Here is a 288,358-nt window from a genome sequence, read left to right as displayed (position 1 = left end):
CACCTCCACAGCGACCTCCCTCCCCAGCCCCTCCCCGCACCCGGAAGCCAAGCAAGGAGGCGGCGTACAAGGAGCTGTGCTTGCATCTCAGCATCATGGCGGGCTGCATCGCCATCATCGCCGTCATCCTGGTGAGCGAATCCACCGATTCCCTCGCTTTCCCCCTTGTTTAGTCACCGTTTGCGCCGCCCACCACTTCCTTGCGGGCTCGTGCTCACCGCGTCGGCCGCCCCTCGCGTGGCCGTGTGCCACCCACGCCCTGCGTCGCTGAGGCTGCACCCTGCTCGCGCCCTCACGCGCGTGTGCTCGGGCTTGTCCGCGACCCGACCCTGCCGCCACGACCGCGCCTGCAGGTGCCGTCGTGCCATCGCTGCTGCTCGCCCGCCGTAGCCCGTCCGCTCACGCCCATGGGCGCCCTCGCCCCGGCCCCTCCCCTGCATCCTGCGCCCGACCTAGCCACGCCCCTACAGCCACCCGTGTGCAACAGCCCCTTCCCCTGGCCGCGCCTACTACTCTTTAGATGATTGCTTTTGCTCTCTGTAGCCTGCTGCTTGCTAGCACTGTCGCCGCTGCTGCTAGCCAAGGCCGAAGCCCCGACAGCGCCCCCAACCCCAATTGCTTGTAATTTTATGGTTACGTGTGTACAAAAGGTGATCCATTGTTCATTATTATTTTTAAGTCTTAGAACGCTGATTTGCAAATTGATAATTGCTGGAACTTAACTAATCATGACATGTTAATATGGAATTCGACCCAACACGCATCTTCGTGACATGTCATGTTTCTGTATTGTCAGTTTTGTTACTCCTTGCAAAGGTCAAAATTGCTCACATGCGTATTGATATTGTAGCAGGTCATGTATTTTTAAGAAAGAAATCAAGTCAGATTATATACGTACAATTATTATGCACATACATATGGTGACATCTCATTATATTCTTATGCTTCCACTTATATCCCTTCGGAACCATTCATTGAGAATTTTGTAATGGCTCCTTTGGGGTGTTGATACACTATTGCGCAAGTTCTATTGTATGTGAGTTCCTTTTGTTGCTGCAAAGCATTGATACAATATGTCATTTGCAGGGAGCTCGCTCTGCATCCGAGTCTCAGTCATCCCGCACAGCAAGGAGCCGGACCAAGGGAGCAAGCAGCGCTGCTGGTTCCTTGAGACATGTGCATGTGTGGAGTAATTTTGCTTAGAGTATTTAACAAGATTGTCACATCCCTGGTCCTGATATGCACTAGGCTAGACCTCATGTGAGCATCATGTTTTAATTCAAATGAAATTTGAATTGAGGAATTTTCAAAGCCTCAGAAACCTTCTAAAAATGATCAACATTAAAATCTCCTCAAAGAAGTCCAAGAAAATGTTCCTCTTAGTCTCTGAAAATATTGCAAAGAGGTAAAACTCAAAACAATATTTTTGGTATCTCAGAGTTAATTATTTTGGGCCTTTGAATTAAATAAATAGCTATTTGCATTGGATATATATTTGATATATAAATAATATATGTCCAATAATTACTGGAACATTTTATGTGGTTTGGTATATTTTAACTCTAGCCACATAACTATTTGCAGGATTTTATAAAATGGTTTAGTATTTTACTAAACTAAAACAACACAGAACAAAATAGATAAATAAAAACAGAAATAGAAAGAGAGAGAAGGACTACCTGGCGCTCACCTGGTAGCCCACCTGGCCTAGCAGCACGGCCCAGCCCATCTCCACTTCCCCTCCTGTCGTCTTCCTCTTGCCAGTGGGAGCAGCTGCGTGCTCGCACGCGCGCGGCCGAGGAGGCCAGCTCCTCCCTGCCTGGCTGCCTCCTCCTCCCCCGGGACGTCTCCCGCAGCGCCACGCCACCCCCTGGACCCCTCTCACTCCCTCCCGTGCTTCTTCCCCCCCCCCTCCTCTGCTCTCTGCCGCGCCACACCCGAGCGCACCCGACGCCGCCGTTCGCTGCCACCACGGCCACCGGCCACCCCACGCCTCACCGACGCGCCCAGAAACTCTGCCACTTCGTCCTCTACCTCCTCAACGAGCCACGAGGCCCCGGACGTGCCGCAACACCGCCCTCGATGTCTTCTTCAACCTCGGGACCGCCGGCCATCTTTGTCAAATTCGTCGGCTCCGGACCGTCCCCGACCTCGCCGAGCGTCCCCTCGTCATCGCCGTGAGCCACTGACCTTCTCCCCTAACTCAGCATGCTCTCCTCCGTGCCGTAGCGCCGTACCCCACGAGCACCGAAGCCACCGTCCGCCATTGCTGCTGCACGCATAGCCTCCGTGCTTCCCTGGCCTCACTGTGCTGCTCTTAGTGCTCCCCATGTCTAGCAGGTGCTGCCCAGCCTCTCCATTTGCTCACTGATGCACCGTAGCGACGCGCCCGAGCACCACCGAACACCATCGCCGCCAAAGCTCGTCGCCGGCATGAGTTCCGGCGACCCCACGACCTCCCACTTGGTCCTCTGGATGCGCGAGAGCAAGGGCCATCCCCTGGTGCCCTCAGCGCGCCAAGCTGACGCCTCTAGCGTAAGTCTAGCGTGCCCCCGCCGTGTCCTGTGGTCGCCGCTGGCTGGTCTCCGGTGGCTGACGTGGCACCATTAGTTTAGGTGCTAATCGCGTTTAGTCAGTGTCGCGTGTCGATGACATATGGGCCCCACGCCCTTATCTAACCACGGTTTAACCCCTGTTTAGTTTAAGTTAACCACAGTGGCCCCACGCGTCGGAGTTGACCTAGCTGATCTGGCCGTTGACCGGTCCCACCTGTCAGTGAGTGAAACAGCCCTGTGTCACTGACGTGTGGCCCCCACACGTCAGGTTTGACCAGCAGCAGCGTCTGTTGACCTGCTGACGTCACGGTGATGCACTGCTGACGTAGTAAATGTTTCTGGAATTTAGATAATTCTTAAATGATTTATTATTTTCAGGAAATGTCCTAAACTTCTAAAAATCATAGAAAATTAACCGTAACTCCAAATTAAATAATTTATATATGAAAAATTATCAGAAAAATTCAAGGAATCCATCTGTATCATTTTCATGCATGTTAGAACAACTTATAGCTGCTGTATAGCACAAATAAATTAAATGGCATTTGAATAATCACATATGGAGTTTGAATTTGAATCTTGTATTCAAACCAACTTCATTTAATCTGTTGCTAGTTGCATTAGCTCAAAACACATTCATATTGCCATGTCATAGCATGCATCATTTTGTGCATTGCATTGATTGTGTTCTTCTTTGTTGCCGGTATCTTTTCCCTCCCGGTAGACGATGTTCCGACGTTGTGATCGTTGACACTGATGAAGACTCAATGTTATCTTCAGAATTGCCAGGCAAGCAAAACCCCCTTGTTCATTCCGATAAAATCCCACTCTCTCGCTCCTGCTCTCTTTTACTGCATTAGGACAACACCGATTCATCTGTTACCTGCTGCGGTAGCTGAACCCCTTTATCCTTTGCATGACCTGTCATTGCCACAGTAAATAGATGAAACCCACTAGCATGAGTAGGAGTTGTTTGAGCCCTGTTGTGCCTACTCATTCATGCTTGTTTGTCATGCCTGCTACTGCTTAGAGTTGAGTCAGGTCTGATTCATCGGGGATGAATCAGAGGTGTGTGAACATGTCCTACTGTTAAGAGCTAAGTGTGTGAACACGATTTGGTAAAGGTAGCGGTGAGAGGCCATGTAGGAGTACATGGTGGGTTGTCTCATTGCAGCCGTCCTCAGGAACTGAGTTCTGTGTTTGTGATCCATGACTCAGCTACTACCATGCATTGGGCCCGAAACCAATGGACCCTCTCGGCTTCTTAATCACCCTTGTCCTCTGTCCAGGAGTTGCAAGTAGTTTCTGGTGTTTTTAGTATGCTGGAGGCCGTGCGCAGCGCTGACCGGAGGGGTGGGCTGTGATGCGGTAGGCACGTGGTCGGGTAAACCGGGCGCCCGTTTGGTGTCACGGAACCCTGTTCACATCGTTTGGGGCTGTGAGCGAAACTCCGGCCGGATCTCCTCATGGATGGAACCCGAATAGGTGATAAACCTGGACTAGAGACTTGAGTGTTTAGGCAGGCCGTGGCCGACACCCACGTCGGGCTTCCGCTTGAAGGTTGCCGAGTACATGTCGTGTAAACGGCGGTAAGTGGCGAGAGCGTGTGTGAAGAAGTACACCCCTGCAGGGTTAATATGATTTATTCGAATAGCCGTGTCCACGGAAAAGGACTTCTGGGTTGCTTATATCAGTTCATAGACAAGTGAAAGTGGATACTCTAAAATACGCAAGATAAGCGTGAGTGCTATGGACGGCGTTCTCGTAGGGAGACGGGAGCGGATCCATAGTGGTGTATTGATATGGTGAATATGTGGACTCGTGTGCGCCACCTCAAAAGAGTTACTTGCAGTCGTAGTTCAGGATAGCCACCGAGTCAAAGCTGGCTTGCTGCAGTTAAACCCCACCATCCCCTTTGTCGATAATGATGCGTATGTAGATAGTTCTGATGTAAGTCTTGCTGGGTACATTTGTACTCACGTTTGCCTATTTTATGTTTTTGCAGAGAGACTTCAGTCTCACTAGTAGTTCCGCTTGGACTTCGATGTTTAGCTTGTTACCTTAGCTACGATCTTGTGCCCTCGGCAGTATCTGGTAGATAGTCAGGCTTCTCAGCCTTTTTCATTTATAGTTGTCTGTACTCAGACATGATAGCTTCCGCTTGTGCTTTGACTTGTATGCTCTGAATGTTGGGTCGTGAGACCCCTGTTTGTAATATCTCGCTCCTCGGAGCCTATTGGATAAATACTTGAGTCGTAGAGTCATGTTGTGATGCCATGTTGTGTTTGCACATATCGAGCATATTGTGTGTATGTTATTGAAATGCTTGGTATGTGTGGGATCTGACTATCTAGTTGTTTATCCTTAGTAGCCTCTCTTACCGGGAAATGTCTCCTAGTGTTTCCACCGAGCCATGGTAGCTTGCTACTGCTCCGGAACACTTAGGCTGGCCGGCATGTGTCCTTCTTCGTTCCTGTGTCTGTCCCTTCGGGGAAATGTCACGCGATGAATACCGGAGTCCTGTTAGCCTGCTACAACCCGGTTCACCGGAGTCCTGCTAGCCCAGTGCTACAGCCTGGATTCACTCGCTGATGACCGACACGTTCGATGCTGGGTCATGGATGCCTGTCCCTGTAAGTCTGTGCCACTTTGGGTTTACGACTAGCCATGTCAGCCCGGGCTCCTTATCATATGGATGCTAGCGACACTGTCATATACGTGTGCCAAAAGGCGCAAACGGTCCCGGGCTAAGATAAGGCGACACCCGTGGGAATACCGTGCGTGAGGCCGCAAAGTGATATGAGGTGTTACATGCTAGATCGATGTGGCATTGAGTCGGGGTCCTGACAGCGTTGGTATCAGAGCTTGACTGCCTGTAGGATTACCAAGCCAAACTGGTCGATGTTGAGTCTAGAAATTCTTTAGTTATATGTAGGGGAATTGATTGTGGGAAGGAATGTAAGGCTCTTTTTACTCCTTATACCTCATGGCCTTCTGATCTGAATCATCATCTTCTCTTCTACGGGGATTAAGAACTAGGCTATCTCTTCTTTCTATTAGGATCACGTGTTACTAATCAGTGGACTTATAAGATTGTTGGATTTAAGTCTCAGTTCAGTTCCTACTACTTTCGTATGTTAATTGTTGATCTCGAAACCTTGATATTGTGCTTCTGAGTGGTTATGCCACCATTTTTGTGAATGTCTCAAATCTTTTCTGAGCATTTACAGCCGTTATGCTGTCCGAGTCATCCCAGGTTTCTAAGTAGTCTGATGCAATTGCAAATCCTATCTTCCCGTTTCAATGTTCCCATGGGCCAGATTAACCACACTAATCAGTGAGTTGAGGTACTTCGTTACCTTGACATATATGTTGGAGATATTATTATGACCCTAGGTGTCTTAGGGGATCATCTAGTAATTTAGCCATGATTTGTGTTCCCAGTGTGATGATTCTGGCCATCATTCTCGAAAGCATCCCGTGATGCTACTTAGTAATAGGTATTCTGTTCCTGGGTTCTTGAACCCGAGATTCACTCTACCTACTTCATGTTGATAGTAATTGCTAGTGCCTTTAGGATATTAGTAACCTTTGCGATAGTCCTTGAAGTCCGTGGTATCTTCTTCTTCCAAATACCATGAACTACCTATGGCAGAAGTTCCTCGTTGAACTGAAATATCACAGCAGGATTATTCTTGATGAGTTCTCCATTATATATTGTGGCTCTGCTAGTTCTACCTTTCTGCATGGGTTATCCGGAAGAAATATGTTGAACTTCGTTCGACATGCTAATCCATGCATCCACAACTCAGAAAATTATATGTTCCTTTGAGTTGTCCCTCTTTAGTTGTCTACCGACCTTCGTCTATCAATTGATATCAAGGGTATGCATGCATTCGTTTATCGATGCCTATTACCCTTGTGGTCCGTCAAGCCATTCTGTCCTGAATGACTTGGAGAAACAAACTCCAGTACCTCATCCATATCTAGGATTGGGTCAAAGTAGTTGTATTCCGCAGATCAAATGCCAATCCAGCTTTTGGTTCTGTTCTACCTTGGAGTATTACCCCCCTTATGTCAGAATGTTCATGAGAACTGCACCAACTCTCATGAATTTTGACGTAGTGATACTTCTCACCATCATTAGTCATTCCTCGGCCCTCGTGTTGATGCAACCGGAATACCGACAAATGAATTGTGATGTGTGAAATCAATACTCCCAGCAACCTCGTTGCTTGGTAGTTAAAGGGTAATAATTTCATTCTTAGCGTGTTGGTTTTTGAATCATCCTTCTAAGACTGATCGTGCTACCTAGTCCTTATTTCGATGCACCCTTCGATTGATGAGTTAGGATCTTGTCAAGTCCTCACTCATTTGATCATATCATCTTGCCCTCAAAAGCGAGATTGTTCTCGAGCTTAGTAACATACCGGTGGTTCGTGATTTTCCGAATATCTTCTCGGAAGTATTACCAGGTTGTTCCCTGACTGTTATGTTGAGCTCGTGATCAAGTTGGTTTCTTGTGAACCACCTTCTCTCCAAGAATCAGTGTTAGATATCCCTGAGCTAGTTGGTTAAGCTAGACAACAACTTGGAGAATTGGAAGATAAAAGCTTGCCTAACTTAGTTCGTTCCAAAGGAATATTCTTGTGTAGTGTGTGTTGAAGAAAGATGATATCTTCATCGATTGGTCCCTGTGATTAGTTGCTGGACCTATTGTCTTATCAATCCTTTGATTTGAGTGTGGGCTATCGTCAAATCAAATCAGTACCAACGATGCTCGTAATGTTGTCTTATTCGTGGTTGATTCCTCGAGCATACACCATTACATCTTTGGTCTGACCAATGCTATCACTTGTTCACTTAACTATGGAATTCCTTTTAAAAGGAAACCCAGATGAATTGTTGTTGTGCCCATTGACAACATCCTTGTCTTCTCCATAATTTTGCTGAACATTAAGCTAGTGTTGGAAACTTTTGAAAGCATTTGTTCATGCTAGCTCATGAAGCATATGTTCGGATGTAAGAAGTGACTTCCTCTAGTTCATGTGCATTTGATGCAAGTTGCCACCGTGGACTCGAGAAAGTCAATGTTGCTTCCTCTGGAATCATCACAAGTCAGTCATGCACACGTGCGAAGAATTCTGTGGTTTGAAGACTTGCAACCTTCAATCTATATGTATCCCTAGCACACCAAGGCACTGATTGATTTGTTCAAGGCGAAGGAGTTCCTTCATAAGAGCTAATCCGGACATATGTAAGGACTTCGATACCCTCGTTGATGGTTCCCCCTCCTGAACTCGGTAGTGTTTTATTATAAGACTACTTTGTGGTCATGCTTGTCTTGGACAACGTGTTCACATGTTTGTAGCAGAACCAGCTCATGTTTTGGAGCTTGCTATCGTAGTTCATCTCCCGAGAATCCCGCAACGTCATCTCGTCGATTTGTGTTGCAAACTTCCGTTTTTCTTCCTAGACTCGATGAGTCTGGAATATCCTGACACCAACCAGATCTGAATCTCAGGCAGATATGATGGTTTGGAACATTTTCCAAGAACTATAATATCGATCCTTGGAAACCGGTAAAGTGGATGTCGTGGCCAACACACCTAGCCGGAAGACCTGTTATTATAATATCTTGATTGAGGAAGTTGGCCACCTCCCCATAAGGATTTCGTAGGATTTACCTCCCTAGTTGCTCCTTATGGATTCTTGTGCTCCCGAAGTCCGACCTTTACTTGATGTTCTAGATATCAAACCATATCTATGAATGGGTTACACTAGCACATCAAGAAGAACATTAGAAGCGGAGTGCTAAATGTCTCTCGGTCGATCATCCAGATTTTATTTCCTTGGCCCCGCCAAGGGTGAAATCTGAGAAGGTGTTATCTTCCTTTGCATCTGCATCCTCCATCACCATTCATCATGGTAGTAAGTTGTGTTACCGGATCCTTGACACGGATATTGGTAAAACCTTGATGAATGTGGAAATGCTCAAGTTCTTGAGAGCACGCACAAGCGCTAACTGGGTTTGCTCTCAGTTTCCTCGGCAATGCTATGACCTATTCAAACAGTGAATTCACTCTCTATTGTTGGGTTCTTCCCGAGTTACCAGAATCATTCCCAGCATTTGCATTCTGTTCCCAGCTTGCACCGCCATTATGCCATTCTACCATGGGTCTCTTCCATTTCCGGTGATAAGCAAATTCATCCATTACGTTGTCCTCAACAAGGTAATCCACATCATCCAAGTCCGAGTATGCCATTCTACCGACCCCCTCCAAACGATCGCTTGAGAATTGCCTTAGGCTGGTATAAAGGTTTTCAATGATCTCTGAATCAAAGGTAATTCTTTTTGCCACTTAAGGGGATATATCTACGAGTCACCTTCCCTAAGGTGCATCGTTATGGTATCATGGCAATTCAACTCCTCGCTACGTTGACAACCGATTACCACCTTAAGTGTGGAATCGTTGTCTACCTAGTGAACCTTCGTCATCTGTTCCACTCCATTCCTCTAGAGGTGTGCTTCGTCTCTCAGCTCGAGAGATGTTGCTATGTCCCATTCCGTGAGTTAATCCTGAGTTGTTCGTTCTTTGAGAAGATTAATTCTTCTACAGTTTTCCTTCCCTTTTCTTGTCATGTTAGTTGGAGTTCTCAGAGCAAGACTTCGAGAAAATGATGGTGATCGAATCAACGTTCCTATGAAGTGCAACCTGGATCGTGGAGATTGTACTAGTCGCGTTCCCCCTTCACCCTACCCTATGCTTGAATCTCGGGACGAGATTTTTGTTTAGTGGGGGTGAGTTGTCACATCCCTGGTCCTGTTATGCACTAGGCTAGACCTCATGTGAGCATCATGTTTTAATTCAAATGGAATTTGAATTGAGGAATTTTCAAAGCCTCAGAAACCTTCTAAAAATGATCAACATTAAAATCTCCTCAAAGAAGTCCAAGAAAATGTTCCTCTTAGTCTCTGAAAATATTGCAAAGAGGTAAAACTCAAAACAATATTTTTGGTATCTCAGAGTTAATTATTTTGGGCCTTTGAATTAAATAAATAGCTATTTGCATTGGATATATATTTGATATATAAATAATATATGTCCAATAATTACTGGAACATTTTATGTGGTTTGGTATATTTTAACTCTAGCCACATAACTATTTGCAGGATTTTATAAAATGGTTTAGTATTTTACTAAACTAAAACAACACAAAACAAAATAGATAAATAAAAACAGAAATAGAAAGAGAGAGAAGGACTACCTGGCGCTCACCTGGTAGCCCACCTGGCCCAGCAGCATGGCCCAGCCCATCTCCACTTCCCCTCCTGTCGTCTTCCTCTTGCCAGTGGGAGCAGCTGCGTGCTCGCACGCGCGCGGCCGAGGAGGCCAGCTCCTCCCTGCCTGGCTGCCTCCTCCTCCCCCGGGACGTCTCCCGCAGCGCCACGCCACCCCCTGGACCCCTCTCACTCCCTCCCGTGCTTCTTCCCCCCCCCCCTCCTCTGCTCTCTGCCGCGCCACACCCGAGCGCACCCGACGCCGCCGTTCGCTGCCACCACGGCCACCGGCCACCCCACGCCTCACCGACGCGCCCAGAAACTCTGCCACTTTGTCCTCTACCTCCTCAACGAGCCACAAGGCCCCAGACGTGCCGCAACACCGCCCTCGATGTCTTCTTCAACCTCGGGACCGTCGGCCATCTTCGTCAAATTCGTCGGCTCCGGTCCGTCCCCGACCTCGCCGAGCGTCCCCTCGTCATCGCCGTGAGCCACTGACCTTCTCCCCTAACTCAGCATGCTCTCCTCCGTGCCGTAGCGCCGTTCCCCACGAGCACCGAAGCCACCGTCCGCCATTGCTGCTGTGTCACACCCTAGCTAGTCATGCATAAGAGTGTTGCATCATGTTTACTCTTTCATCGGAAACTTGAAATGGGGATCTGTGAAACCCTCAGAATCATTTTGAAAATGATCCAAATAAAAATTTATCCAAAAGGGTCCAAGAAAATGCTCATGTGGCTCTCTCAAAATATTGGACAGAGATAAAAATCAAACCAATATTTTTAAGAGCTCATAGGTATTTATTTTGGGCATTTGGAATTAATGCATAAATATTTGCTTTGGAAATATATTAATTATATATATTAATATATGTCCAAATATTATGCCATTATAAAGGAGCTCTGAAATAATATATCTAGCCCCTGCAAAAATTGGCATAAGTTAAATAAATGATTTAATATATTATTTAAATCAAAACAAATGTCAGAAATTAGAAAACAGAAAAAAATAAAAGGGAGAAGCTTACCTGGGCTCCTCCCTGTGCAGCCCAGCCAGCTGGCCGGCCCAGCCAGCAGGCGGCCCAGCCCACCTCCCTCCTCTGTCGTCTTCGTCCCGACAGAGGGAGGGGAGTGTGGCCGGCGCGCGCGCGCGCGACCGCGCCACGCCACCTCTCTCCCTGCCTGCCTGCCCTCCCCTCCTCGCTCGTTGCCCCGGACGACGCCACGCCTCTCCCCCTGCTCTCTCTCACTCTCCCCGGCTCTCCCCTCCTCTCCCTCGCTCTCTCTCTCACACGGCCGAACACCACCGTCGCCGCCGTTTGCCATAGCAACCGCCTCCGGCCACCCCTCGCTTCCCCGACTAGCTCAGAAGCTCCGCCACAACCCCCTCTTCCTCCCCACCGCTCCACGGGCCTCCGGAAGCCCTGCATCACCACCACGTCGCCGTTCCCCTCCTCGGGCTCCGACCACCGTCGCCGTCGATTCGCCGTCTCCAGCGCGTCCCAGAGCCCGCTTCGACGCCCACTGCAACCGCGGTGAGCTACGCCACCGTTTCCCCCTCTCCTCCCCCTCGTTCCCTCACCGTAGCCTCCTCCCCACCATGGCCGAACCTCCGCCGTCGCCGAGCTCGCCGTCGACGCAGCTCCGGTGACCATTTGGTCACCCCGGCGAGTCCAACGAGTTCGTAAGACCCCGTAGAGCATCCCTAGCGCCTCGCTTCGCTCGCCTTCGAGCTCCAACCCCGTTCCCGTGCACGACCGAACCCCGGTGGCCGCCAAAGTCGTCGCCGGCGCCAACTCCGGCCACCCCGACCCCAACGGACTCCGCCAAGAGCTGCGGTTTGTCCTCAGCTCCACTCCGGTGGTCTCCGCGGCCCATTTGGTGGCCGAAATGGCCAAAACCACTCCCGCCGCCGCGTCGGGCTCGCCGGCGGCTAAACGCCGGCGTCGCTGGCTTTGACTTTGACCACGGGTGGGCCCTGGTTGACTCCCCTGAGTCAATGACAGGTGGGCCCAGCCCTGTAGCTAATTAGGATTAGCGCTAACCACTGTTAGTTAACCCCCTGACACTGACCAGTGGGCCCCAGCGCCACTAATTAGTAATTAGGATTAATTTAACCCTGTTTAACCCCCCCTGTCACTGACGTGTGGGCCCCACACGTCAGGTTTGACTTCAGCCAGCCGCAGTTGACCACTGACGTCATGCTGACGTCATGCTGGCGCAATAATTGTATTTCTGGATTTAATTTAAATCAGGAAATTCCAGAATATTATTTAAACTTCAAAAATTCATAACTTTTATTCTGTAACTCCAAATTGGACAAATTATATATGAAAAATGATCAGAAAAATCCAATCTATCCATCTGTACTATTTTCATGCATGATCAAACAAATTAAATTGATGTTTTAAGCAGAACAAGGAAAAGCACTTTAAAAGGCCATATTTGAATTTGAAATTTGAATCCTTGATTCAAATTTGCTCAAACCCTTCTGGTTTTAGTTGCATTAGCCCAACACACTCATATTGCCATGTTTCATGCATGCATCATATTGTTGCACATTGTTTGGTGATGGTTGTGTATCGGTGTCCTTTGTGACAGGTTCTGCCTCCGAGGAGTACCGTGATTACCCTAACGAAGAACCGTATCAGTGCATCGAACCATCAGGCAAGCAACCAACCATTTGATCATATCGATACAATCCCATGTTCTCGCTCCTGCTCTTTTTTACTGCATTAAGACAACGCGTTTCAAACTGCTGTGTGCTACGGTAGTTGAACCCATTTCCTCTGCATGACCTGTCATTGCCACAGTAACTAGATGAAACCCACTAGCATGTGTAGGAGTTGATTGAGCCCTATGTATGTGTTGTTCCTACCTTGCTATGCCTGCTATGCTTAGAGTCGTGTCAGGTCTGGTTCATCTGGGTGATGGGCTAGAGTGAAATGATTATGTCGGTAATGAGAGTGGTGTGGTGAACACGATTTGGTAAAGGTATCGATGAGAGGCCATGTAGGAGTACATGGTGGGTTGTTTCATTGAAGCCGACCTTAAGCACTGAGATCTGTATGTGTGATTTAAGAATCAGCTACTACCATGCATTGGGCCCAAAACCAATGGACCCTCTCGGCTTCTTATTCACCCTAGTTCTCCGTCCAGGAGTTGCAAGTAGTTTCTGGTGTTTGTAGCCTACTGGAGGCCGTGGACAGCGCTGACCGTAGGGGTGGGCTGTGATGCGGTAGGTACGTGGCACGGTGTACCGAATACCCGTTAGGTATCTCGGGAACCCTGTTCACATCGTTCGGGGCCGTATGGGAAACCTCGGCCGGACTCCCTGCGGATGGAACCTGGATAGGCGATAAACCTGGACTGGAGGCTTAGGTGATTAGGTAGGTCGTGGCCGACACCCACGTTGGGCTTCCGCTTGAAGGTTGCCGAGTACATGTCGTGTAAACGACGGTAAGTGGTGAGAGCGTGTATGAAGGAGTACACCCCTGCAGGGTTATCATGATCTATTCGAATAGCCGCGTCCGCGGTAAAGGACTACTTGGTTGCCTATACAGTTCATAGACAAGTAAATGGAAACTACTAAAAGCCTCAAGATAAGAGTGAGTGCCGAGGATGGCTCTTCCGTAGGAAGACGGAGGTGGATCCTCGGTGGTGTATTGAAGTGGTGAGTAGTGGACTCGTGTGCGCAAAACCATTTCAAGTTGGAGTATCGTAGGATAGCCTAGCCAAGAGTCAAAGCTGGCTTGCTGCAATAACTCCACCAACCCTTCTTGATAACATGCATGTATGTAGGATCTGATGTAAGACTTGCTGAGTACCTTTGTACTCATGTTGCTATAATCTACATTTTTACAGAAGACGCTGCAACCCCTTCTGATGGGTTCTATGTAGACGTTGACATCAACGAGTAGGCTAAAGACCCAGGTGGTGACCCTGAGCTTGTGAAGGACCACGTAGTATAGTTAGGCTTTCCAAGCCTCTTTTATTTTACTGGTTGTCTGTACTCAGACAAGTTACTTCCGCTGCTGGTTTGTATGACTGTATGACTTGTATGTTGGGTCGTGAGACCCGTATCTTTGTGTATGTTATGTATGGCTCCCTGAGCCTTAAATAAAGTACTTGTGTTGTAGAGTCATGTTGTGATGCTTCGTTGTATTTGCACATATCGAGCATATTGTGTGTATGATTGAAATGCTTGGTATGTGTGGGATATGACTATCTAGTTGTTTATCTTTAGTAGCCTCTCTTACCGGGAAATGTCTCCTAGTGTTACCACTTAGCCATGGTAGCTTGCTACTGCTCTGGAACACTTAGGCTGGCCGGCATGTGTCCTTCTTCGTTCCTGTGTCTGTCCCTTCGGGGAAATGTCACGCTTTGAGTACCGGAGTCCTGTTAGCCCGCTACAGCCCGGTTTACCGGAGTCCTGCTAGCCCAGTGCTACAGCCCGGACCCACTTGCTGATGACCGACACGTTCGAAGCTGGGTCATGGATGCCTGTCCCTGTAAGTCTGTGCCACTTTGGGTTTACGACTAGTCATGTCAGCCCGGGCTCTTTATCATATGGATGCTAGCGACACTATCATATATGTGAGCCAAAAGGCGCAAACGGTCCCGGGCAAAGGTAAGGCGACACCCGTGGGGATACCGTGCGTGAGGCCGCAAAGTGATATGAGGTGTTACCGGCTAGATCGATGTGACATCGAGTCGGGGTCCTGACAGCGTTGGCATCAGAGCCGGACTGCCTGTAGGTTCTCCAAGCCAAACTGGTCGATGTTGAGTCTAGAAATTCTTTAGTTATATGTAGGGGAATTGTTTGTGGGATGGAACGTAAGGCTCTTTTTACTCCTTTATCTTATGGCATTCTGATCTGAGTCAGTCCATTCTTCTACCGGGGGATAAGGAATTAGGATCTGTTCTCTCTATCAGGATCACGTGTTACTAATCAGTAGTACCTTATAAGTTTGATGGATACAAGCCTAGTTCAGTTCTACTACCACATTATGTTGCTAGAATGGATTCAGAACTTGGATATGATGATGATGAGTGTGTATGTAACCCTTTGTCAAATGTCTCAAAATCCTTCTTGAGCATTTACATCTGTTATGCTGCCGAAATTTTGCTAGAAATTCTAATGCCCTTGCATTATGATTGTGCTTTCAGATGGCCACTCGCGACCTCAATCAAGTGGTTCGCCTGACTCGATGCCTAGATGTACCCGGCCATACTGCTAAGTTGGTCAGGGTAATGACTGAGGCTGGATACCGCTGGTATCCTGAGTACACGGTCGAAGAGCAATTCCGAGATTTTAATCAAAGCCAGTATCTCTGCACTGTCAGGATATTTCCATCTTATCCTGGATCCACCGAGCCCCTTCACTGCTCTTATGGACTCGGGGTTACTATTGAGATGGCTGTGCAGGACGCCGCCTACTCTATGATGACCATTATGCGAGTCAGATCTGGACTATTTCGGGACTCTGATTTCCGGTATATGCCAGGATCACTTCCGGGAGCACAAGGGTATCTCCAGGCTATCTATGCTGACCCCACTCAGGAGGATTCACGGACTCGCACCACTGCTGAGATGCTCGAGGATAAGGATCGTGAAAATCGGGCCTTGAGGTTAGAGCTCTTCAATACCCGTGCTGACCACTGGGCCACTTTGACTCGGTTCGCACCGGCAGTGCAAGCTGGATATTCAGATATGCGCGATCTCTATCCTGTGAGATCTGCTCTGCCAGACGTGATGGTTTGGCGTGATGTAGGAGGCATCACCCCACCTCGCGGTCCCCGCAGGCCACCGTCTGTTGGTCCAAGGCCTCATCCTAGCCCCTATGGTCCACAAACTCCGCAAGATCGTCTGTTTCCGGATGATCATGTTGAGCTTCCAGGCTATGGAGGTGACTTCTACGAAGACTACTACGGATCGGTCTGAGTTAGTGGTAGTATCACTAGTTCGCACTAGCTGTGTCGTCTATCGTCCCGCGTGACTCGTGGGATATGACCTAGTATGTACTCTTTCCGGAGGTGTAGAAAAATAATGTATAGGAGCTTGGAATGCCTCCGATGAGATGTAATCCTCTTCTCACCATAATAGTACTTTGTTTGGTCTTGTACTAAACCCTGTATGGTGTGTATGACGATGGAATAAAGAAGCAGTTTCTGTATTTACCATGTCATACGGATGATCATCTTGCATTTCGAGTTATTCCTTACATTTTTATCCTATGTCGGAATCTTATCATCCTGACTAAATCATTGTCTTGTTTACCTAGGATGGTCAACACGCGCGCTAACCCTGCTTCTCAAGAGCAGGCCGAAGGCAGTGAAGGCAGGAATGAAAATCTGCCTCATCCTCCTTCCCTAGCCGAGGTTATGATGGAAGCTGAGAGAAACAAGCGGGAGACCAACCGTTTGTTGGAGCGTATTGAACAGAACACAGCACACCATCAGAGGACTAACGTGGTGTCACTCAGTGATTTTATCAAATTACATCCACCCACGTTCCACCACTCCGTCGAGCCTCTCGACGCTGATGACTGGCTTCGCAGTATCTCTCACAAGCTGCGTTCCACGCTGGTAGCGGAGGCTGACAAGGTCACCTTTGCTGCATATCATCTTGAAGGCCCCGCCAGTCTATGGTGGGAGAATTATGGAGCTATGCGCCCAGCGGGCCATGTCACTACTTGGGCTGAATTCAGCGAGGCTTTCCGTGAACATCACATTCCGGAGGGTCTCATGGACCGTAAACATGAGGAATTTTGCAGTTTCACCCAAGGCCGACTTTCTGTGGATGCTTATAGCAGGGAGTTTGGTAACCTCGCACGATATGCAACCGAGGAAGTTTCTACTGACGCCAAGAAGCAAGCAAGGTTCCGTAAGGGCCTTAGTCCTGAGCTTCGCCGCGACCTCCGTCTGCATGAGTGCACATCTTTTCAGAAACTTGTCAACAAAGCCATCAGTGCTGAAACTGGTCAGACTGACTATGACGCAACACGCAAGCATGGCCGTGACATGGGTTCCTCATCCGGTGCTGGTCCTCAGAAGCGCCGCGTGTGGGTACCCAACACCGCCCTGCCACCCAGGTTCACACCGAGGACTTCTTTCCAGGCGCCTCGCCCTGTTCAACAGTCTGCACCGGCCAAGCCCTATGGGGGTCCAATCAATAATGCTCCTCCACGTACCAGTTCCGTGACTTGTTTCAAGTGTGGGGAATCTGGCCACTATATGCGTGAGTGTCCCCAGACTAACCCCAACCAATCTGCTAAAGCTGTTGGCCGTGGCAAGCCGACAGGAAAAATATTCCACGCCAAGCCGGTCACCGCTTCACGTGGCCATGTCAACTGTATCTCTGCCGAAGAAGCTCAAGAGGATCCCAACGTCGTTCTTGGTACGCTTCTTGTCAATTGCCACCCGGCATCTGTTCTTTTCGATATAGGAGCCTCTCATTCTTTTATATCTGAAAATTATGCTCGTTTGCATAATGTCGCATTCGGTGATATGCCAACCTCTATGGTAATTCAAACTCCGGGATCCAAATGGAAAACTTCTAGAGTAAGCCATGGAAATGAAATCCAAGTCGACAGACTTGTTTTCCTTGCCTCCTTGATAGCCCTTAAATCTTCAGATATTAATATCATTCTGGGTATGGACTGGATGTCAGCTCATCATGCCCAAATTGATTGCTTCTCTAGGACTGTTCAACTCACCCATCCTTCGGGGAAGATAGTCAATGTCTTGACCCGAATAGCCAAGCGACAATTATATTCTCTTAACGCCAGCCCTTTGCCAGACCTTGAGGATGTTCCGGTAGTCCGTGACTTCCCGGATGTCTTTCCAGAGGAATTGCCAGGTGTTCCACCTGACAGGGATGTTGAGTTTGTAATAGACCTCATTCCAGGAACCGTTCCGATTGCTAGAAGACCTTATAAGATGGCACCCCTAGAACTAGCCGAGCTTAAGAAACAACTCGATGAGTCCTTGAAAAAGGGTTTCATCCAACCTAGTTCATCTCCGTGGGCTTGCCCCGTTCTCTTCGTCAAGAAGAAGGATGGTACGGACCGGATGGTTGTAGATTACCGACCTGTCAATTTGGTCACGATCAAGAACAAATATCCGCTTCCCAGGATCAACGACCTGTATGATCAGCTCGCTGGATCCTCAGTCTTCTCCAAGATGGATTTGAGGTTGGGCTACCATCAAATCAAAATCAGAAATGGGGACATTCCTAAAACGGCCTTTGTTACTCGTTATGGCCAATACGAGTACACCGTCATGTCCTTCGGTTTAACCAACGCTCCAGCCACCTTTTCTCGGTTAATGAACTCAATCTTCATGGAGTATTTGGATAAATTCGTCGTGGTTTACCTCGATGATATACTCATCTACTCCAAGAACGAGGAAGAACATGCCGAACATCTAAGGCTAGTGTTGAAGAAACTACGAGAGCATCGCCTTTATGCCAAATTTTCTAAATGTGAATTCTGGTTATCAGAAGTGACCTATTTGGGTCATGTAATATCTGGTAAAGGTATTGCTGTTAACCCTGAGCGAGTTCAAGCCGTCCTTAATTGGACTCCACCTGAATCGGTCAAGCAAGTTCGGAGTTTTCTGGGCTTAGCGAGCTATTGTCGTCGCTTTGTCGAGAACTTCTCCAAAGTTGCCAAACCTCTAACCGAACTCCTCAAGAAAGATAAGAAGTTCGAGTGGACTCCACAATGTGAGCACAACTTTCAGGAACTGAAAAGACGCCTGACCTCTGCTCCCGTACTGGTACCGCCAGACTTCTCCAAAGACTTTGTTATCTACTGCGACGCCTCGCGACAAGGACTAGGTTGCATCCTTATGCAAGATCGACATGTAATTGCCTACGCTTCACGGCAATTGCACCCACATGAGGAGAATTATCCTACTCATGATCTAGAGCTTGCAGCCGTAGTCTATGCACTTAAGACCTGGCGACATTACCTCCTCGGTAACCGTTGCGAAATATTCACTGATCACCAAAGTCTGAAGTACATTTTCACCCAACCGGATTTGAATCTCAGGCAAAGACGTTGGGTGGAGTTGATCACAGACTTCGATTTAGGAATAACCTACACCCCAGGGAAAGCCAACGTCATGGCTGATGCGCTAAGTCGTAAATCTTATTGTAACCACCTAATGTTACAACAAAGTCAACCGCTTCTCCATGAGGAATTTCGGAAGCTTAACCTTCACATTGTACCTCAAGGTTTTCTCTCCACCTTGGTGGCAAAACCTACCCTTACGGATCAGATTATCAAAGCACAGAAGGTAGATCCGGGAATCTCCCGCATCAAGAGAAACGTTCAGAAAGGAATTGCGAATTGCTTCTCCATTAATGATCAAGGGGTCGTATACTTCGGGAATCGACTAGTGGTTCCCAAAGTGCGAAACCTGAGGCGTTTGATCCTTAAGGAAGCTCATGAATCTCCCCTCACCATTCATCCCGGTAGCACCAAGATGTATCAGGACTTACGCCAGAGGTTCTGGTGGACTAGGGTGAAGAGAGAAATTGCTCAGTATATTGCTAATTGCGACGTTTGTCGTCGTGTAAAAGCAGAGCATCAACGGCCTGCTGGCACCCTTCAACCCTTAGCTATTCCTGAATTGAAATGGGATAAAATTGGTATGGATTTCATTACCGGTTTTCCCAGGACCAGGAGAGGGAATAATGCTATCTTCGTCGTTGTCGATCGTCTTTCCAAAGTAGCCCATTTCCTACCTGTTCGTGAGAGTATAACCGCTAGTCAGCTGGCAGACTTATACATCTCCCGAATAGTGTCCCTCCATGGTGTTCCTTTGGAAATCAACTCGGATCGAGGAAGTCTTTTCACCTCTCGATTTTGGGAAAGTTTCCAAAATGCTATGGGAACCCGTCTCTCCTTTAGCACCACCTTCCACCCTCAGTCGAGTGGTCAAGTGGAACACGTCAACCAGATTCTAGAAGACATGCTTCGAGCCTCTGTTATCTCATTCGGAATGGATTGGGAGAAGTGCCTTCCATTTGCCGAATTCGCTTATAACAACAGCTATCAATCTAGCTTGGGTAAAGCCCCTTTTGAAGTTCTCTATGGACGACGGTGTCGAACACCCCTTAACTGGTCAGAGACCGGGGAAAGACAATTCTTTGGCCCCGACATGATTCAGGAAGCAGAAGAACAAGTTCGCATCGTTCGTGAAAAGTTGAAAACAGCCCAATCTCGTCAAAAGAGTCAATATGACCGGAAACATAAGGCTATGACTTTCGAGGTTGACAAGAAGGCTTATCTTCGGGTCACCCCTCTGAAGGGAACCCATCGTTTCGGTATCAAAGGCAAATTGGCTCCTCGTTACATTGGACCTTTTCGCATTCTTGCCAAACAAGGAGAAGTTGCCTACCAGTTGGAACTACCTCCGCATCTCTCCAGAGTCCACGATGTCTTCCACGTTTCTCAACTCAGGCGTTGCTTCTCGGATCCTATCCGTGAAGTGGACCATGAAACACTTGATCTCCAAGATAATCTTACATATCGAGAGTACCCCATCCGTATCCTCGATCAGGCCGAGCGTACCACTCGACGTCATAACATCAAGTTTCTCAAAGTACAATGGTCGCACCATTCCGAGGATGAAGCAACTTGGGAAAGGGAAGATCGTCTTCGACTTGAGTATCCCACCTTCTTCCCGGAGGAACCCAAATCTCGGGACGAGATTCTTTTGAGTGGGGGTGAGTTGTCACACCCTAGCTAGTCATGCATTAGAGTGTTGCATCATGTTTACTCTTTCATCAGAAACTTGAAATGGGGATCTGTGAAACCCTCAGAATCATTTTGAAAATGATCCAAATAAAAATTTCTCCAAAAGGGTCCAAGAAAATGCTCATGTGGCTCTCTGAAAATATTGGACAGAGATAAAAATCAAACCAATATTTTTAAGAGCTCATAGGTATTTATTTTGGGCATTTGGAATTAATGCATAAATATTTGCTTTGGAAATATATTAATTATATATATTAATATATGTCCAAATATTATGCCATTATAAAGGAGCTCTGAAATAATATATCTAGCCCCTGCAAAAATTGGCATAAGTTAAATAAATGATTTAATATATTATTTAAATCAAAACAAATGTCAGAAATTAGAAAACAGAAAAAAATAAAAGGGAGAAGCTTACCTGGGCTCCTCCCTGTGCAGCCCAGCCAGCTGGCCGGCCCAGCCAGCAGGCGGCCCAGCCCACCTCCCTCCTCTGTCGTCTTCGTCCCGACAGAGGGAGGGGAGTGTGGCCGGCGCGCGCGCGCGCCACCGCGCCACGCCACCTCTCTCCCTGCCTGCCTGCCCTCCCCTCCTCGCTCGTTGCCCCGGATGATGCCACGCCTCTCCCCCTGCTCTCTCTCACTCTCCCCCGGCTCTCCCCTCCTCTCCCTCGCTCTCTCTCTCACACAGCCGAACACCACCGTCGCCGCCGTTCGCCATAGCAACCGCCTCCGGCCACCCCTCGCTTCCCCGACTAGCTCAGAAGCTCCGCCACAACCCCCTCTTCCTCCCCACCGCTCCACGGGCCTCCGGAAGCCCTGCATCGCCACCACGTCGCCGTTCCCCTCCTCGGGCTCCGACCACCGTCGCCGTCGATTCGCCGTCTCCAGCGCGTCCCCGAGCCCGCTTCGACACCCACTGCAACCGCGGTGAGCTACGCCACCGTTTCCCCCTCTCCTCCCCCTCGTTCCCTCACCGTAGCCTCCTCCCCACCATGGCCGAACCTCCGCCGTCGCCGAGCTCGCCGTCGACGCAGCTCCGGTGACCATTTGGTCACCCCGGCGAGTCCAACGAGTTCGTAAGACCCCGTAGAGCATCCCTAGCGCCTCGCTTTGCTCGCCTTCGAGCTCCAACCCCGTTCCCGTGCACGACCGAACCCCGGTGGCTGCCAAAGTCGTCGCCGGCGCCAACTCCGGCCACCCCGACCCCAACGGACTCCGCCAAGAGCTGCGGTTTGTCCTCAGCTCCACTCCGGTGGTCTCCGCGGCCCATTTGGTGGCCGAAATGGCCAAAACCACTCCCGCCGCCACGTCGGGCTCGCCGGCGGCTAAACGCCGGCGTCGCTGGCTTTGACTTTGACCACGGGTGGGCCTTGGTTGACTCCCCTGAGTCAATGACAGGTGGGCCCAGCCCTGTAGCTAATTAGGATTAGTGCTAACCACTGTTAGTTAACCCCCTGACACTGACCAGTGGGCCCCAGTGCCACTAATTAGTAATTAGGATTAATTTAACCCTGTTTAACCCCCCCTGTCACTGACGTGTGGGCCCCACACGTCAGGTTTGACTTCAGCCAGCCGCAGTTGACCACTGACGTCATGCTGACGTCATGCTGGCGCAATAATTGTATTTCTGGATTTAATTTAAATCAGGAAATTCCAGAATATTATTTAAACTTCAAAAATTCATAACTTTTATTCTGTAACTCCAAATTGGACAAATTATATATGAAAAATGATCAGAAAAATCCAATCTATCCATCTATACTATTTTCATGCATGATCAAACAAATTAAATTGATGTTTTAAGCAGAACAACGAAAAGCACTTTAAAAGGCCATATTTGAATTTGAAATTTGAATCCTTGATTCAAATTTGCTCAAACCCTTCTGGTTTTAGTTGCATTAGCCCAACACACTCATATTGCCATGTTTCATGCATGCATCATATTGTTGCACATTGTTTGGTGATGGTTGTGTATCGGTGTCCTTTGCGACAGGTTCTGCCTCCGAGGAGTACCGTGATTACCCTAACGAAGAACCGTATCAGTGCATCGAACCATCAGGCAAGCAACCAACCATTTGATCATATCGATACAATCCCATGTTCTCGCTCCTGCTCTTTTTTACTGCATTAAGACAACGCGTTTCAAACTGCTGTGTGCTACGGTAGTTGAACCCATTTCCTCTGCATGACCTGTCATTGCCACAGTAACTAGATGAAACCCACTAGCATGTGTAGGAGTTGATTGAGCCCTATGTATGTGTTGTTCCTACCTTGCTATGCCTGCTATGCTTAGAGTTGTGTCAGGTCTGGTTCATCTGGGTGATGGGCTAGAGTGAAATGATTATGTCGGTAATGAGAGTGGTGTGGTGAACACGATTTGGTAAAGGTATCGATGAGAGGCCATGTAGGAGTACATGGTGGGTTGTTTCATTGAAGCCGACCTTAAGCACTGAGATCTGTATGTGTGATTTAAGAATCAGCTACTACCATGCATTGGGCCCGAAACCAATGGACCCTCTCGGCTTCTTATTCACCCTAGTTCTCCGTCCAGGAGTTGCAAGTAGTTTCTGGTGTTTGTAGCCTACTGGAGGCCGTGGACAGCGCTGACCGTAGGGGTGGGCTGTGATGCGGTAGGTACGTGGCACGGTGTACCGAATACCCATTAGGTATCTCGGGAACCCTGTTCACATCGTTCGGGGCCGTATGGGAAACCTCGGCCGGACTCCCTGCGGATGGAACCTGGATAGGCGATAAACCTGGACTGGAGGCTTAGGTGATTAGGTAGGTCGTGGCCGACACCCACGTTGGGCTTCCGCTTGAAGGTTGCCGAGTACATGTCGTGTAAACGACGGTAAGTGGTGAGAGCGTGTATGAAGGAGTACACCCCTGCAGGGTTATCATGATCTATTCGAATAGCCGCGTCCACGGTAAAGGACTACTTGGTTGCCTATACAGTTCATAGACAAGTAAATGGAAACTACTAAAAGCCTCAAGATAAGAGTGAGTGCCGAGGATGGCTCTTCCGTAGGAAGACGGAGGTGGATCCTCGGTGGTGTATTGAAGTGGTGAGTAGTGGACTCGTGTGCGCAAAACCATTTCAAGTTGGAGTATCGTAGGATAGCCTAGCCAAGAGTCAAAGCTGGCTTGCTGCAATAACTCCACCAACCCTTCTTGATAACATGCATGTATGTAGGATCTGATGTAAGACTTGCTGAGTACCTTTGTACTCATGTTGCTATAATCTACATTTTTATAGAAGACGCTGCAACCCCTTCTGATGGGTTCTATGTAGACGTTGACATCAACGAGTAGGCTAAAGACCCAGGTGGTGACCCTGAGCTTGTGAAGGACCACGTAGTATAGTTAGGCTTTCCAAGCCTCTTTTATTTTACTAGTTGTCTGTACTCAGACAAGTTACTTCCGCTGCTGGTTTGTATGACTGTATGACTTGTATGTTGGGTCGTGAGACCCGTATCTTTGTGTATGTTATGTATGGCTCCCTGAGCCTTAAATAAAGTACTTGTGTTGTAGAGTCATGTTGTGATGCTTCGTTGTATTTGCACATATCGAGCATATTGTGTGTATGATTGAAATGCTTGGTATGTGTGGGATCTGACTATCTAGTTGTTTATCTTTAGTAGCCTCTCTTACCGGGAAATGTCTCCTAGTGTTACCGCTGAGCCATGGTAGCTTGCTACTGCTCTGGAACACTTAGGCTGGCCGGCATGTGTCCTTCTTCGTTCCTGTGTCTGTCCCTTCGGGGAAATGTCACGCTTTGAGTACCGGAGTCCTGTTAGCCCGCTACAGCCCGGTTTACCGGAGTCCTGCTAGCCCAGTGCTACAGCCCGGACCCACTTGCTGATGACCGACACGTTCGAAGCTGGGTCATGGATGCCTGTCCCTGTAAGTCTGTGCCACTTTGGGTTTACGACTAGTCATGTCAGCCCGGGCTCTTTATCATATGGATGCTAGCGACACTATCATATACGTGAGCCAAAAGGCGCAAACGGTCCCGGGCAAAGGTAAGGCGACACCCGTGGGGATACCGTGCGTGAGGCGGCAAAGTGATATGAGGTGTTACCGGCTAGATCGATGTGACATCGAGTCGGGGTCCTGACATGCTGCACGCATAGCCTCCGTGCTTCCCTGGCCTCACTGTGCTGCTCTTACTGCTCCCCATGTCTAGCAGGTGCTGCCCAGCCTCTCCATTTGCTCACTGATGCACCGTAGCGACGCGCCCGAGCACCACCGAACACCATCGCCGCCAAAGCTCGTCGCCGGCATGAGTTCCGGCGACCCCACGACCTCCCACTTGGTCCTCTGGATGTGCGAGAGCAAGGGCCATCCCCTGGTGCCCTCAGCGCGCCAAGCTGACGCCTCTAGTGTAAGTCCGGCATGCCCCCGCCGTGTCCTGTGGTTGCCGCCGGCTGGTCTCCGGTGGCTGATGTGGCACCATTAGTTTAGGTGCTAATCGCGTTTAGTCAGTGTCGCGTGTCGATGGCATATGGGCCCCACGCCCTTATCTAACCACGGTTTAACCCCTGTTTAGTTTATGTTAACCACAGTGGCCCCACGCATCGGAGTTGACCTAGCTGATGTGGCCGTTGACCGGTCCCACCTGTCAGTGAGTGAAACAGCCCTGTGTCACTGACGTGTGGCCCCCACACGTCAGGTTTGACCAGCAGCAGCGTCTGTTGACCTGCTGACATCACGGTGATGCACTGCTGACGCAGTAAATGTTTCTGGAATTTAGATAATTCTTAAATGATTTATTATTTTCAGGAAATGTCCTAAACTTCTAAAAATCATAGAAAATTAACCGTAACTCCAAATTAAATAATTTATATATGAAAAATTATCAGAAAAATTCAAGGAATCCATCTGTATCATTTTCATGCATGTTAGAGCAACTTATAGCTGCTGTATAGCACAAATCAATTAAATGGCATTTGAATAATCACATATGGTGTTTGAATTTGAATCTTGTATTCAAACCAACTTCATTTAATCTGTTGCTAGTTGCATTAGCTCAAAACACATTCATATTGCCATGTCATAGCATGCATCATTTTGTGCATTGCATTGATTGTGTTCTTCTTTGTTGCCGGTATCTGTTCCCTCCCAGTAGACGATGTTCCGACGTTGTGATCGTTGACACTGATGAAGACTCAATGTTATCTTCAGAAGTGCCAGGCAAGCAAAACCCCCTTGTTCATTTCGATAAAATCCCACTCTCTCGCTCCTGCTCTCTTTTACTGCATTAGGACAACACCGATTCATCTGTTACTTGCTGCGGTAGCTGAACCCCTTTATCCTTTGCATGACCTGTCATTGCCACAGTAAATAGATGAAACCCACTAGCATGAGTAGGAGTTGTTCGAGCCCTGTTGTGCCTACTCATTCATGCTTGTTTGTCATGCCTGCTACTGCTTAGAGTTGAGTCAGGTCTGATTCATCGGGGATGAATCAGAGGTGTGTGAACATGTCCTACTATTAAGAGCTAAGTGTGTGAACACGATTTGGTAAAGGTAGCGGTGAGAGGCCATGTAGGAGTACATGGTGGGTTGTCTCATTGCAGCCATCCTCAGGAACTGAGTTCTGTGTTTGTGATCCATGATTCAGCTACTACCATGCATTGGGCCCGAAACCAATGGACCCTCTCGGCTTCTTAATCACCCTTGTCCTCTGTCCAGGAGTTGCAAGTAGTTTCTGGTGTTTGTAGTATGCTGGAGGCCGTGCGCAGCGCTGACCGGAGGGGTGGGCTGTGATGCGGTAGGCACGTGGCCGGGTAAACCGGGCGCCCGTTTGGTGTCATGGAACCCTGTTCACATCGTTTGGGGCTGTGAGCGAAACTCCGGCCGGATCTCCTCATGGATGGAACCCGAATAGGTGATAAACCTGGACTAGAGACTTGAGTGTTTAGGCAGGCCGTGGCCGACACCCACGTCGGGCTTCCGCTTGAAGGTTGCCGAGTACATGTCGTGTAAACGGCGGTAAGTGGTGAGAGCGTGTGTGAAGAAGTACACCCCTGCAGGGTTAATATGATCTATTCGAATAGCCGTGTCCATGGAAAAGGACTTCTGGGTTGCTTATATCAGTTCATAGACAAGTGAAAGTGGATACTCTAAAATACGCAAGATAAGCGTGAGTGCTATGGACGGCGTTCTCGCAGGGAGACGGGAGCGGATCCATAGTGGTGTATTGATATGGTGAATATGTGGACTCGTGTGCGCCACCTCAAAAGAGTTACTTGCAGTCGTAGTTCAGGATAGCCACCGAGTCAAAGCTGGCTTGCTGCAGTTAAACCCCACCATCCCCTTTGTTGATAATGATGCATATGTAGATAGTTCTGATGTAAGTCTTGCTGGGTACATTTGTACTCACGTTTGCCTATTTTATGTTTTTGCAGAGAGACTTCAGTCTCACTAGTAGTTCCGCTTGGACTTCGACGTTTAGCTTGTTACCTCAGCTACGATCTTGTGCCCTCGGCAGTATCTGGTAGATAGTCAGGCTTCTCAGCCTTTTTCATTTATAGTTGTCTGTACTCAGACATGATAGCTTCCGCTTGTGCTTTGACTTGTATGCTCTGAATGTTGGGTCGTGAGACCCCTGTTTGTAATATCTCGCTCCTCGGAGCCTATTGGATAAATACTTGAGTCGTAGAGTCATGTTGTGATGCCATGTTGTGTTTGCACATATCGAGCATATTGTGTGTATGTTATTGAAATGCTTGGTATGTGTGGGATCTGACTATCTAGTTGTTTATCCTTAGTAGCCTCTCTTACCGGGAAATGTCTCCTAGTGTTTCCACCGAGCCATGGTAGCTTTCTACTGCTCCGGAACACTTAGGCTGGCCGGCATGTGTCCTTCTTCGTTCCTGTGTCTGTCCCTTCGGGGAAATGTCACGCGATGAATACCGGAGTCCTGTTAGCCTGCTACAGCCCGGTTCACCGGAGTCCTGCTAGCCCAGTGCTATAGCCTGGATTCACTCGCTGATGACCGACACGTTCGATGCTGGGTCATGGATGCCTGTCCCTGTAAGTCTGTGCCACTTTGGGTTTACGACTAGCCATGTCAGCCCGGGCTCCTTATCATATGGATGCTAGCGACACTGTCATATACGTGTGCCAAAAGGCGCAAACGGTCCCGGGCTAAGGTAAGGCGACACCCGTGGGAATACCGTGCGTGAGGCCGCAAAGTGATATGAGGTGTTACATGCTAGATCGATGTGGCATTGAGTCGGGGTCCTGACAAAGATTGAACTGTACATGTGTGGAGTAATTTTGCTTGGAGTATTTAACAAGATTCAATAAGACTTAACTTACTTTTCTAGTTAATTAAATGGACATCTTGGATTAGTTAGAAAATCATGAATTACTTGCAGAAATCCATAGAAGTATTGTACTCCAGTGTGCATTACTTACATAAACTTGCTTGCAAGCTTATTTTCTGACTTGTATATTCTGAAATTGAAAAAGCTTAGTGAACTTATGTTAAGTTTCAGTAATATTCAGTGGAGTATTTACTGTAAATTTTGCACATCACAGTAATTTAACTTGCTGTTCACTGCTGTAGCATTAGGAGTAGTTTTACTACAGTACTGCTTGAACAGGGTGAATGGAGGGTGAGGAAGTTTTAATGCAAAGTAGGATTGCACATGGAGTAGTTAGTAGTAGTAGATGTTGATGATCATAGTCAGGAGTAGTTTTGCCTTTGGTGATCATCCAAAAATGTGATGTACTATTGTACTTTGATTGAAAATGGAATGGTGTGATCCTGCATAACATACTTTGAGTGAATGTTGAGTACTGTATGCATGTGTGTAGTAGATATTTTATTGACTAGATATATACGTGTAGACGATTGATTACTGGTTTTAGCCCCAAGCCATCTTGTCTTGCTGTTTTCTGGAATGGTTGCTGGCCTAAAAATTAACTGGTCTGTAATTTGGTTGCTGCCTAAAGACGTTAAGATTGCTGTGTGGTGGGGGGCTTCGTGTGCTTTTTCTGTTTTGAGGCGAATGGTGATGTAGTTAAAATGTTGGGATTCTTAAGGCAGGCCTCCAGTTCTGCCTACGTTTGTGCTTGAGTTGGAACCAACACTTGCTCATAATATAAACACAACTGTGTGCACAGTTTAGCTAATTATACTAGGGGTGATTAAGAGTGCACTGCACTGGAATGGATTATTGGCTGTGATACTTTTTTTGTATTAATCTACAAACACGTGTACAGTGCATTGTTGCTAGTTTGCTTAGATATGTTCTGTTCTCATCTTGGATGAGCAGTGTTTTCTGGGACAATATATGTACCAGTTTATGTTCTTCTGCACTTGAAACATCAACATGTATTTTTCCTTGTTTTCTGGAATAATTGGTAAACTTCATATTATGCAAACCTGTTGCATTGCGCACAATCAAAGCTTGTTACTACATCAGTTGCTTTCTCCAAGTGTCTTGGTCTTGGATTTTATCTCGATATGCACAACACTCCTATATTTTTGGATAATGTTCTGGATAATGAACTGAGTTACCCTCCAATTTGGACGACCCATTTAGTTGAAACTAGTTTCTGCACCATATGCTATCTAGCTGTTGGGTGCTAATTCTAGTTACTTTATATGAAGCAACAGTTATCTTGCAGCCATCTAATATGCAATTCTAATAATATTTCATATCCTGATTTTTAAGTTGTATATGTCATTCATGCATGAATTCCTTTCTTATGTACCAGCTCCTTAATCATGTTTTTTGTTTTTTGGGTTGCTATCTTGGGATAGAATCCCTTCTCCTGTCTCATTGTGATTCCTGCCTTTGGTTTGATTTGTTTTGTTTTTTGTGCAGGTTGCTTAGATATGTTTTGGACGAGTTGTTGCTGCTCCTGCAGGTGGATGACGAGGCCTCATGGCTGCTCCCTACTCCTCCAACCACATGACTTGGTGTGGTGAGCTCATGTCATGTCATCTCATCTCATCTCACGTGCACAACAAACTTTGGATTGTTCTGGACATGTCTTGGTTCATTATTTGAACTATGACATTGTTTGAGGCTGGCTTGAGCAGAGGAAAAGCTGTTCCTTTTTTGATGATCATGGTGATACTGCTGTCATGTTGCTTCTTGTAGTGAGTAGTATACACATGGACCTGATAAAATGGTCCATGATATGATGGAATTAGTAGCATTTGTGTGGGTTTACACTGTTGTGCCTAAACTACTATGGTTGCCAAGCCAGCATCCATTGCATCAATCCTCATGAATTAGTGGACAATGTACACATAAACTCTATGGAACAATAACGATAGTGATCCAGCACAATAGTTTACTTAATTCCTTTGCTGATGTTTAAACTGATAATTATGATGCATTGGTCCATATGGCCTTGTTTTTTAATGCATATATATGATTTAGTTGACAGGCCTTGATCTCAACCTATGAAGTTTAACAAACTGGTCTATATTACTGAGGATGTATAATGTAGAAGTATAGAAACCATAAATTCAAGCTTCTGCTGTAGCATGCTCAATATATACTGTTAGAGAAAAGTGTGTTCTACAAAAGGTTGAAACAGCATGGTCTCGGTCATTTGTAGGAAGTAGAAACACTAAGGCTGACATCTTCTGCACCTCACTGTTTTACTTGTTTTTTCCAATTTAATTTTGTGGATAGTAAATTTGCAATTGTAAGCCCTTTGTAAAAAAATGCATTTTACGTTTCCATGCCCTGTAGTGATGAAGCATGTGTCTCTGATATTCTGCATGACTGAAAGGCTGATATCTTGTATAAATTTGGCTTTTGTAGGTAATCCTTTTCCCTGCCACGTTCAGCTGCATCACTCTGATGCCCATGAAGGGTGATAGGAACCATCTTCCTGCCGCCATGAAGGGCCACTTGAAGCTGTCAAAAGACACCTGTAGAGTTTGTTATACTGTGATCGCATTTGTATGTGTTGATGTAACAGATTGTTGCTTCTTGTTGATGTAACAGATTGTTGCTTCTTGTTGATGTAACAGATTGATCGCATTTGTATATTAGAATCGGCTTGTTACACCTGTTTTCTGTCTATTTTGATTTAAATACTGGTTGTTTAATTATTGGCATATTGAAATATGAGGAACATGGCCATGACAACAAAGTTCCACAAACCAGAATCGGACATTTGGGACCTGCTTATCAGAACCTGACAATTGGGACCCATTTGAAAAAGGAAAAAAAGGGCCACAACCCAGAAATAAAAAGGCCGAATTATAGGGCCTGGCCCGTGTAGCTTACCCAAATTGCAAGAAAAAAACAATAAATGGGCTGAATTAATGGGCTCGGCCCATGTAGAAAACCGAATTGGACCGGGCTGAATCTTGTGCCACATCAGCTTGCCACACTGGATGCCTACGTGGCCTGGGGAGGTTGCTAGTGACCAAAACAAAACGTCATAGGATCAACGACCTTTTGTTAAAGGTCGCTATAGTCAGTTTACGACGCCCAGCTTTTGACCTTATGTTTTTGGTCACAAAAAGGTCATAAATGGAAATTTGTGACCATTCAGTGACCAATAGTGGTGGTCATAAGTTGACATATTTCTTGTAGTGTTAAGACATGCTAGGGCACCCATCTTTGCGAGCTCGATTCACTCACCACAATGCATTGCATGACAAGATAAGCATAATATAAGAAGGAAGACATGTTCTTGAAGCTAACAATGGCAAGAAAAAGTTTATAGCATGCATGGATCAACTACAACATCCATGGCAAAATTGATTAACATGTAAACAATCTGCCAGGAACATTATATAGCAAAAGTAGAGCAAGATTAAGACATGCTAGGGCACTCCATCAATGCAACCAGGGGCATGGATGGATAGAGCATAACCATGTGTACAAATCATCCTTACTAAAGATACTCAAAACAAGCATTGATCTCACTGTAGCATAATGGATACATGGCATAAAAATAACAGCACAGCAAGGACTTTGCAAAATCCTAAGTCCCTGAAATCAACAATATCAAGAAGGCTACTTTGCATGCTTGTGCTAGTCACCACAAACATCACAAAAATACATGGAAAGCACTCCTATAAAGATGGCATGGCATAGACCAAAACAAATGTAGAGCTCATGTTCATATGAAGCACACCAAATGTGACAAAAATGACAAATCATCATACTTTGATAAGAAACAACACCTAACAATTTATAGCACTCTTGCATCAATGATTTGGGCATCAAGATGGACTCAAACAAGCATGTCATAATGGAACAAAATGAAGAGCACATCATGATGAACATTTTGATATATTGCACGCACAAAACGGAGCAGCACACATGAAGTTATGGCATAATGAGCATGGTTTGAAAATGTGAGGGGAAAAGGACTTGGCAATGAAAACAACCTCCGGATGGATCTAGGGTTGACTGGCACGTAGATCGAGGACTCGCCGGAATGGCACCGGAGGAGCCGCCGGAGAGGAGGGAGACGATGTGGTGCCAAGATACGCCCGGATCGTCGCCGGATTTGGTCGGGGAAGAGGAGGAGGCGGTGGGGCGCGCCGTTGCCGCGGAGGTCAGCGCGGTTCGGAGGAGCCGCAGGCGGCGGCGGGCGGACGCACGGGCCGGGGAGGGCCCGCCCCGGGCTCGGTGGGCCGGCGCGGGGGGCGGCGATGTGGGCGCGGGCGACGTGGCGGCCCCGGATTTGCCGCGGGCGGCGGTGGGTTTAACACCCCGAATGTAATTTACCTTATATGTACTCCAACTCTTGCTATTTCCGGCGCTAAGTTATTTTATTTTCCTCGGGTTCGGGTTTTTGTCTCCGTGTGTAGTTGCCTTTGTCATGCATCTCATATCATGTCATCATGTGCATTGCATTTGCATACGTGTTCGTCTCATGCATCCGAGCATTTTCCCCGTTGTCCGTTTAGCATTCCGGCGCTCCTATGTCCTCCGGTGGTCCTTTCTACCTCTTTTCATGTGTGGGCGTTAAAAATTTCCGGATTGGACCGAGACTTGTCATGCGGTCGTGGTTTACTACCGGTAGACCGCCTGTCAAGTTTTGTGTCATTTGGACTTCGTTTGATACTCCAGTGGTTAACCGAGGAACCGAGAAGGCCTCGTTTGTGTTGCAGCCCAACACCTCTCCAAAGTGCCTCAAAACCCACCTAAACCCTCTCCATAGTCTCGGTCGTTCGATCATAATCGTGTGGCCGCAAACCGTGATCAATTTGAAGCCTCCTAGCTCCTCCTATGTATAAATAGGTCCTCCCACTCCAAATCCCAGGTCATTTCAACCCTAAACCTAGTCTCCTTCCACCTCCAACCGCCGGACGCGTCCGACCAGGCCGGACACGTCCGTCCTGCTCCCCCCGTCCAACCACCGCTCGCCACATGTCCCGTGGGAGCCCCACATCGCCGCCCGACCGCGCCGGCCCCCGCAGCCCGCTCCGCGCCCGCCGACGCCCGCTTCCCCGGCTCACCCGCGCACCGCCCAGCCGACTCCGCCCCACCGCCGCACTGTTCGCCGCGCCGCCCCGCTCCGCCTCGACACCGGCGGCCGCCGACTCGCCGTACCGCCGACTGAGGCACGCCGCCCGGAGTTCCCCTCGTTGCCCCGCCACCTCCTTTCGCCGGCGCCGCCCGGATCTGGCCGGCTCCACGCACCCCGGCCTCCTCCGGTCACTTCTCTAGCGGAGATCCGGCGAGACCCGCCGCCGCCTCAAAGTACGTGCCCGATCTGGATCCGGTGCTACAGTAAACCCTAGGGGTTGACCTCATTTTCCCCCTAAGTCTGCATTATTTTTAGCATTGTTCATCTCGTCGTAACTCCGCATCCGTAGCTCCGATTTGCGTGTGTAGCATATCAAAATGTTCGACTCAGAGAGTACATCATTTCACCTCATTGCATCATTTTCATTTGGGCTCATATTGATGCCCGAAATGCTGTTGGAAGAGGGCTATGTGATATAATTGTCAGATCTGTTTCATCAAATAGCTATTTGTCATTTTTGCCATGATTAATGTGTGCATGATATGCTCCTGAGCTCTACATGAGTTTTGTTATATGCCATGCCCTCTTTACAGAGGTACTTACCATGTATTTTTGTGATATGTGTGGTGACTAGCACAAGCTTGCAAAGTAGTGCATTCGTTAATGCTGATTTCAGGGACTTAGAATTTCTCTAAGTCCTTGTCCTGATTTTGTCATTATGCCATATGTTCATGTTGTTTCCTAGTGATCCGTGCCTCTTTTGAGGATGATCAGTAAGGATGGTTTGGAACATTGTGGTGCTCTATCCATCCATGTCTTTTTTTGCATTTATGGAGCACCCTAGCTTGAGTCAATCGAGCTCTACTTTTGCTATTTCTTGAATCCTGGCAGATTGTTGACTTGTTAGCGATTTTGCCAAGGATGTTGCTAGTGATCCGTGCATGCTATGTGGTTGTTCTTGCCATGTCTAGCTTCTATTATATGTATTCTTGATGGGTGTATGCTTAGTTTGTCATGCCTTGCTCTGTAGTGAGTGCATCGAGCTCGTGAACATGCCTACTCGTTAACAGATTTGCATGCTCCAGTTTTTCACTAAGTCTGTAATATGATTATGTTTTTGCCATGTTCACATGCTTGGAATTGTATTTTCTGATCCCTTTTGGCTCAAGGTCACTAAGGGACTTTTTTAAGTGCTTTGAGTAGCTTCGTGTCATGCCTTGTTTTGACATGTTAAGTTCATGTAGCATATAGTTTTCATGCTCTAAATTGTGCTACCTGATGTTAAATTCCAGACTTGTGTTAATTTCACTGTCTGAAACCTGTTATCAATTGCACTTTTGCCATGCTTGTTTGAACCTGTTAATGGATGAATTGGCCGTAGCTCAGTGTTCATCATTTGTCAAGCATCATGAGTGGATCCCTGCCATGTATTTTGTTGTCATGTTTGAGTGTTGTAGCATAATTATCTTGATGCATTTAGATGCCTACTTGCTGATTATCGCATACCGGTGCCATATTTGTTTTGCTTGCCATTTCCAAACCGTGCATCCGATTCCGGTGATCTTTGTATCGATTTTAACCGAAATCACCTCACCTTTCCAGTGGCACTCTTGGATTTTCAAATTCAGGCCAGGTTCAATCATTCCTTGTCAAATCTTGCATATGCATAACATACCGCATCCCGCATAGCATACCATGTTTGCATCATGTTGTTCGAGCTTTGCACGTGGTTGATTGTGTTCCTTTTGATTGTTTTTCTGGTTTGGGTAGAGCCGGGAGACGAGTTCGCTAATGAGGAGCCCGTTGAGTTTGCTTATGAGGACCAAGTCAACTCTGACAACTTTGCAGGCAAGATGATCATACCCTCGAAATCACTTCTATCTTTGCTTGCTAGATGCTCGCTCTTTTGCTATGCCTATGCTACGATACCTACTGCTTGCTTATCATGCCTCCCAAATTGCCATGTCAAGCCTCTAACCCACCATGTCCTAGCAAACCGTTGACTGGCTATGTTACCGCTTTGCTCAGCCCCTCTTATAGCGTTGCCAGTTGCAGGTGAAGATTGGAGATCGTTCCTTGTTGGAACATTGTTTATTGTTGGGATTATCACCATATTATATTGTTATCTTAATGCATCTATATACTTGGTAAAGGGTGGAAGGCTCGGCCTTTTGCCTAGTGTTTTGTTCCACTCTTGCTGCCCTAGTTTCCGTCATATCGGTGTTATGTTCCCGGATTTTGCGTTCCTTACGCGATTGGGTGATAATGGGAACCCCTTGACAGTTTGCCTTGAATAAAACTCCTCCAGCAATGCCCAACCTTGGTTTTACCATTTGCCACCTAGCCTCTTTTTCCCTTGGGTTTCTGGAGCCCGAGGGTCATCTTATTTAAACCCCCCCGGGCCAGTGGTCCTCTCAGTGTTGGTCCACCTCGTCAGCCGCCGGTGGCCACCAGGGGCAACTCTGGGTTGGCCTACCGGAAGTTTGGACAATCTGAGTGTGCCCTAAGAACGAGATATGTGCAACTCCTATCGGGATTTGTCGGCACACTCAGGCGGTGTTGCTGGACTTGTTTTACCATTGTCAAGGATGTCTTATAGAACTGGGATGTCGAGTCTGATCGGAATGTCTCGGGAGAAGGAATATCCTTCGTTGACCGTGAGAGCTTGTGATGGGCTAAGTTGGGACTCCCCTGCAGGGATTTGAACTTTCGAAAGTCGTGCCCGCGGTTATGGGCAGATTGGAATTTGTTAATGTCCGGTTGTAGATAACATGAAACTTAACTTAATTAAAATGAATCAACCGCGTGTGTAACTGTGATGGTCTCTTCTCGGAGGAGTCCGGGAAGAGAACACGGTATTGGAGTAATGTTTGACGTAGGTTGTTCTAGGATCACTTCTTGATAATAGTTCTTCATTCGTGCTTTGCCTTCTCTTCTCACTCTCTTTTGCGAACTGGTTAGCCACCATATATGCTATTCGCTTGCTGCAACTCCACATATTACCTTGCCTTACCTATAAGATTAAATAGTCTTGATCACGAGGGTGCGATATTGCTGAGTCCCCGTGACTCACAGTTTACTTCCAAAACAGATGCAGCGACCGATGATTCCGTTCCAGATGATGCGCTTGAGCTCAAGTAGGAGTTTGACGAAGACTCTTGCCGTTACTAAGTGTCTTTCTCAGATGATCAGTAGAGGTGCCCAGTTGGGGCGATCGGGGACCATGTCGCTTGTTGGGGTTGATCTTTAATTTTGGTACAGTAGTCGGACCATGAGTGTATTGGATGATTGTAAAGTTATTCATGTATTTGTGTGACGTGGCGAGTGTAAGCCAACTATGTACCTTTTCCCCTATTATCTATTTACATGGGTTGTTGTGAAGATTACCTTACTTGCGACATTGCTTTCAATGCGGTTATGTCTCTAAGTTGTGCTTCGACACGTAGGAGAAATAGCCGTATCGAGGGCGTTACAAGTTGGTAATCAGAGCCTTCCCCGACCTTAGGAGCCCCCCTTCTTGATCGAATAGCTGGCGTTGTTGAGTCTAGAAAAATGTTTTGAGTCATTTAGGAATTATATATCGGATATTTAGGACTTCTTTTAACTCCCCAGTCCCTTCATCGCTCTGGCAAGGCATCCTGACATAGAGTTTTGACTCTTCTCTTCTCAAATTCCACTAAACTTTTTTTTAGGATCACGCGGGTATCTTGGAATTGTTCCGATGGTTTTGTGACGAGAACATTGTTCTTGGTGCCTCCTGTCATTTAGGGGTTGTCGAAGTGTCTCGGGGAGTTGAGCTCCGAGGTGTTGTCATCACAATTCTATCGTGACAGTTCTGGAATACCTGAGTTTAGGTTCACCAACATCGAAAATCTATTTTATGCAGTTGTTGGTGAGATAACCTCAACGCCACCCAGTACTGGGGCGGGAGTTCGGGAGTATTGCCATAACTTGTATAACGGATAATTTTCGAAGGTTCAGGTAGATGATTTCCGAAGTTTTTTTCAGTTATGTGTTGAAGGATGGATATAGCTGGATGTAGGATTTGCTAGAATTGGGTGAGATATTATGCTTCCCCTATATCCCCAACACCTGATTGCATAACCGGAAAGGTTCGGGAGTTTCATAGGTGGGAATTCTTGTAGCTCTAGTTCTTCTTCCACGGATATTTGGTTTGAGATTGGGTGATCCTTACCGAGTATTCGTTATTGTTCCGTACCTTGTTGTCTTTTCTTCTACCTCAATTCTAAGTGGCTTCTCAATTTATGGATATGTGACAATTTCAAGTGGAATGCATTCGTTCATTTTGTTCGGATGTGAAGACTATATGTTGCAATTTCAACCCGTTTGATTCAGCTTCAATATTTGTTTGTCAATGTGCTAATGGATGTAAACCTCTTCAGGATGGCTCGTCCAACGCGCACGACTCTGAATCCTGATCCGCTACAACCACCTCCACCTCCGGAGGCATGGCAAGATGTGATGGCCGCTACCAATGCAAACACGCAGCTGATCATGCAACTTCTTCAACAGCGCAACCAAGCGAACCAGGGCCAAGGCAACAATCAGAATCACTTTGCTACACTCAACCAGTTCCTTGCTAACCAGCAAAAGACCTTCAGCAATTGTGTTGAGGCCTAAGGACTTTGTCAAGTTCGCTTCCTTCCAACTCAAATACCAAGCTGCAGAATGGTTTCAGCAGTACAAAGATTCCAGAGGAGGCCGTGTGATTACCTGGGATGAATTCCGTCAAGACTTCAAAGCTCATCATATTCCACAGAGCGTGGTTGAAAGCAAGCGTGAGGAATTCCGCAACCTGAAGCAAGGCTCTATGTCTGTCTACGAGTACAACAAGATGTTTCAGAAGCTCGCCCGTTTTGCTAAGCAAGATGTCCCTGACGAGAAGAGCATGATATACTAGTTCAGGGGTGGTCTCAGAGAAGAAATCTAGCTAGCTCTTGTCCTCTTTGAGCCCAAGAGGTTCAATGAGTTTTACAACATGGCAATGAAGCAAGAGACTGCTCAACTGAAGTGCGATGCTTCCAAGAAGCGAGTCAGAGATGCTACTCCTTCTTCCTCAACTCAAGTGGCTAAGCAGCAGAAGTATTGGCTTCCTCCTCCTCCGTTCCGTCAGCCTTATCAGCAGAAGAGCAAAGGTGGCAGTGGATCTTCCCACCCACCCAAACCTGGCTTTCAGAACAAGACTTCGTCTCAAGCTCCAAGATCGAGTGCTCCGTATCACCGTCCGCTTTCAGAGGTAACGTGCAACAAGTGCCAACAGAAGGTTCACTATGCCAACAAATGCTTCAATCAGAGGCGTCTCCCTCCTGCTTCTCCTGTGATATCGGCAAGTACAGCTGTGGTCAAGCATAACCCCAAGCACGCCAAGGTCAACTTGATGAATGCAGCTCAGGCAGAGGACTTGTCAGATGTCATCATGGGTAACCTTCCTTTTAACGATGTTCCTGCAAAAGTACTTTTTGACACTGGTGCATCGCATTGTTTCATCTCGAGAACTTTTGCATCTAAGCATGAGTTTTCTTCTCAAGTTTTGCATAAACCGTTAGCAGTTGTCTCACCCGGTAAATGTTTGCTTGCAAACTACGAGATTCCGGATATTTCTATCATGATGGGTGACTTCAAGTTTCTGGCTTCTCCAATGGTCCTTGGTAACTCGGATATTGATCTTATTCTTGGAATGGATTGGCTTTCTAAGCACAAGGCTCAGCTTGATTGTGCTGCCAGGCAGATTCAATTGGCTCATTTGTCTGAGGATGTAATTGTCTTTGCCACTCGGGATAATACAATCCGTCTTTTTTCTCTCAATGAGAAGGGTGAACTGGATGCCATCTCTCAAATTCTAGTCGTTTGCGAATATCAAGACGTCTTTCTAGAAGAGCTTCCAGGAATGCCTCCGCACTGGCCAGTTGAATTCGTCATTGATCTTGAGCCTGGCACGGAACCTGTTTGCAAACGTCCTTACAAGCTTGGACCTGAAGAGTTGAAGGAGCTAAAGAAGCAACTCGATATTCAAGAGTGAATGGGGATCATCCGACCTAGTTCTTCTCCGTGGGGTTGTGGAGTTCTTTTTGTGAAGAAGAAGGATGGAACGGACCAACTTTGTGTTGACTACCGTCCATTGAACAAGAAGACTATCAAGAACAAGTACCCACTTCCCAACATCAATGAACTGTTCGAACAACTCAAAGGTGCTCAAGTATTCTCCGAGCTTGATCTCCGTATGGGCTATCACCAGATTCGAATCCGTGAGCAAGATATCCCCAAGACGGCGTTCAGAACAAGCTATGGTTCATATGAATACACTGTCATGTCTTTTGGCCTCGTCAACGCTCCTCCGACTTTCTCTCGCATGATGAACTTCATCTTCAACGCCTACACAAATGACTTTGTCTTGGTCTACCTCGATGACATTCTGGTCTTTTCGAAGAACAAGGAAGATCATGTCAAGCACTTGCGTTTGGTGCTCGATAAGCTCAGAGAGCATCAGTTCTACGTCAAGTTCTCAAAGTGCGAGTTTTGGCTCGATGAGGTTCTCTATCTTGGGCATATCATCTCTGCCAAGGGCATAGCGGTGAATCCTGAGAAGGTGTCTGCAATTGTGAATTGGGAACCACCTCAGAACGTGAAGCAACTCCGCAGCTTCAAAGATCGCGAAGCCTCTTTCAAACCTTCTCCAGAAACACGTCAAGTATGTTTGGTCTCCTGAATGTGACAACACTTTCAACACTTTGAAAGAGAAATTAGTCACTGCTCAAGTTCTGACTCCTCCTGATGAATCGGAACCGTTCGGGGTCTTCTGTGATGCCTCTCTTCAAGGTCTTGGTGCAGTGTTGATGCAAGAGAAGAAAGTTGTGGCTTATACCTCTCGCCAGTTGAAGCCCAACGAGAAGAACTACCCCACTCATGACCTCAAGTTGGCGGCAGTTGTGCATGCTCTTTTGACTTGGAGACATCTCTTATTTGGAAGAAAAGTGGACATCTTCACTGACCACAAGAGTCTTAAATACATCTTCACTTAGCCTAATCTCAACCTCAGGCAGACTCGTTGGGTCGAAATGATTCAAGAGTATAATCCGAGTATTGAGTATACTCCAGGCAAGGCCAATGTGATTGCAGACGCTTTGAGCAGGAAGGCTTACTGCAACAGTCTGATTCTCAAGCCTTACCAACCCGAGCTTTGTGAAGCTTTCCGCAAACTCAATCTGCAAGTTGTTCCTCAAGGGATCCTCGCCAACCTTCAAGTCTCTCCTACTTTGGAAGATCAGATCCATGAGGCTCAACTTCTTGATGCTATGGTGAAGAAGGTGAAGATTGGGATTGCCAAGAGTCAACCCAAGTACAAGTGCTATCGCCTTGATGACAAGGATACTCTCTTCTTCGAGGATCACATTGTTGTCCCTAAAGGTGACCTTCGTAAAGTCATTATGAACGAGGCTCACAATTCACTCCTCTCCATCCACCCTAGGAGTACGAAGATGTACCAGGACCTCAAGCAGGCTTATTGGTGGACTCGAATGAAGCACGAGATTGCTAAGTTCATGAATGAATGTGATGTCTGCTGAAGAGTGAAGGCATAACACCAATGACCAGCTGGTCTCCTCCAACCTCTTGCCATTCCAGAATGGAAGTTTGACCACATTGAGATGGACTTCGTGACTGGGTTTCCAATGTCCAAGAGTGGCAATGATGCTATATTCGTTGTCATCGACAAACTCACTAAAGTGGCTCACTTTCTGCCTATCAAAGAGTCTATCACTGTAGCTCAATTGGCGGAGCTGTATACCTCTCGGATTGTCTCTCTGCACGACATTCCACAGTTGATTTCTTTAGACTGTGGCAGCATCTTTACCTCCAAGTTTTGGGATTCTTTTCAGAAGGCCATGGGCACACCTTTTCATCCTCAAACTAGCAGTCAAGTCAAGCGTGTCAATCAGATTCTCGAAGATATGCTCAGGGCTTGCGTTATCTCTTTCGGTATGAAGTGGGAAGATTGTCTTCCATATGCCGAGTTTTCCTACATCAACAGTTTTCAAGCAAGTTCGGGCAAGGCCCCATTCGAAATTCTCTATGGAAGGAAGTGTCGTACTCCTCTTAAGTGAACGTCAACTTCTTGGTAATGACTTGATCACATAGGCAGAGGAAATGTGAAAAGTCATTTGTGATAACCTCAAAGCAGCACAATCGCGCCAGAAGAGCTACTATGATAGTAAGCATCGTGATTTGGCTTTCGAGATCGGAGACCATGTTTACCTCACCGTCTCTCCAATGAAAGGTACTCGTCGCTTCGGTATCAAAGGGAAGCTTTCCCCTTGATACGTGGGTCCTTTCAAGATCGTCAGCAAGAGAGGCGATCTCACCTATCAACTCGAGCTTCCAACTTTGCAAATGTGGACGACATGTTCCATGTCTCTCAGCTCCGCACGTGCTTCAAGACTCCTGACCGCACCGTCAACTTCAAAGACATTGATCTCCAAGAAGACCTCTCCTATCGTGAGCACCCAGTTGCTATTCTTGAAGAGACTGAATGCAAGACTCGCAATAAGTCAATCAAATTCCTCAAAGTCAAGTGGTCACACCGTTCCGACCGTGAAGCCACCTGGGAACGCGAGGACCACCTCCGTTCTGAGTACCCGACGTTTTTCCAGTCCTAGATCTCAGGACGAGATCTTTTCGTGGTGGTGGAGTGTTGTAACACCCCGGATGTAATTTACCTTATATGTACTCCAACTCTTGCCATTTCCGGTGCTAAGTTATTTTATTTTCCTCGGGTTTGGGTTTTTGTCTCCGTGTGTAGTTGCCTTTGTCATGCATCTCATATTATGTCATCATGTGCATTGCATTTGCACACATCTTCGTCTCATGCATCCGAGCATTTTCCCCGTTGTCCGTTTTTCCTTCCGGCGCTCCTATGTCCTCCGGTGGTCCTTTCTACCTCTTTTCATGTGTGGGCGTTAAACATTTCCGGATTGGACCAAGACTTGTCATGCGGCCTTGGTTTACTACCAGTAGACCGCCTATCAAGTTTCGTGTCATTTGGACTTCATTTGATACTCCAGTGGTTAACCGAGGAACCGGGAAGGCCTCGTGTGTGTTGCAGCCCAACACCTCTCCATAGGCACAGAATCCCTGCTGCCTTTATAAGGGGATAAGGACTGCCTTTCGCAGCCATGCTTTCTCCTTCTCGATCCATTACCCCTCGCCCGAGCCCCAGTGCCCGAGTGTTCATCTGCTCCACCCACAAAGGCCTTCCAAAAATGTCCAGATCCGGAGCAGGAGGCAAGTGGATGGCCTCTACCGTCCAGGAGAAGCATATCAAAAAGCTTTGGGAGCCCGGGTATCTGGCCAAAAAATTGGCCTGTGTCTCCCGACGGCGGGACAGATCGTTCCCACCCCGGAACCACAAGAGAGGGTTGTATTCCTCCCTCATTTTGTTCGTGGGCTAGGGTTTCCCCTCCACCCATTTGTTCGCAGCATCATGTATTACTACAGGATCGATTTTCATGATCTATCCCCCAATTCCTTCCACAACATCTCGGCATTCATCATCGTGTGCGAGGCATTTCTCCGCATCTCGCCACACTTCGGCTTGTAGCTGAAGATCTTCAATGTGAAGCCCAAGGTGGTGAGCGGCGAGCAAGCCGAGTGTAGAGGCGCTATGGTGAGCAAGATGCCCAACATTACATGGCCAACATGTGCTTTCAATGATTCCATCAAAGAGTGGCAACAGGAGTGGTTTTACATCACTGAGTCGTGCGGCACGGAATGGGCCGCTGCTCCAGAGTTTCGATCCGAAGCCCCTCTGCGGCTTACGTCCTAGCCCAAGAAGGGCATGGACTGCTCTTCATCCGACAAACTGTCTATGCTCCAGATGCGAGTTAAAGATATGGAAGACAAGAACATCGAACTTGTCAATGTAGTCCAGGTGATGTTAGTTCGCCGGATCCTGCCTTGTCAGCACCGGACTTGCAATCTATGGGAATTTGATCCGGCCAAGCATCAAACCCTGCGAAAGCTCTATGGATCTTCACACAAAGACATCTGGAAGGTGCTTTTCAAGTTTGGCAAATCATGGCCGGACTCGATCGAGGACCGGGGGTATCAACTGTCCCACCCTACAAGCTCGGTTAGTTTTTACGCGTTTTATCCGCATGACCCAAGGGAAATGCTTAATGTGTTTTCCTCAACTCCCCTAGGGTTGGACAAAGAATGCGGGATGGATCCACTGTCCGGCCCTGTTGCCCGAAGAACCGGCCGGCCCACTTCTAATGAAGATGCTGGCCCTGGCGTCGTACAATGCACCGAAGAAGAAGACCGATAAGGATGTGAAAAAGACCCGGGACGACCTTCGTCGCCACGACACTTTGGGCACAATACCCGAAGGCTCCAACGTCCGTTCTGCCTCCGAATAGGATGAGGAGGAGGAGGAAGACAAATACCCGGTGGGGGAAGAAAGAAGAGGGCGGCCTCCATACACTTGGAGGTCGAGTCGCCTAAAAGGGAAAAGCTCCTCTTCAAGAAGAGCCCACTGTCGCCGCCGATAGCAGCCCTGCATGGGATCCCAGGGCCCATCCCCTGGTGAACTCGTGAGTGTAAAACCCAAACACGTTTATGCATCCAGACTCGTCATGGCATAATATTTTAACCTGAGCTATATATTTTTTGTAGTCCGGCTAGGTCCCGCACCAAACGATCCTCATCAGAGGATTTGTTGAGTTCAGATGCTATGGAGAGCAGGACGCCCCCAAAGGCCCCTTCCCCCATATATGTGAATAATAATGAGGCTTCGTCCAACAAAGACCCTGGCCAAGAAGGGGGGAAGGGATCGTGAAAGTGGTGCCTGGAGGTCAAACTTCTGGGGCCGGAGATATGGGGGTCGACGGCGGGAGCCATCTTGAATTCGGCTTCCAGCTGGACGCAATTCCGGAGACAAATACTACTCCAGAATCAAGCAGGTGCCCTCCCTCGGCTGGAGGAGGCGTGCCTGTTCCATCGGCAATCTCTGTCCAACCAGAGGTGTCGGATGTTTTGTTGGCGGCGCCGAAGAGCGCCTCCATCGTCGATGAGCACCGTGCCCTGATGGGTGCGGTGATTAAGAAGATTCAGTCTGCTAAGAGTGGACTGAATGAAGCCTGTATCAGCTTTATAAAAAGGCTTTGAGGTATGTCTTCTAAGGTTTCAGAGAGTGTCAGAGTATGGATAGTAGCCCCTGATACACTGTTCGGTGCAAGGAAGGACCGGACAGAGGATCAATTTTATTTTCGCAGGAAGACTCATTTGATGACATTTATCTCTCTTCTTTTATAAGAAGACGTCTGCGGCGGCTGCTGCCTCTCATGCTGCGGAGGTCTCCAGACTGAATCAAAGTCTGGATCGGGCCGAAGAAGAACTTGGTCGGTTGAAAAGGCAGTTGGAAGATAAACAAGGTATGCGCCAGCCTTGTTCGCGTTTATTGCGAACAAATTCTCACTATGCTTAAAGATGTTTCATTATTTGCGCCAGGGGCGGTGACCGAAGTCAAGGTTCTAAGGAAGGTTGTTGCCGAGGCTGAGGAAAAAGCAGCCGCAGAGCAGGCTCTTCGTGAGAAGCATGAGGCCAGGGTTATTGAAGCTGACCAGGAGCTTCAAAAGTGCGTGAAGAAATGCGAGACCTTGGAGTAGACTTTAACGGAGAAAGAATCCGAACTCGCCAGGGCTCATCAGGCCGCACGTGATGCCCAGGGGGAAACCTAAGGCGCTCTGCTGGAGATCCAAGAGGCGAGGACGGTCACGGTGGTTAAGGCTTTTTTCATGTAAAGCAAGTATATGAAGAGAAAATCATGTTTCTAATTTTGAGTTCGGATTTCTCCAAGGGTATTTGCGGGACTGCCCCGCAACATATCAGATGCCGCCCAATTCTACCGAGCCGAAGAAGGGAACGCTGCGAATAAGCTCTTCTGGTCACAGTATCCGGCACTGAATTATCCGGTGCCTTTTGTCGACCAACTGAAACAGCTGATCGAACTGCATAAGGCAGCCGAACTAGCCATGAAGGATTTATTTATCCGGCTACGGCCTGCCGAGCCGATTCCAGGCAGCTACTTCGGGCTCGTGAAGTGGCTTGTGAGTGCCTGCCCTTGACTTGACGTCATCAAGCGGTCGCTCTCCATAGAAGGTGCACGAATGGCGTTCGCCCGCACAAATGTCCACTGGGGGAAGATGGATGCTAAAAAGTTGATGACCGATGGACCGCCAGAGGGGAAGGAGCATCGCAAGCCCGAATTATATTATGAAAGTGTCCTAAAAGGATCCTGCCTAGCGGCAGAGCAATGCACCAAGGATGTTATATTTCCATGAATACAATCATGTTGTCCTTTGTAATGTTGAACAAGGTCATTTCTATCATTTATTGCCTATTACATAAAAGTTTATCCTCCCGCGCGGCCGTTTTATATATATGAATCTTGAGAGTTGGCCGGTCATCGGCTTCTGCCCCCATGTAGGATGTACTGGGGTGTTCGGGATAAACCTGATAACTCTTTATCCCAGTTGTGTCCTTCGATGGAGGTGTTCAGCACAACGAACCAGGCAATCGGACTATAGGGCTTTATCGCTCTCATTAGCCATAGGAGCTTTCGAAAAGTAAGGCAGGTGCAGCCCCTGGTGTTCGGAAGACCGCACGAGGGGCTATATAAGCACCTGATCGAAAGAAAACCGATCCATCGCACGCTTCATTGGGTATGGCATTATGCGGAAAAAATCCTTCAAGATTTTACAACCTCTCGAACAGCTGACCAGCTCTCGCCGCATCATGACAGTCAGTTTTCGGCTTCCTCTACTGAGGTGCTCGTCCGGAAGAACAGGGACATAATCGCAGTAGTTCTCCTAGTGCTACCTTAGCCAATATAGCGGAACATAAGGTACCAAAACATGGGAGCCGGGCAAACCCAATAATGCTATAAGTTCGGGGTGCCAAACTTCCATGAAGGTATTCGGACTTGATTGTCGTATTATGGGTAAAACAAAGCCCCTGGCATATTTGTCGCGGTGTGCAGATGCCACTTTACAAAAGAATTTCAACAAGAAATAATAGTAGATCCACATGTATAAATCCACATGTATTGTATAAATCCACATGTTGTATTTGAGTAGTACGTCGATGCATGTGAGTACATGTAATGTGATGGAAAAGAAATATGACTGTGGAACCTGCTTAGACCAGGGGGGAAGAAGCTGTGTGCGGATCCGGAGTATAGTTGGATGGTCATCGCGGGGAATATATAAGGATTCTCTTATGCGTTTGAGCTGCTTCCATATTGCCAGTCCTGGTCTGCGCAAAGTTGAACCTGCAAATAAAATGTAAGAATTGCTTGTGCACCACAAAGCGGTTGAGCCGCGGTATGTGGCCTATCCTGGCCCTCGCCGGAGTGTTTAATGGAGCTCTGGACGAGCCGGGCTATCCTGCCACGAAGTAGTTCGAAGTCCTTTGGCGGTGTCCAAGGATCAGGCCGTTGACTCGAGGTTCAGTTGGAAGGTGCCACTTGTAGCTTCTGCAGTTAAGGCAGTGGTATACTCCTCGGTGCCAAGGGAAAGTTCGGCCTTTCCATTAACCGTGATGACGTTGCATGGACCGGGCATCTTGAGCTTACGGTAGGCATAATGTGGCACTATGTTGAATCGAGCCAACGCGGTTCGTCCGAGAAGTGCCTGATAATCACTACAAAAAGGGGACGATATCGAACATTAACTCTTCGGCACGGTAATTGTCTGGTGTTCCGAAGGCTACCTCCAGGGCGATGGAACCTGCACGGCTAGCCTCCACACCTGGTATAATACCTCTGAGGGTGGTTGTCGTGGTCTTCATCACCGAATGATCGATGCCCATCTTGCTCACTGTGTCCTGGTAAAGCAAGTTTAGACTGCTACCTCCGTCCATAAGGACTCATGTGAGGTGGAACCCGTCAATTGTTGGGTCGAGGACTAGTGCTGCTGGATTGCCTTGAGTGGTGTTAACCGGACGATCTATGTGGTTGAAGGTGATCGGCCCCAGTTTATATTGTGGGACGACTGGTTCCGTTAAGTCGACATCCCTGAGGGTGCGCATTCGATCCTGGTTGGGAGTGTAGGTTCCGTTTACCATGTTCACTATTTGGATTTGCGGGGGAGGTTTCTTCTGCCCTCCTGTACTCGGCGAGTTGGGCTCCTCGTCTCCATCGTCGCTTTGAGACCCCTTATCTTTGTTTTTGGCACCTGACCTGCCGGCTTGTTTGAAGACCCAGCATTCTCTATTAGTATGATTGGCTGGTGTTTCTGGGGTGCCATGAATTTGGCATGGGCGGTCCAACATGCAGTTCAGGCTAGAAGGACCCGGATTGTCATCTTTTAGTGGCCCATTTCGCTGCTGGACTTAGAGCCCCTAAATCTGGCATTGACTGTCGTATCTTCGGTGTTTTCACCCTTTTTGCGGCACTTGTGTTTGTTGCGTCAGGGTTTGCCGTTGCTATCTTCGGCTTCTGATGTGCCAGGGTTGTTTATTGTGTCGTTCCAATGGGCCAACCAGCTATCTTCGCCCGCGTAAAAGCGGGTCATGAGTGTCGTGAGGGCTGCCATGGATTTTGGCTTTTCTTGGCCGAGATGTCGGGCTAGCCACTCGTCACGGATGTTATGTTTAAAGGCCGCTAGGGCTTCGGCATCCGGACAGTCGACAATTTGGTTCTTTTTAGTTAGGAACCGAGTCCAGAATTTCCTGGCTGACTCTCTAGGTTATTGTGTTATGTGACTTAAGTCGTCAGCATCCGGTGGTCGCACATAAGTGCACTAGAAGTTGTCCAGGAATGCGTCTGCCAGGTTCTCCCAACTTCCAATGGAGTTTGCGGGCAAGCTATTCAGCCAATGCTGAGCCGGCACCTTGAGCTTTAGCGGGAGATACTTGATGGCGTGTAGATCATCCCCATGGGCCATGTGAATGTGCATGAAGAAATCCTCTATCCATACCGCAGGGTCTGTAGTGCCGTCATATGATTCAATATCACAGGTTTAAACCCTTGTGGGAATTCATGGTCCATTACTTCATCAGTGAAGCATACGGGGTGTGCGGCGCCTCTGTGCCAGGCTATATCACGACGTTGTTCATACGAGTCTTGTCTCCTGTGTTCGGCCCGGCCGGATTTGCTTTTAGTATATCCGATGTGACGGTTGTCGTCATGCGTTGGGGCGCGCCCTCGTGATCCGTAGATCAATCTTGCATGTCCTCCCTTGTTTTCAAATACGTCTCGCAGGTCCTGTGTGTTACCCCGGGCCTTGGAATTTTTGTATAACTGGCGACGGGGTGCGGGCTGGACTTCGGCTTGATATACCGCTTTGTCTCGGCCACGAGGTGGTCGGTCAGCCGCATCATACATTGGGAGCGTAGGCTTTAATGCTTCCTCCTTAAGTTGGGGTAGCGGCCTGCGTTTTGGATAACTTTTGGTTGGGCGATCGAGGTTGTATTCCTCGGTCGTCAGGACCTCAGCCCATCTATCCGCTAGCAGATCTTGGTCAGCTTGAAGTTGCTGTTTCTTTTTCTTCAGGTTTTTTGTTGTGGCTATAAGCCGACGCTTGAAGCGCTCCTGTTCGGCAGGATCCTCGGGCATGCTAAATTCGTCGTCGCCGGGGCTCACCTCACCTTTAGAGAGAGGCATGTAATTGTCATCCTCTGATTCTCCGTCTGCTGCATGTTCCTTGGGGCTGTCTTGCCCATCCTCCCGCTCGAGGCCTGGCTAGATGGGATTGTCTTCGTCTTCGGCGCTATCTGTGTGTGTGAGAGAGAGAGGAGCATCCATAACACAACAACCATCTCTCTCTATTCGTCCGTCCCTCGCACGACCGCATGTAACACATGCATCAACGCACACATTTTGACACCCTCACCCGGCCCCTGCACACCTCAAGGCTCGCACATCGTTCTCTATCTCGCACGCACAATCTCTTCGTGAAAACCCTATTTAGCATGTAGCTTTCCGTCACATACACACACATTTCTCTCCATAGGTTTGATTTCTCTCAATATCTGACATACATACATACACACCGCACACACACTCCCCCTCCCCGAGCACACAATTCATCCCCATCAAAGGTTATATGGCGACCACTCTCGCTTGTGCTTCTTTGCACCCCAGCATGAAGAACACCTCAATCTTCAAAGAGGGCATCGAGGAGACCAAAGACGGTGACCACACTGCACTAGAGAATGCAGGGCCATTTGGAAGCAGGATGATGTGACAACGGTTGACTGACTCCTCCCCCCTCTCCCACACAAAATTACCAATGCCTCTCTCTCCCGCACAAAATTATCAATCCCTCTCTCTTTCCCGCACAAAAATAGAAATCTCTCAACCCACGAGATCCTTCCCCTCTTGTCCATGTTTTTCCAGCTCTCTCATTAAAACAGTTTTCTCTTCTCCTTCCATATGTACAGAATTTGGATGCGCACACATCTCACCTATATTACATGTCTCCATCTTTCTCACAGACCTAACTTCTTCCTCTCTCTCTTTCTCTCTCTCTCTCTCGCTCTCTCTCTCTCTCTTGCTAGGTTTGTCTCCTACTCTCTTGTCCACATACACACAATCTTTCCTGCCCTATCTGCTCCATCTTCGCAAGCTCTCTCTACATGTTTATTCACACATTGGGATGTGTTCATAATGTTGTTTTTTATAATGGATGATGTACAGTTATGGTTGTTTTTGTTGCGTCCTAAAAATTAATAACTATGAAATGCATTTAGATTCTAATTTGACTGGGATTATGTGAGTTTGAGCATATTGTGAAGTACTATAGACCTCGTATACATCTTAGAATTTAACAATGATTGTAACTATTGAATTTTACAGACCATTACATTCGAAGTCCGTAGCCTAATATATATATTTCACAGTTACAACAAATGATTAATTCACTACAAACTAAGAAAACATATGTGTACTCCCTCTGTTTTTATTTAAGTTCGCTATTAGCATTGGTCAAAGTCAAATTTTTTAATCTCTCAGAAAGTTTATAACAAAAAATATTAATATATAAAATAACAAATAAATACCATTAGATTCATTATCTAATGTACTTTCACAGAGTACATATTTGTTATGGTAAATGTTTATATTTTTCTATAAACTTGGTCAAACTTTAGGAAGTTTGACTTTGGTTAAACCTAATATGCACAGTTAATAAACTTTAGGTAGTAGTTACTAGTACTACTTGCTAGTTGCTTAGCCCAATCACCCAACACGCCACACGGGGAGTTCAGTGTCACAAAATTTTGAGGTCGGCGGGAAAATCTCCCGCGACCCTGATTCGAGCAGTGCGAACTTACCATCATAGCCTTCGGAATAGGCCTATGGATAACGCTTGGTAGGGGGCTGTTCTCGTAACTTCAGGTTCACCCTACCTAGCCAACCCCACCCCGGCACCCAGAGTAGTACACCTGAATGCTCCCCAATTTCTATCCCCACAGCCAACTAGACTTCTCCATGACACTGCAGCCTTCGTGCTCCTCCCCTTCTACATCGGCGCACTCGTCCACCACAGCACATTTGCCTCATCGACGACCTCGTACGCCGCCCTGGATCCAGTCCCCCGTCATCTTCGTACACGGAGCCTCTTCCCCGACACCGTCTTCCTTGGTCTCGGATATGCTTCTCGGAAGCCGACGCCAAGCACAGAAGCACCACCGTCGTGGAGAATGAACTGACTCCCGTTGCTGACCATGATGCACAAAGGCCGCTGAGGGAGTCCTGGACTAAGGGTTCCTCGGGAGACTCTACCCGTGTCCATATGGGAATCTCCTTGGCGTGGAAGGCAAGCTTTGCGATCAACTATGAAGATTCCTTTCTCTGTAACCTACCTTGTGTAACCCTAGATCCCTCCCGTGTCTATATAAACCGGATGGCTAGGTCCGTAGATACCCCGAATCCTCATAATCATAGCAAGAATAGACTTTTAGGGTTTAGTCATTACGATCTCGTGGTAGATCAACTCTTCTAATACTCATATTCATCAAGATCAATCAAGCAGGACGTAGGGTATTACCTCCATCGAGAGGGCCCGAACTTGGGTAAAACATTGTGTCCCCCGTCTCCTGTTACCATCGATCCTAGACTCACAGTTTGGGACCCCCTACCCGAGATCCGCCAGTTTTGAGACCGACATTGGTGCTTTCATTGAGAGTTCCAATGTGACGTCGACGACAAGGTCAATGGCTCGCCTTGTTCTCAAGGACAATATCACCGCCGGAGGAGCACTAGCCCCGAGCCAACCCCCCCCCCCCCCCGGCTGTGCGGCTTTACCATGACCGCCCGTTCGGTTGTTGAGCCCACGATGACCTCTCGGGTCATCGAAAATCCCCTTCGTATCGACTTCGAACACTCCAAGCAGATGGACCCAGCAGATCTTTCGTCTTTAAACGAGCTCCTAGATCATATCGTCGCCCTGGGGGTCGCCACAGACTACGATCGAATTGGGCTTAAACCCAATTAGAGATAAATCAAATCTCCACCGATCACCCACCAGATGGCGATAGTTGAGGAGCGAGAAGACAACTCTTCATCCATACTAAGGACGGACTATGTCCGGATCTCCGACTTTGAAGAGCCGAACACCCACCTGCGAGGAGATGCATCCTGCCCTCCGAACATAGAATCAGACAACGGGCCTAAGAAATCACTAGATATCCTAGAGCCCGATCTGTTTAGTCGAGAAGTCCTTCTGACTCCGGATCCAAAATTGGGTCAGGGTTAAGATTTAAAACCACCCACTCACCCAAATATAAGCGCTCTCATGAGCCTACAACAGCACCCTCAGGAAACGGTCCACCACTTCTGGGCTAGATTCCTTCTTGTCAGAAACAAGATTAAAGATTGCCGCGATGAGGTAGCGATCTCAGCGTTCCACATCAATTGCATGGATGAAGGAATCCTCAACGCCATCAACCGCCGTCGCATACTACAGTTTGTTAACTTGGCAACTACCGTACATAAGTACTGCGCAATGGAAAGCGGCTGGAAAACTCAGGCAGCCCGTTGGGAACCATTGGTCCCCACTCAATCCAGCATTCAGGCAAAAAGGGCGCACCCTAGTAACTCGGCCGGTCCAATAGTAAAGAAATATAAGTCCACTACGAGGCACGGAACCGTTCTAGAAGGATGGCTCGATGGGCCATGCAAAATACACGCAACACTGGATAACATACCAACACATAGCCTTACATCATGTTGGATACTCGGCAAGTGGCCAAGAGCGGCGAGGATATCCTCACCAAGAATACCCCAGAACAACACCCCCAGAAGACGACGACCCCAAAGTACTGACGGTCTTCGAAACATTCGCCTCAAACAATAGGCGTAAAAGGGCACTCCACAAACGCGTCGAAGTCTGTCAAATAGGAGCAATAAACCCTTGGAACGACATGGCTATAACTTTCAATGCCGGTGACGAACCAAAATACAGGACAGTCCGAGCACCAGCCACCTTGGTCCTCAATCCAATCGTGGATGGCTTTCGGCTCACCAAGGATCTCATGGACGGCGGCAGCGGACTAAACCTCATCTATGAAGATACACTCCACAAAATGGAAATAGACAGGAGTCGCATCAAGCAAAGCAGCACGACCTTCCGAGGAATCATTCCCAGTCGGGAGGCACGGTGTGCGGGAAAAATAACACTCAATGTGGTATTCACCGCGCCAGAGAATTACCGGTCAGAAGAAATACGCTTCCAAGTGGCCTCTTTCAATAGCGGATATCATGCCCTCTTGGGGCGAGATGCATTTACACACTTCCAAGCTGAACCTCATTATGGGTACATTAAGCTTAAGATGCTCGGGCCCAACAATATAATCACTCTCGCAAGTGATCCAGACATAGCACTCCGCGCCGAAAATAAAACTGCATCCCTGGCTCTTGAGGCATTATCTGTAGCCCTCACGGGAGAAGAATTAACTACACTGCGCTCCACGGTCGACAGAGACGATGCAATCTTAGACCAATGCCCCAAATCCACATCTTTCAAGCTAGCAGAAGAAATAGTCAAATTCCAAGTCCATCCAACTGACCCCAAGAAGACATCATCTATTGGGGCACAGCTAGACCCAATGGTGGACGTCGCGCTATGGGATTTTCTTCGCGAAAATTGGGATATATTCGCCTGGCACCCTTCTAACATGCCAGGAATGCCACACGAGTTGGCCGAACACAACCTCAACATATTAAAGGGATACAAACCAGTCAAATAAACACTGCCGCGCTTTTCCAAACCCAAACGCCAAGCCATGGGAGAGGAGCTAGCCAAGCTAATCGAGGCTGGATTCATTAGAGAAATAAAACATCCGGACTAGCTGGCAAACCTGTTGGTGGTACCAAAGAAGGATAAATCCTGGTGCCTGTGCGTCGATTTTAAAGACCTCAATAAAGCTTGCCCTAAGGATCCCTTCCCCCTCCCCCGCATCGATCAAGTCATTGATGCTACCACAGGACACGACTCACTGTGTTTCCTCGACGCATATTTCGGATACCATCAAATCAAAATGAAGGAGTCCGATCAAGCTGCAATAGCATTCATCACCCCATATGGGCCATTATGCTTCAACACCATGCCCTTCGGGCTCAAGAATGTTGGCGCCACCTACCAACGCATGATCCAAACATGCCTGGAGAAATAGATCGGAAGGACAATTGAAGCCTATGTTGATGATGTCGTAATCAAGACAAGGCATGTCGAAACACTAATAGACGACCTACGTCTCACATTTGATAACCTCCGCGCATATGACATTAAGCTCAATCAGGAAAAGTGTTTTTTTGGCATCCCCGCAGGAAACCTGCTAGGCTTCATCATTTCCAATAGAGGATTTGAAGCAAATCCATCCAAAATCCGAGCTCTGTCACAATTGGCTACGCCAACAAACCTTAAGCAAGTACAAAAACTCGCGGGTTGCGTGGTAGATTTGAGCCGCTTTATCTCCAGATTGAGAGAAAAGGCACTGCCACTCTATCGCCTGCTACGCTGAACCGATCACTTCGAGTGGACGGACGCAGCAACAGCCAGAATGGAAGAAATAAAAACCCTTCTAGCGAGCATCCCAATCCTAGCCGCGCCAAACATCGGTGAACCCATGTTGCTATACATATTGGCAACACATCAAGTGGTGAGCGCCATGCTCGTCGTTGAACGGGAACAGGATAAACACAAATTCCCGCTTCTGAAGTTAGTATACTATGTATCAAATGTCCATACACCATGCCAATCCCAGTACCTCACTATCAAAAGATAGCATACGCGGTCTTCATGGCATCCCGAAAGCTACGGCACTACTTCCAAGAGTGTTCGATCATGGTGGCTTCCGAAGTACCACTCAACGACATAATAAACAGCCACGATCCCACGGGCTGGATTGCCAAATGGGCCATTGAGCTCCTTAAATTTGACAGTACATACAAACCACGCCAAGCTATTAAATCCCAAGTACTGGATGACTTCGTCGCCTAATGGACAGAGGCCGAATTCCCTAAAGAGTACAGCACATATTCCATTTGGGTTTTGTATTTCCATGGCTCCAAAATGCTAGCAGGGCTAGGAGCGGGCGTCGTTTTAATGTCCCCCACTTGAGATGTCATTCAGTACATACTCCAAATACTATGCACAGACTCCAACAATGCAGCCGAATACGACGCCTTATTGCATGGTCTCCGGATGGGTGTCTCCATGGGCATACTGCGCCTGGAAGTGTGCGAGGACTCAAACCTTGCAATATCTCAAATAAATGCAGATTTTGATGCCAAAGATCCGAAGATGGCAGCTTATCGTAATGCCATCCTAAAAATGTCGGCTCGGTTCGAGGGGCTCGAGTTTGATCAGGTGGCCCGAGAAAGTAATCAAGCGGCGGATGTTCTTGCTCGTATCGGCGCCAAGAGCGACCCCGTCCCACCTAATATCTTCCTGGAATGGCTTTTTAATCCACCAGTGGTGTGGCAAGGGGAGAGCAGCACCGCTAGTCCGGATCCGAACACAACCCCATATTCTGAACACACCGATATCATCGGAGGCTCAGCCACCAAAATAAAAACGTCGGCCCATCTCATTATGGCAGTCATTGCCCCATGGACTGAACCCTTCTTGGCCTACCTTAATAGGAAGGAACTTCCTGAGGACCAGAATGAGGCCCGCCACATTGTCCGGCATTCGAAGGCCTACAAGGTTCACGACGGAGAGCTCTATAAGAAAAGCGCTACCGAAGTCCTTGAAAGATGTATCTCCGACAAGGAGGGGCGGCAGCTCTTGGCTGAGATTCACGTTGGTCTTGGCGGGCACCACGACGTAGCTCGGGCCCTTGTTAGCAAGTCCTACCGTACAGGGTTTTATTGGCCGACAGCCCGAGCAGATGCACAGGACCTTGTCCAACATTGCGTCGGATGCCAACTTTTCGCCAACCAAAGCCATATGCCCCCCACCGCCCTACAAACAATCCCCACCACTCGGCCTTTTGCGGTCTAGGGACTAGATATGGTCCGACCCCTTAAAGGAGGAAGCCATAAGAAAAAAAATATTTGCTGGTCATGGTGGATATGTTCACTAAGTGTATAGAGGCCAAACCAATTAAAACGGCCGAGTCCGAGCCAGTGATAGAATTCATATCCGGTGTCGTACACCGTTATGGTGTTCCACACAGCAGCATCACGGATAACGGCTCCAACTTCACAGCCGATGAATTAAAACTTGGTGCGCTAATCTGGGCATCAAGCTTGATTATGCCTCTGTCTATCATCCGCAGACAAACGGTCAAGTCGAACGAGCCAATGGTCTTATTATGAGCGGCATCAATCCTAGACTAGTGCGGTTTTTGAAAGAATCATACAAGCACTGGGTTGAGGATCTAGACTCCCTACTCTAGGGGCTGCGGACCACGCCCAATTGCACTACCGGATACACACCATTCTGCATGGTGTATGGAGCAGAGGCAGTGTTACCCTGCGACATTATTCATGACTCACCTCGAGTGCGCATGTACGAAGAGAGAGAGGCCAAGCTGGATCGGCAAGACAGCTTAGATGTGCTGGAGGAAGAGCGCAACGTCACTAAAGCCCGTTCCGCATTTTATCAACAGTAGGCTCACAGTATCAAAGCAGAGAAGTGCGGGCCAAGACTTACAACGTTGGCGAACTTGTTCTACGCCTACCGGAGAAGAAAAAGGACAAACTCAAGGCCAAGTGGGAGGGTCCCTTCATCATCGACGAAGTTCTCACCGGAGGAGGGTACCGCATGCGTATGCGTCAGACAATCGCCTAGAGCAGAACCCCTGGAACGTGGCCAGACTCCGAAGGTTCTACGCCTAGAGCCGAACTCTTTGTTCGTCCCCTTCTCCCTATTGCCTCCTTCACCTTTTCTCTCTTTTCTTATTTTTTTATTTTTTAGTCTTAAAACTTTCGTGTGGTTAGACCGCGCGCCCCTGACGCACACATCTTCAAATATGTACGTCTATTATACCTGGGGGCTTCTCATACAGAAGCTTGCTATTATTCTCCGAGCATCAAGCTCATTACATATGCGTTTTCCTATATGTACCTTTGCTTTGCCATTATATGCATCGATATGACTTAAGTTTTGGCCAAGCTGGGTTGCCTAGCTCCTGTGCTTATGCCCTAAGTTCCCGTTAGTTCGGCTAGGGAATAAAGGGAGCACCTCTGCGATTGTTACTGTCGGGTTATCCGGATGTGTACCTCAGACTGGGTGAAGCCGAAAGCTAGCGTTCTTTAGGGAATATTTGGTCGGTGGATTAAAGATGATTTTTCGCATTTGTTGGTGTCAAAACTGGCGGATCTCGGGTAGGGCGTCCCGAACTGTGCGTCTAAGGCGGATGGTAACAAGAGGCAGGGGACACGATGTTTTACCCAGGTTCGGGCCCTCTTGATGGAGGTAAACCCTACGTCCTGCTTGATTTATTCTTGATGATATGGGTATTATAAGAGTTGATCTACCACGAGATCGGAGAGGCTAACCCCTAGAAGCTAGCCTATGGTATGATTGTATGTTGTCCTACAGACTAAAACCCTCCGGTTTATATAGACACCGGAAAGGGCTAGGGTTACACAAGGTCGGTTACAAAGGAGGAGATATACATATCCGTATTGCCTGGCTTGCCTTCCACGCCAAGTAGAGTCCCATTCGGACAAGAGATGAAGTCTTCAATCTTGTATCTTCATAGTCCAACAGTCCGGCAAAAGGATATAGTCCGGCTGTTCGGAGACCCCCTAATCAATGACGATGCGTGCGGCGCGCAGTATTGTCTTCGGCATTGCAAGGCGGGTTCCTCCTCTGAATACACGACGGAAGAGTTTGAATACAAGGATAGTGTCCGACCCTGCAAAATAAGTTCCACATACCACCATAGAGAGAATAATATTTCCACAAATCCAATTTGCTGAATTGTTTTGGGAACACGACATTATGTCATGGCCCGGTGATTATTTGAACCGTTTCCTTTAACTAGCCCCGCACATAACGGAGGCAGTTTTTTGACACGTCTTGTCAAAGCAGAGATCGTGTCCCCTTATCACGGGATTTTCATCAATACGGGCATGGGTAACCCAACCGCGCCATCGATTACGGTGCTTGGGGGATAAGCGAGTTTTACCAGGCTACTGGGGATGCATAGTTTCGTCCGCCCATATAAAGGGATAAGGATTCACCTTTTCATCCATGCCTTCTTCCTCCTTTGCTCATCCATTTTCGCACACTCGAGCTCCAGCGCCCAAGTCCACACTTCCCACCTCAACCCTCTCCAACCATGTCCGGAGCGGGAGGCAGGTGGATGGTCTCCTCTGTTACGGAGGGACACATCAAGAAGCTGAGGAGAGCCGGATACTTGTCCGATGACATCGCGAACCGGCTCCCAGATGAGGGGCAACTCATCCCCACCCCCAGGCCTCATGAGAGGGTAGTGTTCCTTACCCATTTCCTCTGTGGACTGGGATTCCCTATCCACCCATTCGTCCGGGGGCTCATGTTCTACTACGGCCTGGATTTCCACGATCTGGCCCCGAACTTCATCCTCAATATGTCGGTGTTCATCGTTGTGTGCGAGGCCTTCCTCTGCATCCAGCTCCACTTTGGCTTATGGCTAAAGACCTGGCTCCAGGGCTCCTTCGTGGAGACCATAGAGGGGTGGTAATCGGGGTGGTTCTATATCACCGAGCCGCGTGACCCCGAATGGGCAGCGGCCCCCAAGTTCTGATCTGGCATGCCCACGCAGCTCACCTCCTGGCAAGAGAAGGGCCTGTCCTCGGGTAGTTCGGTAGAGCTGATCGGACTCCAAACATGTATCCAAAACATGGTGAGCAAGAAGCTCAAACTCGTCAACGTAGTCCAGGTCATGCTCATCCGCCGGATCCTCCCGTGTCAATGACAGGCATTCAACTTGTGGGAGTTCGACCTGGCCCAGCACCAAACTCTGAACAGGCTCTTTGACACAACACACGAGGATGCCTGGAAGGTGCTATTCAAGGGCGCCGAGGTCCCTCCCTCTCTCACCAAGGACCGCGGGCTAAGCGCGAAGCGCCGAGTGCATTTGGTGAGTTCGATACATCCACTGGGATATTTTATTTCCCCTAGCTTAATTATGCGCGGGTTCTGATCTCCATGCCTTTGACAGGACTAGGTGGAGTCGTCGGGGCAGATTAACTGTCCGGCCCCTCTGCCCTAAGACACTGCGGACGCTCTCCTTACGGAGATGCGGACTCCAGCCCCTTATAAGGTGCTAGAGAAGACCAAGAAGGCCATGGGAACCCGAAAGAGTTGTCGACGCCAGGCGTCATTGGACTCATCGTCCGAAAACTCTGCGACACACTCCTCCCCTGAAGACGAGGAGGAAGAAGAAGATGCTCCCCCTTCAGTTGGGGAGACAAGAAAAGGAAGGCCGCCCCAACTGGGGAGGCCAAAGGGTCCAAGAAGGGAAGGACTCTCCTTCCGGATTGTTCCAACACCGCCGTCGAAGGTGAAGACGAGTGGCTGCTCAGGGCCAAGCCCCTGGCGAAGTCATAAGTATTCGGATACCAGAGTAACTCATAGCATTCCTTTGTCGCACTGCTTCCCCTAACACCGAATATGATTATGCAAGCCGCCACGAGCCCGTATCGATGTATCGTCGGACGGCTCCCTGGGCTTGCCGGATATGGATAGCGATCCACTTCCGACCGCCACCTCCCCTTGCCCTGCGGACAACGCCGAGGTATTGTCTCAAGAGGCACCGGGTCAAGGGGAGACTGTCCCGGAGGCGCCTCAAGGCAACCTTACAGACTCCGGGAGCAGAGGGAACAAGGACCCTGAGGGCTCCGAGTTTGGCCCTCAGCCAAACACCATGCCAGAACCTCCAATTGTTTCGGACTCGGGCAGGCGGCCTCCTTACAAGAGGGGCAAGACGCCTGTTTCGGTGACCTCTATCCATCTAGAGGCGCCGGAAAATCTGCTGGGAGCGCTTAGCAGCACTTCCATCGACGAGGAGCACCGTACTATTATGAGTGTAGTGGTCCTGAATGTTCAGTCCGCCAAGAGCAGATTGACTGAAGCCTGTGCCAGCCTTCTAACAGGCTTTGAGGTAAGTGTTTAAAATATAGGAAACTATTACCGCATAGACAGTAGCCCCTGATGCTCTGTTCGGTGTTCACAAAGAAAAGCCGAACAGAGGATCAAACAATATCGCAGGAGTCTAATATAAGTATGTCAATATGTGTATGCAGGCTTCACTGCTGGCATCTACCGCACTCACTGCGGAGGTCGCCGCACTGAAGCAGGACCTTAAAGGGTCCAAGGACGAGCTCGGCCATGCCAAGAGGCACCTCGAGGAGAACAAATGTAAGTAGTACCTCGTCTATGGATATGTATAAAAAGAATGCGATTGCAAAATGACAGGATCATCATGAATTTGCCAGGGGCCACGACCGAAGTGGCAACCCTAAAGAAACCGCTGTCCGAGGCCGAAGATAAATCGGCCAAGGAGTGCACCGAGCGGGAAAGGCAAGAGGCTCGTGTGGGCGAGGTGCAACAAGAGCTCCAGGCTCTCGTGACGAAGCACAAGGCGTTGGAGCTTGACTCGAAGACGCGAGAGTCTGAGCTTGCCGCGGCCCTTGAGAGCACAAAGAGTGCCAAGGCCGAAGCCCAAAAGGCCCTCAACGAGATTGACGCGATGAAGAAAATAGCGGCGGGTAAGGCATTCTATATGCAAAGCAAGCATGTGAGAGTAAATTACCTATTACTTACCCGAATCCGGAGCTCTCCAGGAGCATTCGCAGATTTGCCCTACAGCGTGTCGGATGCCGCACAGTTTTACCAGGCCGAGGAGGGAAGCTCAATGGAGAAGCTGTTCTGGTCTCAGTATACTAGGACCGAACACCTGATGCCTCTGAGCGACCAGCTAAAGCAGCTAGTCGAGCTACACAAGGCGGCCGAACAGGCCATGAAGGGCCTTATAGTCCGACTATGGCCTGGCGACGCCCTTCCGAATAGCTACTTCGGCCTGGTGAGGCGGCTTGTGGATGCCTGCCCACGGCTGGAAGTCGTCAAGCGGTCCGTCTGCATCGAAGGTGCATGCCGGGCTTTCGCCCGTGTGAAGGTGCAATGGGCCAAGCTAGACACCATGAAGATGATCAAGGAAGGACCGCCGCAGGGCAAGGAGAATCGCACCCCCTAAATTTATTATGAGGGTGTCCTAAAGGGTGCCTATCTTGTAGCGGACGAATGTCCAAAGGATGTAATATTTGAGTAAACTTGCTCGTGTGATCCTGTATGATTAAAACTTGTTTCATATGCGCTATGCAACGCTTGTTTGAATTTCAAATATTACCTTCTGTTTGGCTATTTATCCAATCTGAGAGATGGCTAGTCCTCGGCTTCTACCCCCATGCCGCGAGTGCTGGGGTGTTTGGGATAAACCTGAGCACTCTTGTTCCCATTTGTGGGTCCTTTGAGGGAGGTGCTCAGCACAGCGAACAAGGCAACCGGACTAATAATGCTTTATCACTCTCACTTAGCCATAGAATTCTATAATTTTAAATTTCGGCGAAGCTCCTGGTATTTGGAAGGCCGAATTCGGGGCACGATACACTCATTTAAGCCGTACAGGACTGGCTCCTCGCTCTAAGCGGCATAAGTCTTTAGGGACTCGAAACCTCGCCGAACAGCGACTAGTCTCTTGCCTTATCATGACAGTCAGTTTTAGCTTTCTCTACTGAGGTGCTTAGCCCAGCAGAACCGGGGCACAATCACAGTAGTTCTCCTAGTGCTACATCAGCCGATAGAGCGGAACGTAAGGTACCAAAACAAAGGAGCCGGGCAAACCCAACATTTGATAAAAGACATGATTCGGAGCTGATGCATATAATGCTATAAGTTCAGGATGCCGCACTTGTGAAAGTGTTCGTACTTCTCACACCATATTGTGGGGTACTTAAGCCCCCGGTGTATTGGAAGTACCAAAGTGTACGGTTGCAAGGCGTCATTAATGAACACACATATATATATATATATATAAAGAAGAATGCAATAATAGTCTTAATGCTATGCATTGTTTATTCAAAAACGTGCGTTAAAGCAGAATGATACAGGCAGTGCGATAAGCAAAAAGTAGGACTATGTCCCTTCCAAGGGCAAGCTGAGGAATATTATTAAATCAAATATTTCACTCGTTATCATAATCCACCTGGGGGTTCCATGGTGTGACGTAGCTTTCTGCCTCCTTGGTTGCTGCATCATGTGTTCGGCAATCATGCTGCCGGACAGGGTTTCCAGAGATTAAAGTCCTGAAAGAGAAAAATAACAAAGCGGGAAGCCCCTAGTGAAGTTTAAGCCGCGTATTGGGGCGTGCCGTAGTTGTTCCCCCCTCCCCGCATGTGCCCATTGTAATTTTAATGCATAATTAGGTACGCATGGCACGAATTTCGCTGTTTGGCTTGGGTCGGGGTGGGGGGCGCATTGCTACGCGAGCTCAGATCGTGCCAAGCGGTCTAGTTGACGATTACTCCGAGCGCGCTTGAAAGTGTCCGGGTCTTGAAACGCCGAACTGGTGGATTGCCTTGAGAGGCTGCTTTGCACTTCTGTTGCGAGGGCCGCAGTGTGCTCCTCCGTGCGGAGAGAGCGCTCTGTGTTTCCATTAACAGTGATGACCCCCCGAGGTCTTGGCATCTTGAGCTTGAGGTATGCATAATGCGGTACCACATTGAGTCTCGCAAATGCGGTTCGCCCGAGTAATGCATGATAGCCACTGCGGAACGGGACTATATCGAAGATTAATTCTTCGCTTCAGAAGTTATTCGGGGATCCGAAGACCACTTCCAGTGTAATTGAGCCTGTGCAATGGGCCTCCAAACCTGGAATGACGCCTTTAAAGGTCGTTTTTGTGGGTTTGATACTTGAGGGGTCTATACCCATTTTGGGCACTGTGTCCTGGTAAAGCAGGTTTAGGCTGCTGCCGCCATCCGTAAGGACTCGAGTGAGGTGAAATCCATCAATGATTGGGTCTAGGACCAGTGCGGCAAATCCGCCATGATGGATACTAGTGGGGTGGTCCCTGCGATCGAAGGTGATCGAACAGGAGGACCATGGGTTGAACTTTGGGGCGACTGGCTCCAACGCATATACGTCCCTAAGCGCACGCTTCCGCTCCCTCTTGGGGATGTGGGTTGCATATACCATGTTCACCGTCCGCACTTGTGGGGGGAACCTCTTCTGTCCTCCGGTGTTCGGCTGCCGGGGCTCTTCCTCGTCATCGTTATGTGGCCCTTTATCTTTGTTTTTGGCAATTAAATTGCCAGCCTGCTTGAACACCCAACAATCCCTGTTGATGTGGTTGGCTGGCTTGTCTGGGGTGCCATGTATTTGACACGAACGATCGAGTATACGGTCCAAACTGGACGGCCCCGGAGTGCTTCGTTTGAATGGCTTTTTCCGCTGACCGGGTTTAGAGCCTTTGAATCCGGCATTGACTGTCGTATCCTCAGTATTATCGCTGTTAATGCGGCGCTTATGTTTGTTGCGACGTGACCTATTAGTGTCGTCCTTAGTACCATGGTTCTTTGATATGTTATTACTACGAGCCAGCCAGCTGTCTTCTCCCGCACAAAAGTGGGTCATGAGTGTCGTGAGGGCTACGATAGGTTTCGGGTTTTCCTGACCAAGGTGCCGGGCTAGCCACTCGTCGCGGATGTTGTGTTTAAAAGCTGCTAAGGCCTCTGCATCCGGACAGTCGACGATTTGATTTTTCTTTGTTAGGAACCTTGTCTAGAATTGCCTGGCTGATTCTTCTGGCCGCTGAATTATGTGGCTCAAGTCATCGGCATCTGGTGGTCACACATAAGTGCCCTGAAAGTTGTCGAGGAATGCGGCTTCCAGATCTACCCAACAGCCAATGGACTCTGCTGGCAAGCTATTGAGCCAATGCCGAGATGGTCCTTTGAGTTTGAGTGGGAGGTATTTAATGGGGTGTAGATCATCACCGCGTGCCATGTGGATATGAAGGAGGAAATCCTCGATCCATACCGCAGGATCTGTTGTGCCATCGTATGATTCTATATTTACGGGTCTGATACCCTCTGGGATTTGATGATCCGTGACTTCGTCTGTGAAGCATAAGGGGTGTTCAGCGCCTCTGTACTGGGCTATATCGCGACGCAGCTCCAATGAGTCTTGCCCGTTGTGTTCGGCCTTGCCGGATTTACTTTTACTATATCCGGTGTGACATTTATCATCTCTCATAGTGGCGCGCCCTCGTGATCCATAGATCGACCTTGTGTGTTTTGCTTTGTCCACCAATACGTCTCGCAGGTCTGGCGTATTTCCCCGTGCTTTTTTATTTGAATGGTGTCGGGGTGCGGGCTGAACTTTTGGCTAGAATGTCTCCCTATCGCGGCCACGAGGTGGCCGATCAGCCGCGTCATACGCTTCTTCCTCCAGTCGGGGTAGCAACCTGTATTTTGGGTAACTCTTGGAGGGGCGCTCGAGTTTATATTCCTCGGCCGCGAGGACTTCAGTCCATCTGTCAGCTAGCAGATCTTGATCAGCTTAAAGCTACTAATGCTTTTTCTTAAGGCTATTTGCCGTGGCTATAAGCCGGCGCTTGAAGCGCTCTTGTTCGACGGGATCCTCTGGCACGGCGAATTCGTCATCGCCGAGGTTTGCCTCTTCTTCGGAGGGGGGCATATAATTATCATCCTCCGCCTCTCCATCTGCCGATCTCTCAGGAGGGCTGGCTCCTCCATCCTCCTGCCCTAAATCTTGCTGGAGGGGATTGTTATTTTCTTCGGCACTATCCAGAGTGTTATTATCTCCTGTTCCGGTATCACCACTTTTTCTTTGGCGGGACTTAGAGCGGCGCCGCTGACGTCGGCGCTTGGGTTGCTTCTTGGAGGGGTCATCCTCCGCTGTCTCGTCGCCATTGCCTTCTTTGGGTGTGTCCACCATGTATATATCGTATGATGAGGTGGTTGTCCAGTGCCCTGTGGGCAGCGGTTCCTCTTCGTCTCCCGCATCGTCGTCCATACTGTCGATGTCTTCGGAGTCAAAGTCGAGCATGTCGGTTAAGTCATCGACAGTGGCTACTAAGTGGGTGCTGGGTCGGCCACGAATTTCTTCGTTGTCCGCATCCCAATCCTGCCGGACATATTTCGACCAGGATCCTCCTGACAAGGAGAGAGACCTTAATGAGTTCAGTATGTCGCCAAAGGGTGAGTGCTAAAAAATATCCGCGGAGCTAAACTCCATGATCGGCGCCCAATCCGATTCGCTAGGAACGGGCGCAGGCGGTTCGGAGTCCGTGGCCGGAGAAGGATCCGGCAGTTTGACAACACGGCTCTCGTGCAGGGTAAGGTCGATGTTCAGCTTGATCGCCAATGAGGATAAGGCTTCCATGGTGGGGTCCATCCACCCATCCATGGAAGGGGCAACTGGCTCCGAATTGAGGGTCAGAGCGGCTGCCGATGCGATGTCCTGAACATTGTCTAATGGTAGAGCTAAATCATACTCATCGTGACCGCGTGACGCACAAGGCAGAGGCTTGAATCTGTCGAAGATCAAGTCCCCGCGGATATCGGCCGTGTAGTTTAATCTTCCAAACCTGACCTGGTGGCCAGGGGCGTAACTTTCGATCTGCTCCAGATGGCCAAGCGAGTGGGCCCGGAGTGCGAAGCCGCCGAACACAAAGATCTGTCCGGGGAGAAAAGTCTCACCCTGGACTGCATCGCTATCGATGATCGTAGGAGCTATCAATCCTAACGGAGACGACACAGAGGAACTCTTAGTGAAAGCACCAATGTCAGTGTCAAAACCGGCGGATCTCGGGTAGGGGGTCCCGAATTGTGCGTCTAAGGTGGATGGTAACAGGAGGCAGGGGACACAATGTTTTACCCAGGTTCGGGCCCTCTTGATGGAGGTAAAACCCTACATCCTGCTTGATTTATTCTTGATGATATGGGTATTACAAGAGTTGATCTACCACGAGATCGAAGAGGCTAAACCCTAGAAGCTAGCCTATCGTATGATTGTATGTTGTCCTACGGACTAAAACCCTCCGGTTTATATAGACACCGGAAAGGGCTAGGGTTACACATGGTTGGTTACAAAGGAGGAGATATACATATCCGTATTGCCTAGCTTGCCTTCCATGCCAAGTAGAGTCCCATCTGGACATGAGACGATGTCTTCAATCTTGTATCTTCATAGTCCAACAGTCCGTCCAAAGGATATAGTCCGTCTGTCCGGAGACCCCGTAATCCAGGACTCCCTCAGCATTCACTCCATTGTGAACCCCCAGAAGTCACGCACATTAACGCATGTACACCCAGGGAAAAGAACCCCTAACGGAATATTATCTCTAGAAGATGTTTCTTACAACTTTAATGTAATATAACATAACAAGCCGGATACAACTTGTCTGTTCAAGCAACTATGACCCCTACGCCTGGTTTTCATGCATACCCCGGTCTATTGGGTCGCACAGGTATTCGGAAACACTCTGCACCTTTGGGTCCATGACAATCGTTTTACAATTCAGCTAGAATTTACATATGCCAAGGAAAGTACATAGTCACTTAGACTCATAAATTTCCTCCTCTATACCATTGTGGCACCCCGATCCGCATGGAGCAGGGGGCCTTCGTACGTCAGCCCAGGATAACACCTGACGCACGATAGGTCCATAATACATCATTCCAGGTACAATAATATTCATCAAATACATGTGCATAAGCTTACATCATTGATGAATACAATCATCTGGCATATCCATACGGCTATTAAATGGCAGTGGAAGTCTATTAAAAATGGCGACGGAAGTCTTGATTTGGCAGCATAACAACTCTGGCTGGGCTCCACAACTCACAGGACTAGCAAGGTTACGGCCTAGCACGACAGATCAAGCGGACAACTCGGGTACGACCTACAAAACTGGCATGACACAACAGATCAGTACATTGAATGTACTTGCAAGGCAACCAAATACATAGGATCCAAACAAGGAGAAGACAAAGCGAGAACCAAGCTTATGCAACAACCTATCTCATCTCAATTACTAATCATGGTATGATAAAAATCAACTAAGCATGAACAAAATAAATCATAGCATCTACTAACATGGCAATAACATAGCATATCAGATCATGCTTCTAACATGGCAAAGGCAAAAGATAGCATATCATCTCAATCATGGCATAATTTAATGTATCAATCCAAGCATGGCATAGCATTATGAAATTATGCTGAAAATAAACTACCAATAATATCCAATTGTGTCACACCCTAGCTAGTCATGCATCAGAGTGTGTGCATCATGTTTAAAATTCCATTTAATTTGAAATGGGGATTTGTGAAACCCTCAGAATCATTTTTGAATATGACCCAAATAAAAATTTCTCCAAAAGGGTCCAAGAAAATGCTCATGTTGCCCTCTAAAAATATTGGACAGAGATAAAAATCAAATCAATATTTTTAAGAGCTCATAGGTATTTATTTTGGGCATTTGGAATTAATGCATAAATATTTGCATTGGAAATATATTAGTTATATATATTAATATATGTCCAAAAATTATGCCACCTGTTGGGGAGCTCTGGAATAATATATCTAGCCCCTGCAAAAATTGGCATAAGGTAAATAAATGATTTAATATTTTATTTAAATCAAAACAAATGTCAGAAATTAGAAAAACAAAAATAAATAAAAGGAGGAGCTTACCTGGGCTCCTCCCTGTCCGGCCCAGCCAGCTCGCCGGCCCAGCCAGCAGGCGGCCCAGCCCGCCTCCCTCCTCTGTCGTCTTCATCCTCGACAGAGGGAGGGGAGTGTGCCCGGCGCGCGCGTGCGCCACCGCGCCACGCCACCAGCTCGCCTGCCTGCCTGCCCCTCCCCTCCTCGTCTGGATGGCCTGGAACGACGCCACGCCCTCCCCCTGCTCTCTCTCACTCTCCCTCGGTTCTTCCCCTCCTCTCCCTCGCTCTCCCTCTCCCGTGTCCGAACGCCACCATCGCCGCCGTTCGCCATAGCAGCCGCCACCGGCCACCCCTCGCCCCTCCGCTGAGCTCAGGAGCTCCGCCGCGACCCCCTCTTCCTCCCCACCAAGCCAAGCCCCTCGGGAAGCTCTGCATCGCCTCCACGCCATCGTCTTCGTCCTCGACCGCCGCCGATGGTCGCCGTCGATTCGCCGCCGTTCGTTCTTCCCCGAGCTCGCTGACCCTCCCTGCATGATCCCCGTGAGCCCCTGCTTCGTTTCCCCCTAACCCCATGTTCGATTTCAAGCTCTAGCCGCCCCTCTACCGGAGCCGAGACGCTCCGCCGCACGGGCTCGTCGCCGGCGAAGCCCCGGTGACCATTTGGTCACGGGCGTGCACCCGTTGTGCTTGCCGCGACCCGTAGAGCCCCTCCAGCGCCTCAGCTCCCTCGCCTGCGAGCAGCAGCGCCGATCCCGACCGCACCCGAACTCCGGCCGCCGCTCACGAGCTCGCCATCGTCGGTACCGGCCACCACAGGCACGGCCACCACCACCGTTCGACGCGCGGGAGCAAGGGCTCTCCAACGAGCCCAAGCACGGCCTCGCCCGTGCCCTGTAGCGCGTTTCCGTATCGCGCCGCCGTCTCGGGCCTCGCCGGCGTCATGTCGCCGGTGGGTTTGACCTGTTTGACCTGGGGTTTGACCCCCCCAGAGTCACTGACGCGTGGGCCCCGTCGGCCAGGTGGTTAGATTAGTGCTAATCACCGCTTAATTAACCCCCCTGACACTGACAGTGGGCCCCAGCGCCACTAATTCTTAATTAGGATTAATCTAACCTCTGTTAACCCCCCTGTCACTGACATGTGGACCCCACACGTCAGGTTTGACCCCAGCCAGCCGCAGTTGACCGCTGACGTCATGCTGACGTCATGCTGGCGCAATATATATATTTCTGGATTTAAATTAAATCAGGAAATTCCAGAATATTACTTAAACTTCAAAAATTCATAACTTTTATTCTGTAACTCCAAATTAGACAAATTATATATGAAAAACGATCAGAAAAATCCAATCTATCCATCTGTACTACTTTCATGCATGACTAAACAAGTTAACTTGATGTTTAATGCAGAACAAGGAAAAACACTTTAAAAGGCCATGGTTGAGTTTGAAATTTGAATCCTTGATTCAAATTTGTTCAAACCCTTCTGGTTTTAGTTGCATTAGCCCAACACACTCATATTGCCATGTTCATGCATGCATCATATTGTTGCACATTGTTTGGTGATGGTTGTGTATCGGTGTCCTTTGCGACAGGTTTTGCCTCCGAGGAGTACCGTGATTACCCTAACGAAGAATCGTATCAGTGCATCGAACCATCAGGCAAGCAACCAACCATTTGATCATATCGATACAATCCCATGTTCTCGCTCCTGCTCTCTTTTACTGCATTAAGACAACGCGTTTCAAACTGCTGTGTGCTACGGTAGTTGAACCCATTTCCTCTGCATGACCTGTCATTGCCACAGTAACTAGATGAAACCGACTAGCATGTGTAGGAGTTGATTGAGCCATATGTATGTGTTGTTCCTACCTTGCTATGCCTGCTATGCTTAGAGTCGTGTCAGGTCTGGTTCATCTGGGTGATGGGCTAGAGTGAAATGTTTATGTTGGTAATGAGAGTGGTGTGGTGAACACGATTTGGTAAAGGTATCGATGAGAGGCCATGTAGGAATACATGGTGGGTTGTTTCATTGAAGCCGACCTTAAGCACTGAGATCTGTATGTGTGATTTAAGAATCAGCTACTACCATGCATTGGGCCCGAAACCAATGGACCCTCTCGGCTTCTTATTCACCCTAGTTCTCCGTCCAGGAGTTGCAAGTAGTTTCTGGTGTTTGTAGCCTACTGGAGGTCGTGGACAGCGCTGACCATAGGGGTGGGCTGTGATGCGGTAGGTACGTGGCCGGGTGTACCGAATACCCGTTAGGTATCTCGGGAACCCTGTTCACATCGTTCGGGGCCGTATGGGAAACCTCGGCCGGACTCCCTGCGGATGGAACCTGGATAGGCGATAAACCTGGACTGGAGGCTTAGGTGATTAGGTAGGTCGTGGCCGACACCCACGTTGGGCTTCCGCTTGAAGGTTGCCGAGTACATGTCGTGTAAACGGCGGTAAGTGGTGAGAGCGTGTATGAAGAAGTACACCCCTGCAGGGTTATCATAACCTATTCGAATAGCCGCGTCCGCGGTAAAGGACTACTTGGTTGCCTATACAGTTCATAGACAAGTAAATGGAAACTACTAAAAGCCTCAAGATAAGTGTGAGTGCCGAGGATGGCTCTTCCGTAGGAAGACGGAGGTGGATCCTCGGTAGTGTATTGAAGTGGTGAGTAGTGGACTCGTGTGCACAAAATCATTTCAAGTTGGAGTATCGTAGGATAGTCTAGCCAAGAGTCAAAGCTGGCTTGCTGCAATAACTCCACCAACCCTTCTTGATAATATGCATGTATGTAGGATCTGATGTAAGTCTTGCTGAGTACCTTTGTACTCATGTTGCTATAATTTACATTTTTTTCACAGAAGACGCTGCAACCCCTTCTGATGGGTTCTATGTAGACGTTGACATCAACGAGTAGGCTAAAGGCCCAGGTGGTGACCCTGAGCTTGTGAAGGACCACGTAGTATAGTTAGGCTTTCCAAGCCTCTTTTATTTTACTAGTTGTCTGTACTCAGACAAGTTACTTCCGCTGCTGGTTTGTATGACTGTATGACTTGAATGTTGGGTCGTGAGACCCGTACCTTTGTGTATGTTATGTATGGCTCTCTGAGCCTTAAATAAAGTACTTGTGTCGTAGAGTCATGTTGTGATGCTTCGTTGTATTTGCACATATCGAGCATATTGTGTGTATGATTGAAATGCTTGGTATGTGTGGGATCTGACTACCTAGTTGTTTATCTTTAGTAGCCTCTCTTACCGGGAAATGTCTCCTAGTGTTACCGCTGAGCCATGGTAGCTTGCTACTGCTCTAGAACACTTAGGCTGGCCGGCATGTGTCCTTCTTCGTTCCTGTGTCTGTCCCTTCGGGGAAATGTCACGCTTTGAGTACCGGAGTCCTGTTAGCCCGCTACAGCCCGGTTTACCGGAGTCCAGCTAGCCCAGTGCTACAGCCCGGACCCACTTGCTGATGACCGACACGTTCGAAGTTGGGTCATGGATGCCTGTCCCTGTAAGTCTGTGCCACTTTGGGTTTATGACTAGTCATGTCAGCCCGGGCTCCTTATCATATGGATGCTAGCGACACTATCATATACGTGAGCCAAAAGGCGCAAACGGTCCCGGGCAAAGGTAAGGCGACACCCGTGGGGATACCGTGCGTGAGGCCGCAAAGTGATATGAGGTGTTACCGGCTAGATCGATGTGACATTGAGTCGGGGTCCTGACAGCGTTGGCATCAGAGCCGGACTGCCTGTAAGTTCTCCAAGCCAAACTGGTCGATGTTGATTCTAGAAATTCTTTAGTTATATGTAGGGGAATTGTTTGTGGGTTGGAACGTAAGGCTCTTTTACTCCTTTATTTTATGACATTCTGATCTGAGTCAGTCCATTCTTCCACCGGGGGTTAAGGAATTAGGATCTATGCTCTCTATTAGGTTCACGTGTTACTAATCAGTAGTACCTTATAGGTTTGATGGATACAAGCCTAGTTCAATCCTATTACCACATTATGTTGCTAGGATGGATTCAGAACTTGATATGATGATGTTGAGTGTGTACGAAATCCTTTGTCAAATGTCTCAAAATCCTTCTTGAGCATTTACAGCTGTTATGCTGCCGAAATTTTGCTAGAAATTCTAATGCCTTTGCATTATGATTGTGCTTTCAGATGGCCACTCGCGACCTCAATCAAGTGGTTCGCCTGACTCGATGCCTAGATGTACCCGGCCATACTGCCAAGTTGGTCAGGGTAATGACTGAGGCTGGATACCGCTGGTATCCTGAGTACACGGTCGAAGAGCAATTTCGGGACTTCAATCAAAGCCAGTATCTCTGCACTGTCAGGATATTTCCATCTTATCCTGGATCCACCGAGCCCCTTCACTGCTCCTATGACTCGGGGTTACTATTGAGATGGATGTGCAGGACGCCGCCTACTCTATGATGACCATCATGCGAGTCAGGTCTGGTCTATTTCGGGACTCTGATTTCCGGTATATGCCAGGATCACTTTCGGGAGCACAAGGGTATCTCCAGGCTATCTATGCTGACCCCACTCAGGAGGATTCACGGACTCGCACCACTGCTGAGATGCTCGAGGATAAGGACCGTGAAAATCGGGCCTTAAGGTTAGAGCTCTTCAATACCCGTGCTGACCACTGGGCTACTTTGACTCGGTTCGCACCGGCGGTGCAAGCTGGATTCTCAGATATGCGCGATCTCTATCCTGTGAGATCTGCTCTGCCAGACGTGATGGTTTGGCGTGATGTAGGAGGCATCACCCCACCTCGCGGTCCCCGCAGGCCACCGTTTGTTGGTCCACGACCTCATCCTAGCCCCTATGGTCCACAAGCTCCGCGAGATCGTATGTTTCCGGATGAACATGTTGAGCTTCCAGGCTATGGAGGTGACTTTTACGAGGACTACTACGGATCGGTCTGAGTTAGTGGTAGTATCCCTAGTTCGCACTAGCTGTGTCGTCTATCGTCCCGCGTGACTCGTGGGATATGACCTAGTTGTACTCCTTCCGGAGGTGTAGAAAAATAATGTATAGGAGCTTGGGATGCCTTCGATGAGATGTAATCCTCTTTCACCGTAATAGTACTTTGTTTGGTCTTGTACTAAACCCTGTATGGTGTGTATGACGATGGAAATTTCTACCCCTGGTTCTAGATGGCAGACCTCTAGGGTAAGTTATGGAAATGAAATCCAAGTCGACAGACTTGTTTTTCTCGCATCTTTGATAGCCCTTAAATCTTCAGATATTAATATCATTTTGGGTATGGACTGGATGTCAGCTCATCAAGCCAAAATTGATTGCTTCTCTAGGACTGTTCAACTCACCCATCCTTCGGGGAAGATAGTCAATGTCTTGACCCGAATAGCCAAGCGACAATTATATTCTCTTAACGCCAGCCCTTTGCCAGACCTTGAGGACGTTCCGGTAGTCCGTGACTTCCCGGATGTCTTTCCAGAGGAATTGCCAGGTGTTCCACCTGACAGGGATGTTGAGTTCGTAATAGACCTCATTCCAGGAACCGTTCCGATTGCTAGAAGACCTTATAAGATGGCACCCCTAGAACTAGCCGAGCTTAAGAAACAACTCGATGAATCCTTGAAAAAGGGTTTCATCCGACCTAGCTCATCTCCGTGGGCTTGCCCCGTCCTATTCGTCAAGAAGAAGGATGGTACGGACCGGATGGTTGTAGATTACCGACCTGTCAATTTGGTCACAATCAAGAACAAATATCCACTTCCCAGGATCAACGACCTGTACGATCAGCTCGCTGGATCCTCAGTCTTCTCCAAGATGGATTTGAGGTTGGGCTACCATCAAATAAAAATCAAAAACGGGGACATTCCTAAAACGGCCTATGTATGTGTTGTTCCTACCTTGCTATGCCTGCTATGCTTAGAGTCGTGTCAGGTCTGGTCCATCTGGGTGATGGGCTAGAGTGAAATGATTATGTCGGTAATGAGAGTGGTGTGGTGAACACGATTTGGTAAAGGTATCGATGAGAGGCCATGTAGGAGTACATGGTGGGTTGTTTCATTGAAGCCGACCTTAAGCACTGAGATCTGTATGTGTGATTTAAGAATCAGCTACTACCATGCATTGGGCCCGAAACCAATGGACCCTCTCGGCTTCTTATTCACCCTAGTTCTCCGTCCAGGAGTTGCAAGTAGTTTCTGGTGTTTGTAGCCTACTGGAGGCCATGTACAGCGCTGACCGTAGGGGTGGGCTGTGATGCGGTAGGTACGTGGCACGGTGTACCGAATACCCGTTAGGTATCTCGGGAACCCTGTTCACATCGTTCGGGGCCGTATGGGAAACCTCGGCCGGACTCCCTGCGGATGGAACCTGGATAGGCGATAAACCTGGACTGGAGGCTTAGGTGATTAGGTAGGTCGTGGCCGACACCCACGTTGGGCTTCCGCTTGAAGGTTGCCGAGTACATGTCGTGTAAACGGCGGTAAGTGGTGAGAGCGTGTATGAAGAAGTACACCCCTGCAGGGTTATCATAACCTATTCGAATAGCCGCGTCCGCGGTAAAGGACTACTTGGTTGCCTATACAGTTCATAGACAAGTAAATGGAAACTACTAAAAGCCTCAAGATAAGTGTGAGTGCCGAGGATGGCTCTTCCGTAGGAAGACGGAGGTGGATCCTCGGTAGTGTATTGAAGTGGTGAGTAGTGGACTCGTGTGCACAAAATCATTTCAAGTTGGAGTATCGTAGGATAGTCTAGCCAAGAGTCAAAGCTGGCTTGCTGCAATAACTCCACCAACCCTTCTTGATAATATGCATGTATGTAGGATCTGATGTAAGTCTTGCTGAGTACCTTTGTACTCATGTTGCTATAATTTACATTTTTTTCACAGAAGACGCTGCAACCCCTTCTGATGGGTTCTATGTAGACGTTGACATCAACGAGTAGGCTAAAGGCCCAGGTGGTGACCCTGAGCTTGTGAAGGACCACGTAGTATAGTTAGGCTTTCCAAGCCTCTTTTATTTTACTAGTTGTCTGTACTCAGACAAGTTACTTCCGCTGCTGGTTTGTATGACTGTATGACTTGAATGTTGGGTCGTGAGACCCGTACCTTTGTGTATGTTATGTATGGCTCTCTGAGCCTTAAATAAAGTACTTGTGTCGTAGAGTCATGTTGTGATGCTTCGTTGTATTTGCACATATCGAGCATATTGTGTGTATGATTGAAATGCTTGGTATGTGTGGGATCTGACTACCTAGTTGTTTATCTTTAGTAGCCTCTCTTACCGGGAAATGTCTCCTAGTGTTACCGCTGAGCCATGGTAGCTTGCTACTGCTCTAGAACACTTAGGCTGGCCGGCATGTGTCCTTCTTCGTTCCTGTGTCTGTCCCTTCGGGGAAATGTCACGCTTTGAGTACCGGAGTCCTGTTAGCCCGCTACAGCCCGGTTTACCGGAGTCCAGCTAGCCCAGTGCTACAGCCCGGACCCACTTGCTGATGACCGACACGTTCGAAGTTGGGTCATGGATGCCTGTCCCTGTAAGTCTGTGCCACTTTGGGTTTATGACTAGTCATGTCAGCCCGGGCTCCTTATCATATGGATGCTAGCGACACTATCATATACGTGAGCCAAAAGGCGCAAACGGTCCCGGGCAAAGGTAAGGCGACACCCGTGGGGATACCGTGCGTGAGGCCGCAAAGTGATATGAGGTGTTACCGGCTAGATCGATGTGACATTGAGTCGGGGTCCTGACAGCGTTGGCATCAGAGCCGGACTGCCTGTAAGTTCTCCAAGCCAAACTGGTCGATGTTGATTCTAGAAATTCTTTAGTTATATGTAGGGGAATTGTTTGTGGGTTGGAACGTAAGGCTCTTTTACTCCTTTATTTTATGACATTCTGATCTGAGTCAGTCCATTCTTCCACCGGGGGTTAAGGAATTAGGATCTATGCTCTCTATTAGGTTCACGTGTTACTAATCAGTAGTACCTTATAGGTTTGATGGATACAAGCCTAGTTCAATCCTATTACCACATTATGTTGCTAGGATGGATTCAGAACTTGATATGATGATGTTGAGTGTGTACGAAATCCTTTGTCAAATGTCTCAAAATCCTTCTTGAGCATTTACAGCTGTTATGCTGCCGAAATTTTGCTAGAAATTCTAATGCCTTTGCATTATGATTGTGCTTTCAGATGGCCACTCGCGACCTCAATCAAGTGGTTCGCCTGACTCGATGCCTAGATGTACCCGGCCATACTGCCAAGTTGGTCAGGGTAATGACTGAGGCTGGATACCGCTGGTATCCTGAGTACACGGTCGAAGAGCAATTTCGGGACTTCAATCAAAGCCAGTATCTCTGCACTGTCAGGATATTTCCATCTTATCCTGGATCCACCGAGCCCCTTCACTGCTCCTATGACTCGGGGTTACTATTGAGATGGATGTGCAGGACGCCGCCTACTCTATGATGACCATCATGCGAGTCAGGTCTGGTCTATTTCGGGACTCTGATTTCCGGTATATGCCAGGATCACTTTCGGGAGCACAAGGGTATCTCCAGGCTATCTATGCTGACCCCACTCAGGAGGATTCACGGACTCGCACCACTGCTGAGATGCTCGAGGATAAGGACCGTGAAAATCGGGCCTTAAGGTTAGAGCTCTTCAATACCCGTGCTGACCACTGGGCCACATTGACTCGGTTCGCACCGGCGGTGCAAGCTGGATATTCAGATATGCACGATCTCTATCCTGTGAGATCTGCTCTGCCAGACGTGATGGGTTGGCGTGATGTAGGAGGCATCACCCCACCTCGCGGTCCCCGCAGGCCACCCTCTGTTGGTCCACGACCTCATCCTAGCCCCTATGGTCCACAAGCTCCGCGAGATCGTCTGTTTCCGGATGATCATGTTGAGCTTCCAGGCTATGGAGGTGACTTCTATGAGGACTACTACGGATCGGTCTGAGTTGGTGGTAGTATCACTAGTTCGCACTAGCTGTGTCGTCTATCGTCCCGCGTGACTCGTGGGATATGACCTAGTTGTACTCTTTCCGGAGGTGTAGAAAAATAATGTATAGGAGCTTGGAATGCCTCCGATGAGATGTAATCCTCTTTTCACCGTAATAGTACTTTGTTTGGTCTTGTACTAAACCCTGTATGGTGTGTATGACGATGGAATAAAGAAGCAGTTTCTGTATTTACCATGTCATACGGATGATCATCTTGCATTTCGAGTTATTCCTTACATTTTATATCCTATGTCAGAATTTTATCATCCTGACTAAATCATTGTCTTGTTTACCTAGGATGGTCAACACGCGCACTAACCCTGCTCCTCAAGAGCAGGCCGAAGGCAGTGAAGTCAGGGATGCAAATCTGCCTCATCCTCCTTCCCTAGCCGAGGTTATGATGGAAGCTAAGAGAAACAAGCGGGAGACCAACCGTTTGTTGGAGCGTATTGAACAGAACACAGCACACCATCAGAGGACTAACGTGGTGTCACTCAATGATTTTATCAAATTACATCCACCCACGTTCCACCACTCCGTCGAGCCTCTCGACGCTGATGACTGGCTTCGCAGTATCTCTCACAAACTGCGTTCCGCGCTGGTAGCGGAGGCTGACAAGGTCACCTTTGCTGCATATCATCTTGAAGGCCCCGCCAGTCTATGGTGGGAGAATTATGGAGCTATGCGCCCAGCGGGCCATGTCACTACTTGGGCTGAATTCAGCGAGGCTTTCCGTGAACATCACATTCCGGAGGGTCTCATGGACCGTAAACGTGAGGAATTTTGCAGTTTCACTCAGGGCCGACTTTCTGTGGATGCTTACAGCAGGGAGTTTGGTAACCTCGCACGATATGCAACTGAGGAAGTGTCTACTGATGCCAAGAAGCAAGCAAGGTTCCGTAAGGGACTTAGTCCTGAGCTTCGCCGTGACCTCCGTCTGCATGAGTGCACATCTTTTCAGAAACTTGTTAACAAAGCTATTAGTGCTGAAACTGGTCAGACTGACTATGACGCAACACGCAAGCATGGCCGTGACAAGGGTTCCTCATCCGGTGCTGGTCCTCAGAAGCGCCGCGTGTGGGTGCCCAACACCGCCCTGCCACCCAGGTTCACACCGAGGCCATCTTTCCAGGCGCCTCGCCCTGTTCAACAGTCTGTTCCAGCCAAGCCCTATGGGGGTCCAACTAACAATGCTCCTCCACGTACCAGTTCCGTGACTTGTTTCAAGTGTGGGGAATCTGACCACTATATGCGTGAGGTCCCCAGACCAACCCCAACCAGTCTGCTAAAGCTGTTGGCCGTGGCAAGCCGACAGGAAAAGTATTCCACGCCAAGCCGGTCACCGCCTCACGTGGCCATGTCAACTATATCTCTGCCGAAGAAGCTCAAGAGGATCCCAACGTCGTTCTCGGTACGCTCCTTGTTAATTGCCACCCGACATCTGTTCTTTTCGATACAGGAGCCTCTCATTCATTTATATCCGAGAACTATGCTCGTTTGCATAACACTGCATTCTGTGACATGCCATCCACTATGGAAATTTCTACTCCCGGGTCTAGATGGCAGACCTCTAGGGTAAGTTATGGAAATGAAATCCAAGTCGACAGACTTGTTTTTCTTGCATCTTTGATAGCTCTCAAATCTTCAGATATTAATATCATTTTGGGTATGGACTGGATGTCAGCTCATCATGCCAAAATTGATTGCTTCTCTAGGACTGTTCAACTCACTCATCCTTCGGGGAAGATAGTCAATGTCTTGACCCGATTAGCCAAGCGACAGTTATATTCTCTTAACGCCAGCCCTTTGCCAGACCTTGAGGACGTTCCGGTAGTCCGTAACTTCCCGGATGTCTTCCTAGAGGAATTGCTAGGTGTTCCACCTGACAGGGATGTTGAGTTCGTAATAGACCTCATCCCAGGAACCGTTCCGATTGCTAGAAGACCTTATAAGATGGCACCACTAGAACTAGCCGAGCTTAAGAAACAACTCGATGAGTCCTTGAAAAAGGGTTTCATCCGCCCTAGTTCATCTCCGTGGGCTTGCCCCGTCCTATTCGTCAAGAAGAAGGATGGTACGGACCGGATGGTTGTAGATTACCGACCTGTCAATTTGGTCACAATCAAGAACAAATATCCGCTCCCCAGGATCAACGACCTGTATGATCAGCTCGCTGGATCCTCAGTCTTCTCCAAGATGGATTTGAGGTTGGGCTACCATCAAATCAAAATCAGAAACGGGGACATTCCTAAAACGGCCTTTGTTACTCGTTATGGCCAATACGAGTACACCGTCATGTCCTTCGGTTTAACCAACGCTCCAGCCACCTTTTCTCGGTTAATGAACTCAATCTTCATGGAGTATTTGGATAAATTCGTCGTGGTCTACCTCGATGATATACTCATCTACTCCAAGAACGAGGAAGAACATGCCGAACATCTAAGGCTAGTGTTGAAGAAACTTCGAGAGCATCGCCTTTATGCCAAATTTTCTAAATGTGAATTCTGGTTGTCAGAAGTGACCTATCTGGGTCATGTAATATCTGGTAAAGGTATTGCTGTTAACCCTGAGTGAGTTCAAGCCGTCCTTAATTGGACTCCACCTGAATCGGTCAAGCAAGTTCGGAGTTTTCTGGGCTTAGCGAGCTTTTGTCGTCGCTTTGTCGAGAACTTCTCCAAAGTTGCCAAACCTCTAACCGAACTCCTCAAGAAAGATAAGAAGTTCGAATGGACTCCACAATGTGAGCACAGCTTTTAGGAACTGAAAAGACGCCTGACCTCTGCTCCCGTACTGGTACCGCCAGACTTCTCCAAGGACTTTGTTATCTACTGCGACGCCTCGCGACAAGGACTAGGTTGCATTCTCATGCAAGATCGACACGTAATTGCCTACGCTTCACGGCAATTGCACCCGCATGAGGAGAATTATCCTACTCATGACCTAGAGCTTGCAGCCGTAGTCTATGCACTTAAGACCTGGCGACATTACCTCCTCGGTAACCGTTGCGAAATATTCACTGATCACCAAAGTCTGAAGTACATTTTCACCCAACCGGATCTGAATCTCAGGCAAAGACGTTGGGTTGAGTTGATCACAGACTTCGACTTAGGAATAACCTACACCCCAGGGAAAGCCAACGTCATGGCTGATGCGCTAAGTCGTAAATCTTATTGTAACAACCTGATGTTACAACAAAGTCAACCACTTCTCCATGAGGAATTTACGAAGCTTAACCTTCACATTGTTCCTCAAGGTTTTCTTTCCACCTTGGTGACAAAACCTACCCTTACGGATCAGATTATCAAAGCACAGAAGGTAGATCCGGGAATTTCCCGCATAAAGAGAAACATCCAGAAAGGAATTGCGAATTGCTTCTCCACTAATGATCAAGGGGTCGTATACTTCGGGAATCGACTAGTGGTTCCCAAAGTGCGAAACCTGAGGCGATTGATCCTTAAGGAAGCTCATGAATCTCCTCTCACCATTCATCCCGGTAGTACTAAGATGTATCAGGACCTACGCCAGAGGTTCTGGTGGACTAGGATGAAGAGAGAAATTGCTCAGTATATTGCTAATTGCGACGTCTACCGTCGTGTAAAAGCAGAGCATCAACGGCCTGCTGGCACCCTTCAACCCTTAGCTATTCCTGAATGGAAATGGGATAAAATTGGTATGGATTTCATTACCGGTTTTCCCAGGACCAAGAGAGGGAATAATGCTATTTTCGTCGTTGTCGATCGTCTTTCCAAAGTAGCCCATTTCTTACCTGTTCGTGAGAGTATAACCGCTAGTCAGCTGGCTGACTTATACATCTCCCGAATAGTGTCCCTCCATGGTGTTCCTTTGGAAATTAACTCGGATCGAGGAAGTCTTTTCACCTCTCGATTTTGGGAAAGTTTCCAAAATGCTATGGGAACCCGTCTCTCCTTTAGCACCGCTTTCCACCCTCAGTCGAGTGGTCAAGTGGAACGCGTCAACCAGATTCTAGAAGACATGCTTCGAGCCTCTGTTATCTCATTCGGAATGGACTGGGAGAAGTGCCTTCCATTTGCCGAATTCGCTTACAACAACAGCTATCAGTCTAGCTTGGGTAAAGCCCCTTTTGAAGTTCTCTATGGACGACGGTGTCGAACACCCCTTAACTGGTCAGAGACCAGGGAAAGACAATTCTTTGGCCCGGACATGATTCAGGAAGCAGAAGAACAAGTTCGTATCGTTCGTGAAAAGTTGAAAACAGCCCAATCTCGTCAAAAGAGTCAATATGACCGAAATATAAGGCTATGACTTTCGAGGTTGACGAGAAGGCTTATCTTCGGGTCACCCCTCTGAAGGGAACCCATCGTTTCGGTATCAAAGGCAAATTGGCTCCTCGTTACATTGGACCTTTTCGCATTCTCGCCAAACGAGGAGAAGTTGCCTACCAGTTGGAACTACCTCCGCACCTCTCCAGAGTCCACGATGTCTTCCACGTTTCTCAACTCAGGCGTTGCTTCTCGGATCCTATCCGTGGAGTGGACCACGAAACGCTTGATCTCCAAGATAATCTTACATATCTAGAGTACCCCATTCGTATCCTCGATCAGGCCGAACGTACCACCCGACGTCATAATATCAAGTTTCTCAAAGTTCAATGGTCGCACCATTCTGAGGATGAAGCAACTTGGGAAAGGGAGGATCGTCTTCGACTTGAGTATCCCGCCTTCTTCCCGGAGGAACCCAAATCTCGGGACGAGATTCTTTTGAGTGGGGGTGAGTTGTCACACCCTAGCTAGTCATGCATCAGAGTGTGTGCATCATGTTTAAAATTCCATTTAATTTGAAATGGGGATTTGTGAAACCCTCAGAATCATTTTTGAATATGACCCAAATAAAAATTTCTCCAAAAGGGTCCAAGAAAATGCTCATGTTGCTCTCTGAAAATATTGGACAGAGATAAAAATCAAATCAATATTTTTAAGAGATCATAGGTATTTATTTTGGGCATTTGGAATTAATGCATAAATATTTGCATTGGAAATATATTAGTTATATATATTAATATATGTCCAAAAATTATGCCACCTGTTGGGGAGCTCTGGAATAATATATCTAGCCCCTGCAAAAATTGGCATAAGGTAAATAAATGATTTAATATTTTATTTAAATCAAAACAAATGTCAGAAATTAGAAAAACAAAAATAAATAAAAGGAGGAGCTTACCTGGGCTCCTCCCTGTCCGGCCCAGCCAGCTCGCCGGCCCAGCCAGCAGGCGGCCCAGCCCGCCTCCCTCCTCTGTCGTCTTCATCCTCGACAGAGGGAGGGGAGTGTGCCCGGCGCGCGCGCGCGCCACCGCGCCACGCCACCAGCTCGCCTGCCTGCCTGCCCCTCCCCTCCTCGTCTGGATGGCCTGGAACGACGCCACGCCCTCCCCCTGCTCTCTCTCACTCTCCCTCGGTTCTTCCCCTCCTCTCCCTCGCTCTCCCTCTCCCGTGTCCGAACGCCACCATCGCCGCCGTTCGCCATAGCAGCCGCCACCGGCCACCCCTAGCCCCTCCGCTGAGCTCAGGAGCTCCGCCGCGACCCCCTCTTCCTCCCCACCAAGCCAAGCCCCTCGGGAAGCTCTGCATCGCCTCCACGCCATCGTCTTCGTCCTCGACCGCCGCCGATGGTCGTCGTCGATTCGCCGCCGTTCGTGCTTCCCCGAGCTCGCTGACCCTCCCTGCATGATCCCCGTGAGCCCCTGCTTCGTTTCCCCCTAACCCCATGTTCGATTTCGAGCTCTAGCCGCCCCTCTACCGGAGCCGAGACGCTCCGCCGCACGGGCTCGTCGCCGGCGAAGCCCCGGTGACCATTTGGTCACGGGCGTGCACCCGTTGTGCTTGCCGCGACCCGTAGAGCCCCTCCAGTGCCTCAGCTCCCTCGCTTGCGAGCAGCAGCGCCGATCCCGACCGCACCCGAACTCCGGCCGCCGCTCACGAGCTCGCGTCGTCGGTACCGGCCACCACAGGCACGGCCACCACCACCGTTCGACGCGCGGGAGCAAGGGCTCTCCAACGAGCCCAAGCACGGCCTCGCCCGTGCCCTATAGCGCGTTTCCGTATCGCGCCGCCGTCTCGGGCCTCGCCAGCGTCATGTCGCCGGTGGGTTTGACCTGTTTGACCTGGGGTTTGACCCCCCCAGAGTCACTGACGCGTGGGCCCCGTCGGCCAGGTGGTTAGATTAGTGCTAATCACCGCTTAATTAACCCCCTTGACACTGACAGTGGGCCCCAGCGCCACTAATTCTTAATTAGGATTAATCTAACCTCTGTTAACCCCCCTGTCACTGACATGTGGACCAGACCCGTCAGGTTTGACCCCAGCCAGCCGCAGTTGACCGCTGACGTCATGCTGACGTCATGCTGGCGCAATATATATATTTCTGGATTTAAATTAAATCAGGAAATTCCAGAATATTACTTAAACTTCAAAAATTCATAACTTTTATTCTGTAACTCCAAATTAGACAAATTATATATGAAAAATGATCAGAAAAATCCAATCTATCCATCTGTACTACTTTCATGCATGACTAAACAAGTTAACTTGATGTTTAATGCAGAACAAGGAAAAGCACTTTAAAAGGCCATGGTTGAGTTTGAAATTTGAATCCTTGATTCAAATTTGTTCAAACCCTTCTGGTTTTAGTTGCATTAGCCCAACACACTCATATTGCCATGTTCATGCATGCATCATATTGTTGCACATTGTTTGGTGATGGTTGTGTATCGGTGTCCTTTGCGACAGGTTCTGCTTCCGAGGAGTACCGTGATTACCCTAACGAAGAACCGTATCAGTGCATCGAACCATCAGGCAAGCAACCAACCATTTGATCATATCGATACAATCCCATGTTCTCGCTCCTGCTCTCTTTTACTGCATTAAGACAACGCGTTTCAAACTGCTGTGTGCTACGGTAGTTGAACCCATTTCCTCTGCATGACCTGTCATTGCCACAGTAACTAGATGAAACCCACTAGCATGTGTAGGAGTTGATTGAGCCATATGTATGTGTTGTTCCTACCTTGCTATGCCTGCTATGCTTAGAGTCGTGTCAGGTCTGGTTCATCTGGGTGATGGGCTAGAGTGAAATGTTATGTCGGTAATGAGAGTGGTGTGGTGAACACAATTTGGTAAAGGTATCGATGAGAGGCCATGTAGGAGTACATGGTGGGTTGTTTCATTGAAGCCGACCTTAAGCACTGAGATCTGTATGTGTGATTTAAGAATCAGCTACTACCATGCATTGGGCCCGAAACCAATGGACCCTCTCGGCTTCTTATTCACCCTAGTTCTCCGTCCAGGAGTTGCAAGTAGTTTCTGGTGTTTGTAGCCTACTGGAGGCCGTGGACAGCGCTGACCGTAGGGGTGGGCTGTGATGCGGTAGGTACGTGGCCGGGTGTACCGAATACCCGTTAGGTATCTCGGGAACCCTGTTCACATCGTTCGGGGCCGTATGGGAAACCTCGGCCGGACTCCCTGCGGATGGAACCTGGATAGGCGATAAACCTGGACTGGAGGCTTAGGTGATTAGGTAGGTCGTGGCCGACACCCACGTTGGGCTTCCGCTTGAAGGTTTCCGAGTACATGTCGTGTAAACGGCGGTAAGTGGTGAGAGCGTGTATGAAGAAGTACACCCCTGCAGGGTTATCATAACCTATTCGAATAGCCGCGTCCGCGGTAAAGGACTACTTGGTTGCCTATACAGTTCATAGACAAGTAAATGGAAACTACTAAAAGCCTCAAGATAAGTGTGAGTGCCGAGGATGGCTCTTCCGTAGGAAGACGGAGGTGGATCCTCGGTAGTGTATTGAAGTGGTGAGTAGTGGACTCGTGTGCGCAAAATCATTTCAAGTTGGAGTATCGTAGGATAGTCTAGCCAAGAGTCAAAGCTGGCTTGCTGCAATAACTCCACCAACCCTTCTTGATAATATGCATGTATGTAGGATCTGATGTAAGTCTTGCTGAGTACCTTTGTACTCATGTTGCTATAATTTACATTTTTTTACAGAAGACGCTGCAACCCCTTCTGATGGGTTCTATGTAGACGTTGACATCAACGAGTAGGCTAAAGGCCCAGGTGGTGACCCTGAGCTTGTGAAGGACCACGTAGTATAGTTAGGCTTTCCAAGCCTCTTTTATTTTACTAGTTGTCTGTACTCAGACAAGTTACTTCCGCTGCTGGTTTGTATGACTGTATGACTTGAATGTTGGGTCGTGAGACCCGTACCTTTGTGTATGTTATGTATGGCTCTCTGAGCCTTAAATAAAGTACTTGTGTCGTAGAGTCATGTTGTGATGCTTCGTTGTATTTGCACATATCGAGCATATTGTGTGTATGATTGAAATGCTTGGTATGTGTGGGATCTGACTACCTAGTTGTTTATCTTTAGTAGCCTCTCTTACCGGGAAATGTCTCCTAGTGTTACCGCTGAGCCATGGTAGCTTGCTACTGCTCTGGAACACTTAGGCTGGCCGGCATGTGTCCTTCTTCGTTCCTGTGTCTGTCCCTTCGGGGAAATGTCACGCTTTGAGTACCGGAGTCCTGTTAGCCCGCTACAGCCCGGTTTACCGGAGTCCTGCTAGCCCAGTGCTACAGCCCGGACCATCTTGCTGATGACCGACACGTTCGAAGCTGGGTCATGGATGCCTGTCCCTGTAAGTCTGTGCCACTTTGGGTTTACGACTAGTCTTGTCAGCCCGGGCTCCTTATCATATGGATGCTAGCGACACTATCATATACGTGAGACAAAAGGCGCAAACGGTCCCGGGCAAAGGTAAGGCGACACCCATGGGGATACCGTGCGTGAGGCCGCAAAGTGATATGAGGTGTTACCGGCTAGATCGATGTGACATCGAGTCGGGGTCCTGACAAATTGCAGACATAGCATGTTAACTTTATGCAATCATCTTCTGTTCTGCCTTGCTTTTAAATGCAACATATTACTCATGCAATGCAACCAAACTTGTGCATCGAGTCCCTCGGACTCTCTTACCAACGGGTTGCCTCGCAACCAAACGGTGATCTTCCCGACGATCACAACCTTGACCAACACTTGGTTACCAACACTCAAGACCTCGTCTCATGATCATATCCGAAACATCATCGTGACGTCTCACGACTATCCCATCACCATATTTTTGTTATCACATATTTATTTACCAACTTAATTATTTTGGTTTATCCTCCATTTCGACCAAGACCTAATAGTGGGACCTACTACGAACTGTTGCTATCGATAGACTTTATATACACTCTGCAGAGGTAGCACACTGTACCCACAACACGGAACCCAAGGCCTCGTCATCCCATTTGGGTGGGCCAACGGCATTCCGATGAAACCGACCTACTGCCATGACACTCTCCCGGCCACTCCGACCCACTCCCAACTGGGCTAGTCCTGGGTGGCCCCGTGTCTACCAAAGACACCCCGACCACCGTCATGGCCAAAACATCCCTCACGGGGACCGGTACCAAAATCCTAACAACAAGCACACAAGGTTATGTCTGCCTACCTGATCAGGGTAAGCACGCCCATAACCTTCCCTAGTTGGAGGCACCGACGAGATGCACGACAATAGATCACATTAAGGCCTTCACGAGAAGGCAAATGTGGCTGCACTGAAAAAGTTCGATTTGGCGGCACAATGACTCGATCCCATCGATGACGGGGGAGGTTTGTTATTATTAAGTCATTTTAATTCCTTCTCCATCATCATGAGCATATATAACATGAGTGCAACAGTGAACATGCAGCATACAAATGCATGGCAAAATATCGAACTTCTCAAGTGCACAACTATAGGATAAAGAACATGACAATAGCATATCAACATTGCATTTAAAATCCTCATAACATTTTATAACAATGACATGCAAATAAACTAGAGTAGTGACACGACATTAATAATAATAACATTCTAATTAGCAGGGCAAAAGATATCATGAAAACACAAGCATGCATGACAGGCATAAAGAAATAACTTCAGACAAAAACGATATGAAACAACTGCAACTACACACACACACAAGGTGCAAACACAGTCAACGTGCAAGTTCAGGGTTCATGATAATAGCTTGGCTTCCTTGGGGGTCGATGAATCCACTGGGAAGAAGTGTGGAATGATCGCGGAAAGATTTGCCAGAAACAGTTCTCTCTCAAAGGGGGTTGTTTACGTGCAAGGGCAAAATGGTCATTTTCACTGTGTGAAAACATAGTGAAAATGATACCAACGGAAAGAGCTCGATGGACAGAGAACGTGAGCACTGGAATCACCTTATTTGGAGTTACGGGTAAAAAGATACGGACATTTAAAGCTCAGGGACTAGTCTATAAAAATACTTCTACAAACAGGTCCCTGGTAGTTTAAACAGAACGTGTCTTTTCTGAAAATACGTTTTCCAGAAAGGGAAACATATTCCTGGCCGAAGGAGAGGAAGAGTACTCTTTATGAGATTGAAAGTGTAGTTTCCCGAAAGGAGCTTTCGCGTGGGGAAAGCGGCTTCGTGGCGGGGCGCCGCCACGTATCCAACGTGGTAGACTGGGCCACGCCCTTCTCTTGCCAATAGGTGGGGCCACGCGAGAAGGGGCCCGCCTGGCCTGGCTTCTTCAACCTCCCGCTCAGGATCGAGCTAGGCCGAGGGAGGGGATCGCCTCGACGGCAGCCGCCGTCGCGTCCGGCCACCACACGGCGCATGCAACCTACCCAGACGCTTAGGGCGGAGAGGCACATCGGATGGAGGTCTCCGTTGCCAGTGTGAGGTGCTGTAGAGAGATCAGCAACGCCCGCGGCAGAGAGGAGCTTCGGTCGTCGGCGTACACGGGGCTACGGTGGGAAAAAGAGGGGCCGAGACCATGGGGAGGCTCGCCGGAGCATGGGAGATGTATTGGTGGTGAGGGAATGGAGAGGAAAGCTCGGGATCGCCGGAATCGTGCGAGACCCGAGGCTACGATCACGGTGACGGTGGTGGTCGACGAGGGGCTCTGGCGCAAAATGAGGAGGGGTTGGGGAGGCGTAGAGAGGTGGGGAGAGGCTGCTGATGGTCTCCAGAGGCTCGAGGGCGGGCTATTTATAGTCGGGCAAAGGCACCCGAGCTGGGCACCGCTGAGCGAGTCCAGCCATGGCTCTTCTGGCCACAGCAATCACGGGGATGCATGGAAAAGCGAGGAGGAGGGTGCGGACGAGCGCCAGGGAGTCACGGAGACGAGGATGGCTTGAGGACAAGAGGAGGAAGCGGACACCGGCAAGGAAGACGACGATGCACAGGAGCGCACTATTCCGTTCGTTGGCACGGCTCGCCGGAGAAGAAAACGAAGGGGGGCAAAGGTCCAGAGGGAAGACGACATCGAGGGGGAGCTGTTGGGCATTAATGGCGAGGTCAGAGACGGCCGGGGTAGCGGTGTCGACGACAGTAGTGGCCAGACCACCGTTTTGGCTGGTTACACTCGTGGTCACCACTGGCATGGCACGCTCTGGGTTTTTTACTGATGTAATTTCATGTCTACCGCGTAGTTCTTCCAATGTGGAGTATTACTACGGTAAAGGATCGGGCAGAGAGAAATGGAGCTGAGTAAATCAAGCTCCACAAGTTTTCTGTTGCAAACTTGGCCACACTCTAGAGATTAAACCAGAGAGGGTAAAAGGTAAGCTTGATGTATGGGAGGCTTAGGGTAGGAAGGACTACGGTCCTGGGAGTTTTGAGGTAAAATGGACAACTATTTACCATAGTTGTTGTACAACCACCAAAGCTAACCCAGAAACTGAATCATGATTAAGCACCCAATAGGAGTAATGGATTGGGCTATAACTTGGCAAAGCCTGATGATTTGAACATACCATGATGCTGTAAAAAGTTCATACCAAATGGACTCACCAAAATGGTACTTCCTTCACAGCTATCATTACTGTCCAAGAACTTCAAAAAAATCCTCGGGGCAATTGGCTGGATGAAATTAGCCACAATCTTGTCGATATGGATCATATAGATAGGAGGAGGCCTGGGAAAGTTATCAGCCATACTGGAGCAAGATAAATACACTTGCTTCACAAACTGAAATTTTGGACAGAAAACAAGAATTGCTCCATTGCTCATATAGTTCATTGAAATGAACTGAATTCGGGTGGAGGCTAATGATAATTAAATGAAAAGTTTCAACCCATTTGGAAGCCCTATGAAGTACTTCCTTCACAAAATTGTATTCTGGTCAGAAACTTTGAAAAATTGCGTAGGGAGCTAGGATGGGTGGATGGATTGAGGTCATATTTGGCATACATGGGTTATTTACCAATGTTAAACACCCTGCCAAATTGTAGCTTAATTGGAATTAGGAATAAAGCACTTCCTTTGCAAAATTTTAGAGAAGGCAAAAACTTGCATTGGATCATGTGCCCAATTTTTGAACTGAGCAACATGAGATTAGGATGGAACTAGTGATTATATAGCAAGTACAAGCTCCACAATTTATGTGGGAATTTTCTCTGCTATAAAAATAGTAGTTCCTTTGGAAAATTGCAGAAATGCAATATTGGCATTAAATAGGAAAAGGAAATTTTCCTTATTTAATTTTGGCCAATATACTTGCCATAGCTTGGATTAGGCATAAGCATCAACTCCACCAATTTTCATGAATTTAGGAGATGGCTAGCTATGCCTTCAGATTTTATTCCTCAGAAAGGCAAGAAAATGAATAAATCATAGTTCAAAAATATTTTTGCATATCCAAGGTTCAGAAAGATAGGGTGATCTCTGGGAACAATTGGGAGGATGAACAGATCAAGGAAAATGATGGATCCTTTGTGAGCACAAAGGGCATATCTAAATTCCAAAAATTTGGACTTAGGGTTTGAAAGGATTTGAGCTGATGCAAATGAGGGCTTTCCCACTGAAAAAGACATGAACAAAGTTTTGAAAGGATGGAAATGATAAAAATTCTCAGAGTCATCAAGCAAACTCGGGAGAAAATTTTGAAGGTGAGTGCTAGGAAGGAATAACAGACAAAAATTGATAACCCAATTTTGGGGCTGTTACAACTCTTCCACCCTTAAAAAGAATCTCATCCTCGAGATTGCTAGGGTTACGACACAAATGAAAGAATAACCATTCTGGGGAAAAACCTCTAGGTTAATTTTTAACCCTTTGGTCAAATTCAAACAAGTTGGGGAACCGGTAATTGGTACACCCGAGAAGGGATATATGGGAAAAACAGGGTTACCTCCACGGCTAGGGGCACTCGAGATCAGACTCCAGAAAAATACTAGGTGCACCCAATGAATAGTGGTTTCACCTACTGACACGTGGGTCCAGGGCCCACTGGCAGCCTCCTTCTTCTACCTCCAGCTTTCTACTTCTTCGTTGGTGCTCCGCGTGCGGCGTAGCGCAGCGCGCATATAGCCCCTATGGTGATGAGGACCATAGTGCCGTAGTGCGCGGCGTGCACGGCACCGGTGCAGTGAGCACTCACGTCGCGGGCTAGCACCTTGTCGGCACTACGCGCGGATTCGCCTCTTGGACGCCGGTGATCGAGCGACGAGCGGTCCTCCTGGACCTTGCTTACCGTACACCGGGGTTGGGCTATAAAAGACGACAGCGCGGCTCTCCCCCCACACTCCAACACAATGCCGCTATACTACCTCTTTGGTTTGGACGAGATCGAGCCGAGCTCCTTCGGCGTAGAAGTGTTCTTGGTGGCGCTGTGGTTGTTCCTTGCAGCGCTGCTGGGAATGGTCATCGGCTCGTCGATCCTCCTGCTGACACTCATCAGGAATGATCGGGCTCGGGAGAACGCGCGGCTGGGTGCAGGTGCTCGAGATGCAGGGGAAGATGGTGCACTGCATGGTCCTCTGCCATGCTTGTTCCTCCGTCGCTTTGTGCCGGCGGAGTAATCGTGGGCGGCGGTGGAGCGGGGTGGCGTCTTGCCTGCACCACGCAAGGCATAGAAGGAGGTGGGGTGGGGTCCAGATGCAGGAGAGGTGGCTGCGCCAGCTTCGGAAGCATACTGGGGTACGGGAAAAATTTCGTGGATTGCTCCACGAAAAGTAGGTGTCGAGGTAGAATCGGAGTTGAAATATGTATCGTAGTAGATGTACTTGATCGAGGGAAATAAAGTTGGCAGTGTTTCTCCAGAAATGAAATGAGGAAAAAGTATTTGAGACGAGGAATTTCCAGGCGGAAATGGCTCTACGGGGTTCTGGATTTGAAGCTCTGACACACGGGGTATGCTCGGATAGAGAGGGATAAGCGACTTTGCATTCCCCCGAGTACTATCCAAAGGTACTCGTGGGTGAAGCGGGTATGCGTGTATTATGCAGTAATCAAAACTAACAAACAGACAGAGATAAAAATCATGCAATGAAAAACACAGCAGACAAATCATTCTAAGGTGTTTTAATGCTAGTGGGTATATATATAATCCTGCTATATATATACCTAAACCAGCGCGCATTTTATTACAGACTCGGGACGAGTCAATGTTGTTTTTAGTGTAGGTGATATGCTAAATAAAATCTTGTTAACTCACATTGCCAACCCTATCAAACATCTCTGTTTGACAGAGAGACAAACCAACACAACAATTAAGAGCAAGAAAGCAAGCAATACATCATACGAGTTACAACAGTGCAAGCATACAACCAAGCACGAGCACTCTACGCGCTAAACGAAACTACTCATACCGGGGTACATAGTTCTATCCACATACTAGGGATGAACCGGCAGACTGCTCATCTCTCTACTTGACTGAGGTCATGCAGAGGCCTTGCGTTGTTGGGGCTCTCCGGGAGGACGAAGACTGAGCCAATCTCCATCTTCATCATCCGAGTTCACTATGGGTTGGGGTTCGGCTACTGGGGGTGTGTCTGAAATTGATCCAAGCATATGTTGTTGGTGGATCCAGAAAAGAGTCTTGTCAAGGGTGATGATGTTTGGCCGAGGCCATGACACCGGCTGAGAGGATAGCACTGGCTCGGAGAGCGTTGGGTGAACCTCTTGAGATGCGAACTTACAAGCCTCACGGTAAGCTTCCTTGACAACTCGCACCGCATCGTTGTCCAAAGTTCTGAATTCGGCAAGCATCTTTGAAATCATCATTCCCTGGGCAGTAATATACTACACTAGGCGAGTGATTGCGGGGTCATTCCCTTGGATAGAGGGGGATGGTTGAATTCGTGACGCTGTAACAATGGGGACGAAACAGAACTCTCTTCGATCTACCACTTGCGGGAACTTGGTTCGGAGGTATAGGATCGCCTCCACAACAGCGGCCTGAATGGCCAAATCAGTGGTAGGCATGGCTCTACCCTGAAAAACGAACGGCTGGCCATCTGCTATGGGACCGGGGCTAATGTGCACCCTTGCATCATAGCGATGAAGGTGAGGAACGGGTGTTGACTGGAACACCAGGTAATTGGGGCTAGCATCATAGCCAAAGGCTTGGGTGAGCATCTCAGCAAGAAGGGTTGGAAGTCCAGCATGGTTGACAGCGCTGGTGCGGCTGTGGAACTTAGTAGTTTTGAGGGTGCTAGTCATGAATGGAGTGTTACTAGCTAGGTTTCTCTGCAGGGACATGTCTGAATGAGGAGTGAGCGATACGACGAGCGAAAAAGGGGGGATTTTATAGGCAGCTATGCGGGACATGCCTGCATGGTGTGGCCCCTTTCCCTTAATGGCGAAGGGCAAGCGGTGCGGCCGACCAGAAAGGAGGTGGCCGCTACTTGCTCCACGGATAACTAGGCGGGGACAACGGGGTGAGGACGTGTCGGTCTCGACTGCGCCACCTGTGGATTAAGAGTGGCCATGCCGGATGCTAGGGATGAGTCAAATGTCAGGACCCCAATTCCAAGTCACATCTATCTAGCCAGTAACACCTCATATCACATTGAGGCCTCACGTACGGTATCCCCACGGGTGTCGCCTTACCATGGCCCGGGACCGTTTGCGCCTTTTGGCTCACGTATATGATAGTGTCGCTAGCATCCATATGACAGAGAACCCGGGCCGACATGGCTAGTCGTGAACCCAAACGAATTTATCCAAATACTCCATGAAGACCGAGTTCATTAACCGAGAGAAGGTGGCTGGGGCATTGGTTAAACCGAAGGACATAACGGTGTACTAGTATTGGCCATAACGAGTAACAAAGGCCCTTTTGGGAATGTCCCCGTTTTTGATTTTGATTTGATGGTAACGCAATCTCCAATCTATCTTAGAAAAGACTGAGGATCCAGCGAGCTGGTCATACAGATCATTGATCCTGGGAAGCGGATACTTGTTCTTGATAGTGACCAAGTTGACAGGTCGGTAATCTACAAACATCCGATCCGTTCTATCCTTCTTCTTAACGAAGAGGACGGGGCAAGCCCAAGGGGAGGAACTAGGACGGATGAAACCCTTTTTCAAGGACTCATCGAGTTGGTTCTTAAGCTCGACTAGTTCTAAGGGTGCCATCTTATAGGGTCTTCTAGATATTGGAACTGTTCCTGGAACAAGGTCTATCACAAACTCGACATCCCTGTCAGGTGGAACACCTGGCAGTTCTTCTGGAAAGACATCTGGGAAGTCTCGGACTACTGGAATATCTTCAAGGTCTGGAAGGGGGTTGGCATTTAGGGAGTAAAGCTGGCGCTTGGCCACTCGAGTTAAGACATTGACTGTCTTGCCCGATGGGTGAGTAAGTTGAACGGTTCTAGTGGCACAATCAATCTTAGCATAATGAGCTGACAACCAGTCCATACCCAAGATGATGTTTATGTCCGAGGACTTTAGAGCTATTAAGGATGCAAGGAAGACAAGTCTATCGACAAGAATTTCGTTCCCATGGCATACTCTAGAAGTTTGCCATTTGGAACCCGGAGTTTGAATTACCATGGAAGTGGGCATGTCATAGAAAGTTGTGTTATGCAATCGAGCATAGCTCTCAGATATGAATGAATGAGATGCTCCGATATCGAAAAGAACAGATGCCGGATGGCAATTAACAAGGAGTGTACCAAGGACGACGTTAGGATCCTCATGAGCCTCCTCACCTGAGACATAGTTGACATGGCCACGTGCAGCGGTGACCGGCTTGTTGTAGAATGTCCCTCCCGCTGGCTTACGACGACCAACGGACATCCCAGACTAATTGGGGTTGTTGTTCTGGGGACACTCTCAACTATAGTGACCCGGCTCTCCACACTTGAAACATGTCACAACATTGGGGCGTGGAGCAGCATTAGCAGCGGGGCCACCATAGGGCTTAGACGGTGCAAACTGATGGTTGGGGCGAGGCGCCTCAAAGGATGGCCTCGGAATGAACCTGGGTGGCAGTGCCATGCTTGGAATCCACACCCGGCACTTCTGAGATCCAGAGCTGGATGAAGAGCCAAAATCACGAGAGTGCTTGCGTGAAGCGTCATAGTCAGACTGGCCTGTCTCAGTACTGATGGCTTTATTGACCAACTTCTGAAAGGAGGTGCACTCGTGCAGACGAAGATCATGGTGAAGTTCAGGGTTAAGTCCCTTGCGGAACCTCGCCTGCTTCTTAGCGTCGGTGGATACCTCTTCAGGAGCATATCGTGCCAGATTCCCAAATTCACGACTATATGCATCCACAGTCAGTCTTCCTTGGGTGAAATTGTAGAACTCTTCCCTCTTGCGATCTATGAGACCTTCCGGGATGTGATGCTCATGGAAAGCCTCACTAAATTCATCCCAAGTAGTGATTTGGCCGAACGGGCACATAGCTTCAAAGTTTCCCCACCAAAGGCTAGCAGGGCCTTCGAGGTGATAGGCAGCATAGCTAACCTTATCAGCTTCGGCTACGTTAGAAGAACGTAGCTTGTGTGTGATGTTGCGGAGCTAGTCATCTGCATTGAGGGGCTCGATGGAATGATTGAACTTTGGTGGGTACAACTTGATGAAGTCATTGATTGACACCAAGTCATTTCGCTGATGGCGTGCAGTGTTTTGCTCAATCCGCTCCATCAAGCAGTTAGTCTCACGCTTGTTTCTTTCCGCCTCCAGCATCACTTCGGCCAGAGAAGGCGGGTGAGGCAGATTTTCACCCCTAACTGCACTGGCTTCCCCCTGCTCCGGGGCAGCAGGGTTGCTGCGGGTGTTGACCATCCTAGGAGAAAACAAGACAACGGTTTAGATAAGTATCGCACAAACTTAGCAAGGAAGTGCAGAATGTAATGGATAACATGGAATGCTAAGATGTTCATTGCACGACATGGTAATATAGAAACTGCCATATATATACCATTGGTCATACACACCGTACATAGTTTAGTACAAGCCCAGGCTAGAGTACAACTACGGTGAAAGACATTACATCTCATCGAAGGCATTCCAAGCTCCTATACATTATTTTTCTACACCTCCGGAGTGTGATACACACCAAGTTGTATCCCACGGTCTCGCAGGACTGTGGAGAATACAACTATTACAATACTAGTGATACTACTACTAGCTCAGACGGCTCCGTAGTAATCCTCATAGAAGTTGCCACCAAGGCCTGGAAGGGAACATGATCATCTGGGAACAGACGGTCCTGCAGAGCCAGCGGACCATAGGGACTCGGATGTGGCCTTGGTCCCATAGATGGTGGAAGACGGGGACCACGAGGAGGGATGATGTGACACCCCAAAAATTTGGCCTTGTTTTATTAAATTAAAAATTTTGCCAGGAATTAAAACTTTGAATTTTTGAGCTCCACTTTTGTTTTTTTTAATCATTTCCTTCCCTGTTATGATGAGTTTTTCCAAAAAGAAAACTTTTCAAAAATGTTGTTGGACTTGTTTTAACCTCTCAAGAAAAACTTTCCTTTTATCAGTGTAACAAATTAATAATTTTATTGCTTGATCTTTATTTTCTTGAAAATGGTTTTTCAGGGTTAGATGGTCATATTTGAACTACAACCATTTGATAGATTCACTTAAAATTTCCACAAAAATTTGGAGATGTCATGTGATGTTTTTAAATCACTTTTATGCAAAAATATATGTCATTCATGAAATATTTTGAGCCCTGCACTCAATTTTTCTTCTCTGGTCCAGAGTGCATTTTGCACTGCAACCCTTTTAAATATTCATTTAAAACTTCTACCAAAATTAAGGGAGGTCAGTAGGAGCCTATTATTCCACCTTGTGCAAAAATCCAGGGTTGTTCTTTGAAAATATTGAGTGAATCAACCTCATTTCCATTCTGGACCAACTTGATAATTTGTGCAGCAACCATGTTTTTGCTTGCTCTTTAGCCCTTGATCATTTCTCCTACTTGTAGACCCCCATGTTAAACCCTTAAGTCCAGGAGCATGCACCATTTAGATCATTTTTGGTTCATGGAATAATGCTATTTATTTCCTGTCCAGAAATGTAGTTTTGCAAAGCTTGCACTAGCAAGTTTCCCCTTTTGTCCAAATAACCACACCACTCCCTCTTTCATCCACAGAGACACTGATCTGGAGATTTTAGCCACTCCAAGAAATGCCTAAGTGCCCTTGGCATTTTGTCAAACACCTGGTGTGCATGGCCAGTTTTGACATGTTTTTGTCTTTGCACTGTGAACTTGCACCTCTGATCAAACCAGCATGTCCACTAGACTCCCCGTTGCTCCTAACCTCGATCTGGTAAATCCCATCCTCACCTGCGACCTGTAGCATGCCTCGGCATTGTGTCGAACATCTGGTGTGCGTGCACTGGACGCGCCCAGAGCGCGCGTATTGCAGCCACGCGGCCGAGCCGACACACTGGCCCCCACGGCTTTGGCCCGCTCTGCAGCACCACGCCACGCGCTCCCCTCCTCGCAGCAACGCGCCAAGCAGCCCCCGCCGCGCCCGGCAGGCCAAGCGCTAGCCGCCGCCGCCGCCGACAGCCCCTGCTCCGTTCAGCGCCGCCCAAGCCACCCCGGCTCGCCACCTGGCCCCTGGAACAGCGCGTGCTCATCCGCGAGTGTGTCGCCTAGCTCTCGTCGACGCCACGTTCCCCTGCAGCTACAGTACGACAGTTCGCCGGCTGCCCTTATCCCCACCGCCGCGGAACCGACCTCGGCGTGCTATAAATGGACACCCCGAGCCCCTCTGAGCACGCACGCGGCCTCATGCTACCCCCATGGCGCTCCCCTACCTCGCATTCGACCCGGGGAGGTCTTCTTCATCATCTCCGGCAACTCCTGCCGCCGCCACCGCCCCGGCCAATCCGGCACCTCCAGTACCTCCCCCTCTCCGTTCTCTCCACCAGGAACCATCTCATCCTCCCGTGAACTCGTTCCCCTGCTTGATTTTTATCGGGAGCCGTCGCCACCACAAACTCACTTTGTCACCGAAGCTTTCCTCCGCCGCGGAGCTCGCCGCCGGCAGCTCCCTCCACCTCCGACAACCCCACGACCACCGGGAGGACCGCCTCGGCCGTGCGGATCCATCCCTACCCTCTGGAGCCCGCGAGGAGCAGCCAAACGCCGGCGACGATCGCCGGAGCCCCGCTCCGCTCGGACAGAGGAGGGAGACGACGCGCGGCGACTGGTCAAACATGACCAGTGGGCCAGGCGGGCCCACTGTCAGCGACACCCCGCGCTGACCACGTGAGATTAAGTGAAGGCGTATTATCCCTAGTACGTTTTCCCCGCTCCGAAAGCGTATTCCCCTCCGAAACGTTTTCTTTTTCTGTTTTATTTAAAAACAGATTTTGACCAAATGTTTGACTGGCTCTAACTTTTTAAATATAAGTCCAAATGAGTTGATTCTTTTTCCTACCTTCCTCATATTTGATCTAGTTTATTTTAAGATTTATTTGAAAAAATTTCAAACAACTTTTTGTTCTGTTTTTGAAATTGTGTTAATTCAAATATATTTTCAAATAGGATTTTGGGGAAAGAGAAGAAAACTTTCAAAAGTTTGGAGAGCACCCTGCCTTTCCACACATTGAAGGCAAGCATTCTGAATCCCGGCATAATATTTTTGGAGTGATCGTTGATGCATTTATAACACCACCGCATTTCGAAGGACTTGTTATTTCATGTGATATGATCATATGCATGGGTGCATGTTACTGATTTCCATGCTGTTGGTAATGGACACACTTGTGATGATAATCACCCTCATGAGCTTGGCATGCATACCGGCAGGAAACCGGGGAAAACCTCTGCCTTGGGTAGGTATGAGTTTGCCGCCGGTCTCCGTCGGGACGGTTCTGTCTGGTATGGCATGGTAAGGTGATATGAGTGGTGACTCTGTTTGATGAAATATATTTGTTATGCTAATCATGCAGGGAATACTTGAACCTCCTGAGTCGACCGTAGATCGAGTCTTGTTCCAGTAACCCCCATACCTGTTTCGTACTACCACTCGTCTCTACAGCAAGTAGAGTACGGTTCAGTAAGTTGTCAACCTCTTTCTAGCACACACCGTACAGAGAGGCCATGGTGGAAGATACCGGTTGTAACTGGTAGGCAGACCACCTGGTCCGGGGGCATGGGTGTTTCCGGTTGGGACCGAGAGGGGAGGCCACCCCTTAGAGCGCGCGATATAAGTTTGATCCCATGCTACGCGAGGTTGTAGCCTCCCCACTTAGAGTTGCTTAACAGGTGTCGTGGGTGATTCCAGACACGTGTGAGTTAAGCTGGTGTGTGCAAGTTAGGTGTGTTTTCAACAAAAAGACCGTAGACGGAATTAGTCCCGATGGACTAAAGAAATCCGTTACTCGTGGGTAAAGAGTACACCCTCTGCAGAGAATAAACCTATTCGAATAGCCGTGTCCTTGGTTAAGGATTACAGTCTGGGATGGGTCAAGTGTCGGTCTTAGTGTCGGTCTTCGGAGATGAAACTGTTAATCCAGAAATGGAATTACTACTTGTGACTGGTGATAACTATGATTATTATTATTTGACTAAACCATGATGTTATTGTTATTATCGTGTATCTCTGGGATGGTTCTACCTTCGGGATATTCACTATGATTGTTTCTTTTAAAGCCCTTTATGTGGCGTCGCTCAGACGCCCGACTGTGGCATTTCTTTTAAAGCCCTTTATGTGGCGTCGCCCAGACGCCCGACTGTGGCATTTCTTTTAAAGCCCTTTATGTGGCGTCGCCCAGACGCCCGACTGTGGCATTTCTTTTAAAGCCCTTTATGTGGCGTCGCCCAGACGCCCGACTGTGGCATTTCTTTTAAAGCCCTTTATGTGGCGTCGCTCAGACGCCCGACTGTGGCATTTCTTTTAAAGCCCTTTATGTGGCGTCGCTCAGACGCCCGACTGTGGCATTTCTTTTAAAGCCCTTTATGTGGCGTCGCTCAGACGCCCGACTGTGGCATTACTTGTTATTTATTTCATAAATTTCTTTTATACTATCATGTTATTGCAATTTTATAAATAACTTGCTTGCACGCATCCGAGAATTACTTATCCTTTGAGGCTGACGTCATGAGCATAAAAATATTTTTCAGCACATCATTGTTATATTATGCCTGTGTTCATAATGTTTGCGAGTACATTCAAAGTACTCACTGGCTTGTCCCTGGCTATTGTCTTGGCCAGATTTTTCTTGCTCGGAGAGGAGCGACGCGATGCCAGCCCCGGAAACCACTCAATGGAGATAGCAGCCTCGCAAAGATAGGAGTTAACCTGGTCAGCTGTTCCTGTGGGAATTGGAGTCCCATAGACACTGATGATCCACAGACCGCTTCCGCCATCAACCACTAGAAACCATTTGTTGTACACACAGGCCAGAATGGTCTTGTACTACATATTCTGTATTTTGCTTGGAATTTCTGTATCAAGTTAGAGCCTCATCAGCTAACAGTAATCCTGGGGCTGATGAGCACGACGGTCTTTTCTGGAAAGTTATTACCCGGAAAACCGGTCGTGACAGGCTTGGTACCAGAGCCAGGCTGACCATTGGCTAATCCTATCTTAGCCAGGTCAATAAACTAGGCAAACCAACCCACCAGACCTTAACCAAACCCCAGCCAAGCTTCTCGTGCAAGATAGCCACACAGTGACCCAACACTTTTGGCAGTCGGTGCCCAACCTATCAACCTAACCTGTCACTCATGCGCCAGTGACCGGCCCCTAAATAGTCTTTTCTCGCAAGCGTGCGAAGGAAGATTCCGTTTCCTTTTCCCTATAAAAAGGGGCGCGCTAGCCCCAAACCAGCACACATAGTCGCTACCCCAAACCGAGCCACAATGCCTGGACCTATAGTGCACAACGAAACCACAGCAACCAACCTTGGAGGTTTTGTGACCATCCTCGCAAACCTCACCCGTCGTGCCTACGCGTTAGAGGAGCCACCAGAATATGTTGTGTATCAAGGACCCATGAGCGGTGAAGACCGTCAATTCTGGGCCACTGTGCACATTTACGGTAGGAGTCTAGCACCCGAACGCCCCTACCGGTTCACCGGAAGAACAACTTCCTTTGAGCCACAAGCCATCCAGCTAGCCGCTCGAGAGGCTATAGTTCATCTCAGGCACTTGTCGCCCAGAGTTAACTGTCGCTCGTTCCACTACTACCCTAGACGTGAAGGATATGGTAGACCACCCCAAGTCGCCAATGGAGACCACGAGACGGACCCCGCATTGTTGCACCTAGTGCGCTATGTAAGTGCACTAGAGGCACTGTTCGACCAGATCACTATTGATCTAATCGCAGCTCGTGGAGAGCTGGTTCGTCGAGCCCCGGCGAGAGAAGGAAACGAGCCCAACACCGACAACCCAGTCGTGTTGTTTGGACAACCAATCGAGACCCCGAGATCTGCCCCAGCCATCGGCCAAGGTGCTGCGATAACCCCAGAAGTGCTTCGTCGCATATTGGCAGCACACTCCAACGGGGTTGTGGCCAACAATCCCCGCAATGATCATTCTCACTACCCTGACCCTGCAGTTCCTCCGCCATCTCCGACTAATCCCGGCAGAGAGACACGTGGAGAAGCCTCGACATCCACCAGGCACGCCCGTTTAGACATAAACGAGGTAGACTGAGCCGTATGAGTAGTACCAAGTTTCAATGTATCCTCGCTTTGTAATCATGCGACCGCGTATATTAACGCAGCCTGTCTTTGTGCCTCTGTGTTAATAGTAGCCTTGCATGTTTGGTCAGCGCATAGCTGCATATTTTCCGGGCACAACTACCAAAACCAGCCCGACGACAACCACAGTAACACATCTCTTTATGAGATATGTGTATCTCTGACACTGACCTGACCTTTGGAGCCAAGCTGGCAAATTTATTACCTTTCACCACGGTAAAAAAAATTATCCAGCTCCATTGCTATATAAAGGCCACCTTGTGACCTTACCCAGCAACCCCCACCTTGTGCACAACACTCATGCTTCTTCCTGTCATGCCGAACCCCAGCATTCATCTGAGAACCCCAGATGCAACCCCAGGTAGCTTTGTCAAATTATTGTGGGATTTTACCCGCAGTACCATGGGTTCTACCCAGCCACCCCAGTACGAGCTGTTCAAATCAAGGATCACCCCCTCCACCTCGGAATATTGGGCAGCAGTACACATTCCTCCTGTAGACCCCAACCAAGATCCAATAGAAGTTTCCTTCGTGGGGAGATCTATGCCAACCCCACACTTGGCCATAGAAGCTGCTGCGAAAGAAGCGATTGCTCGTCTTCGATCCGCAGTACCCTATGCCCGCGAACGAGGATATTATTACTTTCCGAGTCGTGCAGCACCCGGAGAAGTAACGTCTTTTCCCGGTGGGCGTATTGAGAGAGACCCAGTTCTGGCCAACCTTATCCAGTACATCATTGCTCAAGAGCATTTAAACCAGCGAGTGATGGATTATCTCCAGAGCCTCGCAGATTTAAATCCTCAGGTTGCCATCGGCAGACCACTGAGACCCGACACGGAGAGACGCATACATCGACTGGTCAATCCACTGCCTCCAATTGAAGAAGAATGTATCCCTTTACCAGAGACATTTTATCAGAACCCCTCCCAGTTACCATTTTCATTTTAGACGTCACTACTGTATTTGTCCTTTGCAGCATTTATTATGTGTGTGACTTATGCGTGAATACCCTGAGTTTGTACGACGAGTCAATTATTTGGCTTCTACTAATGGGTGTAGTTTTTGTGGTGGTTTATGCTCCTTTAGATTAACTGTTTTTTTCCCTCGCGAAATCCTGGAGTGAGATTTCTTTTCCCTGAATTGCTACACCTGCCACTTCACGGCGTGGATTATTTGATTCCACTCAGCACCACGAGCAGACTCACAACCATAATCATTCGGACACATACACTGTTTGCAAAACTTTGCAACGGTGTTACATCCAGCTAATCACCCCCTAACAACAGTTAGCACCCGGCACACTCCATCTACTCCTCATGATCACCACCACCGCGGAGAGCCAACACCCGAGCCGCAGCATCGCGATACTCGTCGAAGATCATCGCGCACAGGAGCACAGAGAGCCCCAGCAGCGTCGCCAGCCCTCCGCATATCAGGATCACAAACCAGTCCGGCATCGCCTCCGCCATTAGAGCCTCGACCGAGCTTCTGTAAGCAGTAACGGAGAAATAAGGAGGAGGAGAAGTGAGGCCAGGTGTAAGGAGGAAGAGAGAGGCACCCCGGCCGTTTTTATAGCTCGAGCTCGGTGTACGGTGGGCGAAGTCCACCAACGCCGCTCGTCGCCGATCGCCGGTGTTCGGAGTCGAATCCGCGAGCAGTGCCGATAGCGCACTGGCCCGCGAGGTGAGTGCACGCTGCACCAGCAGCTAGCACGCCGCGCACTACCACGGTACGGCCTAGATGCCCTACCCACTAGGCGTCGCCGGAGGAGAAAGCGCGCGGGAGAGAGGAGGAAGAAAGGTCCAGAGGGAGAAGAAGAGGAGACTGACAGTGGACCCCGGGTCCACCTGTCAGCCAGAGAGAGCACTGTACTCTCGGGTGCGATCAGCGTATATCTAAATTTAGGAGTTATCCTAAATTTATATCCAGCGTAGAAATCGCCCGTTTTTGTCCCGGACCGTAGACTTTTCCGCGCAGCACCAGTTTTCACACTGTGGTTTTTCACCACTTATTGCCCTCTCACTATAGCCACGTCTTTATTCGTAATTATTCTCTTAACACCACTTTTAGCAAATCTCGAGGACGAGATTTTTCTTAAGGGGGATAGTATTGTGACACCCCAAAAATTTGGCCTTGTTTTATTAAATTAAAATTTTGCCAGGATTTAAAACTTTGAATTTTGAGCTCCACTTTGATTTTTTTAAGTCATTTCCTTCCCTGTTATGATGAGTTTCTCCAAAAAGAAAACTTTTCAAAAATGTTGTTAGACTTATTTAACCTCTCAAGAAAAACTTTCCTTTTATCAGTGTAACAAATTAATAATTTAAGTTGCTTGATCTTTATTTTCTTGAAAATGGTTTTTCAGGGTTAAAAGGCCTTATTTGAACTACAACCATTTGATAGATTCACTTAAAATTTCCACAAAAATTTGGAGATGTCATGTGATGTTTTTAAATCTCTATTATGCAAAAATATATTTCATTCATGAAATATTTTGAGCCCTGCACTCAATTTTTCTTCTCTGGTCCAGAGTGCATTTTGCACTGCAACCCTTTTAAATATTCATTTAAAACTTCTACCAAAATTAAGGGAGGTCAGTAGGAGCCTATTATTCCACCTTGTGCAAAAATCCAGGGTTGTTCTTTGAAAATATTGAGTGAATCAACCTCATTTCCATTCTGGACCAACTTGATAATTTGTGCAGCAACCATGTTTTTGCTTGCTCTTTAGCCCTTGATCATTTCTCCTACTTGTAGACCCCCATGTTAAACCCTTAAGTCCAGGAGCATGCACCATTTAGATCATTTTTGGTTCATGGAATAATGCTATTTATTTCTTGTCCAGAAATGTAGTTTTGCAAAGCTTGCACTAGCAAGTTTCCCCTTTTGTCCAAATAACCACACCACTCCCTCTTTCATCCACAGAGACACTGATCTGGAGATTTTAGCCACTCCAAGAAATGCCTAAGTGCCCTTGGCATTTTGTCAAACACCTGGTGTGCATGGCTAGTTTTGACATGTTTTTGTCTTTGCACTGTGAACTTGCACCTCTGATCAAACCAGCATGTCCACTAGACTCCCCGTTGCTCCTAACCTCGATCTGGTAAATCCCATCCTCACCTGCGACCTGTAGCATGCCTCGGCATTGTGTCGAACATCTGGTGTGCGTGCACTGGACGCGCCCAGAGCGCGCGTATTGCAGCCACGCGGCCGAGCCGACACACTGGCCCCCACGGCTTTGGCCCGCTCTGCAGCACCACGCCACGCGCTCCCCTCCTCGCAGCAACGCGCCAAGCAGCCCCCGCCGCACCCGGCAGGCCAAGCGCTAGCCGCCGCCACCGACGACAGCCCCTGCTCTGTTCAGCGCCGCCCAAGCCACCCCGGCTCGCCACCTGGCCCCTGGAACAGCGCGTGCTCATCCGCGAGTGTGTCGCCTAGCTCTCGTCGACGCCACGTTCCCCTGCAGCTACAGTACGATGGTTCGCCGGCCGCCCTTATCCCCACCGCCGCGGAACCGACCTCGGCGTGCTATAAATGGACACCCCGAGCCCCTCTGAGCACGCACGCGACCTCATGCTACCCCCATGGCGCTCCCCCTGCCTCGCATTCGACCCGGGGAGGTCTTCTTCATCATCTCCGGCAACTCCTGCCGCCGCCACCGCCCCGGCCAATCCGGCACCTCCAGTACCTCCCCCTCTCCGTTCTCTCCACCAGGAACCATCTCATCCTCGCGTGAACTCGTTCCCCTGCTTGATTTTTATCGGGAGCCGTCGCCACCACAAACTCACTTTGTCACCGAAGCTTTCCTCCGCCGCGGAGCTCGCCGCCGGCAGCTCCCTCCACCTCCGACAACCCCACGACCACCGGGAGGACCGCCTCGGCCGTGCGGATCCATCCCTACCCTCTGGAGCCCGCGAGGAGCAGCCAAACGCCGGCGACGATCGCCGGAGCCCCGCTCCGCTCGGACAGAGGAGGGAGACGACGCGCGGCGACTGGTCAAACATGACCAGTGGGCCAGGCGGGCCCACTGTCAGCGACACCCCGCGCTGACCACGTGAGATTAAGTGAAGGCGTATTATCCCTAGTACGTTTTCCCCGCTCCGAAAGCGTATTCCCCTCCGAAACGTTTTCTTTTTCTGTTTTATTTAAAAACAGATTTTGACCAAATGTTTGACTGGCTCTAACTTTTTAAATATAAGTCCAAATAAGTTGATTCTTTTTCCTACCTTCCTCATATTTGATCTAGTTTATTTTAAGATTTATTTGAAAAATTTTCAAACAACTTTTTGTTCTGTTTTTGAAATTGTGTTAATTCAAATATATTTTCAAATAGGATTTTGGGGAAAGAGAAGAAAACTTTCAAAAGTTTGGAGAGCACCCTGCCTTTCCACACATTGAAGGCAAGCATTCTGAATCCCGGCATAATATTTTTGGAGTGATCGTTGATGCATTTATAACACCACCGCATTTCGAAGGACTTGTTATTTCATGTGATATGATCATATGCATGGGTGCATGTTACTGATTTCCATGCTGTTGGTAATGGACACACTTGTGATGATAATCACCCTCATGAGCTTGGCATGCATACCGGCAGGAAACCGGGGAAAACCTCTGCCTTGGGTAGGTATGAGTTTGCCGCCGGTCTCCGTCGGGACGGTTCTGTCTGGTATGGCATGGTAAGGTGATATGAGTGGTGACTCTGTTTGATGAAATATATTTGTTACGCTAATCATGCAGGGAATACTTGAACCTCCTGAGTCGACCGTAGATCGAGTCTTGTTCCAGTAACCCCCATACCTGTTTCGTACTACCACTCGTCTCTACAGCAAGTAGAGTACGGTTCAGTAAGTTGTCAACCTCTTTCTAGCACACACCGTACAGAGAGGCCATGGTGGAAGATACCGGTTGTAACTGGTAGGCAGACCACCTGGTCCGGGGGCATGGGTGTTTCCGGTTGGGACCGAGAGGGGAGGCCACCCCTTAGAGTGCGCGATATAAGTTTGATCCCATGCTACGCGAGGTTGTAGCCTCCCCACTTAGAGTTGCTTAATAGGTGTCGTGGGTGATTCCAGACACGTGTGAGTTAAGCTGTTGTGTGCAAGTTAGGTGTGTTTTCAACAAAAAGACTGTAGACGGAATTAGTCCCGATGGACTAAAGAAATCCGTTACTCATGGGTAAAGAGTACACCCTCTGCAGAGAATAAACCTATTCGAATAGCCGTGTCCTTGGTTAAGGATTACAGTCTGGGATGGGTCAAGTGTCGGTCTTAGTGTCGGTCTTCGGAGATGAATCTGTTAATCCGGAAATGGAATTACTACTTGTGACTGGTGATAACTATGATTATTATTATTTGACTAAACCATGATGTTATTGTTATTATCGTGTATCTCTGGGATGGTTCTACCTTCGGGATATTCACTATGATTGTTTCTTTTAAAGCCCTTTATGTGGCGTCGCTCAGACGCCCGCGTTAACCTGTGGCCCGGGCATTTCTTTTAAAGCCCTTTATGTGGCGTCGCCCAGACGCCCGACTGTGGCATTTCTTTTAAAGCCCTTTATGTGGCGTCGCCCAGACGCCCGACTGTGGCATTTCTTTTAAAGCCCTTTATGTGGCGTCGCCCAGACGCCCGACTGTGGCATTTCTTTTAAAGCCCTTTATGTGGCGTCGCTCAGACGCCCGACTGTGGCATTTCTTTTAAAGCCCTTTATGTGGCGTCGCTCAGACGCCCGACTGTGGCATTACTTGTTATTTATTTCATAAATTTCTTTTATACTATCATGTTATTGCACTTTTATAAATAACTTGCTTGCACGCATCCGAGAATTACTTATCCTTTGAGGCTGACGTCATGAGCATAAAAATATTTTTTAGCACATCATTGTTATATTATGCCTGTGTTCATAATGTTTGCGAGTACATTCAAAGTACTCACTGGCTTGTCCCTAGCTATTGTCTTGGCCAGATTTTTCTTGCTCGGAGAGGAGCGACGCGATGCCCGCCCCAGAAACCACTCAATGGAGATAGCAGCCTCGCAAAGATAGGAGTTAACCTGGTCAGCTGTTCCTGTGGGAATTGGTGTCCCATAGACACTGATGATCCACAGACCGCTTCCGCCATCAACCACTAGAAACCATTTGTTGTACACGCAAGCCAGAATGGTCTTGTACTACATATTCTGTATTTTGCTTGGAATTTCTGTATCAAGTTAGAGCCTCATCAGCTAACAGTAATCCTGGGGCTGATGAGCACGACGGTCTTTTCAGGAAAGTTATTACCCGGAAAATCGGTCGTGACAGATGATGCCTCCTACATCGCGCCACTCCATACAATCTGGCAATCCAGACCGTATAGGGTACAGATCCCTCATGTCCATGTATCCTGCCTGCACCACAGGTGCAAACCGAGTCAAAGTGGCCCAATGATCAGAACGAGTGTGGAAAAGCTCCATATGCAAGGCCTGATTTTCACGGTCCTTATCCTCGAGCATCTCGGCAGTGGTGCGGGGTAGTCACTCCTCATGTGTAGAGTCATAGTACAAGGCCTGATAGTACCCCTGTGCTCCGGGAAGTGAGGCTGGCATGTATCAGAAATCGGTGTTCTGTAGCAAGGAAGTCCTGGCTCGAATGATAGTCATCATTGAATAGGCTGTATCCTGCACCGACATCTCAATAGTGACCCCAAGTCCAAGGAACAGTGAAGGGGCTCAGTGGCTCCAGGATAAGAGGGATATATCCTGACGGTACAGAGGTACTGGCTCTGGTTGAAGTCTCTGAACTACTCCTCGACGGTATGTTGCGGATACCACCGATAGCCTGACTCAACCATCACTCGAACCAACATGGCCGTGTGGCCGGGCACATCAAGGCACCGGGTCAGACGAACCACTTTGTTCTGCGAACGGGTGGCCATCTGAAAGCACGGAATAATGCAAAGGCATTAGAATTTTCTAGGGGAAATCGGACAGCATAACGGCTGTAAATGCTCTGAAAAAGATTTGAGACATCCACAACAGTTTGCAATACCAATCAACAACATCATATCAAGGTTCTGATTCAACTAGCAACATACTAATAGTAGTAGAAATTGTACTGAGGCTTGTAACAACAATCCTATAAGCTACTATGGATTAGTAACATGTGAACCTGATAGAAGAAGAGAGCCAAGTCCTTAACCCATGTTGAATGAGAAGAGAAATGACTCAGATCAGAGGGCATAAGGTAAAGGAGTAAAAGAGCCGTACATTCCCTCCCACAATCAATTCCCCTACATATAACTAAAGCATTTCTAGACTCGACATCAACCAGTTTGGCTCAACAAACCTACAGGCAGTCCGGCTCTGATGCCAACGCTGTCAGGACCCCGATTCCAAGTCACGTCGATCTAGCCTGTAACACCTCATATCACATTGCGGCCTCACACACGGTATCCCCACGGGTATCGCCTTACCATGGCCCGGGACCGTTTCCGCCTTTTGGCTCACGTATATGATAGTGTCGTAGCATCCATATGACAGAGAACCCGTGCCGACATGGCTAGTCATGAACCCAAAGCGGCACAGACCTATGGAGACAGGCATACATGAATCACGTCGAGCATGTTGGTCATCAGCATGTGAATCCGGGCTGTAGCACTGGGCTAACAGGACTCCGGGGAACCCGGGCTGTAGCAGGCTAGACAGGACTCCGGAAGTCACCGCGTGACATTTCCCTGAAGGGACAGACATAGGAATGAAGTGAAACACATGCCGGCTAGTCAAGTGTCCTGAGCAATAGTGCTGGGCTAGCAGGACTCCGGTGAACCGGGCTGTAGCGGACTACTATGGCTCAAGGATCACTAGACTACATTTCCCCATAAGAGAGGCTGCCAAGGATAAACAACTAGATTGTCGGATCCCACACATACCAAGCATATCAATCATACACACAATATGCTTGATATGTGCAAATACAACATGGCATCACAACAAAACTCTACAACTCAAGTACTTTATTTAAAGGCTCCAGAGAGCCATACATAACATGTTCATACAGGTAGGGGTCACATGACCCGACACTCAAGTCATACAATCATACAAGCACATGCGGAGGCAAATAGTCTGAGTACAGACACTAGAAAGCAAGAAGGCTTCTCGAAGCCTGTCTATCTACATAGGGCCCTCCATGGCCAGGATCACCACCTGGGTGGCAAGTCACTCATCGACGTCGAGATCTACATAAAACCCATCAGAGGGGGCGGTGTTGTCGTCTGAAAATAGTAATTAAGCAAACATGAGTCCAAAGGTACTCAGCAAGTCTTACATCAGAACCTACTATACATGCTCATTCTCAAGAAGGTGGTGGAGTTACTGCAGCAAGCCAGCTTTGACTCTTGGCTAAGCTATACTACGAGACTCCACTAGTAAAATAGTTTTAGCACACGAGTCCACTAATCACCAACACAATACTCCACCGGGGATCCTCCCTCGTCATCCTACGAGAGGGCCATCCTCGGTACTCACACTTATCTTGAGTTTCTTTAGTAGTATCCATTAACTTGTCTATGAACTGTATAGGCACCCAATTAGTCCTTTACCGCGGACGCGGCTATTCGAATAGATGATGTTAACCCTGCAGGGGTGTACTTCTTTATACACGCTCTCACCACTTACCGTCGTTTACACGACATGTACTCAGCAACCTTCAAGCGGAAGCCCAACGAGGGTGTCGGCCACAACCTACCTAAATACTCAAGTCTCTAGTCCAGGTTTATCGCCTATCCAGGTTCCATCCGTAGGGAGTCCGACCGAGGTTTCCACATACGGCCCCGAATGATGTGAACAGGGTTCCCGAGACACCAAATGGGTGACTCGGTACACCGTGCCACGGTGTATCTACCGCCACATAGCCCACCCCTAGGGTCAGCGCTACGCACGGCCGCCAACACATAACCTACAAACACCAGAAACTAATTGCAACTCCTGGATAGAGTACTAGGGTGATTAAGAAGCCGAGAGGGTCCATTGGTTTCGGGCCCAATGTATGGTAGTAACTGAATCTAAAATCACACATACAGATCTTAGTTCTTAGGGACGGCCTCAATGAAACAACCGGCCATGTACTCCTACATGGCCTCTCATCGATACCTTTACCAAATCATGTTCAGCACATCCCTCACATTACCGACATAATCATTTCACTCTAGCCCATCACCTAGATGAACCAGACCTAACACAACTCTAAGCATAGCAGGCATAGCAAGGTAGGAAACACAAACATGGCTCAATCAACTCCTACACATGCTAGTGGGTTTCATCTAGTTACTGTAGCAATGACAGGTCATGCAGAGGATAAGGGTTCAACTACCGTAGCACACAGAAGTTTGAAACGTTGTTGTCTTAATGCAGTAAATGAGAGCAGAGGCGAGAACTTGGGATTGTATCGATATGATCAATGGGGCTGCTTGCCTGATGGAGTGGTAGTAGGGTACTGCCCTTCAGTTGGATACTCGGAGATATCCTCGGAGGCAGGACCTACCATGAAGGACACACAGAACATAATCAACACATGACAATATGCAACAATATGATGCATGCTATGACATGGCAAAATGATGTGTCCTGCCTAATGCAATGTGAAACAAGTTCCTATGCATAATAATTGTGTTAGCTTGTTTCACCTAAACAACATGGTTAAAGTGGTTTGTCATGCATGAAACCATTACAGATGGATAGATTGAATTTTTCTGGTCATTTTTCATATATAATTTGTTTGATTTGGAGCTATGGTTGATTTTCTATGATTTTTAGAAGTTTTGGCTATTTTCTGGAATTTCCTATATAAAAATAAATCTAGAAAATGAATAATTGCGTCAGCACTACGTCACTATGACGTCAGCGAGTCAAAGGCGCCAGGGCCAGACAAACCTGACTGGTGGGCCCTGTCTGTCAGTGTCTCAACTAACTAACAGAATTAAATTAATACTAACTAACTGTCAGTGGGGCATGGGCCCACATGTCAGTGACCTAAACTAACTAAAATTAGTTAGCACTAATCCTAAACTAATTAACAGGTCGGCCCCACCTGTCATAGGTTCAGGGGGAAGTCAACTTGGGCCCACACGGGTCAGATGTGGTCAACTCCCCGGTCAGCGGGTCAAAGCCTGCCGACGTTTACCGCCGAAGAGGCCAGACGCGGCGGCGTGCTGCGGGATTTTCCCACACGGCACCATTTGCTGCGCGGAGAGCAGCTACGGGCAGCTGGTGCTCGCCTGCATAAAGCTATGGTGATGGCTTGGTCGGGGAGTGGCCGGAGCATTGCCGACGACGAGCTTGGCGGAGGCCGAAGCTCGGGTCAGCTCGTGCGCATGGCTGCAGTGGCCTAGGAGGCGTGGCGCTTGCACCTACAGCATCTACGTGATGCGGTGAGCACGCTGGACGTGCCAGCAGAACTGCTAAGTGGCCGGAGCTACGTCGGCGGCGAGCTCAGGCGGTTGTGCGTTTGGACAAAAAAGGCACGGCGGCTACAGAGCTCTAGCGACGAAGCAGAGAGTAGAGGGAGAATCAGTAGCTCACTGGGAAGCCGCAGAGATGGTCAGGGTGCTCGGGGAAGGCTCAGTGCGGTCGGAATGGCGACGGCGATCTCGGTGGCCCGAGGTTGAAGACGACGGCGGTAGGGACGATGCAGGGGCTCCGATGTCATGCGGCTTGGCTAGTCGATGTAGTAGACGACGGCGAACCGTTCGAACACGGTGAGAGGGCGCGGGGACGGCGTTGGACGTGGCTGCGGCGAGCGGCAGCGACGGTGACGTCTCGGGCGACGTCGGGGAGGGCGAGAGAGAGGAGCCAGAGGGGAGAGCGAGTGTTTGCGAGGTCGGGGAGAGAGAGGGGGTTCGTCCCACGTTGACAGCTCGACGAGGGGAGCGGCGAGGCAGTGGGCAGCTGCGTGGCATGCATGCTGTGCACGCCGTTGAGCAGCTGCTTGACTGCCTGGCCAAGCCAAGCAACTCGCTGGAGCGGTGGCTGGGCTGGGCCGGCAGGTGGGCCTGCTGGGTGGCGCCAGGTAAGCATTTCTCTTTCTCTCTTTCCTGTTTTGTTTTCTTTTTCTATTTTTCTGTAACTTTAGGGCTTTATTAAAAATACTTAGGCACTTACTAAAATACTTTAGGGCTCTGTTGGGATTATTCCTAACAGCCCTCACATAAATCCAGAATTATTTAGGCATTTCAAATATTTTATAGCATTTAAATGCCCAAATTCAAATACGTACGATTTAATTCAAAGAATCCAGAATGTCCTAGAAAAGAGTGCACATTTTTGCCAGGGATTTTAACCCAATCCAGAAATGATGAACATTTTGTGAAGGGCATTTTGGGTTCATGGAAAATAATTTTGGTAAATCCTAGTTGTTTCCAGGGGGGTGCTGGGGGTTCTGTCATCCCCATTTCAAGTTTCTGTAAAAGTAGACATGATGCAACACTCTAATGCATGAACCAGATAGGGTGTGACATCAAATCCCTTAGGGTAATTACGGTTTACTGGTAGCGGTGATCTAAGACTAGGATAACCTATGCCAGCCTGGCTGCTCTGATACCATGCCCTATGGCACCCCGATCCGCATGGAGCAGGGGGCCTTCGTATGTCAGCCCAAGATAACACCTGACGCACGACAGGTCCATAATACAGCATTCCAGGTACAATAATATTCATCAAATACATGTGCATAAGCTTACATCATTGATGAATAGAATCATCTGCCATAGCCCTACGGCTATTAAATGGCAGCGGAAGTCTATTAAAAATGGCGGCAGAAGTCTTGATTTGGCAGCATAACAACTCTGGCTGGGATCCACAACTCACAGGACTGGCATGGTTAAGGCCTAGCACGACGGATCAAGCAGACAACTCGGGTACGACCTACAAAACTGGCATGACACGCCAGGTCAGTACATTGAATGTACTTGCAAGACAACCAAATACATAGAATCCAAACAAGCAGAAGACAAATCAAGAACCAAGCGTATGCAACAACCTATCTCATATCAATTACTAAACATGGTATGATAGAAATCGACTACGCAGGAACAAAAAAATCATAGCATCTACTAACATGGCAATAAAATGGCATATCAAATCATTGCAGACATAGCATGTTAACTTTATGCAATCATCTTTTGTTCTGCCTTGGTTTTTAAATGCAACATATTACTCATGCAATGCAACCAAACTTGTGCACCGAGTCCCTCGGACTCTCTTACCAACGGGTTGCCTCGCAACCAAACGGTGATCTTCCCGGCGATCACAACCATGACCAACACTTGGTTTCCAACACTCGAGACCTCGTCTCATGATCATATCCAAAACATCGTTGTGACGTCTCACGACTATCCCATCACAATATTTTTGTTATCACATATTTATTTACCAACTTAATTATTTCGGTTTATCCTCCATTTCGACCAAGACCTGGTAGTGGGACCTACTATGAATTGTTGCTATCAATAGACTTTATATACACTCTCCAGAGGTAGCACACTGTGCCCACGCCACGGAACCCATGGCCTCGTCATCCCATTTGGGTGGGCCAACGACATTCCGACGAAACCGACCTACTGCCATGACACTCTCCCGGCCACTCCGACCCACTCCCAACTGGGCTGGTCCTGGGTGGCCCCGTGTCTACCAAAGACACCCCGACCACCGTCATGGACAAAGCGTCCCTCACGGGGACCGGTACCAAAATCCTAACAACAAGCACACAAGGTTATGTCTGCCTACCTGGTCAGGGTAAGCACGCCCATAACCTTCCCTAGTTGGAGGCACCAGCAAGATGCACGACAATAGATCACATTAAGGCCTTCCCAAGAATGAAAATGTGGTTGCACTGAAAAAGTTCGATTTGGGGGTACTATGACTCGATCCCATCGATGATGGAGCAGGTTTGTTATTATTAAGTCATTTTAATTCCTTCTCCATCATCATGAGCATATTTAACATGAGTGCAACAGTGAACATGCAGCATACAAATGCATGGCAAAATATCGAACTTCTCAAGTGCACAACTATAGCATAAAGAACATGACAATAGCATATCAACGGTGCATTTAAAATCCTCATAACATTTTATAACAATGACATTCGAATAAACTAGAGTAGTGACATGACATTATTAATAATAACATTCTAATTAGCAGGGCAAAAGATATCATGAAAACACAAGCATGCATCACAGGCATAAAGAAATAAATGCAGATGAAAACGATATAAAACAAATGCAACTACACACACACAAGGTGCAAGCACAGTCAACATGCATGTTCGGGGCTCATGATAAGAGGTTGGCTTGCCTGGGGGTCGATGAATCCTCTGGGAAGAAGTGTCGAGCGATCGCGGAAAGATTTGCCGGAAACAGTTCTCTCTCGGAGGGGGCTGTTTACCTGCAAGGGAAAAATGGTCATTTTCAGTGCGTGAAAACATAATGAAAATGATACCAACGGAAAGAGCTCGACGAAAAGAGAACGTGAGCGCTGGAATCACCTTATTCGGAGTTACGAGTAAGAAGATACGAACGTTTAAAGCTCAGGGACTAGTCTATAAAAATACTTCTACAAACAGGTCCCTGGTAGTTTAAACAGAACGTGTCTTTTTTGAAAATACGTTTTCCAGAAAGGGAAACGTATTCCTAGCCAAAGCAGAGGAAGAATATGCTTTCTGAGATTGAAAGCGTACTTTCCCGAAAGGCGCTTTCGCCTGGGGAAAGCGGCTTCGTGGCGGGGCGCCGCCACTTATCCAACGTGGCAGACTGGGCCACGCCCTTCTCTCGCCGACAGGTGGCACCGCGCGAGGAGGGGCCTGCCTGGCCTGGCGTCTTCAACCTCCCGCTAAGGATCGAGCGAGGCCGAGGGAGGGGATCGCCTCGACGACGGTCTCCGGCGCGTCCGGCCACCACACAGCGCGCGCAACCTACCCAGACGCTCGGGGCGGAGAGGCGCATCGGATGGAGGTCTTTGTTGCCGGCGTGAGGCGCTGCAGAGAGATCAGCAACGCCCGCGGAAGAGAGGAGCTTCGGTCATCGGCGGACACGGGGCTACGGTGGGGAAAAAGAGGGGTCGAGACCATGGGGACGCTCGCTGGAGCATGGGAGATGTATTGGTGGTGAGGGAACGGAGAGGAAAGATCGGGATCTCTGGAATCGCTCGAGACCCGAGGCGGCGACCACGGTGATGGTGGTGGTCGACGAGGGGCTCCGGAGCGAAATGAGGAGGGGTTGGGGAGGCGTACAGAGGTGGGGAGAGGCTGCTGATGGTCTCCATAGGCTCGAGGGCAGGCTATTTTTAGCCGGGCGAAGGCACCCGAGCCGGGCACCGCCGACCGAGTCCGGCCATGGCTCTGCTGGCCGCGGCAGTCACGGGGACGCATGGGAAATCGACGAGGAGGGTGCGGATGAGCGCCAGGGAGTCACGGAGACGAGCAAGGCTCTAGGACAAGAGGAGGAAGCGGACACCGGCAAGGAAGACGACGATGCACAGGAGCGCACTATTCTGTTCGTTGGCATTGCTCGCCGGAGAAGAAAACGAAGGGGGCCAGAGGTCCAGAGGGAAGATGACGTCGAGGGGGCCGTTGGGCATTAATGGAGAGGTCAGAGACGGCCAGAGCAGCGATGCCGACGACAACAGTGGCTAGACCACCGTTTTGGCTGGTTACACTCGTGGTCACGCTCTGGAGTTTTTACTGATGTAATTTCATGTCTACGCTTCTAGCGTGGACTATTACTACGGTAAAGGATCGGGCAGAGACAAATGGAGCTGAGTAAATCAAGCTCCACAAGTTTTCTGTTGAAAACTTGGCCACACTCTAGAGATTAAACAAGAGAGGGTAAAAGGTAAACTTGATGTATGGGAGGCTTAGGGTAGAAAGGACTATGGTCTTGGGAGTTTTGAGGTAAAATGGACAACTATTTACCGTAGTTGCTGTACAACCACCAAAGTAGACCCAGAAACTGAATCATGATTAAGCACCCCATAGGAGTAATGGATTGGGCTATAACTTGGCAAAGCCTGATGATTTGATCATACCATGCTGCTGTAAAAAGTTCATACAAAATGGACTCACCTAAATGGTACTTCCTTCATAGCTATCATTTCTGTCCAAGAACTTCGGAGACAATCCTCAGGGAAATTGGCTGGATGAAATGAACCACAATCTTGTGGACATGGATCATATAGATAGGAGGAGGCTTGGGAACATTATCAGCCATAATGGAGCAAGATATAATACACTTGCTTCACAAACTGAAGATTTGGACAAAAAACAAGAATTGCTCATGTGCTCATAGTCAATGAAATGAACTTAATTTCAGTGGAGGCTAATGATTTGAGATACTAGAGAGGATGGAAAAGTTTCAACCCATTTGTAAGCACTATGAAAGTACTTCCTTCACAAATTTATATTCTGGTCAGAAACTTTGAAAAATTGCACAAGGAGCTAGGATGAATGGATTGAGGTCATATTTGGCATACATGGGTTATTTACCAATGTTAAACACCCTGCCAAATTGTAGCTTAATTGGAATTAGGAATAAAGCACTTCCTTCGCAAAATTTTAGAGAAGGCAGAAACTTGCTTTGGATCATGTGCCCAATTTTTGAACTGAGGAACATGACTTTAGGGTGGAACTAGTGATTATATAGCAAGGACAAGCTCCACAATTTATGTGGGATTTTTCTCTGCTATAAAAATAGTAGTTCCTTTGGAAAATGGCAGAAATGCAATATTGACATTAAATAGGAAAAGGCAATTTTCCTTATTTAATTTTGGCCAATATACTTGCCATAGCTTGGATTAGGCATAAGCATCAACTCCACCAATTCTCATGAATTTAGCAGATGGCTATCTATTCCTTCGGATTTTATTCCTCAAAAAGGCAAGAAAAGGAATAAATCATAATTCAAAAATATAGCATTGGACTTAGCGATATTTTTGCATATCCAAGGTTCAGAAAGATAGGGTGATCTCTGGGAAAAATTGGGAGGTTGAACAGATCAAGGAAAATGATGGCTCCTTTCTAAGCACAATGTGCATATCTAAATTCCAAAAGTTTGGAATTAGGGTTTGAAAGGATTTGAGCTGATGCAAATGAGGGCTCGCCCACTGAAAAAGACATGAACAAAGTTTTGAAAGGATGGAAATGACAAAATTTCTCATAGTCATCCAGCAAACTCAGGAGAAAATTTTGAAGGTGAGTGCCAGGAACGAATAACAACACAAAAATTGATAACCCAATTTTGGGGCTGTTACAACTCTCCCCCCTTAAAAAGAATCTTGTCCTCAAGATTTCTAGGGTTACAGCACAAATGAAAGAATAACCATTCCGGGGAAAAACCTCTGAGTTAATTTTTAACCCTTTGGTCAAATTCAAACAAGTTGGGGCACTGGTAATTGGTACACCCGGGAAAGGATATATGGGAAAAACTAGGTTACCTCCACGGCTAGGGGCACTCGAGATCAGACTCCTGAAAAATACTAGGTGCACCCAATGAATAGTGGTTTCACCTGCTGACACGTGGGTCCAGGGTCCACTCGCAGCCTCCTTCTACCTCCGGCTTGCTACTTCTTCTTTGTTACCGCTCCGCGTGCGGTGTAGCGCAGCGCGCATCTAGCGCCTAGGGTGATGAGGACCCTAGTGCCTTAGTGCACGGCGTGCACGGTGCCGGTGCAGCGAGCACTCACGTCGCGGGACAGCACCTTGTCGGCACTGCTCGCGGACTCACCTCCTGGACGCCGGTGATTGAGCAACGAGCGGTCCTCCTGGACCTCGCTTACCGTACACCGGGGTTGGGCTATAAAAGACGGTAGCGCGGCTCTCCCCCCACACTCCAACACAATGCTGCTCTACTACTTCTTTGGTTTGCACGAGATCGAGCCGAGCTCCTTCGGCGAAGAAGTGTTCTTGGCGGCGCTGCGGTTGTTCCTTGTGGCACTGCTGGGAACGCTCATTGGCTCGTCGATCCTCCTGCTGATACTCATCAGGAATGATCGGGCTCGGGAGAAGGCGCGGCTGGGTGCGGTTGCTCGAGATGCGGGAGAAGATGGTGCACTGTGTGGTCCTCCGCCACGCTTGTTCCTCCGTTGCTTTACGCCAGCGGAGTAATCGCGGGTGGCGGTGGAGCGGGGTGGTGACTTGCCTACACCACGCAAGGCACAGAAGATGGTGGGGGTGGGGTCCAGATGCAGGAGAGGTGGATGCGCCTGCTTCGGAAGCATACAGGGGTAGGACAAAAATTTCATGGATTGCTCCACGAAAAGTAGGTGTCGAGGTAGAATCGGAGTTGAAATCTGTATCGGGGTAGATGTACTGGATCGAGGGAAATAAAGTTGGCAGTGTTTCTCTGGAAATGAAATCAGGAAAAAGAATTTGAGACGAGGAATTTCTAGGCGGAAATGCCTCTGCGGGGTTCTAGATTTGAAGCTCCAACACACGGGGTATGCTCGGATACAGAGGGATAAGAGACTTTGCATTCCCCCGAGTACTACCCGAAGGTACTCGATGGTGAACCGGTATGCATGTCTTATGCCGTAATTTAAACTAACAAACAGACAGAGATAAAAATCATGCAATGAAAAACACAGCAGACAAATCATTCTAAGGTGTTTTAATGCTAGTGGGTATATATATAATGCTGGTATATATATACCTAAACCAGCGCGCATTTTATTAAAGACTCGGGACGAGTCAATGTTGTTTTTAGTGTAGGTGCTCTGCTGAATAAAATCTTGTTAACTGACATTGCCAACCCTATCAAACATCTCTGTTTGACAGAGAGACAAACCAACACAACAATCAAAAGCAAGAAAGCAAGCAATACATCATACGAGTTACAACAGTGCAAGCATACAACCAAGCATGAGTGCTCTACGCGCTAAACAAAACTACTCGTACTGGGGTACATAGTTCTATCCTCATACCGGGGATGAACAGGCAGACTGCGCCTCTCTCTACTTGACTGAGGTCATGCAGAGGACTTGCCTTGTTGGGGCTCTCCGGGAGGACGAAGACTGAGCCAATCTCCATCTTCATCATCCGAGATCACTATGGGTTGGGTTTCGGCTACTAGGGGTGTGGCTGAAATTGATCCAAGCATATGTTGTTGGTGGATCCGGAAAAGAGTCTTGTCAAGGGGGATGATGTTTGGCCAAGGCCATAACACCGGCTGAAAGGATAGCACTGGCTCGGAGAGCGTTGGTTGAACCGCTTGAGATGCGAACTTACAAGCCTCACGGTAAGCTTCCTTGACAACTCGCACCGCATCATTGTCCAAAGTTCTGAATTCAGCAAGCATCTTGGAAATCATCATTCCCTGGGCTATAATATACTGCATCAGGAGAGCGATTGCGGGGTAATTCCCTTGGATAGAGGGGGATGGTTGAATTCCTGATGTTGTAACAATGGGGAAGAAACAGAACTCACTTCGATCTGCCACTTGTGGGAACTTGGTTCGGAGGTATAGGATCGCCTCCACAGCAGCGGCCTAAATGGCCAAATCAGTGGTAGGCATGGCTCCACCCTGAAAAACAAACGACTGGCCATCTGCTGCGAGACCGGGGCTAATGTGCACCCTTGCATCATAGCAATGAAGGTGAGGAACGGGTGTTGACTGGAACACCATGTAGTCGGGGCTAGCATCATAGCCAAAGGCTTGGGTGAGCATCTCAGCAAGAAGGGGTGGAAATCCCTCATGGTTGACGGCGCTGGTGCGGCTATGGAACTTAGTAGTTTTGAGGGTGCTAGCCATGACTGGAGTGTTACTAGCTAGGCTTCTCTGCAGGGACATGGCTGAATGAGGAGTGAGCGATACGGTGACCGAAAAAGGGGGCTTTTATAGGAAGCTATGCGAGACATGCCTGCATGGTGTGGCCCCTTTCCGTTAATGGCGATGGGCAAGCGGTGTGGCCGACCAGAAAGGAGGTGGCCGCTACTTGCTCCACGGATAACTAGGCGGGGACAGCGGGGTGAGGACGTGTCGGTCTCGACTGCGCCACCTGTGGATTAACAGTGGCCATGCCGGATGCCAGGGATGAGTCAAATCCCTTAGGGTAATTACGGTTTACTGGTAGCGGTGATCTAAGACTGGGATAACCTATGCCAGCCTGTCTGCTCTAATACCATGCCCTATGGCACCCCGATCCACATGGAGTAGGAGGCCTTCATACGTCAGCCGAGGATAACACCTGATGCATGACAGGTCCATAATACAACATTCCAGGTACAATAATATTCATCAAATACATGTTCATAAGCTTACATCATTCATGAATACAATCATCTGGCATAGCCCTACGGCCATTAAATGGCAGCGGAAGTCTATTAAAAATGGCGGCAGAAGTCTTGATTTGGCAGCATAACAACTTTGGCTGGGCTCCACAACTCTCTGGACTGGCAAGGTTACGGCCTAGCACGACGGATCAAGCAGACAACTCGGGTACGACCTACAAAACAGGCATGACACTCCAGGTCAGTACATTGAATGTACTTGCAAGACAACCAAATACATAGCATCCAAACAAGCAGAAGACAAAGCGAGACCAAGCGTATGCAACAACCTATCTCATATCAATTACTAATCATGGTATGATAAAAATCAACTAAGGATGAACAAAAAAATCATAACATCTACTAAAATGGCAATAACATGGCATATCAGATCATGCTTCTAACATGGCAAAGGTAAAACATAGCATATCATCTCAATCATGGCATAATTTAACGTATCAATCCAAGCATGGCATAGCATCATGAAATTATGCTGAAAATAAACTACCAATAATATCCAATTGCAGACATAGCATGTTAACTTTATGCAATCATCTTTTGTTCTGCCTTGGTTTTTAAATGCAACATATTACTCATGCAATGCAACCAAGTGCATCGAGTCCCCCAGACTCTCTTACCAACGGGTTGCCTCGCAACCAAACGTTGATCTTCCCGGCGATCACAACCATGACCAACACTTGGTTTCCAACACTTGAGACCTCGTCTCATGATCATATCCAAAACATCACCGTGACATCTCACAACTATCCCATCACCATATTTTTGTTATCACATATTTATTTACCAACTTAATTATTTTGGTTTATCCTCCATTTTGACCAAGACCTGATAGTGGACCTACTATGAACTGTTGCTATCGATAGACTTTATATACACTCTGCAGAGGTACCACACTGTGCCCACACCCCGGAACCCATGGCCTCATCATCCCATTCGGGTGGGCCAACGACATTCTGATGAAACCGACCTACTTCCGTGACACTCTCTCGGCCACTCCAATCCACTCCCAACTGGGTTGGTCCTGGGTGGCCCCGTGTCTACCAAACACACCCCGACCACCGTCGTGGCCAAAACGTCCCTAACGGGGACCGGTACCAAAATCCTAACACCGAGCACACAAGGTTATGTATGCCTACTGATCAGGGTAAGCACACCCATAACCTTCCCTAGTTGGAGGCACCGGCGAGATGCACGACAATAGATCGCATTAAGGCCTTCCCAAGAAGGCAAATGTGGCTACACTAAAAAAGTTCGATTTGGCGGCACTATGTCTCGATCCCATCGATGAGGAGGAGGTTTGTTATTATTAAGTCATTTTAATTCCTTCTCCATCATCATGAGCATATATAACATGAGTGCAACAGTGAACATGCAGCATACAAATGCATGGCAAAATATCGAACTTCTCAAGTGCACAACTATAGCATAAAGAACATGACAATAGCATATCAAAAGTGCATTTAAAATCCTCATAACATTTTATAACGATGACATGCAAATAAACTAGAGTAGTGACATGACATTATTAATAATAACATTCTAATTAGCAAGGCAAAAGATATCATGAAAACACAAGAATGCATGACAGCCATAAAGAAATAACTTCAGATGAAAACGATATGAAACAACTGCAACTACAGACAAACAAGGTGCAAGCACAATCGACTTGTATGTTCGGGGCTCTTGATAAGATGTTGGCTTGCCTGGGGGTCGATGAATGCTCCGGGAAGAAGTGCGAAACGATTGCGGAAAGATTTGCCGGAAACAGTTCTCTCTCGGAGGGGGCTGTTTACGTGCAAGGGCAAAATGGTCATTTTCACTGTTTGAAAACATAATGAAAATTATACCAACGGAAAGAGGTTGACGAACAGAGAACGTGAGCGCCGGAATCACCTTATTCGGAGTTATGGGTAAAAAGATACGGACGTTTCAAGCTCAGGGACTAGTCTGGAAAAATACTTCTACAAATAGGCCGCTGGTAGTTTAAACAGAACGTGTCTTTTCTGAAAATACGTTTTCCAGAAAGGGAAATGTATTCCCGGCCGAAGCAGAGGAAGAATACGCTTTCTGAGATTGATAGCGTACTTTCCCGAAAGGCGCTTTCGCGCGGGGAAAGCGGCTTCGCGGCGGGGCGCCGCCTCTTATCCAACGTGGCAGACTGGGCCACGCCATTCTCTCGCCGATAGGTGGGGCCGCGCGAGGAGGGGCTCGCCTGGCGTAGCGTCTTCAACCTCCCTCTCGGGATCGAGCGAGGCCGAGGGAGGGGATCGCCTCGACGGCGCGTCCGGCCACCACACGGCGCGCGCGACCTACCCAGACGCTCAGGGCGGAGAGGAGCTTCGGTCGTCGGCGGACACGGGGCTACAGTGGGGAAAAGAGGGGCCGAGACCATGGGGAGGCTCGGCGGAGCATGGAGATGTATTGGTGGTGAGGGAACGGAGAGGAAAGCTTGGGATCACCGGAATCGGGCGAGACCCAAGGCGGCGACCACGGGGACGGTGGTGGTCGACGAGGGGCTCTCGAGCGAAATGAGGAAGGGTTGGGGAGCCGTAGAGAGGTGGGGAGAGGCTGCTGATGGTCTCCAGAGGGTCGAGGGCGGACTATTTATAGCCGGGCGAAGGCACCCGAGCCGGGCACCGCCGAGCGAGTCCGGCAATGGCTCTGCTTGCCACAGCAGTCACGGGGACGCATGGGAAAGCGACGAGGAGGGTGCGGACGAGCGCGAGGGAGTCACGCAGACGAGCATGGCTCGAGGACAAGACGAGGAAGTGTACACCGGCAAGGAAGACGATGATGCACAAGAGCGCACTTTTCCGTTTGTTGGCACGGCTCACCGTAGAAGAAAACAAAGGGGGCCAGAGGTCCAGAGGGAAGGCGACGTCGAGTGGGAGCTTTTGGGCATTAATGGCGAGGTCAGAAATGGCGGAGCAGTGATGTCGACGACAACAGTGGCTAGACCACTGTTTTTGCTGGTTACACACGTGGTCACCACTGGCTTGGCTCGCTCTCGGGTTTTTACTAATGTAATTTCATGTCTACCGCGTAGTTCTTCCAGCGTGGAGTATTACTACGGTAAAGGATCGGGCAGAGAAAAATGGAGCTGAGTAAATCAAGCTCCACAAGTTTTCTGTTGCAAACTTGGCCACACTCTAGAGATTAAACCAGAGAGGGTAAAAGGTAAACTTGATGTCTGGGGGGCTTAGGGTAGAATGGAGTACGGTCCTAGGAGTTTTGAGGTAAATATGACAACTATTTACCATAGTTGATGTACAACCACCAAAGCTGACCCAGAAACTAAATCATGATTAAGCACCCAATAGGAGTAATGGATTGGGATATAACTTGGCAAATCCTGATGATTTGAACATACCGTGATGTTGTAAAAAGTTCATACCAAATGGACTCACCAAAATGGTACTTCCTTCACATCTACCATTTCGGTCCAATAACTTTAGAAAAATCCTCAGGTCAATTGGCTAGATGAAATGAGCCACAATCTTGTGGAGATGCATCATATAGATTGGAAGAGGCCTGATAAAATTATCAGCCATAATGGAGCAAGATAAAATACACTTGCTTCACGAACAAAAAATTTGGACAGAAAACAAGAATTGCTCCTGTGCTCATATAGTTCAATGAAATGAACTGAATTTGGGTGGAGGCTAATGATTTGAGATACTATAGAGGATGGAAAAGTTTCAACCCATTTGTAAGCACTGTGAAAGTACTTCCTTCACAAATTTGTATTCTGGTCAGAAACTTTGAAAAATTGCACAGGGAGCTAGGATGAATGGATTGAGCTCATATTTGGCATACATGGGTTATTTACCAATGTTAAACACCCTGCCAAATTGCATCTTAATTGGAATTAGGAATAAAGCACTTCCTTTGCAAAATTTCAGAGAAGGCAGAAACTTGAATTGGATCATGTGCCCAATTTTTGAACCGAAGAACATGAGATTAAGATGGAACTAGTGATTGACGGATCTCAGGTTCTGGCAGACCCTTAAGGTTCGAACTCTGGGGTGCGCATGGAGATCTTTCCCCTACCGGCTCGCGCTTCTATGGCTCGCATGAAATCTAGGATGGAAAGAAGAACACACAAAAGGACATGAGGTTTATACTATTTCGGGCAACCGATGTGGTGTAATACCCTACCCAAGTTTGTGGTGTGGTGGATTGCCTCAGGGGATGATGATGAAAAATACAGGGGGGAGAACGGCCTCGTGAGAGGTGTTCTTGAGCTGGTGCGGTGTGTTCTACTCGGTCTGGATCCCCCTCCCTCTATGGTGGCTAGTCCTACTTATAGAGGCCCTGGTCTTCTTCCCAAAATGTGAGCGGGAAGGTCACCAACAATTGGCCATTTTGAAGGGGAACATCTAGTACAAGTTATCTTGACCAAAGGTGGTCTTCGGCTGCCAAAAGCACTGGTGATGAGGCCGCCTTGGGCTCCACGATGACCTCCATCCTGCCGCTTTGTTGGTATTGGTCTCGTTGCACCGGAATGGTAAACTTTGCTCGATTCCTTGGACTGTGCTTGTTCCCTTTGCACCGAAGGGGAAACAAGGACACTACACAGGCCGGTGCCCGCCTGGCACCCGCTTGATCTCGATCGTCAAGGCTTGCGTCACGGGGTCCTCGCGAGGTGCCCCTGCCTTGATCTCTCTGCCTCCTCGCGAGCCTGCCTGATGAGGCTCCTCCTGAGGAAGCTTCCTGTCGTCCGCCCCGCAGGGCTTGGCCCCTCGCGAGGGTCTTGAGTTTGAACTGATGAAGCTGGGCCACACTGGGCCCCCACTCGAGCCACGCCGCAGGCCGCAGGCAGGCAAGTCTGGGGACCGCCGTTCCCAGAACGCCGACAGGGGCACTCGGGCCCGAGGCGCGCCTGAACTGGGCCTAGCAGAGAAGTGAAGGGGCAAGAGCGAAGTGTCGCGGGCCCCAATAGCCTGCGGCCTTGGGTGCCGCGTGGTGATAGATTGGACGTGGTTGTATGCGCTTCCCCATGATGCCTCGGTAACCGCACGACTTGACAAGTCCCTGCATGTAGAGAAATGGGTCATGATTACCTGCAATCGTGGTGGTCGGCGGTTGGCCTTCCCTAGCTATAATACGGGACTGTGTGAGCCTCGTTAGCGTGTCCCTTCCTGCTACTCCTTTTCTTCTTCTTGGCTACTCGCCATTCCCATGGCTCCGCCGAAGAGATTCTCGGCCGCGGAGAAAGGAAAAGCTCGTCCGGCAGGGTCAGACTCCCACTGACCAAGTGCAGCCGGGGCCGCCCTCACAAGTACCCCGCGGTCCCCGTAGTGGCTTCCCATGGCCATGGAGGCGGTTCCCTGCACGGTGGTGAGCGCCCGATTGCCGATGGGAGGCACGCCGTGGCCGCGAGCCCCCCCCCCCAGGCCGCGCTTCGCTCGGCGGAGGTGCTTCGTAGGTGAACTGCCGGCCGGCGCTCGGGGCGGCCTCTGGCTTCAGGGAGATGGTTGCTGCAGCAGGGCCTCCTGGGCTTCGCTGGAGGTCTCCGCTTCTGGGAATGCGGTCCTGACACGCGGCTGGCAAACGTTTGCCCATGCGCGCGGCCTGAGCCGGCGGTGCACCCTGCACTTCAAATTCGATGGTGACGCCACCCTCTATGTGAGGGTGTTCGGTAAAGACGGTCGCCGCGATGGGTGCTTCCCCGAAGACGATGACCGCGGCCGCCTGCCCAGCCCTGGTGCTGACCAGGATGAAGACGGCGGAAGGCGTGTAGGCGGTGGCACTCGGGGCTCGCCAAGCTTCGGCGACTCTTTCTCAGGAAGCAGCTCCTCTAGCGGTGGCCGCGACCAGCCCCCACGCCGTCGCGCCTGCCTGGGTGAATGTAGCGGGTCAGCCCGCCGTCGCGCCCCGGTGAAGCGAGAGGAGGGATCCTCCTGAGCCCCCAGAGGCAGCTCGAGCTTTCGCCGCAAGTTGGTGCTGAGCAAGTCGTGCCCATTTTGTTTTTCTTCTTTCCCTGCACAGAAAAAGAAGGTAGTATAGGGCCCTACGGGGGCGTCTTAGAACTGTTGTTGTTAATCATCATGCTGCTTCCGCTATTTCTTCACTATGTTTCCGCGCCGCGTGCCCATGTGCGGGAATTATTTATCTCAGTGGGGCTTGACGCGGTCCTCGCCTCCCGAGGCTAAGGCCTCGGCGCGCGCTTCATGTCCTGCAAGGATTAGGAGGAGGAGTAGCCTTCGGTCTAGTTGTGGGGGAAATCGGCCCAGGTCATGCGCTCGTGTCGTGATGCCCGTGGGGCACGGACTGGGAGGGGTGCTCCCGCAACGGACCCGGCCAGGAAAGCTTCAAACGATCGCGGCAGAAAACAATCACGAGGGCGCCCACGAACCTCCCTTGCAAGATTTGCGAGAGAAAACGAGGCAAGTGAATGAAAAAGATAAAGAGTCACAAGCCTGGACGGCATCAGCTCCAGTAAAACTTCAAACAGGAGCAAACAAGCTAACTATAGAAAGCAAATGAAAAAGCCGCGTCTGGCACCTATTCTAGTCTTCGACGTCTTCTCACCAGCGCGGAGCTAAGTGCTGCCACTGGGCATGGGCGGGAGCCCTCGAGGCCGGAGGGCGGCAGTCCGGAGACTCTGCGGCGTCTACAGCCCCACTCATTATTACGTGAGAGTGTCACGGGTGGCGAGCTTCATAGGCATTGGCCATGTTCACAGGCACTGGGCCTTTCCCAAAACGCGGCAGCTTCACAGGCATTGGCCTTCTTCACAGGCACCGGGCCTTTCCCAAAATGCGGCAGCTTCACAGGCATTGGCCTTCTTCACAGGCACCGGGCCTTTCCATAGGCGCTAGGCCTCACTCAGGGATAGAACCTCCAGAGATGTTGAATGTTCCACGCGTTCTGGATGGGTAACCCCTTCGGGGTCTCCAAGTGCACGGAGCCAGGCCTGGAAATACGAACAACCTTGAATGGGCCCTCCCACATGGGAGAGAGCTTGTGCAACCCCTCCCTGGAGAGAACCCGTCTGAGCACGAGGTCCCCTACTTCAAGAGTTCTGGGGCGGATGTTGCGGCAGTGGTATCGCCGCAGCGCCTGTTGATACCTCGCTGCTTGTAGCGCGGCTTCTCGATGGCGTTCCTCCCCCAGCACGAGATCTGTCCCCTGCATGGCGTCCTGTTGCGTCTCGTCGAATGCCAGGACCCGCGCGGAGTGATGACTGACCTCGTGAGGGAGGACAGCCTCTGCTCCGTAGACGAGGAAGAATGGGGTCTCGCCAGTCGGCTTGGCTGCGGTTGTGCGGATAGACCACAACACGGACTGGAGCTCGTCGTACCGGCCCCTGCCGCAAGCCTCCAGCTTCTTCTTGAAGGTCCTGGCTTTGAGGCCCCTCAGGACCTCCGCGTTGGCTCGCTCGGCCTGGCCGTTGCTCCGGGGGTGTGCCACCGAGGCGTAGCATATCTGCGTTCCAAGGTTAGCACAATACATTTTGAAGAGATTCTTGGTGAATTGCGAACCGTTGTCAGTAATGATGCGGTTAGGCACCCCAAACCGGCTCACGAGACCCTTGATGAACTTGACTGCGGAGCCTGCAGGGATGATGCGGATAGCTTCAACCTCAGCCCACTTGGTCTACTTGTCCACAGCGACGTAGAGGTAGCGATAGCCCCCTGGAGCCCGAGGGAACGGGCCCAGAATGTCTAGCCCTCAAACTGCGAACGGCCACGAGAGGGGTATAGTCTGTAGACCACGCGCCGGCTGATGGATCCGCCTAGCATGGAACTGACAGGCCTCACAAGCGTTCACTAGCTCAATGGCATCGCTGAGTGCTGTGGGCCAGCAGAATCCACTTCGGAACACCTTGCCGATGAGGGTTCACGACGATGAGTGGTTCCCACAGTCTCCGCTATGTATGTCCGCCAGCAGCTCCTTCCCTTGCTCTCTAGAGATGCAATGTACGGACACGTCATTCGGTTGCTTCCGGTAGAGCTCCCCATCCTTGATGCAATAAGTCATGGCCTGTCGCGCTACACGCTCTGCCTCCTCCTCGCCTCCGGCAGGGTCCCTTGCATCAAGTAGTTCTTGAGCTCTGCGATCCAACACCCTTCCTGAGGCTCTAACACCGGGATCAGGCGTGCCCCTTAAGCCGGGCCGCAGGCCAGAGCTCCCGAGGTAGGCGGCTGAGGGAGATCCTCCCTTGGTTGCGCCGTGCTCGATAGTGATGGTGCCACCGAGGGTTTGAAGAGCCGCTCCTCGAAGACGCCAGGCTCCTGAGGCAGCCGCCTGGATGCCCTCTTGGCAATGTCATCAGCCTCTTGATTGGTGCCGCGAGGCACATTCTGCAACTCCAGCCCCCAGAACTGCTTCTGCATCTTGCGAACCTCAGCGAGGTAGGCTTCCATGTGCTCATCCTTTGGTTTGTATATCTTGTTGGAGAAGTTGATGAGGAGCTACGAGTCCCCTTGATGATTGCGGCTTTCAAGCCTTCTATTAGGCCTTCGTACTCTGCTATGTTGTTGGAGACCTTTTCTCCATGCTGGAAACAGAGTTGCACGATGTAGTAGAGTTTGTCCTGGGTAGGGGATATGAGCACTGCGCCAGCACCCGCGCCGTGTCGGGAGAATGGCCCATCGAAGTACATGACCCAGCCATTTGGTGCCTCACATCCCGGGGAAAGTGATCGGTCCTCGCCTGCCTCGAGACCCGGTGCTTCCATTCAGCGACTGTCCCAGCTGAGTTGGGGCTCCTGAGTACCCTTTCCAAGGGGTATGCTGAGACGACTTTGATGGGGTGGCCTCGGAAATAGTGTCGTAGCTTGCATGAGGCCACTAATAGCGCGAGAAGGAGTTTTTGAGGCATGGGGTACCGCGCCCTTGCGTCCCGTAGCACCGTGCTGACGAAGTACACAGGATGCTCGATGAGGTTGAAGGTGCTGGCGCAGCTTGCATCCTACAGAGGTCGAGGCGTCTCTTGATATAGTGGAGCCCCTAGTGCTTGGTCGCTTGGAGAGGCCTCTCATGCCATGGGTGCGTTCTCCTGCTGCGGTTATTCCCCTCCGGCTGCGGTCGTGGTCCTCGCGAGGCCCTCTTGGCTTTGCTTTGCTTGAGCCTGGACGGCTGCTGCGGCCTTGGTCCGACGCTCCTCCCTGACCGCCACCAGGGCTGCGCTAGCGGAGTAGGGGGTGGCCGCAAGGTAGAGCACCAGGGGCTCCCGTGGACACGGAGGTACCATCACTGGTGGGCTGGTAAGGTACCTCTTGAGATCTTGGAATGCCTTGTCGGCCTCTTCAGTCCATTCGAAGGGGCCCTTCTTCTTCATCAGCTTGAAGAAGGGCAGTGCTCGTTCCCCCAGCTTCGAGATGAAGCGCCCTAGCGCGGTTACATGCCTGGTGAGCTTCTGCATCCCTTTGAGGGTCCTTGGTGGGCTCATGTCTTCGACTACTTTGACCTTCTCTGGGTTGGCCTCGATGCCCCTGTGGGACACGAGAAAACCTAGGAGCTTGCCCGAGGGGACCCCCAACACGCACTTCTCCGGCTTGAGCCGTAGGTCCACATCGTTGAGTCCCGCAAAGGTTTCTTCCAGGTCTTGTATCAGGGTTTTTGTCTCCCGGGACATCACCACAATGTCGTCGACGTAAGCTTCAGCGTTCCTCCCGAGCTGCCGGCCTAAGGGGATGTCCATCAGCCACTGAAAGGTTGCGCCTGTGTTGCGCAACCCAAATGGCATGCACGTGTAGCAGTACACTCCACATGGGGTCAGGAAAGTCGTTTTTTCCATGTCTTCTACCGCCATCTTGATCTGGTGATAGCCCAAGAAGGCATCTAGGAAGCACAATAGGTCACACTCTATGATAGACTCGACTATCTGGTCAATGTGGGGGAGCGGAAACGGATCCTGTGGGCAGGCTTTGTTGAGGTTGGTGAAGTCGACACACATGCATTCCTTTCCTCCCTTTTTCGGCACAACGATGGGATTAGCCAGCCAATCAGGGTAGCGGACCTCGCGGATAACTCCTGCCGCTTCTAGCTTCCGGGTCTCTTGAACGATGGAAGCTTGTTTCTTAGTGGACTGTCACCTCGTCTTCTGATTCACGGGGCGCACGTTGGGGCACACGTCAAGGTCATGCTCAATCACACCCCTCGGGACCCCTTCTAACTGATCAGGTTCCCATGCGAACACCTTCTTGTTCGCACGCAGGAACCTCACCAGGGCCTTCTCCTGCTCGGGCTCGAGGTTGGCTCCTATGGTGAAGGTAGCGTCAGTGGACCCGTCCTCGTCGACCGGTACCTACTTGGTTTCCGCCTTGTCTTGGGTGAACAACTGCTTATTTTTAGCTGGCGCAGCCCCCTTGGGCTCAAGGGCGTCGGTGCTGGTGGGCTGCGCCACCACGGTCGCCCTGAAAGCAAGCTTGAGCGCCTGCAGCGCATCCCTTGTATCTCCTGACACGAGAATGACGCTGCTGCTCCTGGACATCTTCATGAGGTTGTACGCCGGGTGAGTTGCTACCATGAACCGGGCCAAGGCTGGATAGCCGAGGATGGCGTTGTAGGAGAGGCCGATGGGGGTGATGTCGAAGTCGATCAGCTCTGTGCGAAAGTTGTCGTGGGTGCCGAAGGTCACTGGGAGGCGGATCTGTCCCAAGGAGGCAGTGGAACCAACTCAGACACCCGACAAAGGCCTGCTAGGCAGAAGCCGATCCAGCGGCACGTGGAGGAGGCTGAAGGCCTCCACCGAGAGCATATTGAGGCCGGCACCACCGTCGATGAGGGTCCTGGTGATGGCCACCTGGCAGATGGTGGGGGTGCACAGCATTGGGAGCACGCTTGAACTGATGGGGTTGAAGGGGTGATCATCTGAGTCGAAGGTTAGATCGTCCTCGGGCGCCACCCAGCCCGGTGGGGCTTCTCGATGCTTGGAGGCGGTGCTGATCCGGCGGGTGAACAACATGACGTGGTGGCTCGAGGGTGGTGCCTGTGATCCACGCAGGAGAGCTGCGATGACGGGCGGCACTTGTGCGGCATAACAGGCGAGGAAGAGGTCGCGCAGCTCCTCCCAGGAGGTCACAGAAGCCGTCGGAAGGTGGAGGAGCCACGCGCGTGGGTCACCGGCGAGGGCCATGGGAAACCAGTTTGCCGTCACCCGGTCGTCACCCCGGCTTTGAGGACGGCCTCCTCATACGCCCGTAGGAAAACCAGCGGATCCGTCGTGCCATTGTAGTGCGGCAGCATCTCAGGCTTGAACTTGTGCGGCCACTACACCTGTCGCAAGGTGGGGGCCAAGGCTCAGAGCCCCCCGGCCCCAGTACCGGCATCGGCTACCGGAGCGGGCGGCGCGTTGTCTGCCATGAGGGCGAAACACGATGTTGGTGGAGAACGGGTCGTCGAGAGGGAGAACTCCGGCGCACCCCTACCTGGCGCGCCAAATGTCCGATCTCGGGTTCTGGCAGTGCCTTAAGGTTCGAACTCTGGGGTGTGCACGGAGATCTTTCCCCTACTGACTCGCGCTTCTATGGCCCGCAAGAAATCTAGGCTGGAAAGAAGAACACACAAAGGACACGAGGTTTATACTGGTTCAGGCCACCGATGTGGTGTAATACCCTACTCTAGTGTGTGGTGTGGGGGATTGCCTTAGGGGATGATGATGACCAATACAGGGGGAAGAACGGCCTCGCAAGACGTGTTCTTGAGCTGGTGCGCTATGTTCTACTCGGTCTAGATCCCCCTCCCTCTATGGTGGCTAGTCCTACTTATAGAGGCCCTGGTCCTCTTCACAAAATGTGAGCGGGAAGGGCCCCAACAATTGGCCATTTTGAAGGGGAACATCTGGTACAAGTTATCCTGACCAAAGGTGGTCTTCGGCTGCCAAAAGCACTGGTGATGATGCCGTCTTGGGCTCCACGATGACCTCTGTCCTGCCACTCTGTTGGTCTTGGTCTCGTTGCACCGGAATGGTACCTTTGCCCGATGCCTTGGACTGTGCTTGTTCCCTTTGCACCGACGGGGAAACAAGGACACTACACAGGCCGGTGCCCGCCTGGCGCCCGCCTGATCTTGATCGTTATGGCTTGCGTCACGGGCTCCTCGCGAGGTAACCCTGCCTTGATCTCTCTGCCTCCTCGCGAGCCTGCCTGATGAGGTTGCTCCTGAGGAAGCTTCCTGTCGTCCGCCCCGCAGGGCTTGGCCCCTCGCGAGGGTCTTGAGTTTTAGCTGATGAAGCTGGGCCGCACTGGGCCCACTACTAGGAAAAGGGATATAGATAGGATTGATAGTAATGGCGCACCATGGAAGTAGTGCACCACTACTATATACTAATGGCGCACCTGTTGGTGATGCGCCATTAGTGTGGAAGACACTAATAGCGCACCAGAAACAGGGTGCGCCACTAGTATTAATTTTTTTCCATTTTTCCATACATACTAATGGCACATCAGGTCGACAATGCGCCATTAATAGTTCTAACTAGTAATGGCGCACCAGGCAGAGAGTGCGCCATTACTGTATTTTTTTTCTTATTCTTTTTTTTTGCAAAACTACTAATGGCGCACCGTTTCACAGTGCGCCATTACTAGTTTAAACTAGTAATGGCGCACTATTACACGGTGCGCCATTAGTATATATATTTATATTTTTTACTTTTTTGCAAAACTTCTAATGGCACTTCATGCTAATGATGATGATGATGATGATGATGATGATGATGATGAGGCGATTGTATTTAAATCGTAGTCTTCATTTCTCGATTGTATTTCCTGGGCACTTTTTGATATCATGAATATTTTTAAATTTCATGGGCACTTTTTGAATTCATGAGGACACTTGATCTCGATCCCCCTCCATCTCGATCTCGATTCCCCCTCCATCTCAATGTCGAACCCCCTCCATCTCGATCCCAACCGCACCCTCCCCCGCTAGCTCCACCGCCGCCGACGACCCACCGCAACCCTCCCCCGCTCCACCGCCGCCGACGAGCACCCCCCCCCCCCGCACCCTCCCCCGCTCCACCACCGCCAACGGGCACCCCCCGCACCCTCCCCCGCTCCACCGCCGCCGCCGATGATATTTTCAAGTAACAAATTTGAACATATTTTGAAAAAATTTATTAGTGTTTTTATAAAAAAATATTACCGCTATGATTAAAACAAAATTCTAATGGCGCACCGAGGGGTGGTGCGCCATTAGAATAGTCGTACTTATGGCGCACGAGGGGGTGGTGCGCCATTAGAAAGCTTCCCCCCACACTAAATTCTAATGGCGCAGCACCCCTCGGTGCGCCATTAGAATAGTCATACTTATGGCGCACGAGGGGGTGGTGCGCCATTAGAAAGCATCCCCCCACACTAAATCCCCTGTCTCTCTAATCTCTCCCCTGCCTCATCGATCTCACCCGCTGCCCTCCGGCCATGTTCGCCGTCCCCCTCGCCGCCCCCCTCGTCTCCTTCGCCGCCCCCGAGCAGCGTGGCCAGTCCAGACCAGGGAGGAGTGCCCCACGCACCCACCCGACCGCGCCGCCGCCTCATCTCCTCCCACCTCTCGCCCCTCCGGCCGGATCGGCGGAACCCCCCCCCCCGCCTCCCGCCGCCTTCCTGCGCCGCCCACTCCGACCTCGCCGTCCCCGAGCAACAGCAGCAGCAGCAGCAGCGCTCCGCCCCCTCGCGCTAGCCTAGGGCTTCCGCTCAGGTATCGCCCCCTGTGACCTTGGCCACTTCGTTGCCTCCCTGTAGAGCAGAGATTCTACTGCTTGTCTTGTGTTTTTCTGGGTTGCTGCATGCGCGCGAGAGAGGAACTTACTCCCAGTGAACTTACTAGCATTTTACGTTATTGCTTGATTACTAGCATTGGGTAGCAACAGTAAACCTTACTTCGTGTATATTCACCTAGGTTACATCACCACAGCTCTATTTAAATCTCATTGCCAAAATTATATCTAGCAAATATCATCTCTGGCACTGCTTGTGCTTCTATGTGTTTGTAAATTGAAAACCTGGAGTAGAACAAGTCCATGCATCACAATTTATCATAATCTATTCCCCAAGCTATCACAATCTATCATAATTTATGTGTCCAGCTATCATAATTTGATTAGTTCCATAAATTTGTATGACCACAGATTTAGAAAATTTTCAGAGATTTGTATGACCAAAGATACAGTTCAGATTTGATTAGTTCCCTAAATTTGTATGACCAAATATATATTTCAGATTTGTATAGTTTCAGAGATTTGTATGACCAAAGATACAGTTCAGATTTGAATTGTTTCAGAAATTGGTATGACCAAAGATGCTATTGTATATAAATGGGCTGCTGTAGAACTGTTCTTCATCTTTACAGTGTTGTTGTATAGAAATATGCTGAATTTTCTGCTCTGATTGTTGCTCAAAGAAATTTAGCAAAAAAATGGGGTCCTGGGAGACGCCGCTGCTGCTTGAGGCCCTTGAGAGGCCCTTCGTGTCGTGATGATTTTGCAGGTACCCCGAGAGGCCCTTGAGTTTGCCGGAATGTCGATTAACTTCTGTTCCGGCAAATTCGGGTACTCCATATGTCCTATTTTCAGCAAAGGTCATGTTGAATTTTTCCGTGAATTTTAGCATGACATTGCTAAAAATCGGACATATGAGGTACTTGCTACTAATGCATGGGCCGGGGTATCTTAGTACTTAATTAAGTAGGATCAACTGCCCCCTTTATTCTTGCTGTATTAAACCATAGGTGGCAATAGAGCCAAGTGATTAGTGCCAAGTGATTAGGCCCAACCTAGGGTGCCTCGGCATCGATAAACCCTAAATGATCAAAACTTAACTTGGCTGCCCCGGATGCCTCGGTGTCGGTGAGAACCTAAATGATGTACGCTTAGGCTTTTAGGGTGCCTCGGCATCGACAAACCCTAAATGATGAAAGCTTAGGCTTTTAGGGTGCCTTGGTGTCGACAAACCCTAAATGATGAGACCATGATCTTGTTCCTTGACAATAACCAACTTTTTGACCAAACTTTTTTCCTATTTAGAGCGAAACATGGCCCACAACGATGAGGCCGGTGGTTCGGGCGGCAAGCAATTCTGGGAGCTGTCCCAGGATATGTCGTCATCATCATCGGACAACGAAAGTCTACCGGCGGAGTGCGACTGGTGCCACGACGATCGAGGTCTGTGCGACATGCCTCACCTGGACGATGATCGGCACTTCAGCGTTAAGCTCGAGGAGACCTTCGAAGTTGAAACGGTACACAACGACGACAAGTGTTATTTTCATAATAAAGCATGACTTCAACTATTTCAACATGTAATTTTCATCTTTTACAATTCGAGTATAGCTTATCCCATGCCATGCAAGACGCTATGTCTTGGAGAGGATGGATTTTCAAGACCATGAAATTTCTGAAACAAAGAAAATTCACCTAAGGACTCATCACGATGTGGACTTTGAAGTAAATCTATATAATTCTGAGAGCGTAACCCATTTTGGTTGCAAAAATTGGGAAGCATTTTGCAAGATGTATGGTTTTGTTGAGGGTGTGCTTATCACCATGGATCTTGGTAATACTGACATCAACCAAGACAATATGGACATTTGGGTCCTTGTTGATACGCCTCGAGTTCTACCGCTATGTGAGTTTCTCAAACATAGTTATTAGCTAACTTATATTGTTTGTTTCAAAATAGTTGACAGCTTATTTCCATTGACAGCTTATTTTTATTGTTCAAAGAATGTGCGGGAGATGGTAGACAAAACCCACTACACCGATGGCTCCGAATTAACAACTTACAAGGAGAAAAATCATTTGGTCGGATTTTGTACTGACATTGAGAATTACAATATCTACAATCAAACTCCTCAACATTATGGTAAATACATGCCACTAGTGCATGTGTTCAACTACGGTAACTACCATGGAGATACCCTGGTAAGATTTTTACTATTATGACATCCGTGCATCTTTTGCATACTTCTAAAACTAGTACATCATTGCTAACTATGAAGTTATTACTATGTTTTTCAATAGATAATCCCAGAGAATTGTGTGGCTCATATGATGTATCTGAAAGGTAGTGTTAATGTTTTGAACATACAGCCAGGTCATCCTATGAATCTCAACTGTCCATACGAGATTTCTAAAAGAAGTGGAGACATGAAAATCAAAGGATGGAAAAAATGTATGGACAGTCGTAAGGAGCTTCTTGGAAGCAAAAGGAAGCGAAGCGCAAGAATTGGAGACAGGATGTTCTCCATTCTCCATAATGGAGAGTCAGGGTCTATATTGTTTTATGCTATTTTAGCTTAAATAGGGTATTTAGGTCCTGCCTAATACTGATGATCATGTTCTAAGAACAATTAAGTAGGGTTGGTTCGAAGACTATCAAGATGATGATCGTATGACTTGTTATGAATAACGAGTAGAAGTTGTATGATGATGATTAGTAGGACTTGTTAGGATTAGTATTACTTCCGACAAACTCGATACTCGCGGTCTTGAGACTTGTAATGTTTTATCTTTGTTCAGTCTTTTGAATTCGGAGACTAATATGATGAATTGTATTCGGAGACTAATCTTCTATTGTATTCGATGAATCTGATGTTGCTGTGTGTTGCTGTCTATATTCTGTCTAATAATATATTTTATATTCTGTCTAATAATATATTTTGTAACCTGCGCAAAAATCAGAAAAGGAAAAAAAACCAAATATTCATACTAATGGCGCATCACCACCAGGTGCGCCATTAGTATGCCAAAGGATACTAATGGCGCATCAACAGAGAATGCGCCATTAGTATGACAAAGCCATGCTTACGTATGGCCCCCGGGTGGCACACTAATGGCGCATGCTGTTACATACTAATGGCGCACTAGTTGGTGCGCCATTAGTATACCAGATACTAATGGCGCACCTGTGGTTCGCCATTAGTAAGATATACTAGTGGCGTGCTACTAATGGCGCACTAGTAATGCGCCATTAGTAGGCAAAACCAGGGCACCATTAGTAGGCCTTTTCCTAGTAGTGGCCCCCACTCGAGCCACGCCGCAGGCCGCAGGCAGGCAAGTCTGGGGACCCCCGTTCCCAGAACGCCGACAGTGATTATATAGCAAGGACAAGCTCCACAATTTATGTGGGAATTTTCTCTGCTATAAAAATAGTAGTTCCTTTGGAAAATGGCAGAAATGCAATATTGGCATTAAATAGGAAAAGGCAATTTTCCTTATTTAATTTTGGCCAATATACTTGCCATAGCTTGGATTAGGCATAAGCATCAACTCCACCAATTCTCATGAATTTAGGAGATGGCTACCTATGCCTTCGGATTTTATTCCTCGGAAAGGCAAGAAAAGGAATAAATCATAATTCAAAAATATTGCATTGGACTTCGCGATATTTTTGCATATCCAAGGTTCAGAAAGATAGGGTGATCTCTGGGAACAATTGGGAGGATGAACAGATCAAGGAAAATGATGGCTCCTTTGTATGCACAAAGGGCATATCTAAATTCCAAAAATTTGGAATTAGGGTTTGAAAGGATTTGAGCTGATGCAAATGAGGGCTTGCCCACTGAAAAAGACATGTACACGGTTTTGAAAGGATGGAAATGACAAAATTTCTCAGAATCATCCAGTAAACTCAGGAGAAAATCTTGAAGGTGAGAGCCAGGAAGGAATAACAGCACAAAAATCGATAACCCAATTTTGGGGCTGTTACAACCATTCAACAGGCTATCTTACTTACAATCCTATTGGGAATATTTGGCAGCTACTGCTACTTGGTCATATACCAAATTAACGGGCACTTCTTTCCCATCTGACCCTAAAGGTCAGACCCGGGCCATGTGATTCGGATCAAGCTTGGTATACCGTGTCTTCACCATGGCCCATGCCTCTCACCGACGCTCCCGGCAGGCCGATACTTTCCATCATCGGATACATTGTTGCGCTCCCTTGAATAGCTCTACAAGCTCCTCCATACTTCCTAGAGGGGAGGTGGATGGCCATAAGGCCTTAGCAACACTCCGCATTGCCTGCCGAGCTTTCTTGTGCATTTGCGACAGCCCCTGTAGCAGATCATCCGACAATCTGGACATTTCCTCTTCGGGATAGCCTATCAGCATACCTGCAAACTTAACTTTGTCAGTACCTTTCATCTCCGAAGTATTATAAGGTAAGTTCGATCACATACTGAATATGCCGCCTCATAGCCTTTTATTCTCCTTCACGGAGTCGGCCAGGTGGCCCCGCACATCTTTCAGTTCCTCGCCTAGCTGGATGTTGGAATCCTGGAGTTTTTTTTTCTCCTCTCCGACTCGGGTCAGAACGCGCTCACCTGCGGCATGTAGTCATTTTTCCTCTTTCTCGCCCACTTGAGCGGCCTTCAGTTTCTCTTCCAGTTGGTCCGATGACACTGTTATGAGACAAGCGACAGTATTAGCACAGCTGGCATATAATATTCGTTTCTCGATGGAGGGAAACATTACCAGGAGACGCCTTCTTGGATTTCTCCAGTTCGGCACGGGCAGCAGTTAGCTGCGTCTGACACTTTTCTAGCTCCTGGGCTAGCAGGTCGTTTTTCTCCATAAGAACCTGGTGATACAATGATAATTAAATCAGTTGTACCAACTGCTTCAAGTCTCGGGGGCTACTGGCATATGGTTATCATATTCGGACAAAGTAAACTTACCCGCGCATATTTTAAATGATGCTTTGTAGCTCTCTTAAGCCCATCTCGAGCAGCTCGGATATATGCATCAGCCGAGCTGAAGTCATTAAAAGCCTCTTCCGAAAAGCTGGGGTCTTGTAAAATGGCCTTTCGGCAACGATGATTCATGGAGCTCTCCACTTCCGAGTTAGTGACGGATACATCATCTGAATCCTCGGCTGGAGGCCAGTCCGGCATTAACCCTGTATCAGCCCCCAACTTTATGGCAGGATCTGGAGCCTAGCTGTGGGAAGTATGACCGGCTTGACCCCCGAATATAGTCCGGCACACCTTTTTCCTAATACAGGATAAACAGAAAGGTCACAGTTGGATGTGACTGCCAAAGTGCATATGTGCAAACCCATACCTCTTTCATGAAGGCTCAACCTATCTTCGTTTGCCTTCCTCTCTGAAGGCTTGCCCCGTGTGGGGGATGCTCTCTTCGGAGATGCCCCTGGGGCAGCATGGCGCACCGAACGCCTCCCCTTTCGAGCACATGACAGTGCAGTGGTGGAGGAAGAATGAGAAAACTCTCTTGGACAAGGTATCTCCGAATTACTTACATGTGAAGCGGGAAGGAGACCGGGGTAATCGGCAATGATGGGTACATTTGTACCATCATAGCTCGTTCGATAGAATATTCCATCCTCGAGCTCCACAAATATGTCCATATCTTCTTCATATCTGGGGTCAAGATCCCGGTTGCGATTCTTCGGCTGAGGGGCAGGGTCATGGATCCGCTCGACAGATTTTTGCCATTCCTATTATGAGCGGATAGTATACTACCCGTCAAAAATAATTCAGGGAGAGGAGTAAAATAGTGGAGTTAAAAGCTTACCCAGCTAGGAGGATTATACATGGAAAATCCATCTCGATATTACAGACGGGTGAACTCCTCCGTCTTCCCTTTATATAGTTCAGCCAATATTTTGGCCAAAGCAGCAGGGATCTTTGGGCCCTTCCGACCGCAGCGTGAGGCATCGTCTTCCCCGTTGTAGTACCACATGGGTAGCCCTCTGTATTGGAGTGGTTGGACCACCCGCGCTATGGAGATGGCCATTACCTCGACTATTGACAATCCGGACTGGGCAAGCATCTTAATCTTGCCCAGCAGCAGACTGATCTCTGCACTATCCTCTTCCTCGAGGCTCCAAGGACGCCAGCTATGGCATTTCTTCAATGGAGCACTTGAAAATTCGGGAAGGCCCATATGGACAGGGTCAGGAAGAGCAACGTCATTGATATAGAACCATTCGAAAGGACATTCTTCGGAAGCCTTCTTTGGCGTGTCGGACAGGTATCCGGTGCTAGGGATGCGCCACACCTCGGCTCCCCCCACTTCAAATATTGACCCTCCTTGATTGCGAGGGACAAGGCAGAACAGTCTTCTCCATAAATCGAAGTGGGCCTCATAGCCAAGGAATAGCTTGCATAGAGCGACATAACCCGCAATATGAAGGATATAGGCGGGAGTGAGACTGTGCAGTTGGAGGCCATAATAGTCCAGTAGACCTCGGAGAATGGGATGGATCAGAAATCTGACACCTCTTAACAAGAAGGGGACAAAGCATACTCATTCTCCCGTGGATAGATTGGGGAAGTTCTCCGCTTGAGCCCCGCCATTGAAGGACGTCATCCCGGCTCGTATAGGGACCAAATCCGTGGGGGGAAGAAAGCCCTGTGTTTGTAGCTTCACCAACTGACTGTGAGAAACTGAGCATCTCCCCCAATTCCCCTTTCAGAGTTGTGGGGACGAGAGGAAGAGCTGCGAGCGCTAGCCATGTTGGGGTAGTTCTGGTCTGTAAGCTCTGAAGATATCTTCCGTGGATTTAGAGGGGATCTGAGATCTATTCTCTTTAAATAGGAACCTTTCTGGTATGGTCAGGGTGGTATATGTAAAAATACCTTGACCTCTTGTGTTCATTCCACACGTGGAAGCTGGAGCCAGGAAGGCACGGAAGCCGAGGGGTGCCACATTAAATGGACGACCGAATACATCACTTTAAAGTCATAAGTGGAAGAACCTACCTTGCAATGCCGAAGACTATCTGTATGATGAACACCTAGTCATTGAAGCCTGTTTTGGAGGCTACTGAGGGATTCCTCGACTAAGCGGTCATCGGGCGTCCGACCTATTGTATATGGGCCGGACTGATGGGATGTGAAGATATGAAGACGGAAGACTCTACCCGTGTCCGGATGGGACTCTCCTTGGCATGGAAGATAAGCTTGGCGATCAACTATGAAGGTTCCTTTCTCTGTAACCGACCTTGTGTAACCCTAGATCCCTCCCATGTCTATATAAACCAGAGGGCTAGGTCCGTAGATACCCCGAATCCTCATAATCATAGCCAGACTATACTTTTAGGGTTTAGTCATTACGATCTCGTGGTAGATCAACTCTTGGAATACTCATATTAATCAAGATGAATCGAGCAGGACGTAGGGTATTACCTCCATAGAGAGGGCCCGAACCTGGGTAAAACATTGCGTCCCTCGTCTCCTGTTACCATCGATCCTAGACGCACAGTTCGGGACCCCCTACCCGAGATCCACCGGTCTTAACACCGACAGCCGCTGCGACCGTCCTTCTCCTCCTCGATTGGTAATGTGTGTATTGAATCACCTATAAGTACATGTGCAGTTCCAATTTTGTCCATACCTACCCTTCAAATTTCCTGGTTGCTATTGTTCCCATAAAAGTAATTGGTTATAGACTCCATTGTTCAACAAAATATCAGCTTGTAATTGTGCGTTGCTCCTCTATCGCGTTGTGCTTGGCTAGGTTCTTCATCTACAACAAGTAGTGTGAGAAATGATGGAAAGTTTTCTAGAACTAGCAATATGCCCATGTGTTGCATGGAAAATCAAGATGCATTTGTATGAGTAGTTTATCTTGTAGGACAAAAGGATGAATGAGGGAAGGCCTTATTTGCAAATCAGGAGAGGGGTGTGGGTATCTTTCTGCAAATAGCCATAGTTTCCTTCCTATCCGTAGGATATAAATCGGACGGCCTATATTGCAGGATGGCAGGCACACCATCGTCACCAACTCTGTTTTTAAAAGAAAAAAAGAGTAGAGATTAGAGAAATAGAGATAATATTAGATATAATAAATATAACAGTAGAGAAGAGAGTAGAGATAAATATTAAAAATAAAATAAATATAACAGTAGAGAAGAGAGTAGAGATGGTAGGAACATCGAGAAAGGATCGCGCGCGCAGGGGAAAAAGCGGTTGGGCACGCGCTAGTTTTGGCGCGCTACGTCTAGAGTGCTTTATAAAATCCAACGCCCTCCCACCGTTCTCTCCCCGCTCCGTGCCTCGCCACCGCTCTCTCCCCGCTCTGCGCCTCGCAACAACTCTCTCCCCGCTCTTTCTTGCCTCACCGCCGTCGCGCCACCATGCCGCCGCGTCGCCAGGAAACTTGGGGATACCGTGGCGCCTGCGCGCGCCCCTCCGGTGGCTTCTCCACCGAGATCCGGTTCCGCGGGATGCGCCTCGGCCTCAGCAATTTTGACACTGCCAACGAGGCCGCACGCGCGTACGATGCGGCGGCATGGCACCTCCGGTGGCCTCATAGAACATTGAACTTCCCTAACGTGCAAACGCGGGAGCGGGCGCAGGAGCTCGCGCATCAGCCACGGCTTATCACCGACGAGGATCGTCGTGACAACCGGAGGTGGGAGCACCGTCTCGGCATCTTCGAGATGGACGATGAAGCCATGGCGCTGTGGTGCCAATGCTTCCCACATGACATCATCAACGAGTGTGAGTTCTACGGGCAAAGGAGGGCGGAGAGGGAGAAGAGGAGGGAGGAGCGAACCGCCTATCGCGAGGACAAGCGCACGTGAAAAGCGGTCGGTCAATTGAACATGAGGCTAGGAGCAGCGTCGCCCTGGGAATTCTACAACGATCAGTATCTTCACGCCTACATTGAGATGTCGGATGACGACATCACCGAGGAGCGGTCGGACGACGAGGGGTAGTTGAACTATCTATGTCTCTACTCTCTATCTCTAATTCTCAATTTCAGCACTGTAAACGCTTCTTTAATGTGCCGCACATTGTGCTTCTGTTGGAGATGCTCTAACATGGCAGACGAGTGCTTTAATGTTGCCCACAAGATGCGTGAGTATTACTACTAGTATATTTTCCTTGCCATGTTGAGATTTTCAAACAACGAGTGTGAACATGCAGAGGAGCAATGAAGACCAAACACGGGATATTGGGGACATCTTCATGGAGCGTGGCAAGTTAACGAGGAGTTGTACTGAACATGTAAAATGAGCTTTGGTAAGTAACACCCTTTCAATTACTTTTATTTAGCCTCGTGTTCTTTGATGTGTATATGTTGTAGTTTCTGTTCCTCTTAGCCTCGTGTTCTTTGATGTGTAATGAGAAGGGTCTTAATCGTCCTAGTGCTTTTGGTTTTAGCTTGATGTAGGAAGTGGGTGTTCTCACCATGTAGTCTGTTTTTATATTTTTCCTTTTGAATTCACTTCTCTGAGTCCTATTTATCTGGCTACTAAGTGGATCTGGGTTGCTCTGAGTATTGATCTAAAAAAGAAGTAACTTCATGTCAGGATGCAGTTCCTACGAGGAGGGAAGTATGGTCAACCTCGGGATCATGTTTCCAAAATGAGGATGGATTACACACAAGGTGCCAGTTCCCTAATGATGCTGGATTAGACACAAGGTGCAAATTCCTAGATGATGCTAGATTACACACAAGCCAGGTGGGACTACAAAAAAAATACACTTCCGTGATGATACGTGTTTGTCACAGTAGGTCGCTTTTTTGTCATGCATGTAAATCCATGACAAATTTATGACAGAATCAAGAAAGTCATACATGTGTTGTCGTAGAAGTGTTCCATGACATTACCAAAATTATCATCACGGAAGTGTCCACTTCCATGACGATAAATCGCGTGTCAAAGAAGTGCTTATGTCAAGGGTGACCGACACATGGCATCTACCGTAATGGAACGCCGTTATGCTATCGGGTCGGGTTTTGGATCCAATAACCCGTTAACAGCCCCGACCAATGGGGATTTTCCACGTGTAAAATCATCATTGGCTAGAGGAAACACGTGTGGGCTCATCGTCGGGACAGATGTAATCCACTCACTGGACAGAAGGAGCCTATGATACATCAACACGTGGCATGGCCAAACAAGCTTAAATGGGCCAGCCCAACTAAAGGCCCACAAGATTTTGCGGGCCATAATGGGCCAGCCCAGCTAAAGGCCCACGAGATTTTGCGGACCATAATGGGCTGGCCCAGCTAAAGGCGCACAAGATTTCGCAGGCCATAATGGGCCGGCCCAGGTACAGGCCCACAAGATTTTTGTGTGCCATAATAGGCTGGCCCAAGTAAAGGCCCACAAAATTCTTGCGGATCATAATGGGCTAGCCCAGCTAAAGGCCCATGAAATTTCGCCGACATTAATGGGTCGGCCCAGCTGTAGGCCCACAAGATTTTGAGGACCCTAGTAGGCCGGCCCATTAACTGGCTGCCATGTTTTGGGCCAAATGTCGGCCCATATTTGATACAGTCTATTAATGGCCTGCCACGCTCCGGGCCTAATAGTGGCCCATATGAGATCCGGCCCGTTAAAAGCCTACCACGTTCTGGGCCAAATTACGGCCCAGATCAGGTCCGACCCTTTAAGAGGTTTTGGGCCTAATTATGGCCCATATCAGATTCGGCCCGTCAACTAGACACTATGCTTTTGGGCCCACTTGCTAAAGGCCCACTTAGTAATTCGGCCCGATATTAGTTTTGGCCTGTTAAGGGCCCGTTTAACATTTCGGCCCTATATTAATTTCAGCCTGTTAAAAGCCCGTCATATAGTTGGGCCTAACTATGGCCCGGTTTGCATCCGGCCTGCTCGCAGCCGATATCTGATTGGGCCAAACAAGGACCGAGACCATTTTTCGGCCTGTTAAAGCCCGTGATTTGATTCACACAATCATGGCCCGGGTTCCTTTCGAGCTGCTACCGGCCCGTGAGCTGATCGACACGTTTCAGACCCAACCTACATCGTGATTGCATGACGGCCCGATTTATGTACCGTAATTTTACGGTTTGGCCGGTTTACTACGAAGACAGGATATATATACAGTAAAATAACTGCAGCATTGTGAATAAGAAAAAACCTATACTATACAATAAATAAATTACGCCATATTACATCCACTGGGGATCAAAGTTCACCACTATAATAATAAAGCACAAGCAGACAACAGATTACATACACTGGGCATCAAAGATCGCCACCAGTGCAAATAAACACGCCGACAAAATAATATAAAAAACCGACAACACTTCAATAGAGTTCAAGAAAGGTTAGCCCTGCTGGGGAGCTGCAGCGCAAGCAGCTGAGCAAGATGATGGGATTGCGCTTGTTCAACACTTATATCTTCCTCACTCTGAAATGTAAACAAGCAGACAGATGACAGGTTTTGCACATAAAAGTATCAGTGCTGACAATTCATCACATTTCTTACTAATGAATAAAGTGACACGGTTTAAATTTGCATTAACACAATATGGTATTGTTCAGGTCAAGACATGGCAAGAAATGACATTGTGAAGGAGTTGGCAGCTTCACGACACCACTGGATTACAGATCAAGAACTCATAAGTATCAATGGTTAGTGTGCTATCAATTTATACCATTTCAGATTGGCAAATAAAGAGATGGTTTGAATAATAGTAGAATGATATGACATTTTTCATAGTTAAGACATTGCAGAATATGACACTGTGCTGTAGTCGGTAGGTTCACCACACCACTGGATTACAGATGAAGAATAGAAGCATATATGTAGTGCAAAAGAAGATCACTTGCTCTGTATAGTTTAATTTACATGGTATGAAGAAGGAACTTGGTTGTACAACTAAAAACTTAAATTGAGAAAGGACGAACTTTTGTTTATGAACTACATATAATAAACATTAAACAAGCAATTTGATGCAAACACCAAAAATAAACAGCTGTTGCAGTCATGCCTAACCAAATATATACAACAAAGTTTGAAGGCTTGAGATGGACAAACTTACATTATTGATGAAGACAGGCTCTATAAAGGCCTTGTCCATGCTGATGGGGGGGGGGGCAATTCAAGAAGTTTACCACAGAATCTTCTTCAATAGCATTGCCTTTATTCTACATTTTGTTAAGAGTAAATATAGATGTGATAATATACGAAAAAATGGAGAATATTTAAGATAAGATGAAGAGTGATGCTACATAACCAAGTAGCTATAAATGTACGTGCAGCGATACAGGCAAAAGGTACAGCCAAGAGCAATGCACAGCTAAACTTCTTCAGTACCAACCTTATGGTAAGAGTAAATATAGATCTGATGTGTAGAAAATGGAGGGCAAAGGAAAATAAGCTGCAGAGTGATGGTACATGAACAACTACCTGTCATTATAAGTACACTGATAAAGGACAGGATGTACTTACAAGAACAACGCAGAGCTAAAAAAACATTGGCATTAGATATATTCTACACTAATGTAACCATTCATACAGATCAGATAATTTGGAGCGAACAATTGATAAGCAAGCTATCATGCATACTGCTGTCACATAATGAACCAGGTATGTATGTACAGTGATACAGGACAACAAGTACTAACAAGAGCAAAGCAGCGGGCAGCATATTTGAGATATCATGTCGTTCTTGTCAAACCGGAATTCTTCCTCGAGCAGATTTCCTGCAAAAAAGATCCATAAGGCACATGCGGAAAAGTAGAAGTTCAAATTGTCATGTGATTTCATAGACAGTACCTCATCCTGGGAATGAGACCAGTGCGTAACAAGGTTTTTCCATTCAATGTCTTCTAAATTTAGCACATGAGACTTCACCAGGAATTCGTTTATAGACTTGCCATCAAAGTGTGATTTCCTCAGGTAACACCGATACTGCTGCAATGCTTCCTTGAAAAGCACAAGCAAGCTTTGCTCATCATGACTATCCAAATTGACCCTCGCCTAGTTACAACAATGTAATGTAAATCATTGATGTGTTCAATCAGCAGAACACAGGAAAATAATAGCCATGAATAATAGCACTTACACGTAAGTTGGACAGGAAGATGTGAAAATGGTGTTTGTCTTCACAATAATCTTCCCATGATGGGAATATATGCATGTAGTCCCTAACAACATTGAAAGCATTGTCTTTTAAACTTGGAATAAATGGAATGGTGTTCCAATCTGCAGGAATTGGCCGTCTCTGCAGTTGGGATAGGTCTTCGGCCAGTGGACTTGCTGTACTTTTTGCTGGAGTGGGATTTTTCTGTGGTACAGCTGGTGCTATGGCAAATGAAATCGGTATACCTTTTACTGGAGTGCAGGTCCTGTGTGGTGGGCCTAGTGGTGTGGCCAGTGAAGTATGGGTACAGTCTGCTGGAGTCGGTCCTACATTTTGTGTCACTGGTTGTACATCCAATATAAGTGGGTTACTGTCTGATTTCTCCGGCACCACCATGTTTTTCAAGGACTTTGCTGGTGCTCCTTCAGGTTCGGCAATCACCCTCTTCCTTTCTGATATCTGATGCACAAGAACAGCATTTGAGTGGAAAAACATGGTATGATGACAGATGGAATATGTATTGATAATGGATGGGCATGGCATCTCGACATATGCAGATGGCGGTGCAACAAAGTAGAAGAAATGCAAGACAACATATGCAAGATACCCGCAATCAGTAAAACATTGCCAAATTAGAACAGGCACCTTGATGGGTGAACAGGACAGGTCATTTGCCTTTGACTCCTCGAGGTTAGAATAGTCATTAGGATGATATTCTGAACAAGAATCAACAGGTGGGGAGTGTATGAGTTTCATTGCATCCAGAATGGCACTCAATGCCTTGGTGCCAATTTTGTAAGTCATTGAAGTGTTTAGCTTCAAGAGTGGACTGCTGCTAGTGCGACACAAAGCAGCTACACAGATCATAGTGTAGATATAACGGGAAAACCTTAAGCATCAGAGTAAAATCAGCAAACTGGAACTTGCTGGAATATATGTGCTAGTATTGCCGGTACAGCTAGAAAGGCTTCGGATACCAGCTCTCTTCAAGTGAAGGTGCGGTACTGTTAATATCATTGTAACTCTCAAAGGCGACACAGCTCCTCACATTTCATTGCTATTCTTATAGGATTCAAGTGGGCATGCCACTACAAATAATTTTCCTATGTTTACAAGATCCTACGAATCAAAGAGGCTCAAAGTGTCCATCATAACCGACCGTATAGACCTCTACACTGCAAATGTCCCTATTCATCTTCAGTACAAGGAACATACTGTACTACTATCATACTCCCTCCATTCCAAAATATAAGTTTTGGTAGAGATTTTCACTATCGATCACATACAGATGTATCTAGGTACATTTTAGAGTGTAGATTCACTAATTTTGCTCCATATGTAGTCCATGGTGGAATCTATACAAAGACTTGTATTCAGGAACGAAGAGAGTACTTATTAAAGAAGAACGGAAGAGGAACATGCTAAAGAAGAGCAAGCAAATTTTGGATAATAAAATGTTTGTTGTTCAGTGCCCACACATGATGAACCACAGTGCATTAATAATGCAACTCCCTACTTTCTCTCTATATGTGGTGCACGTGCTTTTCGAAAGTAAAGTACATATAATATTTGAGAACCATGAAAACATAAATAGTAGTGAGATTATCTTTGTAATGCAGAGGATATTCTAATATAGGGGCGCCCTTGTAAACCCTTGTGTGCTATCACTGGATTCTAATGAGAGAGCTCATGTGTGCTGTAATATGGTGCGTGCATTAATATAATCTGGCACAAGTACACAAAAAAATAGGCTCCAGAAGTAAGGATAGTTGGCAGATGATAGGTTCATAATATACTATATAGAGAGGTTATTGCCAAACCATGATAACAAGAGCACACATCAACTCGGCAGAATGTAGTGTACATAAAAAGGGTAAACCATAACCATGACATATAAATGGGGAAAGTGGAACTAGCTGGAAAATATGATGTTGTATTGCTGCTACTAATTGAAAGCCTATCGATCACGTACAGGCGAGCTCTATCAGCTGTTGACTGCAGATGTCCCTGCTCCCCTTCCTGACAAGGAACATATTATACCTACTAAATACAGAATAACAAAAGAGGAACATGTTAAAGAACATAATAGGAAGCATATTCTTGAGGTTCCGCTTCATTGCATACAATGTTGGTTGCCCACTCATGATGAATCACAGCGCCCAAAGAAATGTAATTCCATGCTCTCTCTCTATATGTGGCCACATGCATTTGGGAAATAAAGTGGGAGCATTACCTGACCAACTAAATGTGTGTCTGTTAACTAATATCAGTATCATATCACAATTCGTATTTGAAGAAGTAAGTTGTGGACTTATGATTGGTGTGTTGTTTAGCTTCAAGACTGGACTGGTACTAGTGCAACACAAAGCAGCTATACATATCATAGTGCAAACGGGAAAACCATAAGCATCAGGAGTAAAATCAGCAAAGTGGAACTTGCTGGAATATATGTGCTAGTATTGCCGGTATGGCTAGAAAGGCTTCGGATACCAGCTCTCTTCAACTGAAGGTGCGGTACTATTAATATCAGTGTAACTCTCAAAGGCGACACAACTCCCCGCATTTCCTTGCTAACCTATAGGATTCAAGTGGACAGGCCACTACAATTCCTATTCCTATGTTCACAAAATCCTACGAATCAAGGAGGCCCGAAGTGTTCAAAGTGTCCATCACAACCGACCGTCTAGACCTCTACACTGCAGTCCCTGCTCATCTTCACTACAGTGAACATACTATACTTCTATCATACTCCCTCCGTTCCAAAATATAAGTCTTTGTAGAGATTTCCAGTATCAATCACATACAGATGTATACATATACATTTTAGAGTGTAGATTCACTCATTTTGTGCCATATGTAGTCCATGGTGGAATCTATACAAAGACTTGTATTTAGGAACGGAGAGAGTACATATTAAAGAAGAACTGAAGAGGAACATGGTAAAGAAGAGCAAGCAGATTTTGGATAATAAAATGTTGGTTGCGCAGTGCCCACATATGATGAACCAGAGCGCATTAAGAATGCAGCGCCTAGCTGTCTCTCGACCATTTCAGGCAGTTGGATGAAGATCCTACGTCTCCTAACCCTTCTTATTCCTCGTCTCTGATTCTTCGCATACAGAACACCGCACGGGCCGCCGGCCGGACCACCGGCCCCCACCGCCTATGTTCCTCCGCCACCCCACCCCACCCCCACCCCAACCCAACCTGCATCGAGATTTATTCATTCGGCGAATCCCCACAACCACCGGAGCCCCTTCGATCGCACCGGCGAACTCCGGCGAGCTCTGAAAAATTGACTGACCAAATTTTGAAATTTAGTCTACTGTGATTTAACTAGTGTGGAGTATAAAAGGGGAAAACCATAAGCATTGCGAGTATGGTGTTGAGCGGGCCATGGCGAATCTGAAGGTGCAAACCGGACAAAGGAAACTTCGCAGCCAAGACAAGAAATCAGAGTAAAGCAATGGCGATCTATTTTCTTGCTGCGATAAATAAGTTGAGTAGATACGAAAGAGTACCGCCTCTGGTGCGGCGCCGTGTAGGCATCTGCTGAGAATTTGACAGTGCTGTGGTAGCGATGGATGTCAGCGGCGTGGAAGCAGATCTAGGAGGGTAGACGGTGGCGGCGGGGCACGGTGGACGAGACGGTCATAGGAGCGGTGCCAACAAGGTGGACGACGGCGGGGATGAAGCGAGAGGATGGAATGCAAGGATCCTGGTCCGAAGCCGTGGATGAGAGAGGTCGATCTCTTGTAATGGATGGCGGCGTCAGGGTATCAGCTCTGGCATGGTGGAGGAGGACGGCGGTGGATGGGGTGGCGGACGGCGGCAGACGGAGGAGGGTGGGGTGGAGAGGGTGTTTTGGCGCCCACGGAGTACGAATGTTGAAAAGGGAGGTAGAGAGGAAGGGGGGAACCATGTATTCAGGGCGCGCTTGTCTCAAATGCGAGGAAATTTACAAACTTAGCCCCCGTTTCAAATTTCTACTACATCACAGCAGCACTAGTCGGTCGGGGATAGGACAGTAATCTCGCATACACCAAATATTTGCCGACGAGAGTTTGTTTTTGACGCCCACCGTGTATGAATATGAATCGGGGAGGGAGTCGATTTCGGCCGAGGACACACTGTGTTTTGGCGCCCACCGTGTATGAATCCGGGTGAGAGGCGGTTACGTCACGTTTGGGTGAAATTACAAACCTACCCCTATCGAAACCTATAGAAATCTAGCATATAGGCTTTGCGTGGCAGGGATAGGCAGTAGTGATTTCCATCTCACAGACTTTGGTTTCGGGCGGTTACTGCAACTTTCCCCGCTTCGTTCAAATTTTGTAGAGTGCACGTTTACCATGCCAACTCAATTCGAATACTGTTTGTATTCTATTTTTTTCGGGCGGGATCCATTTTCAATTGGAATTACATTATATATACATCACTTTTTATATATATACTTTCAAAAGCACAACAAACAATTCTGCTCCTTTATATGTATAATATGATCTACAAATACAACGATCTCGAAATCTTAAGGTTGAATTCGAAAAAATTTAACCAAATTATGTTCTACTAAAATGCATGGATCAGTAATATCTACATATTAAATAACACAGATGTGCGTGAATTCATATGAGTATGCATGTTTGATAGATCAATTTTTGTTCGAGTATGGATTACATGTATCATCATCTCGAATTCAAATATTTGAATCCCTTTTTTGTTCACTCCTTTCACACCCATCTCTCTCGCATGCATGCTCCTTCAGGTAGCTATCACTCTCTTTTCTCTAGCTCACCCGCACGCTCACTTCATGTTGCTCCTATCCTTGCAAACATGGTCTCTAAACATCTCCCTTGAGAAGTGTCACACTCTCCCTATCATTATAAATTACATGGTTTTCATTATCTCTCATGTCTCTACTGTTCTCTGGTATCACTCGGTACCTAAGCTTTCTTTTTCACCACCAAACACACAGTCTCCACTCGTCTTTCACTTTGTCTTTCTCTCTATGGGATTCTCTCACACACCCTATGTCTCTCTACACATGACTCATACCACTAAAATTACTCTGTCTATCTCTCCTGTAGACACACCATTTGTTGCGGTCTCCTTTCCGTCTCCATACCAGACTGACATTATTCATTTGTTTACCGATCAGACAACCCCGACTACCGTCTCCTCTCTCTCTCTCTCTCAAACACACATGCACAACTCCTACCACTAAAATGTGAATGGAAAACGAGATTTTGTTATACCCAAACAAAAAAGGACTGGAGGGAGTGATTGCTCTGACACGGACGCGACCTCTCCTAGCACAGGCATTGAACCGGCACACCGGCCAAGAGGGCCGCACTCGCTGCAGGCCCGGCTGAGCACGCCTCCTCGCCGCGTGCAACCAGCTTAAGACTACCCCACCTGCCTTCATTGAATCTGCGTGTGTGCCGTCAACACGTCCTTTCGCGAGCTGGCATGCATTTTAGAACACAAAAAATGACTACAATATAATTAATTTACGCATGGTCTTGACTTGTTGCGCTTGCACTGGTAGCAGGAACTAGTAGAGGATTTTCTTTATTTATAACTCTCCTCACAATTTTTTTGGCTTTTGAAGTGAATCATGGTTGTGGACATTATGTACGAATGTGTAGATATCTGTGAACATGAGTTTGATGTGGAAGTTTAACTTGGAATGTCGGGCTTGCGCGTGAACTATACCATGTCCAATGCTTCGTCTGTTATTGTTTGGAAAGTAATTGCTGTTATTGCATGACCTGAAAAAAACATTTTGTGCCACATCAGTAGATGCACAGATATCACAACAGGCATGCTGATTGGATAAACATTTGAACCTAGCTATTATGAAGGAAATTTTGTATTGGCAACAGTTTTAGATAGCAGGAGACGCCTAGCCTGCTCTGCCTCTGCTAGCTTATTTCTGGCTTCTTCCATCTCTTCTTTGGCTTGGGTGAAGAGAGCATTTGATTGCTCTTTTCGCTTCTTCAGGAACTCAGCTACATTCTCAAGGGCTGCTGCACGCTTTCTTTCAGCCTTACTAATGCCATGAGGACACGAACAGCTGACGACTCCACCTGGCTTGTGTGTAATCCAGCATCATCTGGGAATTTGCACCTTGTGTCTAATCCAGCATCATTAGGGAACTGGCACCGTGTGTGTAATCCAGCCTCATTTTGGAAACATGATCTCGAGGTTGACCATACTTCCCTCCTCGCAGGAACTGCATCCTGACATGAAGTTACCTCTTTTTTAGATCAATACTCAGCGCAACCTAGATCCATTTAGTAGAAGCCAGATAAACAGAACTCGGAGAAGTGAATTCACACTACAAGAAATATGTCAACTTGTGACCAGCACTATTGGTCACTGAATGGTCACTGTTTTCAATTTGTGACCTTTTTGTGACCAAAAACATAAGGTCAAAAGTTGGTGGTCGTAAACTGACTATAGCGACCTCTCTTCTGGAATGGTCGTAGACGTTTATGACCAAAATACGTCTATTGTGGCGTTTTGGTCACTAGCAACCTCCCCAGGCCACATAGGCATCCAGCGTGGCAATCTGATGTGGCACAAGATTCAGCCCGGTCCAATTCAGTTTTCTACACGGGCCTAGCCCAACAATTCTAGATTTTTTCCAAGTCAATTCTTGTGGGCTACATGGGCCAAGCCCAATATTTCAACATATTTATTTTTGGGCCTTGGCCTTCTTACAATCATTTATTTTCTATTTTCAATCATTATATTTTAGCGCTGGTCCCACTAGTCATAATGCCATACATCGGTCCCACATGTCAGAAATTTCAAAAATGCTCAGATTTTACTCACAAGTGGTTCCCACTGGTCAAGTTTCCATTTCACATCTTTTCAACATACATAATCACTATTTCAAACATACACTAGTCTTTTACAATCTGTTAAAATATTACTAAGGTGCATCTTAAATTGTTCTTACTCATCAGATTGTTCATCAAGTAACACTAAGTCTACTACAATCTGTAGATAGTCTATTACAACCCCAATATGCCTACTGTTACGATATTACAATATTTACAGTCTATTACAGTCAAACATAGAGACAACTCTTTGCTGAGTAGGGCTATACGGCTTTGAACTTCAAATTTCATAGACTTGGAGCTCCTGTAAAAGAGTGAACACACAGACTACCAACATTAGATTATTAGATTATTCCTGGACTATCAAAAAATTATATATTGAAAGAGATCTCATAGAAATGTAGATTTACAGGCCAAATATATGATAAAGCAACAGATTCAGCCAACTTTAACGACCTAGATGTTTGTGATGCATCTTCACAGAACCACAAGAACACTAGATATAGTATAATATGATTCTACTAGACATCATCGACACTTGAACCATAACATGCATGTCCAGTACCGAAACAAAAAATGGGACCATAACATGCATGTCCAGCAAGGAAACAAAAAATGGGACAAGTACTAATGCTGGATAACATGTATAGGAAGGCTATCCAATGGTTTCAGCCACATCCTAATAAACCAGCGACACTCTAATACTACTAATTATGAGCAGCGAATAAAATAGCCGAATGAGGCAACAACACTTGATCACCGACACAACAGTCAGCAAGGACTCAACCATGGCGCAAAAAGCATCAAAATCCTAACTAACCCATGAAACAGAGCATGGTTGTAGCATAGCAAAGGTAGGAGCTCACAATGGTGGTTTGTGTAGCCGATGTCGAACAGCCTTCGTTCGTCGCTTGCGAGCACCATGCACCTTGGTGCCTTGCATACAGCCTCCTTCGAGTCTGCGAGGGAAAGAACGAGGCGAAGGTTAGTCGCATCAAGGATGATGCTATTCTGGGTCAAGCTAAGTCAACGACATAAGAGATGTTATTCAACAAATATGGATTCAGCAAATGCATAGTAAGTTCACTTGTTAATTGGCCAGTTGAATTCTACTAATAACCTACAGAACAACTAAAATGGTTCTGCTATATATAGACACGCAACATAGATGAGAAAAATGGAAGACATGAATTTGATGATATCTTGAAAGTAAAAAAGAACTATATTTATCACAACTTTGAAAAGTAACTAAATAGTGCAATGGTATAATATTTGATACGGCAACCAGGAAGTGGTACAATACAAATGCTGATTAACCAAATTACAAAAGAGTTCCCACACATTTGGTGCTCACAGGTAGAACTTAAGAATCATTGGTGAATTACTAGTGCAATACAGAGATGCTGAAAACATACCCAAACCCGTTCAAGATTTCTACACATTTTATTTTTGCAATGTTTTCTATGTAAAGAAGTTCTTTTCTGCAATGTTCCCACAAACCAAATGAAAGATGCTAGTCTCACACTATGCACAATATGAACCCGTGTGAAATGCAAATGAACAGATGACCCAGTACCTGCTAGCATTTGTACAAGACCGAGATATTGTGTTCATCCATTGGGCAAGAGAAACTATTGACAGCGACCTCATAGCACAAAATTAAGTAGACCAACAATGTGTAAGGCAAGACCATGGCAGGGATCTAGTCCTCCCCCAGCAGAGTCCCTTTGGAGCCGATCAGCTCCCCACACAAGCAGCTTCCGGATGCAATCCAATTCCCCGCTGCGAGCCGCCAAATGCACGGGGTGAGGGGGCGCCATGAGCCTGACGATCAACCGGAGGTTGCTTCTCACCACAAGTACCTGCACATATCACTTGTTGGAGTTAGTTCTTTTCAATTAATAAATTCTTTTAGTTGAACAAGACATGCTCATCCATGGTGCAGTCCAAGAATACATGTATAAATCATTGCCTGAACCATACATGTACGCATCTCTCTCTCTTTCTCTCTGAAATTGAATTGCCCTCTTACTTTTTTCCTCTGTTCCATATATGTACACACATGTTAAGTGAAACCCAAGGCACTCCAAGCTACAGGGAACCAAAATAAAGATGACAGAATAAGTTGAAACTTGTAAAGTTGAATATTCCCCAGTACTCAGCATCCCACAAATGCAACCAATCCTCCATGTATAGTTCAGGTTCAGACATGATTATATATATAATGACCAAAGTAAACTCTATAGGTCTTCAACATCAACATGTAGGCATCGAAGAGCAGAAGCTTGTGTTGAAAACAAATTCATTATATGACTCGTCATCAAACTAGACTAGAGAGAGAGAGTGTCCGATGATAATATCAGAGACAAAATCATGGTTGTTGTCACTGGTAAAATGATTATAGCCGACCTCACTCACTCACTGCTAGTGCTAGGTGATAGCAATGAGTATCTGCTTATACCACAGAGAAAACCATCGTTGTTGTCACTAGTTACAGCCGAACTAACTCACTTGTTCACTCACTTCTAGTGCTACTGCTAGTAGTACATTATGACCGACGGTGATATTATTATAAGTAGCATATTTTTATTTTTATTTTTGCGAATAATATGTACCGTATTTGAGTAACAACAACTAACTAGAAGCAGCAGCAGCATGGATCAATCAAATTCCGCTAAATTTGAGAAAGAGAGGCTGTGCACCCGCTGCATCGTACCTCGAGTGGGTAGGGGGCGTGGTTGAGGCAGCCGTGGGGTGTGATCTCTTTTTGGCTCCCCCATTGCTCGCTCACCTCGAAGAAGGACACTGGAAGCAGAGGCAGAAACAATGACATGACATTGTTGTACTCTGGTAAGTTGGAGGCGTTGGAAGCTGAAGCATGCTCTGGTTGGTGTACGTACCTGGAGAGGCGGCGGTGTCGAGGGAGTAGTTGGTGAGGGGGACGACGAAGGACTTGATCCTCCCCGTGCAGTACCTCATCCTGCTCGCCATCTTGGATGTGCTCTACACAAAAAACCATTGCCGATCAATCAATCTGCAGATGAACCAACGCCAATGCGTGAGTGTGTGCCTACCTGCATGAGGAGGTAGCTCCTGCTGTCCCAGGCGTTCTTGAGGACCTTGAACCCCTGCCCGTAGTATATGTGGAACAGCCGCACGTCCTCCGCCCTCGACACCGGCCCGGCCACCACCGCCGGCGGCTTGCTCACCGCCTCCGCACCGACGGCGGCCAAGTGCGCTGCTGCAGCTTGGGTAGGTCCTCCTCGAGGAGCTTGGCCTTGGCGCGGCGGATCTCGGCGTTGAGCGTGATGATCGTGGCCTGGTTCTTCCCCTGCTTCGCCGCCACTGCTTTTTGCAACCAAATTGATGGGGGCGGGGAGGTGCAAGACCAGGGCAGCGGGGGTAGGTGCAGAGAGTAGGGTACCTCGACGCACTGGGAGATCTCTGCGAGCGAGCGCATGGAGGGTGGGGCATCACGAGGAGAAGACGGCGAAGATGAAGGGGAAGGGATCGAGAGGAGTGGGGACGGAGTGGCAATGCGGTGATGAAGGGCGCGGGTGAGGATGGCGGTGAGCTCCGCTCGATGGAGATGGCGGTGGTGATCTGGCCTCGCCGTCGCCGGAAGTGGTCGATCCCAGCGAAGTTAGGGGTGGCTGCCGAAACCCTAGCTAGGCACGGGGGGGTGGAAGGCGGGAGCGACGATTTTGGCCGGAGGCGAGGAAGGAGTGGGAGTGTAGACCGGTGGCGAGGGGAGAGGTGGGTGGCGGAGGCAAGGGGAGAGGTGGGCGGGGGAAGGAAGGGGAAAGGTGGGCGGCGGAAGGAAGGGGCGGCGGCGGAGGGATTTGGATCAAGGAGAGGAGTGGGGGCGGGGAGGGATCTGGATCGGCTAGGGCTGGATCGGCTAGGGTTGAGAGAGAGGCTGCACTGGGTTGGATCAACGGATGGATTGATGTATGGATGGACGGATGGACGGATGTTTGCCGCGTCATCGATCCATGTCAGAACGGATTCCACCTATCAGAATTCAGCTCATGTTTCTAGTTTTTATCCTCTTATTTAGGGAAAACATTCAAAATATTAACCACTTATAGTTTGTTGAAATGAAATAATATTGTGCACATGTGTGTATGTTGTGATGACAAACAGTGTTGATCTAAGGAGTTTTCATTTTCATTGCACAAAAGAGTCGTTTTCTATTTTTCGAGTGCCCAAAATGGTTTTTTGTGTGAAGGACCTACCATACATCTATTGCAAAATTGGACCAAATCATTTTCCTAAATATTAGGCAATGTTTAATGCACAATTGACCAAATGGTTGGGTGTCAAAAGTTTTGATCCACCTCTCATGAAAAAGACAAATTTCCATCGATTCAGCTAGAAGCGGGTCCAATTTGAACTGCATGTGCCTCATAGTTGCTATTTATTTTTTCCAAAAATTATTTCTAGGTACATAAGTATCTATTTAATCAAAGAAACACCAAAAAAATTCCAAGATTCAACCACTAGCTAGGAACGGTCATTCCCGCCGGTTTGACCGCATTTTGAAATGGGCATAAAAAATTCAAAAAATTTCAAAAAATTGGAAAAGCTTCACATTGTGTCATTATATGTGGCCAACTTCCCAGGAAAAAAAATAAACTTGTAATACGACAATTCTTTTAAAAAAGTGTTCTCACAAACGAGCTATCATGCATGAAGATTCATGGCCATCAAGCCAAATGATCAATCTTATGGCCTCATTCATGGCATAGTTTGTTTAAATGACCTCATATCGTGCACAAGGGTGCATCTTGGAATGACAAACAATGTTGCCTAAGGAAGTTTTCATTTTCTTTGCACGAAAAATTCATTTTCCATTTTTCTGAGTGCCCAAAATGAGTTGGGTGTCATATATAATGCACAATTGACAAAATGGTTGGGTGTCAAAAGTTTTGATCCACCTCTGGTGAAAAAGACAATTTCCCGCCGATTCAGGTGGAAGCGGGTCAAATTTGAACTACAGCTGCCTCATAGTTTGCTATTTATTTTTTCCAAAAATCATTTCTAGTTACATAAGTACCTATTTAATCATAAATACATGGTTTGGTGGCGATACGTCGAGGTTTGGGCGGTGGCCGAGGCCCCCAACTATAGAGCGTGTAAACTCGCATGCCCGCCGCGTGGTCACCGTGTGACCATGGCATTGCCATGTCTTCTGGGTGGCCTAGGCATGTCTAGTGGGTTGGACACTCCCCAGGTAGGTGCTAGGAAGAAAATTACAACATAAGATTCTCACGAGGAGACCGATCGATGCTCAAACATGAATTAGTAGCCAAGTGTTTGATTAGCGGTACGGGAAATGCACATGGCTAATGGGCGTGAGTTTTGGCTGAGGATGATCAGTTACTAAGAAGACCGTCTTCACAAATTTTTAGCTCAAAAGGAGGAGCCTAGGTGGTACTTGCTTTGCAAACTACCACACTCGACATAAATACGAATGTGGAAGCTCGGCTCAAAATAATGAATGGATTGAGCTGGCATTTGGTGGAGGATGGTTATTTGGGCATAGGAAAGCACTGTAGAAAATGGATACTATTTGGACATGCCAAAGTGGTACTTCCTTCTCAATGCTCTTCTATGGACAAAAACTTGGGAAAACTAGTGAGAGAGATTGGATGAATGAAATGAGCTAAAAATTGGTGTAGGTAAGTTACATAGGTATGGTCATGCGCTGGTAATTTTTCATATCATTTGGGTAAGCCTAGCTATTACTTACTTCACAAAGCTTCTGTCGAGGTAGAAACTTTGGAAATTTCCTGAGAAAGATTAACTAGGAAAATTGAGCTGAATATTATCATGTGGCAATGAGTGCCCGAAAAGTTTGAGGGTTATAGGAGGGGTCTATATAGCACTTGCTTTGCAACGTGCCTATTTGGCCATAAAATACAAATTGAACCTGGGCTCATATAGATGATTTGACTGAGTTGAAATTTGGAGGAGGGTGATAATTTGGGCATATGAAGGAACTGTATAAATTTCATGTCATTTCGAGATATAAAAAAGGTACTTCCTTCACAATGCTTCTAGGTGGATAAAAAATTTGGAAATTTGCCGAGGAAGATTTGCTAGGCAAATGGAGCTGAATTTTATCATGCAATAATGATTTGGATCGGAAAGAGTGCCCAAAAATTCCGAGGGCAACCAAGAATATATAAATAGCACTTCCTTCATAAAATGTTGCGATGAACATAATAGGAAAATGAATATTGTTGAATTAGTTTTGAACTAGGCAAGGAAGGATTTTTACATATTTGATGAAGATATGACCCAAAGAATTTATGAGATTTTTTTGGGAATTTTGGGAATGACAGAAATATAGGTTGCTTCACAACCTAGGGCAAAAACTGCCACATGGACATGACACATAGGCAAAACTGATGAGGTGGCGCCTAGTCATAGCAACCCACCACAATTTACAAGGTTATAACCATCTATATTGGTCATGATCAGCTAGAAATAAGGCAGCAGACCAGTGTTATCTGCTTTATGACCATTTCATGTAAGGAAATTACGACCTTTCTGACCAAAATGTTCGTTATAGTTTAGGGTTTGGAGCCCCCCGAACAGCTTTTGACCAATTGGTCTGAAATGGTCATAGATCTATTGCCAATTCTTTAAGGGTCACTGACAGAAGGTCACTAGTTGACATATTTCTTGTAGTGTCAAAAGGAATAAATAAATTAAAACAAACTACAAGGTGAGAACACCCACTTCCTACATCAAGCTAAAAACGAAAGCATTAGGTGATTAAGACTCTTCTTATTACACATCGAAGAACACCTTAAGAGAAACAGAAACTACAACATATACACATCGAAGAACACGAGGCTACACGGAAGTAATTGAAAGGGTGTTACTCACCAAAGCTCGTTTTACAGGTTTGGTGCAGCTCCTCTTTAACTTGCCACGCTCCTTGAAGATGTCCCGAATATCCCGTGTTTGATCTTCATTGCTCCTTTGCATGTTCGCACTCGTGGTTTTAAAATCTCAACATGGCAATAAAAATATACTACTAGTAATACTCGCACATCTTGTGGGCAACATTAAAGCACTCGTCTGCCATGTTAGAGCATCTCCATCAAGATAAACTACTCATACAAATGCATCTTGATGCGTGCAACGCATGGGCATTTTGCTAGTTCTAAAAACATTTCCATCATTTGCCACACTACTGGTTGCAGATGAAAAACCTACCCAAGAACAGCGCGATACAGGAGCGACGCACAATTACAAGCTGATATTCTGTTGGACAATGGAGGCTATAACCAATTTACTTTTACGGGAACAATAGCACCCAAGAAATTTGAAGGGTAGGTATGAACAAAATTGGTACTGCACATGTACTGCTAAGTGATTCAATACACACATTATCAATCGAGGAGGAGAATGATGGTTGCGGCGGCCTCTGTGAGTCATGGTCGGCAACGGGAACCAGTTCATTGTCCACGACGGTGGTACTTCTGCGCTTGGCGTCGGCTTTTGGGAAGCAGATACGAGACCGTGGAAGACGATGCCGGGGAAGAGGCTCCGTGTACGATGATGACGGTGGACCGGCTCCAGTGGGGCGTATGAGGTCGTCGATTAGGCAGATTCGCTGCGGTGGACGAGTGCGCCGATGTAAAGGGGAGGAGCACGAAGGCTGTGGTGTCGTGGAGAAGTCTATTTTGCGGTGGGGATGGAAATTGGGGAGTATTCAGGTGTACTACTCTGGGTGCCGTGGTGGGGTTGGCTGGGTAGGGTGAACTTGAAGTTACAAAAACAGCCCCCTACCAAGCATCATCTGTAGGCATGTTCCGAAGGCTATGATGGTAACTTCCCACTGCTCGAATCAGGGTCGCGAGAGATTTTCCCGCCGACCTCAAAATTTTGTGACACTGGACTCCCCGTGTGGCGTGTTGAGTGATTCGTCTAAGCAATTAGCGAGTAGTAGTAGTAAACTCTGCATATTAGGTTTGACTGAAGTCAAACTTCCTAAAGTTTGACCAAGTTTATAGAAAAATATAAACATTTACCATAACAAGTATGTATGATGTGAAAGTACATTCAATAATGAATCTAATGGTATTTATTTGTTATTGTATGTGTTAATATTTTTTGTTATAAGCTTTCTGAGTGTTTACAAAACTTGACTTTGACCAATGCTAATATGCGAACTTAAATAAAAACAGAGGGAATACACATTTGTTTTCTTAGTTTGTAGTGAACTAATAATTTGTTGAAATTGTGAAATAAATATATTAGGCTATTGACTTCGAATGTAATGGTCTATACAATTCAATAGTTACATTCATTGTCGAATCCCAAGATGTATACAAGGTCTATAGTACTTCACAACATGCTCAAACTCACATAATCCCAGTCAAATGAGAATCTAAATGCATTTCATAGTTATTACTTTGTAGGATGCAACAAGAACAACCATAACTATACATCTGCCATTATAGAAGCAACATTTTGACATATCCCAATGTGTGAATGAAACATGCAGAAAGAGCTTTTGAAGATGGAGCAGATAGGGAGGGAAAGATTGTATGTATGTGGACGAGAGAGTAGGAGACAAACCTAACAAGATAGAGAGAGAGAGATAGAGAGAGAAAGAGAGAGGAAGAAGTTAGGTCTGTGAGAAAGATGCATACATGTAATATACATGAGATGCGTGTGCATCTGGATTCTGTATACGTGGAAGGAGAAGAGACAACATGTTTGATGAGAGAGCAGGAAAAACATGGACGAGAGGGGAAGGATCTCGTGGGTTGAGGGATTGGTAATTTTGTGCAAGACAGAGAGAGGGTGGGGGAGGACTCAGTCAGCCGTCGTCACATCACCCTGCTTCCAAATGACCCCGCATTCTCTAGCGCGGTGTGGTCGCCGTCTTCGATCTGCTTGTTGCCCTCTTTGAAGATTGAGGTGTTGTGCATGTTGGGGTGCAAAGAAGCACAAGCTAGGGTGGTAGCCGTATAACCATGGATGGGGATGAATTGTGTGCTCGGGGGAGTGTGTGTGTGTGTGTTATGCTGCGTGTCTCTCTCTCTCTCTCTGTGTGTGTGCGTGTGTGTGTGTGTGTCAGATATTGAGAGAAAACAAACCTAAGGAGAGAAATCGGTATTCACAAAGAGATTGTGCGGGCCTTGAGGTGGGCAGGGGCTGGGTGAGGGTGTCAAAATGTGCGCGTTGATGCATGTGCTGCATGTGACCGTGCGAGGGATGGACGAATTGAGAGAGATGGTTGTTGTGTTACGGGTGCTCCTCTCTCTATCTCTCTCTCCCTCTCTCTCTCTCTCTCACACACACACACACAAGTAAACTAGAAGACCGTTCTCTCATGTATACACAACATATCGGCATCTGTCTATGTCTCACTCACGCACGAATCATTTGCACATTCACACCTCTCTATGTCTGTATCACACGCACACCGTCTCCACATTGCCCTTCCGCCACAACACACATCTGGACACATACACATGTTCTCTCTCAGTAACACACACAAAATCAGTATTAAAAAAACTAGGGCGCACCTGAAATGTCCAAATCCAAATAAACACGAACTAGAGCTAAACTCAAATATATGGAAATATTGCAGCGTCAAGAACTTTCAAAGGAAAAAAAGTTGAGTAATATCCGAGGATTGTTTTCACACACACAAAAAGGTTTGGTGGATGTCCCTCGAGCACGACACGGTGACGCACCGTTTGATCGACCGCGCGGCCGCGGTTCACACGCATGCACAGGATTCCGTATTGTGGTCGTGGTACTAAGGCCGGTCACAATGGGCAAGAACATAAGCTAGTAACTAATAAAAGCACTGCCTAAGTCTAATGTTTACGTGTACTAGTACGGTTTTCTTTTAAGTTTGACCAACCTTATATATAAAACTAAAGTAAGCTCCCACATGCGCACTCATCAATATGCCGCCATCGCCGTTGCACATGCCGGCGCCCGCCTGCTCCGGCCAACAATTTCTCGCCCAACACCGCCGTGTCGCTGCCATCCCTGTGCCATGAAGCCGAAGGCTCGCCCGCTCACGTCGTCTACAGTCCCTCCTCGCGATGCCGTCGCGCTGCCAAGCACACGAGCAGCTGGTGGAGCCGCGTCTATGCATGCAGCATACCAAGAGGAGGACGAACGCGTGCTCCAGCACGCCGGCGAGGAGGAACTAGCGTGTCATTGTCGTCTCCGCCCACGCGTAGGAGGCACGCATGGTGGCTGTCGCGGCAGAAGCCGGTCGCGCGCGCGTCGAGCCCACAAACTAGGTGCGGACGCGGAATCTATCTTCGAGACCTTGAATGCCACATGGATCCTGCAATCTAAAGGAGCAATTTGGGTCAGTCGACTCATGTGAGATGTTTGATGCAACATGGATGGCTAGAAGGGCTTCTTCCACCTCTTCTGCCGTCTTCTTCCTTCGCTCTGTTGAACTTCTTTCGCAAATCGACTGACCCAAATTATACTAATAGTACGAACGTATTAAGTACAGTAGGAACACGAAGATATGAGCAGTAGTACGAACTGCAAGAAGAACAGTAGTAAGACATAGTCCTACTACTACTGTATGTACTAAAGAGTTCAAATAACGAGAAAGAACATAAACATAGGGGCTGTTTGGTTCCTAGCCACACTTTGCCACACTTTGCCACACCTAACCTTAGGCAAGTTTGACCAAGTTAGGTAGGTGTCTAGCCACACTTGAGACAAGGAATTTTTTATGAGCAGTGAACCCCACATGTCATAGACACAAAAAGTGTGGCAAGATTCCCTTAGGCAAGCCAAAGTATGGCTAACAATTTGAGCAACTCAAGTAAGGCAAGTGTGACAAATGTGGCAAAAATCATGTGCCAACATATGGCAAAGATAGTCACAATCCAAACAGCCCCATAGTTCTGCTAGGGCCTCAACACAACACACCCTTGAAAATAAAATAATAAGCAACTAGTCCGCTTGACACTGCAGTAGAACTAGCATGAGCGACGTCACTGCCACCTACTTGGAGTCCGAGTCCACGTCCTCAACTTTGCCCTCGTCCCTCTTCCTCTTCCTCTTCGCCGACGCTGCTTTGCTTGAACCAGACACTGGGCTCTGCTTCTTCATCCAACCCTTGTAGATATTTAAACAAAGGTAGGCATCCATTGTTGCGTACATGATGTGATCTTCATCTAATGTCTTCGACTCCCATGCATGATGAAACTCGTGATGAGGTTTCTTCAGTTTAGTGTACGAAGGATCAATTAAGGCTGCTGCCAGGGTCAGCATTGAAGGTTGAGAGGAGGACACCAGGCTTGACTTCTAGAGATCGAAGGGCTGGCCTACAACGAAACCTATCCGACGCAGGACGTCATTGTCGTTCTTAAAGCCTACAGTAATGAATTTCACTCTTTTGTCCTTGAGGAAGTTCTTAAAATCCTGGCACTCAACGTCGGCATGGCATATGTGGTAGACCAAGCAAACATTATGTACGCAAACCTGGATCACGGCGGGCTTCTTCCTCTCTTCGTCCTTTAGATCCTTCTCTCGTCCCAAGACTGTGGTGTACTCAACATCTAGCCCAGCGACCCACTCATCCGTTGAACTGTTGAATATGCGTAGGAAGCGAGCAAGCCATGCTTTCAACGTCTCGGATCCATGTGTGTAGATGACGATGAACTGATCGCCGGTGATGGCTCTAACCTAGTACTCAGCGGCGACCATGGAGATTTGGGAGGCCATGGATTTTGGAGGAGGGTTACGAGAAGTTGAACTGTTGTACCCCCGCAAAAAAAACTGGGAGCGAACTAATGTGAAATGACGGGACGAATGGGAGAGAATCGTTGTAAGGTAGAAGACGAGGACAAGTAGGGCGTGCGAACGGCGTGGGGTTGCTGGCTTGCCCGGTTGATAAACGGCTGCAAGCCCCCAAAGAGTTCTCGAGAACTATGCGGGACCCACTAGATGTCATGTCTACTAGACCCATATCGTAGGCCTGATGATATAGCTTCTGCCTGTTCGCACGCCATGCCGGCGTGTGGATGTAACTTCACTTAATTCCGTCAAACGTTGCGCCTCCCACGACCTTCGCCTCCCTCATGCGGTCGCGCCCTTTGAGACTTCGACCGGCTATAAATGAGCAATTTTTTGCCTTTTTTAGACAAGAAATTTTTGTTTGCCTACTCTGCATGCATGATACTCCCTCTGGTCCTTTTTACTCCCGTCAACCGTTTGCAAAGTGTTTGACCAAATTTATACTTTTTTTGAACACCACCTTATATTAATTAACCAGCCTCACCAATACACTCATTCGATACAATTTTCACCACACAGGGCGGTACGTTATTTACAAGAATACCATCTAATCTATTGTCAAAGCTATACTTAGCAATTAAGTGTGCCACCTTATTGGCCGAATGGCTAATCTTTGACAATTGAAGATTGTTGATCAACTTCAAGATGCTCAGCGCTTTCATCTTCAGGTCACGCATAGCAGACCTGTCAACGCTTTGACAGGCATCAATGAAATCCCACGACCAAATTTATACTAAAAATATCAATATCTACAATACTCCCAAAACACTTAGACTAGCCACAGTGGGAGTAACTTTAGCGGTAACATCGAGTCCAACTCAGCAGAATTGCTTATGTGGCAATGAGTTAATGAAGAGAGAGGTAATTGTAGTAACTTAGCTAGTTACTGTAACATCACATGTCCCAATGCAATATGAGTCTATAACCTAACAAATGAATCTTTGCATGTTACCACACTTAAGTTACTACCCACTATGAAGGTAGTAACATAGTCTAGGGATATGCGTATGTTATTATCCATTGTGGCTAGTCTTAGGTGCGGTGCATTAACTTCTACCTTGTTTCTTGTTTCTTGACATATCAACCAATAGGAGATGTGGGTGTGCATGCTTTTAATGACTTGAGACTACCAAACACGACATGCAGTGTTTAGTTCATTGCATGTAATGCTATTAATTAGCAAATAAACATTAAGATCTCTCGTTTTCCCCTCCTCCTTGGTCATAGTGCACAATGTAAGATGACTTGCTCACCAAGACGGAGGGAGTACTGATTATAAGCATTAAGATCTCTCGTTTTCCCCTCCTCCTTGGTCATAGTGCACAATCTAAGATGACTTGCTCACCTAGACGGAGGGAGTACTGATTATAATGAGTACTCAACTAGTACTAGTATAAGAACTACGTTTTATAATGAGTGTAATAATATTGATTTGACATTGTGAATGTTGACACATTGTGGAATAGTTTTTGAAGTCTGCAAAAGTACTCAACTAGTGCTTTCGTTCTCCACAAAAAAATGTGTTTACCAATGCATGCATGAACTCTAGTTACTCTAACCCCCTCTCTTCTTTAATTCTTTGCCACATCAGCATGTTTGCTATTCCCGTGTGCACGATACCAGCTAAGATACCACCATTATGGCCAACCTTAATCATCGCATGCAATAATTTAGTGCACCTTGAAATTTGAACATGTGTGGGGCGTGTTTGTTTTTAATGACTTGAGACTATACCTAGCCCGGCATTCAAGTTGACTTATTATGCACCGTTCTCCATACCTGCAGGAAGCCCGTTCATCTCCAAATTTTTTCCTCTCCATGTGTGAAACAATATGCCTGCAAAACTCTCCTTCTCCCTTCGACGGTCCCACCACTCCACCCCGTGTGAAACAATCTGCATGCATCACTCCCCTCCCCCCACGCTCGTCCAATCCGTTGTGACCAGCAATACTTCCACCCCTTCGCTCCCCCGCAATTTACTCCAACAAATATGCCCATGTAGCTGTTACTTAACTGCAGGTGCATTCGGTCACTGACATATGGCCCCAACAGGGGTCTGGCCCACATGTCAGTGACGCAACTGGACCGGCAGTTAAGTTAGTGCAGCTCAGTCCATATCTTACATAGGTGTGCCATTGCTCGCTATAAATACTGCGCCTCCCACGACATCGCTATATCCTCCCCCTCACGTTCACGTTCATCTCTATCTCCTCCCCCTCCCTCTCATGTCGACCACCATGGCATCGCCCCTCCCAAGCCCTAGGAGCCCCTCGCTGCATCGCGCGGACGGTCATGCGTCGCCATTCCGTTCCTTGCCGCCACTAGTCAAGGAGGACGCATCGGTGTTCCGCTCCTCACCGCTACGCGACGCGTCGCCGTTCCGTTCCTCGCCGCCACTAGTCGAGGAGGACGCGTCGGAGTTCCGCTCCTCGCCGCGACGTGTCGAGGTGGACGCGTCGGCATTCCCAATCTCGCCAGCACGCGCGCCGGAGGACGCGTCGGCTCCCCGCTACGAGGAGAACGCCGCGCCGCCCGCCGAGCCCCCAGCCTTGAGGAGCTTTGGAAAGAAATGGATGTCGCCTTGTGGGAGGCATTGCCTCCAGCAGAGCGCGCCAAAAATAGAGGCAGAGAAGAAGGCTGAGGAAGAGAAACGCACCACGGAACAAGCTGCCTGGGAGGCCTATGTCGCGTCCGAGAGAGTCAGGCAATTGGCTCTTTGGCAGAAGGCTCGTGCGAGGGCCGTGAGGGTGGTGGAGGAAGCCCGTGCCGACGCCCTGAGTGCAGTCGTGCCCAAGCGCCTCATCTACGCTTGGCGGTACGTGGACCGAGTGCACGTTTCCAGCGAGGAGGAGTACCTGTTGGCACCGGATCACCACACCGGTGAGATCGCGCTCGCCTGCCAGCAAGCCGCCAATAAGCACCTCGCGAATTGTGAGGCTGAGGAAGAGGCGTTGTGTCGGCGTGCTAGGAAACGGCCGCGCACCAGTGCACTCGTGGCGAGCCGCAAGCGCTCCTGCGAGCGCCATAGCTTTTAGGAGGAGTATAATTTTTGTTTCGTAAGGCGATCTCATTAGTTTTGGGACGCAAATGATAAATCCTGAAAGTTCATGAATTTTTAGCGTCCTTAATTAAGTATGTAAAAGGGAAAGTTTGGAAACCATGTGTATTCGTACGCATTTTGCAAGTACGTGCATATAGCACAAACTTTACTATATACTATCACAGGAAAAGAATTCTATGAGACCAGGTCTGACGCGAGACCCATCCTGATGGATGACACGTGGCATTCACAAATCACAAAGCATCCCCCACCCCCCACTTAAAAGCCACGTGTCATCCATCAGGATGGGTCTCACCTGCTAACCGTGAGACCTGGTATCATATACAAGTAAATTTTTTCCACTATCGCACTACACGTCTCTCTCGATATATGCTTGCAGACTGTGCTACTCCCTCCGTCCAGGTCAATAAGTCATCTTCGGTTGTGCACCGTGACCAAGAAGGAGGGAAGACTTATACACCTACACGGATGGAGTACTACTATTACTTATGTACGTGCAAACGCACGTTTTAACATTACGATGCGGTTTTTGTAAAAGTAGAAAAACAGCACTAGTCAAGCTTGTGAAACGATTCAATGCAAAACAGAAGCAAAAATGCTCGTTTGATTGTTTACTTTTAGCTTCCTTCTCTGTGGTTATTTCTCTGTCGTACTTTGTACGGAGTATCTCACTGGTTGGAAACGCATGCAAATTCCCAAACCGCTTCCTACACCCTGTATCTCACTGGTTGCCGGCGTTGACGTTGTCGCCCATGTCATCGAGGATGAGGTTGCCGAGGTCGAGGAAGAAGTCGTTGTTCGCAACTAATCATGTACTAGGATACAGAGTAGAAACATGAATTTTACCACGATTTCGAACAGGAAGGACAGAAACACATACGGTGCAACGGGAGCTGCACCGTTGGCGTTGAGGTTGTCGCCCATGTCCAAACACCACGTAGACACGGTCTTTGAGCACGGTTCGTAGTCGTTCCATGCTCGGGCATTGAAGTTTGTAACTATTTTAGATTAGAATATACTACACCTCCGGTGCTAGTAGTAGAGCAGAGTCCTACTCTACTACTCTTCTCAAGCAAGTTAGGGCATAGCATTGTAGGGAGTACCAGTACTGTGATCACTCAAGCAAGTTGTCTAGCATCGACATGACCCTACGCTACTGGTATGTGTCTCGTAAGTCAAGTGGCGTGTTGTAGTCATCATCACCTATCCACTTCCCGTAGCACATATTCGCTTCTCCATCTTTGTCTACACATAATCTCGTCCAATCTTCCTCCCCGCTAAGGCGCCTCCCCCCCCCCTCATCCAAAACCCAATCACTAACAATGGCAGAACCGAGCAGCGTCCGCCGAAAGAGTGGCTGGAATTCGCTCCCCATAGAGCTAATCAAGCTCATTGTTTCGCGTGTGGACAATCTCAGTACCATGCCACTCGCCGCGTGCTCGTCGGGGCTGTACCGTTTACTCAAAGCCCTCAGGCCGGAGCTTTTTAAGCCAGCTCCTTGCTTGCTGATGCCGCCTGATCTTCAGAAACAGCATGTCATGCAGCATAACGATCGTAGGGTGGCGAGCATCAACACCCTTGACTACGATCCGATCCCCGTCAGCCTCAACTACATTAATGGTATGTACTAGGTCGGCATGAACACGTCTTGGATGGTGCTCGTCGACGGTCGCGGTAGTTGGATGCTCGTGGAGGTCTACACCCGGCGATTGATCCCCATTCCTTTGATTAACACTACACTGCTTTGGCACCGCGGCCCAGAATACTCGGAATCTTACAGTAGCCAACATGACACCAAGTTTGATTTGCTCAATGTTGTAATCTGCCAAGTGCCCACAAGTTCTGCGAATTATAAAGACTTTAGGCTAATTGCATTCTTCAACTGCGGTCTCGCCTATCTGATAGGTGACTACGGTAAGTGGATAAATCTGCACGTCCATCGCAGGATCATACATCCTCCATGGTTCTCTAGTGCCATTGAACACAAGGGCTTCATTTATGTTGTCGACTCCTTCTATGGTTGGACGTATTGCTGGCCTACTCCAGTCATCGCTACAAATGGCTGTTACAGCAGTATGTTACTTTCCTATGATATCATGATGGCTTGCTTATATTACTGTCAACATTTGCTGAAAAAATATTTATGCTCATAACATGCTGTTCTTAAGATTGACTAAACCAAGAGCCCTTTTTTATTTGACTCCAACTTGATATGATGTTGTAGGCCGCCTAGTGTCCCTACCCTTCCTAATCCCAGAACCTTTCAAAGAAAAGCGGCATGGCAGTTGCAGGTGGTTCCTGGCTCGATCAGACAACGGCGAAAGATTGATGATCGTTCACACATACCGGACGTGTTGTTTCGTGGAATACAATCACAATCACTGCAAGGTCTTTGAGCAAGATCCCAGCTTCTCTGGGCCTTCAAGAATTTTTGACTGGAGGCTGGTAAGTAACCTTGGTACACGCTCTCTATTTGTCGGACTGAATTACCCGATTAACCAGGAGATAACCGACGGCAAGGATCATGATGGCATCGCAGTTTCGTTCATCAGGCAAAACTGTGTGTACACAGCATACCATGCGTCTCTGCATGCACCATACCCCGATATGTGCCGCCACGCTCTGCAGCCCAAAGTAGGAGAGAGGGTCTCAAGTATCAGACTTCGACCTGTGATACGTCTCCAACGTATCTATAATTTTTGATTGCTCCATGCTATATTATCTACTGTTTTGGACTATATTGGGCTTTATTTTCCACTTTTATATTATTTCTGGGACTAACCTATTAACCGGAGGCCCAACCCAGAATTGCTGTTTTTTTGCCTATTTTAGTGTTTCGAAGAAACGGAATATCAAACGGAGTCCAAACAGAATAAAATCTTAGGGAACGTGATTTTCTCACCGAACGTGATCCAGGAGACTTGGACCCTGCTCCAAGTAACAAAAGAGGCGGTCACGAGGGTGGGGGAGCCCCCCCTAGTGTGCGCCCCCTGCCTCGAGGGCCCCTCGTTGCTCCTCCGACGTACTTCTTCCTCGTATATATACACACGTACCCCCAAACGATCAGAAGAGGAGCCAAAAACCTAATTCCACCACCGCAACTTTCTGTATCCACGAGATCCCATCTTGGGGCCTATTCCGGAGCTCCGCCGGAAGAGGGCGGTCATCACGGAGGGCTTCTACATCATCATAGCTTCTCCGATGAAGTGTGAGTAGTTTACCTCAGACCTTCGGGTCCATATTTAGTAGCAAGATGGATTCTTCTCTCTCTTTGAATCTCAATACAAAGTTCTCCCCCTCTCTCGTGGAGATCTATTCGATGTAATCTTCTTTTTGCGGTGTGTTTGTTGAGACCGATGAATTGTGGGTTTATGATCAAGTCTATCTATGAATAATATCTGAATCTTCTCTGAATTCTTTTATGTATGATTGGTTATCTTTGCAACTCTCTTTGAATTATCTGTTTGGTTTGGCCAACTAGATTGGTAGTTCTTGCCATGGGAGAAGTGCTTAGCTTTGGGTTCGATCTTGCGGTGTCCTTACCCAGTGACAGAAGGGGCAGCAAGGCACATATTGCATCGTTGCCATCGAGGATAACACGATGGGGTTTATTTCATATTGCATGAATTTATCTCTCTACATCATGTCATCTTGCTTAAGGCGTTACTCTGTTTTTAACTTAATACTCTAGATGCATGCTGGATAGCGGTCGCTGAGTGGAGTAATAGTAGTAGATGCAGAATTGTTTCGGTCTACTTGTCACGGACGTGATGCCTATATACATGATCATGCCTAGATATTCTCATAACTATGCTCAATTCTGTCAATTGCTCAACATTAATTTGTTCACCCACCGTAGAACACTTATGCTCTTAAGAGAAGCCACTAGTGAAACCTATGGCCCCCGGATCTATTCTCATCATATCAATCTCCACCACTTTAATATTGCTTTGCTTTTTTACTTTGCCTTTACTTTTTACTTTGCATCTTTATATCAAAAATACCAAAAATATTATATCTATCAGATCTCACTCTCGTAAGTGACCGTGAAGGGCTTGACAACCCCTAATCGCGTTGGTTGTGAGTAGCTATCGTTTTGTGCATGTACGAGGGACTTGAGCGTAGCCTCCTACTGGATTGATACCTTGGTTCTCAAAAACTGAGGGAAATACTTACGCTACTCTGCTGCATCATCCCTTCCTCTTCGGGGAAAACCAACGCAAGCTCAAGACGTTGCAAGAAGGATTTCTGGTGCCGTTGCCGGGTAGTCTACGCAAAAAGTCAACATACCAAGTACCCATCGCAATCCCTATCTCTCGCATTACATTATTTGACATTTGCCTCTCGTTTTCCTCTCCCCCACTTCACACTTGCCGTTTTATTCGCCCTCTCTCTCTATCCTCCCTATCTGTTTGCCTCTTTGTTTGCTTGTGTGTTAGTTTGTTTGCTTGTTGTCATGACTAGTCTCATATCTTCTCTGTTGTCTCCTAGGAGTGAAGTTCTAAATTTTAAACAAAGGGAGGTAGAAAATCGAAAAGATGATTGGTATAGAATTTGCAATGCTCAAAATAGATCTACCAGGAAACAATCTACCTTAGTTCTTATTCGCAATTTTTATGTAGGTATTAATCCTTGGTATAGATATAGCCTCGATACCATTACTGGAGGGAACTTCTTGGGTAGCCATACTTTTGATTCTTATAATGCTATGATAGATTTATTTGGCTCACCAGCTCTTTTGGTTAATGGAACCATGTTAACTTTGGAGCATGTTATGCAAAGACTTGAAATTATTGAAAATAAAGTTGCTACTATTGATCAATTGAAAATCTAGATAAAAAGATCCACAATCAAATTACTCAATATGGATCTAAGGAAGGAATGACTTTGAAAAATCTTAAGGAAAAGGAACCCGTAGTCAATGAGAAGATAAACCTAGATTCTACTAGAATTGATAAACTTGAGGGTATCATTAAAAATTTGGGAACCGCTTTTTCTTCCATAAAGAATACTCCTAGTCCTCCTACTAAAATTTCCAAGTTTATGTATGTTCCTAAAAATAAGGGTGAATCATCTAGTAAGGAAACTGCTGATCTTAAATCTATAAGTATTCATCCCAATCTTTTTGCTATCATTAAGGAACCATTTATTACGAATGAATTTTTCGATCTTGTGCCTAAAAGTTTGATAATTAATAAAAAGAAAGAAATTCCTAAAGATGGTAGATGCCTAATTGAATAATTGCCTACTAAAGATGGCAATACCTAGATCTATCCTTTCTTGGTATGCCTAGCTAGGGGCGTTAAATGATAGCGCTTGTTGGGAGACAACCCAATTTTATTTTTATTCCTTGCTATTTTCTCCTATTTAGTATTAAATAAATTATATAGCCTCTTTTTTGGTTGTGTTTTTTGTGTTTAATTAGTGTTTGTGCCAAGTAGAACCCTTGGGAAGACTTGGGGAAAGTCTTGTTGAACTTGCTGTAAAAAACAGAAACTTTAGCGCTAACGAGAACTGCTGTCATTTTTATTTGAAAAGTGATATTTAGTTAATTATTTTTGCAGATGATTAATAGATAAATTCCTCACGTCCAGCAGTTTATTTTAAAACTTTTGGGGTTCCAGATCTTGCGCTAGCTACAGATTGCTATATACTATTCTGTTTTTGACAGATTCTGTTTTTCGTGTGTTGTTTGCTTATTTTGATGAATCTATGGCTAGTAAAATAGTTTATAATCCATAGAGAAGTTGGAATACAGTAGGTTTAACACCAATATAAATAAATAATTAGTTCATTACAGTACCTTGAAGTGGTCTTTTGTTTTCTTTTGCTAACGGAGCTCACAAGTTTTCTATTTTGAGTTTTGTGTTGTGAAGTTTTCAAGTTTTGGCTGAATTCTTATGATGGATCACGGAACAAGGAGTGGCAAGAGCCTAAGCTTGGGGATGCCCCTGGCACCCCCAGGATAATCCAAGGACACCAAAAAGTCAAAGCTTGGGGATGCCTCGTAAGGCATCCCCTCTTTTCGTCCACTTCCATCGGTAATTTACTTGGAGCTATATTTTTATTCACCAACATGATATGTGTTTTGCTTGGAGCGTCTTGTATTATTTGTGTTTTTGTCTACTAGTATGCCACAATCATCCTTTCTATACACACCTTTTGAGAGAGCCATACATGAATTAAAATTTGATTAGAATACTCTATGTTCTTCACTTATATCTTTTGAGCTAAGTAGTTTTGCTCTGTGTGCTTCACTTATATCTTTTGAGCGTTATAATTTTGCTCTATGTGCTTCACTTAGATCTTTTAGAGCACAGTGGTGGATTTGTTTTAAAGAGACTATTGATCTCTCATGCTTCACTTAAATTATTTTGAGAGTCTCTTAATAGCATGGTAATTTTCTTAATAATAATATGCCTGGTATTCAAGATTTGTGAAACTTTCTTTTTAGTGTGTTGAATACTAAGAAAAGATTGAAGCATGATAATTGTTTTGAGATATGGAGGTGATAATATTAAAGTCATGCTAGTTGAGTAGTTGTGAATTTAAAGAATACTTGTGTTGTAGTTTGTGATTCCCGTAGCATGCACGTATGGTGAACCGTTATGTGATGAAGTCGGAGCATGATTTATTTATTGATTGTCTTCCTTATGAGTGGCGGTCGGGGACGAGCGATGGTCTTTTCCTACAAATCTATCCCCCTAGGAGCATGTGCGTAGTACTTTGCTTTGATAACATCTAGATTTTTGCAATCAATATATGAGTTCTTTATGACTAATGTTGAGTTCGTGGATTATACGCACTCTCACCCTTCCACCTTTGCTAGCCTCTCTAATACCGCGCACCTTTCGCCAGTATCATACACATATCATATACCTTCTTAAAACAGCCACCATACCTACCTATCATGGCATTTCCATAGCCATTCCGAGATATATTGCCATGCAACTTTCCACCATTCAGTTTATTATGACACACTCCATCATTGTCATATTGCATATCTCGGTACACCGCCGGATGCATTCACATATAGTCATATTTTGTTCTAAGTATCAAGTTGTAATTGTTGAGTTGTAAGAAAAATAAAAGTGTGATGATCATCATTATTAGAGCATTGTCCCAGTGAGGAAAGAATGATGGAGACTATGATTCCCCCACAAGTCGAGATGAGACTCCGGATGAAAAAAAAGAGGCCAAAGAAGCCCAAATAAAAAAAAGAGAAAGGCCATAAAAAAAGAGAAAGGCCCAAATAAAAAATAAAATAAAATAAAATAAAATGAGAGAAAAATAGAGAAGGGACAATGTTACTATCCTTTTACCACACTTTTGCTTGAAAGTAGCACCATGATCTTCATAGTAGAGAGTCTCTCATGTTATCACTTTCATATACTAGTGGGAATCTTTCATTATAGAACTTGGCTTGTATATTCTAATGATGGGCTTCCTCAAATTGCCCTAGGTCTTCATGAGCAAGCAAGTTGGATGCACACCCACTTAGTTTCTTTTTGAGCTTTCATATACTTATAGCTCTAGTGCATCCATTGCATGGCAATCTCTACTCACTCACATTGATATCTATTGATGGGCATCTCCATAGCCCGTTGATACGCCAAGTTGATGTGAGACTATCTTCTCCTTTTTGTCTTCTCCACAACCACCATTCCATTCCACCTATAGTGCTATATCCATGGCTCATGCTCATGTATTGCGTGAAGATTGAAAAAGATTTGAAAAAGTTAGAGTATGAAACAATTGCTTGTCTTGTCATCGGGGTTGTGCATGATTTAAATATTTTGTGTGGTGAAGATAGAGCATAGCCAGACTATATGATTTTGTAGGGATAACTTTCTTTGGCCATGTTATTTTGAGAAGACATAATTGCTTTGTTAGCATGTTTGAAGTATTATTTTTTTATGTCAATATAAACTTTTGTCTTGAATCTTTCTAATCTAAATACTCATACCACAATTAAGAAGATTTTCATTGAAATTATGCCAAGTAGCACTCCGCATCAAAAATTCTATTCTATCCTTTACCTACTCGAGGACGAGCAGGAATTAAGCTTGGGGATGCCTGATATGTCTCCAACGTATCTATAATTTTTTATTGCTCCATGCTATATTATCTACTGTTTTGGACTATATTGGGCTTTATTTTCCACTTTTATATTATTTTTGGGACTAACCTATTAATCGGAGGCCCAACCAAGAATTGTTGTTTTTTGCCTATTTCAGTGTTTCGAAGAAACGGAATATCAAACGGAGTCCAAACGGAATAAAATCTTCAGGAACGTGATTTTCTCACCGAACGTGATCCAGGAGACCTGGACCCTGCTCCAAGGAACAAAAGAGGCAGTCACAAGAGTGGGGGAGCCCCCCCTAGGGCATGCTCCTCCGACGTACTTCTTCCTCCTATATATACACACGTACCCCCAAACGATCAGAAGAGGAGCCAAAAACCTAATTCCACCGCCGCAACTTTCTGTATCCACGAGATCCCATCTTGGGGCCTGTTCCGGAGCTCCGCCGGAAGAGGGCCGTCATCACGGAGGGCTTCTACATCATCATAGCCTCTCTGATGAAGTGTGAGTAGTTTACCTCAGACCTTCGGGTCCATAGTTAGTAGCTAGATGGCTTCTTCTATCTCTTTGAATCTCAATACAAAGTTCTCCCCCTCTCTCATGGAGATCTATTCGATGTAATCTTCTTTTTGCGGTGTGTTTGTTGAGACCGATGAATTGTGGGTTTATGATCAAGTCTATCTATGAATAATATTTGAATCTTCTCTAAATTCTTTTATGTATGATTGGTTATCTTTGCAACTCTCTTCGAATTATCCGTTTGGTTTGGCCAGCTAGATTGGTAGTTCTTGCCATGGGAGAAGTGCTGAGCTTTGGGTTCGATCTTGCAGTGTCCTTACCCAGTGACAAAAGGGGCAGCAAGGCACGTATTGCATCGTTGCCATCGAGGATAACAAGATGGGGTTTATTTCATATTGCATGAATTTATCTCTCTACATCATGTCATCTTCCTTAAGGCGTTACTCTGTTTTTAACTTAATACACTAGATGCATGCTGGATAGCGGTCGATGAGTGGAGTAATAGTAGTAGATGCAGAATCGTTTCGGTCTACTTGTCATGGACGTGATGCCTATATACATGATCATGCCTAGATATTCTCATTGCTATGCTCAATTCTGTCAATTTCTCAATAGTAATTTGTTCACCCACCGTAGAACACTTATGCTCTTGAGAGAAGCCACTAGTGAAACCTATGGCCCCCGGGTCTTTTCTCATCATATCTATCTCCATCACTTTAATATTTCTTTGCTTTTTTACTTTGCCTTTACTTTTTACTTTGCATATTTATATCAAAAATACCAAAAATATTATATCTATCAGATCTAACTCTCGTAAGTGACCGTGAAGAGCCCCTAATAGCGTTGGTTGCGAGTAGCTATCGTTTTGTGCAGGTACGAGGGACTTGAGCGTAGCCTCCTACTGGATTGATACCTTGGTTCTCAAAAACTAAGGGAAATACTACACTGATGCATCATCCCTTCCTCTTCGGGGAAAACCAACGCAAGCTCAAGACGTAGCAACCTACTAGCTGGAGTTTCCCCCGTCAGGAACCCATCTGGTTCAAGCCGTCAGCCAATCTCCATGGCTTAACAAATAGTAACGTCTAACTGAGCCAGTTAGTTAGATGCGTACACTTGGTGTAGTAGGATCTTTATTTAGTTTGATGCATACACTTGTTCTTTTTTGGTAGCCCTTTTGTAATGATGGCTGATGTTTGGTTTGGAAGAGAGAGCTGCGTCTTCACTCTTCTGGCCTGCTTACTACTTCTGTTGCACCCCCAGCCCTGGTTGCTGCTGCTGTTTTCAATGTACAATCAGTAGTATATTTCATCTATTGGTTGAATAAATCTGTTGTTAGAACGACAAACACAATGTTTTGGAAGTTGTTGCACGGTTCGATCCTATAGTGCCCCGTACCGTACGGAGCGCATACTATTTATCGTACGGAACACATTTTTTTTAAACTCGGAACACATTTTCCACTTATTGATAACATGCAGCCCACTGATGAAGGCCCAATAGAGAAGCCCATAATTAACTAGAAGGGAGGCTCTCACATGAATCTGGCCCAGGTACATGCTCATGTTCCCCTAAACATAAATAAGTAAATAAATAAATAAAGCTAAATGCTCATGCACCAGTTCTTTGGGAAAATAGGTAGCCCAGTATTTCTTTTTGAAGAATACCCAAGCTAGGCCCATTTATTTTCACCGAATTACTGGGCTGCAAATCTTTCAAGACGAGGAGGGATGCATTCCGGCCTGGCTTAAGAGTATGGTCAATGTCTGTTAAAAGTAATATCAAAAGGGGTTGAAAATTCCAAAAAAAAATATAGCAAATGGGACATAAGTTTCTTTTTTTTGTTTTTGTTCTTCACTGATATCTTATACGTATTTCATTGGATTTAACATGACATAGTACTAATTTATTTTTAAATTTGTTTTAGTATGGCTATTAATTTTTGGATTAAGAATATTTTGTTCCCCAGCAAAAAATTGCGAATTTTCAAAATTTCCCACATATTTAGTTAATTTTTTTACCCTGGTACTGACCAGAAAATGGCCAGCAATTCTAAAAATGGAAAACGGGCTCCAATAAATTCCATATGAATTAGAAAATGAGTAAAAATTATAAAAATAATAGCAAATGGGCTGTACACGCCACATATTTCGAGGATGACTTGTTTACGCAAGGCTTTGTCAGTGAACACACGATTCTAGCAGCAGTTAGTGTTGGATGTCCATCCAACGGCGACGTGCTTCTGCTATCTCTGATCTTCCTGATCCAGCCGCCTAAACTAGCACTGGCGGGACTGCGTGCTCCTTCCTCTTGTGGCCCGCTATGATGCCGCGCACGCTTCCCCGGCCCACCCTACTCCCTCCGCTGGCCTGGCCGCACGCAATCAACTGCCTCCTTATTACACGAGAAAAATAATTCCTCCCACTGACATCTGGGGCACACCGGTTGGGAGGCTGACCTGTGGGCCTACTAAGTTGACGCGTACGCAGGGCTTGTCAACTTAGTCATCAAACGATTCTAGCAGCAGTAACCGTTGGATTTGAATCGAACGGTCCTACTGCTTCTTCAATCGTTGCTCTTCTTGCATCAGCCGCCCAAACCAGCGCTGGGGAGACCGCCTGCTCCTGCCTCCAGTGGCCGGCTGTGCTACCGATGAGGCCTCATCACCCCCTACTACTCCCACCGCTAGCCAGGCCCTGCTGCGACGGCAAGCTCACACCACAGCCGAACCAGTCAACCCTCGTACTCCTCTCCGCGTGGGCATCCACTGCCGCGTCTTCCCCGGCTCCACGTCGTCCCCTACCTAGGCCTCGCCATCGTCCATCGCCTTGGTGCTCTCGGCGCGGCGTGGTCAACGTGGTCAACGACATTACATCAGAAGAGTACTATACGTCGAGAGGCTGACAGCTGGATCCATGGCCACAACCCAGTTTTTTGTGATTGGCCAAGTAAGTTGCTTTTGTCAGGCCTGTTGGGCTGCAAATCTTTCAAGACGAGGAGAGCTTTCATTCGGCTGGCCGAGAAAATGGCCCATCAGTAATGAGAAATGGGCTGTACATTTTTAAAACACATCAAACTGGCAATTAGTTTCAAATATCTTTTCTTCATTTCGAGATTTGAAATTACATTAATTTTTATGCGTGGAGAATTTGTTGGATCTTATATTTATATACATTTATTTTCAAAATCAGTTTGAATGTGAGTCAAAATATCGGGATTAAAAACAGTTCGGACTGCACCGAAATATGCAAAATTTCGTATAATTTTTTAACTGTGGCCACAATATGGGCTGTAATGCTAACAAAAAGAATATGGGCTCCCAAAAAAACATTAATAATTAGAAAATGGGCTGTAAATTATTAGAAATAATGGCAGATGGGCTGTATGCTGTTTTCCACAGATTTGAGGCTTTCCAAAAAAAGGTTGACGCCCAAGCAGTGACTGTTGGATGGCCATTCGACGGCCGTCGTGCTTCTTCAATCTCTGCTCTTCTTGCTCCAGCCGCTCAAACAGGCGCCGGCCCGACTGCCTACTCCCTCCTCCCAGCGGCCGGCTCTATTTCCGCGGAGGCCTCACCGCCCCACTGTACTCCCATCGATGGCCCAGCCATCCCTCTACTCACCCACACCTGCTGTTATTCTCCGGCGACGGCAGACGAACCAGTAAACCCTCGTACATCATACTCCCCTCCGCATGGGAAACAACTGTCAACTCTTCCCTGCCTCCGTGTCGTTCCCTTCCTAGACCTCGCCGTCGTCCATCGCTCTGGTGCTCTTGGTGCGGCCTGGTCAACATGGTCAATGACCGACATGCATCTGAAGTGGACTGTACGTAGAGAGGCCGACAGCTGGGTCCACGGCCGCACACAAGGAAATGCCTCCTTATTACGCATGAAATAATGATTCCTGCACCTGACATCAGGGACCCACCGAAAGGGCCTCTGTATTTCGCGAAAAAACATTACCGCCGCTGACAGCTCGGACCCACCAGCTATATCTTCACACGCAAGTAAGTGCCTCCTTATTACGCTCAAAAAAATGAATACCCCCTGCTAGCTGGGACCCACCTTGGTGGGAGGCTGACTTGTGGGCCTACTAAGTTGACGGGGATGGAGGGCTTTGTCAACTTAGTCAATATGCACGATTCTAGCTCCAGTGACCGTACGATGTCCATCCAATGACCGTAGTGCTTCTTCAACCTCTGGTCTTCTTGCTCCAGCCGCCCAAACCAGCGCCGGTCGTGCCTTGTGCTCCTGCCTCCCGTGGCCGGCTGCGATGCGGCGGAGGCCTCACCGCCCCCTACTACTCCCACCGCTGGCCAAGCCATCCCTCTACTCACCCACACCCCCTGTTATTCTGCGGCGATGGCAGCCTCACACCGCAGCGAACCAGTGAACCCTCGTACTCCTCTACGCATGGGCATCCACTGTCGCGTCTTCCCCGGCTCCGCATCATCCCCTTCCTAGGCCTCGTCGTCGTCCACCGGCCTAGTACTCTTGGCGCGGCGTGGTCAACATGGTCAAGGAACGGCTTCCATCGGACGTGGACTGTACGTGGAGAGGCTGACAGCTGGGTCCATGGCCGCAGCATTGAAGTGCCTCCTTATTACGTGTAAAATAATTATTCCTCCAACTGACAGCGGGACCCACGGGACGGGCCACCGTATTTTGCCCCCCTTACTGCTGGGCCCACCAGCTACATCTTCGCACGCCAGGAAGTGCGTTCGGGCAAAAATAAACGATTCGCCCCCTGACTGCTGGGACCGACCAGCTATATCTTCGCAGGCAAGGAAGTGCCTGACAGTCGGGACCCACCTAGTCGAAGTGTACGTAGCATTGTCATTCTGGTCGCGAACGTGTATGTACATACTAGTCGATGTAGAGGCACGCACATTGCATTTACACGTACGTACAGCGGCCAGGGTGCAAGAAATAAAATACGGCCACGTATGTGTACATACGGGCGAGGTCTCGAACGCCTACTCGCGCATACCTATGACCAGGCCTCGTGTACATGGCTGGGTCGCAACGGAGAAACAGCATCATCGTCGTGTTCATGGGGAGGCAACGGAATGCGTCGTGTTCATGGGGAGGCAACAGAATGCGTCGTGTTCATCGGGAGGGCTTGGATGGAACAGGCGATGGAAACGAGGCCTGGCGTATCGCAGAACGGAGGAAACGGCCTTGTGTTCGACCGGACACGTTCGAAACGGGATCCTGTTCATCGGGAGTGGTCTGGCGTACCGCAAAACAGAGGAAACGGACCTCCTACGGTCGAAACGGGGGTCCTGTTGATCGGGAGGGGTGTGGCATACCACAAAACGGAGGAAACGGACTTGTGTTCGAGCGCTATGGTCGAAACGAGGGTCCTGTTCATCGGGAAGGGTGTGGCGTACCACAAAACGGGACTCCACGGGATACTGTTCATCTACACCGTCGACCCCCTCCAGCCTCCACGAGCTACTGTTCATCCACCGTCGACCACCTCCAGCCTCCACCTGCAATTGTTCATCCACGGGCTCCTGTTCATCCAGCCTCCAACGCGCGCTACTCCACCGGCTACTATTCAACCAGCCCTCTCCACAGGCTCATGTTCAACCACCCCTCCACGGGCTACTATTCATCCTGCCCTCCATCGTCTACTGTTCATCCTGCCCTCCACGGGGTGGTCCTATTCATCCAGCACTCCACGGGGTCCTGTTCATCCAGCCCCAACCGGCTCGATCGATCGGGATCCTGTTCATCCAGAGGCAACACCACGGGGTCCTGTTCATCCACCCCCACCGGGAACTATTCATCCACCCCCCCCCCCCCTCCCGCAACGCTCATTATTCATTCAGAGGTAGCATCGATCGGCTTCAGTTAGCAGCAGTAGCGAAGGAATCGCTCGATCTGGTTTAGTTAAGAGCCATCGATCGATCGCTCGGGTTCAATAACGCATAGCCTGTAGTGCAATCGCTTGGGTTCAGTTAGAGCCCAACGCCTCGCTCGGGTTCAGTTAGAGCCAATGCCTCACACACACGCGCGTACGTGTACAAGAGAAACGCGCATCGCTCGGCCCCCGACCTCTCACTGTAACCGAGAACTCCCTGAAATTTTCCTCCCCCTTGCTTCTACCGCGGTTTTTTCTGTCATGGACGGCCCAAAGAATGTCATGCAGCTGCGTCTCCGGCCTGCCCAGGACGAAAAGCCCATTTTCTGTCATGATTTTTTGTCATAGAGGTAGGAGCCCACCACATCTATGATAATACTAGCTTTTGTCACAATTACCATCATAGAAGTGTCACATGTATGACAAAAAAAATTCGTTCGGCCCAAAATGTCACGGATGTGTCTTTTTTTTTTGTAGTGTGGAGTCGTCAACTATTCGTGTCCTCGTGGCTCTAGTAAAGGCTAAAAGAAAGTGTGCGTCAGCCCTTGAGAATGTAGCTGAGTTCCCGAAGAAGTGAAAAGAGCAATCAGATGCTCTCTTCACCCAAGCCAAAGAAGAGATGGAAGAAGCCCGAAAGAAGCTAGCAGAGGCAGAGCAGGCTAGGCGTCTCCTGCTATCTAAAACTGTTATCAACACAAATTTTCCTTCATAATAGCTAGGTTCAAATATTTATCCAGTCAGCATGCCTGTTGTGATGTCCGTGAATCTACTGATGTGGCACAAAATAAATTTTTTATGGTCATGTAATAATAGCAATTACTTTCCAAACAATAACAGATGAAGCATTGGACATGGTATAGTTCACGCGCAAGCCCAACATTCCAAGTTCAACTTCCACATCAAATTCATGTTCACAGATATCTCCACATTCACTGATAATGTCCACAACCATGATTCACTTTGATGCCAAAAAAATGTTAGGAGAGTTATAAATAAAGAAAAACCTCTAGTTCCTGCTACCAGTGCGAGCACAACAAGTCAAGACCATGCGTAATTAATTATATTTTGATCATTTTTTGTGTTCTAAAATGCCGGCCAGCTCGCGGGAGGATGTGTTGCCGACACACGCGTAGATTCAATGGAGGCAGGCGGGGCAGTCTGAAGCCAGTTGCATGCGGCGAGGAGGCATGTTCAGCCGGGCCTGCAGCGAGTGGGGCCCTCTTGGCCGGTGCAGTGGTTCAATGCCTGCGCTATGAGAGGCCGCATCCGTGTCAGAGCAATCACTCCCTCCGGTCCTTTTTTGTTATGGTATAACAAAATCTTGTTGTCCATTCACATTTTACAACTAAAATTCATGGACAAACTTTGACCGAAATTATGATGGGGACTAGTAAACTAGGACGGAGGTAGTAGTTTGTTTTATCAAAGAAGGGTTTGCCCCTTCTGATTTTCATTACTAAAAACCAACATCTAGACCATAGTATTTTCCCTAGAACTACCAGGTTCAAAATCTCGCAACATAAACCCATACAACCATACGCCAAGGAGGTAGTAGTTATGAATTCCATTTTTGCTCCATACCAATCATTCTAAAAACTAATTAAGTACTTATAATGCGCCATTGAAAATCGGAACTCTTACCCCGCTGAAAGATGATATTTTAAACGTGGCTACTCGATCTGTGGCAACTGGCGGGCCACCGCCTCCGAGTCGTTCACCTGTGGTCCCGACCATCAACTCCTATAGATCAAATTATCACGCGGGGTGACTATTCCTACAAAGCTACGCTCCACCACATACCCGGTACTCGCGCATGTAGCAATCGTGCACATAGGGTTTTAGGGTTTATTTGTTAACGGTGCCTTTACACAACTCTCATGTGTGCGAGACAGTGAGAGACCGATTGCGTGCGTGCGCCACTTCTCTTCGTATATGTACTCCACCATTTGTGTGGTGTTCAAAAAAATATATAGTAGTAATAACTACTAGCAATGTGCCAATGTGTTGCCACATGATCAAAGTAGATTTATACATATTCACCGATTTGATAGAAAAAAGGGTAGTTTTGAAATACGTGTATCACTGAAAATATGTTATGTTTCACTCAGAATATATTCCTTTGGCGGTTTTGATGAGATAAGGGAGGAATGTTGTTGGTTCCAAGATTCAAGATGTGGTATATCTCTAATTTCTATTCTTACTAGCAAGATGCCCATGCATTGCACATCAAGATCTTGTGGGAGAAAAGGATGAACGATGGAATGCCCTATCTGCAAATGTGGAGAGGAGTGCGGGCAAATTGCCATAGTTTCCTTCCTATCCATTAGATATAGATCGGACGACCTATATTGCAGGATGGCAGGCACACCATCATCACCTACTATGCTTTTTATAAGAGTATAGATATAAAAAACAGAGTTGGTGATGATGGTGTGCATGCCATCCTGCAATATAGGCCATCCGATTTATATCTCATGGATTGGAAGGAAACTATGGCAATTTTGCAAAAAGATACCCAGACCCCTCTCCACATTTGCAAATAAGGCCTTCCCTCGTTCATCCTTTTCTCCCACAAGATAAACTACTCATACAAATGCATCTTGATGTTCCATGCAACGCATGGGCATCTTGCTAATTGTTGCAAAAAGCCCATGTGTGTGTTGTGTGTGTGAGAGAGAGGGAGAGAGGAGGATGGAGTGCATATGTGACAAAGACACAAAGACTATGTGTGCGGGAGGTATCAGCTTAAAATGAGGTGATATTGTTTATGTGTGCATGATCGAGAGGGCGTGTCTCAAGAAGGGACGAAAAATCTACATAGATACAAGGAGCGCGAGAGAGACCTATACGCCATAGTGGAAGCACAAGTGTGTGGGTGTATAAACCTATCTGGAGGCTAGTCGATCAAAGTATGTGAGAGAAATACGAGTCGGTGTGTGAATGCCAAAGTTTTGTGTGTGTGTGAGAGAGATGGTAGTCGGGAAGGGGAGTGGAAGCAGGAGTTGTGTGTGTGGGAGAGAGAGAGCGGGGGTGGAGTTTGTCTGATCGGTAAACAAATGAATAATGTCAGTTTTATAACTGGGATGGAGACGGAAAGGAGACCGCAACAAATGTTGTGTATGCAGGATAGAGTAATTTTAGTGGTATGAGTCATATCTAGAGACATATAGGGTATGTGAGAGAACCCCATAGAGATAAAGATAAAGTGAAAGACGAGTGAGACTGTGTGTGTGGCGGTGAAAAAGAAAGCTTAGGTACCTAGTGATACCAGAGAACGGTAGAGACGTGAGAGATAATGAAAACCGTGTAATGTATAATGACAGGGAGAGTGTGACAATTCTCAAATGAGACATCGAGAGACCATGTTTGCGAAGATAGGAGAAACATGAAGTGAGCGTGTGGGTGAGCTGGAGAAAAGATAATGATAGCTACATGAAGGAGCATGCAAGAGAAATGGGCGTGAAAGGAGTCAACATAAAAGGGATTCAAATATTTGAATTCGAGATGATGATACATGTAATTCATACTCGAACCAAAATTGATCTATCAAACATGCATACTCATATGAATTCACACGCATCTATGTTATTTAATATGTAGATATTACCGATCCATACATTTTAGTGTAACATAATTTGGTTTAAATTTTTTGAATTCAACCTTATGATTTTGAGATCATTGTATCTGTAAATCATATTATACATATAAAGGAGTAGAATTCTTTGTTGTGCTTTTGAAACTATATATAAAAAATGATGTATATAAGAATTTATTCCAATCGAAAATGGATCCTGCCCGAACAAAAATTGAATACAAACTAGATTCGGATTGAGTTGGCACGGTAAACGTGCACTCTTGCTCTACAAAAATTTGAACGAAGCGGGGAAAGTCGCAGTAACCATGTGAAATGAAAATCTGCGAGATGGAAATTACTGCCTATCCCTGACAGGCAAAGCCTATTGGCTCGATTTCTATAGGTTTTGATAGGGGTAGATTCGTAATTTCACTCAAACGTGACATAACTGCCTCTCACTCGGATTCGTACACGGCGGGCGCCAAAACACAGTGTCTCCTCGGCCGAAATCGACTCCCTCCCCGATTCATACACGGTGGGCGCCAAAAAGAAACTCTCGTCAGCAAATATTTGGTGTATGCGAGATTACTGTCCTATCCCCAACTGACAAATATTGCTGTGATGTAGGAAATTTTAAATGGGGGCTAAGTTTGTAAATTTCCTCGCATTTGAGACAAGCGCACCCTGAAGACATGGTTCCCCCTTCCTCTCTCCCTCCATTTCCCAAAACACTCTCTCCATTCCAGCCTCCTCCGTCCGCCACCCCATCCACCGCCGTCCTCCTCCACCATGTCAGAGCTGATACCACAACGTCATCGTCCATTACAAGATATTGACCTCTCTCATCCACGGCTTCAGACCGGGATCCTTGCATCCTGTCCTCTCGCTTCATCCCCGCCGTCGTCCACCTTGCCGGCGCTGTTCCTACGATTGTCTCGTCCACTGCGCCTGATACGTCTCCAATGTATCTATAATTTTTGATTGCTCCATGCTATATTATCTACTGTTTTGAATGTTTATGGGCTTTATTATACACTTTTATATCATTTTTGGGACTAACCTATTAACCGGAGGCCCAGCCCAGATTTGTTGTTTTATGCCTATTTCAGTGTTTTGAAGAAAAGGAATATTAGACGGAGTCGAAACGGAACGAAATCAACCGGAGAAGTTATTTTTGGAAGGAAACACACCTAATGGACTTGGACCCCACGTCAGAAGATACGGGAGCTGCCCATGAGGGTGGAGGTGCACCCACCCCCCTAGGACACGCCCCCCTGCCTCGTGGGGCCCTCGTGGCTCCCCTGACCTGCTTCTTCTGCCTATATAACTCCATATACCCTAAAACTTCCAGAATAGAGATTAGATCGGGAGTTCTGCCACTGCAAGCCTCTGTAGCCACCAAAAGTCAATCGGGACCCTGTTCCGGCACCATGCCGGAGGGGGGATCCCTCACCGGTGGCCATCTTCATCATCCCGGTGCTCTCCATGACGAGGAGGGAGTAGTTCTCCCTCGGGGCTGAGGGTATGTACCAGTAGCTATGTGTTTGATCTCTCTCTCTCTCTCTCGTGTTCTTGAGATGATACGGTCTTGATGTATCGCGAGCTTTGCTATTATAGTTGGATCCTATGTTTCTCCTCCCCCTCTTCTCTCTTGTAATGAATTGAGTTTTCCCTTTGGAGTTATCTTATCGGATTGAGGCTTTAAAGACTTGAGAACACTTGATGTCTGTCTTGGTGATCAACTTGCGGGTTTCATGACATTGGGAACCTATGCATAGGGGTTGGCACACGTTTTCGTTGTGATTCTCTGGTAGAACTTTGGGGAACTCTTTGAGGTCCTTTGTGTTGGTTGAATAGATGAATCAGAGATTGTGTGATGCATATTGTATAATCATACCCACAGATACTTGAGGTGACATTGGAGTATCTAGGTGACTTTAGGGTTTTGGTTGACTTGTGTCTTAAGGTGTTATTCTAGTATGAACTCTAGGGCTGTTTGTGACACTTATAGGAATAGCCCAACAGATTGATTGGAAAGAATAACTTTGAGGTGGTTTCATACCCTACCATAATCTCTTCGTTCGTTCTCCGCAATTAGTGACTTTGGAGTGACTCTTTGTTGCATGTTGAGGGATAGTTATGTGATCCAATTATGTTAGTATTGTTGAGGGAACTTACACTAGCAAACGTATGAACCCTAGGCCTTATTTCCACGCATTGCAATACCGTTTACGCTCACTTTAATCACTTGTTACCTTGCTGTTTTTATAATTTCAGATTACAAATACCTTTATCTACTATCCATATACCACTTGTATCACCATCTCTTTGCCGAACTAGTGCACCTATACAATTTACCATTGTATTGGGTGTTGGGGACACAAGAGACTCTTTGTTATTTGGTTGCAGGGTTGCTTGAGAGAGACCATATTCATCCCACGCCTCCTACGGATTGATAAACCTTAGGTCATCCACTGGAGGGAAATTTGCTACTGTCCTACAAACCTCTGCACTTGGAGGCCCAACAACGTCTACAAGAATAAGGTTGTCACTACAGGAATCAGCTACTTTGCCGTCTGCCAAAGAATAAGGTGGCAGACGGCAAAGAGCCTGCATATTGGCTCTTTTATCTGTTTTTTATTAAATCCAACAATTTTCATCACAAATATAGATGACATATATAGATATATTTCAAAAGGCCATTACAGAGCAAACATATAAGATATCCAACACATAAATTCATCATCCAACCATATATATTACATGCATAGTTCCATCATACATAACAAGTTCAACATAGAGGCATCCAACCATATATATTACAATAGTTTCATCCAACGATACATGCATAGTTCAACGATACAAAAGAAACAGAGAAAGGGATAAGGAGCACTCCATCTATGCAAGCTTTCGTCAAGTGAATGAACTCTGCAAAATGAAAAATAAGAAAGTTAGAACAAGAAGAGTAGAACAAGAAGAAGAGTAGAACAAGAAGAAGACTAGAACAAGAAGAGTAGAACAAGAACAAGACTAGAACAAGAAGAGTATGTCATTTATGAGCTAACTTATGTGAAATGGATCATATATGAGCTAACTAAGTTGAAATGGGTCGTTTATGAGCCAGCTAAGGTGAAATGGATCATTTATGAGCTAACTTAGTTGAAATGGGTCGTTTATGAGCTAACTAAGGTCAAATGGATCGTTTTTCAGGTAACTAAGGTGAAATGGATCTTTTTTAGCTAACTTAGATGAAATGGATCATTTATGAGCTAACTTAGTTGAAATGGATCGTTTTTGAGCTAACTTAGGTGAAATGGATCATTTATGAGCTAATTTAGTTGAAATGGATCTTTTTGAACTAACTTAGGTGAAATGGATCATTTAAGAGCTAATTTAGGTGAAATGGATCGTTTTTTAGGTAACCTAGGTGAAATGGATCGTTTATGAGCTAAATTAGTTGAAATGGATCGTTTATGAGATAACCTAGGTAAGATTGGTCATTTTGGAGTTAACCTAGGTGAAATGGGTCATTTTAAAGCTAACGTAGGTAAAATGGATCATTTAGGAGCTAATCTAGGTAAAATGGGTCATTTTTAGCTAACTTGGAATGAACTGGATCATTTATAAGCTAACCTAGGTAAAATGGTTCATTTTAGAGCTAACTTAGGTAAAATGGATCGTCTATAAGCTAACTAAGCTAATTATGCAATTTTTGACATAAGTAAGCTAAGTACAGATCGTTTTAGAGCTAACTTAGGTAAAATGGATGGTTTTGGAGGTCAGTAACTTATTAAGTCATTTTGGAGGTGAAGAAGCTAAGTCTAGGTCATTATGGTAAGCATTGGAGGAAATAAAGCTAAGTCTAGGTCTTTATGCATGTGTTAAGCAAAACACTAGATAAACTTACCAAGATGTAGGAGGTGTAGGAGCGGGGTGGCTCGTGTCGATAGCTGGAGAAGGATCATGCGATGCTTGTCTAGAGTTACGCTACACCAAAGATCATTTCCAATGTCTTGTTAGCATGATGACACTCAAATGTTAAGACTACCAAGTAATGTCCATTCAAATAAAACTCACCGTGGTCCCAGGAGCAATCACTGGCATCGGTGGAGCGGTCTGGCCTGTCTTCTCGCACACAGACTGCACATTTGGTTTTGACGACTCAGTCATACTAGTTAGTAATGAGACAAACACTACATGAATGTTTTGGCTAATCTGCAGAAGAAACTTACCACAAGGAGCTCGTACATGGCCCTTGCATGCATGTCATTCCGTGCCCTCTCCTCCTCCATCATCTTTGTCGTCCTCTCCTCCAACTCCCGCTGCCTCTCCGCCGCCTCCGCCAGAAGTTTCTCTGTTCTATCTCTCTCACTCTGTATAGCAGCCTGCAACACCACTCACATGACCATTTGTAATCATTGATGGAAGCGCACACAATGTAATGGAGAAAGATAACTGAGTACGTATCACTAACCTTGATGGCGAGTTGCACTGGCCGTTCACGAGGCCTTATCTCAGGAGCGGAGCTCGACTGGCGCGCCTTGATCTCCGGGAGAGTGCTAGGACAACGGATAAGTCCATCTCCAATGGCTATGGAGCCATGGGACCTCCCGCCACCAGATATCATCAACAACTCTGGATCAATGGGACCCTGGCTCGGGTTAAAGTCCTCCCCTTTCCTCGCCTTCCCCTCATCTCTATATCTCACGAGCTTGTTGTGGGAGGAGATGTTGGTGAAGTTGTTTGCATCATCGAGGTCAGACTGAGAGAAAGCCTTGACTTTCTTGAAAGAGGCAGTGTGGGCCATGGCATACAGGTCGTACACCTCTGGCACCTTATCCGCCTTATTGTAGCGTGCCTGAAAGAGAGAAACAATGAAAATTAGTAATTAAAGGGCTCAAGCTAGCATGATGAATGAATTGCATGAATCATGAAGCAAACCACATACCCAGTTGCGCCCGAACTGATATAAGTTGGAGCTGCCTTGATGGTGTGGCACACCTTCCATTTGGGCACGTTTGTCCTTGGCCTCGTTGTGGAGGGCTAGCCATCGTTGTGAGCACCACTCATCGACCAACACCTCCCAACAATCCATCCGATCCGCACACCATCTCGGAGGCGCCTAAGTTAGCAAATAGAAACTTGAGCGCTACGGCTAAGAATTACTAAATGAAGGAACTTAAGTAGAGAAGGCCTTAAGAATTACCTTCATGTACTGCTCCTTACTCAGGAACTTATCGCGGCACGCCGGCTTGGTCTTCTTGATACCACGCAAGGCGTAGTAGTCTCGAACAGCCTGCACCCGAGCCTCGTGCCGTAAGTTCTGGAGTAGGCGCTTGCAGACGTTCTCGATAACATGTGCCGCGTCCTCCTCGTATCCCTCCTCACACCTGTAGAATGTCTGCAATCAAATGAGACAATATTGATTAGTACAATTAATAACTAGCTAGTTGAATATTTTTAAATGTGTAAAGGAGAAATTACCCAGAACTTTCTGATCACCATGTCTGCCCTCGTGTTGCACACGACACCGTCGATAATCTCATCCGGCGGGGCCGGGGCAGCCACGTAGTGCTCCCAGCTCAATCCAAGCTCTGGAAGCCGACCCTCACCAGGCAACGTGACAAACCCCGGGAAGTTTTGCCGGCAAAGAACTCCAAGGACGGAGTTGGGCCGGCGGACACTATGATGGTGGTCCCAACCCCTGCAGCATGACAAGGCCAACGCATTAGTTATTTGAAAAAACGTGAATGCACAAGGTACAAAAATATTAAATGCACTTACGTACCTCTCCCCATCAGGGAAAATCAACCACCTCTGCTCGCGGGTCACCGGCACGGACGGGAGCCGTGTAGCACCACGCTGGTAGACGGTGCCCCCTCCTCCTCAAGATCAGTCGGCTCCCCGCCATCATCAGCATGGCCACTCGGCTCCTCGGGCTGATCCGGCCAGGTACCCCATCCGGACGTGTGCTCCTCCGGGGTCACGTGGGCCGAACTCTCGTGGGCCGAAGGCCAGTCGACCCGAGGCTCATGGGCCCAAGACCCGTGGACCGGAGGCTCGTGGACCGGAGTCCGTGTAGCCTCCTCCTCGGACGAGTCCACCCTAGCAGTCACGTGCTTGGGTGAAACGGCTGGGGGTGGCGGCGAGGAAGGCGCCGTAGCAGTCACCCTACCTCCTCTCCCACGACCACGTGCCCCACCTCCTCTCTTCCTACCTCGTCCCCTGCTGGGCACCGCGGTCGACGAAGAAGGGCCCGGCGGTGTGGCCATACTGTCCAGCAACGCTCGGCGGAGAGGTGCGTCTGGAATGGAAGACCTCAGACCACGCTCCCGACCAGCGCCCACCATCTTTCAACACCTGCCATGACAAACAGTAAACGAAATTAGTACAACATAAAAAAAGACCGACATGAATAATAATATATAGCTAGCTATCAAGTTTCATCGGAATAGATCAAATAATTAATGGGGGAGGAGGACTTGTCATTTGTGCTCACCCACGAACGAAGGGGCAGAGCTCGTCAAACGCACGGCGAGGTCGTCGAACACCAAACCTCGCAGCGATGAAACAACTGCACATTTAAAACTACACGATCAACACAATTATATATGATGTTTTTCATAACAAAATCGAAAAATATATGACCTAACTAATAATTCACAAATATATGACCCCGTCGGCCTCTGGAAGGCCAAAGAACACCTTTTCGGGAGGTGTCGGTGGTCGGGGTGTCCTGTCGGTGTCGGGGTGCCGTGTCGGGGTCTCGGGGTCGGGGTGTCGGGTCGGGGTGCCGGGTCGGGGTCGGGGTGCCGTGTCGGTGTCGGGGTCGGGGTGTCGGGTCCGGCTCGGGGTCGGGGTGTCGGGGTCGGGGTCGGGGTCTCGGGGTCGGGGTGCCGTGTCAGTGTCGGGGTCGGGGTGTCGGGTCAGGCCCGGGGTCGGGGTGTCGGGTTGGGTGCCGGGTCGGGGTCGGGGTCTCGGGGTCGGGGTGTCGGGTCAGGCTCGGGGTCGGGGTCTCAGGGTCGGGGTGTCTGGTCGGGGTGCCGGGTCGGGGTCGGGGTGCCGTGTCGGTGTCGGTGTCGGGGTAAGGGTGGGTGTGGTGTCAGGGTGTCGGTGTCGGGGTGTCGTGTCGGTGTCGGGGTCGGGGTCTCGGGGTCGGGGTGTCAGGTCGGGGTGCCGGGTCGGGGTCGGGGTGCCGTGTCGGTGTCGGGGTCGGGGTGTCGGGTCAGGGCTCGGGGTCGGGGTGTCGGGGTCGGGGTCGGGGTGTCGGGGTCGGGGTCTAGGGGTCGGGGTGTCGTGTCGGGGTCGGGGTGCCGTGTCGGGTCGGGGTGCCGTGTCGGGTCGGGGTTTTTCCTCTTTTTTCCTTTTCTTCTTCTTCCTATTCTTCCTTTTCTTCCTTTTCTTCCTTCTTCTTCTTCTTCTTCTTCTTCTTCTTCTTCTTCTTCTTCTTCTTCTTCTTCTTCTTCTTCTTTCCTTTTTCCTCTTCTTCTTCTCCTCCTCTCCTCTTTTTTCTTCTTCTTCTTCCTCTTCTTCTTTTTTCTTCTCCTCCTCCTCTTCTTCTTCTTCCTTTCCTTTTTCCTCTTCTTCTTCTCCTCCTCTCCTCTTTTCTCTTCTTCTTCTTCTTTCCTCAAACTAAACTAAACCTAAAACTAAAACTAAAACTAAATCTAAACTAAACATAAACCTAAAACTAATAAAACAGAAAAAAGGAAAAAACTAAATCTAAACCTAAAATTAAACTAAAACTAAACCTAAAACTAAAACTAAAACTAAAACTAAATCTAAACTAAAACTAAAAAAGAAAAAAAGAAAAAAACAGAAAAAAGGAGGGGGGCTCACCTGGGGCAGGGCCGATGGAGGAGGGGGCGGGGCGGTGGAGGAGCTGGCCGGGGCGCTGGGGCGGCCTGGGGCGGCGGGGGGCCGGGCCCGGGGAGACGGGGTGCGGGGCAGCGGGGGGCCGGGGCGGCGTGGGGCCGGGGCGGGGGGGGCGACGGGGCGGCGGGGGCAACGGGGCGGCGGCGGGGGGGGGGGGGGGCGAGAGGCGGTGGCGCGCGGCGGGCGGCGGCGGCGGCGGTGGGGTGGGAAGTGGTGGCGGGGCGAGGAGAGAACAGAGAGGGGCGGGGGGTACGGGCCGTTACATACTGCCCTCTTTGCCGTCCGCCCCTCTTTGCCGTCCGCCCTTTTGCCTCTTTGCCGTCTGCTGGCAGACGGCAAATAGGTGGGCCGTTAAGTTTTTCCCAAACGGGCGGGGGGTGGGGGCCACCTCTCTCTTTGCCGTCTGCCAGCTGACGGCAAAGATTCTTTGCCGTCTGCTGGCGGACGGCAAAGATCAGGCGGACGACAAAGAGCTTCTTTGCCGTCAGCCTGATCTTTGTCGTCTGCTTTTTGGTAGCTGATGGCAAAGAGCTTCTTTGCCGTCAGCTAGCAGACGGCAAAGAGCTGGCAGATGGCAAATTAGCTGATTCCAGTAGTGTGTGTAGTAAACATCAAGCTCTTTTCTGGCACCGTTGCCGGGGAGGTGAGTGTTTGAAGGTATATCTTTAGATCTTGCAAGCGAGTCTTTTAGTTTCTTGTTTTATCACTAGTTTAGTTTATAAAAGAAAACTATAAAAAATGGAATTGAGTTTGTCTCATACGCTTCACCTTTTTAATATCTTTCGTGAGTATGATGGAAAGGATAATTGTGCTCAAATGCTAGAAGAAGAAATCTATAAAATATTTGGCACTAAGTCTTTATATGATGAGCATGATTGCAATGTTGTTAGTACGAATTCTTTAAATATCCATGACACTAATGATGATTGCACTAGTTATGATGAAAATGTCTCCTATAAACATGTCAATTTTTGTGGAGTGCATTGGGTTTGTAAGTACACACCAAATAGAGAAGATAGATATTGCAAGAAGCATAACTACTTAGAAACTAAATTGTTGCAAGAAGAGCTAGATGAATGTGCTGAAAGATTCAATATTTTTCATGCCCCTTGTGAACTTTGCAATGAACATGGTCATTTATATCTCCAATGCTATTTTGTTTCATGATCAAGTCGTGTCCAAACATTGTGATAATTTGATTACCCTTGAGCATCATAAAGAGCTTAGCCTTCTTTTGGGTTATGAAGAAATGAAACATATAACTGAGGGTATTCCAAAGTTTAATCTTGATAGAGTTCTTGATTTTAATCTAGAGAATATTTATATGTATTGTCCGGTGAATTGCATTGAAAATCCTTATATTGCCAATTACATAAAGAAAAGAAAACAAATAGAAGATGAAGAGAATACTAATGAAAGGGAAGAGACTTCCCAATATCCTCCTATTATTTCTTATGATGAATCAGGTAACGAGGAGGAGCCTTCTACTCAACCAATCTCATTAATAAGGAGCTCCAAAAAGAGGATTGAACCCCCACATGATGTGGTGAAGAGGAAGAAAAGAAAAAGGAAGAGAGGTAAAAAGGTATCTCTCCCAAATAAAGTTGCTCCTATTATTGCTGTGCCTCATGAAAATGAAGATGACACACTTTATGATGATCTCGTTATACCTATTGCTTGTTGTGATGATTATGATTGGGAAGATAATGATACTTCTTATGATCTTGAAAATCTTTTTGGTACTAGCTTGGGAGAATATTATAATAATGTTTTCTATACTATTGGTGCTATCCATACTATTAATGGTGACAGTGATTATGCTTATGATATGAAAAGCCCCAAGCTTGGGGAAGCTATGTTTGATGAGGATGAAATATTTGAGAATATATTTGCTGCAATTAATGTTTGTCCCAAGCTTGTAGATGCTACGCTTAATGAAGATGATACGAAAATTTATAATGATAATAACATGCCTCCTACTTATGATAATTATTGTGATGATACATATGCTATAAAAAGTAGTGAGGATTATATTTATAAAACTTGTCATAATTATGGTTACCCCTTGTCTGAATATTACTCTTTTAATGTGGAAACAATTTATAGTGTTCAAGTTTCTTATGATACTCCCACTATTATTCATGAGAAGAATATTGCTTATGTGGAGAGTAATAAAAATTCTATGCTTGTAGATCATGAAAAGAATGCTTTAGGTGCTAGTTATATTGTTGAATTCATTCATGATGCTACTGAAAATTAATATGAGGGAGGAACATATGCTTGTAGTAATTGCAATAATATCAAGTTTCCTCTCTATGTGCTTAAAATTTTGAAGTTATGCTTGTTTTGCCTTCCTATGCTAGTTGATTATTGTTCCCCCAAGTTATTTGCTCACAAAATCCCTATGCATAGGAAGTATGTTAGACTTAATGTGCTAGTCATATTCTTCATGATGCTCTCTTTATGTTATAATCCTTATCTTTTATGTGAGCATCATTGAAATCATCATGCCTAGCTAGGGGCATTAAACGATAGCGCTTGTTGGGAGGCAACCCAACCTTATTTTTGTTCCTTGATTTTTGCTCCTGATTAGTAATAAATAATTCATCTAGCCTATGTTTAGATGTGGTTTTAGTTGTTTAATTAGTGTTTGTGCCAAGTAGAACCTTTGGGAAGACTTGGGGAGAGTCTTGTTGATCATGCTGTAAAAAACAGAAAATTTAGCACTCACGAGAATTGCTGCCATTTTTATTTGGATAGTGATATTTAGTTAATTATTTTTGAATATGATTAATAGATAAATTCCTCAGGTCCATCAGTTTATTTGATAATTTTATGAGTTCCATAAGTATACGTTTGATCCAGATTACTACAGACTGTTCTGTTTTTGACAGATTCTATTTTTTATGTGTTGTTTGCTTATTTTTGATGAATCTATGAGTAGTATCGGGGGGTATGAACCATAGAGAAGTTGGAATACAGTAGATATTACACCAATATGAATTTATAATGAGTTCATTACAGTACCTTGAAGTGGTCATTTATTGTCCTATACTAACGGAGCTTACGAGTTTTTTGTTATGTTTTTTGTTGTGAAGTTTTCAAGTTTTGGGTAAGGATTTGATGGACTATGGAATAAGGAGTGGCAAGAGCCTAAGCTTGGGGATGCCAAAGGCACCCCAAGGTAATATTCAAGGACAACTAAGCCTAAGCTTGGGGATGCCCCGGAAGGCATCCCCTCTTTCATCTTCATTCATCGGTAACTTTACTTGGAGCTATATTTTTATTCGCCACATGATATGTGTTTTGCTTGGAGCGTCAATTTATTTTATTAGGATTTGCTTTCATTTATTTAGAACAATGTTTTGCATCCTTCATTTCAATAAAAGTGGCATTGATAGCCTTTACTATGCCTATGCTACAAGTATACATGTTGCTATTTGAAAACAGAAAGTTTACGGCTGTTGCAATAATTCCCTAGAAAAGTCAGAATGTGATAAAATGTTGAAACCGTTTGCATATTAAGATCTGATAAATTTACTACAGTGGTAATTTTCATTCATAATTTTTGGAGCTAGGGAAGTATGGATGTTGCTGCGTTCTTTACAGACTATCCTGTTTAGGCAGATTGCTGTTATGTTTGCATTGTTTGCATATGTTTGCTTCTTTAATGATTCTATTTGAGGATAGAACTATTAAATATGCAGAGGCATTTAGTACGCAATGTTGAATAATAATTTTAGTGATTTGCTACAGTAGTGTATGATAAGGTTTTGGCAATGGTTTATACTAACTTATCTCACGAGTCTTTGTTGAGTTTTGTGTGGATGAAGCTTTTGAGATTTAGGGAGACCGTGATATGAGAGGAATTAAGGAGACAAAATCTCAAGCTTGGGGATGCCCAAGGCAACCCAAGTTAATATTTCAAGAAGTCTCAAGCATCTAACCTTGGGGATGCCCCGGTTGGCATCCCACCTTTCTTCTTCAACAACTATCGGTTAGTATCGGTTGATCCTAAGTTTTTGCTTCTTCACATGATGTTTGCCATTCTTAGAATGTAATTTTATTTTGCTTTGCTTGCTGTTTGAATAAAATACCAAGATCTTAAATTATTAAATGTTAGAGAGTCTTCACATAGTTGCACAATTATTCGACTACTCATTGATCTTCACTTATATCTTTTAGAGCATGGTGGTAGTTTTATTTTGAAGAAATAGATGAACTCTCATGCTTCACTTAGATTATTTTGACAGTCTTAGATAGCATGGTAATTTGCTTAAAATCCTAATATGCTAGGTATTCAAGAATAATAAAATTCCCTTATGAGTGTATTGAATACTATGAGAAGTTTGATACTTGATGATTGTTTTGAGATATGAGGATGGTAATATTAGAGTCATGCTAGTTGAGTGGTTATGAATTTGAGAAATACTTGTGTTGAAGTTTGTGATTCCCGTAGCATGCAGGTATGGTGAACCGTTATGTGATGAAGTCGGAGCATGATTTATTTATTGATTGTCTTCCTTATGAGTGGCGGTCGGGGACGAGCGATGGTCTTTTCCTACCAATCTATTCCCCTAGGAGCATGCGCGTAGTACTTTGTTTCGATAACTAATAGATTTTTGCAATAAGTATGTGAGTTCTTTATGACTAATGTTGAGTCCATGGATTATACGCACTCTCACCCTTCCACCATTGCTAGCCTCTCTAGTACCACGCAACTTTCACCGGTACCATAAACCCACCATATATCTTCCTCAAAACAGCCACCATACCTACCTATTATGGCATTTCCATAGCCATTCCGAGATATATTGCCATGCAACTTTCAACCGTTCCGTTATTATGACACGCTCCACCATTGTCATATTGCTTGCATGATCATGTAGTTGACATTGTATTTGTGGCAAAGCCACCGTTCATAATTCTGTCATACATGCCACTCATGCATCATTGCACATCCCGGTACACCGCCGGAGGCATTCATATAGAGTCATATTTTGTTCTAAGAATCGAGTTGTAATTCTTGAGTTGTAAGTAAATAAAAGTGTGATGATCATCCTTATTAGAGAATTGTTCCAGTGAGGAAAGGATGATGGAGACTATGATTCCCCCACAAGTCGGGTTGAGACTCCGGACGAATAAAAAAATAAAAGAGGCCAAAGAAGCCCAAATAAGAAAAGGAGAAAAGAGGCCATAAAAAAGAGAAAGGCCCAAATAAAAAAATAAAAAATATATAATAAATGAGAGAAAAAGAGAGAAGGGACAATGCTACTATCCTTTTACCACACTTGTGCTTCAAAGTAGCACCATGATCTTCATGATAGAGAGTCTCCTATGTTGTCACTTTCATATACTAGTGGGAATATTTCATTACAGAACTTAGCTTGTATATTCCAATGATGGGCTTCCTCAAAATGCCCTAGGTCTTCATGAGCAAGCAAGTTGGATGCACACCCACTTAGTTTCTTTTAAGCTTTCATAAATTTATAGCTCTAGTGCATCTGTTGCATGGCAATCCCTACTCACTCACATTGATATCTATTGATGGGCATCTCCATAGCCCGTTGATACGCCTAGTTGATGTGAGACTATCTTCTCCTTTTTGCCTTCTCCACAACCACCATTCTATTCCACCTATAGTGCTATATCCATGGCTCACGCTCATGTATTGTGTGAAGATTGAAAAAGTTTGAGAACATCAAAAATATGAAACAATTGCTTGGCATGTCATCGGGGTTGTGCATGATTTAAATATTTTGTGTGGTGAAGATAGAGCATAGCCAGACTATACGATTTTGCAGGGATAGCTTTCTTTGTCCATGTTACTTTGAGAAGACATAATTTCTTAGTTAGTATGCTTGAAGTATTATCATTTTTATGTCAATCACCAGCAAAGTCTTTGAAAAACGTGGTCGTGCTGGAGAAATCAGACAACACCCCACTTATATTGGCCGTCCAACCAGTGACACCAAACGTAGGACCGACTCTAGCAGACTGTACCCATACTTCACTATCCACACCAGTAGCCCCACCACACAGGACCTACACTCCAGCAAAAAGTATGCCGATTTCAGTTGCCATAGCACCAGCCGTACCATAGAAAAATCCCACTCCAGCAAAAAGTACAGCAAGTCCACCGCCAAAGACCTATCCCAACTGCAGAGACGGCCAATTCCTGTAGATTGGAACCCCATTCTAGTTATTCCCTATTTAAAAGACAATGCATTGAATGTTGTTAGAGACTACGTGCATATATTCCCATCATGGGAAGATTATAGTGAATACAAACACCATTTTCACATCTTCCTGTCCCACTTACGTGTAAGTGCTATTATTCATGGCAATTATTTTTCTGTTTTCTGCTGATTGACACATCAATGATTTACATTACATTGTTGTAACTAGGCGAGGGTCAATCTAGATAGTCATGACGAGCAAAGCTTGCTTGCACTTTTCAAGGAAGCATTGCAGCAGCATCGGTGTTAACAGAGGAAATCACACTTTGATGGCAAGTCTATAAACAAATTTCCGATGAAGTCTCTTGTGCTAATTTTAGAAGACATTGAATGGGAAAACCTTGTTATGCACTAGTCTTTTTCCCAGGATGAGGTACTGTCTATGATATCACATGACAATTTGAACTTCTACTTTTCCGCATGTGCCTTACGGATCTTTTTTGCAGGAAATCAGCTCGAAGAAGAATTCCAGTTTGAAAAGAACGACAGGATATCGCAAATATGATGTCCGCTCCTTTGCGCTTGTTAGGACATGTTCTCATGTATCACTGTACTTGCATTCATACCTGGTTCATTATGTGACAGCAGTATGCATGATAGCTTGCTTATGAATGTTCTCTCCAGATTATCTGATCTGCATGAATGGTTACATTAACGTAGAATATATCCAATGCCAATGAAATTTTTTAGCTCTGCATTGTTCATGTAAGTACGTGTTGTCCTTTATTAGTGTACTTATATTGACAGTTAGTTGTTCATGTACCATCACCCTGCAACTTATTCTCCTTTTCCCTCCATTTTCTACACGTCAGATCTATATTTACTTTTACCATAAGGTTGGATAACACCGATGGTCCTGAAGAAGTTTAGCTCTGCATTGCTCTTGGATGTACCTTTTGCATGTATCGGTGTACTTACATTTATAGCTACTTGGTTATGTAGCATAACTCTTCATCTTATCTGAAATATTCTCGATTTTTTATTATATTATCACATATATATTTACTCTTAATAAAATGTAGAATAAAGGAAATGCTTATGAAGAAGATTATGTGGTAAACTTCTTGAATTGCCCCCCATCTGCATGGACAAGTGCTTTATAGAGCCTGTCTTCACCAATAATGTAAGTTTGTCCTTCTCACGCCTTCAAAATTTGTTGTGTATATTTGGTTAGGCATGACTGCAAGAGCTGTTTATTTTTGGTGTTTGCATCAAATTGCATGTGTAAAGCTTATTATGTAGTTCATAAACAAAAGTTTGTCCTTCTCAATTTAAGTTATCAGTTGTACAACCAAGTTCCTTCTTCATACCATGTAAATTAAACTATACAGAGCAAGTGATCTTCTTTCGCACTGCATGTATAGTTTTATTCTTGATCTGTAATCCAGTGGTATGGTGAACCTACCTACTACAGCACAATGTCATATTCTACAATATCTTAACTATGAATAATGTCATATCATTCTACTATTATTTAAACCATCTCTTTATTTTCCAATCGGAAATTGGATAAATTGACAACACACTAACCATTGATACTTATGAGTTCTTGATCTGTAATCCAGTGGCGTCGTGAAGCTGCCAACTCCTTCACAATGTCATTTCCTGCCATATCTTAACCTGAGCAATACCATATTGTGTTAATGCTATTTTAAACTGTGTCACTTTATTCGTTAGTAGGAATGTGATGAATTGTCAGCACTGATACTTATATTCGCAAAACCTATCATCTGTTTGCTTGTTTATCTTTAAGAGTGAGGAGGATATAAGTGTCAAACAAGCACAGTCTCATCAGCTTGCTCAGCTGCTTGCTCAGCAGCTCCCGAGCAGGGCTAACCTTTCTTGAACTCAATTGAAGTGATGTCGGTTTTGTATATTATTTTGTCGGCGTGTTTATTTGCACTGGTGGCAATCTTTGATACCCAGTGTATGTAATATGTTGTCTGTTTGTGCTTTATTATCATAGTGGTGAACTTTGATGCCCAGTGGATGTAATATGCTGTAATTTCTTTATTGCATAGTCTAGGTTTTTTTCTTATTCACGATGATGCCGTTATTTTACCGCGTATATATATATATGTGTGTGTGTATGTATGTATCCTGTCTTCGCAGTAAATCGGCCAAACTGTAAAATTATGCTACATAATCAGGCCGTCATGCAAATCACTACATAATCGGTCCATTAATAGGCCTAAATGTAAATTGGCCCACTAGTATATTCAGGCCTAATAGGTCGAGTAAACCTCCGGCCCTATTTTCGCAAGAAAACTGAATGGGCTTTTAGGAGGCTGAAAAGTAGGTTGGGCCTGAAACGTGCCGAACAGCTCACGGGCGACAGCAGGCCAAAATAGACCCTATCCCATTATTGTGCCAATCACATCACGGGCCGTTAACAGGCCAAAATTGTGTCGGTCCTTGTTTGGCCCAATCAGATTATCGGCTGTGAGTAGGCCGGATGCAAACCAGGCCATAGTTAGGCCCAACTATATGACGGGCTTTTAACAGCCGAAATAAATATAGGGCCAAAATGTTAAACAAGCCTTTCACGGGATGAAACTAATATCAGGCCAAATTACTAAATGGGCCTTTAGCAAGTGGGCCCAAAAGCATAGCATCTAGTTGACGGGCCGAATCTGATATGGGCCATAATTTAGCCCAAACGCTCTTAAACGGCCGGATTTGATCTAGGCCAGAATTTGGCCCAGAACATGGTAGGCATTTAATGGGCCGGATCTCATATGGGCCTTTATTAGGCCCGGAACGTGGCAGGCTGTTAATGGACCGGATCAAATATGGGCCGACATTTGGCCCAAAACATGGCAGCCTGTTAACGGTCGGCCCACCAGTGTCCTCAAAATCTTGTGGGCCTTTAGATGGGCTGGCACATTATGGTCGGCGAAATCTCGTGGGCCTTTAGCTGGGCCAGCCCATTATGGTCTGCAAAATCTTGTGGGCCTTTACTTGGGCCGGCCCATTTAATCTTTATGGGCCACTTTTGGGCCGGTCCACGTGTCAACATATCGTAGGTCATCTCGCCGATTGGATGAGTGACACCTGTGCCAACGCGGAGCTGACACGTGGTTTTGTCAGCCAATGAGAATTTTACACATGGAAAATGGTCATTGGTCGTGGCTGTTAGCGGGTTATCGGATCCAAAACCGGTCCCGATAACTTAACGGCGACCCGTTAGGGTGGCTGCCACATGTCAGTCACCCTTGACGAAAGCACTTCCATGACGCGGCATTTATCGTCATGGAAGTGAACACTTTGAAAGTGCTAGTTATCCACTAGAGGGGGTGAATAGGCGAATTTTATGGATGTCTTCAAAAACATGAGGTCTTTGAAGACAAACAATAGAAATGAACCTATTGATATGCAGCGGAAGGTAGACTACACTAGACAAGCCATAGTCAAGATTGCAATGAAGTGAAAGCACGAAGACTATGAGCAACTAGGTAGTAAGGATTAGGATGGTAGACAATATGAAGCCAAATAGTAAACCATCTTCACTCAGTGAAGTCAATCAGATCATACGGGCAAACAATAACTTCATGAAGAAAAATTGTAAAGTAAAGGAAAGTGAAGGATAGAACCAGTTGCTTGGTGAAGACATGGATTTGGTAGACCTGTTCAAGTTGCTGTGACAACTGTACGTCTGGTTAGGGAGGCTGAGATTCAACTCAGAAGACCGCGTCTTCACCTGATTCCCCTTGAGCTAAGGACACCCAGTCCTCGCCCAATCACTCTGGTTTGTCTTCAAGGTAGACTTCCAAACCTTCACAGACTTCATTCACCGGCAATCCACAATGACTCATGGATGCTCAGAAAGCAATGCCTAACTGGGTGGAGGATTCACACTCCTCAAGTGTAACAAGTCTTCAGGTCACGCAGACAGAAAGACTTTAGTGATGCCTAACACTCTTCGGCTCTAGGTGTTTAGGGCTTAGTTCTCGCAAGGATCTCTCTCTCAAATGCTTCGGAGGTGGGTTGCTCTCAAACGACAAAAGCCATGCACTAACTCTGATCAACCACCAATTTATGGTGTAGGGGTGGGCTATTTATATCCAGGAGGCAACCCGACCTGATTTGTCCGAAATGACCCTGGGTCCCTAAGGAACTGACATGTGTCCAACGGTCAGATTTCAAACACACGCGACAGCTTGACTTGGGCTACATGTAAAGCTGACTCATCCAGCTCCGGATAAGATTTGCTCTCATTGTCTTTGCTCTAAGACATAGGATTTGGTTGAGCATCACATCCGTCACTCTGACTTTGTTCACTTGGAATCCACTTAACAGTACAATGGTTCCTATGTCTCAACAAAGAAGAAACGAGAACTACGAAACAACTACGTCTTCGTACTGCATAGTCTTCATGCGAATGTCTTCTCATGTCATAATCTTCACTGTGAATATCTTCACAGATCACCATTGTCTTCAATGTCTTCACACATTTTAGGGGTCACCTCTGGTAGGTAAACCGAATCAATATGGGACTACTACCTATGTTATCCTGCAATTCTCACAAACACATTAGTCCCTCAACCAAGTTTGTCATCAATACTCCAAAACCAACTAGGGGTGGCACTAGATGCACTTACACACTTCTATGATGATAATTTCAGTAACGTCATGGAACACTTCTACGACAGCACATGTATGACTATCTTGATTCCATCATAAATTCGTCATGGATGTACATGCATGACAGAAGATGTGACCTACTGTGGCAAACACGTATCTTCATGGAAGTGTATTTTTTTGTAGTGCATGCTAGCGATCTTGTCAAACGCATCGTCATCACTGTCTATCAATTGCACAATGGGATTCTTGGGTGTAGAGGGGCTCTCTACACAAGTAGCCGTAGAACCTTTCAGAGCACCCAACCGCCCCTTCATAACACCAGATCTTGTCTTTTCGAGAGAACGCCCCTGGGTGAAATCAATAGCTACACACTGAAGCTCAGAGAATTGGCTACCAAAGATCCTGTAGTCATGCTCACCAAGATTCAGCCACTCACATGCAAATAAAAAAAGAAGGAGCGCAACAAGGTAAGTTCAAATACAGAATTCATGACAGTACTAGTCGAGAAAATACAAGCTAGAAAAAATTACAAAAGGTCATGCATAAGCACAGGGTTCGATGCCAAACAAACCCCGAAGTCAACATCGAACACATCACTAGTCGCGCAGGTATATAGCAAAGTCTTTCTAATGTCAAGAATGTCTTTGTGGTTTTAAAACAACATTTCAATCACACCATCCTCCCGGCAATGATAGGTCTTGCAGTTTTGTAGCATAAAGAAGCCACAATCATGCCTGTTAACAAAAGAAAAAACAAAATGGTACATCACGAATTCAAAATTCAGGAATACAACCAACAATTGGAAAACCACACATTCCAGCAACAAAAACAACTAATAAAAATCATTAAAAATGGATACTCACGTGTTTTTTAGCTGCGGCACACGCACAACCTCGCAAGAGAAACCATCAATATGCGCCGGCGAGAACGGTTTGGCCATGTCTATGCTGCACTCCCTCCAAATCTTCTTTATATTATCTGTCATAGTCCTTAAGAATATAACTACATCACTCCAGGTTTCATCGCGGAGTAAATCAAGACACTCGAAATAACGGAACCTCAAATTCAGAACAATCAAGCACCAATGCCCAGATTCTTCCGTAGGCTTCATGACAGCTGCAAATGACGGCAGATCAAAAGTAGGGAAAATAAGCTGACAAAAAATCATAGAGGAAAAATGAATTTAACAAATCATAATTAAACAAAAAAATAGCGTCCAAAACAATAAAATAAAAGAGGGAAATTGAAATTCAGAAGTGCAAAACAAATTAGATAATCATAAGTTCTAATTGGGTAAGCAACCCACTACAAAAAATAAATGCTACTCAAGTTTATATCCACCACCCAAACTTGCAACAAAAATATCAGTTCAACTTCCTAGCGAAAATAAGTGCAGCTTCAAAAAAGAAGCACACATCATTCATAAGTAGAGGGGGAAAAAGCAGGTTACTCAAGTTCATTCCCACATCCCAAACTTGCAAGAAAACATGACAGTTCTAGTTCAGGAGTACAATAAGTTCTAGTTCAGGAGTACAATAAGTTCAAGTTCACCTACTTGGTCAAAACCATCAGCCCCTGATCTCGTGAACCACTGTAGCACATTGGCATCAATAATTCCATCATGGATATTGGTCTGTTGTGCAAAAAGAACAACAACAATTAGAAATTGCAAAAATAACTTATCATCCTATGTAGAAAGCAAAATACTGACCGTCACCCATCTGGGAACTATTAACTTCTCAGTGTCTCGGTACTTCTCACGTAGAGAATATAAAACAACGTCAGCACTGTCTAAGTTGAGCATGCCAGTGGGGACAAACAATTTAGCAATAGAACCAACACTGGTATCACATTGGCTATTTTGAAACACCGACTTTTCACTAGGAAAACACAAAAGATGACATGAATTAAAACTACTTCAATAACAAAATAGTCATATGAGAGAAAGAAAAAGAGACGAAAATGATATGGGAAAAATCCCAAACTAACTGTTTCCCACGGTTCGTGTGCAACCTCATAACAGCGAAGAAAAACAAATCAACCTAAGCAACATTAGCACCTTCTGCTTGCAGAAAAAGAAGAAAAAATAATAAGTTCAAGCACTACTAGTGAACATGTCCAAAATGCCATAAATGAGAAGTACACCTCATTTACAAGTCCTTACCTGCATTATTAGTGTTTGATGATGGGAGTTCCTGTGATGACACCAATATGCCTCCAGTTTCAGGGCTTTACGATAGAAGATCTTGTGAGGACAACATTATGGCTGCACTTTCAGGGTCTGAAGAAAGAAAATCCTGGGACGACAGGAGCGCCTCCTGCGTCAAGGGGCCAGAAGAAATCGATAGAAGTAAATCATAATCCTCAGATGGCACCTCCTCCATGCTAGACACGTCGGCATCTTGCAATGGATCACCATAATCAAGCCCTCCAGGCGGGAAATTTTCCGGCGGCAAATCTTCACAATCAGAAAGATTTTCATTCTCAGCAATACCAACACTAGACGATTTGGCAAGAAGTATGTGAAGGAAATATTCCCTAGAGGCCATAATAAAGTTGTTATTTATATTTCCTTATATCATGATAAATGTTTATTAATCATGCTAGAATTGTATTAACCGGAAACATGTTACATCTGTGAATACATAGACAAACAAAGTGTCCCTAGTATGCCTCTACTTGACTAGCTCATTAATCAAAGATGGTTAAGTGTCCTAGCCATAGACATATGTTGTCATTTGATGAACGGGGTCACATCATTAGAGAAGATGTGATGGACAAGACCCATCTATTAGCTTAGCACTATGATCGTTTAGTTTGTTGCTATTGCTTTCTTCATGACTTATACATGTTCCTATGACTATGAGATTATGCAACTCCCGAATACCGGAGGAACACTTAGTGTGCTATCAAACGTAACAACATAACTGGGTGATTATAAAGATGCTCTACAGGTGTCACCAATGGTGTTTGTTTAGTTGGTATAGATCGATATTAGGATTTGTCACTCCGATTGTCGGAGAGCTATCTCTGGGCCCTCTCGGTAATGCTCATCATTATAAGCCTTGCAAGAGTTGTGACTAAAGAGTTAGTTACGGGATGATGCATTACAGAACGAGTAAAGAGACTTTCCGGTAACAAGATTGAACTAGGTATGAGGATACCGATGATCGAATCTCGGGCAAGTAACATACCGATGACAAAGGGAACAACGTATGTTGTTATGCAGTTTGACCAATAAAGATCTTCATAGAATATGTAGTAGCCAATATGACCATCCAGGTTCCTCTATTGGTTATTAACCAAAGATGTGTCCCGGTCATGTCTACATAGTTCTCGAACTCGTAGGGTCCGCACGCTTAACGTTCGATGACGATTTGTATTATGAGTTATGTGATTTGATCTACCAAAGGTTGTTTGGAGTCCCGGATGAGATCACGGACATGACGAGGAGTCTCGAAATGGTCGAGACATAAAGATTGATATATTGGATGACTATATTCGGACACCGAATGAGTTTCGAGGGTCACCGGATATATGTCGGAGTGCCAGAAGGGTTATCGGAACCACCAGAGAAGTAAAGGGCCTTATTGGGCCTAGGGGGGAGAGAGAGGGGCTTCCAAGGGCTGTCCGCCCCCCTCCCATGGGCCTAGTCTAAATTGGACTAGGGGGAGGGACAGCGCCCCCTCCTTCCTTCTCTTCCCCCCTCCTTCCTTCTTCTCCTAGTAGGACTAGGAAACGGGGAGTCCTAATGTTACTAGGAGGAGGATTCCTCCCCCTTGGCGCGCATATGAGGGCCAGCCGCCCCCCTTGTCCTTTATATATGAGGGAGGGGAAACCTAGAACACAAAAGTCGACAGTTGTCTTAGCCGTGTGTGGTGCCCCCCTCCACAGATTTCCACCTCGGTCATATTGTTCTAGTGCTTAGGCGAAGCCCTGCGTCGGTAACTTCATCATCACTGTCATCACATTATCGTGCTGACGGAACTCTCCCTCGGTGTAATATCTCAAAATTCTAAATTTTGGAATGTTATAATATTTAAAATATATGATTGTTGATTGATTGTTGAGTGATTGGTTGAGTGAAATTTATTAGAATTTTAATCTTTTGAAGTTTTGTTGACAGGGAATAAAAAGGACTTTCCAAAAAAAGTTTCTGTTTGAAAATATTTGAATTTGGAAATATTTCAAACTTCATGGCACTCAATGATCCTCATGATTTCTTCAATGAAGGAGAGTGGGAAGTAAAGAAAAATTTCATTTTGAATTTGTCATTTAATTTATTTTTTTAATTCAAAGTGGCATTTGAGTTTTATTCAAAAACTTTTCTGACAAAGAACACTTGAACAAAAGTATTGAGAGGGAGTAATATGACACCCCAAAAATGTTGGAATAAATTTTCCATAGAGTTTTGAAAGTCATTTTGATTTTTGTTTGAATTTAAAAAAATGACTTTTCAAAAAGTATTTTATTTTCCCCTGGAAAATATCCCATTAAATTGGGCTTATTTTTTTATCATTTTGATATATAATACTCCTATATTTTGTTTTCATTTTATTTTCTAAAATGATTTTTCTTCGCGGGTTATTCAAAAAAAGGGAAGGTACTGTTTTCTTGGGCCAAATCCGGCCCGATCTGAACCGAATCATCTCCTTCCTCCACACAAGATACTCACGATCTACAGCCACCGCCGGAGCATCGCCGGAATCGTGGAATTCTCGAAATCCCTCGCCCCCTCCTCCAAGACGACCTCCTCCCCCTATAAATAGCCACATCGCGCATCCATTCCCCCACCTAGTCCCTCCTCTCCTCGCCCCACGTTGCCGAGCCACCCCGCCGGAGTTTGCCGGAGCCGCCGCCGCCATTTGCTCCGCCCCACCCACCGCCGGCCCTCCCCGCCACCCACCGCCGCCACCAGCTGCTCCGCCCCGCTCTTCCACCCCGACCGTCCCTTCCCCGACGCCAGAGGGCCACCGGAGGACGTCGCCGGAGCTCCACCAGGACCCCATCACCAGAACTGCTACAGTAAATCCCGACCTACTGTTTTTTTCGTTCTGTTTTTAAAACAGAATAGTTTCAATCTTGTAAAATCCATAGTTAATTATATACGAGGTATTTTTGAGTGATTCCAACTGCCTTGGATCATAAATTTTATGAAGTTTCTGTTAGTTCAATTTTATTTCACATTTGAGCAGTTTAAATTTGTGTTTGTTTGAATTTTCTCAAATCACTAGATTTGAGCTATTTTGAGTTCGGAATATTATTTTTGACCGATTCTTTTTGCTACTGGTTACTTATTAGACTAGCTACGCATTAGTGTTTAGTTTGCATGTTAGTGAGTTAGTTAGATTAGCTTTTTATTGTAAACAATACTGTTTACTCTGTTTTTAGTACTGTTTGTAGTTTAATTATTATTAATTAGTTTTAATTAGTTTTTTTGCTAGTTTTTGCCAGTGTGTCATATATTCTATTGGTTAACAGTGGGTGATTTCTAGGATTTATTAGACTTAGTATTCTTGAGGTTCTAGGTGTTGTTTGTTGTATGACTAGTTGCTAGCAATAGGAATAGTGTTAGAGGTTCTAGGTACTGTTAGAATTTTATTATAGGAAAAATACTCTATGTTACATAGCGAATAATTATTTTTACCTTGTGTTAAGTATTTTTTTGTTTTAGGATTTTTACTTGTTGTTAGGTAGTGTTGTTGTGGTGTAGATCAGCCCTATAAGTTTATTTGAGTGATTTGGAGTTTTATTTGGTTTTACCTTCGATCATATTTCGATTTCGTTGTTATTTTGATTGTTATGATTGAGTGCTAGAATGATTGCTTATGTGAATACTATGCTTGCTTGTATAGATTTCATCGGAGAGTGACGACTAGTTTATCAAGTTTTTAAGAGTGATAATATCTTCACCAACTGGCCAGGCAAGTTCACTTTGACCATGTTTTCCATACCTATGTTTATTTGCATGTAGTATCAACCTTTTAACAGTCTCTCCAGTAGTGTTATTGAATCTTGTAGTTGAGTAGAATGCATGAGGTAGGAACCATCTCCCTATTACCAAACCCGGGATGTTATATATTTTTAATGCTACTCTATAGTAGACGGGGTTTGGTATGAGTGCATGAGAGTGGTGTGAAGAAGGAGGACTCTACGTCAATGGCGACAACTTCATGATGGCACCGGCAAGGACTGCATCTTCAGGACTCCTCAAGATTTTCGAGAGTCGAGACAAGAATTCAATACACACTACTGGTGAAGGACGGTTGACGGGCACCCTGGAGAAACCAGTGGTTGCCGGGATGCATGGAGAAGCGCCATGTCATCTTGCGGAAAGCTTCACCCAGACTCAAAGAGACGGAAGAATACTTCATGCCCGGAAGCTTATCTGTGCAACCGCAAGTCACTATGGGCTCTGGCTTGGTTGACCTTAGTTGTGACTCTGGCTGGGACGGTACTAGCAGATGTAGAACTACGGTAGGATTGGATGAGCACCGGACAGTGGTCAGAGGAACTCTTCGGAAGACCATGTTTCGGTCATCTTGTTCTCAAACACCTTGAAGTGCGAGAATGTAAAGAGAGGGATCGAATCTTGCGGGTAAAGTGTACAAACCTTTATAGAGGGTTAAAACCTAATCGATTAGTCGTGTCCCTGGTTACGGACAATTTGAGCCTCTGGACTTGGATCTATCTCGGAACTCTCAACACCGGACTGATAATTTAATTGTGGGCAACTTATGATGATTTGGGTATGAGACATCGGTTGGCGGAACCATGTCATGACAGAAAACTCTGTAGTACAGACTCCTGATATTCCTTTGTTGTAAGGAAAATAAAACCAACTTCTATGCAAAAACATCAGACACAGAGCCACAAAGCCATATTGCATATAGAATAGTTTTATCATCTGCTTTCCTCATATTGTGATCTTGCTGGTACATTCAATGTACTGACCTACACGGCTGCAATGTCTCATGTTGCAGATATGTTCCTTCCGACGAGTAAGAGTATGGTACAGGGTTACGGTCTACACTCAACCTGCCGATGGCGTTGATGGGACTCCACACCCGATTATTTGTTTCCGCTGAGACTTATGAGGTATATATCAGTTTTACGTTATTTATACATGTGATTGCACTTTGATATATACATTGATGTACTCTGTGTGCCAGCATATCGATCCAGGGATGGCACAGATACACAGAGGCTTGACCATCTGAGGTGGGTTGCTACACTCGGCCTCAGCTAGATCAAGAGCACGAGGGACGTCACCGAGCTGAACGTGTGCAGATCGCGAGGTGCTGTGCGTTCGGTGCTTGATCGATTGGATCGCAAAGACGTTCGACTACATCAACTGCGTTACTTAACGCTTCTGCTTTCGGTCTACGAGGGTACATGGACACACTCTCCCCTCTCATTTCTATGCATCACCTATATGGATCTTGCGTGTGCGTAGGCAATTTTTTTGAAATACTACATTCCCCAACAGTGGCATCCGAGCCAGGTCTGTCCGTAGATGTTATATGCACGAGTAGAACACAAAGGAGTTTTAGGCATGTGTATATACATATTGCTTGTGGTCACGAGTTGATTCTTGATTCAGCGGTATTGTTGGATGAAGTGGCTTAGACCGACATTATGCGTACGCTTACGTGAGACTGGTTCTACCGACGTGCTTCGCACACAGGTGGCTCGTGGGTGTCTGTTTCTCCAACTTTAGTTGAATCAATTTCAATGAACAGGGTTCTTTCTAAAGATTAAAAAGCAATCACTATACTACATTGTGGTTTTGATGCGTAGGTAAGAACGGTTCTTGCTAGAAGCCCGTAGCAGCCACGTAAAACTTGCAACAACAAAGTAGAGGACGTCTAACTTGTTTTTGCAGGGCATGTTGTGATGTGATATGGTAAAGATGTGATTATATAAATTGTTTTATGACATGATCATGTTTTCTAACATAGTTATCGGCAACTGGCAGGAGCCATATGGTTGTCCCTTTATTGAATGAAATGCAATCGCCATGTAATTTCTTTACTTTATCACTAAGCGGTAGCGATAGTCATGGAAGCAATGGTTGGCGAGATGACAACGATGCTTCGATGGAGATCAAGTTGTTAAGCCAGTGACGATGGTGATCATGACGGTGCTTTGGAGATGGAGATCAAAAGGCACAAGATGATGATGGCCATATCATATCACTTATTTGATTGCATGTGATGTTTACCCTTTATGCATCTTATTTTGCTTAGTTCGGCGGTAGCATTATAAGATGATCTCTCACTAAATTTCAAGGTATAAGTATTCTCCCTGAGTATGCATCGTTGCTACAGTTCGTCGTGCCGAGACACCACGTGATGATTGAGTGTGATAATCTCTACGTTCACATACAACGGGTGCAAGCCAGTTTTGCACAAGCAGAGTACTCGGGTTAAACTTGACGAGCCTAGCATATGCAAATATGGCCTCGGAACACTGAGACCGAAAGGTCGAGCATGAATCGTATAGTAGATACGATCAACATAGTGATGATCAACATAGTGATGTTCACCATTGAAAACTACTCCATGTCACGTGATGATCGAACATGGTTTAGTTGATATGGATCACATGGTCACTTAGATGCTTAGAGGGATGTCTATCTAAGTGGGAGTTCTTAAGTAATATGATTAATTGAACTTTAATTTATCATGAACTTAATACCTGGTAGTATTTTTGCATGTCTATTTGTTGTAGATAAATGGCCCGTGTTGTTGTTCCATTGAATTTTAATGCGTTCCTACAGAAAACTATGTTGAAAGATGTTAGTAGCAATGATGCAGAATAGCTCTGTGATCTGAGGATTATCCTCATTGCTGAACGTGATCCGGACATAGCACTCCGCGCTAAAAACAAAACCGCCTCCCTAGCCCTCGAGGCACTATCTGAGGCCCTCGCGGCCGAAGAATTAACCACCTTACGTTCCACTTTGGATAGGCACGACGTAATCCTCGATAAGAGACCCAAGTCAACTTCCTTAAAACCTGCAAACGAAATAATCAAATTCCACGTTCACCTAACGGACCCCAAGAAGACAGCTTCCATTGGGGTACAGCTGGACTCGACAGTCTACGCCGCATTACGCGCATTCTTGCATGAGAACTGGGACATCTTCGCCTAGCACCCTTCTGATATGCCAGGAATCCGGCACGGACTGGCCAAACATAGTCTCAATATACTTAAGGGATACAAGCTAGTCAAGCAAACGCTGCGGCGATTCTCCAAAACCAAACAACATGCTATGGGGGAGGAGCTAGCCAAGTTACTCGATGTCGGGTTTATCAGAGAGATCAAACATCCGGACTGGCTAGCCAACTTGGTCATGGTACCAAAGAAGGATAAATCCCGGCGCCTATGTGTCGACTTCCTCGCATCGATAAGGCCTCAATAAGGCCGGCCCCAAGGACCCCTTCCCACTACCTCGCATCGATCAGATTATTGATGCAAGGGCGGGACACGATTCACTGTGTTTCCTCGACGCATACTCCAGATACCATCAAATTAAGATGAGGGAATCTGACCAGGTCGCGACAACATTCATCATGCTGTATGGGCCTTTCAGCTTCAACACCATGCCTTTCGGGCTCAAGAACGATGGCGCCACTTACCAATGCATAATTCAAATGTGCCTGGAAAAGCAAATCGGCAAGACTGTGGAGGCATATGTAGATGAGGTAGTCATCAAAACCAAGCATGTTGAATCACTGGTGGACGACTTACGCCTTTCATTCGACAACCTTCGAACATATGACATAAGGCTCAATCCGGAAAAGTGTGTTTTCCGTGTTCCCGTTGGCAACGGGTTTATTGTCTCCAATAGAGGAATTGAAGCAAACCCAGCCAAAATATGAGCCCTATCACAATTGGCAACACCAACTGACCTAAAGCAGGTCCAAAAACTAGCCGGGTGTGTGGCAGCTTTGAGCCGTTTTATCTCCAAGCTAGGAGAAAAGGCATTGCCATTGTATCGCCTGCTCCGACGCACCGACCACTTTGCGTGGACGGACACTTCAATAGCCAGACTGGAGGAAATAAAAACTTTACTAGCAAGAAACCCCATCCTGGCAGCACCGAATGTCGGTGAACCAATGTTGCTCTACATATCTGCAATTCACCAGTTGGTGTGTGCGGTGCTCGTTGTCGAACGAGAAGAGGAGGGGCATAAATTCCCACACCAAAAACCAGTATACTACGTATCGACGGTACTGACACCATGCAAATCCTGATACCCGCATTATCAGAAGATAGCATATGCGATCTTTATGGCATCCCGCAAGCTGCGGCACTACTTTCAAGAGTGCTCGATCACGGTGGCTTCAGAAGTACCACTCAATGATATTATTAACAACCGGGACGCCACCGGCCGGATTGCCAAATGGGACACTGAGCTCCTACCATTTGAAATAACATACAAACCACGCCAAGCCATTAAACCTCTTGTGTTAGCTGACTTCGTCGCCGAATGGACAGAGGTCGAACTCCCTAAAGAGTATGGCACGTATTCCAACTGGGTGATGCACTTCGATGGCTCTAAAATGCTAGCCGGACTTGGGGCTGGTGTCAACTTGACATCCCCCACAGGAGACACAGTCCGTTATGTGCTCCAAATATTGTATACAAACTCTAACAATGCAGCCGAATATGAGGCCCTATTACATGGTCTCCGAATGGCTGTCTCCATGGGCATACAACACCTTGAGGTGCGCGGGGATTCAAACCTCGTAATATCCCAAATAAACGGAGAATTCGATGCAAAAGATTCAAAGATGGCGGCTTACTGCAACGCCATACTCAAAATATCAGCTTGGTTCGAGGGGCTCGAGTTTCATCACGTGGCTCGAGAGAGTAATCAAGCCGCGGACATCCTTGCTCGCATGGGCGCTAAATGCGACCCCGTCCCACCTAACACCATTGTGGAAAGGCTCTTCAAGCCATCTGTGGTGTGGCAGGACGAGAGCAGCAATATTGGTCCAGAGCCGATCATACCCCCAAATTCCGAACATAGTCCCGATATCATCGGGGGCTCAGGCACCGACATAACACCACTGGTCCACAAAATCATGGCTATAATTACCACATGGACCGAGCCTTTCCTTGCCCACCTTAATAGGAATGAGCTCCCTGGGAATCAGACTGAGGCCCGTCGCATCATTCGACGGTCAAAGGTCTACAAAGTTCATGAAGGAGAACTATACAACAAAAGTACTACCGGAGTCCTCCAACAATGTATCTCCGAGGAAGAGGGATGCCAGCTCTTGGCTGAAATACACGCTGGCCTTGGTGGCCATCACATCGCAGCTCGGGCCCTAGTAAGTAAGGCCTTCCGTATGGGTTTCTTTTGGCCCACGGCCTGGGCAAATGTAACACCCCGAGACTGATGTGCCAGGTGTCTTCCAGTTATTCGCTGTCGTTGCCATGCCATTTGCTTTTGTGTTGCATCTTACCATGTCATCATGTGCATTGCATCATCATATTTTCAAAACTTGCATCCATCTGGGTTCCCCCAGTTACGTCTGTTGTCCGTTCTGAGCCCAGACACACTTGCACGCTCCCGCGGCACGTCCGAAATATTATTTTATAAGTGGCCGAAAAATGTTCTCGGATTGGGTTGAAAGTTGGCGCGTGGTCTTATTATAGTGTAGATAGACCGCTTGTCAAGTTTCATCGCATTCGGAGTTCGTTTGATAGCCCAACCATTAAGCTATAGCGGCATTATAGCCGGGCACACACCCGACGTTTTCGCTCTTCGGAAACAGTCGCCGGGCCTCTCTCTCTTCTCTTCTCTCAGCCTGAGGCCATCTGCACAGTCCACTACCTACCGCCAGGCCCAACCTAACCTCTCTCGTCAGCCCGCGGCCCTCCTCGCACGCGCGTCCGAAAAGTTGTCCCGGACCCGACCCGAGCAGTCGTCACCGTTGTGTCTGGATCATCCCCAAACATCTACAAAACTTCTCTATTTTGTTAATTGGACTTCCTAACATAGTTATTCGCGACCGTCCGATTACGATCGAAGGGACCGGACAGCCCCTAATTTAACCCACCTGCTATTTATACACAGTTGAAACCCTAGAAACTAGGGATCTGTCCCATCCATCTCGTGTCCGCCGCCACTCTCCTGGTTTTCAGCGCCCAACCAACCACAAAGCCGATCCAATCCATCCCCGACCAACCGCACCGGCCTCTGCTCGATCCATCCCTACAGCCGCAACCACCCGAGCTCGTCTTCTTGCGCCTGTAGCCGTCCGAGCCTCCCCTGGCTCCTCTACCTCGCCTCGTCGTCCGGCGACCGGCGCCGCCGTCGGCGACCACGAGGTAAGCTTCGATGTCCTTCTCCTCCTCCCATGATTTCTTTGCCTTCCTCATCTCACCTCCTTGTCTCTCTTCCGCTGTTCCAACAGGAGCGCCCGACGCCTCCCATGGGGTTCCTTGCAGCCGCCTCGCTGCCCGGGTCCACGCCGTACCTAACCTCTCTCTCATGCCCCGGTGTCTCTCCCTCTTGTCAGATGCAGGAGCAGCGGAAGCTCCGCTATGACTGCCAAGGGCCTTCTCCTGCGTCGATCCGTCAAATCCGCCGCCTGGAACGGCCTCCACCGCCCGGATGCATGCCTCCCGTGCCGTCGTCTTCGCGTCTGCTTCCTGTGCCTCACGCCAGCGCGCCGCCCAAAGCAAGCCTCCGCACCGTCCGCTGTCTTCGCGCCAAGCTGCCATCGCCAAGACCTTGTCCCCGTCTAGATCCACTCGGCGCCTCCCGTTCAAGCCCCAGCACCGCCTCGTTTCTTCTTCCTGGAGCGATAACAGCCACCTGCTCGATCCCTGACTCACAAATAGAGGACAAGCGATCCCTCGTCGCCGCGTTGACCGCAGCAAACCCGCACCTGGGTCATGTCTCGCGCGAGGTCCAGCAACTGGCCCAGCTCCAGCGCTCGCGCGGGCCGCAGGCAGGCAGGCCGGCCCAGCGCGCCCCTTTTCCAGCATCTCCCAGCCGGCCTGTTGGCCCGATGTGGGCAGCAGCCCGTCCACCGCTTCTCCTGTACACCGTCGGCCCAACCAGTTTCGGCCCGCGTAGTTTTTTTTCCTGCTCTCCAATTTTCTCTATTTATCCAGCGAATTACTGTTTTACAGAGAGGTCCCTAAACTTCATGCATATAATAACTTAATAACCGCGCATCGGTTTAAAGTGATTTATATATGAAACTTTCTTAGAATTTTGTCTAGTTTCATAATATCCAACTTTCATCTATGTTTGAAATGTTTAAAAAGCTGTTGATTAAATTTGCTCATATGTCATGTTAAAATGCTTTATTTCATAACTAATTAGCCGTAGCTCCGAATTAAATAAATTATATATGTAAATGGGGTAGAATTTTGCATAGTTTAACTTGGTGGCTTTACTTTGCATGTTTAATAAGTCTAAAATTGTGCTCAGGGCAGAACAGTACCATAACCAAAATATGCACATGAGGAGTTTCCGGACTTGTTGTTTGTCGTTCCGGCCTTATTTAATCTTGCCTAGATAGGTAGTTTTCATTTGCTTCACCCTCTTGCCATGTTTAACGACATTTAATATTGTTGGGTACATAAATGAGATCGAACTAAATAACTTGATGTGGTGTTTCCTCAATATGCAACCCGTTGCATATTGAGCCCCACTTAATTTGTAGGGTTGTTTGTGCACTTTGCCATGCCATGCCTCATTAAACCGGACATGCATCATACTTGTTTGCGCATCGTGCCATGTTTATGTGAAGTTTGTTTACTATGTTGTTTGCTCATTTCCGGTGTTGCTTCTTCGGGTTGGTTCCGATAATGTCGTGTTGTGAGGATTCGTTCGACTACGTCCGTTTGACTTCTTCATGGACTCCTTCTTCTTCCTTGCGGGATCTCAGGCAAGATGACCATACCCTCGAAATCATTTCTATCTTTGCTTGCTAGTTGCTCGCTCTTTTGCTATGCTATGATACGATACCTACCACTTGCTTATCATGCCTCCCATTTTGTTAAGCCAAGCCTCTAACCCACCTTATCCTAGCAAACCGTTGTTTCGCTATGTTACCGCTTTGGTCAGCCCCTCTTATAGCGTTGTTAGTTGCAGGTGAAGATTGGAGATTGTTCCATGTTTGGAACATGGATATTTTGTTGGGATATCACAATATCTCTTATTTAATTAATGCATCTATATACTTGGTAAAGGGTGGAAGGCTCGTCCTTATGCCTGGTGTTTTGTTCCACTTTTGTCGCCCTAGTTTCCGTCATGTTGGTGTTATGTTCCCGGATTTTGTCTTCCTTACGCGGTTGGGTTATAATGGGAACCCCTTGACAGTTCGCCTTGAATAAAACTCCTCCAGCAAGGCCAAACATTGGTTTTACCATTTTCCACCTAGCCTTTTCTTTCCCTTGGGTTCTGTAGACTCAAGGGTCATCTTTATTTAAACCATCGGGCCAGTGCTCCTCTGAGTGTTGGTCCAACCTGTCAGCTGCCGGTGGCCACCAGGGGGCAACTCTGGGCTGGCCTACCGGAACCTTGGACAATCCGGTGTGACCTGAGAATGAGATATGTGCAGCTCCTATCGGGATTTGTCGGCACATTCGGGTGGCTTTGCTGGACTTGTTTTACCATTGTTGAGGATGCCTTGTAACCAGGATTCCGAGCCTCATCGGGTCTTCCCGCTAGAAGGAATATCCTTCTTGACCATGAGAGCTTGTGATGGGCTAAGTCGGGACACCCCTGCAGGGATTTGAACTTTCGAAATCCGTGCCCGCGGTTATGAGAAGATGCGAATTTGTTAATGTCCGATTGTAGAAAACCTGAAGTTGACCTTAATTAAAATACATCAACTGCGTGTGTAACCATGATGGTATCTTTCCGGCGGAGTCCGGGAAGTGAACACGGTGTTGGAGTTATGCTTGACGTAGGTTGTTCTAGGATCACTTCTTGATCATAGTTTCTCGAACGTGCCTTGCCTTCTCTTCTCGCTCTCATTTGCGTATGTTAGCCACCATATATGCTAGTGGCTTGCTGCAGCTCCACCTCATACCTTTTACCTTACCCATAAGCTTAAATAGTCTTGATCGCGAGGGTGTGAGATTGCTGAGTCCCCGTGACTCACAGATACTTCCAAAACCAGCTTGCAGGTGCCGATGATACCGTGAAGGTGACGCAACCGAGCTCAAGGAGGAGCTCGATGAAGATCGTGTTCGTTATGTTGTTTCCGTTTCTAGTTGATCAGTAGTGGAGCCCAGTTGGGACGATCGGGGATCTGTGTAGCATTTGGGGTAGTCTTCTTTTATTTTGGTTCCGTAGTCGGACCTTGATTGTATCTGGATGATGTAATGCTTTATTCATGTAATTGTGTGAAGTGGCGATTGTAAGCCAACTATGTATCTCTTTCCCTTATGTATTACATGGGTTGTATGAAGATTACCTCACTTGCGACATTGCTTTCAGTGCGGTTATGCCTCTAAGTCGTGCTTCGACATGTGGGAGATATAGCCGCATCGAGGGCGTTACAGCAAATGCACAGGACCTCATACAGTGATGCGTTGGATGCCTGCTTTTCGCTAACCAAAGCCATATGCCGCCTACTCCCTTCGAATAATCCCCATCACTTAGCCCTTTGCAGTTTGGGGGCTCGATATGGTCGGACCTCTTAAAGTGGGAAGTCATAAGAAGAAATACTTATTGGTTGTCGATAAGTTCACGAAGTGGATAGAAGCCAAGCTAGTTAAAACAGCTGAAGCTGGACCGGTGATAGACTTTATATCTGGTGTAGTACACCGTTACGGTGTCCTGCACAGTATTATTACTGACAAAGGCTCTAACTTTACAGTCAATGAGGTGAAAACTTGGTGCGCCAATTTGGGCATCAAGATCGATTATGCCTCCGTATATCACCCTCAGACAATCGGTTAGGTCGAGCGGCCTAACAACATGATAATGAGCGGCATCAAACCCGGACTAGTGCAATCTCTGCAAGAATCATACAAACAATGGGTCAAGGAACTCGATTCCGTACTCTGGGGGCTATGGTCCACGCCCAATTGCACGACCGGATATACACATTTTTTCATGGTGTACGGTGCGGAGGCGGTCTTGCCTTGTGACATTATTCACGACTCACCTCGAGTGCGCATGTACGAAGAGAGAGAAGCCGAGCTCAATCGGCAGGATGACTTGGACGGCCTAGAGGAGGAGCGCGATGTCGCGAAGGCCTGTTTCGCATACTATCAACAGCAAGCTCGGTGATATGAAAGCATAAAAGTACAGGCAAAGACTTATAATGTCGGTGAACTCGTTATACGCCTACCAAAGAAGAAAAAGGACAAGCTCAAGCCCAAATGGGAGGGTCCCTTCATTATAGATGAAGGTCTCACTAGAGGAGCCTATCGCTTTCGCAATGCTTCGGACAATCGCTTGGAGCCAAACCCATGGAACGTTGCACGGCTCCAAAGATTCTACGCCTAAGTCCGCACATATACCCTTTTTTCCTCGTTCCTTCTTTTCTCCCTTTCACTATTTTCTTTTTCTCGTTTCTATACGACTTCTAGCTCGTGTTCGGATAAACCGCACACCTGAGCGGTAAACATCCTTAAATGTACGTACCGCACAATACCAAGGGGCTTCTTTTCACAAGAAGCTTATTTATTATTTTTTGAGCATCAAGCTCACTATAGCGACCCGACCTCAGACGGTCAAGCCTCTGTTTTTCAGAAGCATTAACTCTCTACTCTGCATACACAGTACCACCTACAACCCACTACATCTGCTAGTCTACCTCTTCGAGAGCTTCACGCAAATTACTCAACTATGCCAGAGCCCATAATGGCTTATGGCTGCACACGGAAGTTTCTAGCATGAATAATCTTATGATCCCTTTGAGCCTGGGTGGCATTCCATAGGGTGATCACACGGGTCCTCTTGGATCCCCTTGGGTAAGCACTGGGTTCTCGGGGTACCCGGGCAAACTACTTGGTGCTCCAGGGTGCCCCTACCATTCCACCCAGATGTGTATAAAAGTAGCCACCTTAAGTTAAACCTTAGTTAACAATAATCTCTCACATCTTTCATGAATTCTCTCAAACTAATCCACGTCTATGTGCATAGCATAGCAGTATAAGCATAATGTAGAAGTAACTCCCAAGGTTTGAATGCAGGACAATAGGTTCCTACCTCATCAACTACTTCCCAATACCCACATGTTATCAATCCTACTCATGCAATGTTTGAGGGTGAAACTAATGCATAAAAACTGGGTATTAGAGGGATATGATCAAAGTGTGAACTTGCCTTGTACAATTGACGAAGATGATTCGCACTCATAACTCCTGATAGTTCTACTCGTCACACTCTGTTCAATCTGTCGTCGGCAAGCAATAGTAACCACACATAAGCAATCACTCAAAAGATTGGGAAGAATGAAGAAGACAGTTCGGAAAACACTAAAACCAAGCAAATAACTCTTGCAACATAAAACAATTTCTAACAGTACCAAAATTATGTGAATTTGGCCTTATCAGAAAGTTTAGGTCAAGAGCTTCGATTTGCAAAACGAATAATTTAAATTGGAGTTATAAAACTCAAGTTATGATAAAACAGTTTGAATATGAATCTGAACAAATTTCGAAATTTGAAATTTTCAAAAAGTTGATGTGACAGGTTCACTGGATAGGTGAAAACAAGACAAAACTATAGGCGCTAGTTTCATCTAATTTGGATGAACGAGTAAAAAGTTATGACTATTTGAAAAATTAGGGCCAAGCTGTTTTACAGGAAAAAAATAGGTATGGCTAAAAGAATTCAAGGTCTAGTGTATAAATACATGGACTAATTGATAATCTAATTATTCTACCGTAATAGTCTAGAAATAATAAACTACAGAAGTAAAAAAACAAAGAAAGATATCTTTATAAGGCAGAGAAAAAAATGACTTCGGAGAGAGGAGACAATTTCCAGATGTCCCGCCGGAGAGAAGAATTTTTTTTTTTAATAAATCTAGTCAAACCAAAATATTGATTTAACCCGAGTCGGATGATTTTTGGAGGCTCTATGGGTCTATATTTATAGGTGGAAAACAAGGCTTAGGGTCAAAGACTAGGCAATGTAGGACTAAACGTAGACGAAATAGAAAAGAAACAAAGGAGGCGCGTCACATGGGCCTAAACGCGTAAGGCGGTTCTGCCGGCCGCGCAGCTGCAGTTTTTTTTTTCAAATGTTTTTTTCAAGAAAAATGATATATATTTAAAAAAATCTAAATAATTTTTCCGAAATATACAAAAAGAAAAAAATATGCATAGGCCGGCCTTCTAGCTCTGCTGCGTAGAAAAGCAAAAATATTTATGAGCCGCACATACAGTTTTTTTAAAATAGAAAAAGAAGGAAAACCGAATAACAAAATAAACTTACATTTTATATAGACATATTATATATCTAAATTTTCAGAAAAAGATTTACTACTACATGAACATATTTTCAGCGTCCAATAAAATACACAAAACTTCTAATAAATCAAACAGTGCTACTACTCTAAAAAATCCAATAAAAATCATTTTAAAAATACCTAAAATAATTCAAATTTATTTTTCTCCAATTTTCTGATGTAGGGAATCATTTTACCCTAATTTCCATATATTTTATTTTTGGGAAAAAATAATTTGAATAAAATCCGAATAACCCCAAATTGAAAATAATTTCAAAAGAATTTTAAATTCGATTCTTTGAAACTCCCAACTCATATTTCGTAGGTTTTGAAGAAGTCATTTTATCTTCTCTCATGAAAATCATTGAGTTGCTTAGAGTTTCTAAATTGAAAAAAATATTTCCAAATGAAATTCAAATATTTTCAAAAACCCTTTTCATTTATTTAAATGGAAGAAGTCATGTCATCTTCTCTCTAGGGTTTTGTGATGAAAAGTATTTGTATTCACGGAGATCATAAATGCAAGATGAAAGTTTGGGAAAGTCCTTTTATTCCCTCTCATTTAACTTTCAAAGAGTTTTGAATTTCACTCAGTTTCACACGATTAATCAAACAATTAATCAAATCTATCTATTTGTTGTAACATTCCAAAATTTAGAATTTTGGGATGTTACAAACCTACCACCCTTAAAATGAATCTCGTCCTCGAGATTTGGAGAGTCTAGCAAGAAATTGGTTAGGGTTTGGGGGTCTCCTCAAAATCCATCGACCGTCTCAGGGGTCTGGGGTGCTACCACCCTTAGAAACATCGTTACAGTCCCATCAATACTCATATACTTCATCCTTATTATTGACAGGGCCGGTCTTCTCAGATCTTTAGTATAATTCCTTCTCTCGCTCTTCCGGTAGCGGCATAACCTTTACTGCAATTCTTTTGTCCTTTCATCTTGGTAAGGTTATTCCTAGACTGGGTCTTCTTAGCTGACGGGTCTGGCGCCAATACTAAACAACTATCGATATATCATGGTGGTCATCAAACAATTTATGGTTTCTCCTGCAGAAAACGGGTCTGGGCTGAACCTCACCGTATAACCTACGATTGGCAGCAACTGCCTTGTACCAGGGAAAATACTTATACCATTCTAAGGTTCAAACAAGGTTTTGATCGTCGTCTCTCTACTATAGGTAAGTCTCTCAGATTTACCATCCCATATAGCAAGGCGAATAATAAGAGTAAGTCGGTATGGTGATCAATCCTTCCTGTACCCAAATCATTACCATGTATATGGTTTAGCGAATCTCGCATTCTAACACTCGGTCATCCTCACAAGCATTGCAGAATTTCTCTTGTCAACGAACTAAGTTCGGATAAATCCATTGATTCTGCAAGCCAAACAAACATCTATCGTTCCTTCACAACTCTTAGGTTTTGCATTACTCCTATAAGATCGGCTGTTGATAAAATTGTAACTTCTTCTAGGGTTTTTTCCTTCAGCAAGTGTGTGCTTGCTTCTTGGCAGGTCCTGGGGCCTATGGGTTATGGCCCATCTTATCACTTGTAAACCTTGAACTCATCATCGGGGCAACTGATCATTATTCCAACATCCAACTTCTAGCATTCTTAGATCCGTCCAATTGTATCGTCTCCCTTCCTTCTATTGGTGCCAATCTAAGATGGTGATTACTCAAACTCATCATGGAATTACAATTGGTCCATATTGTCAACATTATACCTCCTTTATATCCAATAGTACTTCATCCCTTCATACTTCTTGTGGTATCCAACATATCGAGATAGAACTCGTACTTATTTTGTCAAAGGTCCACTCCGTGGAAAATCATTATCGTTTCCAGGGGTCAGGTTTCCTCACAGGTTACTTCCACCCTTAAAATGAACAAATCATCCATAGACCATATTTCTCATATCCTCGAAAATGGTCAAAATCTTTCTTCATAGAGTAACAACTCATAAGATCAAATTCCATGCCAACAAAGCTAAATTTATTGATTCTCCAATGACTACAATCTCTTGCATTTCCATTACATGCCTTAACCCGTCGCCTCAATATAAAGGAAAAAGGTTCTCACTACTACTACTATACTTCTCACAAACACAACTGCTTATCACAAGTCTCCTTCTCCTTGGGACAATCTCTGGCAAAGTTCCCTGCTTCATTGCAATGAAAATATATTACTTCTGAGAAGTCTCGAGGTTTCCTTTTTGGGCAACTGCTGAAGTAGTGCCTTGACTCCTTGCACCTAAAACAGGTGATATGACTCAGGTCCTTCCTGGTATCCAATCTACTTATCTTCCTGGACTTTTTCATTCCAATCAGGGCTTCTATTTCCTGTGGTCATACTCTACTTCCTCTGTCGGGAATTCTACTAGATCCCCATTCAGACAATTTTGGGAGATGTGTCCTTCTTCTCCACATGAATAGCACGACTTGGTGCAGGGTTTAATTGGGTCTACTTTGGGTGTGTTCTCCACTTCTTCCTTCATCACTTGTTCTTCTAAAATTTCCATGAGGGCTCCTTTCATTGTTTCTTTTTTTGCTGTATGGTTCTTTGTACCATGGGGTAAATTTGACAATGAGTAGGGTAGTGGGTAGTCCCTTCACACAAGAAACAAAGTGATCTGCTTAGTTGGGCATTCTTCTACTGTGTGACTTCCTTCACAGTTAGGGCATTCATCCTTGTGTTCTTTATGGGTGTGTCCTATTTCTCCACAAAGCTTGCATGCACAGGGTTTCTTCATATACTTTCCATAAGGCTTCAACTTCTGGGACACAAGCCGAGACTTTAGTAGAGTCAACTTAAATTCTTTCCAGGTGGTTCGTCCTTTCCATCCATTGATGGTTTGGTACATCCTCCACCAAGTAGTAGCACCTCTTTCAAGGCACTGAAGAGCATGCTGGGTCATATCTTTTCCAACTATGGTGTTATTCTCCATGTGATCCTCCATGTTATGAATCCATCGGTCGTCTCCAATTGACTCATGGGTCCAGAAAATATAAGCTCATCTCCACTCATCCTCTATTAGGTCCATGGGTTTGGGATGAGATAATAGAGATAGAGAGGGAGGGATAAACCCAATGCAAACAGTAGTTTTGAAAAGATAGATTTTATTTGTGGCTGTTGAAAAAACATTAAACAAATGACAGCTCACAAATGTCGCATCTAACGTAGGTATATAATAGGGGTTTGGTCTTCTAAAGGTCAATAAATCTTCAACGTCGCCAGACTCATCAGGTCTTGTTCATGCTCCGATGGCTTATTCCGATCGTGCTGGTTGATCCTCTCCAGTTCTTTTGCCAATTCATCTACATTGACATGAAGTCTGTTGTGACGTCCTTCAATAATTCTGGAGTTGCATTCCAAAGTTCTGGGTTTTCAACATCCTTGGCATGAACCATGGTACTATTGTCCTTTAGCTCCTGACAAATCTCCGGTATCTCGAGGTTTTGCTCCTCCAGCTTGACTACTTTCAGCTTCTGGGTCCTATGTTCTTCATGAAATACTTCTTTGTCAAAATACGGCTTCCTGCAGGTCCATCTTAAAACTCCTGATGTAATTCTCCAGATCCTGGTGATACACCAGCTAAGTTTAAAACTTCATCTTTTGCTGATAGGTGCTCCATTAGCCCTTTTGTCATCCAATCCTTTCGAAGAAATGCATGCTTAACTCAGCACGGTGACAAATTGCATAAGCGGGCGATAACATCATGGATAGCCATGATTCTGCTCTTGTCATTTCAATGAGCTATCATTCCATAGTTGATATCTCCTGCCTTAGGGATTTCTTGACAAAATTTTGAGTTCTAATGCTCCATGATCCGGTCTTTCTCCGATACACCTTGATCTCGGGTATTGACAGCTTCTATAGTCTGCCAAGTTCCATATGGGTAGCCTTCCTAGGTCATACAAATCTGGGAATTCTTTAGAGCCTTCAAATTCTCCTAGTCTTCAGAGTCTTCAACCGTTGTAGTTTCCATGCACGGTAAAATCCTCTTCATTCTGAAGTGGTCTAGTTGTCCGATATCTTGTACTCCTTGAAGTGGTCTCATCAGTCAAATCTTCGAGTGGTCAAAAGGGGAAAGGGGTATGATATCACTAAAAGGGAATATTTGAATAAGCTTAGAAGGGAAGAGAGGTAAAAGATCTTTTTGAAAATGAAGTTGAGAGAAAAATCTTTCCTATAGGCTTGCCAATTTCTAGGGATGACATCCTGCAGTCAACATGTGCTCTGATACCATCATGTAGCGACCCGACCTCAGACGGTCAAGCCTCTGTGCTTAGTGTCATCCCTGGATCGGTATGCTAACACACATAATACTCAAGGATTTATAACAAAGGTAAATCACATGTATAGAGTAACATAAATACTATTACCTCAATCCATATAGCAGAAGTAACAAAGGTTGTGGATTCCCATCAACACCAATAGCAAAGTTGAGTGTAGAAATTGTAACCCTAACCTATCACTTAATCGTCGTAAGAATCCTGCAACATGAGACGTTGCAGCCATAAAGGGCCAGTACATTGAATGTACTGGAAAATTCACACCATAGAGCAATGATGAATAATAGCTATCACTACATGCATATCTGGCTGGTGGAGGCTCTATGGTTATCATGTTTTTGCGAAAAACCAATTTTCCCTACTACAAAGGAATATAATTTATTTAACTACCAAGTTGGTTCAAAATATTGAGAAGGTTCCTCCAACTCAATCCCAAATTAACATTAATAATCCAACAAATTATTTAAGTAACCTGATGAGATCAATATGATAATCCAAGTACCAGAGACTCAAGATGTCCATAACCGGGGACACGGCTAACCATGATTAGTTTATACACTCTACAGAGGTTTGCACACGTTTCCCCACAAGACTCGATCTCCTCCGTTGGATTTCTCGCACTACATGGTGTTTGAGAAACGGATGACCGAGACACCGTTTTTCAGAAGCATTAACTCTCTACTCTGGATAGACAGTACCACCTACAACCCACTACATCTGCTAGTCTACCTCTTCAAGAGCTTCACGCAACTTACTCAACTATGCCAGAGCCCATAATGGCTTGTGGCTGCACATAGATGTTTCTAACATGAATAATCTTATGATCCCTTTGAGCCTGGGTGGCATTCCATAGGGTGATCACACGGGTCCTCCGGGATCCCCTTGGGCAAGCCCTGGGTTCTCCAGGTGCCTGGGCAAACCATTGGGTGCTCCAGGGTGCCCCTACCATTCCACCGAGATGTGTATTAAAGTAGCCACCTTAAGTTAAACCTTTGTTAACAATAATCTCTCACATTTTTCATGAATTATCTCAAACCAATCCACGTCTACGTGCATAGCATAGAAGTATAAGCATAACGTAGAAGTAACTCCCAAGGTTTGAATGAAGGACAACAGGTTCCTACCTCATCAACTACTCCAATACCCACATGTTATCAATCCTACTCATGCAATGTTTGAGGGTGAAACTAATGCACAAAAACTGGGTATGAAAGGGAGGTGATCAAAGTGAGAACTTTCCTTGTTCAGTTGACGAAGATGATTCACACTCGTAACTCCTGATAGTTCTACTCGTCACACTCCGTTCTATCTATCGTCAGCAAGCAATAGTAACCACACATAAGGAATCACTCAAAAGATCAGGAAGAACGACGAAGACAGTTCAGAAAACATCAAAACCAAGAAAATAACTCTTTCAATATAAAACAATTTCTAACAGTACCAAAATTATGTGAATTTGGCCGTATCAGAAATTCTAGGATAAGAGCTTCGATTTGCAAAAAGAATCAATTAAATCGGAGTTATAAAACTTAAGTTATGATCAAAAGAAGTTTGAATATGAATCTGAACAAATTTCGAAATTTGAAAATTTCAAAAAGTTGATGTGACAGGTTCATTGGATAGGTGAAAACAAGACAAAAATATAGGCACTGGTTTCATCTAATTTGGATGAACGAGTAAAAAGTTATGACTATTTGAAAAATCAGGGCCAAGCTGTTTTACGAAAAAAAACAGGTATGGCTAAAAGAATTCTAGGTATAATGTATAAATACAGAGACTAATTGATAATCTAATTATTCTACCATACTAGTCTAGAAATAATAAACTACGGAAGTAAAAAAGAAGAAGAAAGATAACTTTATAAGGCAGAGAAAAAAAACAACTTCGGAGAGATGAGCCAATTTCCAGAAGTCCCGCCGGAGAAAAGGATTTTTTTTTAATAAATCTAGTCAAACCAAAATATTGATTTAACCCGAATTGGATAATTTTTGGAGGCTCTATGGGTCTATATTTATAGGTGGAAAAAAAGACTTGCGGGTTAAAGGTTAGGTAATATGAGACTAAACATAGACAAAATAGAAAAGAAACAGAGGTGGTGCGTCGCACGGGCCTAAACGGGTAAGGCGGTTCGGCCGGCCGCGCAGCTGCAGTTTTTTTTTTCAAATTTTTTTTTTCAAAAAAATGATATATTTAAAAAACTAAATAATTCTTCTGAAATATACAAAAATAAAAAAATGTGCATAGGCCGGCCTTCTAGCTATGCTGCGTAGAAAAGCGAAAATAGTTATGAGCCGCACGTACAGAGTTTTTAAAATAGAAACAGAAGGAAAATTGAATAACGAAAATAAACTTATGTTTTATATACACATATTATATATGAAAATTTTCAGAAAAAGTTTTCCTACTGGCTGAACATATTTTCAGCGTCAAATAAAATACACAAAAATTCTAAGAAATCAAACAGTGCTACTGCTCTAAAAAATCCAATACAAATCATTTTAAAAATACCTAAATTCATTCAAATTGATTTTTCTCCAATTTTCGGATGTAGGGAATCATTTTACCATAATTTCCATATATATTTTTTTGGAGAAAAATAATTTGAATAAAATCCGAATAACTCCAAATTGAAAATAATTTCAGAAGGATTTTAAATTTGATTCTTTGATATTCCCAAAACATATTTCGTAGGTTTTGAAGAAGTCATTTTATCTTCTCTCATGAAAATCGTTGAGTTGCTTATAGTTTCTAAATTGAAAAAATATTACCAAATGAAATTCGAATATTTTCAAAAACCCTTTTCATTTATTTAAATGGAAGAAGTCATGTTATCTTCTCTCTAGGGTTTTGTGATGAAAAGGATTTGAATTCACGGAGATCATAAATGCAAGACGAAAGTTTGGGAAGGTCCTTTTATTGCCTCTCATTTAACTTTCAAAGATTTTCGAATTTCTCTCAGTTTCACACAATCAATCAATCGAATCGATCTATTTGTTATAACATTCCAAAATTTAGAATTTTGGGATGATACACTCACCGTATATATGTGTCGTCTACTCATATATGTCTTTTCTTCGCCATTATATGCACCATTATAATTAAGTTTTTACCAAGTGGGTTGCCTGGCTCCTGTGCTTATGCCCTACGTTCCCGCTTGTTCAGCTAGGGCATAAAGGGAGCACCTCTGTGATTGTTCCAGTCGGGTTATCCGGACATGTACCTCAGACGGGTGAAGCCGAAAGCTAGCATTCTTAAGGGAATGATTGGTCGGTGAACAAAAGATGAACTGCCCTCGTTGCAATACAAAACCCCGAGACTATAACGCGTATTGTGATTTTTTAGCATGGTGTGCACAAAAAACCTCATACTAGCCCAGGGAGGGGAACCCTTAACGGAACTATTCTCTCTGGAAGATGTTTCCTACAATCAAATGTAATATAACATAACTCCCCGAATACAACTTGTCTGTTCAAGCAACTATGACCGGACTGCCTGGTTTCCGAACATACTTTGGTGTTTACCTACGGTATAGTATTCGGAAAAACTCCAAACCTAGGGTTTTTGGAGGTTGAACCAGAAAGTCTACCATGACAATCGTTTTACAAATTCGGCTTGAGACAAGTTTGTCGATAAAAGTACATTGCTACTTGGACTCAAAAACTTCTTCTTCCTCTAGACCCTCTAACAGGTTGTCTAGTTTACAATCCTGTTGTGAAAATTTGGTGGCCACCTTCACTTGATCGTACACCAGGCTGACCGGAATTTCCTGTCCATCAGATCCTTGAGGTCTGACCCACGCCATATGATTTGGATCAAGTCCAGTGTACCGTGTTTTTACCATGGCCCAGGCTTCCTGAGCACCTTCTCGGCATACCGATATCTTCCATAGCCCAAAACGGTGCCAAGCTCCCTTGAATTAATTCACGAATTCCTCCATACTTCCCTCAGGAGAATTGGCTGGCCATAAAGCCTTAGCGATGCTTCTCATTGCCTTCCGCGCTCGCTCATGCACCTTGGACAACTCTTTTAGCAGGTCACCTTGAAATCCGGACACCTCTTCTTTTGGCTGCCCAGTCAACACACCTGCAGAAAAAAACTTGTTAGGATTCACATTAGCGAACTGTGCGACAGTAAGTTAAAAGGCATACTGAATATGCCGCCTCTTAGCTTTCTGTTCTCCTTCAAGGCGTCCGCTAGTTGGTCTCACACGTCTTTCAGGTCTACGTCGAGCTAGATGTTGGCATCTTGCAGCTTGTTCTTCTCGTCCCTGGTCCGTGTCAGTACACATTGACTAGTGGCCTCTTGCCTTTCAGCATGTTCTTTATCCGCCTGCCCGGCCTTTAGTTTCTCTTCCAGCTGATCCGATGATCCTACCATCGTAAAATGCAACAGCGTTTATTCGCATAAACATGACTGGCACATGATTATATTTTCTGGACAGAAGGGGACATTACCAGTCGGTGCCTCCTTAGACTTCTCTAGTTTGGCGGTAACAGAAGTCAGCTAGAACCGACACTGTTCCAGCTCCCGAGATAGCATATTGTTCTTCTCTGTGAGTACCTGATTATACATCAATCCTTAATTCAGTTGCTTCAACTGTTTTCAAGTCTCGGGGGCTACTGGTATATGACTATTAAATCTACAAAAAATGATCTTACCCGCATATCCTTTTAAAGCTGGTAAGTGGCTCTAGCAAGCCCATCCCAAGCAGCTCGGATGTACGCATCCACCGAGCTGAAGGCATTGAATGCCTCTTCAGTAAAGTTAGCGTCGCGCATAGCTGCCCTCCGCCGCCGATGGTTCATTGCACTCTCCACTTTGGAGTTGGTGACGTATACATTATCTGAATCATCAGAGAGAGGAAAATCTGGCATTGTACCCGTATCAACTCTAGCCTTAGATGCAGGGTCCGGGGGCGGATTGGTGGACATATGTCCGGTGAGGTCTCTGGATACAGTCCGGTGAATGCTCTTCCTGAGATATGGCACAGCAGAAAACGTCACAGTTCGGTATGTTTGCCATGGGGCGTATTAAAAACCGTACCTTTTCATGAAGGTAGGGGCTTGGAAGTATCACCGTCCGCCTTTCTTTTCGAAGACCCGCCTTGGGTAGGTGTCCCCTTCTTAAGGGACAATCCCAATGCGGCGTGACAAGATGAGCGCCGCCCCTTTAAAGCACGAGACAGGTTGGTGGGTGAGGCGTGATGGGAAAACTCTTTTGGAGAGGACACTCCCTGGGTACTTACATGGGAAGAAGGAAGAAGGTCGGGGTAATCGGCTTCAATGGCCACTTATGTGCCATCATAGCTCACCTGATAGAAGATCCCCTCCTTGAGCTCCACGAATATATCTAGATCTTCCTCAAATCCGGGATCCAGGTCCCGAATATGGTCCTCCGGCTGCGGAGTGGGGCTATAGATCCCCACAGTGGCTTTCCTCCATTCCTGTTAAAAGTGGTCGGGTTAAGTTCAACTAGTTGTGACTCCGGAAGAGGATTGAGTGAGGTTCTGGATTGAAAGCTTACCCGGCTCGAGGGGTTGTACATGGAAAAGCCATCTCAGCACTTAAGGCGAGTGAATTATTCTTTCTCCTGTCAGGACCCCGATTCCTAGTCACCTCAATCTAGCTGGTAACACCTCATATCACTTTGCGGCCTCACGCACGGTATTCCCACGGTGTCGCCTTACAATGGCCGGGGCCGTTTGCGCCTTTTGGCTCACGTATATGATAGTGTCGCTAGCATCCTTATGACAGAGAACCCGGGCCGACATGGCTAGTCGTGAACCCAAAGCGGCACTAACCCATGGAGACAGGCATACATGAATAAACTTCGAGCATGTCGGTCAGCAGCGTGTGAATCCGGGCTGTAGCACTGGGCTAACAGGACTCCGGTAACCCGGGCTGTAGCAGGCTAGACAAGATTCCGGATGTCACCGCGTGACATTTCCCCGAAGGGACAGACACAGGAACGAAGTGAAACACATGCCGGCCAGTCAAGTGTCCTGAGCAGTAGTGCTGGGCTAGCAGGACTCCGGTGAACCGGGCTGTAGCGGACTACTATGGCTCATGGAAGCACTAGACTACATTTCCCCATAAGAGAGGCTGCCAAGGATAAACAACTAGATTGTCGGATCCCACACATACCAAGCATTTCAATCATACACACAATATGCTCGATATGTGTAAATACAACATGGCATCACAACATAACTCTACGACTCAAGTATTTATTCATTAGGCTCCGAGGAGCGAGATATTACAAACATGGGTCTCATGACCCAACAATCATAGCATACAAATCAAAGCACATGCGGAAGCTTAACATGTCTGAGTACAGACATCTACAAATGAAAAAGGCTAAGAAGCCTGACTATCTACCAGATCCTGCCGAGGGCACAAGATCATAGCTGAGGTATCAAGCTAAACGTCGAAGTCCACACGGAACTACTAGCGAGACTGAAGTCTCTCTGCAAAACATAAATTAAGCAAACGTGAGTACAAAGGTACTCAGCAAGACTTACATCAGAACTAACTACATATGCATCGGTATCAACAAGGGGGGTGTGGAGTTTGACTGCAGCAAGCCAGCTTTGACTCAGTGGCTAACCTGAACTACGACTGCAAGCAACTCTTTTTAGGTGGCGCACACGAGTCCACATATTCACCATTCAATACACCACTATGGATCCGCTCCTGTCTCCCTACGAGAAGGCCATCCATAGCACTCACACTTATCTTGCGAGTTTTAGAGTATCCACTTTCACTTGTCTATGAACTGTTATAGGCAACCCAAAAGTCCTTTACCGCGGACACGACTATTCGAATAGATCATTTATAACCCTGCAGGGGTGTACTTCTTCACACACGCTCTCGCCACTTACCACCATGTACACGTCGTGTATCTCGGCAACCTTCAAGCGGAAGCCTGGCGAGGGAGTCGTCCACGACCTGACTAACCACACAAGTCTCTAGTCCAGGTTTATCGCCTATTCGGGTTCCATCCGCGAGGAGATCCGGCCGGAGTTTCGCTCACAGCCCCAAACGATGTGTGCAGGGTTCCCGAGACACCAAACGGGCACCCGGTACACCGTGCCACGGTGTATCTATCGCGTCATAGCCCACCCCTAGGGTCAGCACTACGCACGGCCGCCAACACATATCCTACAAACACCAGAAACTAGTTGCAACTCCTGGACAGAGGACAAGGGCAGTTAATAAGTTGAGAGGGTCCATTGGTTTCGGGCCCAATGCATGGTAGTAGCTGTTCATGGATCACAAACACAGACCTCAGTTCCTAAGAACGGTTTCAATGAGACAACCCACCATGTACTCCTACATGGCCTCTCACCGCTACCTTTACCAAATAGTGTTCACACACTTAGCTCACACATAGTAGGACATGTTCATCACTGTTCCAATTCATCCCCGATGAATCAGACCTGACTCAACTCTATATAGTAGCAGGCATGACAAATAAGCATGAATGAGTAGGCACATCAGGGCTCAAACAACTCCTACTCATGCTAGTGGGTTTCATCTATTTACTGTGGCAATGACAGGCCATGCAGAAGAAAGGGGTTCAACTACCGCAACATGTAACAGTTGAATCGTTGTTGCCCTAATGCAGTAAAAGAGAGCAGGAGCGAGAGAGTGGGATTGTATCGGGATGAACAAGGGGTTTTTGCTTGTGTGGCACTCCTGAAGATAATATAGTTCTTCATCGGTTTCATCGATCTCATCGTCGAAACCACATCTATCGAGAGGGGACAAATACCGGCAACAGAGAAAGAAACACAATCAATGCAATGCACAATATTATGCATGATCATGACATGTCAATATGCTGTGGTTTGAGCTAATGCAACTAGCAACATGTTAAATGGAGTTGGTTTGAACCCTAGGTTCAAATTCAAACTCCATATGTGAGAGTTTAAATTCCATTTATATGAATTGGCCTAAACAGCAGCCATAAGTTGTTCTAACATGCATGAAAATGCCATAAAAAGATTCCTTGAATTTTTCTGATAATTTTTCATATATAAACTGTTTTGTTCTGAGCTACGGTTTATTTTCTATGAATTTTTAAAGTTTTGCATATTTTCTGGAATTTACTGATCATTAGTAAATCCAGAAAATGATTTATACCGTCAGCATTACGTCATGCTGACCTCAGCAGGTGAACATGCGCCGCCCAAGTCAAACCTGACCACTGGGACCCACTGGTCAGTGACCCGGTGCCAGTTTGTCTCACAGACAGGTGGGGCCAGTCAACGCTGACGTTAGCGGGTCAACTGACGTGCGGGGTCCACTGTGTTTAAATAAAACTAAGCAGAAATTAAACTAGTGTTAGTTAAGGGCGTGGGGCCCAGTAGTTAGTGAGAGAGGGGGTTAGTTAGCCCCGTCATTAGTAGTTAACGATGTTGCCACGTCGGCTCGCCGGCGTTCAGCCGCCGGGGACCATTTGCCGCGGCGGACGTGTGTCGGAAAAGCGCCAGGGCCCGCGGTTTGTTCGGGCGCAACCAATGGGCCAGACAGGGGGTCGCGGGGCGGCCAGAATCTCGCCGGCGATGAGCTTTGGCAGCGGCGCAGCTACGGGTTTGCATGGGCGCGGCGTGGCGGAGCACGGGAAGCTCAACCAAAGGCATAGACGGCATCGTGGGGTCACCAGGAGCACGTCTGTGCCACTAGGGCGAGCAAGCGAAGCTCGGGAGCGCGTGGCTCAACGTCCATGGCGGACGGCGGCTTCGGTTACTCGCGGGGCAGTGGCTACGGGACGAAACCAATGACGTGGTTAAGGGGGAAAGGACCAGGAGCTCACGACGATCATGTAGGGAAGGTCAACAAGCTCGGGGAGGCGCCGGAGCGAGCGGGGCGGCGAGACGGATCTCCAGTGTCCGATGGTGAGGATGAGGATGACGGCGTCGCTTAGGGCACTCCGCAGGCGCGTGCTTTGTCTTGGGGCTCCGTGGCATCGAGGCGGAGTCTCTGGACAGCACGGAGAAGCTAGGGGGAGGCGATGGCCGCGGTTGCCATCGTCGGTGGCGACGACAGCGCTCGGTGGTCGCGTGGGAAAGAGGCAGAGGAGGGAAGAGTGCTCGAGGCGGAGAGAGGAGAGGTGCATGCTGTCAAGGGGAAGTGCGTGGCGCTCGGGGACGACTCCAGTAGCAACAAGCAGGCAGGAGGTGGCCGTGCGCGTGCCGACATGCGGTGGCCACGCGCCTCGGTCTTCTGGCAGAGGAAGGAGAAGACACGGGAGCCCCTGGTGGGCTGGGCCGCCAGCTGGGCCACTAGGTGGGCTGGAAGGCCAGGTAAGTTGGCCCAGGTAGTTCTCTCTCCCTCTCTGATTTCTGTTTTAATTTGGTTTTCTATTATTCTGTAGTCTTTAGGGCTTTACTAAAAATACTTAGACACTTCCAAAAATCATGAAACTACTCATGATCACATTTTAGTTTACGATTATTTGAGAATTTAAAATATTTAATAGCATTTAAATGCCCAAATGCAAATAGAGTATGATTTAATCCAGAGCCCAAATATGTCATGCAAAAATGTGCATCACCTCTGGTTACTGTTTCCAGCTTTTTCCAAGAATGATGAACATTTTTTTAAAGCCATTTGGATTTACTGGAAATATTTTGGTTGAACCTAGTGAATTCCTTTAATGCTAGGGTTTAGGCAATCCCCATTTCAAGTTTCTTTCAAAGTTTAGACATGATGCACACATGAAGTTACCCTAGTGTAATGCTAGAAGCTAGGGATGTGACAACTCACCCCCACTAAACAAGAATCTCGGCCCGAGATTCAAGACGTGAGGTAAGAAGGAAGGGGGGCACAAGACCAACACGATCTTCACGATCCAGGTTGCATCTCAAAAGGTTGTTGATTCGTTGCATATGTTGATCTTGACATCATCGCTTTTGAGATCTTCATCCACGCGATGACGACAGAAAGGAACTATACTAAGATTGATCTTCTCGAAGATCAAGCTATACAAGATACACTTGCGGAATGAGATGTTGAAACATCTTGAGTTGAGACACAGAACACATCAAGAGGGATGGAAGAACAAACGACGGGGTTTGATTTGTGGGCAGCAATTCAACGCTTAGAAAGATGGTGGATGGTGTCAAGGTGGCGAGGAAATAATTGCCATGATCCCGTAACAGGACACCTTGGGAAAGGTGACTCGTTGGATTGTTCCCTTAAGTGGAAAAAAGGATTATTTTTGATCCATAGATCATTGAAACTCTTCATACCAACTTAAAGCAATTTTCAATTGATCGTTTGAAAGAGCTCGAAGAAATGGCATACCCGGACTAGGATGAATGATGTGGACTACCTTGTTGGAGACAACGCAATGGATGATTTGCTTATCATCGAAGATGGATGGGACCCATGGTAAGTCCACTTTTGAAGATGATCCTGGACAACTACTACTGAGGTGCAAGCTGGGAACAAAATGCAAATGCTGGGAATGATTCTGGTAACTGGGGCAAAACTCAACAGTCGAGAGTGTTTCCAATGTTTCAATGGTTATAGAATCATCGAAGAAACTGAGAGCACAAGGATTCCTAAGGAACAACTTCTATAATAAGTCGCACGAAATCCTCATGGAAAAATGGGCAAGATACTATAATGACAGATCTTCCGGCTAGGTGTGTCGGCCAGAACATCAACCCTGTCGGGACCTACATCATAGATCCTGGAAAAGTTCCAACCATCATATCTGCCTGAGATTCAGATCTGGTTGGTAATAGGATATTTCAGACAGCATGTCTGGAAAAGGAAGTTTGCAATGCAAACCGACGAGATGACGTTGCGAGATTCTCAGAAAATGAACTACGATAGTAAGCTCCAAAACATGAGCCGGTTTTGCTACAAACCTGTGAACACGCTGTCCCAGACAAGCATGACCACATAGTAGTCTTATAATAAAACACTACCGAGTCCAGATGGGGAACCATCATCGAGGATATCGAAGTCCTTGCGTAAGTCTAGCTCTTAAGAAGAAACTTCTTCTCCTTGAACAAATCAATCAGTGGCTTGGTGTGCTGGGGATTCATATAGAATGAAGGTTGCAAGTCTCCAGACCATAGAATACTTTGCACGTATGCATGATTGACTTGGGATGATTCCATAGAAAGCTAAACAAACTTTCCCAAATTCATGGCGGCAACTTGCTTCAAATGCACGTGAACTAGAGGAAGTCACTTCTTATACCAAACATATGCTTCATGAGCTAGCATGAAGAAATTCTTTCAAAGTTTCCAACACTAGCTTAATGTTCAACATGAATCATGGATAAGATGAAAATATTGTCGATGGGCTCAACAATAGGTCATCCAGATTTTCGTGAAGATGGAATTCCATAATTATGTGAACAAGGTGATAGCATTGGTCAGACCCAAAAAGATATGACGGTGTATGCTCGAGGAAACCCACGAGTAAGACAACATTATGAACATCATTGGTTCTCATTTGACTTGAAGATGGACCACACTCAAATCAAGGTTTGGACAAGATGATAGATTCAACAACCGATCCCAGGAACAATCGATGAAAATATCATCTTTCTTCAACACACACACAAGGATATCCCTTTGGAATGAACTGAGTCGGACAAGCTTTCATCTTCCAACTCTCCAAGTTGTTGTTCAGCTTAAACAACTAGCTCAGGGTATCCAACACAGATTCTTGGAGAAGGGGTGGTTTACAAGAAACCAACTTGATCACGAACTCAACATGTCGGTCAGGTGACAACCTGGTAATACTTCCGAGAAAATATTCGGAACATCACGAACCACCGATATGTTATTAACCTCGAGAACAATCTTGCTTTTCAGAGCAAGATGATATGATCAAATAAGCAAGGGATTGGTAAAATCCTAACCCGTCGATCAAAGAGTGCACCAGGAAATAAGGACTATGTAGCACGATCAACCTTAGGGTGATGATTCAATAATCAGCACACTAAGAATGATATTAATGTCCATTAACTACCAAGCAAAGGGTTGCTAGGAGTATTGATTTCAGACATCACGATTCACTTGTCGGTATTCTGGTTGCGACAGCACAACACCGAGGAATGAATAATGATGGCGAGAAGTATCACTACGTCAAAAATTTATAAGGAAAGGTGCAATTCTCATGACATTCCTGACATAAAGTGGATAATACTTCAGGGTAGAACAGACCAATAGCTTGATTGCATTTGATATGCGAAATACAACTGCTTTGACCCAATCCTAGAGATGGATGAGGTACTGGAGTTTGTTTCTCCTAGTCATTCTGAAATAGAACGGCTCGACGGACCACAAGAGTAATAGGCACCGATGAATGAATGCTCACATACTCTTGACTATCGATTGATAGACGAAGGTCGGAATATAACGGAAGGGGGACAACTCAAAGGAACATATAACTTTCTGAGTTGTGGATGCATAGATTAGTATGTCGAACAAGTTCAACATATTTCTTCCGGATAACCCATGCAGAAAGTTAGGGTTGGCAGAGTCACAACATAGAATGGAGAACTCATCTGGAGCACTCTGTCGTTACCTTTTGGTTCAAAAGAACTCCTGCCAAGAATGGTTCATGATAATTGGAAGAAGGATGTACCACAAACCTCGAGGACTATCGCAAAGGTTACTAATATCCTAAAGGAACTAACAACACTATCAACATGAGGTAAGTAGGGTGAATCTCGGGTTCAAGAACCCATGAATAGAGTACCTGCTACTACATGGCATCACGGGATGCTTTCAAGAATAGTGGCCAGAATCACACACTGGGGATACAAAACATGGCTAGATCACTAGGTGACTCCCCTAAAACACCTAGGGACATAAAAATATCTCCAACATATATGTCGAGGCAACAGAGTACCTCAACTCACCGATCAGTGTGATTAATCTGGCCCAATTAGACATCATGAACAGGAGGAAGGGGTTTGCAAATGCATCAGACTACTTAGAAACCTGGGATGACTCGGACAGCATAACGGCTGTAAATGCTCAAAAAGATTTGAGACATCCTGCAAAATGGTGGCATAACCACTCAACATCATAATATCAAGGTTCCGAGACCAATTATGAACACACGGAAGTACTGGAAACTGAACTGCGGCATGAATCCATCAATCCTATAAGTCAACGGGTTAGTAACACGTCATTCTGATAGATAGATGAGAAGGCCTAGTTTCTTAACCCCGTAGAAAAGAAGAGGTTGACTCAGATCAGAAGGACATAAGGTAAAGGAGTAAAAAGAGCCTTACGTTCCCTTCCCCAATCAATTCCCTTATATAGCTAAAGCATTTCTAGACTCAACTTCGACCAGTTTGGCTTGGCAATCCTACAGGCAGTCAGGCTCTGATACCAAAGCTGTCAGGACCCCGATTCCAAGTCACATCGATCTAGCCGGTAACACTTCATATCACTTTGCGGCCTCACGCACGGTATTCCCACGGTGTCGCCTTACCATGGCCCGGGACCGTTTGCGCCTTTTGGCTCACGTATATGATAGTGTCGCTAGCATCCATATGACAGGAGAACCCGGGCCGACATGGCTAGTCGTGAACCCAAAGCGGCACTAACCCATGGAGACAGGCATACATGAATCAACTTCGAGCATGTCGGTTAGCAGCGTGTGAATCCGGGCTGTAGCACTGGGCTAACAGGACTCCGGTAACCCGAGCTCTAGCAGGCTAGGCAGGACTCCGGATGTCACCGCGTGACATTTCCCCGAAGGGACAGACATAGGAACGAAGTGAAACACATGCCGGCCATTCAAGTGTCCTGAGCAGTAGTGCTGGGCTAGCAGGACTTCGGTGAACCGGGCTGTAGCGGACTACTATGGCTCATGGAAGCACTAGACTACATTTCCCCATAAGAGAGGCTGCCAAGGATAAACAACTAGATTGTCGGATCCCACACATACCAAGCATTTCAATCATACACACAATATGCTCGATATGTGTAAATACAACATGGCGTCACAACATAACTCTATGACTCAAGTATTTATTCATTAGGCTCCGAGGAGCGAGAAATTACAAACATGAGTCTCATGACCCAACAATCATAGCACACAAATCAAAGCACATGCGGAAGCTTAACATGTCTGAGTACAAAAATCTACAAATGAAAAAGGCTAAGAAGCCTGACTAACTACCAGATCCTGCCGAGGGCACAAGATCATAGTTTAGGTATCAAGCTAAACGTTGAAGTCCACGTGGAACTACTAGCGAGACTGAAGTCTCTCTGCAAAACATAAATTAAGCAAACGTGAGTACAAATGTACCCAACAAGACTTACATCAGAACTAACTACATATGCATTGGTATCAACAAAGGGGTGATGGAGTTTAACTGCAGCAAGCCAGCTTTGACTCAGTGGCTAACCTGAACGACGACTACAAGCAACTCTTTTGAGGTGGCGCACACGAGTCCACATATTCACCATTCAATACACCACTATGGATCCCCTCCCGTCTCCCTACGAGAAGGCCATCCTTAGCACTCACACTTATCTTGCGAGTTTTAGAGTATCCACTTTCACTTGTCTATGAACTGTTATAGGCAACCCAGAAGTCCTTTACCGCGGACATGACTATTCGAATAGATCATTTATAACCCTGCAGGGGTGTACTTCTTCACACACGCTCTCGCCACTTACCACCATGTACACGTCGTGTATCTCGGCAACCTTCAAGCGGAAGCCTGGTGAGGGAGTCGGCCACGACCTGACTAACCACACAAGTCTCGCCTATTCGGGTTCCATCCGCAAGGAGATCCGGTCGAAGTTTCGCTCACAGCCCCAAACGATGTGTGCAGGGTTCCCGAGACACCAAACGGGCACCCGGTACACCGTGCCACGGTGAATCTATCGCATCATAGCCCACCCCTAGGGTCAGCGCTATGCACGGCCGCCAACACATATCCTACAAACACCAGAAACTAGTTGCAACTCCTGGACAGAGGACACGGGCAGTTAATAAGTCGAGAGGGTCCATTGGTTTCGGGCCCAATGTGTGGCAGTAGCTGTTCATGGATCACAAACACAGAACTCAGTTCCTAAGGACGGTTTCAATGAGACAACCCACCATGTACTCCTACATGGCCTCTCACCGCTACCTTTACCAAATTGTGTTCACACACTTAGCTCACACATAGTAGGACATGTTCATCACTGTTCCAATTCACCCCCGATGAATCAGACCTGACTCAACTCTAAGCAGTAGCAGGCATGACAAATAAGCATGAATGAGTAGGCACATTAGGGCTCAAACAACTCCTACTCATGCTAGTGGGTTTCATCTATTTACTGTGGCAATGACAGGTCATGCAGAGGAAAGGGGTTCAACTACCACAACATGTAACAGTTGAATCGTTGTTGTCCTAATGCAGTAAAAGAGAGCAGGAGCGAGAGAGTGGGATTGTATCGGGATGAACAAGGGGTTTTTGATTGCTTGGCACTCCTGAAGATAATATAGTTCTTCATCGGTGTCATCGATCTCATCATCGAAACCACGTCTATCGAGAGGGGACAAATACCGGCAACAGAGAAAGAAACACAATCAATGCAATGCACAATATGATGCATGGTCATGACACGTCAATATGCTGTGGTTTGAGCTAATGCAACTAGAAACATGTTAAATGGAGTTGGTTTGAACCCTACGTTCAAATTCAAACTCCATATGTGAGAGTTTAAATTCCATTTATATGAATTGGCCTAAACAGCAGCCATAAGTTCTTCTAACATGCATGAAAACGCCATAAACAGATTCCTTGAATTTTTTGATAATTTTTCATATATAAACTACTTTATTCCGAGGTATGGTTGATTTTCTATGAATTTTTAAAGTTTTGGATATTTTCTAGAATTTACTGATTTATAGCGTCAGCATTACGTCATGCTGACCTCAGCAGGTCAACAGGCGCCGCTCAGGTCAAACCTGACCAGTGGGACCCACTGGTCAGTGACCCGGTGCCAGTTTGTCTCATAGACAGGTGGGGCCAGTCAACGGTGACGTCAGCGGGTCAACTGACATGCGGGGTCCACTATGTTTAAATAAAACTAAGAAGAAATTAAACTGGTGTTAGTTAAGGGCATGGGGCCTAGTAGTTAGTGAGAGAGGGGGTTATTTAGCCCCGTCATTAGCAGTTAACGATGTTGCCACGTCGGCTCGCCGGCATTCAGCCGCCGACGACAATTTTTCGCGGTGGACGTGCGTCAGAAAAGCGCCAGGGGCCGCGGTTTGTCGTGCATAAAGCATCGGGGAGAAGCCCTTGTTTAGGCGCATCCAATGGGCCAGACAGGGGGTCGCAGGGCAGCCGGAATCTCGCCGGCGATGAGCTTTAGCGACGTGCAGCTACGGATTTGCACGGGCCCGGCGTGGCGGAGCACAGGAAGCTCAACCAAAGGCATAGATGGCATCGTGGGGTCACCAGGAGCACATCTGTGCCACTAGGGCGAGCAAGCGAAGCTCGGGAGCGCATGGCTCAACGTCCATGGTGGACGGCGGCTCCGGTTACTCGCGGGGCAGTGGCTACGGGACGAAAACAATGACGTGGTTAAGGGGGAAAGGACCGGGTGCTCACGGCGATCATGAGGGAAGGTCAGCGAGCTCGGGGAGGCGTCGGAGCGAGCGGGGCGGCGAGACGGATCTCCGGCGTCCGACGGCGAGGATGAGGATGATGGCATCGCTTAGGGCACTCCGCGGGTGCGTGCTTCATCTTGGGGATCCGTGGCGTCGAGGTGGAGCCTCTGGACAGCACGGAGAAGCGAGGGGGAGGCGATGGCCGCGGTTGCGCTCGTCGGCGGCGACGACAACGCTCGGTGGTCGCGTGGGAAAGAGGCAGAGGAGGGAAGAGTGCTCGAGGGGGAGAGAGGAGAGGTGCAGGCGGTCGAGGGGAAGTGCGTGGCGCTCGGGGACGACTCCAGCAGCGGCAAGCAGGTAGGAGGTGGCCGTGCGCGTGCCGGCGTGCGGTGGCCACGCGCCTCGGTCCTTCTGGCAGAGGAAGGAGAAGACACGGGAGCCCCTGGTGGGCTAGGCTGCCAGCTGGGTCACAAGGTGGGCTGGAAGGCCAGGTAAGTTGGCCCAGGTAGTTCTCTCTCCCTCTCTGATTTCTCTTTTAATTTGGTTTTATATTATTCTGTAGTCTTTAGGGCTTTATTAAAAATACTTAGACACTTCCAAAAATCATGAAACTACTCATGATCACTGTTGGGAATATATCCTACAGTAAACATTTTAGTTTATGATTATTTGAGCATTTAAAATATTTAATAGCATTTAAATGCCCAAATGCAAAATAGAGTATGATTTAATCCAGAGCCCAAATATGTCATGCAAAAAATGTGCATCACCTCTGGTTCTGCTTCCAGCTTTTCCCAAGAATGATGAACATTTTTTAAAGCCATTTGGATTTACTGGAAATATTTTGGTTGAACCTAGTGAATTCCTTTAATGCTAGGGTTTAGGCAATCCCCATTTCAAGTTTCTTTCGAAGTTTAAACATGATGCACACATGAAGTTACCCTAGTGCAATGCCAGAAGCTAGGGATGTGACATCTCCCCTTTATAAAGATTAGCCAACATGGGGGGCGAACTTGTCCGGACCCTTGCGCCCGTAGCGTGATGTATCATCCTCCCCGTTTTAGTTCCATATGGGGAGTCCTCTGGATTGGAGTGGCTGAACACCTCGCGTTATGGAAATCGCCATGACCTCAATTATGGATAGTCCGGATTGGGCGAGTATTTTTATCTTATCCATTAACTTCTTAACCGTCGCACTATCTTCCTCCTTGAGGATCCGGAGGCACCAGCTGTGGCACTTTCTAAATGGGGCATTGGAAAATTCCGTTAGGCCTCGTCGTATTGGGTCCAAGAGAACTACGTCTTCAATATAAAACCACTCCGAGGGCCACTACTCGGATGCCTTCTTCGGAGTGCCGGATAGATATCCTATCCCGGCTATGCACCATACTTAGGCACTGCCCACCTCGAATATGGATCCCTTTTGGGAGCGAGGGACATTGCAGAAAAGCTTCCTCCATAGCTCAAAATGGGCCTCACAGCCTAAGAACAGCTCGCAAAGAGCAACGAAGCCCGCGATATGCAGAATGGAGCTCGACATGAGATTGTGCAGTTGGAGGCCATAGTACTCCAGGGTACCTCGGAGGATATGATGGATTGGAAATCCAACACCTCTTAATAGAAAGGAAACGGAGCACACTCGCTCCCCTTCTGAAGTATTAGGGAAATTTTCTAGCAGGGCTTCACCAGTAAAAGAAGTTAATCCCGCCCGAACGGAGACTAGATCCGCAGTGGGGAGATATCCCTACACCTAGAGCTTGGTCAGCTAGGCATGGGACACAAAGCAGCTCTCCCAATCACCTTTTTAAGGTCCATGGGGGCGGGAGGAAGAACTAGGAGCACTGGTCATGATTGCGTGGCTCCTTGTGGCCAGTTCGAAGGATTTTTCGCCTGGTATGGAATGGCATCTGAGATCTAATCTCCTTAAATAGACACCTTCCGTACGCTGTCGGGGGGTTATCTGTAAAAATGCTTGGACCCTTCGTATTTGTTTGTCGCGTGGAAGCTGAGGCGACGGAAGCACAGAAGCCGAAGGGTATGACATTAATGTAAAACCGAGATGTTCGAAGAATTCACCTTACCAAGACCGAAGATGTAAGGGCCGAATATAGCCCTTTGGTTCAGATGCTTTGAAGTATTCAGTGAAGGAACCCGCCTTGCAATGCCAAAAACAATTTACGTGTCGGACACGTCGTCATTTAAGACTGGTTCGGGGCTACTAAGGGAGTCCTAGATTACGGGGTCCTCGGGCGTCCGGGCTATGTGACGTGGGCCGGACTGATGGGCCGTGAAGATACAAGACAGAAGACTTTCCCCCGTGTCCGGATGGGACTCTCCTTGGCGTGGAAGGCAAGCTTGGCATGCAGATATGAAGATTCCTTTCTTTGTAAACCGACTCTGTACAACCCTAGCCTCCTCCGGTGTCTATATAAACCGGAGGGTTTAGTCCGTAGAGGCAATCATAATCATACAAGCTAGACATCTAGGGTTTAGCCATTACGATCTCGTGCTAGATCAACTCTTGTAACCCCTATACTCATTAAAGTCAATCAAGCAGGACATAGGGTATTACCTCCATCAAGAGGGCCCGAACCTAGGTAAACACCGTGTCCTTGTCTTCTATTACCTTCAATACTTAGACGCACAGTTCGGGACCCCCTACTAGAGATCTGCGAGTTTTGACACCGACAGGAGGGCCTGCTTGTTGGCAGCCTCGTGCCACTTGGTCATGGCGGCCGAAGTCTTGGTATTCTTGGGTTGGCTGCCGAACAACACGGCGTCGGCCTGACGCTTCAGTGCGCCAGCTGTTGCAGTCGGTGCGGTTGAGGAGTTAGCGCCTGCCCTGTCAGCGCCATGGGTGCGGAGCGGCTCGTTGTCCTCCTCCTCATCATCCGGCTAAACCCTGAGCCACCTCCTAAGGAGCCACCTACTTCATCACTGCCACCTCCTGTTGCATCGTCCTCCTCCTGGGCGGCCACCCCTAGGTCAAGGTCGTCCACGTCACTCACTGACTGGTCCGCCGTGTAGTGGTGACTCGGGGCTAGTGCGTTAGTGGATGTCTAGCCTGGGAAGTGCTACACCAAGGCTGCTGGTTAGGCAGCAAGAGAGAACCCGGACAAACAAAGGAAAAAATGAATTATAAGACTTATCGGAGGCGGCGGGTTGGACCGTCTATACGGCGACTTGCCGAACCACCACTCCGTCTCTGACAGCTTGCAGTCGGATAAGAAGTTCACCATGCGGACCACCTCGACATCCGGCATCACCTTGGTGGACAGCCGGCAGGGATCCCGGCGCACACTCATGTTGCTGATGATGTGGGGCCGAGCTTGAAGAGGAAGCACTCGGCGCTCCACGAAGGCAGCCAGCAAGTCTGAGGCCTTGAGGCCCTCCGAATCCATCATCTCGTGAAGCCAGGCGAGAGCGGTGGAGGAGGCGGCCGACAGGTTCTTTGGCCGGAATCGCCACCTGGTGCGGGGCTCGGCAGGTGGGCCGACTACATAAGTTGGTAGGTTGACGTAGTCCCGTGATGAGCTGACGTTCTCGACGTAGAAATACGATTTCTGCCATAGCTTGGCAGACTGCAGAATGGCGAGGGTCGGGCAGCGGATCCCGGATCCGGAGCGGCACACTGTGACGCAGGTTCCGCACTAGGCCGCCTCGTTCTTGTCGGCACTGCCGAGCTTGATGTAGAAGAGCTCTGCCCACAACTTGAGTCTGGGGAGTGCGACAAGGTAGCCCTCGCACAAGGTGACAAAGGCAGATAGCAGCACCACCATATTTGGAGTGAGGTGGTGGGGCTGCACTCCGTAGAATCCCATGAATGAGTGAAGGAATCTGCTCGTTGGAAGGCCGAAGCCGTGAAGGAAATGCAACTGGAAGACAATGTGCTCGCCGTCTTCCGGCGCCGACGAGATCTCCTTTTCAGTTGGGGACGCGCACCTTGACATACGACAGATGAGGAAGCCGCCGCGTGTGGCGGAGGAACTCCAAATGCCCGTCGTGGACATTGGAGCCGTCCCAGTCGCTCGAGCGGCCGCTTTGCGCCATGAGCTCCGGGCTCAACAGCTGCGCAAGGTGGCGGCGGCGCGAGGAGCACCGGCAATGACTTGCTGCAGCGGCGGTCCGACGAGAGGAAGACCGTGGCGGCAGCAAGAGGAAGAAGAAATAGAAAGGCAAGACAAAGGGAGAGGAGGGCGCCCGTGCATTCTGCCGCTCTCCTCCTCCCCCTACTTATAGCCCCCCGGCGGCGGAGCCAAGGGGGCGATACGTGGGGTCCCAAGATTAACTGCGCCCACTCTCCCCATGACCCCATGTTTACCACGCCGTTATGGCGTGTATTAACCGCATCTGGGAAGCGCAACCGCCTACTTCAGCCACAGCAGGTCCGCACGCATGCGGAAGCCCTATAGTGGCAGGCCCAGGCCTGCGGCGATGTGCCGTCGCACACGTGGGCAGGCAGGCCGGCCCGGCCCACTGGCGCCGTGTGGCGGGCGAGCAAGGGGCGGCGACCCTACCAGCCGGCTGGCTCAGCACCCGGCATCCATCACGATGATTCAAATTCACCAGCCAGCCGACTGCTCTCTGTCCAGCTCCTAGCAGTCGGCATTATCAGAAGACGGATGAAGCAGGATTACCATATCACTCGGAGTAGGAAGCTGCTAAGGCACATCGATTCTCAGCCGTGGCGCCTCACCAGCTTCAGGGACTACTGTCGGAGTAAATGACCGTGGGTAGCCTCATCGGCTCCCTATGGTATTTCAAGACATCGGGGCTAGCTGCACCCCTCGCACCTCCTAGACGAATGGCCGGCTTCTTGGGCCAGCTAGTCAAGGTCTTGTATCTGATCTTTGTCTCAAATCCTTAGATTGGTACCTGTGGGTTGCTTGTAGTGTTGATTACTCTTTGTAGTTGATGCTAGTTGGTTTATTTGGTGGAAGATTATATGTTCAGATCCTTTATGCATATTAATACCCCTCTAATTATGAACATTAATATGATTTGTGAGTAGTTATGTTTGTTCCTGAGGACATGGGAGAAGTCTTGCTATAAGTAGTCATGTGAATTTGGTATTCGTTTGATATTTTGATGAGATGTACGTTGTCTTTCCTCTAGTGGTGTTATGTGAACATCAACTACATGACACTTCACCATTGTTTGGGCCTAGGGGAAGGCATTGGGAAGTAATAAGTAGATGATGGGTTGCTTGAGTGACAGAAGCTTATACCCTAGTTTATGCGTTGCTTCGTAAGGGGCTGATTTGGATCCATATGTTTCATGCTATGGTTAGGTTTACCTTAATTCTTCTTTCATAGTTGCGGATGCTTGCGAGGGGGGTTAATCATAAGTGGGATGCTTGTCCAAGGAAGGGCAGTACCCAAGCACCGGGCCACCCACATATGAAATTATCAAAGTAACGAACGTGAACCAAATGAGCATGATGAAAACTAGCTTGACGATAATTCCCATGTGTCCTCGGGAGCGCTTTCCTTTATATAAGAGTTTGTCCAGGCTTATCCTTTGCTACACAAAGGATTGGGCCACCTTTCTGCACCTTGTTTACTTTTGTTACTTGTTACTCGTTAGGAATTACCTTATCACAAAACTATCTGTTACCGATAATTTCACTACTTGCAGAGAATATGTTATTGAAAACCACTTGTCATTTCCTTCTGCTCCTCATTGGGTTCGACACTCTTACTTATCGAAAGGACTACGATATATCCCCTGTACTTGTGGGTCATCAAGACTCTTTTCTGGCGTCGTTGCCGGGGAATGAAGCGCATTTGGTAGGTGGAATTTGGTAAGGAAAAATTTATATAGTGTGCTAAAATTTACTGTCACTTGTTACTATGGAAAATAATCCTTTGAGGGGCTTGTTCAGGGTATCTTCACCTTGACCAGTATAGCAAAGAGTTGCTCCTCAACCTACTGAACCTACTGAAAATGTTTACTTTGAAATTCCTTCGGGTATGATAGAGAAACTGCTAGCTAATCCTTTTACAGGATATGGAACATTACATCCCGATATGCACCTAATCTATGTGGATGAAGTTTGTGGATTATTTAAGCTTGCAGGTGCCTGAGGATGTTATCAAAAAGAAGGTCTTCCTTTTATCTTTGAAGGGAAAGTAATTGACATGGTTTAGGCTATGTGATGATATTGGATCATGGAACTACAACCAATTGAAATTGGAATTTCATCAGAAGTTTTACACTATGCATCTGGTTCATCGTGATCATAATTATATATATAATTTTTGGCCACGCGAAGGACAAAGTATCAGTCAAGCTTGGGGGAGGTCAATGTTATATTCATGCCCCAATCAAGAGCTCTCAAGAGAAATTATTATTCAAAAAATTTATGCTTGGCTTTCTCTCAATAATCGCTCCATGCTCGATACTTCTTGTACTGGTTCTTTTATGATGAAGACTATTGAATTCAGATGGGATTTATTGGAAAGAATTGAAAGCAACTCTAAAGATTGGGAACTCGATGAAGGTAAGGATTCAGGTATAACACCTAAGTTTAATTGTGTTAAATCTTTTATGGATACCGATGCTTTTCGTGAATTTAGCACTAAATATGGACTTGACTCTGAGATAGTAGCTTCTTTCTGTGAATCATTTGCTACTCATGTTGATCTCCCTGAGGAGAAGTGGTTTAAATACCATCCTCCCATTGACTAGAAGTAGTTGTACCTATTAAAGTTGAAGAAAAGACTATCACTTATAATGTTGATCCTATTGTTCCTACCACTTATATTGAGAAACCACCTTTCCCTGTTATAATAAAGGATCATGCTAAAGCTTCAACTATGGTTCGTAAGAGTAATGCTAGAACACCTACACCCCCTGAGAAAATTAAAGTTGAACCTAGTATTGCTATGGTTAAAGATCTCTTGGTCGATAATAATGATGGGCATGTTATTTACTTCTGTGATGAAGCTGCTAGTATTGCTAGACCCGATACTAAAAATAAACATAGACCTGTTGTAGGCATGCCTATTGTTTCTGTTAAAATAGGAGATCATTGCTATCATGGCTTATGTGACATGGGTGCTAGTGCAAGTGCAATACCTCATTCCTTATACAAAGAAATTATGCATGATATTGCACCTGCTGAGATAGAAGGTATTGATGTTACAATTCAGCTTGCCAATAGAGATACTATTTCACCAATCGGGATTGTTAGAGATGTTGAAGTATTGTGTGAAAAAGTTAAATATTCTGCTGATTTTCTTCTTCTTGGTTCCCCACAAGATGACTTTTGTCCCATTATATTTGGTAGACCCTTCTTGAAAAATGTTAATGCTAAGGTAGACTGCAAAAAGAATATCGTTACTCTTGGTTTAGGGGATATGTCTCATGATTTTAATTTTGCTAAATTTCGTAGATAACCCCATGATAAAGAATTTCCTAGTAAATATGAAATTATTGGTCTTGCTTCTATTGTCCTGCCTCCTAATGATCCTTTAGACCAATATTTGCTAGACCATGAAAATGATATGTTTATGAATGAAAGAAGGGAAATAGATGAAGTATTCTTTAAACAGGGACCTATTTTGAAGCACAGCTTGCCTGTTGAAATTCTAGGGGATCCTCCTCCACCGAAGGGTGATCCCGTGTTTGAGCTTAAACCATTACCTAATACTCTTAAATATGCTTATCTTGATGAAAAGAAAATATATCCTGTTTTTTGCTACGTCTTGAGCTTGCGTTGGTTTTCCTCGAAGAGGAAGGGATGATGCAGCAGAGTAGCGTAAGTATTTCCCTCAGTTTTTGAGAACCAGGGTATCAATCCAGTAGGAGACCACGCTCAAGTCCCTCGTACCTGCACAAAGCGATAGCTACTCGCAACCAACGCGATTAGGGGTTGTCAAGCCCTTCACGGTCACTTACGAGAGTGAGATCTGATAGATAGAATATTCTTGGTATTTTTGATATAAATATGCAAAGTAAAAAGTAAAGGCAAAGTAAATAGAAAAATAATATAAAAGTGATGGAGATTGATATGTTAAGAATAGACCTGGGGCCATAGGTTTCACTCGTGGCTTCTCCCAAGAGCATAAGTATTCTATGGTGGGTGAACAAATTACTGTTGATCAATTGATAGAATTGTGCATAATTATGAGAATATCTAGGCATGATCATGTATATAGGCATCACGTCCGTGACAAGTAGATCGAAACGATTCTGCATCTACTACTATTACTCCACTCATCGACCGCTATCCAGCATGCATCTAGAGTATCTTGTTATCCTCGATGGCAACGATACAATACGTGCCTTGCTGCCCCTTCTGTCACTAGGTAAGGACACCGCAAGATAGAACCCAAAGCTAAGAACTTCTCCCATGGCAAGAACTACCAATCTAGTTGGCCAAACCAAACGGATAATTCGAAGAGACTTGCAAAGATAACCAATCATACACAAAAGAATTTAGAGAAGATTCAAATATTATTAATAGATAGACTTGATTATAAACCCACAATTCATCGGTCTCAACAAACACACCGCAAAAAGAAGATTGCATCGAATAGATCTCCACGAGAGAGGGGGAGAACTTTGTATTGAGATTCAAAGAGAGAGAAGAAGGCATCTAGCTACTAACTATGGACCCGAAGGTCTGAGGTAAACTACTCACACTTCATTGGAGAGGCTATGATGATGATGTAGAAGCCCTCTGTGATGACGGCCCTCTTCCGGCAGAGCTCCGGAACAGGCCCCAAGATGGGATCTCGTGGATACAAAAAGTTGCGGCGGTGTAACTAGGTTTTTGGCTCCTGTTCTGATCGTTTGGGGGTACGTGTGTATATACAGGAGGAAGAAGTACGCCGGAGGGGCAACAAGGGGCCCATGAGGCGGGGGGCGCGCCCTAGGGGGGCGCCCCCACCCTCGTGACCGCCTCTTTTGTTCCTTGGAGCAGGGTCCAAGTCTCCTGGATCACATTCAGTGAGAAAATCACGTTCTTGAAGATTTTATTCCGTTTGGACTCCGTTTGATATTCTGTTTCTTCGAAACAGTGAAATAGGCAAAAACAGCAATTCTGAGCTGGGCCTCCGGTTAATAGGTTAGTCCCAAAAATAATATAAAAGTGGAAAATAAAGCCCAATATAGTCCAAAACAGTAGATAAAATACCATGGAGCAATCAAAAAATTTAGATACGTTGGAGACGTATCAGGCATCCCCAAGCTTAATTCCTGCTCGTCCTCGAGTAGGTAAATGATAAAAAGAGAATTTTTGATGCGGAGTTCTACTTGGCATAATTTCCATGTAAATCTTCTTAATTGTGGTATGAATATTTAGATTAGAAAGATTCAAGACAAAGGTTTATATTGACATAGAAAATAATAATACTTCAAGCATAGTAACAAAGCAATTATGTCTTATCAAAATAACATGGCTAAAGAAAGTTACCCCTACAAAATCATATAGTCTGGCTATGCTCCATCTTCCCCACAAAAAGTATTTAAATCATGCACATCCCCGATGATAAGCCAAGCAATTGTTTCATACTCTAACTTTTTCAAAACTTTTTCAATCTTCACGCAATACATGAGCGTGAGCCATGGATATAGCATTATGGGTGGAATAGAATGGTGGTTGCGGAGAAGACAAAAAGGGAGAAGATAGTCTCACATCAACTAGGCGTATGAACGGGCTATGGAGATGCCCATTAATAGATATCAATGTGAGTGAGTAGGGATTGCCATGCAACGGATGCACTAGAGCTATAAATATAGGAAAGCTCAACAAAAGAAACTAGTGGGTGTGCATCCAACTTGCTTGCTCATGAAGCCCTAGGGCAATTTGAGGAAGCCCATCATTGGAAAATACAAGCCAAGTTCTATAATGAAAGATTCCCACTAGTATATGGAAGTGATAACATGAGAGACTCTCTACTATGAAGATCATGGTGTTACTTTGAAGCACAAGTGTGGTAAAAGGATAGTAACATTGGCCCTTCTCTCTTTTTCTCTCATCATTTTATATATATATATTATATGGCCTTTCTCTTTTTTTTATTTGGGCTTCTATGGCCTCCTTTTTCTTTATTTTTTCGTCCGGAGTCTCATCCCGACTTGTGGGGGAATCATAGTCTCCATCATTCTTTCCTCACTAGGACAATGCTCTAATAATGATGATCATCACAATTTTATTTTTCTTAAAACTCAAGAATTACAACTTGATACTTGGAAAAAAATATGACTCTATGTGAATGCATCCGGCGGTGTACCGGGATATGCAATATGATAATGATGAATGTGTCATGATGAACTAGATGGTGGCAATTTGCATGGCAATATATCTCGGAATGGCTATGGAAATTCCATAATAGGTAGGTATGGTGGCTGTTTTGAGGAAGGTATATTGTAGGTGTATGATACCGGCGAATGTTGCGTGGTATTAGAGAGGCTAGCAAGGGTGGAAGGGTGAGAGTGCGTATAATCCATGGACTCAACATTAGTCATAAAGAACTCATATACTTATTGCAAAAATTTAGAAGCTATCAAAGCAAAGTACTACGCGCATGCTCCTAGGGGGATAGATTGGTAGGAAAAGACCATCGCTCGTCCCCGACCGCCACTTATAAGGAAGACAATCAATAAATAAATCATGCTCTGACTTCATCACATAACGGTTCACCATAGGTGCATGCTACGGGAATCACAAACTTCAACACAAGTATTCTTTAAATTCAAAACTACTCAACTAGCATGACTTTAATATTATCACCTCCATATCTCAAAACAATTATCATGCTTCAATCTTTTCTTAGTATTCAACACACTCAAAAGAAGGTTTCACAAATCTTGAATACCAAGCATATTATTATTAAGCAAATTACCATTCTATTTAAGAGACTCTCAAATTAATTTAAGTGAAGCATGAGAGATCAATAGTTTCTTTAAAACGAATCCACCACCGAGCTCTAAAAGGTCTAAGTGAAGCACATAGAGCAAAATTGTCTAGCTCTAAGGATATAAGTTAAGGACACAGAGCAAAATTATCTAGCTCAAAAGATATAAGTGAAGCACATAGAGCAAAATTATCTAGCTCAAAAGATATAAGTGAAGCACATAGAGTATTCTATCAAATTTTAATTCATGTATGGCTCTCTCAAAAGGTGTGTACATCAAGGATGATTGTGGTATACTAGCAAACAAATACACAAATAATACAAGATGCTCCAAGCAAAACACATATCATGTTGGTGAATAAAAATATAGCTCCAAGTAAATTACCGATGGAAGTGGACGAAAAGAGGGGATACCTTCCGGGGCATCCCCAAGCTTTAACTTTTTGGTGTCCTTGGATTATCTTGGGGGTTCCATGGGCATCCCCAAGCTTAGGCTCTTGCCACTCCTTGTTCCATGATCCATCAAAAGAATTCACACAAAACTTGAAAACTTCACAACACAAAACTCAAAATAGAAAACTCGTGGGCTCCGTTAGCGAAAGAAAACAAAAGACCACTTCAAGGTACTGTAATTAACTCATTCTTTATTTATATTGGTGTTAAACCTACTGTATTCCAACTACTATATGGATTATAAACTATTTTACTAGCCATAGATTCATCGAAATAAGCAAACAACATACGAAAAACAGAATCTGTCAAAAACAGAACAGTCTGTAGTAATCTGTATCTAGCGCAACATATGTAACCCCAAAAATTCTAAAATAAATTTCTGGACGTGAGGAATTTATCTATTAATCATATGAAAAAAGAATTAACTAGATATCACTCTTCAAAGAAAAATAACAGCAGTTCTCGTGAGCGCTAAAGTTTCTGTTTTTTACAGCAAGTTCAACAAGACTTTCCCCAAGTCTTCCCAACGGTTCTACGTGGCACAAACACTAATTAAACACAAAAAACACAACCTGAACAGAGGCTAAATAATTTATTTATTACTAAACAGGAGCAAATAACAAGTAATAAAAATAAAATTGGATTGCCTCCCAACAAGCGCTATCGTTTAACGCCCCTAGCTAGGCATAACAAGCAAGAATAGATCTAGGTATTGCCATCCTTGGTAGGAAATCCATAAGTGGACCTCATGATAGTTTCATATGGTAATTTTATTTTATTTCTTGGAAAGTGTTCCATGCCCTTTTTTATTGGAAATTGAAATCTAATATTCCCTTCCTTCATATCAATAATCGCACCAACCGTTCTAAGGAAAGGTCTACCAAGAATAATAGGGCAAGAAGGATTGCAATCTATATCAAGAACAATAAAATCTACGGGCACATAATTCCTATTTGCAACAATAAGAACATCATTAATTCTTCCCATAGGTTTCTTAATAGTGGAATCCGCAAGATGCAAGTTTAGAGAGCAATCATCAAAATTACGGAAATCTAGTAAATCACACAAAGTCTTGGGAATAGTAGAGACACTAGCACCCAAATCACACAAAGCATAAAACTCATAATATTTAATTTTAATTTTAATAGTTGGTTCCCACTCATCATAGAGTTTTCTATGGATATAAACTTTCAACTCAAGTTTTTCTTCGTAAGATTGCATCAAGGCATCAACAATATGTTCGGTAAAGGCTTTATTTCGACTATAAGCATGTGGAGAATTTAGCACGGATTGCAACAAGGAAATACAATAAATCAAAGAGCAATTTTCATAATTAAATTCCTTGAAATCCAATATAGTGGGTTTAGCAACATGTAATTTTTTTTCTTTCCATCCCACTTTAATCAATTTCATCGTTAAGATCTAAACACTCCGAATTTTTAGAACGCCTTCTAGGTAAATGAATATCATATTCAGTTTCATCAAGATTCATATTGAAAAATAAAGTTTTAATGGTAGACACATCAACAACTTTTAGATCTTCATCATTACTTTCATAGGAATTGGAAGAACACGCTTTAATAAAGGCATCTTTGGAAGCACGCATCCTAGCGGTTCTTTATTTACACTCATCAATTGAAATTCTCATGGCTTTTAGAGACTCATTAATATCATGCTTAGGTGGAATAGATCTAAGTTTCAAAGCATCAACATCAAGATCAATTCTATCAATGTTCCTAGCCAAATCATCAATCTTAAGCAAATTTTGTTCAATCATAGCATTAAAATTCTTTTGCAAAGAAATAAATTCTTTAATATTAGATTCAAAATCAGAGGGAATCTTATTATAATTTCCATAAGAGTTATTGTAGGAATTCCCATAATTATTAGAAGGATTACTAGGATATGGCCTAGGATTAAAATTCCCTCTATAAGCATTGTTACCAAAATTATTCCTACCAACAAAATTCACATCCATATATTCATTGTTATTCTCAATCAAAGTTGACAAAGGCATATCATTAGGATCAAAAGAAACAATCTTAGTAGAAAATAATTTCATAAGTTCATCCATCTTTCCACTCAACACATTAATTTCTTCTATCACATGCACTTTTTTATTAGATGTTCTTTCAGTATGCCATTGAGAATAATTAACCATAATATTATCTAGGAGTTTATTAGCATCTCCTAAAGTGATTTCTAGAAAAGTGCCTCTCGTGGCCGAATCTAAAAGATTTCTAGAAGCAAAATTCAATCTGGCATAAATATTTTGTATAATCATCCACAAATTCAAACCATGAGTAGGGAAATTACGTATCATTAATTTCATTCTCTCCCAAGTTTGTGCAACATGTTCATGATCAAGTTGTTTAAAGTTCATAATATCGTTTCTAAGAGAGATGATCTTAGCGGGAGGAAAATACTTAGAGATAAAAGCATCTTTGCACTTGTTCCATGAATCAATACTATTCTTAGGCAAAGATGAATACCAAGGGTTAGCACGATCTCTAAGCGAAAAAGGAAATAGCTTCAATTTAATGACATCATTATTGACATATTTTTTCTCTTGCATATCACATAAATCAACGAAGCTATTCAGATGAGTAGCGGCATCTTCACTAGGAAGGCCGGCGAATTGATCTTTCATAACAAGATTCAACAAAGCAGTATTAATTTCACAAGATTCAGCACCGGTAAGAGGAGCAATTGGAGTGCTAAGGAAATCATTATTATTGGTATTGGTGAAGTCACACAATTTAGTAGTATCTTGAGCCATCGCGACAAACAAGCAATCTAACACACGAGCAAACAAAAAGGCAAACAGAGACGGAGGATAGAGAGAGAGGGCAAATAAAACGGCAAGGGTGAATTGGGGGGAGAGGAAAACGAGAGGCAAATGGCAAATAATGTAATGCGAGAGATAGGGATTGTGATGGGTACATGGTATATTGACTTTTTGCGTACACTCCCTGGCAACGGCGCCAGAAATCCTTCTTGCTACGTCTTGAGCTTGCGTTGGCTTTCCCCGAAGAGGAAGGGATGATGCAGCAGAGTAGCGTAAGTATTTCCCTCAATTTTTGAGAACCAAAGTATCAATCCAGTAGGAGCCCACGCTCAAGTCCCTCGTACCTGCACAAAGCGATAGCTACTCGCAACCAACGCAATTAGGGGTTGTCAAGCCCTTCACGGTCACTTACGAGAGTGATATCTGATAGATAGAATATTTTTGGTATTTTTGATATAAAGATGCAAAGTAAAAAGTAAAGGCAAAGTAAATAGCAAAACAATATAAAAGTGCTGGAGATTGATATGATAAGAATAGACCCGGGGGGCATAGGTTTAACTACTGGCTTCTCTCAAGAGCATAAGTATTCTACGGTGGGTGAACAAATTACTGTTGAGCAATTGATTGAATTGTGCATAATTATGAGAATATCTAAGCACGATCATGTATATAGGCATCACGTCCGTGACAAGTAGATCGAAACAATTCTGCATCTACTACTATTACTCCACTCATCGACCGCTATCCAACATGCATCTAGAGTATTAAGTTAAAAACAGAATAACGCCTTAAGCAAGATGACATGATGTAGAGAGATAAATTCATGCAATATGAAATAAACCCCATCTTGTTATCCTTGATGGCAATGATACAATACGTGCCTTTCTGCCCCTTCTGTCACTGGGTAAGGACACAGCAAGATCGAACCCAAAGCTAAGCACTTCTCCCATGGCAAGAACTACCAATCTAGTTGGCCAAACCAAACGCATAATTCGAAGAGACTTGCAAAGATAACCAATCATACACAAAAGAATTCAGAGAAGATTCAAATATTATTCATAGATAGACTTCACCATAAACCCACAATTCATCAGTCTCAACAAACACACCGCAAAAAGAAGATTACATCGATCGAATAGATCTCCACGAGAGAGGGGGAGAACTTTGTATTGAGATTCAAAGAGAGAGAAGAAGCCATCTAGCTACTAACTATGGACCCGAAGGTCTGAGGTAAACTACTCACACTTCATCGGAGAGGCTATGATGATGCAGAAGCCCTCCATGATGACGGCCCTCTTCCGGCGGAGCTCCGGAACAGGCCCCAAGATGGGATCTCGTGGATACAGAAAGTTGTGGCGGTGGAATTGGGTTTTTGGCTCTTATTCTGATCGTTTGGCGGTACGTGTGTATATATAGGAGGAAGAAGTACGCCGGAGGGGCAACGAATGGCCCACGAGGTAGGGGCGCGCCCTACGAGCACTGGTAGAAAAAGGGCCTGTTGTCCCGGTTCGTAAGGGCCTTTTGTCCCGGTTCTGGAACCGGGACTAAAGGGTTGGTACTAATGCCCTGTCCCTTTAGTCCCAGTTCAATCCAGAACCGGGACAGATGGGCCTCCACGTGGCCTGTGCGCGGAGCCCAGGAAGGAGACCCTTCGGTCCCGGTTGGTGGCACCAACCAGGACCAGTAGGCATCCACGCGTCAGCATTTCTGTGGTTGGGGTTTTTGTTTTTTGTTTTTGAAAGGGGGGGGTGTTTGGGGGTTTTGGGGGGTTAATTTAGGTGTTTCATATATTGTGTTAGATAGCTATAATTAATAGAGAGAAGTGTCCTCTCTTATGTCCGTGCTTGGTCGACGCTACGTACTATACATACATATAGAGAGCACTAGACCCGCTAGCTAGCTAGTAAGCAAACGAAGGAAACAGAAGATCGTCATGAACATATATGCATACAGATAGAAGTGATATCGACCACCTCTCCTTCTTCGAGAGATTGGTCGAACAACAAGTTCTCGTATATCTATCCGACACTACCGGTTACATATATACAATAATTATCTCTTACAAATATAATCATACGTACTCATGGTCCACATAGTATTGTCCATCTTCAGCGATCACGTGGTCAAGAAAGAATGCCGCCAATTCCTCTTGAATTGCTCGCATGCGAGCTGGTGCTAGGAGTTCATCCCGCTTCCGAAGCATCTAATTTGAAGAAGGGGGTCAATACATATATATATGAATGAATGAAACTCAACACAAATGATGGTAATAAAATAAAATTGTGAATATTGTTATTTACGTACTTCATATTGTTCGTCAGAGTACCCGCCTCGCTCACAGGTCGTGTGGCGGATGGACTCGCAGACGTAGTATCCACAGAAGTCATGCCCTTGTTCTTGCCACAACCACTTTACAAGAAATAGAGGTCAATCAAACTGATAAGCAAGAATGCTAAATGGTATTGATGAAACTAGCTCTTGAATCACTAGGAGATGAACGGAACATGCTACTATAGTACTTACTTTCGGGTGTCTAAATTCCAGCTCCTTCGGTAGTCCTGGAACTTTTCTGGTGAATTTTCTCCAAACCCTGCCAGACAAAGAAAACAATTACTTGATATCAGGAAATGAACAAAGTTGCTGATATGGTGGATAATGATCGATTTAACTTACTTCTTGAGCATTTCAGTCATGTCCGCATACTCCTGGGGATCTTTTCGTTTAGAGTCCAAGACGGTTACTACTCCCTGCTCAAGCCTAATCTCTAGGAGAATATAGTGGAAACTGCACACGCATGCATAACTCATCAATTACATTACTATAACCTGGACTAATATATAAGGGAAACCGAATATGCACAAGATAGTAACACTCAATTGAAGTTGTAAGGAAAGAGTATTATATCGTTGTTTTCATTTTTTTGAATGATCGTCGCAAGTTGGCCTCGGTATCTTCGGGACGATGTTCAACCTCAGTTGCATCTATGAGATATGTGTTAACGAACCCAATATCACCGATTTGTCTTTTCTTCAATTCGGCGATCTTCAATCTGCATAATATAGCGAGGATAATTAGAAATACATGCAATGAAAGAGATGAGCTATATAGAGAGACTTAATGACAGAAGTAGTAGTACTTACAGACAGTAGCAGGTGATCGTTGTTTTACCGAGGGCCAATTGATTGAAAAACTGATAGAACTCCTCAAATGGAATAGGCAACAGTTCAATTCCAACGAGGTCATGCTCCGGTTTAACTCTCACATACAAAGTACTCCTCCCCCGGACTCTCTGCAGATTTTCAAGTACCAATCATGTAATCTTCGCATCATCGTTGTTAAAGATTTTTCATCTTTGATGAGAGGCTTCCCGTACTCGTATTTGTGTATCTGCACCTCCATGGGATCATAATGTACATCGTCGGGCAGGTAATCGTCAACATTGCCATAACCGGGCACCATCCTTGGATCGACGATGTCGCTAGGAACCTTGAGCGGGGGGCACGATTGCTTCGCTTGTTCAGTGAGCTGGGCAATTTGTTTCCCAGCTGCTCGTCGTTCTTTCAGCCTTTGATCACCGACTGTACTTCCCGACCGCTCCGCTTCAGCCCATGTCTTTGCAATAATCCGCTCATAGTTGCCTTTCGGCGGTGACTTGGGTGGTTTTGCCAGGGCAGCCAGAGTGCGCTTCACTTTCACCGGATCTACCTTATCCTCCGGAGGTGGATGTCTCTTTGCTTTCAACCCTTCAAACTAGTCATCCACTCCGGTTCGCGTGATCTTTGCGTTCTCCTCCGGGGTCCTCTCGTATGGTAACTTCTGTGGACTCTTCAGAGAAGGACCGAATCTGTATGTCCTCCTGCCTCTGGTTGTACTCCTAGACGCCGGCCAAGCAGACGAAGCGGTTGTCTTCTTTACTTGCTTACGAGGCGGAGGAGAAGGACTACGATGTGCCGGAGCAGCTGCCGGAGCAGCGGCAGGTCTCTTCCGCCCTTGCTAACGAGGCGGAGAAGGAGGAGGCTGGCTGCTCGGGCGCGCCGGCACAGGCGGAGTGCCGTCACGCGTCGGAGAAGGAGCCAGCCGAGGGCCCTGATCGTCACTCGCCGGAGGAGGAGGCGATGGAGGAGGCGGAGTGCCCTGACTCGCCGGAGGAGGAGGAGGAGGCAGACGCGTCCAGTTCGGAAGGTTGATGAGCTCCTTCCGCCATAGTCATGGAGTCTTCAGAGCAGACCCCAGCCGAGTCTCCCCTTCACCGGTAGGGTGGTCAAGCTGGAGGTCCTCAAATCCCTCCGTTATTTCATCCACCATCACCCTAGCATATCCTTCTGGAATCGGCCGGCAGTGAAAAGTTGCACTGGGTTCAGTAGGATAAAGAGAGCCAACAGCCGCCTTGACCTTCAAATTCATCCATTGCGTCATAAGGTGGCAATTTTGAGACTCCGTGATAGCATCCACGGGATAGCTGGCAGGAGCCGTCAAGGCATGCTCCGGCTGAAGCAGCTCGGTGGAAGCCACGCTGCTTCTGCGCTGAGATGGCAGGGTAGCTTCGGAGGAAGCTTCGGCAGTACGTTTGCTGCGATTTGCTTCTTGTTCCTCTATCGCGTCTACCCTTGCTTGCATCGCCTGCATTTGGGTCTGCTGCACTTTTTTCCTCCTCTCATGGGATTTGTAACCGCCTGCATCCGGAAACCCAACCTTCCACGGAATGGAGCCTGGCATGCCTCATGTCCGTCCAGGGTGCTCAGGATTCCCGAGGGCCATTGTGAGCACATCATTCTCTCTGTCTGGAAAGAACTTCCGTTGCTGCGCTGGTTCGATATACTGCTTAAGCTTCTTGACTGGTATGTCCATTTGATCGTTCGTCCAAATGCACTTCCCTGTTACAGGGTCCAAGGTTCCGCCAGCCCCGAAGAACCAAGTCCGGCAACGGTCTAGCCAGTTAATTGTCTCTAGTTCGATCCCTTTATCAACCAGATCATTCTCAGTCTTGGCCCACTTAGGCCGGGCTACGAGGTAGCCACCTGACCCCGTGCGATGGTGAAGCTTCTTCTTCGCAGCATTTTGCTTGTTTGTCGCCGACATCTTCTTACACTTTTCCGATGTCTTGTGGGCCACAAATGCGGGCCAGTGATCTCTAATCTTCTCATATCTGCCCTTGAATTCTGGTGTCTCATTATTTTCGACAAACTTATTCAGCTCTTTCTTCCACCTCCTGAATAGTTCTGCCATCCTCTTAAGAGCAAAAGACTTGATTAATTGCTCTTTAACTGGGTTCTCTGGATTATCCTCTGGAGGTAGGGTGAAATTTGACTTCAGCTCAGTCCAAAGATCATTTTTCTGCATATCATTGACATAAGACACCTCAGGGTCTTCTGTAGCCGGCTTAAACCATTGCTGGATGCTTATCGGGATCTTGTCCCTAACCAGAACCCCGCACTGAGCAACAAATGCGTTCTTTGTTCGGATGGGTTCAATCGGTTGGCCGTCGGGCGCGATTGCTATGATCTCAAACTTTTCATCCGAGCTCAACTTTTTCTTCGGGCCTCGTCTCTTTACCGAAGTTGTGCTCGATCCGGAGGGCTAGAAAAAAGAACAAAGACTTAATTAATATGTGTACATACCAAAACAATGAATGCATCAATCAGCTAGCCAGCACAGGCTTAACTAATATATATACCTGGCCGGACTTGGTTCGGTCACCGGAGCTGTCATCACGGTCTCCTTCTTGCACCGGCATTGGGTCACCGGAGCCGTCCTCATGTTCTTCTTCTTGCACCGGCATTAGGTCACTGTAGCCAGCTTCTTCACCCTCTCCTTCCAGACCATCGGTGTCGTTGAGAAACAACGAGACGACATCACTTCCTTCTGCTATTATGTCCCTCAACAACGCTTCTTTTGCTTCGTCTCGGGCGGTGTCCATAGTTTCTACAAATATTTACAACATGGCAATTATTATTCAAACATGACAGATGGATATATTACAATGACAACACTGCATCTATGTCCCTCGACGACCCTCGTTCCCGATAAAAAAAGAGGAAGAAGAAGAAAAAAAGAGGAGAAGAAAGAATAGAGGAGAAGAACTCCTCTATTCTTTCTTCTCCTCTTTTTTTCTTCTTCCTCTTCTTTTTTATCCTCTTCTTCCTCTCATGTTCGAGAGGATCGCCGAGGGGTCGGGAGGTTGCCTAGTGTCAAAGGATTCAACAAAACCATGTCTTCATCATTAGGCGAAAGTAGCAGGTGCATGATGGTACGAAGCTCTCCACAGTTATTTTGGAATGGAGTCCTAGATAGGATAATTTGCTTTTTGGTACAAAGTTCAGCAAGAACCTTCCAAATATCGTTATTTGGAAGGCCTTTGCTGAAATTCATACAAAAAGGCAAATTATCCTATCCGGGACACCATTCCAAAATAACTTTGGAGGACTTCGTCATACCCTGGTTACTTCTGGCTAATGATGAAGCCATGGATTTCTTCAATACTTTGACACTAGGAAATCTCTGTTTCGACCCCTCGGCGATCCTCGACCTCTCGAACCCTCGACGACCCTGGAACCCTCGACCCCTCGGTGATCCTCTTCTTCCTTCATGTTCGAGAGGATCGCCGAGGGGTCGGGAGGTTGCCTAGTGTCAAAGGATTCAACAAAACCATGTCTTCATCATTAGGCGAAAGTAACAGGTGCATGATGGTACAAAGCTCTCCAAAGTTATTTTGGAATGGAGTCCTAGATAGGATAATTCGCTTTTTGGTACAAAGTTCAGCAAGAACCTTCCAAATATCATTATTTGGAAGGCCTTTGCTGAAATTCATACAAAATGGCAAATTATCCTATCCGGGACACCATTCCAAAATAACTTTGGAGGACTTCGTCATGCCCTGGTTACTTCTGGCTAATGATGAAGCCATGGATTTCTTCAATACTTTGACACTAGGAAATCTCTCTCTCGACCCCTCAGCGATCCTCGACCCCTCGAACCCTCGACGACCCTAGAACCCTCGACCCCTCGGCGATTCTCTTCTTCCTCTCATGTTCAAGAGGATCGCCGAGGGGTCGGGAGGTTGCCTAGTGTCAAAGGATTCAAAAAAACCATGTCTTCATCATTAGGCGAAAGTAACAGGTGCATGATGGTACGAAGCTCTCCAAAGTTATTTTGGAACGGAGTCCTAGATAGGATAATTCGCTTTTTGGTACAAAGTTCAGCAAGAACCTTGCAAATATTGTTATTTGGAAGGCCTTTGCTGAAATTCATGCAAAAAGGCAAATTATGCTATACGGGACACCATTCCAAAATAACTTTGGAGGACTTCGTCATGCCCTGGTTACTTCCGGCTAATGATGAAGCCATGGATTTCTTCAATACTTTGACACTAGGAAACCTCTCTCGACCCCTCGGCGATCCTCGACCCCTCGAACCCTCGACGACCCTGGAATCCTCGACCCCTAGACGACCCTGGAACCCTCGACCCTATAGAACCCTCGAACCCTCAACCCTGAAACCCTCGACCCTTGACCCCTTAATGACCCTCGACCCTCTACCCTAGTTCCCGACCCTCGACCCCTCGGCGATCCTCGACACCCTTGTTCCCGATAAAAATTAAGAAGAAGAAGAAGAAGAAGAAGAAGAAGAAGAAAAAAGAGGAGAAGAAGAAAGGAATAGCTAGAGGAGAAGATCGAAGAAAAAAAGAAGAAAAAGAAGAGGAGAAGAAGAAAGGAATAGTGGAGAAGAAGAAAAAATAGAATATATTCTATTTTCTCTTCTTCTCCACTATTCCTTTCTTCTTCTCCTCTTCTTTTTCTTCTTTTTTCTTCTTCTTATTTATTTCTCCTCTTCTTCCTCTCCTCTTCTTCTTTCTAAGTCATGCTTATATACACAGAGTATTGGTCCCGGTTCGTACCCCTCTCGACCCCTCGTCCCTCTCTCGACCCCTCGACGACCCTCGTCCCTGATAACATTTTTTTCTCCCCTCGACCCCTCTCGACCTCTCGTCCCCCTCTCGACCCCTCATCATCATCTATCACCCCCTCGTTTTCTTTAGCATATATCCATGAACAAAAAAATAATTCATATATAGAAAAAATGCTATATGAACATACATACATATGAGCATATACAGAGAGCATATACATAGCCAAATCCATATACAGAGAGCATATACATACATACATACATATGAGCATATACATACATACATAGCCAAATCCAAATACATGTGAGCATATACATACACATATGAAAAAATTTATCACACACAGAGAGCAGTGGCGGTGGCGGCGATGGTCAGAGCGACAGGGATCGATGGGAAGGGGCGGGGAGCTCACAGGGGGCGCGACGGGGAGGAGGCCGGGGACGGGGAGGAGGCCGGCGACGGCGCGGGGGAGGCCGGCAACGCGGCGTAGGGCGACTGGGAGGGGGCCGGAGATGGCGCACGCAGCGACGACGAGGAGGCCGGCGACAGCACACGCAGCGACGAGGAGAAGGCCTGCGGCGGCGCGGGGTGACGGCAACGGGGAATGGGCAACGACGGGCTCGGGGCGGCGACGACGATGACGAACGGCCTGGCGGCGTCGGGGGAGAATGAGAGCGGTTGGCGAAATTTTCACAAGTGCTACCTTATATACCCAGAGCAATGGTCCCGGTTCGTGGCACGAACCGGTACCAATGCACACCTATGGTCCTGGTTCGTGCCACCAACCGGGACCATAGGTCTCTTTTCAGCAGCTGAAAGGGCGGGAAGCAGAGGCCTATGGTCCCGGTTGGTGGCACCAACCGGGACTAAAGGGGGGCATTGGTCACGGTTGGTGCCACGACCCGTGACCATTGCCCCCTTTAGTCCCGGTTGGTGCCACCAACCGGGACCAATGGCCTTGTGCTGCCCCGCGCCCAAAAGTTTAGTCCCACCTCGCTAGTTGAGAGGGCTCAGCAGTGGTTTATAAGCGCTGCTGCGCCCACCCTCCCAAGCTCCTCTCAACTGCAGGCTTTCGGGCGTAATCTGTCACTGCAATGCCTGCGGGCCTGAATCCTGGCCCATGGTACGGTTTCTACTCGTATTCAGGCCGTGGTGGCCCAGTAGGTGGCATTTTTTGTTTTTTTTGTTGCTTTATTTATTTTTCTTTTGTTTTTTGCTTTATTTTTTAATTCTTTATGCTTATAGTTTTAGAAAAATTATAAACTTTTTGTTAACGTCATTAGTTTTCAAATTTGAAAACACTTTTTTAGTTTTTTTGTTTTCTTTGTTGCTTTATTTATTTTATTTTGTGATTAACTTTACTATAAAAATAGTCTTTTCCTGTTTTTTTGATTTGTTTTTTGCATTATTTATTTTCTTTTTTTTCGCTTTAATTTTTAATTCTGTTTGCTTTTAGGTTAGCAAAATTATAAACTTTCTGTTAGTGCCATTAGTTTTAGAAAAATTATAAACTTTCTGTTAGTGCCATTAGTTTTCAAATTTGAAAACACTTTTTTAGTTTTTTTGTTTTCTTTGTTGCTTTATTTATTTTATTTTGTGATTAACTTTACTATAAAAGTAGTTTTTTCCTGTTTTTTGATTTGTTTTTTGCATTATTTATTTTCTTTTGTTTTTTGCTCTAATTTTTAATTCTGTTTGCTTTTAGGTTAGCAAAATTATAAACTTTTTGTTAGTGCCATTAGTTTTAGAAAAATTATAAACTTTCTGTTAGTGCCATTAGTTTTCAAATTTGAATAGTTAAAATTTGAATTCTTTGAAAATTGTTTGAATCACAAGTTTGTGATTAACTTACTAAAAAAATGAGAATAGATGCGCTTATAGAGAAAACTTGATGCACTTCGTGTACAAAATGGACAATCACTTTCGAAGTATCAAAGTTTCGGACAATAACTGCGCCACATCATTGGCTAGGACGAATGGTTCGTCTGTGTACCCAAGATTGTTTAGATCCACTGTTGTCATACCGTACTATGGGTCTACCTATACCCCGCCTCCTGACATATTGATCCATTTGTCTCAACACATAAAACCTTGAACCATAAGACATGAAAGCATTTCAAATGAACTCTGAAAAAGTTGAAAGTTGGGATGGTATCATAATTTCACCCACATAGCATGTGCATGTACAAAACGGACAATGGTAGCATGTTCGTGTGTTCCAAAGTTGGCATGGTATCATCATAATAGTTGCGGGAGAAAGTCTTCACTTTTTCTTCGCTTGTGTCATTTGCTTATTGCACCGTAACCATGGATAATCTTCATTGTTTATCAGGATGCTTGGGTCAGCCTTGACATTGAAGGGAGGAATTTCATGAAACTTTTCATAATCTTCAGACATGTCTGTCTTGCCGTCCACTCCCAGGATGTCCCTTTTCCTGAAAGAACTATGTGGCGCTTTGGCTCATCGTATGATGTGTTCGCTTCCTTATCTTTTCTTTTTCTCGGTTTGGTAGACATGTCCTTCACATAGATAACCCGTGGCACATCATTGGCTAGGACGAATGGTTCGTCAGTGTACCCAAGATTTTTCAGATCCACTATTGTCATTCCGTACTATGGGTCTACCTGTACCCGCCTCCTAACAGATTAACCCATTTGCACTTAAACAAAGGGACCTTAAAATCAGGTCCGTAGTCAAGTTCCCATATGTCCACTATGTAACCATAATATGTATCCTTTCCGCTCTCAATTGCTGCATCAAAGCGGACACATCTGTTTTGGTTGGTGCTCTTTTGATCTTGGGCGATCATGTAAAATGTATTCCCATTTATCTCGTATCCTTTGTAAGTCAATACAGTCAAAGATGGTCCCCTGGAAAACAAGTACAACTCATCACAAACAGTATTGTCACCTCTGAGACGTGTTTCCAACCAACTGCTGAAAGTTCTGATGTGTTCACATGTAATCCAGTCGTCGCACTGCTCCGGGTGTTTGGAGCGCAGACTGTTCTTGTGTTCATCGACATACGGGGTCACCAAGGTAGAGTTCTGTAGAACTGTGTAGTGTGCTTGAGACCAAGAATATCTGTCCCTGCATATTATTGAGTCTGTTCCAAGAGTGCCTTTTCCAGTCAGTCTCCCCTCATACCGCGATTTAGGGAGACCTATCTTCTTAAGGCCAGGAATGAAGTCAACACAAAACCCGATAACATCCTCTGTTTGATGGCCCATGGAGATGCTTCCTTCTGGCCTAGCGCAGTTACGGACATATTTCTTTAGGACTCCCATGAACCTCTCAAAGGGGAACATATTGTGTAGAAATACGGGCCCCAGGATGACAATCTCGTCGACTAGATGAACTAGGACGTGCGTCATGATATTGAAGAAGGATGGTGGGAACACCAGCTCGAAACTGACAAGACATTGCGCCACATCACTCCATAGCCTTGGTACGATTTTTGGATCGATCACCTTCTGAGAGATTGCATTGAGGAATGCACATAGCTTCACAATGGCTAATCGGACGTTTTCCGGTAGAAGCCCCCTCAATGCAACCGAAAGCAGTTGCGTCATAATCACGTGGCAGTCATGAGACTTTAGGTTCTGAAACTTTTTCTCTGGCATATTTATTATTCCCTTTATATTCAACGAGAAGCCAGTCGTGACCTTCATACTGAGCAGGCATTCAAAGAAGATTTCTTTCTCTTCTTTCGTAAGAGCGTAGCTGGCAGGACCTTTATACTGCTTCAGAGGCATGCCGTCTTTTTCGTGCAAACGTTGCAGGTCGTCCCATGCCTCAGGTGTATCTTTTGTCTTCCCATACACGCCCAAGAAGGCTAGCAGGTTCACACAAAGGTTCTTCGTCACGTGCATCATGTCGATTGAGGAGCGAACCTCTAGGTCTTTCCAGTAGGGTAGGTCCCAAAATATAGATTTCTTCTTCCACATGGGTGCGTGTCCCTCAGTGTCATTCGGAACAGCTAGTCCACCGGGACCCTTTCCAAAGATTACATAGTGTATATCATTGACCATAGCAAGCACGTGATCACCGGTGTGCATGGCGGGCTTCTTTCGGTGATCTGCCTCGCCTTTGAAATGCTTGCCTTTCTTTCGACATTGATGGTTGGTTGGAAGAAATCAACGATGGCCCAGGTACACATTCTTCTTGCATTTGTCCAGGTATATACTTTCAGTGTCATCTAAACAGTGTCTGCATGCGTGGTATCCTTTGTTTGTCTGTCCTGCAAGGTTACTAAGAGCGAGCCAATCGTTGACGGTCACGAATAGCAACGCCTTAAGGTTAAATTCCTCCTGTCTATGCTCATCCCACGTACGTACACCGTTTTCATTCCATAGCTATAAAAGTTCTTCAACTAATGGCCTTAGGTACACATCAATTTCGTTGCCGGGTTGCTTAGGGCCTTGGATGAGAACTGGCATCATAATGAACTTCCGCTTCATGCACATCCAAGGAGGAAGGTTATACATACATAGAGTCACGGGCCAGGTGCTGTGATTGCTGCTCTGCTCCCTAAAAGGATTAATGCCATCCGCGCTTAAAGCAAACCATACATTCCTTGGGTCCTCTACAAACTCATCCCAGTACTTTCTCTCGATTTTTCTCCACTGCGACCCGTCAACGGGTGCTCTCAACTTCCCATCTTTCTTTCGGTTCTCACTGTGCCTTTGCATCAACTTGGCATGCTCCTCATTTCTGAACAGACGTTTCAACCGTGGTATTATAGGAGCATACCACATCTCCTTTGCAGGAACCCTCTTCCTGGGGGGCTCGCCGTCAACATCACCAGGGTCATCTCGTCTGATCTTATACCGCAATGCACCGCATACCGGGCATGCGTTCAGATCCTTGTATGCACCGCGGTAGAGGATGCAGTCATTAGGGCATGCATGTATCTTCTCCACCTCCAATCCTAGAGGGCATACGACCTTCTTTGCTGCGTATGTACTGTCGGGCAATTCGTTATCCTTTGGAAGCTTCTTCTTCAATATTTTCAGTAGCTTCTCAAATCCTTTGTCAGCCACAACATTCTTTGCCTTCCACAGCAGCAATTCCAGTACGGTATCGAGCTTTGTGTTGCCATCTTCGCAATTGGGGTATAACCCTTTTTTGTGATCCTCCAACATGTGATCGAACTTCAGCTTCTCCTTTTGACTTTCGCATTGCGTCCTTGCATCGACAATGACCCAGCGGAGATCATCATCATCGGGCACATCGTCTGGTTCCTCTTGATCTTCAGCAGCTTCACCCCTTGCAGCATCATTGGGCACATCGTCTGGTTCCTCTTGATCTTCACCAGCTCCCCCCGTTGCAGCATCACCGTATTCAGGGGGCACATAGTTGTCATCGTAGTCTTCTTCTTCACCGTCTTCCATCATAACCCCTATTTCTCCATGCCTCGTCCAAACATTATAGCGTGGCATGAAACCCTTGTAAAATAGGTGGGAGTGAAGGATTTTCTGGTTAGAGTAAGACCTCGTATTCCCACATTCAGTGCATGGACAACACATAAAACCATTCTGCTTGTTTGCCTCAGCCGCATCGAGAAACTCATGCACGCCCTTAATGTACTCGCGGGTGTGTCTGTCACCGTACATCCATTGCCGGTTCATCTGCGTGCATTGTATATAATTAAGTGTACAAATTAATAGAAGTTCATCATCACATTAAAACCAAAGTGCATACATAGTTCTCATCTAACAACATATAGCTCTTCAAAGCATCTAATTAATTAAACCATACATTGAAACTATGTCAAACATTTCAATGCGAAAACAAATGCAATCATAATTGCAACCAAGGTAACAATTGATCCAATGGCATAATGATACCAAGCCTCGGTATGAATGGCATATTTTCTAATCTTTCTAATCTTCAAGCGCATTGCATCCATCTTGATCTTGTGATCATCGACGACATCCGCAACATGCAACTCCAATATCATCTTCTCCTCCTCAATTTTTTTTTATTTTTTCCTTCAACAAATTGTTTCTTCTTCAACTAAATTTAACCTCTCGACAATAGGGTCGGTTGGCATTTCCCATTCACATACATCCTAGATAAATAAAATCTATGTCACGTTGGTCGGCATAATTTTCATAAACAATAAATGAACCAATAGTTATAAAGATAATATACATACCACATCCGAATCATAGACAGGACGAGGGCCGACGGGGGTGGATACCAAAACCATCGCACTATATATGATGCAATAATAAAAGTAAGAAAATGATACAAGTATCTATCTAAACATACAAGTAAGAATATTTTTCCTTTCAGAAAGAAGATAAGAACAAGAGGCTCACCATGGTGGTATCGGTGATGAGATCGGCGCGGGTGATCAACGGCGGTGAAGACAGGGATGGGGCGTGACGGTCCGCTAAATCTAGACAAATCTCGAGGAAAATGGAGCTTGGAGGTCGAGCTTCGAGAGGAGAAAGCTTAAGTAGTGTGTCTCGGGCATTCCATCGAACACCTCATGTGCATGGGAGGTGAGCTAGAGCACCACAAAGCCTTCTCCCCCTCGGCCAGAGAAAAAGAGAGCACCGGGGTGCTCTGCTCACGAGTGAGGGGTATATATAGGCACCTCATTGGTCCCGGTTGGTGACATGCGCCAGGACTAAAGGGGAGCCTTTGGTCCCGGTTCAAGCCACCAACCGGGACCAATGGTGGTGGGCCAGGAGCGAGGCCTATTGGTCCCGGTTCATCCCACCAACCGGGACCAAAAGGTCCAGATGAATTTAACTGGCTATATATGTGATGAACAGTACTCTGGCCTTTTAGAAAATGTATAATTTTGTACAGTAGTACTATTGATGGATTGCGCCATGGAGCAAAAATTGAAATTAAAAAAAAGGTGGTACATATAAAGAGCGCTCGTCGCCAAATTATGCATATAGTACTATTAAAAAAGCTAATACGTGCTTAATTGGGGTGCTAAATTCTATTAAAGAAATACTAGTAGTATGTACATACTGAAGAGTTAAAGTAACAAGAAGAAACATAACATAGTTCTGGTGGGGGCTCAGCACAACATACCCCTCAAATTAATCTAAGCACACCTGAAATTAAACTATGCAACTAATCCGGTAGACACTACATTAGAAGTTTAGAACCACCATGAGCAACGACACTGCCACCTTACTCGGAGTCCTCATCCACATCCTCGACTTCGTCCTTGTCCCTGTTCCTCTTGGCCGATACTTCTTTGCTTGAACCGCACACTTGGTTGTTGCTCTTCATCCAACCCTTGTAGATGTTGAAACAAAGGTTGCCATCCATTGTAGTGTAGTGGATGTAGTCTATCTAGTACATTCCGCTGCCATGCATGACGATGAAATGTGTAATGAGGTTTCTCCAGTTTACGATACAAAGGATGAACCAAGGCTCCTGGTAGGGTCAGCATTGAAGGCTGATGAGAGGGCACCAGCTGATTCTTCTGGAGGTCGAAGGGGTTTCCTACAACGAGGCCTATCCGACCCAGTACTTCTTTGTCATTCTTAAAGTCTACAGCAACAAATTTCATTGTTTTGTCCTTGAGGAAGTTCTTAAAATCCTGGCACTCAACATCGGCATGGCATATGTGGTAGACCAAGCAAACATTATGTACGCAAATCAGGATCACGGCGGGCTTCTTCCTCTCTTCGTCCTTTAGATCCTTCTCTCGTCCTAGGACTGTGGTGTACTCAACATCTAGCCCAGCTACCCACTCATCATCTGAGTTTTCAAACATGCGGCTAAAGCGAGAAATGCATCATTTCACCGTCCCGGAAGAACGGGTGTAGATGATGTCGAACTCATTGTCGGTGATGGTTTTAACCTTGTACTCACCGCCGATCGTGGAGATTTGGGACGCCATGCATTTGGGAGGATGGTTAGGATTAGTGGAACTGCCGTAATGTGAATGGACGGGACGACTAGGAGCGAGCCGTCGTAGTATTGAAGAACGTGCGGGGACGAGTAGGAGTGAACTGCAGCGTGCGAACGACAGGGTAGTGGCTTTCCATTCTCCCATGATACGGGCTTCCGAGAGCACTTGGATCTGAGATCGAACGGTTGCATGGCGTGATTCTATACCTATGGGTGAATATCCTATCCTGGATGGTTATTCTGCAAATTTTCAGCAACTTAGCATGCGACCGTTTGATCTTAGATCCAAGGGCTGCCAGCAGCCCGTATCATGGTCGCGCCTACCACGACCGTCACGTCGCTCGCGCAGTCGCGCCCTTGGAGATTTAACACGGTGCGTTAGGCTATCTGATGTTGGCATGTCATACATAGTCATCACTTAGTCACTCGTACTACAACAAGGTTGGCTATAAGGTTGGCTATAAGTGTATTTTTTACTCCTCTCTATCTCTTTCTTTGTACTCCCTCCGTCCCATAATATAAGAATGTTTTTGACGCTACTGTAGTGCCAAAAACGTTCTTATATTATGGGACACAGGGAGTACTAGTATTTATTGCATTTGCCAAGGAGTGACCTCTTCCAATGAAATGGTGTTGCTAAGTTTGCTTCATTTAATTAGCAATAGACTCAAAATTGTCTTTTCACCTAGGTACACGCACTTACCACTGTTTCTTCCTTAGGACACCAAACTAGTCTCTCTCTTCTTGATTAACTTGCCACATCAGACTTTATGTCTATGTGGCAAGCTTAAGCACCTGTAGGAGCAAGTAAAAGTAAGTACAATAGTGCGCTTTACATGCCATTTTTGCATATGTGGAGGAAAGAGAGGCAAGGAAAAAGTGGAGAAGTGGGCTCTCATGCAAGAGCCAGCCTCTACTACATGGTGGAGCATTGGGAGAGGCACCTGTATGGAGGTGGTCAGTAATCGGGAGACTCATGCCGGTCGTAGCGCCGCAGTTAAAATTATAATGGCAAGTCAAATCACGGGGCCCCACCTGTCCAGCAGTAACTTGCTGTCAAATCACACAGCCCTACGCCTACCATGCAGGAAAAGCCCCGCCTACCATGCAGGAAAAGCCCCGCCCTCGACTTTTAAATACAACTACATCCGCTTAAGAATCCAATGATATACTTTTTGTGACATAGTAACTCATATTTAGTTAGTCAAATGGATGACCTAGAACTACGTGCAGGCCCTATAAACCGAGATGCCTAAAAATAAAAATAAAACCTAGACGGAGAGGGTAGTTCAGCACGTATCTTTTTAGATCAATATAGTCGGGATTCACCAAGGAGCAAAACCAAGTGGTAGGCTGCTCCTGTCGTGTTGGCATAGCAACTGAAGCAGGATCAGTCTGCACACGAAATGGCGACACACTTAAAAGGACCCCTTTGGCCGACATGTGGCTCTTCCACCGTCTCGTTCCACGTGTGATGCACCAAATTACAGTTCGGAGCAGCAGTTGGAATTGGAGGCACCCCGGTCGTAGCGCCGCAGTAGTAGAAAATGAGCGATGAGGGGTCAAATCACAAAGCCCCACCTTTCCCACATTAAGCTGGACGGACGAAGCAACCATCATTTCACTCTAGGGTGCAAGAGCATAAAGAAAAGAGAAAACAATGATGCGTGTGGCAGCTACCTAGGGCACCCTAGGGTAGGGGTCTCCACTCCAGATCCTTTTTTTTAAGTGCCTCTTCTACAAATCGGCTTCTCCCTCGTCCTCTTGAAGAAAACCGATGATGAGTGCGGCGGTAGGGTTTGTAGGAGTACTACGGTGTGCGGGGCCATATTGTAGTAAACGGAATCGAGTCGACGCCTTAAATATGTGTGGGCCGCTTGGTTTTACGGGAATGAGGCAACATTTTGGGTTCTGGGAACAGTGGAGATATAGTACGTACAAAAAAATTTGGATGTAGGTTTGACCGAAAGGCAATGATGCATGGGCCCTGCATTTTGATATAGTCGGGGCCTCGTGAAATTTGCTACTCTTCTCAAAACTAGTAAGGTACACATGTATTGAATGCATGATATTTCGAAACCAAATTATGAATAAATACACACTATAGCATGTAAAGCTTTGAGTCATATATGCATGATGTAGATGTTCGTTTAGTTCTTATAGTTCATCTCATTCAAAATCAATTAGTTTTATAAAAATGTTAAGATTCATGGGGTTGTGCATTGTAAATCATAAAGTAAAAAACAAATAATGGCAATTTATTTAGAAATAAATAATCAATTATGATACAGAAGATTCTAGAACAAAGGGGAAGTGCTTGTGTTTTGAGGTTTGTGCATTATGCTTAAGTTCAACCATGGAGTCTTCTAAATTGTACATGTGGCAGATCTGGTGGAATGTTGATGATATCCAATGGCCAGTAGTGCTCGGATTTGCCTATCTCTGCACTATCGGGTTAGCTTCATCCAGCGACCATCTTTCAAAGTTATTGGCACACTATATAGTTCTTGTGCCATAGTTGCATGTTTTGGGAAAAAGCTACTAGTGGGTTGTACTATCTATTTAGGAATAGACGATGTATACATGGAAGTTGTAGGGAAAGAGATGACATGGAGCATCTCAATTCCTATGAGTAGGGATTGGAAAAGAGATGTCATTTGGTTCACATCATAGGAATTCTATTGAATCTAGAGATGACATGTATCTCAATTCCCATGAGGAGAGATTAGAAAAGAGATGTAATTTGGTTCAGATCATAGGAACTTTTCTATTGAATATACGCTAATGTTTATTTTAATTTGAAATTAAAGGAGTATAGGAATCCATTCATATGAACCAATTGGCTCTAAAGCTATAGAAATGATATCATGTTTATTTCCTTTGAAATGTGGAGTATATGAATCTATTCCTATGAACCAATTGGCTCTAAAGGAAAAAATCCTATAAAATCATATCATATAGAGTTCCTATGATATTCCTCGACACTAAAGGATGCTTGAAATTGCTGCGGGTGATACGATGGTCTTTCTTTGTAGACTCATCACCCATCTTTATAGTTACCTCTCGAAGATGAAAGAAATGATATATATATATATACATGGTATTCTACATGTGCAATTTGGTACACGAAAACTCGGTAAAAGTTTGCGAGGTTGGAATTTTCAATAAAGCTATATGCACTGCATTTCGAAACGGAGGGAGCATATGTCAGTTGCTAACACTCACGTGGAAGATTTGTGTGTAGGAGGAGTGGCTGTTCTGTTAAATGACATGGCAAAACTGACACTGTCGGATGCCGATCTAACAGTTCTTACGGTGTTCGTAAGGAAAAGGCATGTGGTGAACGTTTGTCGGATAATGATTTATGGACACATGCATTGCATTGATACGTGGCCCTCTCTCTCTCATGCACACGCACCCTCACGAGTCACGACTCTCCCGAGTCCTCTCGCAGACTCGCATGTCGCACCCACCGTCTATCTGCACGTAGATGTCACGCACATATGTGCTCTTCACACCCTACCCTCAGAACTTCTAAAAAACAAAAGACGGCACGCACATTTTATTTTAGCTCACACGTCACACACTTATAATATTACTCTTGCGGCAAACGTTCTTTGGGCATAGTATATTGTACTCTCACGAAGAGAAGCGGTGCACGCACGCACTAGTTCTCTCACACCCACTCGCGGGTACACGTAGGAGCGCATTTTTTGAAGCTAGTACAACAAAATCACTCCACTATATATAAAAGCAGGAGCCTTGGTGCTTGCTTTACTAGGGTTCCTATCGTTCACTCTCTCATGCTCTATAGATCTAAGCAACACATAGGTGGACACACTCTCTCTCAGCTCACGGCTAGTCACAAATCCGGCCGGACAACCTCGACCAGGGCAGGGGTGTAGGTGCATCGTTCACGCTGTCCTTGATGGCGAGGGAGGAGACCAACGGCTGCCCGCGCATCCCGATCGGCGGCCGTGTCATTCTCTCCGAGAGAGTGCCAGCTCGGGAGGGCCTCCGACCCCTTCTTCCTCCCTACGGTATTGTGGCCAAGATGCGGCCTCCCGACACCGTCTTTGCCACATGCCGACGTCCCTCAGGTATACATTCCTTCGAAACCTGCCTTGCTCTACTGCCCCAGCTCCCTTCGTGTGGATCCTTTTCTACTTCCGTCCGCTGTTCCAAAGCCACCTAGACTTCGACTATTATTAAAAGTAAAGCTAGTTCATACAGTCGAGTCAAAGCGTTGGTTCAAACAGGGAAGAAATTGGGGAAGTTGTAGCATGAATCTAGGACTTAGTTCTAAGAGGAAACGGGGGAAAGTAGTAATATCTGTCATTGTTTAAATAACTGTATTTTGTATTGGCGCAAACAGGGATGTCTGTCTCCATATCGTTTCGGGATGTCTATCTCCGTATCGTTTCTATCCGCGCAATCAAAAGCACACACCTCAGTTTGAGTACAACTGCGCAAAATGTGATGGCTATCCCTCGTTGCCGTCGTCTAACCTCCCGTCTTCAAGGTATCCCTACATTGGTAGTAACTAAGGTAGAATGACCAACACAATCTAAAAGAAGTTGATTCATACATTTTACTTCCTGATTGCAGTGCAGGAACGAGCAAAAACAACTGCATCCTAGTCTGGAATGCACTTTCTACCAGTTCATCCATGGATCGAGGACTAGCCGGCACGGCTGCATGGCGGTTTTTTGGACAGTTGCGCGGACAAGAGGCATTCTGGTATGCTTATTTCTGCAAATAGCGGTGCTTAAATTTAGTGGAATGCACAAGCATTTCAGCTGGTCAGTACACTGCACGGTTCAGTTTAGCATTCCAGCTGAGACCACAATTATAATTGGTTATTCTAGAATGAGAAAACCTAACCCTGGATGGTGGCAACAAGAAAAAACCATAGTGAACTCCAGGAAATTTAAGCCTGCCGGGAGGCCCTTTGCTTAGAGAAGCCTTGCTTGTTTTTTCCTGATTTGTAAACCTTCTCACAACTTTGTCTTTTGCTGTGAACTAGTATATGTTTGTTATGTTCTATGAATCATTGAGATGTATAAAATTGCTTAACTTATACTTTTCAAGTATTTTATGAAGACGAGTTTAATGTGAGTTTTCCACATGAGCGCTGGACTAGCGTGTGAATGTTTGGAATTTATTACATTGTGGCCTCAATTAACTGCATGAACCACTGTAACAAGATACATAGTTGCTTATATGTCAGACAGCAGATTGTTGATTGTTAGCTGGTCGATAGCCTAGTGTTGAAGCGAGCTGAGCCAATGTGTCGTGTTTTGCACAACTACTTACAAGTAGGGTAGCACCAACAGTGTTTACAAGTATTATGTATACGTCGACGCACAGTTCTCGAACGAGTGCTCTATTTCATCAAAACACACACTGCTCGTATGATAAACCGTGACCACTTATGTCTTACCATGCCATATTCATGAAAAAACTAGTGAGGACGCATCTGTTTCGGCAACAATTACGATGGTTCTCACATGATTCACGGGCACACAAAAGTAGCAGCAGTTCCCATAGACGGATTCAAACAGAGTACTAGCCCCAGAGGGGTCGATAACAGGCAAGGTTCGGATAATTAGACACAATCCAAACTACTATTAAACACTAGCTAGGGCAACTATTTCATGCCTCGATCTAATTTGGGATGGACATAAGACAAACCTTGCCATGAACATCATTGAGGACGTCCCGCAGCAGCTCAATCTTGTGAACCTTCATGAAGACAACCTTGTGGCCTTGCCACTGATAAACTTGTTTGTGGAGGGATGTCATGTCATCTTCCTGCGTAAGCTTGACAAGAACAGTATGCCTCATAGCGAGTGACATGTACAACACGCCTGACAACAGCCTAAGACAACATGCGTAAGCTTGTGGCCTGGACAACACGCCTGACAATAGTGAGGCTGGAATACAACTCTTCATTGGTATAACGGCAAATGGCTTCCATGATCCAACAGCCTAAGAACTCTGTTTTCCCAGTGCGTATATTCAGGTCGTCTGCCTCATAGCGAGTGACATGTACAACCACACAATCCTTGTCTGCATCAGGGCTCTAATTGAAACAGAAACACATTCTGAATTACTTTTCAGTAGAAGAAACGCAAGTTATTTAAACCACTATGTATAGCATGGCATCGAAGCTAATAAAATTTTGCATTATTAATCACCACATACTTCCTTTTCTAAAAAAATCACCACATACTTAGATGAAAAACCACAATCGAGATCGGCAAAGAAGGAAATCACCTTGGGCAGCTCAGCGGGGGGACACATCCTCGAAGGGGGAAAACTGCTCCTGAAGTGCCACGGGGGCTGTAACCTCAAACGGGGCGTTGACCATCTCAGTAGTGGTCGTGAGCGTATCTGGGGTCGGCTCAGTGGTTGCATCCATCTTCTTAGAGCTCTCTGTCTTGTGGGGATTAGCCTCCCGCGTCTGCTCCAATATCGGCAGATCTTTGCCTGGTTTTCCATGGTCCATCATGAAACTGACGAATACTAGGAGACCACTGAAAGGAAAACAGAATCGCAATGACAACGAAACAAAAAAGAGAGTGGGGATCGATTACTGCTTTGCAAAAGTTCTTTTTTTTCTCTGAATGAAAATATACCAACATCACAGATCCGCTTACCTTCCCTTCGTTCGGAGAGAAGAATAGTGGCAGATGCGAGTGTTTCCTTTCTTGAAGACGATGAGGGAGAAGGGGATTTAGCAAAGAGTGAAATGATGGTTGCTTCGTCCGTCAAACTTAGACTATGGCGAGGTGGGGTTTTTTGATACGACGGCTCGTTACTGCCGTGCTACGACCGGGGTGACTCTCCGCCTGCATACTGCCTTATAATTTGGTGGATGGCATTTGGGCCCACGTGCTACATGGCCCGCATGTCGGTGAAAAAAAGTATAATGGCATTCAGTAGAGGGAGACATTTCAATGACCTAGGAGGAGCCAGAAGCGGTAGAGTGTCTCCACTGTACTAGTAGTAATTGTTTTTCTGGGTAGCTGTAGAGTGTCGCCACTGTACTAGTAGTAATTGTTTCTCTGGGCCCAAGACAAAATAGCCCATCCAAAATAGTAAATAGTAAAATCAATTCAAAAGCCCATATATTTACTGAATTGATGGATGGTTATGTTGAAGAGCAAAAAAGGAGTTTCAGGTGGGCAAAAGAGCTTCTGAATGTGCCGGGCTTCTATTTACAACATATTGTGGTCATAATCCAGTAAATTTTACGACCCATGATGTTCATTCTACGGACCTGACCGATCCATTTGACTGTGCCTGCCGAAAACAGTGCTGGAGTTAGATGTTGTTGCCCTTTTCAATCTGTTTTTTTGTAAACCTGATGAACAATTAACCCTCGTGCTTTTGTACAGTTTGTAAGCTGGAGTTAGATGTTTCTGCCCTTTTCAACTCGGTTGTGACTGTCATATTTTCTTTGAAACAAGGCAAATGGCTTGCCATTCGTTTAATTTAGAGTGAAATATTGTAACAAATCCCAACCAAGGGAAATAACATCACTCTCGTCGGCTGCTTGAGCTCACTGTGCATTACAGAAGCCAAGTGATTAGCCCCCACCAGCACCCACAAACTTATTTCGAACTAGCACATCAAATGGGCTATAAATTTTCATAGGAAAGGATGCATGACCGTGACAGATTTGGATTCGGACATTTGGGACTCGTGAGGAAATAGCCTATCCAAGGTGGTGTCGACTTACTAGCCAGTCAACAAACGATTCTGCCTACCAGCCATTGGATTGACATCCAACATCTGTCGTGCATCTTCTATCTCTTGTCTTCTTCTTCCTCCAGCCGCCCAAACCAAACCACCCCGTCGGCACCGCCTGCTCCCGCCTCCCATGGCTAGTTGCGCCTCTGCCGCCCTATCGTATGTACCCTCCAATGTTGGCCAGTCCCTCCCTCTATTCCCCCACACGTCCTGTTATTACCCTGCGACATCAGCCCCAACACGCACCTGCGCCCGAACCAGTCAACCCTCGAACTCCCCTCCGCCTGCGACTGGACCGGCACATCTTCAACGGCTCCTGTTCGTTCCGTCCGAGGCCTCGCCGTCGTCCTCCGCCTTGCGGCCTTAGTGAGGCAGGGTAGTCTGAGCCACGGGCACCACCACACCAAGCAAAGCAAGGGAGGTGAGCCAGGGTAAGTCCGAAGCTCAAGATAACTACGATGCCAAGGCCAAGACCACAAAGATCAAAGGGGACGAAGCGGACTCCCCCGGCAAGATCCTTGCAGGGAGACAGTTCTAGCAGCCCCGACAAGACCCTTGCCGCGGCGACTCGTCCCGCGCCTATGGAGCGAATCACCCTCGAGTCCACTGCCCCCAAAGGGCAAGGATTCGGGAGACATCCCCATGGTGGCATGCAGATCTTCGTGAAGACATTCAAGATCAGATACGCACTAAGGAGACGACAACCCTTGGCGGGATCCTAGCCGAGGAAGAGCACAAGGCCCGTGGCAAGCGCCTTGCCGGGGATGACAGCAGGCGCCTCGGCAAGACCCTTGCCGGGGCCCCGGCAAGGCCCTTCCTGAGGACACCCGCGGGGCCACCATCAGGCCCACGCCGACTAAACCTCCACCACCGCATGCATGCAGCTGCCGACCCAACCAGCTGGGCAGGCACCTGTGTGGCGGCATGTAGATCTTCATGAAGACCCACCACTGCGCCACCTCAGCTACCTGCCTACCTACGTGGCATCTCAGGCATCGCTGGCCAGGGCGCGTGTCGACACAAGAAGGAGCGGCGACGGACGAGACAGATCTCTCCCCCATGCCCGATAAAGCAAGGACACCTAAGCAAGACGCATTAAATGCGCCTTGTCATGTAATGCGAGGGATAACCTCGCATCACTGTACCCTTTCCACCTCCTGTGTGCCACTATCGCAACCCCTTTTTCTATAAAAGGAGGCCCGAGTCCACCAGGAGAAGGATTCGGCTTTTTGGAGCTCCGCCCCATAGCTAGCTCCAGAACACAGATATACAATCCACCAAAGCAGGAGTAGGGTTTTATGCATCCTCGCGGCCCGAACCTAGATAAACGAACCGTGTGCTACCTGTTAGATCCGCTCTTCTCACGACCACACGCCCCGCCAACCATAGTAGGGATTCTTGTGATCCCATAGGAGTCGTTCCCGCCGACGTCTCTGGCGCGCTAGGTAGGGGGCGCAGTTATGAGAATCGGCTCTAGCAGTCAGCCCAGCACTCCTTCATCTTCGTGGCTCTTGGAGAGGGAAGGAGGCCGGAAGATTAGCGCTCGAAGCGACTACAAACAGAAGCTAAGTTGCACTGAACCCTTATTTGTTCTATCCTTCTTATATGAGGTTATTCCCCCCGGAGATGTCACACCTTTGTATGAGAAACCTGCATGCCAGGGGGCTCTCCCACGATCGGCAACGCTCTTGCCCTGTTTCGAGTCTGCTCAACAGCTCAAGCGGCTGCGTTGAGAATGGTAGAGTAGCCTTCCGCGATCAACAACGCTCTCGATTCTGACTCGAGTCAAGCTCGATAGTTCGAGCGGCCGCGTTCAGAACGGAAAGGTGGCTCGTCCGGCAGCACGCATACCTGGCAGGCCCATGGGGATCCGTGCCCAAAACGCCGCTAGGGGATTCCGCGCCGGCGAGCCTACCCAATCGATGTAGGGCGCGCATACAAAGAGGAATTGAACGGGGAAATAACGTGCATGAAATTAAGAGTACCGCAAAGTTGTATTACATCACATCATTGCTGCGGTTCTAACTAAAGATGAAATTTGTCTTGGTCGTGAACCTGCAGCGGCGGTGAAGAACGGGATGCCTAATCCCGGCGCTGGCCTTCCACCCTATTGATTTCGTCGATGCTGCTGATGACGGGCTTGATGCGCTCCTTGAGAACCATGAGGTCAATACCGTCCGGCAAGCTATCCATCACGGCACCGAAGTTGAGGTCGGGGTTCCTGTACGCCATCTTGGTGAGGACCTTGGTCATGACCCCCCGGCAAAGTCGCCGGGCTTCCCCGACCAACGTGGCCGCTCTGCTAGAGTGAAGATAAGCCAAGGCTCCAAGGACACCCTCAAAGAACAGAGTCATCTTGGTGTTAACGGTCCCGTTGCGCTCAGGGGCGTACCTCACGTTTGGCATCCCCATGGTGGCCAACTGCGAGGTGACCCTGCCGGCGACGTCCTCCAGACGGCTGATCCATCTGTTCTCGCCCGCCACATAATCCTGGTGGGAGGCGGCCTCGTTCACCCGCAGCTGCTTCTCCTCCTCCATACTCCTGGTCAAGGTCTCCTCTCGAGCCCTGCTCTCTGACAACATCTTCTCGAGATCATCCAGCTTCAGCTTGAGATCTCTGACGGAGTTTTGCGCTTCAGAGAGCTCCCCAGCCCTGCTGATGACCGCTCCTTGCGCCTCCACCAAGGGGCTGTTGAGTGTGCTCTTCTTGTTGGACAGCTTGAGGGCCTGCTCCTTCAGCTCGTCCTGCGCCACCTCCAACTCCCTTACTTTGCCGGCATGGGACAGAGCCTGGGCATCGAGTGCCTCCTTGTGCCTCCGCTCCAGCTCGCGAGTCCACCGCGCGACAAGGGCCTTGAGCTCCTCATCCTTGCCACGGAGTGCTGTGGCAAGCTTCGCCTCACGCACGGTGAGGTCCTCTTCCTGGGAATCAAGTGCAGCTTGATGCTGGTTCCGGACGGCCTCGGCCGCGGCAGCCAAGTTCGCCGCCTTTTCCTGGGCCTTCTCGATGTCAGCCATCTTCATGGTGAGCTCGACATTGCGCTGGGCCAATTCCTCCTGAAAGGCCCTCTACTCCTCGCGAGTCTGGTGGAACTAGGTCTGCGTCTCAGCAACGCGCGCCTTGAAATCCACCTCCGCCTGGTCCATCGTTGCCGTCCTGGACTTAACCTTGTCCAGACGGACATAGTAGAGCGCCTGGAGTTTTCGGAAGTTGGCCTCCATAGCGTGGAAAATCTGCTCTTCTGGAGAACCATCACCACCAACGTCCGGCTCACCGACAACCTCGAGCCCGGTGGCGGCAAGCACCTCGCCGTCAAAGACTTCCCCTTCGGCGGGCGCCCGGGAACTTGACGCCCATGGGAGATGGATGAAAATATCGTCGCCCACCTTTAGATATCTGCCGGGGCCTGAGGTTGAGGAGGAGGGAGGCTGATCATCAGCCACCTCTTCCTCGGCAGTGGCCTTGCCGGCTTCCCCGGCACGCCCACCATTGCCGCCCTCGGCAGAAGCCTTGCCGGTCGCCTTGGCGGCCCCCGCAGCGGTGTCCCCGGCAGCATCCTTGGCGGCCTCATCAGTGGCGACCTCGTCAGTATCCCTGACGGCCTCCTCAGCAATGTTCCCAACAACAGTATCCACATCCTCCATACCTATTGAAGGAGGGCCTGGATAGTAATGGGAGCATTGAAGCCAAGAAAAAGAATAAGGGAAAAACAGAGACGGAGGACATGCGACTCACCAGTGCCAGGCTGTGAAGCAGAAGTCCCCTCCCCGCCAGCATCCGGCACCGTGGCAGAGTCATCAGCGCCAAAGTTCCCCTCTTCCTCCTTGGGTGTGGGCTCCGTGCTTGATGCCCTTGCTGGGGACGCCCCTCGCGGCGGGGTAGTCGATGGGGGTGGTGTGTTGGGGGTAGCCCTCTGCGGCTCCTCCTGCTGCCGCTCCCCTCCTGCAAACCCGACAAGGTCAACACCATAGCATCGAACGCCTACCAAATGTTGAGTAAGAGGAGGGTGAAGAACTTACGTTGGGGGCTGTGCCGGGGGCTGCTGTCCGGGCTACTCAACACCACCAGTGGCGTCTTTGAAGCCCCAGCTGGGGGCTGACTGCTCACCGAGGCCTTCGCCCTCTTCACCCTCTGGGCCAACGTCTCTGCATCCCTACAAAAGTAAAAACGGATCAAGATGAATGACTTAATTGAGAGGAATTGAAATGGCAATGAGGAACGGAGTACTTACTCATCATCCACCACCTCTTCTTCCACCACTTTCCTTTTCCTCTTCGGGCTGAGAGGCCCGAGATCAAAAGTGACCTCCGCGTCAACATCCGAGTCGACATCTGCCGAAGGAGGCAAAGACGGCGGGGTTTGTGCGTGCCTAGATGTGGAAGGGGATGATGACTTCTTCTCAGCGGCCTTCGTCAGCCTCTTGGCTGTCGCGGCCCTCGTGTGACGCCCGGACCCCTCCAGCGTCAATTGAGGCCGCATAGCCCTACCGGGCCGGACCGGCTCGCCGGAGCCAGCCCGCCACAGGATTCACCCTCTTCCCCTGGTTGGCGTCGAGCTCACCGCCGCGTCCTCCTCCTCCGATGACTCGTCGGCCACGTCTTCGATGAGCGGAGCTCCAGTGTCGGCGCTGCTGACCGCCCCGGAGGCCACCGCCCACCGAGTGAGCTCCTCTTCCTCTGCAGCCTTTGCGGCCTTGTCCTCCACACCCCCGGCGCTGCCGGCCTCCATGGCAAGTTGTGCCTCCCTCGCCCTAGTGGTGATGTAGGCCAGCTCTTCCTGGGTGGTGTCCATGACAAGCCACCGCTCGGCGTTAGCATTGACATACACCTCGATTAGGGTGTCAAAGAATTGCTGCACATCCGCATCCTTCGGCTCCTTCCAGCTCGGGACAGGGCCGTGCGCGTTACAGTCCGGCATCATAGCAATGATCTCGGACCGACGTGAGTTGTTGCACGACAGGACCACCCTCGCTGGCATCTTGAAAAACAACCCCTTGAGGGCCTTGCCAACCTTTGCGGCAGCCCTCGCGGCCTTGCCGATCCGTTCGACCTCGCCATCGCGACCCACATCAAGCTGGAAAAGCCACTGTGAAGTTGTGATTGAGGCCGGGGCGGAGTCGCATAATGTCAGACGGATTCGTAAGGAGCCAAGCTGGCCTCCCCTTGTTGTGCAACGGGGCGATCCGGCGGCGAATGAAGTCCGCCCCGATCATCTCAAGGTTGAGTCCGGCCCGGGTGAGCCGGAGAATCCTGGTGGTGGCGACAGTGAGCCTCCCGTCGGCAACATCGACATCACTCCAATCACTACCGCGGACCGGCGGCACTTGGCGGACCTTGCAGAATTCTAGCGGGTTTTCCACTACAGGAATCAGCTATTTTGTCGTCTGCCACAGCGGACGGCAAAGGCATGAACGGCGGACGGCAAAGGCCTTTGCCGTCAGCCGCGGACGGCAAAAGGCTCCGACAAAGTAGGCTACGGTAAACAGCTACTTTGCCGTCTGCTTCCTGGCGGCTGACGGCAAAGGCCCTTTGCCGTCTGCGGCGGACGACAAAGAGAGCGGACGGCAATAATTGCGTTGTCAGTCCGTTAGGTGGCTACTTGAATGTTTTGGCTAATCTGCAGAAGAAACTTACCACAAGGAGCTCATACATGGCCCTTGCCTGCATGTCATTCCGTTCTCTCTCCTCCTCCATCATCTTCGTCGTCCTCTCCTACAACTCCCGCTGCCTCTCCGCCGCCTCCGCCAGAAGTTTCTCCGTTCTATCTCTCTCACTCTGTATAGCAGCCTGCAACACCACTCACATGACCATTTGTAATCATTGATGGAAGCGCACACAATGTAATGGAGAAAGATAACTGAGTACGTATCACTAACCTTGATGGCGAGTTGCACTGGCTGTTCACGAGGCCTTATCTCAGGAGCGGAGCTCGACTAGCGCGCCTTGATCTCCGGGAGAGTGCTAGGACAACGGATAAGTCCATCTCCAATGGCTATGGAGCCATGGGACCTCCCGCCACCAGATATCATCACCAGCTCTGGATCAATGGGACCCTGGCTCGGGTTAAAGTCCTCCCCTTTCCTCGCCTTCCCCTCATCTCTATATCTCACGAGCTTTTTGTGGGAGGAGATGTTGGTGAAGTTGTTTGCATTATCGAGGTCAGACTAAGAGAAAGCCTTGACTTTCTTGAAAGAGGCAGTGTGGGCCATGGCATACAGGTCGTACACCTCTGGCACCTTATCCGCCTTATTGTAGCGTGCCTGAAAGAGAGAAACAATGAAAATTAGTAATTAAAGGGCTCAAGCTAGCATGATGAATGAATTGCATGAATCATGAAGCAAACCACATACCCAGTTGCGCCCGAACTGATATAAGTTGGAGCTGCCTTGATGGTGTGGCACACCTTCCATTTGGGCACGTTTGTCCTTGGCCTCGTTGTGGAGGGCTAGCCATTGTTTTGAGCACCACTCATCGACCAACACCTCCCAACATTCCATCCGATCCGCACACCATCTCGGAGGCG

Source organism: Triticum aestivum, chromosome 1A, assembly GCF_018294505.1.
Source record: "Triticum aestivum cultivar Chinese Spring chromosome 1A, IWGSC CS RefSeq v2.1, whole genome shotgun sequence".
Lineage (NCBI taxonomy): Eukaryota > Viridiplantae > Streptophyta > Magnoliopsida > Poales > Poaceae > Triticum > Triticum aestivum.
The sequence above is the reverse complement of the archived record's forward strand: the minus strand, read 5'-3'. Positions refer to the sequence as shown.